The sequence below is a fragment of the Gambusia affinis genome, linkage group LG11, assembly GCF_019740435.1.
Source record: "Gambusia affinis linkage group LG11, SWU_Gaff_1.0, whole genome shotgun sequence".
Classification (NCBI taxonomy): domain Eukaryota; kingdom Metazoa; phylum Chordata; class Actinopteri; order Cyprinodontiformes; family Poeciliidae; genus Gambusia; species Gambusia affinis.
Window position 1 is genome coordinate 21,191,406 of NC_057878.1, and position 234,674 is coordinate 21,426,079.

The 234,674-nt window shown below is 37.9% G+C and overlaps 6 protein-coding genes across 19 annotated transcripts; 4 read left to right on the forward strand and 2 right to left on the reverse strand.

The window, feature by feature from the left end:
* Positions 1-466: 466 nt before the first annotated feature.
* On the reverse strand, positions 467-88,330 carry dip2a (disco-interacting protein 2 homolog A). 7 transcript variants are annotated; one of them, XM_044131973.1, is made up of 40 exons: positions 87,749-88,330; positions 38,623-38,694; positions 33,522-33,641; positions 33,300-33,419; positions 29,198-29,461; positions 26,517-26,654; positions 24,948-24,989; positions 21,839-21,958; positions 19,226-19,423; positions 19,014-19,105; positions 18,175-18,285; positions 16,700-16,823; positions 16,501-16,610; positions 16,210-16,312; positions 15,490-15,554; positions 14,326-14,419; positions 13,923-14,042; positions 13,701-13,815; positions 12,304-12,443; positions 11,897-12,033; positions 11,638-11,718; positions 10,789-10,916; positions 10,535-10,649; positions 9,979-10,180; positions 9,749-9,849; positions 9,124-9,204; positions 8,246-8,363; positions 8,024-8,145; positions 7,744-7,855; positions 7,527-7,636; positions 7,285-7,415; positions 7,029-7,197; positions 6,478-6,648; positions 5,546-5,575; positions 4,394-4,455; positions 4,210-4,267; positions 4,020-4,094; positions 3,449-3,623; positions 3,211-3,334; positions 467-3,111 (listed from the first exon to the last, which is right to left on the reverse strand). In XM_044131973.1, exons 1-40 carry the CDS (start codon positions 87,870-87,872, stop codon positions 2,859-2,861), a joined length of 4,827 nt encoding a protein of 1,608 aa, XP_043987908.1. In that variant the 5' UTR covers positions 87,873-88,330; the 3' UTR covers positions 467-2,858. The 7 variants fall into 7 exon arrangements, with proteins under 7 accessions (XP_043987908.1, XP_043987907.1, XP_043987910.1 ...); XM_044131972.1 differs by having other exon boundaries at positions 9,740-9,849; XM_044131975.1 differs by lacking the exon at positions 24,948-24,989 and having other exon boundaries at positions 9,740-9,849.
* Positions 88,331-89,355: 1,025 nt separating this feature from the next.
* On the reverse strand, positions 89,356-96,257 carry LOC122839942 (CASP8 and FADD-like apoptosis regulator). 2 transcript variants are annotated; one of them, XM_044131988.1, is made up of 9 exons: positions 96,097-96,257; positions 95,662-95,990; positions 95,484-95,589; positions 95,222-95,357; positions 93,586-93,635; positions 93,133-93,211; positions 91,535-92,006; positions 91,422-91,452; positions 89,356-89,904 (listed from the first exon to the last, which is right to left on the reverse strand). In XM_044131988.1, exons 2-9 carry the CDS (start codon positions 95,955-95,957, stop codon positions 89,851-89,853), a joined length of 1,224 nt encoding a protein of 407 aa, XP_043987923.1. In that variant the 5' UTR covers positions 95,958-95,990; positions 96,097-96,257; the 3' UTR covers positions 89,356-89,850. The 2 variants fall into 2 exon arrangements, with proteins under 2 accessions (XP_043987923.1, XP_043987922.1); XM_044131987.1 differs by having other exon boundaries at positions 89,356-91,452; positions 96,097-96,250.
* LOC122839941 (protein FAM126B-like) lies at positions 95,787-145,611 on the forward strand. Of its 5 annotated transcripts, none has more exons than XM_044131982.1 (15): positions 95,787-95,873; positions 97,785-97,993; positions 98,123-98,319; positions 116,299-116,383; positions 121,991-122,069; positions 125,219-125,320; positions 126,752-126,931; positions 128,635-128,715; positions 130,622-130,737; positions 132,707-132,802; positions 133,418-133,534; positions 135,200-135,287; positions 136,311-136,467; positions 137,117-137,305; positions 141,183-145,611. In XM_044131982.1, exons 5-15 carry the CDS (start codon positions 122,019-122,021, stop codon positions 141,845-141,847), a joined length of 1,842 nt encoding a protein of 613 aa, XP_043987917.1. In that variant the 5' UTR covers positions 95,787-95,873; positions 97,785-97,993; positions 98,123-98,319; positions 116,299-116,383; positions 121,991-122,018; the 3' UTR covers positions 141,848-145,611. The 5 variants fall into 5 exon arrangements, with proteins under 5 accessions (XP_043987917.1, XP_043987919.1, XP_043987916.1 ...); XM_044131981.1 differs by lacking the exon at positions 95,787-95,873 and adding an exon at positions 96,211-96,314; XM_044131983.1 differs by lacking the exons at positions 95,787-95,873; positions 98,123-98,319 and adding an exon at positions 96,211-96,314.
* A 4,994-nt stretch (positions 145,612-150,605) lies between these two features.
* Positions 150,606-169,795, forward strand: LOC122839943 (transient receptor potential cation channel subfamily M member 2-like). 3 transcript variants are annotated; one of them, XM_044131989.1, is made up of 26 exons: positions 150,606-150,713; positions 152,485-152,576; positions 153,874-153,938; positions 154,412-154,580; positions 157,032-157,212; positions 157,292-157,455; positions 157,538-157,724; positions 158,726-158,787; positions 158,864-159,064; positions 159,836-159,938; positions 160,879-161,000; positions 161,788-162,138; positions 162,990-163,085; positions 163,171-163,300; positions 163,373-163,518; positions 164,092-164,204; positions 164,306-164,407; positions 164,563-164,776; positions 166,305-166,423; positions 166,517-166,649; positions 166,934-167,105; positions 167,228-167,408; positions 167,489-167,667; positions 168,545-168,677; positions 169,119-169,161; positions 169,302-169,795. In XM_044131989.1, the coding sequence occupies exons 1-26, from the start codon at positions 150,656-150,658 to the stop codon at positions 169,389-169,391; spliced, it is 3,606 nt and encodes a 1,201-aa protein (XP_043987924.1). In that variant the 5' UTR covers positions 150,606-150,655; the 3' UTR covers positions 169,392-169,795. The 3 variants fall into 3 exon arrangements, with proteins under 3 accessions (XP_043987924.1, XP_043987925.1, XP_043987926.1); XM_044131990.1 differs by having other exon boundaries at positions 169,119-169,155; positions 169,299-169,795; XM_044131991.1 differs by having other exon boundaries at positions 162,993-163,085.
* Positions 169,796-173,342: 3,547 nt separating this feature from the next.
* LOC122839944 (transient receptor potential cation channel subfamily M member 2-like) lies at positions 173,343-192,784 on the forward strand. The gene is given in 32 exon segments (XM_044131992.1): positions 173,343-173,576; positions 174,075-174,246; positions 175,182-175,362; positions 175,442-175,605; positions 175,687-175,867; positions 175,950-176,011; positions 176,096-176,296; positions 177,423-177,531; positions 179,197-179,318; positions 181,363-181,699; positions 182,257-182,384; positions 182,472-182,601; positions 182,674-182,819; positions 183,105-183,221; positions 183,263-183,296; positions 183,299-183,564; positions 184,867-184,985; positions 185,087-185,219; positions 185,915-186,086; positions 186,199-186,379; positions 186,456-186,637; positions 187,234-187,366; positions 188,230-188,272; positions 188,391-188,475; positions 188,596-188,714; positions 189,574-189,638; positions 189,729-189,758; positions 189,841-189,927; positions 190,004-190,082; positions 190,159-190,260; positions 191,444-191,560; positions 191,645-192,784. Coding segments are annotated over 32 exon segments (4,278 nt in total). The 5' UTR covers positions 173,343-173,412; the 3' UTR covers positions 191,762-192,784.
* A 1,547-nt stretch (positions 192,785-194,331) lies between these two features.
* On the forward strand, positions 194,332-234,378 carry si:ch211-45c16.2 (mitogen-activated protein kinase kinase kinase 13). Its single transcript, XM_044131993.1, is given in 14 exon segments — positions 194,332-194,435; positions 209,532-209,610; positions 220,922-221,625; positions 223,051-223,234; positions 223,311-223,502; positions 224,353-224,511; positions 224,706-224,864; positions 224,951-225,108; positions 225,729-225,894; positions 226,090-226,233; positions 227,145-227,898; positions 229,021-229,091; positions 229,239-229,521; positions 230,285-234,378. Coding segments are annotated over 12 exon segments (3,003 nt in total). The 5' UTR covers positions 194,332-194,435; positions 209,532-209,610; positions 220,922-220,994; the 3' UTR covers positions 230,387-234,378.
* Positions 234,379-234,674: the final 296 nt, after the last annotated feature.

Sequence of the window (234,674 nt, forward strand, 5' to 3'; positions counted from 1 at the left end):
TACATTCCCAATGGGTGATTATGTTTGAAAAGTGACCAAGAATACTGCTGTTCACTGTATTATTTTTTTTAGGTGTTTTCACTTTAATGTTAAAATAACTGGCTTTATATCATGTTTTATTTAGCTTGCACAAAATGCTCCTCTTTCTAGTTTATAACCATTACTATTGTAATTGGAATATTTGTTCCTTATAAATGTATTTTAGTTACAGTTAACTTGGCTGTAATAAAAACTTTCTGTTGCTAAATAAATATTGTCACTTGTACTCATGAATCATGTCCGCTTGTGGTCTTTACATTTAATCTTTAATCCATGTTTAATTTAAATCAAATTCAAAAATACTTTTTTGATACCAAAGGGAAATTAAACGTTGTAACTCATATTAATTCAAATATCAGCATAAGCAAAACTTATTGGTCATTGGCAAGAAGCAGACAAATAATGTTTAGGAGGCAGAAAACAGACATTTTAAGGTAAAAGTAATTTTTGTTTTATTTTTATTATCAAATCATGTTATGAAAATAATGACAACTGACCATCATCTTAGACAATTTTATCTTCCTGTACATTACCACAAAACTTTGCTCTGACTTATCCAACATCCCTGCAGTTTCAGAGTACAACTGTCTTCTCTTTGTGCTGGAGGTTTGATCGCCTCATCTTGGAAGTTTCCATCCCCACCGAAGAAACCTTTACAAGGCATCCCACGTGAGAAACTGTTTTTGTACACGAGTGAGAAATTCACAGATATACCAGAATTAGTCTTTAATTGGAGTTTCCTGTTGCCGCCTCATCAAAAATAATTTACACAAAATCTGTACATACTTACAAGGCTGGAGTTTGTCACTGAAGAAATTTTAAAATTCAAAGGAGCAACAAACAGGGTGATATGAGGATATTAGACAGTGAAATCATATTGTGCATTTGCAGCTCAAACTCTGATTTAACCTTATGGCACAAGAAAATTAGGGTAAGACAACACCTATACCTTCCGGAAATCATTTTATTCTCCTTCTATAAAACCCACTTTCAATCATAGAAATGTTTAAGCATGTTTGCGGTGGCTGATGTTTGTATCAAGTATACCTATATTAATCTAAAACCTAAAAAAATAAAACCTAGCTTCAATGTGCATATTCACACTCCATCACACAGCTGACAAACCAAGCTGGAATATAAGCAGGCATCTTAAAACACTTAAGGCTTCATTTGTGTCCTTTAGCTCACAGCTAATAGAAATCCACAATCATAATCCTGTTCCTGTCCATCTTTAGATTTAAACTAATTAGCACTTTGGGAATTAAATCATTCACTGGGAGTGGACGCCAATCATCTTTCACATCACATGTAAAAACTAAGCAGTTACTATGTTACATGTCAAGATGTAGAAAACTATGAGATGGAATCAACAAATACACTCAACATTATCTGAAGGCTGGTGACACACAAAAAAATGTTATTACCCGATGTGAGTTGCTCTGTGATGTGAACCAAACATTATTCTCTTATGACCTCTGATTTTAACAGTGATTTTTGTATTCCACTGTTTTTCTGAAGGATAACAGTGTGTGAAAATCCCAGCAGATCAGCAGGTGTTGAGGTACTAAGCACTGAATATACCAGAAAATTTCTAATCATAAAATCACTTGCAATGTTGCAGCAAGCCATGGAGAAAATATTGAGGAAAGATCAGACGCTGCCTTGCACACCAGATTCACTTCCATTGATTAATATTTTTAAGTCAGATGCCGTAAGTCAAAGTGAAGACACAGGTTATTGATAAGAAAGTACATCAATGACCTGATGAAATCCAGGGAAGTCTCAACTCTCGCAAATTCACAAATTCAAGTCACAATTGCAGAGGTGTGACAACCTCTGCCTGTCACACCTCCAATATATCACAAAGCTATTTTTAAAATAAATTTGTAAAATATTTTCTTATTGAAACAAAAATATGTTTGGTAGTGGTTTATTTTTAGTGCAGTTTCTAATGAGTTATGCTGCTATATCCGTCAGATAATAATAGGCAGTGCAGTAGCCTCATCATATTTATTTAATAATTTTAAAAAGTTTTTTTATCATTTGGGATTTTAGCAATTAACCAATGTGTATTTAGTGTACCATAATGTAATGAAAGCTGTATATTCAACCTATGTTCACAACTTCATAGAGAAGTGTGTGAAACTTCATGCACAGATCACATTCTGTTTGACTCACATCGTGTAATAACAGTAAGCCAAAATAACAACATTAACCCATCCTAACATTAACCCAAACCATGTACTCCTTCATCAACGCATATTCATGATATGGACATAAATTAAGACAACAGCTGTAATGCTAGGATGTGTTTTCCATGAAAAGTGTCGGACGTTTAACACAAAAAGCTCTGAACATGTAGTTTTAATGTTGTTTGGTGTACTGGCATGAGCACACGCTGAACATTCATCCATTCTGAGCGTAACAAAATAAATTACATCTACGCTGTAGTGTCGTATTATAATCCTCCTGCTGTGCTGCACCTGGGATTGACGAGTCCAGAGTTATGATATACATCTAAAACTCACAGCAATAAAATAAAAATGCCCTTTAAAATATTATTTGCTGATGCACAAAATCCACATGGGAAACAGACGTGAGGTTTGTGTCCGTCTCATACCTGCTGGGATTCTTAATTAATTTATTGTTTTCTAAGTCTTGTATCCATGTTTTGGTCTCATGCCTGGTGTTGATGAGCAAGAGTCTGTCCCTCAATGCCTTGGTCGTACAAGGCATTCCTATTCTGCTGTCTCCAGGAGTGGGGCAAAAAACCCCCCCAAAAAAACGGGAGGGGGTAACCCTCTGGTAGACGGGGCCCCTCACATGTTGTACGCCACATAAATAGGATCCAGCTGGTCGGCCAGGAAACCATCTCTGAGATGCATCCGCTGCTTCTCCCCTCTGGAGTTGATGGGGATTACACCGGGGTCAACAACAACCACTACTCCGACGATGAGGTAGTGCTCCTCCAGGACAACATTTGTCACCAAGGCTACCAGGTCCAGGGCCTCCTGCTCGGATCCCTCCAGCTCCACCACTACCACCAGGAGGTTGGTCCATGTGAACACCGCACTAAAGGGAGGTGGAAGGAGAAGAAAACAATGCACTCAATTTTAAATACTTGAAATTAAATTATAGTAACAGAATTTAATGATGTTGTCGGTTTCTCACCATTCAGCTATGCTCTTGTGAGAACGGATAACGGATGTCTCAATGTCGATGGGGTGATACCTCATTCCCCTCAGCTCCAGAGTCTCGTCAAGAGAGCCCACCACATAGAGCGCATCGTGGCGCTCTGACACATTATGAAATTCACTTTTAGATTATTTACAAATGTAACAACAGAGATATATATGTTTCACTAAGCTTTCCCTAGTGAAACATCAAAAGTGGTACTAATCATGCTCACCTCCACTGGCGTCAGTGAGGTCGGTGCGTCGCAGGAAGCCCAGATAACCGGTTCTAGCCCAGATTGTCTGGGTGTCTCCGAAGCTGAGCTTGGTGTTAAAGTGGTCAGCATGCAGCGCCTCTTCCCCATAAACTGTGTAGTAGCCTGTGGCATTGTGAGGACTGCTCACCCAGATCTGTCACACAGGTAAACACTAAGGATTGCACATGATTCTGGTGGACATTTTAGATCCCTCATAATTTTATTAAGGAGCTTTAATTCATTCAATACAACAGCTGTGACTTTGTAGTTAGAATATGTTCTTCAGTTTACTGCTAAAGATACAGTTCACATCTTATTTTCTGTTAAGATGCTGTATTTATGTTCCTGAGACTCGAGAAATGAGTAGAATGAGTAGCAGAGTGCTCCTTTTTTATACAGAAATTAAGCTATTGAAAATGTAAGTTTTCAGGACCATTAGTCAAACACTTATTTAATTGTTTTAAACAAGTTTAATTGTTTTGTATTTTCTTAAAGCTCAAATATCTATTCCTATCCTGTTATTTTATGTTAGTGTAAGTCTGGGGCTTACCTCTCCTAGATGTGAGTCTCCTAAAGGTCCTTTTGTCTCTGTGTTGGCAATGACCACTTTTACTCCAGGCAGAATCTATACAAGCAGACAGCCATGTCTCAGTTTTCAAACTCAGACTGTGAGTAAACGTGAATCATTCTATCAGCATAATGATTGACTCAGTTTCTTTTATGGATATGATATTTGTCACCTTCCCAGACTCCATCAGGGGCAGACTGTGAGGGGATCCTCTCTCCACAAGGCGAACCCTGGATGACAAACAAAAACAAAACAATGACATACATTGAATAAATACCAGAAATAGAATTATTATGTTACATTGAGGTTCATGTTAAATTTGCTTGCGCTGACTTTGTTGCAATACTGCCCCCTACCTGTCATGTCGCAGAGCTCGCATATCCACATAAACGGTGGTGGGATCTGGTCCAGATGTTCCCTGGAACAAAGCAAGCACAACTGGAGGTTACAATCCAGTTCAGTCCTGATGTGACCTCTGTTTGGCTGAGATTGTGAGGAGGAGGTGGAGGCTGGTTATGAAACAGCTGCTGAGTAAGCAGGGGCGCAGCCAAAAGCCGACCAGAAGCCAGGCTACAGGAGTTAGGACTGAACCATGTACAGAGACATTTCCTCCATCAGATCCTCTGACCCCATCTAGTGTAGGGAGAATTGCCTAATCTACACTTGATTTTGCTTGAACTTCACTTCAAATATGTAAATCTGTCTCAGTTTACTCCTCTCCTGTAAATGTTTAAGAATAAAAAACTATGAGAACTATTTGTTGTGATTAAACGCCTGTCATGCAGTTGGGTTTTAAGTGAACCATTCCTCTAGCAGAAACTGCTTCCCTCAGTGGAGAGACCTGTTATCTTTACTGCAGTGAAACCAGCTACAACAAATTATGCTTTCCATTACTCTATTAGCAATGTTTGGAGAAAAACATAAGTAAGATCTGTGAGGAGAAAACCCCCCACAAACAACGCTGATTTAGCTCAATGAGTCATTTGATGCAAGTCCATGAAGCAGCAGCAGATTGTTGTTGGAAAATGTCAACAAGACTCAATTAGTGTTTGCCAGAAAACAATACACTGTTATCACAGTAAAAAAAAAAAAAGTACATGCTCAATCAAATCTGTCTATCTGTACAAGATATAGTTTTTAATAAGAGTAAGTCTTATAAAATATGTTCAGAAAGTACAATTACTTTTTTTTTTACAAATTTGCAAAATTTTTCATAAAACATATTTTACTACACTGAAAAATATCAATCAGTATAATGTGAAAAATTCCACCCAATAAATCCTTTGTAAATGATCAGAGACAATCCAATTATACAATTTTTAAAAAACTGGCTAAAATAAAAGTAAGCTGAATGAAGCCAAGCCTCTTTGAGTCAAAATAAAGGCAAACGAAGATAAATGTGAACTGAAGCAAAGCATGTTCAAATGTCATGCATGAGAAACAACAAATGGCCAGATAAACACACAGACTGAGCTGCAGAGCAAACAGCCACTCTCATCCCACAGTACCTGCTCAGCCAGTTTCCCTAACCTGTTGGGCTGACAGGACAGGGCAGGACAGATAGAAATATAGATGCATGTGTTCATATATATATATATGTGGGACAGACACAAAAAAACTTGTGCACAAAAAAGGGAAAACAGAAAACAATTACCAGGGTTGGGAAAACAAATTTAAATCAGCAGCATTGCTGAGAAGAACTAAGTGCATAATAGTAGCTCTTCTAAGAAAGGTTTTATGTTATTTTACTAAAATAAAATTATATCTTAAAAAACTTAAATTGTCCTGATTAAAACAAATGTTATCCAAATCAATGAATTTGGGTAAAGTTTAATTTATGTGGTAAATCAAAGACAAGGTTAAGGTTACATTTACCTAAATATAAATCCCTGTTTCTTCAGACATTTAGACTTTTATCTTGAAGTTAAATTCTACAGTCTTTCACAGTCTGTAAAGTCCGTCAATTTTAAATGTCTTTAATACTTAATTTTCAGTTTTTCTGATAAATGATAAAAATCATATTACACCCTTTTCTAGACTTTTTAAGACTGCATAGGAAATTATAACATGTTTAATTAATATTAGAGTCAAAGTAATTAGCAAATCAAAAGCATTCTTTAATTACTGATAATCAGGTAACATAGAAAAGATTAGATCAATTCCATAAATAATAGACTAAAGACTAACATATTCTTACTGTTATTTTTCAGACTGCAAGTACATAAATCTTATGTTTTACATGCATTTCATCATTCCCTGTGGCATTTAGCTCTACTTTATCCTTTCCCTGTACCGTGAAGACAACAAACTCTGACAAAAAAAAAAACAACCATTTCCAACACACACCTAAAAACCCATCAGTATTACAGTTACAGAGACCAACATGAGGAATATTGCTTTTCATGCACTGTGGGAGTGTTATTCTTCAGCTGCTGCTTACCTGCAAACAGACTGCTATGTTCACTCTGCAGCCGAAGGTGGTGCTGACAGCTCGCGGTGAGAGTCCCAAGTCCTTGAAGATCTTCGAGAAGGACTGAGTGAGGGTGATCCGAGGCCTTTCCTCCGCCACCACCATGCACGTCCGCACACAGGACAGATTCACATTTCGCAACTGATGAAGGAAAGGACAGAAGAGTTACATCAGGGTCAGACATTTACTTTTAAAATTATATAAAAGTTGCTAGAATTGGATGAAAACTTGAATTCCATTAAAGTACAATTTTTAAATACTCAAATATTATAACAAATTGTATGTTTTTTCAGTAGTATTTTACAAGTAACCTCTAATATTAATATTTTATAATGCCTTTATGTAACTAAAAACCTCAGCCAGGGACAGATCTCGCAAATTAGCTTGAGCTATAACTAATGTTTGCTGTATTTATCATTAAAATATGCGTCATTCGCATTATAAACAAGACATTTGTAAACCATATGCAGTGCAGGACTGAACAGGAGATAATGTCTGAACAGTTTGTAGAGTAAACCAACCCGCAGAGCTTCTGTCTGTGAGCCCAGACCCTTAGTGCACATCTCCATGACTGAATATGAGCAGAAGGTGACGCGGACTTTGTACTGGCTGACAGCGGAAAGCCACAGAGAAGCATTACTCTCCAGCTCAAGAGGAGGAACGAGGATCGACTGGTGGCCGGAGTAAACACTAAAACAGAAAACACAATGCTAAACTTAGTGGAGACATGTGGGACAGACATGTCTGTCATTCAGCTGGTCAGAGCTGCTGATTTACCTGCACAGGCACCAGAGAGCCAAGCCCAGGCCACAGTAGGGATCCAGACAGATGGCAATCTGCCGGGAAGGGTAGAGCTCACACTGCAGCTTGATGGAGCGACACAAGGCACTGGTGGCAGAATGAGACATCTAGGAAAGACACAAGACAAAGGAACGGAAATCAAGAATAGTAGGAAGTGAAAATCATCCTAATGTGGCTTCTGCTGATAAACCTGAACGTTTTTATGTGCTTCTGCATACTTTGACTCCTGCCAGAATCCCAGTTGTGGAGACACTAAAGTCCAAGTAAGCCAGCATCTCTGGTGTGGGGGGCTTGTATGTCTGAGGACACTTCTTCCTGGGGAGGTCATCTGCAGAAAACAAAGACATTTTACTGCCAAGAAAATTGATTTCTAACAACATGAGAATCCCAACTGAATCACAAAGATACATGTGGCTGGTTTTTCAAATCATTTACCGGTGTCCATCACTGTGGGCCAGCTCTTGATGTCCACAGCTGCCGTAGCCTCTTTGGATTTCAGTAGCTTCATTATTGACTGAGTTGTCAGGATACACACCGACTTACTGACCTGCAACACACAAAAACTACAGTTTGCAACAGAGAAAAAAACATGCAACACTACAGCACTGATTGAATTAATTACTTTAGATAGAAAAACCCAATGAAAGCAAAATGCACTCTCTTTGTGATTCGTTTTAAGAGAAATAAGATTTGGGTGAGAAACAGATTGTTTTACCTCAACAATCATCTTGACAGTTGGCAGAGTGGTGGCCAGGTTCTGTGGGTGTGGAGGTCTAACTGTGACAGGGACACACCCAGCATACAGGCAGCCATAGAAGGTTGCAATCAGGTCAATTCCTGCACACATGCACATACACATGTCAGATGAAATAATGAAACTGAGGAAACATTCACAAAGCTTAAATTAACAGAAACGGTAATTAGCAGGACGCTTTACCCGGTGGGTAGACGAGAGCTACGTGGTCCCCAGTGTTGAGGCGTCCCATCAGAGCTGCTGCCACTCGCTCTGCTCGCTTGTGCAGCTGCAGACAGGAAGCTGTGCTGGCCACTGCACCCTGAAGGGAAATCACAAACAGCACTAGTACACAACACCTTATTTAGTTCACTCAAAAAACGTTCAACTAAAAAGAAAAGATGGTGAAAATGACTAACTTGAAAGGATTTTTGAGAATTTCTTAAATATTCCAGAGTGAAAAATCTTATTTATATAACATAAGAGAAATCCTGAAAATAGTGCAAGTTTGAAAAAGGTCTATTGCTTTTATAGTTTTAATAATAAAGAATTATTTGATTATGCCTCCATAATTTAGCTTTAACTTAAAAATTGAAACTGGAGCTATGATCCTTTAAAACAGTGAGATGTTCTCCAAAATCTGACCATGGTACTCTACCAGGATTTCTACATATTGTAGCTGTATAAGTCCAAGACTTCTCCAGAGTTCTCAGTCCTTAATATCTCTCTTTAATCATAAAATATTAAAGTTAGCAATACATAATGCATAGACAGTGGGGTGCAAGGGAACTAGGAAAGAGCAATGAGGATAATAAGTGCCTTTTGAAAATAAACTTTAAGCATGTATTAAATGTAAAATGTTTTTTATTTGTCTGATTTAACTTCCTCATCTTAAATGTCAGGTTTTCAACAGCTGCAGCGGAAAATCATCATAATTAACATAGAGGCTTGAGAACAACAGTCTGTGTAATTAATCTATATAATGTGTTACAAAATTATAGTAATTTTTGTAATTTAATGATCTATTGACTATGACACAGAAATTACAGCACCAGATTAGTGCCTGCAATGTAAAGCCTTACCTTTGAATTGAGAACGAGGAACAGAGGATGATCCGGAGTGGCCTGAGCTCTCCACTGCAGCACATCCTGGATGTAGAGGAACTGTTGATAAAACACAGTTACACATGTTTAATTTAATGCATTGAGACTCACTAGGATTAAACATGTGTTTTGGGGAGTTCACTACTATTACAAAATGATGAAACTGAAAGGGATGAATGATGGAAATGAGTAATGGCAGAAAAATCAAGAGGTACAAAGCAAAATGCTTGTGTTTCATTAGGGTAGCATCATCATTATTGAAGGTGCATCCAATCACCTTCAATAAGCTTACAGCTGAGACATAGCTTCACATTGCAACATGCAATACAAATAAATAGTGGTGCCCACAAGTTAACACCAACATAAAAGTAACCTAAACATGTTTTTAATTTTGTCAGGGATCCAAACTGGAGCAACTTCTTAGTAATTTGTAAAATTTGAAAAAAATGGCTCTCAATTCTTTGCTTTTTATTGTATTTACTTATTTTTACAGGTTTTGAGTTTAAAAAAAACTCCAAATCAATTATGTGTGCATCTCAGACTTCACCTTACCTGTGTGATGAGCAGCGTGAATGAAATGAGGATGACTATCTACCTTACGTGCCTGGTCATTGTCCTCGAGCTGCCCCAGGTCTCTCCCACAGGCTTGTGCTATCCTCTTGCCTGCCACCAGGTTGCCCACTATCATAGAGGCAGGACCAACCTCTGTCCAGCACAAGCAGCCAACCATGACATGTTAGTGAAGTCAGCATGAGTAAAAATACAAATATAAAACAAACCGCACTACATAGGAGCATCGAGGTTGACGATGCTCCTATGGAAAAGATGACTTACCTGGTTGTTTTTGCCTTGGTTTGGGCAGGTTGGTGACACATGTGTGAGGACACATGAGGACGTTGCAGGGATGCAAGGCGCCCTCCAGGAAACGCTGCTTAGTCTCAGATATGTGGATGCCACCCAAAGGAGCTTTCGGAAGAATGTTGGCAGGAACGAGAGCGAGGCAGTACACCCCAACCTGGTGGATGCTGTCAATGGCCTAACAAACACACAAGGTCTGGTTAAATGCATAATAAAAGCTAGACAAAAAGAAACATGTTTATGTCTTTTAAATTGAACCTAAAGCTGAACCTGAAAAGATAAATTTATCTACACTTTGATTATATTAGCTGAAAACAAATTGGATTTGCAAAGCATGTTTTGTGGACAGTGGAGCGTAAAGCAGAAGAAACCTGGAGTTGCAGTATGTTTTCTTGTTTTTATTAATGGTTGCAACTGCATTCCTCCACAAAATGCAATCTTTGTATGCAGATTAATATCCAGATTTAGAAACCAAGAAATTCTTTTCTAAATCATGCCAAAGTAAAGTCTTTTAAACAGATGAAGTCTGCACCTGGAGGACTCGGCTCATCCACTGGAAGCTGTCCTCCTCTGAAGCGTCTGGCCTCTGCTCGGCCACCACAACGATCCTCTCATCATGCAGGACCGACACTGAAAATACTGCTATCCTGGAGCCAAAAGCACAACATCAAACTGTTGAAGTTGCAGCAATACAGTCCACTGAGTTAGCAAATGATGCAAGACACACAAAAATACAGCGAATACAGTGAGAAGTGAAGGATTTCTTAAAAGTGTTTCCTCCTTTACCTTCCCCTGTACACAAACTTCATGGGCTCTACAGCCAGCGCAGTGGCAACCACATCATCTGCATTGTGTCTCCGCCCACTGACGACCATGAGGCCGTCTATCTTCCCAACAATAAACACGAGGTTGTCCTTAAAAGAAAAATTAAGTAAAGACGGTTAAATGGACCGTAACTGAGAATGACCTATATAAAAGTTTACATTCATAGCAAACTTTAATATAGTTTGAATATGAATGCATGGCTGTTTGAATGAATGGTTGTTTGGCTAAATGTTCATGTCATTCTACAAAGTTATGTCATGTAAAGTCAAACTTTGCATCCAGAGTACACTGAAGGAAAACAGAAGTTTAGGACAGAAGGAAAAAAAAATAATTTCTGCTGATGAATATTAGAATGTGGTTATATAAAAAGTTATAATTGTGTTTCAATTTAAATGCATATTACAAATATATCAAACAAAAGTACATGTAAAAAAAGTTTCATATTTGCATTTTTTTCCCTGGATGTAAAATAAGAATTAACTTTCTATGACCAATATTTCATTGTTTTTTTTTTCCTTATTTTTAAAAATAATTGGAAGACAAAAAGCCAACAAGACATAAACAGGATTTTCAATTTTGTTATATTTGACTCAATTGACTTTAATCATTCTCCAGTCAAAACACCAGAAACATATCCATAAATAAAAAGATGAATAAATAAAACAATAATTTGATTTCTGTAAGCTACTTATCAAACTATTGATGGCACATTATATTTCAGAGTTATGCTAACAAACTTCTGACTAAGCTTAAAATATAAAAGTATGAAAGGCTTAAAAATTCCTCCCAATTTAATGAGGTTAAACTTACTGGTCCCACAAAGCCCAGCAGGGAGGTTCTGGTGAAAGGTCTGTCACTGATGGAAACTCCAGATGCCTTTACTGGGATAGTCTGCAACCCGACACAACACTGTTAATGTTTCATAAATGAGATACAAATACAAAAGATGAAGGATCAGCAAAACTCTAAAAATCTAAAATACAAAGAATTTCTGTGAAAGAGTTTGAGTTTTATCTTTTTTAGATGTAATCAATTTACTCATATTAATTCATAAAAGCATCTGTTCTACCTCAAAGATGTTCTTGGTCATGCCTGGGAGACCGTAGTACGCTAAACCAGAGCTGCCTGAGCTCACGCAGATCTCTCCAACCTCGTCTGTCTGGCAGAGAAAAGGTGTTCCCTCCACTCGCACCACGCAAACAACAGCTGGGAATGGAAAATTGAAACAGAATGAGGAACACAATGTTTTCATGTTTCAGCCTTAAATGTCAAATCTCAATGAGTCTGACAATTAAAGAACAAAGTCTTTAATATTAGACTAAATGTCTCAAACCTATAAAATAATTATCAGCTAGTTCACCAACAAGATTTATACAATATTTCAGCTCAGTATTGCAACATGTAGAAAAGGTAAAGTGCAAACAATCTGTTCTTGTTGCACAATTCTCAACATGATTTGTCTGTGTCCGGCTTTACCTCCAGGCATGACCTGGCCCACATCCTGGACTGTGAGGACAGAGAGTTTCTCCTCTGTGTCCACTCGGATCACACCGTGACTCAGTCCGCTCATGGACAGCACTGCTTTGCCTGGAGGAGGAACACCCATCTCTGGAGGCCTGCAGGACACACCAACACATTACTATAGTTAAATAAAAACAGCTTCTGACTAACATAAACACAAATGGAGAGACTTGAAGAGCAGCAAGGACATCCAGCGCTGTTCCAGACAACTGTAACCAGTTCTATTTTCATCCACATTATCTTGTAAAAAAGTATTCCCTTTGAACCTTTTCACTCTTCCCTATATCAGAATACCAAGCTTGAAATTCTTCTTTTGTGATTTTATACAAAAGAACTACACATAGAAATACATTCCTGTAGAGTCAAAGAAAAATTATATATGATTTTTACACTTTTTTAGATGTAAAAGTCTTTAAGGTATGATGTGGATATGTCTTTAGCCTGCTTTGTTTATATTGCTCCAAGTGTTTTAACCTGAAATCAAATACAGATGCTCTATAAAGCCCTCTGATGTTTGCAAGTGAATATTACTGCTTTACAAATGTGACCTTTATGCAGGAGTTAGAGGAAGAAAGAGATTATTAAAAGGAAGACATAGCAGGTCATGTTTGCCAAAAACCTTGTAGTAAAGGCAACCAATATGTGGAAGAGGGTAGGTAAGTCATTTGAGTCCAAAACTGAAGTTTTTGGCCAACATGCAAAAAATGCTATTTGGGAAGCCTGAACACATCATCACCACAGTTTAGCAGAATCAAGCTGTGGGAATGCCCCAAAAGGGACAGGGAAGTTGCAAGGAGTTAATACTACAAAGAATGAGCTAAGGTAGTAACATAACCCCAAAAAACTGATTGGGATGGTTAAGGTAATGGTAGATGCTCTCTATTTCACTAATTAGGTGACTTCTGAAGGCAGTTGGTTGCACTTAATTTCTTTTTTTGTTAAAACTTAAAAGTAACATTTTCTTTTTCTTTCATTTTCCAATTGTGAACTACTTTGAATTGGGTTGTCACATAAAATTTCAATGAAAAATAATGATGTTTGTTGTAATGTGGCAAAATGGGAAGATGTTCATAGGGAGTACTTTTTTGTTTTGTTTTCTTTCTTTTTTTTTTTACACACAACTTATGCATCTGACAAGCTTTTGAAAATTTGAGAATCTATGACTCTTAAGCAAAAATAATTCCAACAGGATTTTTATTGTAAAAAACCCCCAAAAAAACAAACTAGTGTCTTGATTAAAAGCTTGTTTGTTTAGTCTCTCTTTCACCTTATCTCACCTTAATTAGAGATAACCTTGATAGAACAGCTGATACACAGTTTAATTTATATCATGTGTAGTAGCAGAGATTCACCTCCGGATGGCGACAGTCATTGCTTCTGAGGAGCAGGCACATGGGCAGATCACCTCAGGTCGCAGCCCACGTGCCTGAAACACATTGAGGAAGGCGTCGCAGGATGATATCGACCCTATGGTAACACACACACACAGTCAGTCTGACGCACACACAGCCTAACATCCCTTGCAGACATTAGTGTCTTGTACCTCTGAGACACATCTGTGCAGATGTACTCACATGGGTTAGCTCCATCTGCCACGATCAGCATCCGTAGTGAGCTCAGACTGATGTCTCTCTGGTCTCTCTGGGCCAGCAGAGACCAGTGCATGTCCCTTGACTTCACCACTGCTACCCGCGCTGCGCAGGGGACGCAAACACAAAGAGAATCTCTGACGCAAGCTCCTCTTTCATCCAACGTGACAGCCAATCACATGTCATAAAATCTGACAAGGTGTACCAACTCTGGTGCCAACAGGTAACTCAGTAAAGGTCAAACCACACACAGGGGAATTTTATTCAACTCAATAGAAGGTTTTTCTTTCATCCCTCATCATTGGGAGGACAACAGTAAGGCAACGCACACAAACTGTTTATTTTTTAACTGAATTAAGACACATTTTAAGGAAGATCATTTGCTCACCTTTGTACATGTGAACCTTCTGTATCCAGGACAGAGGGTTGACTTTCATCAAGGAATAGGGAATGCTGATCACGTGCATCCGATTCATGACGCTCTGCCAGGAAAGCAAAAAGGCATCAGATAAGCTACAACACATGTACCAGACGCATCAAAATGACTGAACATGATGTCACTGTAAACCAGATTTTATCATTCAGAGCAGCAGAGTTGTGTGTTGGTGATTGCAATTTGTCAGAGAAGGAATCTAGATATGTCACAGCAAGTCGAGTATAAATAGTGCCTAATGTACCCTGCATGTTTGAAACCAGTCAGAGCTGTGTCCGTGTTAAAGGAAGCAGATTTCTACAAGATAAGACAGTATTATCCTTTAGGACTATTAGCCTGCATCATTTACATGCTGATGAGGATCTACCAGGGCAGTTGGGTGAATATATCACATGTTTCATCAGCAATTTGAGAACATGCTCCTTTTCTCACTTTTCTACTAACGCTATTAATCTTGACCTATTTAAGATATTTAACAAATAATAATGAATTAGGTTAATGAGCCACGCTTTAACTCACACATGAACACGCCGAGAAGTGTTAAAATCACAGCTTTTAAATGTAAAAAAGATCTGATTTGAACAGGTCTCAACAATAACGGCAAAAACTTACTTAACAGGTAAAAACAAAAAACAGATCAAATATAAAGCCGTATTCAGCAACTTGTCTCAGACAGCTATATAAAAATCTGGTGGATCCGCTTTTGAACAGTCTAGTAGTTTCATGTTTTTCCTACAGCAGCTCAGAGGTTAGATACACTTTGATAACCTTCTCAGCTCCTCTCACTCTTCTCTTCAGCACCTCGACAGTGACTGTCAGCTGAACAACTCCCAAATCAGCAGTCGTTCCTGTGACTGGGTTGATGATAACATAATGCCTATGATGATGATGATTATTATTAAGAATACGGAAATTTAGATTTGTATTATCTGTAATAGTGATAATTAAAACTGGCAGAAGTAAATGTGGACTATTTCAATATGTATTCAATGAAACTATATAGGAGTTCCACTTTTTGATTTGAATTGTAGAAATAAAGTTTTTGATGATTTTTCCATTTATTGGGCTGCACCTCCATATCTATTTTAATGTCTTTACAAGACATGGTGAAAACCTTACCGTGAGGACACCATGCCATAATCCTGCTTCGCGTTTAAAGTCCAGAACATTTGCGATCGTTTCACCTATAAATCAAAAAGATCAGAAAGAACTACGGTAAGTCTAAATTATGAGGATAAACAATATTTGCGACATTTCATCCAACATGCTCAGTCTTCAGTTGCATTCAAAAACAAAAAGAATATTATTGAAGAAGAAAAGAGCCAAACAAGGAAAGAAAATTAACTTTTAGAAACAAATCTGGAGAGTGACTTCAGGCTACCAGTGGAGTTCGGAGTTATTTAGAGCAAAACTGGGGCACTGGAAGAAAGGAAGTGCTTTATGTTCTTGTTCTTTTCAAGCAGACCTGATGCAGGTCTGACAGACTGAAACACAACCAGCTGAAGGCAGCATAAATCAAACTGTAATTACACCACAGAGAATATGTGAGCTGCTGAATGTGAAAGGAGGAGGTTTATGATACCAAATATATAATGAGATATGCATTCAGTGATGATGATCTGTTATACCTGACCTGCTGTGTCTTTAAGGACAGGTAGAGCAGTCACAACCAATTCCCTTCCAATAGTAATTTATTTTTCACAATATTTACCTTCAACTTAATCAGAATTACGTAAGCTGGTTGTAGGTATACTTGTCTCTCCTCCTTAAATATCACTGTTCCAGTAATGAATAAATGATAAAGCACCAATAACTCATAGCAAGCAGAGTCCTCCCCACCTTCTGTGTAGCCGCAGGCCTGTGTGAGGGCCTGACAGTGAGCCAGCATGGCTGAATGCGACACAGTTATTCCCATGGTGCTTCCCTCTTTGCTTGTTTTATACTGAATTGAAGAAGCAAAGGAAAAAACAAATGAACAGAAATGTGTTTAAATTTAAAAAGCATTGCTGCTTAACAATTTTAACTAGTAAAAAATTGTTAAAATGTAAATAGTATACTAAATTTGCAATATGACACATAAAACATCTTTTTTAATAATGCAATTATTTCTTTATGTTAAACTGCACTTACTTCTATATAAGCAATGTCATTGCTGGCTTCCCGTACTGGCGGGTGCCAGTCTTTTGGAGGCTTCACAACATGCTTCCCATCTGTCACGAACCAAAGCAGCCGTGGCCAGCCTGCAGAGACGGAGACACAAAAATCCTTTCCAGCAAAATGAAACTAACATCACAAAGCAAGTAGAAACAAAAACAAACTAAAGTCGAACCTTTGAAAGTGACAACCTCCCCTGTTTGTGCTTTGGGCAGGCCTTTCTGACAAGCATCAGTGGTCAGTGCCAGCGTGACCCCGCAGCTGCCCAACAGAAAGCCAATCTGCTGACTGCCTGCATCCTGGGATAGCAAAGTGAGAGTTGGTTTCTAATAGAAAAGCTTCGGCTATCCTAACAATAAAATATTAAGACAGTCAATGCAGCCCAAATTTTAACAAAATAAAGTAACAATTTTGATGCATTTTAATGGGATTTTATGTGACAGGCCACCACAAAATAATAATTGGAAAATATAACAAAAATAAACAAATGCAAATAATAAAAACAAAAAGTGATGTGCAGTAATTAGGAGCCCCCTGTACAGTACAACCACTAACTGTTAGTAATTTGATATTAGTATAAATACAGCTGTTTATGAAGGTCTCAGATTTTTTTAGAGAACATTAGGAAACAAAAAGCATCATAAAATCCAAAAAACACATTCATTCATAAAGCTTATTTTACCAAGCTTTCATTTTGCAAAGAAGAATGAGAAATAGTTTCGCAAAGTTAGTAGAGAAAACCGCCGAAGATCTGCAGTTCTAATTGTAAAGTGTTGGTCCATCAAACAATCACCCAACACCACATTAAAATTTGTGGCAAAAAAAAAGAAAAAAATGTTCAAAGATTATGAATACTGTTACACAACATTGCATGCATTAATTAGAACGCTGAATGTTCCTGAATGTAGGGAAGGAAGAAAACTGAGTGACAGCCAACCGCTATAAAAAAAAGAAAAGACGAAGCTCTTGATCTGACACACTCATATTAGAGCTGCAAATTATCTTAGCGCAAGAGTCATGCTGGGAAAACTACACAGCTCAGAGGAGGTAAAGAAGAGGGAGACCAAGAGAGAGAGAAGGAAAATAGAAGAAAAGACAGACAGTGCAAGATAATAATCACAAAGAGAGAAATGACTGAGGGAAACAAAGAGAGGAGGAAGAGTGATCGGTGCTGTCAAAATGAGCCAACGAGGTTTTGACTCCTGAGAACAGTTGGCCCATGATCTAATATTTTGACTATAATTACTCTTCTTTTCACCCCACGCACCTTTTTTTGATTACAGCACAGTGTGTGCCAACAGCATGCTCATAAAGGCAATCAAGAACATCAATTACTATTCAGGCAGCGTAGCTAATGTGGATGAATTTAGCAAGGTATGAGATGATGAGTGCGCTGAAGTGGCATCGCATTATGGCGATTTGTAAGCAAACATGTCAGACACTGCGCTGCTGCTGTGGTGAGATAATGACACATAACTATAAACTACACGCTCTTTAGCCATCTTTAATAACCAAATAAAACAGAAATGATTCCCGTCAAATACTGTAACTGCAGAGCAGTGCACATCCAAGCTTATTAATGTCCAGCAGGGGTCAGTGCTGATTTCTAAATACACAAACTGAAGAGGTGTTGTTTGTATTTCGCTTTACCTTTCTGGTCAGTGGGACTTCAATCGGCACAGGTACCAGCTCTGCCAGGAGGCAGCCGTAGAAGGCTACCATGAACATCACGGGGTCATTGTTGGGGAAAACGAGCGCAACCTGGTGGAGAGGCAAACATGGAAAGATTAGGACTTGAGTATGCAACTGATCAACAGTACCACAGTGCCTTTCAAATGTATTCACAGTGTACAAGATTTGTCACATTACAGTCATGACTCTCAATTTATTTACTGTAAATTTGTTAGACAGACCAGCACAAATGCAGCACTTTTTAAATTTGTATTTTAAAAAAACACATATAGCTTTTTTCCCCACGTAACATTCATAAACTACTTTGCCTTGGTCACTCACCTGCTCAGGTTTGTGGCTGTCGTCATAAAATGTGAGAAAATTAAAGGGGTGTGAATACTTTTGCAAGGCACTGTAAAGCACTGACATTTCATCTGTATTGTATCAGTTTATGAAAATGACTTGTTTTCGCTCCCTGAGAAATAAAGCTATGATAAATATTAGGTTTTAGTTGGCAGTCGATGTGCTTAGTTAAACACAAAGATTGAAAATAGAAGAAACACCAAACCAATGTTTATGTGAGGTTTGGCATCTATTCCTGCATAAACCCCAGAAATGCTATCTTTCCAACAGTGCACTCACTTTGGAGTTTTATAGATTCTGAAATGTTTAAATGATTCTCTGGCTCCAAAGATTACCCATGGCATTTTGAGCATTTCATGCTCATCAAATACATTAGTTATTTCAAGTGGATGTGATTGGATAAATAGCTTTGCATCTTTTCAGAAATGAGAACACAGCTGGATCTCATGACTTACTCTGTCTCCAGGCATTAGCAAAGGCTCATTTCTGCTGCTCAGCTTGTTTAGCAAAGTGTAGGCCAATTTCTGACTGCGGGTCCAAAGTTTACCTGCACAAATTAATGCACACCATCAAATACATGCAGAGCATAATTTCATAAGAAGAGCTGATAACGGTTTTATATTCTTTGCTCCACTGCTGGGCTCGTTCTCCACAGGATTATGCCTACCATAGGTGAGTGTGTAGATGGGCTTGCCGGAGTTGTCGAGTGCTGTCAGACAGGGGCTCTTTGGATGAGTGGTGCCCCACCTTTGCAGGGCTGCTGGCAGAGAAGGAGGCCAGTTGGTGACCGCCCCGAGAGGCTCTCCCTCCAGGGGGCTCATCTGCTGGCCCTCTGGCCTGGGCTGGTTGGGATCTGGCTGCTGGACTGAAAACAGAGGAAAGAGCATCTTTCTGAGAGGGTGGATTAGTGGGTATTCTGAGTATCAGAGCAGAACTAGGCCCTGAGCTGTTTTCAAATCTAACAACCATGTTAGGAGAACGTGACACAGAAACAGATGGGATTAAACAACAATGTGTGAAGGAAATGGAGGATGAAAAGTTTTCACAACCATTTTTTTTATTTATCTTTCAAAGGTTTTAACTACTTGGGGGGAAATAATAATACCAGTTAAATTCAATCTTACTGGCAAGTCAGAGGTTTTAAGCAGAGCTTGCAGGTGAAGACTCTTGCCAAATAAAACAATTTTGTTTGGAATAAAATGTGTTCAGTCGGCTGCTGTTTTACCTCTGTGCGTTTTTCTGTTCACAGCAAGCAGATCACTACACCATCTGTGACAGAACCAGCCAGCCCTTACAAATACCTGCTGATGAGTTGCTGCTCCAGACAGTTTTTCATCTAGACAATGTTTATTCAAGGTGGCACAGGACCACCCAAAGCACCATGCCAGGAATGTAGGAAATAGATGGACTGGGCTGGTCGTCTGTGTTCACTCATTTCTTGTCTAATAAATCCTTCATGCTGAGTGATCTCAACTGCAAATAAAGTCAAAAAACTGAAAGTGCTCAATTTTGAGATTCTTAAGGCATGACTGCTTCAGAAACCTTTTCCAGCAATCTGGGTACTTTTCCCAGGTCATCCTAAAACCTGTTATCTTATAAAACAAATTTATAAGACAGAAATTTGGCCCAGAATCTACAATTGTGGGCAGTAGTACTTTTGTTGCTACCCTGAACCTTCCAAATATAGTTTTGTGAAGGAAAGAAAGCCAAACTTGTTAAACTGCTTGATTTTTCTATGCATTATATTTCAGGAATTCCAGATTTTAAACTGATCTGCAGTTCATAATTTTTAAAGATTATATATATTTCATAGCAAAAAAAAAAACAACATACAAACATTTTAAATAAGCATAAACGGGTCACAATTAGCCACCTCCCTTGTTTTATCAAAGAATACACATACATTTTAAAAAAGGAGCCTTTTTATTACAGCCAGTAAAGCAGAAGGTCACTACAACATTTGGTCTGAAATGGCCCCGTCTGGAAATCTCTAATGATAACCAGAGTACAACTCTTTCCTTGACAGGAATATGTCGAATGGATTCATGCTCGTTTATTGGCAACACAGAAAAAGAATGAAGTTTGCACAAAAGATAATCTCTGGAGGAAATGTGAAAGAGCTTCGTGGAAGTAAACAGGTGGAGCAGATGGATTCCTCCTCAGCCAACAAAAACAATTAAAAAACAACTGAAATCTTGGATTTAAGGGAAGGAACAATGCAAACTTGAGGGAGGGTGACACAAGATGGTTCATGCCACAACTACTTAACTCGAGCAGGGAGTAAACAGCCAGACCACCAAGAGGAGCTATTTGTGAGCATAAGGTTTCGAAACCATATGCTTTCTTTGACAGCAGTTTTTACGTTTTATGTTCACAGTCAATATCAAATATCTGCTGATGTCCAGAGAGTGTTAAATTAATATCCTCTCTATAGACAATCCTCCTGTTGTTTTTTGCCACAATGGCCTCAGCTGCAAAATCTACTTTTCTGTGAAGAAGACTGTGTTAAGGCAGCTGCAGTCTGACTACAAAATATAAATTATTTAGATGACAGTTTTTAAGAGTAATGTGCTTATGCATCCCTGTTTAGATCAGAGTAGAATTTGGTCAGAAATAGAATTTGTTTAGTTGAATGCCACCTGGATTTTAGTGCTAAGACATTACAGTTTTTGGAAAAAGTTGTCACTACCCTCTGTGCTGAATTGCAGTTTAACTGGGTTTACAACAGAATGCTTTTAAATCAGACCATAAGATTAGATCTCCAAGCTACTGTGTGTCTTCACTTTGCTCTCCTTCCTGGAAATAACATAATATAAATCTTCACTCCATGAGTTTTGGTTTACTCCCACCACATTTATGTCCATTGTGGACATTGTTTTATGCACCAATGTTCCAACTTGTTGTTACAAACACAATGTCATCACTCTTTCATGACTTTGGCTGCATTTTTATATGATCTGTACTAGTTTTTTCTTTGATGTAGTTATGCATTCTACATATTTCTGCAAGCAGTAATTATAGGAGAAACAATCTTCTAAGAGTAATTGGTCCTGAATGGTAGTGAGAATGGATACAACAAACAGTCCAGGAGATTAAGTGTTCCTAAAAGATCTGAAGGATATAATTTCAGGGAAGCATAATGGAAAAAAAAAAAACCTTAAGTGAGGTATCTGTTTGGACTAGAGATGCGAAACTTGAAGAATTATAGGTCAAGAATCCAATTAATAGGTTGGAAATAATTTGGTTAGTAGCGAAAACAATTACTTTTAGGTCATCTTACCATCTAAAAGCTCCTCGAAGTCGTCAACAAAGAATTCACGTAATGGTGGACGCTTTGGTCTCTTTAATGTATTGAGCAGCTGCTGGATTTTGTTGGAGACACGACTGTTGACAGGAACACCTATAAAATGAGTTTGAAGGGAGTGAGAGGTAAGAAGCGAGGGTAGACGTAAACAAGGCAAAGCAGAAATGTGACGGGAAACGAGCATGAAATACATAAACAAGGAGGGATGTTGCAGTGGTGGGATGTGTAGATGCACAGATTGATGAAGCAATGAAAAGAGCATAGAATAGATAGGGGAAAAGGTCAGCCAGGTGGTTTGGTGCAATTTAGAGGACAATGAGCTGTCACACTGCAGCATGACAACAAAACAGAGGAACCGACACCTGGAGGTCAAACATTCAGCCAGGAATCTCTAAAAATACAAGTAAACCTCAAAAAAATAAATGTAAAAACAGCACGCCACCTCCTGCTGCCTAGCAACAAAGATGTCCTCTCTGTGGCATGTAAATTATAAAATGTCTATAAAGGTGTCCTTATCACACATACTAAAACAGATCAGAATCAGTAGATCATTAGTTTGAATGTGCATAAATAAATACACATGCATACTTTTCATATGGTAAACATGACAACACTTTAAAATCAAATGTAAGAGCAGACAAAGCACAGAGACAACAAACTGAATACAAATGAGGACCGATGTCCTGTTAGATTTTCTTCAAGTACTGCTTCTCAGACTAGATTTATCAGACAATACATTCACCATTTAATTTCACCCTTAAATTATGAAAAGGGGGGCTTTGCTAGACATTCCAGACAGCCAAGGGAGCTGAAAGCCACAGCTGTACACAGCGTGCTGCATCTATCTTATAATAAAAGCCCTGAGTAAGACAGATGCTGCCTCTTTATGTGGGCACAGATGTACTGGGAGTTAATGTGTGGGGGTCAGCAGCCCCTGATTGGCCAATTAGGAAGACCCGGTGCTCAAGGGACATAAATCCCACCAATTAATGAGCCCTGATCACTAATATCAAAGCCAACCAGGACCCATCTATTAAAGCACTATAATTAATCTGTATATGACTTTAGTAATTTATGCCTCAAAGAGTGGTTTTGGTGTAAAGAAAAATGTGAAATCTTTCAACAGAAACTTTATATTGCTTAGACTAATAAACCAAAGTATAATAAAGATGCATTTAAGGTATAACAACTGTGTTCTGCTAAATTTCAATTACTGTTAACAAACCCAAATAAACCAACATGTGTTACTTCCATCTGTCAGAAATATTTCAAGGTCCTGACCGTGTCTGCGGGTCTGAGCCACAAGACTGTTCCAACCACTTCTGACACAAAAATGGCTCATAAATACATAGTTTCATTTTCCCCATATTTGTTGATGCAGTTAGGTTTTCTAGTTTTCACAGTATATTCAAACAGAAGACGTCTGATTTGTGTAGGTGCATTTGATGTGTAGACCATTTTCAGTCATGGATTATAACTATACTATAACCACAGTGCCCCAGGTTGTAATTAAAATGCAGTATCGTTCCAATTTGGAGATGTTTATTATGGTTTCAATTGAAACCAAGGGCATGAATTAATAAATTAATTGAATATTCCGCAGCTGTTTTTAGTAGCTTCTTCTAGAAAGCTGAACACATATAAGAAACAAACTTGTCCTTAAAACACTTGGACTAAAGAGATTGTTTCAGGCCAATCCATTTGTTTAGCATTTATTCCCATTCAGAGCTCTGATCTCTGAATGACGTCACATCCAAGTTAAGCCTGTTCTAGTTGCAAGTCGGAAAAGCACAAAGATATGCTATTTGTTTCGGTGCTAACCATATTCAGCAATATACGCCGATTGGGCATAACAATGTACAGCATATCTCTCAGTAGTATGTGTTAGAAGCTAACGAGTGCTATGCACCACTGGTTTGAATAGACGAACTGTCAAAAGTGCTAATAAACAGTTTACACCTGCATTTCTCACTAAATCATTAAATCCACAAAACCCACAATGGATCCAGAACCAGAGACCACTGAGAGACTTTCTTGGTCAGCATTTTAACTTCTAGAAGCTTTACTTATGACTGACAACTGAAAAATCCAATTTCTGAGTATAAAGATGACGCACCATTAGTCTCATATGTCTAAAACAAATGCTTCCAGTAGAATTAAGAAAGCTCCACATGTTTACATTTGGCATGGTAGGATAAAAAAGGTTTCACTCCCAACCATTTGACATGCAGGCAGCACCTGGAGGAGACTTGGTGATCCAAAGAGGATGCCTTTCTGTGAAGGACAGCTGCAAATATTTTACTTACCTCCCTTGCCGTCCTGCTCACTGTGTGTAGTAGAAACATAAATGTGGCTCCTCATCCAACAGAAACTGGTCAGATGTCACATTTAAACCAAAGAACCACTGAAAGCTACTGATAAGTAAGACATTCCTAGAAAATCAACTTAAAAGTTAAAGTATAATTGAAAAGAAAATGCTTGGTTACCAATAACTGTGCCACATATAATATTTTCTTTTATTTCATTTTCCCACTGAATACATTTTCAGTTTCAAATTGTTCTACTGAAATAAAACATTTATTTAAATTTAGACTTGTTACAAACCCTAACTAGGGGTGCAGAAAGACTGAACTCAATGTGTGGCTAATGAATGAGTTTTGAAATGGAAGCAGTGACTGACAGCCGCCATCGCTGAAGCATCTGTAGAGCTACAGGCTAACCGGCTGGTGTCACACATTTCAGTGAGAAACATAGACTGATGGCTCTGAGCTTTATCACTTTGAGCGAAGGAACCAGAATGGCAATATGTTAAATATTCACAAGGCTGGATGACCAGTTCCATCTGTTTACACTGTCTTCTTCTACAGAAATCAGCTGGGTTAGAAGAGGCTAAAAACACAGTCAAGCGAGCACACTGTATTCCACACTTCAGCTTTTCAAATACTTTTACAAAGCAAAGCGGCAACCTAACAGCAGAGGCAAAGGCAGAACTACAAAAACACACATACACACACACATCAATACGCAAGCAGCTTAGTGCTCAAACGCCAGCCTGCCACAGAACTGGAGGAACAATTATAAATACCATCGATTAAAGTCAGGGATCCGTCACCTCCCCACTCACAGCCTGGAGGAGAGACATATCAACGTGTCAGTGAAACAATCCTACCAAGCTTCTGTGCTTGAATGTGTGAGAAATCTACTGGCTGCCTTGCATAAGTCAGACTGTGATAGCAAACAACAGAATGAGAAAACATGGCAATGAATACATCTTATAAATGCACTCATTGAACATCTACCTTCACTGCAGAACACTGGGTGGGTGAAGTGATGTTTAATATCTGTTAGCAGATAGTCTGCATCGGTACAGTAAGACTCTGCTGATTGTGCTGTGGTTTTTAGGTTGTCATGTTATTAAAATGCTGATGAATGACTAACAGAAAGAAGAAAGGAATGTCAAGAGGATGATGGATCCATTTTTACTATATGACAGGGTTGTCATTTTCTGATGAAAACTTGTTTAACTTTAATTCTTCCTGCTGTTTTTAAGACAGGTACACTTGTTACATATTATTGATATGAATTGTAAAAACACTGCAGTAGCACTATGTATATTGCTTGCTAATAAATACATATATTTTATCCATCACACAGACAGACACCATCGCTATTGGTAACAGAGTTATACCTTTAAGTGCTTTGAGAAAGTGTTAATAATCCTTGAGTGTTTTTACTCTTTGTCATTTTCATGAGATTTAATATGATAGACTGTCACAAATTAGTAAAGAATTGATAAGTGGGGAAAAAAAATAACCAACATAGTTTTCAAGAATTTTAAACCTAAATCCACTTGGGAATATGTAGCAAAACGTGAAACTTCATTTGAAGAGATCTTCTCTGTCCAATCTGACTGCAAACAATGAGCAAAAATTCAGTCTCTAGATTAGTAAAGCTGGTCGGTACACACTTACCACAAATATATTGTAGTTGTAACTGCAGGAAAAAGTGGCTCTATAAAACAATAACTCAGCGGGGCTGAATGCATGCCACACTTTTCAGTTTTTGAATCACAAAAATATGAATATGATCAGAAAATCAGTATCCTTTACTTGTTTTCACTTCACAATTATAGTCTACTGTGTGTTTGTCTATCACATAAAACAATATTGAATGCACTAGATAGCACTTTAAAAGCAAGTTTAAAACAGCACCAAAGTGCTGTACAAAATATTATTACAGAATGTGACCAAATGTAGAAAACCTAAAAGGGTATGAATGCTTTGTTTATTTAATCAGCACATCAAAAGATGCACCTTAACAGTGATTAGTACATACAACACTAACACAAATAATTAGCTACTCTTGTATGAAGTTATAATTTTCTATTTAAAGCCCTTAAAAAGAAATTATTTCCTTCCTCTAATTATCATAATTATCTCTGCTGAATTATTAGTAACAATATTTGCAGATAAAATTGCTGTGAGTTTTCCAGAGGGGTTGGAGAGGCTGTTTCCATGACACAGTGAGAGGGTCAGCTAGCGGGGTCAGTTGTGCCTGTCAGAAAAGCTGACGGATGGAGGGCTGGACAGAGGGACAGACAGCAGGGAGGAGAAGCTCTGTGTGTGCGAGTGAGGCTGAGGAGGAGGAAACTCACCATCTGCGGTCTCCATCATGCTGGCATGGTGGTTGTAGCTGCGGGAAACGGCTCGGACCGAGCCCACCTGGGGCCGCTCCAGGTGAATCGAAGAGCGCTCGGACAACCCCGTCACGTCGGGGGGTGCTGAGTGGTTATCTGTGATGAGTGGGGTGTCTGGGGTTAAAAGGTCAGCTTGTACTTTGGGCTGTCATTATGAAACACTCTGTCCTGACATATTTGTCTTTAGACAGAACCTAGAGGCTGTAATGAGGATTCATTTTGAGATGTGACTCCACAGAAGATCAGGAAAGGATGACAGCTTTATTGAAGGATTGTTTAACTGAACATTTAGGCTGATCAGAAAACAAAGAACACGAACATTCAATGTTCAAATAACTCTTTTTAACATATTAAAGTTTAACATTTGCTCAACAAAGGACCTCCATTTCTGAACAAACTCTTTGTCTTGGTGATTTGTGATGCACCAAGCTGTCAGTAGGATATTTAAATAGGCCAATTTTGCCTTCATCAAATCTTGAAAAATCTTTTTATGCATCAACTAAAGGCATCAAAACATAAAACTGCTCCTTTTGTGATCTGCAATCAGATTAACAGCATGTTTTGTGATGCATTTACATTGAAATGAAATAAAGGTTTTGGGCAATTAGTTTAGTTCAAACACAGACTTCACATTTGATTTTATTATATTAACATTTCCTTGCCTGGTGTAAATAGTGGGAAGAAATACCTAAAACCACATGTCTGTGTATATTATTATAGTCTTAACTTATTGCTAGTTAAGAAATTCCAATAAGTTTTGCAAGTTGGTTAACATCGACATACTTTTACTCCAATATAATTAACCCAATATTATTTACTTAAAATAATTAATACAACTAATTGCTACTATTTCTAGAAAATAGTAATCTGGTTCCAAATCTGGTTCCAAATCCCTGTGTAAGTGCTACATCTTTAAAACTCTTTTTTTCCCCCCACATATGCACAGCAGTCCTGAAACATCTTAGAGATGATCCACAGGGGTGGCATGTGTAGCTGTGGGATTGGCTCCAGGCATCCCGTTGGTATTTTCCACCAGACCGCAGAGAAAAATGTGTGGAAGATGAGGAGGGAAGAGACAACATCCAAACATAGCAGCACGTCTTTAGAACTATTTACTGTAGCAAAAGTGCATGCTGAAAAGTCACAGCTTAATGCTTTTATCTGCTGACCTATATTTCCACTTAGAAAAATAGTCATCAGCCTTTTGATTAAAATCTGACATGTTTCCAAAGTGTGGAATTAAACTCTTGTTCTGTCTCTTCTACATATTTATGGCTCTGTGAGGGGTCTCCAGAAGAAAATCTACAGCTGTTAAATATATGTGTGGCTCACCACGGCACAAAAATCACATAACTTGTTGCTTGTCAGAAAAAATAGCTAAAAAATGGAGTTAAATTAGGTCAAAATAAAATTGCTTGACAAACAAAATAAGGAAAGTTTTGAAGTTGAACTGAGGTATTAAACAGACATTTTTTTAAGTGTTGTGGTGAAATAAAATAAGGATGAAAATAAATTGATGGTGTATCTCAATGGATATGAGTTCAAAACAACTGCATCATCAGCATTTGTCTTGAAAGATGTGCCTTAAAACCCACAAATCCAGTTTCTTGTGCATTTCCATCCACACAACCTTCAGCTGCTGCCTTCGTGTGATGGTATATCAGCAGTAAGTGCCTCGTGGTAAGGTGAGTGATACACACACCGAGTATTTAACGGGAGAGAAGGAGCATGGTAACATTGGACATTTATTTACAGCTTCTAACAGCAGCAGTCACTCTGGCTACTTTATGACAACAGCAACCTTGAGAAGGAGAAGACATCTCTATCTTGATAGAATATGGCCGAGCACAGACTCACACCAGCAAACACACACAGATGAGGTCAGAAGAAACCAGATCGTGATGAAACATTTAGCGATAAATAAAGTGAATCTCATTAAACAGCTCTGTTATGGCAACCAGAGCAAGCAGATTTGGATTTGGCTGTGATACGACAGAGAGCTTCTTCACATGACTAACAGTTAGACAGTGGCCACTAATTTGAAAAATTTGATTTAAGCCAATCACTGACTCCATCTGTTGCACAGAAACTCAACATGAAGATTTTACCTCTCACATGTTCTTAAAAAGTGCTGACCTCCCCAAAAAACATCGACTGAAAACACCAAACAGGGACAAGAAAAGGTCCAATTGTGCATTCATTGCTTTGCATATGAATATCCCTTCCTATATTCAGGCTACAATCACAAACTTCTGTGTATTTTATTTGGATTTTTGGAAGCAGGTAAGTCTCACAAATTTCTGAGCTACATGCTAAACATGTGTGTGGTGAAAACCCAGATTTTATGGTGAATCACAGTGGTAGCAACATTCCACAGGACAACAAACATAAAAATACACTCAGACTTACAGTAGGATGGGTTTGTGGCCTAGTTGAAGTCCAGACCAAAATCTAACTGAAATTCTTGAAGATGGATTACCACAATCTCAATCTGACTGAACTCAAGCTATTTTACAAAGAAGACTGACAAGAACATACTGAAATTTGAATGCGTTATGGTTCAAGCAATACTTTGCAAATCATTGTGTGTGTGTGTATCGCTGCATCTGCAAAAATAAACACTGAGATACGAGACTGACCTAGCTGGGTGTGTGCCATGAGGTCTGCTAGTGCGGTCGCAGTGGCGTTGGCGTTGAGAGCAGCGTGAGTGGCGCTGTTGGTGACAGATCTGCCTCCTGGGTGGGATGAGGTGGATGAGGCTGAGGAGGAGGTGGACGAGCCCTGGATGACCCGGTTGAACCAGTGCTCGACTGCTGGGTGACTGTGACCCTGATAGGGCGTGGATGTGGCTAGGCGTCCCTGCCGTCGCAGCGAGCCTTCATCTTCTGACGCTGACGAGGTGTCTGTGTTGAAGAGGTCAAAACAGAGGTGAGTCAGAAGAGCAGGAAAGAAAAAAAAAAAAAACAACACCATCCATGCAGTCACTAGGGGTAAATGGAGGAAGATGAAATAGGATGCCAGCTGACTTTTTGCAGGAATCTAATGATTTTCAGTTAAAAGTTTATAAAAATACAAAAAATATTTGATTTATTGGATCTCTGTGTATTGCAGAGGGTAGAAGTCACAGTAAATAAAGGTCACTGATTTAAAAGACCAAATTTAAAAATAATCTTTTTCCTGTTTGAGAGATCCTGGTAACAATCTCTGGTGTGAATGTTGTCACTGAGTAAAGACAACTCATGTTCGATATCAGGAAAGTGTTTCACATAACACCTTGTTTCCACTGAGCGCTATGGCGCAGATCAGTGCTGTTCATGACCCCATTTTGTTTGTTTAAAAACAGACACCTGTCTCACCATTCTTGGTACTCCCTTCAGATGAACTAACACAAAAAAACAAGTGTCTAGACATGGGTTTTATTTCCTTTTTGAAAAAACTGGAAGAACAATCCAATACTATTTTGATATAGAATACTAAATACATGAAGGCATATAGAGTTCAGCTTTAAAGAAAAAAAAAACATAAGTTGAGTTAAATCAAAGCCAGTTTCTCTGTTTAGATCAACTGTTAGATGAGAACAGTTGGTCTCATCAAAAATAAGCATGAAAACCTTCAAAGCAGCATCAGGATAATTCAGAATGAATAGATTCATTTTCATCTTCCAAGCACGTCTCTGCTTCAAATAGGTTCACATAGATTGAAAAACAGAAGTGCTTCTTTTGACTGATGTTCTGCAGACATGAGTTCAACAAGAGGATTAAGCAGTAGGGAGAAAAAAAAGATTTAAAAATAATTTTAAGGAAAAGCCAGAGTTTTTCCAGCCATTCCTCTTTCAGTGTGAAAACGGTGCAGGTTTTAAAGAAAAATACAAAAATCCTTCAAACATCTTAAAATATTAGATGAAAGATTTTCAACCTGCTGTGCATAACAAAGCATTAATGAATTACAAAAACTACCCACAGAGAGTGAGAGACAGGCATTAAGAAAACAGAAGGATTTAGAAGACGGATTTCAACCCTGTGTGTGATCAGCACATGCCTGATGGATATTCTTCTCCTAAAACGTCTTCAGATGATTATTCTTTCTAATCACCCACAGAATATATTAACAAGACAAGTCCACCAGCTGAGACGCTATTAAAAACTGCTGCTGCCCGCTTTAAGCTGATATTTGGTTTTGTCGAGGCTGTCAGAAGAAGGACGGAGGAGGTGGAATTAGAATGAACCAATTTAATGTCTCTGCCATCGCAGGGCTCATGTGGGTTATCTCACATATATAATTCTGTTTGTTATCCCTCTGTCCGTCTTTGCTCTCCCTCACTCTCCAGTAACTTTGACACAGTTAGGCGAGCGAGGGATGGAAGGAGAGGGTCAGGGAATAAATTTAAAGTATAAACAGGGAGGCTGAAGGTAGAAGGCATATATATGTCACCAGGAGACAAAGTTATGTACAAAGAGAAAGTGTCTGGGTCAGACTACAGGGTTGTAGAAGCAGTCATAAGTACATACAATAAAAAAGGAGGTAAAACAGACTATAACTGAGTCCTCAGTTATTGCGCCAGTGGTATATGTCTTCCCACAAACAAACAACAAAATAGTAAAACTCCTATGTAGTGGTAAATAATGCCAAAGAAAGCACCTCTTCATAACCTGAAGAAAATGGGAGCAACACTGAAACTATGTGCAAATATTAACATTCAATTTCCTTATAATGATCATTATAATTTTTCCTAAGCTAAATGCACCTGGTTAAATATAGAAGAAATGTATATAATCTGCACAACTATTTTTCCAAAGTGAACTAGGATGAGGAGTGGTGTAGCTATCAAATATAAAATAGACATTAATTTCAAATAATATTCAAAAATATTTAATTCATCCCAACAGGAAATTAAATGATGTAGAAACTGAAATTATCCAAATTTACCTAAAGAGTCACTGTAGATGGTTCTGCTGCTGGACAGCAGAACAATGAAGTAACAGCAGTACGTAGTCAGAAATATACTGAGGAGAAAATTGATTTGGGCTGAAATATTTACAATATTTATCTATCAAACAGCAGGTGGCCAATTAGAGAGCTTTCTAATGTTTTCTTGTGAATCTCAAATTATACTATAAATAAATAAATCAAACACATTCAATCTTTTCTGTTCATTTGTCTGTTCATATACTTTCACTGTTCACAAAGAACAAAGAGTATTGAACAAATATTTTTTCAATAAATTGTAATATTTTGGAAATTCCTGCCATAGAGCTGAAATAATAGTTCAGTAAAGCTTTTCAAAGAATAAACTGTGGCCAATTGCAAGATCTCAAGACATGTCAGCTGTCTATTCCAGCAGTGAGAGCGAGAGAGAAGCTGATATAAAGCAGATAACAGGAAGGTTGTATAGAGTAAAGCAAAACTGCTCAGTTTTATCCATGTGAGCTTACAACCTCTTTTACCACAGAACATGCTGGAACTGAAATTGTATTGATAATCTATGCACAATAATAGGTGCACAAAGATTGCTCCTTTTATGCTAATTGTGCTAATTGCTAATATAAAATTCTAAAGAAAGACTAACATGTTTTCTCCAAATCTGGTTTTGGTTAACAAAACTTTGATTTACGGTCCTGATATAGATTAACTAATTACTTGTCATGAAAGGAAGGCTAAGAAGATACTTTGAATCCTGCTCTAATGCCTTCTTATATATATATATGTATATCAGTTCTTAAATGGTAATGCATAATCAATATTGGAGGGTCAAAGCTTCAGGAAAACCTGAAATTGTGAAAGTAGACACAACACTATGATGGATGCATGTTTAATTTAAACTAAACATGTTGCCACAATTTAGGTTTATGATCAAGGCAAATGAGAATAAATTGAATCCTGTGAATAGGAACATGGCTGCTATGACAACTAAACTGGGAGGGAGCATTCATGCAACCTTGTTTGATGCAAATTTACTCCTGAAATTGTTAAGCTCAAGGCCACTACAGAGGACAGGCGGATTTCAAAGGTATTGTCCAGTTGGTCAAGAACACCTGAATCTTAAAGTATGCTCTTGGTTTTTAAAGTATGCTCACATACCTTAACGGAGAACAATAAAAACCCCAGAGTTTGAAGGCATTCACTCTTTCTTTTCACTGTTGAAGATCTTCATCTGGTTATATGCTCCTCTGTTATGTCCTCTCTTTTAATTTAAGCCTTGAGGCTCCAGCTCTCCCTCTCTCCTTCCACCCATACACCAATAATAAAAGGCACAGCAGCGTTTGAGACATTGTTAACAAATCAAACACAAATTATTCACTGAAGAATTAGAAGAAATATGAAAGTACCGAGCGGGGCCTTGAAAGCAGAAAGATGTAAAAAGGAAATAAAATATCTAAAGCTCAAATGAACTGGCCCACACAATACAAACAGTTATAAAAACAGGCAAAAGGTCGACATTGAGAGATGAAGTTAAAAATCTGATAACGCCTCCATGATGCAGCACATGTGGGAAGGTCGGCCTGGGAACACGACGTCAAGAACTGAGTCCTTTGTAGTCACAAAGAATGAACACATTCATCAAACTACACACTTTCTTTCCAGAGGCAAATACTTGGCAACATCTTTATTAATCACTAGAGCAAATCAGGGTCACCATCCCACACTCCAGTGCTCATGGGATTGAAGCTCCAGTGAGAACATGGATATCTCAAACATAAGGAGTTCGCTTTAGCTCAGGTGAAGTTGGAGAAGGAGACTCACCGGGTGGAGTGCACGCCTCGACTGAAGACTGAACTAACACAGATCGTCTCTTTGAGGGCATTGGCATTTTCCTCTCTTTGTACTTTGCCAAAGCAGCTTGGACGGCCTCTGTGTGCAGATCTACAGAAAGTTGTTTGTTTTAGGTGATTGTAGAAAAGAAGCAGTCAACATTTTGATTTTTTAAAGATTGAGCTGTTTTTTTGTTTTTTGTTTTTTTTTTACCAGATCTGAAGCGCTCATCACGGGCATTGCCAGCCCGGGACTTGTTGTGTTTGGAAACTGGTAGAACAACTTGGGAGGAGGCCTGGATCCTGTTGTCAATTTGCAAAGATGGATCTACGCCTGCAGACAAAACAGAACTGAAGTTTGTAGAAAGAAACAAAACATCAATTGAATAATGGTACATTAATCAATTTATGGAAAGTCCTCTTAATGGAATCAAGTGCGCTAATTATTTTTCAACCAGATTTATTTTTTATCATATAAATGTAATCCTTTAATACTTAGTCTGCTTTCTTTGCATTTATCAATTTGAAAATTAGAAAGTATTTGACTCAACCAGTCTCTCTTACAGCTTTAAAAACTGAATCAAAGTTTTCCAAATAAAGTAAATACAGATTTCACAGATGTAACTGAAAGGAGATGATTAGATACCAAGACTGTCCAGAAAGAGCACACATTAAATATTTACTAATTAGCACCAGAGGAGAAACCTAAAACCTTCAACACCAATCTTCCAATCACTGGCTTCACTTCTTCCTTCAAACCACACAAAGTATTCACACACTTTGAACATGCTGCATCAGTCCACACTCAACGCAATCAAAGAACTTCAGTGCATTTTACTGGGATTTTATTTTAACTTTTCTTTAACAAATGAATATCTGAAAAGTGAAGCATTATTCCATATTGAGCCACCCCATGTCATTACTTTGTTTAACCCCTAAGCTGAAATTATAGTTGCACATCTTGTAAGATATGCCTCTGCCATGGACTTCACTTTTCGGTCATTTTTGCTAAATAACTCAAGTTCAATAATATTCAAAACAGAGTGTCGGTTGGGATATTGAACCTATACAACCTAAACCTGTTTTAATGTCTTCACAGCTTTATCACTGACCTGCTTCCTTATTGTACAGTTCATTCTTGTAACCCCTGTTGCTTTACAGCATTTGGCAGCTTTCTGGTAAACCATTTAGCCTGCAACATATTGAATTTACCTGGCCTATCAGTCACCCATCCATCCATCCAGCTATCTAACAGCAGGGCTTTTCAGTGGTAGCTAAACAAGAATCAATTATTTCTACGCGGTCAGCGACTCTCAGAGAGCAGCAGCAGACACACCGCAGAGCTTAATTGCATAATTCAATTAAATGTACATTTCTGATTTTGTCAAATGAGCATTAAACATATGAGATACAACACTGAAAACATAAAACATTCATAGACCGATAGTGTGTGTTTGGCATTCAGTGTATGCCTTCACACGTTAATATATGCCCCTTCGTGGCTCTGACAGTCCGGTCACACAACAGTCTCTCCGCATCTCCCGAAGGCAAACAGGTCCATAAAGCAAGCCAGGACGGTAGACCCGGTTGCTGGGCAGAACACCCCACCCAGAAACACAACACTCAGCCAATCAGGGGTCTGCTCGGTCACAGCAGATGTCTTTATTGGTTCTCAGCGCACACTGATGAATTTATATCACCTGTCTCAAGACAGCACTTGGTTACTGCTGTGAGTCATAATGATGCATGTCTGTGTATCTCCTCCTACATACCAAATATGACTGGTTTCTGACAAAAATCGAGTAAGAAGTTGCAGTCACAAACAAAAGCTACATCGATGAAATCAATGTACTTTATGTCGCTAACTGTAAAGTGATAGCTTTAAAAACGTGCTTAAGAAGAATAAAGTGAATTTATGCTCTTAAAGGTTTATTCCTCAGTAATCAAATGTAATATTCAATTTTATTCAAGGTAGTGTCAGCAGTTATTGACATCAATGAGCAGCAGGAGATTATTAAAATCTAGATCAATGCAAACATAGTCTCTACCTTTTACAGATAAAAAAAGCCTTCAGACATTATTTTGAGTACCGGAAATGGAAAAGCATCTGACAGTTTTTACTACTCAAATATTACTTAGTATTTCATTTTGACTATTATATTATATCAAATTTCTTCTGACATTTCCGAAAGTTAAGTTATATGCTCTTGCATGTGGTTGTACAATGAAAAGTTGCATACTCCAATATGCTAGAAACAACTTTACAATTTCTATATGAAACCTTAAAACAAAAATCATAAAGGCACCTCATTTGTATATTCTTTTCAGTATTACAAATCTATAAATCCCAGGAATTCAAGAACTTTTCATCCCTTTGCTCACAAAAGGAAAATATTTTTCATATCTAGGCGTGTTTCCCCACCAACGGGGAAAGGAGCAACAGAAGCTCAACTTCCTCAGGAAGTTAAAGCGTGCTCACCGCCTGCTGACCAACTTCTATTGGTCAGCACCAACAGAGTGTCCTGACCAACTGTTGTTTGGTTCCCCAGCTGCATAGCAAAATACAGGAAGGCCCTGCAGTGTGTTGGTGAGGTCAGCAGAACATGTCAACCTAACAAAAGTTCCCTCCCATCGAGTTATTTACATTGGGAAACATCAAAAGAAAATCAGCTTTGCTTTTGTAAAAAGTGATCTAACTCATCCGGGACCCTATTTGGTGAAACATAAAGAATAATAATATATTCAATAATAATCATAATTTGTTTCAAAGCAATCTTTCAGTTTTTCTAATATAATCCAGTTTTTGCAAGCATGTTTGCAGAGATTTTAAAATCTTTTGTTCTTATTAGAATCTTCTGAATTTGAAAGTTTATGTTTCTATATCTGCATGTTTCTGTACCTGAAAAAGGCAGTTTTTTCTAAATAACTTGCATTTTCTATTAAAACACAAATTATATATATGACACATTTCAGAAATGCGACACAGAACAGCTTTTTACACAAAAACAAACATATACTGAAATATTGAAGGATAACAACAATAAATCAAAGAAAAAAGGGGAACAGCTTTTGAGATTTTAGGAGCCCACAATATCCTGAATAGTTTTCACTCTGTGTCTGTTAAATCTTAACCAGATTCTTTGATTTCTTAATAATTTCTTATGAAATCCAAAACCCATGTGCAAAGTTTTAGGACACATGCTACTGACTTAAATTAACCGTTTTGGTTTTGGACTCAAAAAGATTAAACAAAGAATCACACAAAACTAACAAAAAGTGATGGATCGGGAGAATGAAGAAAATGATCCAACCAAGCTAAATAACAGTCCTGCTAATTCCAGTGGAAAGCCTGGAGCTGGAAGCCCACGGTACACTCTGGTTTCCACTCACGCCTGTCAGAGCAGGCCGAACTGAAAACTATGAGGAGCAGATGGAAGATGGCGCAGTGGCAACTTTTGGTATTCACTTCAAATGCAGGCAAAATCTGCCTCCAAAACAGGGATAAATACAGTTCTTTGATATAAATATACTGTTATTATATTGACTGTGACCCATCAAATTAGGTACAATTTATTACAAAACACTTTTGTATTACAAGTGCTGGTTTAAAACCCTTTAAACACGTTTTTCTCTGATGTCAGTAATGAGAGAATAATATGCTGTGCCACAATTTTTTTCTATCATGTCTTTATTTTATGCCTGTAAGCTCCTAAAACTCTCTATGTGTTTTATCCTTACAATTTGCAATTTTGTGCATCAAAGACAGGAGTCAGTAACTCTTTTGGGTAAAAAAGCAACTTATTAAGCGTACTAAAAAATACTAACATTTTGAAAGCTAAGACATATTTCTAGTTTCACATTTTAGAAAACAAATCATCGAAATTCTACAAAGGAATCAAAATATTTTGTACAATAAGACCAGCTGAGTGAGGCCTTTCCGTCAATATTTGAAATATTAGTGAGTTGCAGTCTTTTGAAGCAATGAACAAATCTTTGATAGCAGTTCACCTGATTTTTTGACACCTATTGGAAAAGGTAATGTTTAAATGAACGAGTTAATGTCTTATGACAAATCTTGGGCTCAAGCTTCGTGTCTCAGGGTTCTGGAGAAGCTATATCAGTCTGATTTGTCCGTTCCAAAAACAGTTTTAAGATCATTCTGAAAAGTCAACAACTCCAAGCACATATTAAATATGAAGCTAAATGAATATGGTCAAAGGTTTGATGGTCTATAAGGCAAAGATTGAACTATTTCTCCACACTGACGACAAACATCTTTGGAGGTTCTCTGCATCTGCTTCTCTCTGGGCTTGTGCATTAATTGCGGCAGAAAAAGCAGATGTGACCAGCTGTCTGTCAGCATAAGCTCTCCTGCACATTTGGCTTAGGTTTTATATGTCACTGTCATTCGAATCTTTAACCTCCAACAAAGTAAAGTTTTAAAACATAAGAACCGACAGGCATAATGGCAGAAGGAATATGCTAAGGGCCTGATTTATTGTCAGTTTTAGCAGTACATCACAAAAAGTTGATATGGTAGAATGAGAAAGACTATGTCTAAGTTCTTCAACTTCACTTCAGATCAACGGCGAGATGTCTGAAACAGAACAACAGAACAAGGATCTAAATCTAAAACAGATTTAGAATAAAGCAGGCTGTCTTTAAACTACTGGAAAGATCTTTACCTCAACCATATTGGAAATAAGAAGACTGTGCTTAAAGGCCCAAAAATTTACATGAGCTACATCAATTCCTCCATGAAGAGTGGTCAAAAATCCAGCAGAAAAATGCTGATGGCAACAGAAAGTATGTGGGTTCTCTGCAACCACTTAAAATTACAGAATTATTATAACTATCATGCCAATGAAGTGGACATAACCTTTTCACCAATAGTTTAATAGCATTTCAAGCAGCCCCATAAAATATTCATATATCACTCACCAAAAACACCAAAATTAAAATGACTACAAATGATGGGGCTTTCTATTTATTTTGAAAGCTAATTGTTAATCAGAAAAACTGCAATCTCACATATGTTTTCCTATTCAAGGCTCTCTGAGCTGAAGCACACAGGCAGACTTACAGGAACACATGAGCGAAGCATAATTGAGTTAAAATGCTCTTTATGAAAACTTTATTAGTACATACTGTTCCATGTTATTTTTAAAACTGTTTGAAAAGCAAAATATGTAAAAGAGGTTTTGTTTTTTCACATTTCATTGGTCCCCACATCCTCCCTGTTATTCACTCATGCAGCCAGAGCTAAGTCAAATCTTCTCTCAACAGAATCGATCCAACAGGCCGGTGATGCTTACCTTGTATCTGTGGGATATAGGGCGCCAGCAGCTTGCTTCTTTTTTTCTCATAGCCCTTCTGAGTGATGTCCCCTGTACAGACAAAGACAGACAAATAGAGGAACAGACAGAGAGAGAAAGAGACAGGGAGGGGGACAGAGAGAGATGAGTCATTAGCTCGGCTGAGGCTTGCTGTTCTGTCTATGTTGGTGTGTGTAATGGCCCCAGGATCACACTGCCAGGCTGGTTAGACTGGCACCACATGGTACCGGATCCAGGTTGTGGTTAGGGAATGCTAAATACCTCAGACATACACACTTTTCATTCACTCACAGTATATTTACCAGCTTTACAAAAACATTTTTAAAATATTAGCTAGAGAAGACAATTTCCTCTGAGTATTTGAATAATATCAGCTGAGCAAGTGGAGTTTAAAGGATCTTTTATGAGTGCCTAAAATAACATCCCAAAGTAGAAATACTGATGGAAGCATGACACAGTTTTTTATCCCCTGCATGTGAATAAAAGGCAATAATTTAAATATGATCAAACGAATCCAAGAAGAATTGTTGTAAAAACAATTAAGACAGGAAAAAAGAAAGAATCATTATTCTTCAGGCAGATTGGATGCAAAATGTCTGAGTGTTCTTGTATTTAACACCATTTATCTCCCCATTAACTCTGACAAGCTTCCCTGTCCTTTCAGGGAATAAAAAGCATCCCCACAGCTTGATGCTGCCACTACCATTTTGCAAAAAGGAACATTTTGGTCCTATCAGATGACACCACATTCTGCTAAATATTTGCAATATCTTCTACATGGTTTTTCGCAAACCTTACAAAGGCTGTGGGTTTTTTTTTCTTAGCTAAATACAAATGCACTCCACAAACTTTTCCAATTTTTAACATTTGTTGAACCAGGTATAATTTTTCTTTCCCTTTACAAATATACATTACTCAGCGTTGGTCTATCACATTAAATCTCTAATGTGAAACAATTTGACCAACGCTGACATCAATTCTTTTGCAAGCTGCTGTAAATGATTCTGCATCGCTACTTACAGCTTATTGGATTAATTTCTGCTAGTACTCTGCTCTTTAAGCCTCTTCGGAACAACTGTGTGATAATTTGAAGGCAGGTGTTGTTTGCAACGCTTCCCACTGCTCCTGAGTCACCAGTAACAACTGAATGCCTGCACTGTTAAATGTCCAAGAGAGATGGAGGCCAGCAACAATGCAATGCTGTCCACAGGCTAAGCCGTCTGACCTGACACTGACTTGTTCGGGTGATAAATTCTCTGTTTGTGTGCGTGTGTGAGAACATCAGTGAGTGCCTGTGTGCGTGCTAGCGTGCCTGTTTGCACACCGCAGCAGCCATCCAGTTTGACAAACACACAATAGAGGCCCACTATTCTCTGCGACAGCTCCGAATTCTGGCCTGGGGCCTACGAGGCCGGGCCGCCCGGAGAACACGCTGATCCATGGAGTTATGTCTCAGTAAAACTAATCTTCTGATCCGAGAACAAGTAACTTTGTCATAAGATATTACGGAATAGTTTTGAATGTTGTGTGGCAGTCACCTCCCACCCCATGCCCCTTGTTACACCACACTAAATATTTGATTTCCCAAAACTTTTTTTTTTTTTTAAATAGTCAAAGTTTTGTAAAACATATTCTGTGCCAGAAGCTGTAGACAACAGTAACATAAATTCCAGAGTGGCCAAGTTGGCAACTTACCAGCTAAATGTAGCTACTTTTTAGACAAAAGAGAAGAGAAGAGAAGAGAAGAGAAGAGAAGAGAAGAGAAGAGAAGAGAAGAGAAGAGAAGAGAAGAGAAGAGAAGAGAAGAGAAGAGAAGAGAAGAGAAGAGAAGAGAAGCCTCAGCAGTGAATCTTGTGACTTTTTGGTGTCACTGGAGACTTATGGAAACTGGTGAGAGTGCCTGTACTGTTCCTGCTCTGTTTCAGCGACCATCAGAAGCTGTCATTACCCGCTCCTCAGGACAAAGACACACCCAGTCCTCACCCAGCGGTCCCCCTCAGCTGCAGTCAGAGCAGGAGATGATCACCTTCTGTCAATAAGGTTAAAACCAAAATCAGATTAAAGAAATCTAAGATAGACTCTGTTTGCATGGGTTTGGAAAGGGCTAATCTCTGTTTCCCTAAATATCATAGATTTTTGATATTCCCTGCATCCATGACCTGAACAAGTTGATTTTGATATCCATTTTAGTGAGGACAGGACCTACATCTTGAAGTAAAGAGTTGCAAAATTTCCTCTGGAAGGGTGCACATCTGTGTTTGCACCTAAATGATGTGTATCTGTGCATTACTATTTCCTCTCTCTTAGACCTTTAAGTACTGCTATAGGAGCAAAACGGGAGGATTCAAAGGTCAATATGTGCCCTGCTGACTGGGGAATTACAGAGGGAGGCGGGAGATGAGGATATGAAGGGGTAATGGGAATGGTGGGGAGGACACAGATGGAAAGATAGATAGAAGACGGCTTTGCAACTATGGTAAATTGCACAGTGGGAATGGAGGTTCTGCTGCTTCTGGTAAATTAACAACATTTGACCACCTTCACCTCTGAGCCATGTACAGAAAAAGTCCTCAAATTAGGCACTTTAGAAAATTGGAAACACAGTAAAACAAAACAGAGAAGGAATGTGTCAGACGGGAGATAAACAAAAGCTTGACACAGAGCTAAGGGACTTTCTCATATCATCAAAGAGAATAAGCAGGATGGGCTAAGCTGAAGGACTGCATCTTCTCTCAGTCAGGATCCATCTTAATCATAAGCCTGCTCCTTTGTTCCCTTTATCCTTCCACTCAAACCTCTTCCAGGATCATCCCAGCCACTAAGTCCTCGCTGACGACACACAGAAGCCTTCCTGTCATCTCCTGACCTCCAGACACTTTCTCTCTTTTCAATCACCTTCAGTCTGCTAAGCAGAGAAAACAAAAACAAAAAGAGAAATCTCCTGTCAAATGTCCACTTCCACACCATCCGTCTGACGTGAAAGCATCTTATTTACTGGAGGCTGTGGGGAAAAAAAATTAATCATTTTATGTGGTTACCTTAAACTTTGTGTCACCCAGGCCAGAATTTAAATTTGATAACGTGTGTGTGTGAAGCCGTTTGCACTTGTGACCCAATAAAGACAATCAGAACCCTCAGGCAGAGGCGGTCGGTATGTAAAAGTGTGCATGAAACTCTGTGTGCAGCAACAGATCAAGTCTGTAATACATCATAAAAAATAATCCAGTAACGTCAAAGTTCTTATCCTGACTGCACTGCAAGTATTAAAAAGAGTGTTGCATTGACTCTTTTATAGCTACTATTCTCATGTGTTTAATTAATAGTGTGTTCTACATAAAAAACAACAGAAGTCAAAAATCTCTTCCCGATCAATGAACATACCATACTAAACAAAAGCAGGCTGCACTGATAACACTTCGAAGTAGATGCAGCTAATGAGTAAAGAAGAGATAAACTTTCAATGAAGTTTGAGGATGTAAAAAGATATATTTTCTTTGGCACTGTGAGAAATGTGAGGTTCACTGTACCTGCAAGAGAGCGAGAGAGAGCAAGACTTTAAAGCAGATAAGAGGAAGGCTCCCTGGAGAACAAAGTGTTGTTCTAGTTTATCCTTTTGAGCCTTTAAGTGCTGTCTGTCATGAAATATGATGGATTTGGAAGTGTTGGCAGCATCTACTTAGGTTTCGGGAATTATAGGTGCACTAACCACTTTCATTGTTAAAGTAATGTTTCCAGGTTTGCATTAAACAATATTTCCCGTTTTCTGCTTTATTTAGAAAGCCTAGGACTGCATTTGAAGTGTGTTTATTCTTTTATGTGTGTGTTTACGTTTGTTTTGTTATCATCAATTAACACAGGTAGATTTATTCTTCTCTACATGAAGATTGCTTAATTTTCAGGCTACGATAGTAGTTATTGTGTTTTATGTTATATTTACCATTTTTGACACATGATTATCTGAATTAATTTGGATATTTTGTTGGGATTCTTAATATCCTGAGTTCTACATTTAAGTTCTCTTTGTCTATCTCTTGCAAACTGAAGCATAAAAGGAACAATTAGTAAAACTGAACCAAAATCAACGTGGCCGGTTTGTGATAACACCAATTTCTCCTCAAGAATATATAAATCATTCTATAAACATATGGTGCTGCAATTATTGCATTATAAATTAGTTCTTCCTCTGTAACTGAAATCCTGGAACCCCTGAAATAAAACCTTCATGTCTGCACCAGACTCCAACCCCCTCTTCTTGAATGACCACCAGCCAGAAAGATGGCCCCACCCTTTCCACAATGTCAGATCCCGTGCCAGTCTGACCCACAAACGTGCCAACTCCGCTGCTGAGGCAGCAATCAAACTGTCTGCCCTTCAGACACAGAAAACCACAACTAAATATTTAGGCAGGGGGAGAAACTACTTTCTGGGCTTGTGCATTAATTGCGGCAGAAAAAGCAGATGTGACCAGCTGTCTGTCAGCATAAGCTCTCCTGCACATTTGGCTTAGGTTTTATATGTCACTGTCATTTGAATCTTTAAATTTGTTTTGGTATGTACCAGAGAAATACTTTGCATCCCGATATTCCAGTCCTGCAAATATGTATTTGCAGGACTGGAATATCGGGATGCAAAGTATTTTTCTGATCCAACTTTAACTGGATATACTTGGACATTCACATCTGATGAGGAAAGAAAAAGGCAAAAATACAGATGAGAGAAAAAAAACACAACACCACAGGGCATCTTTACAGTCTATCTAGGACCTAAAAAGTTTTGTTAATAATAATAGGATTAAAAAACCACACACACATACATAAGACCTGTGGCAAACTATAAAGGCAGGCAGAGTAACTTACAGAAGCCAGAGGAGGCTGCAGATCGGTGATGTCTTCAGCAAACAGAGCAGTGATGGAAGAAGGTTCAGAATAAGAGGCCAGGGGGTCAGCAGAGGCTAACCAGCTAAAACAGTCTAACACATCCTGCTGTCATAAATCAGGCCACTCTGCCATTCTTTGTTTCCTTTCAAAGTCAGAGCAGGAGAAAGATCGAACCCCATCTCCCTCTTCCTGCCGTCCTATCACTCCCTTCCCTCTCTCTCTAACCCTCCACTCGCAGCACCCCCTCTGCTATCACCACCCTCCAAACATCCCCCCACCTCTCTCTCTCTTTCACCGTTTCCATCCGTCCCTTGTTCACTCTCCTCCCAGCGAAGGTTTCCACAAAGCCACGCTTGGCTGCAGGATTAGGGTGTCAAAGCAGACCCCTGCCCCCCACCTTTCCCACATACCGATCCCACACAGCACTTCCACTGTACAACAACTGTGAAGAGCCTTCATTAGCTTGTTATGACACGTTCACACAAGTCAGATTACACCGCACGAAGACAGCTTGTTTCAAAGCAGAGCAACAAAAATCAAACGTGAAGATTAAGAAACAAAGAATCAGAAATATCAAGTGAGGGATGAGTTTGGTAACTTTGAGATTAACATTGTAATTCTTCAACAATTTCTACCTAAAAACAGCTTTGTGGGAAAATAAATTCAACCAGAGGAAGCCACTGAGGGGTGAGATTAGTCTACCTTTGATGTTGAGGAAAATCCACCCTTGTATTTAGACTGGCTGGAGATAGAGTACTCCAGGAGTCCCACGGGTTTCCTCAGCCTCCTCCGAAGAGGAGGGGATGGATGTCTGCATGTCTGAGCGCCTCTGCATCTGTATTTCATTTTAGACATTAGCCACCTATTTGCCCTGTGGCACACACGTTCAGTGAATGCCTGCATATGATTAGGCTAATTAATGTTTGGTAGCGAAAAGCTAATGAATATAGCCAAACACTTTCAGAGAAAAGAACATCCTGTCTGCTTCTTTAGGCCTTTCACTGCTGGGCAAATCGCCTTCCCTCAGGAGGTTTATGGGGAAAATCCTGTGCAAAGCTATTGAATTCAATATGTGAGGTAAATTAATAACCACTGTAGTTTTTATAGAACAAAATACATTTTCTTGTGAATTTTTAGGCTGGTAGTTAATTAGGATGGTAAAATCATTCATACCCTTGGCAGATTTTTATATTTTCATTAGCGCTTAGTTAAAGGAAATGACCAACAACTAAAGGCTAAATGTAAGAAAAGGTGCAAGAGTATCATTGTTGTAAAACAAATAATATTTTCATTAACAATTTAATAAAAAAATTACAAGTTAAAAATGCTTTTTAAACTTGTCAATTATCAGACACCTTTCTAACGCCTGCCTTTTTCATGTTTTAACATTTATTTTTAGTGAGGAGCTTCACGTTTTTGGGATTGGAAGGGCTCTTTGCCTTCACCTCCACAGATGCTATATCAAAATCAAAACTGAACTATGGCTGAGCAATTTCAAAACATGAATACTTACAGATAGAAGAACTTTAAAATACTGTTGTTAGTTTATAAATCACTGAATGGTTTAGCACCACAATACATTAAAGATCTGCTGTTGTTGTATCAACCTTCCAGAACTCTCAGGTCTTCTGGTTCTGGTCTGCTCTGCACCCCCAGAACCAGAACCAAACGAGGAGAAGCGGCATTTAGCATCTATGCACCACAAATCTGGAACAAACTTCCAGAAAACTGTAAAACAGCTGAAACACTGACTTCATTTAAATCTCAACTAAAAACCCACTTGTTTAGAGTTGTATTTGAAACGTAATCAATTGCAAATTTATTGATGGAATCTGACTTGATGTTGTTTTTATTGTTGACTCTATGTCGCATTGTGTTTCTGTGTTTGATTTGATGTAAAGCACTTTGAAATGCCTTGCTGCTGAAATGTGCTATACAAATAAAAAATTTGATTGAAATTTGAAGAAACATGTTGGTAAAATTAAATTTAAATACTTTAAATATAAATCTTCCACAAGTGTGAACAATTTCTAGACTAATTGACAACTGCTCAAACCAATCAAACACATTAAATCAATAGAAATCATGCAAAAGACTTTTTAACCATATATGTTTCATGGAAAAGAAGTACAATTATGCACACTAAAACAGCTGCATTACTTTATAAAAACTTAGAAATGTTATTATACACATTTTTAATCACCTTATCTTCCTCAACACTGTTGTACTCATGACATTCATGATCTGTATAATGTAACTATAATCTTTATTAAACATTAATATATTACTGCATGAGTGACTTTAAATGTCATATTCATCAAAGTACAGCATTCAAGTGGTCACATCTAGTTGCTATATTGCACTTTAATAATAGGATGATGAATCCATATTTTCTGCAGCCCTGCATGGAAGCAGTGCCATATTCAAACAGGATGATTTTGTTTATTTCCTTAATGCCATGTTGAGTTTTTATGTGTAAGGAGGGGATTTTAAAAATATCAAATACTGTCAAAACAGAGGAAGAACAAAATAAAAAAGGAAAACTCCCATGTTAATTTCTTCATTCAAAAAGGAAAGGAAGTGTTGCATTCCGATGACTGTGTTAAATGCTGCCTGTCCTAATGGCATGTTAGAGGGGATGTCTGGAATACACAGGACACATTGTTGAGTCCAAACTGCTGCCTGTAAATTGCTCAAGTACAGCCTTTGGAGGGTGATGGAGCTTTGCAGAGTTAGACATGTCATTGGAGCTGTCAGGAAGGCGCCTACAATCTTTGCTGTTTTGCTGACTTTGCCCACAGCCCCTCAGGTATGTACAGGAGCAAAATCAGGAACCCAAAAATAACCATGCCTGTTTTTTTATTCGCAGATTTGGCCTCACCACTTAGAAATATTGATTTCAGTCATTTCCAGAAACATTCTGGCACCTATAGACTGGTTAGTCACAGTCATATGTCCTCATCTAGATTTGTAGCACAAGTGTAAAATACCGAGTGTTTAACAGCATCTGATAATTCTTACAGAGCAGGTTAAATAATCAAAATTCTTGCTTAAACCTATTTGTTATTTTCCCAAAATGTCAATTACACTGATCAACTTCTTAACCCTAAATTTCTTTTCAAACATAGTCAAGACCAAAGAGCTGCCAAAAGATATCAGAGACAAGACTGTAGGTACAAGACTGGAAATGACATCAAGAAGTTGACAGCAATTAGTGCAGATATTCATCATCAAAATGATTATCAATAGACGTCAGCCTGCAGCTCCAGACAGGATCTTGACTCGCATTGTGAAAATTATCATAGAAAAGATAGGGATCGACCTTCAGCCTTCTGTTAATGACCCTATGGCAGTTTGGAGCTGACCAAATCCCTCATGAGGCGGAATGCAAGACTGGTGACCAGCTACAACAAACATCTTGGCACTGTGCTCAGCAGCAAAGTTTATTCCACAAAGTTCTTAAACACATTTTTTAGCGGATCATTGATTTTGCAGGGGTTTGTTTCTTTCGATCTCTAGATTAAAATAAAACTTCTGTTCACAATCGTTCACAATTGGAGACTGTTCATTGGTAGGAGAACAGTATAGACTGCTGAAAATGTATTCCAAAAAAGAAAACAATAGACAGAACCTTATTTGTAGTCTTAATAATTTTGCAGTCTTGTGGTAAGGTAAAGAAAAAAAAAGAAAGAAATTGGGCCTTGAAGTGCTTTGAAACTAAAAAAATGTGCAAACAGCAATGTTACATTCACTTCGGGAGTTTACAGCAATTCAGAACTTGATTCAAGGCCAAATCACATACTGAATGTAGAGTTCTGCTCCAACATAGATAAACTTAAGGCTATAAGAAATATGACTACTAAAGCATAAATTGAACAGAAGTAGCTGTAGGTGCAGTGATAAATAATTAAAGTAAGAAAAAAACATTGAGAAGACTTGGAGTAAGTCATAATCAGGAGGAAGAAGGGTAAGTGTTACAGAAAAGAGAGGGTTGATTGAAGCTGACGATGAAACTGAAACTAGGAGCCAGCTGGAGAAACATCAGGAGGTGGAGCTGACTGGAGAATTTCAGACACAAAAGAAAGAAATGATGACAAAAAGAGGAAAGAGAGAAAAATGAGAAACAGAGGAGGACATAATTAAAAGGTAATGACTTCCTCTTCCTTTCAATAGACGCACGTGCTGCTAATACACACACACGCACACTATCTGATAACTCTGATCCTAAGGCGCCATGCCGTCCCTCAGCCTCCATCCATCAACAGCTCCAATCACAGCGCCGCATCGCTTTTAATTAAGTAGTGCCAACCAATTAGGAGAGTGAACTAACCCTCCATTACCACTTTGTTAATGCATAACCCCCTCATCACAAACACCCACACACGCAGAGAGACCAAAATTCCCCCTTCCGTCCCTCAGGCTCAGTATGGCTGGTGAGCAGACAGACAGCGTGAATAATAAGACATTAGATGCAGTGCTGCTTTACACTGGGGAGCCTGCAGCTGTGCACTGTTTCAGGGAGCAGGCAAGAGGGGCAGCCATAATTAACAAGTCACAAATCAACACTACTACTATACATACATACTCTGTTGTGTATGGATACACAGAAATACACTTACATCAGTTCTGGGAGAAATAAAGAACCAAGACCACACAGACATAAGAGCAAGGACACATTAACCTGCTAATGTGCCATAAACAAATTAAAAGTATCCTCAGTTATTTTTTATCCCAATTGAACGTTCTCACATTTTCTCTTTACCACCTCAAAGCTCAATGTACTTTACTAAGATATTGTTGAAACAAGAAAAAATAGTTAGGAATGCTGGTCAGAGTTGACAATAGCATGAATGAATGTAATTCTAGAATTAAACATGTTGAACTCTGTGGCGGTGCCCACCTCCAGTCCCAGAGAGTCTGCAACATCTTCAACACACCTGAATCAAAAGGCTGGATTTGCTCATCAGCAGTCATTCATCCATGCAGAGGCTTAGTAATGACGCATTCATTTGATTCGGCTATGTTGGAGCAGGGAAGCGTTTAAAAATTGTTGGGTTCGCTGTGTTAGAGGCAGCAGAAGAACTTGAGACCAGGAGGTTCCACCTTCTAGCAGGACAATGTCTCTAAACACACAGTCATAACAAAAATGGATTGGTGACATCACTTGAACTATTTTTGCAATGAAGAATGTGGAAAAAAATTCAGTCCTTACAATGTGCAAAACTGACAGCGCAAAAGAGCATAAAGGTGGCTAGACAAAAAAAACTGTTGGCACAAATGTCATCTTTATAGTTTTCAGATTTTTATTGAAATGTTGAAAATCTTGTTAAATTTTTTTTTCTGTTCACTTTACATTTGTGTACTATTTCTGTTGCGCATATTAAATATTCTACAATAGGTGGGTGCAATGTATCAAAAGGTTCAAGGTTAAACTAAAAGTACGGAAAAAAGTAAAAAGTAAAAAAATAAATGGTTTGGAGTCAAGTTTGCAGTAGAGAAGGTTGGAACAATAGGACATATTGTCCACGAGTGTCCTCAAGTATGTAAATGAAGCAAACCGTTGGTACATATGCGAGAGCCGAACTGGTCTGGCTCTGATCCAACCCCATTCATGTCGGCTTCATTTACACATGCTACTCCCAGAATGCACTGAGCTGTGCTGCTATTCTGGCCCTCAGCCAGGACTTCACAATGTGCAAACACGTGTCTCACCTACAGGAACAGCAGCAGCAGAGATGGCGCAAAACAACATTACACAGCACAACGGAGGGCTTTCAGAAACCACAGGAGCAAAGCATACTTTAATTTCATACCTATTAAAATACTATTAAATAATTACACTTTTATCACATCTGCACAGCTAGGTTATTTTTAAATTCTAATAGAAATAAAACAAAAAGTGAACGAATATTATCGAAAAAAAATACTGTCTCATTGTTTGAGTGTTTTCATTCTGCCTGTGGGGTTAGTGTGTATTCATGTGTGTGATTTGTGGAGCGCGACATCTGTGTGACAAGCGTGACCAGTGCAGGAGCCTCAGCGATAACACACCGCCCTGAAATAAGAGTATTATGCTCAAAGCTGGAAAGCAGCATTCAGTCCTCAGCTGCACTGGAGTAAAATAACTTACTTCATTCGCTGAGAGCGGCAGAATGTTTCAGTCATCCACTAACATGCTTATAAGTCAGCTCTGAGAGTGGAGACAGCCACCAGGATCAATCTTAAGCTGCAAAACATTGTCCAGGCCTGTGCACTTCTACTAATGTTTGTGCTCTGGAAGCTGAGATTGTAAAGCAAAATTTGAACAACAATTTGGAAGCTTCAGGAAACTTTGACTTAGCTCCTCCCAGAAGATGACTAAATATCCATCACGATTGGTTTGGAACTCAGTGTGCATATTAGGACAATACACTACATATTAAAGTTTCTATAAAAACAGTAAATAAGAATTACGTTTCAATTAACAGGAACACAATCTGAAAATAATTATTCAAGAAAAGAAAAAGTCCAATCACCTGATTTTAGTCTGTTTTCCTAATTCAGAAACTTTGAGTAGCTCCTCTCCCTCCTTCTTGGCAGAGGCACCTTGCAGCAGCTCCAGCATGCGCCTCACTGAACAGAAGCCCAGCATCCCTGGACTCAGAGATAGGAGTCGGATGGTGACCCATCGGAAGCCTCCAGATCAGTGGCTTCTGCTCGCTCCTTAGCGGGGTCTCAGAGGACGTGAAGCGATTTATTGTCTTCTTTTGCGCCTGGTTATTACCATATGAATGGTCATGTTTCACTGGCTTGACACAAGCTCAGCCATTAAGCTCCTTGCAGATGTACACACACAAGCATTTTATTTTTTTTATTGAGGGACAGCAAGGTGGGGGGGTTTTGTGTGCACAAACAAAACACTGAACATCTACACACGGATACCGTGGAATTTCAGTTAACGAATGCAAGCACAGATCCACGTAGCTGTAGGGTTGCAGTAGGGAACCGTGTGTATGGGTTTGTCCTTATATTCGTCTTTGCCCAGAACTAATGAGCTCCGTTCTACGAGTTTCACGGAATAAAGCAAAGCTTTTTTTTGTGATTTGTCGTGACTGGATCTCGGTGGAAAGCCCAGCATCAGTGTGAGATGAAAAGAAAAGCACATACAAACATTATTCTTTTTATTGAAATTACCAAATATCTACAAGTTTTTTTTCCTTTTACGTTGTTAATCTAACAATGTCACTAAAGTCAGATCAATAATGTGAAGTTGAGAATATAAGCCAGATATTTTTCAAAATAGTAATCCACTATACTATTAAAAGATCAGTCTCCTGCTGCTTTTTTGTTCAATAAATGTCTCACATTACTCAATTCCAGAAAAAACACACGTATGCGTGGGTGTGTGTGTGTATGTGTGGGCGTGGGAGCATGTGTGTGTGGATGTACTCCAAGATTTACTCTCTCAAGCCAAAATGTACAAAAACAGCTCGTCAAGCTGATCTCTACAGGCTGCTGGACAGGATGACCACAAGCTTCACCTCATTTCACACACCATCTGTTCCTCACTTTACATCTCTCCTAAAGCTGTAATTCCAACACCTATAAAATATAATAAGTGGTGTTGCAAACAATTATCTAAATGAGGATTTATAACCTTTAAGGTCACATGTCAGACTTTTTCTAGTTAGTTTTTTTTGCCGGCTTCCAAGCTGGCAATCAGATTCAAACCTTGATCCATTTTAGTACAAGTATGTGCAGTCCTATGCAAAGGTACTTGTAAACCTTGATATTTTTTTGTCAATTTTTATTACTAACACCATCACCTGAGCACAGATTAAATAAGAAACTCTGGTTAAAAAAAGGCGAAATTAAGCTTTCTCGTCTAAATGCGATGCATGGTAGAAAAATCCATAACCTAAACATACCAAACCTACCATGAAACATGGTGGTGGCAGAATCAGGCTATAGGGATGAGTTTCTTCTGCACACACAGGAAAGGCAGTTTAAATTGCCTGGAAGGTGGATAGAGCTCGAGATAAAGAAAACATGCTAGAGGCTGAAGGTTCACTTTTCAGCAGGACAACAACCATAAAGATACAAAACCAGCTAAAATGGGATGGAATACCATCTATCTGCCTCTCACCCAATATCCGCTGGTAACAGGCACCAACCACCCTGCATGAATAAGCTCTTACTATTATGAACTACTTTGTGTTTAATTTCTCACATGAAATATGTTGAAGCTTGTGGCTGTAACATAACAAAACCATACACAAGTTCAAGTGTTATAGATACTTTAGCAAAGCACTTTTCCATTCATCTGGATCTAAATGAAACTATCCACAAGATAAAAGTTTGAAAGTTGTATTGTTTATTGCTTTCTCCTTCTCTTCCCTTTATCCTCTGTTGTTTTACCTTCTCTAAATAATTTCTTAGACCAGTCTCTGTTGCTGGAGTAACGACTACCAAACAAGACGCCGGCCAGCAGTATGGACAGCAAACCTTCAGCTCTCCACAAAAGTTTTGTGATTAAATCGATGTAGTCTCACATGAATCCTTCACAAATATTGCATTGATGCCTTCTATTTCTCATCTATAATATTGCATGGTGGCTCTTTCTACTTCCTCAGCAACAAAACCAGCTGAACTCTGCTCTTCTTGCAGCTTTAAATCAATTAGAAGGTGTAGAGGTGGTGCTCTCAAGGCCAGACTTAACCCTTTAAAATTTTAACAACATGGTGCATCACTGTTTCAGTCGATGTTTACAAGGCTGAGCTGGCAAGAGAACATCTGGTGGCCCTCGGAGGAGAGCAAGATATACTGTAGTGTATATTTACACTAAGTAAAAGTTTGGTTTTATATCAGCCAGGAGTTTGGAAACTGAATTTCCACTTTGAGTATATTAAATAAGTTGGAAAGTGTGAGTGAAATATCTCACACACGCACAGCACACAGCAAACTCAACCAAATGAGCAGAGAAACTCAGTCGGCTACCTACGCACACCGTGAGCCGAACATTAATGAGCAGAGGCTGCAAGAAGACAGCCCAGCTGGAGCACATGTGGACCGCTCCTGTTCTAATGAGTCCATTAGTCAGAGGCAAAACGGCCTACCACACACAGCCGAGCTGCTGTACTCATGTATGACACGCATGGAGATTTAAACATATTCACATGCTCGGCCCCTCGGACACAGTCCCACAATAAACATGGAACGTGCGATGAACTGATATGTAACCCAGCTGGAAAACAGAGATGGCAGTGTTCCTGTCAGACAGGTTTCTAGTGTTACATTATAGCATCAGGCACACAGAGTTAAACATTGGTTGGGCTTTTAACCAATCTGTCCAACAGGGGGCACTGGAGATGTGTGAAGCTTGAAGGTGTAACATTTTCCAAACTGTTTAGATTTCTTATCTACCTACATTTCTTTATCTCCTCCTTTTTTCTGCTTTTTTTTATCATGAAAGTTAGTTACTAAGGCTAGCTGCAACATTTTTTCTTTTCCTTGTTATGAGTTCATTATCTCCAATTCTGGCATCTCACCCAATTTCAAGTTTGCTCCGAGTAAAAAATAAAAAACATTTCTCAGTTACTGGAGACTAACTGTGAAACTCTGATGGATAATAACCCATTAAACCAATTTTTCAGTCTGTTAACAACATATTTCTACTATAGCCTGGGGCATATTTAGTCTCATTAACAATGGTCTAAGATAGAGGGAACATTATACAAAGCTGTGCAGCTTGCAGACAGACACAGAAAGGCTGAGCTGCATCACAGTATCTGATTAAACCTGCTTTTGGGAATGTGTCCGAGAACACGTGAACACTTGGCCGGTGCTGATCGATCACAGAGATTTGGCTCGCGTGTGTCGTAATGAGTGTGCCTTTAATGATGCTGGGCTCTGTGTAATCTGCTCTACTCAGCAAAGGCCAACAGTGGGGGAAAAAAGCAATCACTTTAACCCAGCTGCAGAAGCAAAGAGCAGCTCTTACACTAAATAACAGGCTCTTGACCTGGAAAGCAGTAGTAGCTGTGATCTGTGTGTTTACAGCTGGGTTGCACTTAAATGTTATAATAGTCTATTATTTCAGAGATATAATGGGTTAATGCATCGGTAATCTGCAGAAGGCAGAGGATAGATCATTTTGTGCAAAGGTGAACAACCAGCTGATATTACACCTACATCCTTTTGAGGCTTTTATTCTGTTTCAGGTACTTCAACAGATGGTATGAAAGAGTTTCTTTTCTGATATCCAATCTTCAATTTTTGCCATTTGTTTTTCCAGCTCATACCGTTATAAACCTATTCTATTTTCTCTTTGAGAAATACTATATAAGAAAATGCAAGGAAGAAAGAAAACAATTTAAAAGATTTCTTTTTGGTATTTCTGGATAATAAGACATTTATAACCAGGAGTAATTTTTAAACAATAACATGTTTTGAACTAACTGTAACATTTTCATTCATCCATTCTCTATAGCCTGTTGTCCTGGCAGGGTTGGGGTCAGAGGGGACAGGTCACCAGTTCACCACGGGGCAAATAGAGACACACATGACAAGCAACCATAGGGGAATATAAAGAGACCAATTACTCCATCAGTCTTGTTTTTGGACAGTGGGAGGATGACGGAGTACCTGGAGAAAACTCATGTATGCATGGTGAATTTGAGCATCCAACAGCACTGCAAACATTTCCTAACCACTATGTTTCATAACAATAGGGGCTTAAAGGATAAATCAAGGCAGGTATTCTATGTTGAGCGTTCTTGGTATCTGCTGAATATTTCATTTGCCTCCTTGCAGCCCGAATTAAGCACTGCCTTGGTTTGAAATACAGTTTCTTTTATTTCTTGTACTTTCTCTGGCATAATTTCAAGGCCTTCTACCTATTTTTAACCAGAGTGTCAATAAATCTAGAGGGAGCAGTATGACAGTATTCTTGCATGTCTTTAATAATTGATTATCATAGATTTAAACCTGTGGCTAGAGCTGTCATATATGCATATACTGTACATGAGTTTTTAAATATTTCCCCCTTTATAGATTAAAACAAAAATGCTGTCCACCAGGAGCAAGTGCTGATAGCAAAGCGAGTTAAGCAGTTTTCAAGAAATGAGCCATGAGAAATGAGTGCTGAGAATGCAGATGTGAAACAGTGAAAACATAAGGAGGGGTGGGTGAGAGGAAGGTGAAGATGTAGGATGAGTTTTATAAAAGGAAGCAGAGGAGAGTTGTGCTAAGTGAGTGACAGCTGTCTTCACTTTACAGTATCTATGTGAAGGCAAAGCCAGCCTGTGACTGACTCCCCCAAAGACATTTATAATGTTCATGCAGTTGCAGAGCTCCCTCCATACAGTTTTCCTTCCACCCCGAGACCGAAGGTGGAAAAGAGCGCTCCACCTCAGTGGATGTGTAAGACGGCTTCAATATGACTGTCCCAGGGCTGTCATCAGTGAATCGACGCACACCAGACAAACGGACAAAATTATGTGTAGTTAGGAGTAACAGTATGCAATTACTGAACCAGTTTCCCATCTATTTTAGTACTTAAAGAGGGAATCTGCTTTTTAAAAAAAAAGAAATACACGTTTGTCAAAGCCGCCCATTTTGGCTTTTGAACGATTCCACTTGTTTAAACTTGAGGAAAATATGACAAAGACGAGAGAGTAGCAGAACAGGAAGTATGATAATAGTACCCAGTCATAGTAAACACCCATGGTTTAGTCTTTCAAATGAGGGATTAAAATAGATGTCTCTCAAAGCTTTTGTGTAAATCTTGCGGTCTGACAACGGTCTTTATGGTGTTTCCTTAAAAAGAAGACCAGTCTAAAAATAAAGAAGAAGATGGAAAGTTAGAAAGAGAAAGAAAGGATTAGATGTTTTTCCTTACAGTAAAACACTTCATTGTTTGTACAGCACCACTTTTAGCTTGTACATTCCTTTGGAGGATTTAATTCCTAATATGGATCTTTACTTTCTCAGCTTCTTCTTTATCAGATACAGGGCAGTGTTTGTTCTAGCAGGATGTAGAAACTCTGGTATAAAACACTTTAGAGGCTGTCAAAGGCTTGAGATGGGGACCAAAGCCTGTCTTCAGATGATAAGCTAAACAACACGCCAAAGATTCATTAAAATAATTTAGATCAAAGCAAATTTATGTGTTGGAATGGACCAAAGTTCAAACACAAAAGGGTTTAATATGCAGTTCTGGCTTTTTAGCACATGACATTTTGGATGAAGGCAAAAAAGTTCAGTCTTAGTCTGGTCTACCAAGAACATGTGTCCCCTTCACCGTTTGTGGCAAACTGAATTTTGCCCTTTCTTTGTTACCAAACATCTCAAGTCATCCTTAGTTTAGTTTCAACAATGACTTTCTTCTCGACATTCTTCCATTTTATGGAGTTAAAGATGAAAACTCTCCAGCATCCTAAACTGAAAACACACAAAAACTATTCATATATACATTTAAAATACTTTCTCAATGCGTGAGGTAAACGCATGATGAAGTTCATGGAAGTTTGTAACTGTAGCATTATAAAGCAAGGAAAAGTTCTTCCTACTTTTGAAAGACAATATGCGACATGGATCTCAACTCTTTCAGACATTTATCAGATAAAGCGCAGCATGTTTTTACTCTGCTCAGTCACTCCCCTGAGGGCACCTGGCCTTGGCATGAAGCCCACCGGCCCGCCTGGGTAAACGGCTGCAACAAGAAGGGCAGACACGTCTTTGATGTCTCTGGACTATTGGGAGGCATGTGAAGAAAGAAGTTGGTGAGAATAAAAGAGAAGGAGCAAGGGAAAGCAAAGGTGATGAGGAACAGAGAAAGACAAAGAGAACAAGGGTTGGTGAGGAGAGAAGGGTTTATTGATTAAACAACAGAAAGATGAGTAAATAGAAATAAAAGAAGGGAGGGATTTAGAAAGTAGAGAGAGAAAAGGAGGGGGCATCCACTTTGAAGTTATGAGCTGAGCACAGATCTGTGTCCCTTGAGTAACAGCAAGGGAGGGTTGGAGCCTGAAATCATAAGGAGTGGATCGTTAAAGACAACAAAAAAAAGAGAGAGAGAGAGATGATGGATCAAGATGCTGGACGAGAATTATAGTGGACCTCTGCACTCTCATTTCTCATTTGTCTTTGCACCAAAAAAAATACAGAACTGAAAAAAAAAACTGGACCAAAGTCAAAGCTAAGCCTACTTCTTTGATGTGTTTTCTGTCATTCAGCTTCTTGACCATCTGCATTACTGCCGCTCTCGTTTTTGTTGTTTTATTTCCTGAAAGCGGGTCTCTCCGGTGCATTCAGCCAGACCAGACATGGTGATTTAAAGGCTTCCAGCATCTGCGCTGTTCCCTTCTGTCCAACATTGTCCATCACAAGCAAAGGTCAGCCTGGTGGCAGAAGTGCTCTTATGTTTTCTGACATGCAGAAAAAGTGTAAAACTTAATTGCCCCGTTTCTCCTAATAAAAAATAAATAAATAAATAAACTTAAAAACTGAGTGTCTTGCAAAATTATTCACACCAGTTGACTAGAGCATTTTGCAACGTATCAATATCACATAAAAGAAAAATAATATTTTTTAATATGTGTATTTTTTTTTACTTTTTAGATTTAATATGGGTGGTATGCATTGGCATTCTTCCCAGTGGTGCTCTGTTGAATTTCTATCACTGTTGAACACATACATGCCGAAAATGTTGCCCTTTTTTCTTTACCAAAAATCTCAAACTTAGTCAGATTGAATATTTAGCTCTGGACTTTGACTAGGCTATTCCAAATGTGTTCTCCTTTCCACTTTCATACCTGTTTACTGTGTTACCCACATAACTTGTGGACAACAGCACTTCTCATTGGTAGGTTTTCTGCAGATTCTCCCTTAGTATGGGTCTGTTTAAGATATTTTTCAACATGTACAATGAAAATAATATCAATTCTTTTGAAATGCAATAACCTGATTCCTGGTTTGATATTGGAGAATGGATATGTTATCCGAGAAGATGTCTTGTAAAAATAACTTATCCATAGAACTTTTCACTGAATTTTATTTAGAGGTATCAATGTAAAGAGGTGGTTAATATGAATGCATGAAACAGGTTTTGGGGAAAAGGAATTTGAAAACCACTTATTATGTATTTTTCCTCCATAAGAACTACATTGTTTTCGTCAATCAAATTAAATCCCAATTAACTATATCTGTTTGGTTGAAGGGGTATGAATACTTTTTTATGTCCTTTTTTACTTTATTTTATGTTTAAACAGCCGAGAAAGTCTTAGAAACAAGGAAACCAGACACTGGATGAAGTTAACGTTTAAATTTGCAAATGCGGACAATATGGGATGTGCTTCATTGTGTTACTGGATGTCATGAAAAGCAAATAAGCACAAGTGTGAGAAGCCCTGACTGATAGCTTGATGGAAAATGACATAAGAGGAGGGAAGACACCGCAGTTAATGGGACGGAGAGAGCACTTTATCTTCTCTTCACACTCCCCGGCCTCCTTCACAGCTGCCAGGCACTTCCTGCTCCATTGTGAAAAGCTCTGTATGTATGCGTACAGGAAGTGGGCTCTTTTGTTTCCTCTCTCCTTCCTGCTGGTGTCAATCGCAGTGAAGGGAGGGAAGCGTGTGGACTTGGGAGGGAAGGACAACACACGGCGTGTTTGCAAGTAACCAGGAAGGAGCTGTCGGTGCAAACCCTTTTAACAGAGACGCAGAAACAGGGAGGGATTGTTCTTTAAATAATGCCATAAAAAAAAATGGAGGTTGGGGGCAGACTTGATAAATGCACAGATGGGATACAGACATTTAGTGCAGGCATGCACAAAGAGAGAATACCAGGCATTTACTCTCCTCTGATTGGGCACCTGATCCCTGACAATTATTTGTTCAGTTTATTGACTCTTTGGGGAACGGACTCAATCATAAGTGGCAGGTTTTCAACAACGACTAATGTCATGTCAGTCAACCTCCAATAATGTTATTTATCGACTCACATCCAAACAATCACTGCTGGAAATGTGAAGCTCTTTCTAGCATTTAATCCCTCTATCCATCCATCTTTTTCCGTTTATCCGAGGTCGGGTCGCACGGGTAACACCCTAAGTAGGGAGGCCCAGACTTCCCTCTCCCTAGCCACTTGCTCCAGCTCCTCCAGGGCAATCCCAAGGCGTTCCCAGGCCAGCCGAGAAACATAGTCTAAGTGTGTCCTGATCTCGTTCTTTCAGACATGACCCAAAGCTCATGTCCGGTTAGGAACTTAGATCGACCAGTAAATCAAGTTTCAAACTTCACTTTTTGGCTCAGCTCTCTCTTCACCACGACAGACCAGTACAGCGCCCGCTTCACTGCACCAATACGCCCGTCAATCTCTTCCTCCGTTTTTTCCTCATTCATGAACAAGATCCCGAGATACTCCACTAGGGCAGGACACACCCTTGAACCTTGAACACAGTGATCAACAGGTTTTGCATGTCATTCAACACATTCTCTCTTTTGGTTTTCTCATCCAAGGTGTCAGACACACAGAGAGACACACACAGACACGCACACACAAATAATGCACATGCACAATAAAGTAATGTTAGCTAGTTGGTTATAGTGTTAGCTTACTTTGAAGAAGGCTAATATGTTGATTCGTGACAATAACTGTCACACTACTCATGATTGACACATACACATTTGTGAGGTAAAAAAATAAAGATAATAATTATATGTAAAAGTTCTTGCTGTGTGAAATATTATTATGGCATTCAGGGGTGAGACTTAGGATTCACTGTGTATGGTTCACAAAAAATGTGTTCCTGACAGTCACATTTGGTATGAAACAAAGATTCCCATTAAATTCCATAGGAAATGAATCTCACTTCCCACTTCCCACTACCATATTCTTCTCGCTCACGGAAGAATGGGTCAGTGATATAAAACATGCTATTTCTTAAAATGTATAAAAGGTAAATTAAAAATTTGAATTACATTATATCAGTAACATATTTTTTGAGGAATACCTTGAATATGAAGTGATGAAAACGTTTCATTACAAAGATATTGCAAAGAGATGACCCCACCGGGTCAAAAAGGACCCACTTATGCATCAGAGGGTTAAATATCTCTATAATATCTTTACTTCAGATTGCAGAATATTAGAACATTTCTCACCATATGTATGCTGATGACACACAGCTTTATATTTCTTTCTCAATGAATAACCACAGGCCACTGCAGTCACCAAATCAGTGTGTCCATGATATCAGTGAATGGATGATTCAGAAATACCTCCAGCTTTTTGCACATAAATCCCAGAAGTCACTGTTTTTGTTCCCAAAAATGCAAGACTAGAGAACAGCTGTGGGGCCACAGATAATAGAACATCATCCTTCTGGACTCTGATCAAAATTTTTACAACCAAAATAACATCTGCTACTTTTATGCGGCTATCATACTGAAAGCACTGTCAGAATAAAGAGTTTCCTTTTATGTTCAGAATTGTCGTAATGGTGTTTTCACTGGTTGTTGTAAGAAAAAAAAAACCTCAATGTCAACTGCAGCTCATCCAAAATGTTGCCACCAGGCTCCTAACCAAACTGGAAAAATAGATCACGCTATAACATTTCTCAAACTCACTGCACCAGCTTCCTGTCTGTTAAACAGGGAGCTGATTGACAAAATTTAAAATGATTTTTTTTAGGTCTGTAAAGCCTGAAACACATTTCTGAATTAATTGTTAAATTTTAACGGTGGTCTCAGAGAGCTAGGTGTTCACAGAACAAGAACTAAAACACATTTAGGTAGGATTTAGATTATATTCTCCTCAACTCTGGAAGAAACTCTATAAAAACCTGAGATGTACCCAAACAGCTGGCTCCTTTAAATCAGAAATGAAAATGTTTTCGTTTACAACAGCTTTCAAATTTCCTTCTAAAAAATTGCCTTCCTGATGAAATTCAAAACTTCGATTCAAATTTGCACTTTAATATTTATTTCTTTTTAAGCAGTGGTTAGGGATCTTTGTTATTCAACTTTTTTCTGGCATATGAATAAACTTGCTTTGCCTTTATGTACCGATAATGAACTTTCACAATGCATCAATTGTTAACATCTGCAACAGATTAAGATTTGCATCCATGATTTGCATCCAGACAGTTTTTCAAAGCAGCCTCTATAATCAAAATGCAATAAAAGGTGGTGGAAATTTCACCATTTCAATAACAGAAGAAACCGGTTCCACTGGTCATACGGGTCAATGAAAGAAGCAGCACAGAGGCGGAGAGCATAGAGGAGCAGGAAGCACACTGAGAGAAATACGGAGAGAGAGAACCAGCAGCTGCTGGGAAGATTGATTTAAGGAAAGGAGAGTAACGACAGCCGGGCATCATCCAATCAGACCCTTGTTTCACATGACTGCCAGAGCAGGGAGAGAGTGTGTTTCAGTCTGAATAGTAAGTTCTCTGAGGACAGAAACTAAAAAAAAAAAAGATGAGGGACGTAAGAGGCAGTGAGAGGAAACCATCAGTGTGATGTTGTTCTGTCAGATGTCGGTGTGAGTTCAAGGACCTGTCACATCAAAGAGTAGCAGTGAGGGAGGACATAGAGAGAGGCACCAAGTCTTAAAACAGCAATGCAAAAAAACACACACATACACACACACACACACAAAAAAGATAGGTTCTCTGTCAATTTCAGTTGATTCTTCTGGATTAACAGTTTAAAACTGAAGTTATTTGGAAGCTTGGAAACCATTTAAAAGTAGAAATTAGATCTTACAATGCTTTCCTAAAGTTTTCAAATCCTTTTAAAACTTTTGTCCACATTTTGTTGTGTTACAAACAAAAACCTCCAAGTATTTAACTGTTTTATGTGACAGATCAACAGATCTATGAGTGAATCAAATGTGGAACAGCACCTGCCTGCAATGCATCCTCATTTTCAGCAGATTTTTTTTACTCATTCTTAGCAAAACTCAGTCAGATTGTAAGAAGATCCACTGGATGCAGCCATTTTCAAGTCTAGCTATGGACGACATGGCTGAAAAACGTATCATGACAGTAGTATTTCATATCAGTCAATATCAATAATTATTCATTTGATTTTGTTTTAAATCTGAAATACTACCAAACTGGTGGCGTGACCTTTCCTCTTTTATCCCCTGTTTTCAACCCATGCCATTTTATATAACCTGTTGCAAAGGCAATGTTTGGAAGTCATGCAACATTTTCCTCCTACTTTGCAAATGCATGGTAAAATGTGTTGGGCTATTATAATATGAAAAAGATCAGAAAAATTACTGCAAGATTAGTTTTGTAATGTGACAAAATCTAAGAATGTTTGAGGCATATAAATACTATTCCTAGGCATTGCTCTGACTGATGTTGATTAGTCATTTGAGATCTGCAATTTTTGAGGGGCTGCAAATTCAATATTGGTCAACTTCAATTAGAAACTTGAAACAGGAAAAAATAATCTTGAAGTATTTTTTCTGTCGATAAGCAGTTTGAGCAAAATCAGAGTAAGGCTAAAACAATCTGGTTTCAATGAATCCTTTTTTTATTACTTCATAATAGTTCCAGCTAGACTGGAAGAATATGTCAATTATATTTGAGAACTAGCAGATTTTAAATGATTTCCAGGGATATAGTAATAAAAATGCTCCCCAAATGTTCCTTACATTTCAAATAACGACACATGCTGCACATGTATAGTGTTTGATAGGTTGACTTTTACCAATAAACATGTCCAAGAAATCCAATGAAAGAAAATCACCAGTAACCCATAACATACAGCAAGTGTATTATGACGCTATTTGTTAGGCATTATAAGAATCACCATACACTACTTTGTACTTTTAACAAAACTCAACAAAATGCTTTCTCTAGATTATGTAAGTTATCTTTAAATTTAACCACTTAGGTGAAATACTAAAAACTTCCAAATGAGTTTTCAAACACTACAATACAGCAAGTAAACACATCAGAAATGTGACAACAATCTAAAATGAGCTCTTTGTTACCAACAACGTGGAACCATTTCTGTTTTTAATGTCTTACTATTCCGATATTGCGTTCCTCAAAATGGGAAAGACAAGAGAACATGCTACTTAAGTAATCCAAATGTGCATTAATCTTGCTCAGTCAGGCTGTTGCTAAGATAAACAAGTTACTTGGTTAAACTTGCACGTATCTCTACCTGTACAATAATTACAAAATGGGAACTTTGACAAATAAATGTGGATAAAGACTCATGTTTATCTTCTCATAAAGTGAAATAAAGGCAATGTTAAGGGAAGTAAAAAAAAAAATGCCACAAGTTTGCTGCTACAGAACATTAGCAAAAAGTGGCATCTAGCTGATCAAGTTTCCATAACAAAAAATTACTCCAAGTCTTTTAACACATTTTATGAGGTGCACCAGTAATTCTGAAGGGAGCTGTAAATCCACAAACCAATTCACTCATAGTTATTTACTCATTATCATACTTAAATTTAGCGAGTAAAATGTCACAAGTTGTTAACTTCAGATATGAAAGACAAACTCAGAATTACAGGCAGCAAAAATTGATAATGATCATAAGGACCACTTTTTATGTGAAAGGACTTAATCATGAGGGAATATGTTATCTGCTAAATTTGGACATGCATGTAGGCTGTGTTATGATGACAATGAAATACAGCACTAATCGGAAGTAAGATTTCCTTGGACTTTGTACATGTGTTTATGTCAGTATTTGTTTCCGGATCATCCTACAAGCTGAAGCAGACGAGTTTAAGGATGAGGATCTCCAGGTTAGACAGCTGGACTCTTCACCTTCTGTTTATCTGACCCGTTCATGGAAGCTTAATGGAGAGAGATAATACAGCCAACTAATCTGAGGAGCTGACGGGATGTCAAGTGACCCTGATTGGCTCAGGGTCAACGTGAGAAGAAAAACAGGGAGCATGAGTGGGTGTGTGTGATGTGGGAAACACCACAAAGGCAAGAGGAACAGAAACTCTCTGTAAACGATATCCCAGCAGAAAAGGAAAATGATCTGTAACTAAGTAAGAGCAGATCAGCAACTAATGCTGCAAGTTCTGATAAAGCATGCCACAGAATACAGAAGACAACAAACTTAAAAGGAATTAAACACACAGCAGTAGAAGTTGTAGAGTATCAGATACTTTTCGGAGGATATGTGAATCTTTGCCCACAGGCACAATCCACTCTGACAGAACTGACGTGGCAAACTGACTATGCTTAACATCTTCACTCTGTGAGCTTAGTTTAACTGTCAGTCCCCTCTCTGTCCTCATCTCATTCACTCTTTCCATCTCTTTTTCTCTAAGTAGATTTTGGTGTTCAGATTTATTACCTTAAAAGTTAGTCTGGTCATTGTAGACCAATTTGCTTGTTTTGCTCATTTTCAAAAAAGTACTGAATCTATTTTTCTCTTTTCTAATTATTAACTATTACTGGTTTTCCATTTAAATTAAGTACCTCAATCAAGCAATGTGCCTCTCTTAATACTAAAAGTAGATTACATTTTACAGATGTGAATTCTTGAGGATCTGACAAATAATAAATTTTTTTTCATAGTATGACATCAGATCAAGTTCAGTTACTATGACAAGAGGGCAAACACAATGTTCTTAAACTAAAATTGAACTAAAAACAGCTGCTTTGTATTTTTTTTGGCAGTTCAGACAGACTGGAAGGACAGGTCATTTGTTTAAAGTGGGTTTGTGTGTAGCGGTCAATGTGTTCTCATTTTGGAGCTTTGTGGAGGATTCTTGACAGATGAGCAAAGCTAACCACTGCACAGAACAGCCACAAAAATAGCAAAGCCTTTTGCCATCTAAAACAACTCAAACCGTAAACTTTTATTGCCGTTTGAGGGAAGCCCATGTTGTGGATTTTTCCATGTCGTCACTTTTTGCAGCTTTACCATTAGATGAATTGGTAAAGCTGCAAGACTGCATTTTTTTATTTATATTTTTGGTTGAGCTAAAGGTAAAAAGTGATAATGTGGAAAAAAAACTGCTTATGAGCTAAAAAGTGTTTTTAATTATTTTACGACTGAACTGGACTTCTGGTTGTCCTTCTCAGCCAGAAATGGGTCAGTGTTTACTATCAAGCTACACCATTTTTTTTAAACCTCTAAAATGTTCCAGTTCCAACAGTTTAAAGTCCTTCTGGTGGGTTCATAGTGCCGGGATGACTGAAGTTTTCTCTTGAAGTATCGAGTAACATCCAAACAAACACTTAACCAACTTGCCATAGCAGCAAAAATGGATCATATTCTGCACAGCAAGTCAATTAATTTCTATTATTAATTGACAACAGAATAATCTATACGCCTGGTTATTTTTGAAAGTGTAGGAATAATTGTTGTGATCACAATAATGCTACTCCATTTAGGCCACTTACAACCATTTTTAATGGCATTGGACTGAGAAGTAGTTCATATGATACGCCAATGTTTACTAATTGCTGCTGCCACTAGTCTAGGGGAACTATTTGGGAAGGCATAGGGACAGGTGCTCTGTGGGGAAGGAAGCTCAGGTGTGGCCTGCAGCACCAAGCAGTAGCTTTGTGTAAATAGGCAGCATTCAGGCACCTCTGAATGGATTTCTCAAACATACATGACAGAATCAAAGCACATTTTTGATGAGGGAATAAAATTAAAACAATATAATGCTTAAACAAGTTGATTTTGCACAATAGCTCCCCTTTAACTGCTACCTACTGCATGGGAAGACATTAATGAACAATAAGCAATTTAAACTTTAAACTTCTCTGAAACCTGAAACTCAAACACCATTTCCACAAATTCCATTGTAATTGTGATCTTTCTAAATTCATCCAACATATTATTCCACCATTGACTTCAGATTGTTGATTCCCAGAGGCGCAGGATTACCAGCTGAGTCCTGGAGCTGAAATCTATAGCCTGTGTGAACTGACAGTGCAGGGAGTGGGAGTTAATCAGCCGTTGTTACAATGAGGAAATCCTCAGATTTCCCAGCTGCCACCTGTTAGTCCACCTGACACCTGCACCGCTGGCCATGTCTCTGTTTCTGGCCAAGCAAACATGATGTGGAGCACAACGGCACAAATGTCTTCCCCCATGGCAGCCTGTTTGCATTTTAACTACATGGTGGGAAAGGAAAGCAAACTATTTAATTCACATGTAAACAGACTTTGAGGAACAAAACTGTTTGCACATGCCGTTTACCATGCAACACCTCTGTATTACAGGGATTTAAAGTAAGATTACTGAACACTTAAAAAAACCATCAAGCCTCAATGCTTAGGACCGCACACACTGCAGCAGCTTTTATGAGAGTCTTAGAGGTACACACAGAAAATTAGATTTAGTAGGAGAAAGCGCAAAATTTCAACAAAGAGAAAAATGCCTATACATCCCCAGTATACATTTGGATAAATCTTCACACTAATGAATGGCTTCATTAAAGGCAACGACCCATTTTCTCACCTTCTGTAACTCCTAAATACACTCATTTAAGAAGTCATGATTCTTTGTTCCAGGTTTTCAAAACACTTCCTGCACTGATCCTGATGTCAAACAATGACTCACAGTCCATTTCCTTTATTTACACATTACATGAGCACCGTGTGCCATTTTTACCTTACAGTCATTCACTGACTCAGGATCTCAATGTGGATCTGTGAGCCGGCAACAGCCACATGATTTTTCAAATTCACATTGAGTCTTTAAATTTGCATTTATTTAGAAAATAAAGTCAGCAAAATTGGAAAATTTTAGTCCCATTTGTTGCTAAGCACTGCAGGGCCTTGCATAAGTATTTAAACTCCTCAAACTTTTACATCTTATCACATTATAACCAAAATCTGCAAAGTATTTTATTGTTATTTTGTGTTGCTCAACCAAAATAAAGACATGCAATCTTATGAGGCAGACATAAATAACATGTGGTTTTACCTTTTTCTGAAGAGTGCCATGCATATATATTCATACCCTTTTACTTTGACACCCATAAATAAACCCCAGTGCAATCCACTGCATCCATAATCAAATAATTAGCAATTAGTCCATTTACACAAAATTTTATCCTAGCATAAACACAGCTGTTTAAAGGAAGGACTCAGATTAGTGAAACAACAACACCAGAAAGGGCAAGAAACACATCGGACAGGTCAGAGATAAAGCTGCGGAGAAGATTAAAGCAGGGGTAAGGTATATAACAATATTCCAAGCTTTGGAGATCTAATATAGGACTGTTCAGTGCTTAATCCAAAATCAGAAGGGTAAGGGATAACTGCAAACATACCAAGACATGGCCATCCGCCTAAATCCGGTCACTGGGCGAGAGCTGGCTAGAAAGATTGCTAATCCATCACAGCAAAAATCACATCCTCATTGGTAAAAATAATTTAAAAGCACGCATCAATTTCATCTCACTTCACTTTTAGATACTTTGTGTTAACGTGTTACTTAAAATGCACATAAAATAAAATGTTAAAAGTTTGAGGATGCAACATTACAAAGGAAGTTTATGAATACTTTGCAAGACAATGTGTACTGTTGGTTACATGACAATAAAACTGGATGCAAACAGTCTGTGGAATAGAATGTTTGCATCCAGTAACCCAGTTTTATTGTCAAATTATTATGCAGCTGTTGGCATTAGTTCAAAGAAACTCAATATCTGTTCAGTCAACACAAATCCACTGGATAAATAGACATATAACAGATAATCCTTATTCCTAAAGCACTCAGACTCCCATGATATGCAGATATAACCTAAATCATGTGCAGCTCTCTGTGCTCTGATTCCAATCATAAACCTGCATTGTTGGCATTAAGCTGGTATTATCTCTTGTCTAGCACAATGTCCAGGTCTAATGAGAAAGATGGTTAGCACAAAGCCCTTGTGATGCAGGGATTATAATGTAAACATGTGCTCCAAGGACAGTGTGTAGGGGAACCACTGATAGTCTTGACTATATTGGCTGTCTGTCCTTGTTTCATAACAAGTATTGAAAAGTTTTGAAATTAAAACTGATAGATATTGCTTTATAGATACCTCGGAAAACAACTCACCGTCCGATATGCTTTGATTTACAGTACAAATATGCATCAAAGAGGGAATACAAAAGCTGTCTTCTGTCTTTCCAATTTCCTACAAAGTTGCAAAATAACTCAGATTAACACACTGCATTTCATCAGCAATAAATTAACTTCTGTGTAGCCCTCAATTCATTCAACAATAACCTTTAAAATGTAGTAGCTAGTCAGTTTTTCTCAACAGCATCAGATTTCTTTTCTCAACCAGAGTGCAGAACAATATTCAACTCTACCATGGGGTCAGTTAATTTAATAAAGCTGCAATAAAGTTCCAACAAGGGGTTGCATGAAAGTCCATTTATTATTGTTTCTAAAGATATATCAAACTCACAGAAACAGCTACAATATTTGATGAACTCATGACTTTCTCCTGCAATGCTTTCATTTGGAGTAGTTTGGTAAAGTCTTAAGTTAATGTTAGTATGTTGTTTTCCCATTTGATAGGACTTGTTGAGACTTTCACTTGTAACATTTATATTTGACACAGCAGAAGCTGACAAAAAAATCTCCTGTTTCCAGAAACCTCCATTTTGAAAGGCATAAAGTTCAATGTGTAGCACGTCACCTGCTCTTTACGTATCTCTCCTGGAATAGCTGGGAAAGACAGGAAGCTCAAGCAGTTAATACAGTCGTCCTCATACTGAAATCATCATTGCAAAAGATGGAAAAGTGTAATTAGGTAAATAAAACTATAATTACAGTCTAAAATATATGTGATACATCAATGTTGGAATATGCCATGACTTAAAATAATTGGTACCATAAAGTATAGCTGCATGGCTTGTTGGAGGAGTGGGTGAAATAAATATCAACTACTTTGCTTTGTAGTTGATTCACACCCTAATAAATAGACTGTACTTTGGCTTTCACCACACTGGATGAATATATCAGATGTTTAAGTTTTTTACCTTTCTTTTTGCCTTTTTCATGTGCATTTTTTTTTTTTGCTTTTTTATTTAATTTAATTTTGTTTTGTCTTACTTAGTTAGCTTTTTTAGCATACTTTTATAGTATTTTTTTTAAAAGCCTGGATTATATATCACTGTTATTGATCTTGTAGACTGTAGAATGATTTTTTGTGATGAGAATAAAAGAAACAATAGAAAGGAGACAATTGAAAGACTGTAAGTTCTCATAAAACACAAATATAGAATTAACACTATCATTAGATCTCAAATTGTATTGGTTTCAAAGTTTATTTTGCCAAACTAAGAAATATATTTATAACTGAAGGACATATTGTGTTACTTAAGCAGCCGTTAAAAGCTGGATTTCCTTCTGGAGCAAAAACAGACAAAATATTGAAGGTCTGATATAAAAAAAAGACTTTTAGGAAAAAAAGAAGCTTTTTGTTCCACCTTGTTTTATTGTTGAGCAACACATTATTCACTGTGACCATGTATGGTGAAATTGGCTCTTCAAAACGAAAAAAAATAAAAATAAATACTACATCATTGGATAGTTTTGTGAGCCGGTCATCTGGTTGCCATATCGCGTACACTGAAAGGCAAGATGCGAGGCGAAATCATAGATATGTTGGATGACATCAGGGAAAAGGCAGGTTGGAGATCTGCCACATTCAACTTTACACAAAAGATGAGGAATGCTGGAGTTCTCCACAGGTTTCTCTTGTATTCCATCTTTCCTTACACTTGTTGTCCAGCTTGTATTTCCCTTTCCAAAGGCTTTAGTATTTACCTTTCACATCTTTCTCAGGTGAAAACTACTGTTAAGTATGTCCTGGGGTGATATGTCACAGGTCTGTATCATCTCCCAGTCATTTCAGTCTCCTCAAGTTAGAGGAGGGAAAACAGAAACTGTCTTTTGTTTGGGTTATAAGACTCCTGAGAAAAAAAATGGACAGGATAGAATGGAAAAATTTAAAAGGCTATGACACAATCCCAATCATTGGTCGCTCAATTACACTGCCTTGTCAATACTTCAAGGTTCAAACTTTTCAAATTTTAACACATTAAGACCAAAACCTTAATTTGCAAACTTAGAGGGTGGAAGAAACAGTCAGAAAAATGTATGTTTTTTACAAATAAAATTCTGATTTGTGAAGAAAAGAGGCCCATTGGAACTCTGGAAGCACTGTAGATGTTTATTTTCCAGCAGAATCAGGATCCTAATCATTCAGTCAGATCTGCAATAGATCCGATCTGAGTGAGCTTGAAATACTTTTCATAAGATATGCAAAAATCAGGTAAACTCTAAACCATTAAGGTTGTGGAATGATAAAATGTCAAAAAAATTCAAGGGCATGAATACTTTTTCAAGTAGAAAACACAGTCATAAAGTTTTCTAGGCAAAATGCCAATGAACCAGTTATTTCAATAACTGGTAATAATTTCAATCCCTTCCTCCAGAATTTGATGTTAATTTCAGACCTTCTGTTTATTTCAGGCAAACAACCTAGCAGAAAATGAAGTCTGGGTGCCAGCCAGAGGTGTGAAATCACTGACCTTTGGTAAATGTCAGCTCATCAGTTGCAATGAAGGCCTTCATCTTAAAAGCTATGGCAAATTGTGCACCATACAACTTCCAGCTTGGAGATACAGTTGTGTAGGAAAAGGCAAAGACTTCCCCCTCTGACCAGGGTTAAATGGCCGAGTTTTTTTTTTTTTGTTACACGTGACTTCATGACTTAGCATGTGAAAGGAGACTAGCAAACAACCTGACTGACACAATAGGTTAAAAGAAACAAATAATAATATATACTGTAAGGTTTTCAACTTCTCTACACCTTTCAATATAACAAATTTCAATCTGGGTGCATAAAAAACCCCTTTTGTTCGCATTAATAACCTTCGTTCAACATCCAGACCACGGAAATGCCACTGAGAAGGAGAGCTGAAGTTTGATCACTCAGGTGCTGATAGACACTTCCTTCTGCTCACTGCCTGATAACAATGTTTACACCGGTGCCCTCACAGCAAAAGTTTCAAACCAAACAGATCTTCACACTAATAAAGTCCTTTAATATTTACCACAGCAAAGGCTTGAGTTATTTTCAGTCGAACAAACCTGAGCAGAGCCAGCTGCTGTACTTCAGAGAGCAGAAAGTTTAATGAAGTACATGCAAGCAGGCAAACATTTGAAGGAGCTGGAATTTAATTAGGAAACTTGTGGATCTTGTTTGGGCCTCAGGACAGTTTCTTTGCTTGACTGAACTCTATATAGCAAACAGAACTCTGTGCAGTAAAATGTGATTTATCACCCATCAGATGAGGACTGAGTCACAGAGAGCACACATTAAACATTAACAAACTGGGAACACTTTAGTTATGAGTGCTTTGCCTTCCCAAATGTATTAATGCACCTTGTAAATTTCACATTTTTGCACTTGACTTCCACCCACTTTAATATATTTTATTGAGATTTAATGTGAAGTATGCAATGTATTTGTATTCACTTATAACACAAAATAAAATCCAGTCCAAACAAATGTTTCCAGAAATCCCACAGTGAGACAAATTTGATCTCAGTATAAGTAGAGCTTTGACGGCCTCAGAGGTCTGTCAGAGAACATCAATGAACAATTACCATTGGACATTGAATTGAACACAGTTGGATCCATTATCTAAAAACTACAAAAATATACAGTGGGATAACTGCAGACCCAGAGGCAGACAGGTTGAGTAAGGAGAGCATTTATCAGAGAAAAAGCCAATAAATGCATGGTAACTCTAGAAGAGCTACAGAGATCCATAGCTAGGGATCATCATCTCCATTAATAAATATAGTATAGGCAGAATCATGTTGTGTATTTATGAAGACCAAACAGAATTACATAGAGATACTTAAACAGACTCGGCAGCTAATCACCTCCGAACACATAAAGGTCTAAGGGAATTTTTTTACATCATGTTGTTACACTAAGCCATCCCGTTTGTTGGCAAACTCCCCAGTTCCTGGAGAGATACGGGTGGGGAGGTGGAGTGAGGAAGTGTGCGACTAACTCAGGCACTTGCTGACCCGTGACTGTGCTTTGCTGCAGCACACATTCCAGCTACAATCACAGGATCACCCTCATTCACTCAGGCAGACACGTTTAAATGCTTGCACACATGCTGCAATTTCAGACAGCTCACGTGCTGTGCAGCTAAGGTGAGCGAGTGAAGACAGCAGATAAATGTTTCAGAGTAGGCAAGCTTGGTTGCTCCAGCACTGTCGCAAACACTGAGATAAAGCTGCTTCAGAACCCCTTATCTAAAGATGGGAAGCTCACAAATTGCACAAACCACTTTTCACAGGAGTGAAAGTGGAAATCTTTACAGTTCCCCTGTGGCTTGAAGGTTTAATACATATAGTGTTGAATCAGAGTTGCAGTTGACAATGCTGAGCAATGAGACTGAACTTGCACTCTGCCTTGCATTGAAACAAAAGCATTATTTTAATTACGGTAAGTCTGCGCTTAAAATATACATACATTCTTTAATGACATATTTAGATCAAACAAAGGACATCAGTTGCACTCTATGTATGTGTTATGTAAATTGTTTCTTTAATTCTGGCTCATTACAGGTTGATACTTTATACCACACATTCACAGAATGGAAAAAAAAAATCACCTTCACAGTAGATTAAGACTTGAAGACAACTCTACATCAGTTTAGTCTAATGAGGACAAATGCATAGCAGCATTTTCTAAATTATGATGAAACACAGCACTATATATTTCCATAAGGGCATTATGAGATGATTTATCTACAAGATAAATATCAAAAAGATTTTATTTAGTTCAGCGGTTGTGGGATTTGTTTTTGCTTCTTCTAGCAGATGAAATTCTAAGTGCTTCAAGTCAGTGCTTGTGTGGGAACAAATATCTAACAACAGTCTGATATCTGATCTATTTGAAAACGTCTGATTTCACAGCATGATTTGAGGCAAACTGTTAGGCTGCTCCTAGATGTGAAAGAAAAGTGAAAAATTTCTACAAAAACAAGCACTCCTGGTCATAAAGTACAATTCAACATAGTTTTTAGTTAGTATAATATGCAGGTGATATAGATGACATATTCACTCGTCACTTTGCAATGTGCAAATCTGGATAGAATTAAAGCCTAATATTTGCTTAGAGCTGATTGCACCTACTGAGCTCATTTTAATTTTCATTTAAATGTGTCAATCATGTACAAATCTGAACTGTTTACCAAGTTTAAGGTAATGCTTAGAAACAGAGCCAACAACCGGCATAAAGTCAGTATGTTTTTTATTATGGTTCAGTTTTATCAGGCTAATGTGCTTAGGGGCTAATTCACAAAGCAACGTTTTGAATTTTGCACAATATTCACAAAACAGGCAGCACCAAATACATGCAGATGCAAAAATAAAAATCAAACAGAGAAATTAGGCCAATTTTCACTCAATACTGTCACCGGTCCATGACGTATACTGTAAAATTCTTATACACAGTCTATACTTCCTAAATTATGTACTATTCTAATTTGTAATATATTGTAAGAGTAATATGTCGTTTCAACACATTTTTAACATCCTGATGATTATACTGAATAAATGAATCAAGGCTTTTTAGTTGCTATATCGGGTGTCTGGATGAACACTCAATGTCCACCTAATTATTCACTTTATTATATTTTCGTCTCCTGCATCCAAATTAACAGCAGCCTTCAATCAACTCTAGTTTTATATATCATCTGGACTCAAACAGCACAGATCTTTCAGAATTCAAAGAAATTTATCTTGGCTGCAATTTACACAAATGTACAGAAACAAGGGCAGACGTTCTCTAAAATGCACTACCTTTCATAAAAGACAGCAGACTGTGCGAGTGTCTTTGCCTCAAACTGAGCTCTTTAACATCACCAAAAATGTTGCATTTTTCAAGAGCCTTTTCCAATTCTATCTCTTTAGAGCAACAAAATCTAGAAAGGGCTTCCAAAAACTAGAAATTCAATAGCTATGAAAGTTAAATTAACTTGTACCTTACATTTCATCCCAGTTAAAGATCATTGAAATTTACCTCAACGTTTGCTCACCTTGTAAACTAAAATCTAATGCTACAGACAAATAATTTACAGGTTTACCCTGTTTTCTCCTCCTGACTAAGTTTTTCAACCATTTCCACATTTGATCTTTTTCAATCCTCCAGCTCCTCGATCAATATCCTCCCCACAGAAACCTCTAGGATTACTGTCGGTGGTGAAACCCCTGACTGAGCCTCTCCACAAGGAAACTGGCAGCCAGACAGACAGAATGAAAACCCAGACAAAAATAAATATATAAAAATGAGATAAACTCCAGCCTGAGGTGAGCTGAGGTGAGCAACGTCAACTTTAAAGCAAAACAGAGGAATGAGAGATCAACAGCAGACAGCTCTTAAACATCTGTGCTGCAAATAGCTGCAGTAACCTAAAGTCCTGAAGTTAAATTGGATGTAAACCATCTTTCTGACAAATGGGATACCTCAAAGCTCTGAAGTATATCTTCAAAGATAAAATGCACCTTCTGCAGGGAGACAACTCCTACAGATGTAAGTGAGATAACAGTAGGTCATACACAAAACAGAACAGCATCCAGTACAGGAGCCTGTTTACTTCTTTCTGTCAAACACATTGTAACATGAGGTTTATTGTAGTTTTTTTTTCGCTTAAATGGCTGTTTGCACAGGGGAAACAACTGAATATGTTTGTGGAATATGAAGCAGTTGAGACCTTTGAGGCATTTTACAGCAAACACCCACAGCAGCAAGTGAGGCAACCCTCTGACCAGGCAGAGAAAGTGCTACACACCTTCAGCTAGGCAAAAACTGCAGGTGTTTTGTCACATTATAACCCCAAACTTCACCATATTTTTTCTGATTTTCTGTGAACCAAAAGCAGCACATATTTTGAAGCGTGAGAAAAAGAATACACAATAAAAATCTTAAAAGCATGGCATGCAGGTGTGTTCTTTTAAACACCTTTTTCTGCAATTATAGTTACAAATCTTTTCTTACAAGTCTCCATCAGATGTACAAGATGAAATTCTAGTCCATTTTTCTTTGTGACTTGACTAATCGGTGTAGAGTAGTCATAGCTGTTAGTAGCTCCTTCCCCTTCCTGTTAGCCTAATTGTGTATAAAGGGACACTAGAGCCCACAAAAAGACCCCCTGGAGGGGTAAAAAAATAAATAAAATGTTGACCAGTTTACTTGTCCCCACTGCATGATGCTGCCACTACAATTTCACTGTGATTACGATGATTTCAGGGTGATGTGCAGCTCAGGTGGGAGAATCGTCAACAGATCCTGTTTGTTTACTAATGCTTCACAACAAACCTCCAGCTGACCTTTGAACAAAATCGGTAAAACTGAATTATATTTTGAAGACATGAAGTAAAGCAGGAGGAATTAAAATACACACATTTTCAGATTATTCAATGTACAAAAAAAAAACTGGAAACACTGTAACAACTCAAATATCAAGCTACTTTAAGTAAACAGTTTATTCTTCACATATTCCAATCCAGTACAAGTATAGCCCTAAAAAGCTTAAATCTAAGTGTCTGAAATTACAAACCATTCCTAAGGACAAAGAAAAAAGATTTTGTACTCAACAGGAATGCATGATCCATCTGAAACACATTGTATTAAAAATAAACAGCTCAGAGTGCAATTATTAAATACCGGTCCATTGCAACAGACAAAATATCCCTTATTTGTGGAGCCAGTATTGGTTTTCCAAGGGTGGGGCTGAACTAGTGAGCTGATACTTCAAAAACAAGAGGAGCTGATTCCAGGACAAAAACAAACTCTTGTCCAGGCTTAGTCTCGCAACAGCATTTTCTCCAAAGAAAATGCTGAGGTCAGAGCTAAGACCCTCCACCATCAATTTCAGGGAGACAAAAAAATATAGAAGAAAAAGGGGGAACAAGAATGAACGGTCAGTTCCAAAGAGACGCAGACTGGGCAGTCAGAACAAGATCTGCTTTAGCATTTATCACCCCCCACACACACATACTGCACAGGCCACATTCAGCCTAAATGAAACAACAGGCTGCATGACACAAGCAACAGAGGAGGAAATGATTGTGTGGGTTCATCTATGGAGACACATTTGCACGTGCCAGACTTGTAAACAGAGAAATTGCAAGCAGAGACATGACTTATAGACAAATGTCTCCAGACAGAAGTTGTAGCACATGGCTCTCAGTCTGTAGTCAGTGTTTTTTGTTGTTGTTGTTTTTGTTGGTTCTGTGGAGAAGGTGCAGTTTAAACCTCAGCCCATCATTTGTCTTCTGTGGCCTGGAGGAGATTGGAGAATTCCTCATAATGCAGCATCAGTAACATCAGGTCAGGAGGGGCTGAGGCTTGCAAACAACCCTGTTGACCCCTGCCTGTTTAGGGACAATAAAAGTCATGCATCAAAAGGCAGATGTTGTATTTTGGCATGTTCAGCTGATCCTAACATGTAGTTAATGGCCACTTTATCAGGTAAACCTGGTCAATATTGAATAAGTAAATCCCATGGCAGCAACCCAATCTATTTAAACTCCTTCTCCAAAGTCAAATCTCACTCTAACCAATTAATGTCTGGTTTGGTTCTAGCCAAATTGGGTGTGTCTCCATTGGCAGCGTGTTCATCACACTGTGGACATGAATATAGGAATGTGGGCGGGGTCATGAGCACACATGAGTTGTGGTCGACTCTCCGATAATGTCATTTTATGCGTGTACCCTTGTGCATGCAGTTTCTCAGAAATCTTTTGGCACATTTGTTTGTTGCGGGTTTCCCCATCTGGATGATAATGTGTGCGCTCTTCCACCACAACTGATGAAAACAAGTTTGGACCTCAAGCTTTGAATTATCGATTTGCAGTTCACCATCACCCAAAGTACTTCGGAGCTATCAATGAATGAATTAACCAATAAAGTCTGTTGTCTCTCTCCTCCCTTTAATACACTGCCCGGCTGTTCCAAAGAAATAGGGAGGAATCATGTGAGATCTGCAAATAGAGACAAATCTGTCCAGGCTGACTGAGAAAGAACCGATTTAAGCCATCCCCATCGAGAAATGGAGAACTTCGGCCTTCCAGACATGGTGAAGATGACTTGCTCAACTTTAAACTGAGTGTCACAATGGTAAAGAAAGAAAACCCAAGTGATTTTGGTGGAGTATAACAGACGATGCTGATTTAGTGAGACTTTAACACACAACCATCTCTTGGCTTTACAGAGAATAATCTGAAAAAGAAGAAAATGTCAATTGAGCAGTGGTTGTGAAAATAAAAAATGCTTTGCTGTCAGTTCCTGAGCCAGAGCATTCATGTCTTGTATAAACAAGTTAAAAGTAAAAGAAATGAAAAGTTAGGATTTGATGATTTTCATAAACCCTGACATACTCCAGCCGTGTCTGTCAGGAGATTCTAAACCCAGGCCTCATTATTCCTCCCACTCTTGTCTTCTTACTCCCATTTTTCTCCTCCACCAGCTAGCCCTTTGAGCAATGTCCTGTAAATACAACTCCCTTTAAGGCTTTGACTTGGATAGTCCAGAAAACCAGACCACGCTGCAAAACTCAACTTGGTTATTGTTTTCCAGGTTTTTTTTTAGCTGAAACCAAGAGTTCCCAAAGTGTGACCTTTGAAATAATTTTTCAACCATAGGCCACAAGAATGACAAAAATCTGACGAGCAACATAGAAAACAACAAAACCACAACAAAATTAGAAAATCGTATGCCTTTATTTGAATAAGACAAATGTCATAGGCCTTTTTCTGAGTAAGATTTACGTTGCAGTCAGACTCTCTGAGACTGAGACCCTAGTCAATCTCAGTTTGCTGTTGAGCTGATAAAACAAAATTAATCCCAACTTACTTTTACATTTTTATCTGAATAAAAACATGCGGCATGAAGTAATTTTAACTCACCAATTGTGACTCATGATGAAGAAATTCAAACAAAGGCCAATAACAAATCTACATGATCCTACTTCTCTCCTGGTGTTGTGTTACATAAAGTCATCTGATCATCAGATTGTTCTGACATCATGTTCTAGTTCCTAAATTTAAGCATAGCCTCACCATTTCAACAGCAAAATAAAATCCGATTTCTTGTTAAATTAGATAAGGAGGAAACGACAAAGCAACTGTGTCATGTTACTCCACTAAGTTTCAGAAAATAAGGTTAACTATCAAGCACATTCCACACATTTGTGAATTAAGGCTGCAGCAGATGGTCTCAAGGGAAAGTTTGCACGAAAGAATGACATCGCAACAAAACTTTCTGTTATTTCTTAATGACTTCAGACTATTGTAATGACAGCCAGGGTGGAGTTGTTATGTGCTGCAATATTAGGGGTTTATGCAGTTGTCATTAAGAATTTCTTAAAGTAATGAGTCATGCTACAAGAGATCTCCCAGCTATTTTGATTTCTGCGGATGATAGAAACAGCTGCTTACAACAAACATTTGATTTCAAAGAGAAAATAAAAATACATGCAGAAATCCTAAATAAAAAAAAGTGTGGCAACACCCACAACATCTGAACTCAGTGCAAATGAGAGCAAAAGACAACAACAACCTGTGGATTTTTTTTTTTTTTGTTCAGTTACAGCTAACTTTCCTTGAGATGCCTCATTTAAAGAGGCGGGACTAATGATGTGGTGGGTCTATTGCCTTGCTATTCAATGAATCCCTTGACCAGTGGTCAGAGGGGTCAATGGATGGGAAACCTTCATGAATAAACAGCGGGCCGCCCGCACTGGTCACCATGAGGCGAGTATGTGACCACAGACGTAAACATCACCCACAAGCTGCTCAGGACTCTGATCTCTATGTCAAGAATGTTGTGAGTAAGAGCAGAGTCGTGGCATGGGCGTGTAACAGTATTCGTGTGTGTTTTATTAGATTACTGGGCAGTTATATATGTGTCATTGTTTGTCCAGTCGTGCCTGAGATTCCAGACAAAACCCTTGCTTGGAAAAGTTATTCAGAATCTCTAGCGTGATCCCGTGGACTGCAAAACAGTGCTTACAGAAGCAGAAGAAATGATGGAAACTTAATAATATCTCAGTTATCAGCTTATAAAAGGTCCTCCTAGTCCACATGCCAGTCTCTGGTCAGGGCTGTCAACGCTTAGTAACGTTCTGTGACCTTTTTAGTTGGGGGGGCTTTCACAGTTCAACCTGCTCAGCATGACTTCAACATGAAGAATCTATTGAACACAGAGAACCAATAAGTGACCTTGTTTTAAAGCTGCCTTGAGAAAAAAATAAATATGGTTTCCTGTCCATCTCATACACTATGGTTCAACGCTTCCTGTCAGTGAAACATCTCTGTCACTGTTAGAGAAAATAGCAATGACAACTTAAAACATTTAACTAAAGCATCCTGAGAGGCACAATCAGTCTAAAAAGGGCCTCTGTGGACCCAAACATCCTTGCCACCAGTCTCAAAATTTTGTGTAAATTCTTCCATATTTACACAATAGCAATGATAAATACAGAGGGGTAGTAATATTTAATCTGTGTGCTGCTGAATATTGATGATAATTCATTTCAGGAGGATTTAGTAGTGTTTTTATTTCAAAACTAAACAATTCTTTACAAAAGAGGCAGACGAGTGGAAATTACTCTACAGGTTATATCAAATCTGCTGGTACTGACATTGAAATGGAGTTTTACAAATAATTTTTTCTTCTATTATTTTAGTGTTTGATAAATAGAAATAACATTTATTTTTTATCACTCTAAACCCAGGAAACAATTTGTCTAATTTAATTTCACAAACAATTGTTGTGTTTTGTGTAATCTGACACTGTGACTGTGTTATATGCTGTGGCAAACTTTAAAGATGGAAAAATTATGAGAAATATACTATCATCAGCATATATGGTGATTGGATTAACAAGACAGTATTTTTATAGAAGTAATCTGAAAGGCACAACTTAATCAGTACCTGTCCCTCGTTCCTCTTGCACAAAATAAAAATGTCTTCTTTTCAGGACGTAACTGAACATAGTTTGAGTCAAATCTCCTGAATCAGATCAAACAGGGATTAGATTGTATCTGTTTTTTGTTTCTACCCTTTCTGAGATAAAGTCCTTGCTTCAGCAACTTTTGTGCTAATATTATTCATCTTTTGATAGGATTACTTGATTAAGTTACTCCAGGTGTACCTCCTCATTTGCCTGACTTGCTTTCGTTGGAACAGGATTTTTTTAGCAAATATTTTTTGTCTCCTATCAAGGGATCTGAATATAAAAGCACCAATAAGAGCATTTATAAAAAGATGTGGATGTTTATTCTAAAGATTAGCTAAAAAATTTCTGCTACTGCAGAAATCAATAGTCTCCTGAGGTGTTTTAAAAGCTTTACATGCAATCCTAACTTGCCCTCACTTTGCATTTTGTTTCCTCCCTCACTGCAGTAAGTTGAATAACACACAGGGAAAAAGCCTCTGTAGAGTAACGGCAGCACAGCTCACCTAAAACTGTCTGCCTGCACAGAGTGTACACAGAGTGTACACACATTTTCTGGTATGCGGGTTGTGTCTGCCAAGTTAAGCTTTATATCTAAAGGGGAAGAAAAATGCCTTTGGACCTACAATAAAAAAAGAAACCAACATACACGGTTCTTCCCTCCCATAATCTGCTGGGACGTCCGAGGGCATGAAGTAAAAATGGGGGAATGAAGTAGCTCTTTTTCTTTAAAAGGCAGAAAAAGCATACAAAGCAATATGCTGTGTTGTTTAATGCTGCCGTGCCCTCCAGTAGTGGAAAGCCCTCTGCTCACGTTTAAGTTCATAGGTCACAGCACATTCCAGACATTTTCTGTCTGTTTGTTTTTCCACCAGGAAGGTTCCTGATCCAGTCAGCCGCATTTGTCTCTGATCTGCCCACAACACCTGTGCAGGCTCTCACATTGATCAAACAAAGCAAAAAGAGAGAGAAAAACAAAACAAAAAACAGGATTATATATTTCCTGGCTCCTCTTTACCGTTCCTTCTTCTGCTTTTAAAGGAACTCCAAATTCCATCTTGCAGTTTAATATTTGCGTTTGCTTAGCCTGATACATGAACCATAGTGTATGAGATGGACAGGAAACCATATTTATTTTTTTCTCAAGGCAGCTTTAAAACAAGGTTACTTATTGGTTCTCTGTGTTCAATAGATTCTTCATGTTGAAGTCATGCTGAGCAGGTTGAACTGTGAAAGCCCCCCCAACTAAAAAGGTCACAGAACGTTACTAAGCGTTGACAGCCCTGACCAGAGACTGGCATGACTTATTTTTATTCATAGGAATTTTAAAATGCTACAAATGACCACTTTTAACATTTGTAAAAGTGAATTTATCATCAAGCTCATTGGCTCATTGGCTCAAGCTGAAACAACTCTATAAATAAAAAGGACACAATACTGTCACAACAGTTCTACTTTTTATCACAGTATATATTATCACGTGATACAAACTAATTTCCTTTCTAACAAAGTATTTCAGTAATAAGGACAGTGATGACACGCAGTGCAGATAAAAGTCTGTGAATGCCACTTAACAGACTGAGTTATGTAATCCTACAGAGGCTACAAAGAGAAAGAGTCATAAGTTAAGAAGAAACCCAAAATTAATTCCTGACCCAAACACAAATGTGGTGCTTTTATTTTGAATTAAAATATTGTGCTCACAGTGTGTGTGTGTGTGTCAGTGTCAGCTCCTGCTAAAAATAGTTTGATACAGAATTACAGACTTCAGTGTGAGGCTTAGAATATACAAAATGATCTTGATAATCTTGCAACAAACTTTTCATAATATTAAATTTGGTGAAGTTAAAAGGTAAAATGTATCTCAGCATTAGTTAGTTGTCTGAGAAACCATGAGCTGTTTGTTTCTTAAGCAGCTCACTTAGAGATAGTAGAACAGCAAAAACATAAAATATTAAGAACAATAAGCACTTTAAAAACATTGTGCTGAGGCTACTAATGTGACCCTCTGGTCCTTTGAACTGGCCACCCCACCAACATGTAAGTATTTAAGTATAGAAGGAGAACATTAAGCAAGGTTGTTTAGAATCAAACATCAGACAATGATAATTGATGTTGAGTGAAAAAATGAAGTTTTTACTTTGGCATCTAAAAAGTATAATACCTATTCAGACTTCTTAAAACTCTCAGCCCTTCACCTTCACAAACACTTTAATTTGTGTCTCGATTTTACTGCACTGTATATATCATAGGTTCCCGGAACTGGGACAGAAAATATCCTATATTCATAGCATTTACCTAGAAATGCACTGCTCATATTTTTTACTCTCTTTCAATGCCTGAAGGAGGCCATTAGGTGCTTCATGGAGTTTCAGTTTTCAGCAGGTGAGAGATCAAAACAAGTGAAAGGGCAGCAAACATTTGACTCTGAAAAGCTCACTGAGGCAGAACAGAAGCCTTAAGTAAGAAGACAAGTTTACGGAGCATGAAATTTACAGAGTATCCTTGAAGTGGTCAATGTAGCCTGCTTTGTCAGCAAACTTTTAGAAATTAAACAAAAAATGGGATGAGCAAATTGTTAAGTCATACATTTTCTGAAAAAAACAGGTATTGTTCCCAAGATGAATTTCATTTCAAATATGATCTACAAGAAACATGAGAGTATTAAACCACTATAACAACTGTTAGTTGTTTTTTAATCATACTTTTCAATAATGTAATCTTAGTTTTCCATCTGGTTTAGTGTGAATGTGTGGAAAACCTTTCTGACAAACAAGGAAGAAAGGTCAAACAAACAAATAGATGGATGTTTTATGTTCCATAAAAATAGTTAAAAAATAACTTCTATTGTGATAATACAATAATCGTTGGTTCAAATCCCAGTAACAGCAAACAAGAGCAATTCAAACAAGTCCAAACAATATAATATTTTATCTGGAGAAAATATAAAAACTATGTGGACTACACAAGAGTTGAAGAAATCGAGAAAAGAAATATTTCAGACACACTTTGACACACTGCAGTACTTTAAATATTCATGGCTCCTACAGTACAAAGACAGACAGGAAGCAGAGGAGTGCTTAATACAAAAAACAAGAGGCAAGGAGTGAGAAGAGAGCAAGGCATGCAGGAAAAACACTGTAGGTCATTGGTGGGTTAAAACAAAACAAAGCTATGTGGTATGCAACCAAAAAAAGAATGGGAAGGACTGACTCCACAAAGCACCCAGAGACACAAACAAAAGTAAATGAAGTCAAACATGTACAACACAAGTACTTGTGCACAAGCTGGCAGTGAGAAAAATGCGGTTTTGCTGGAGAGCAGCACAAGTATCTGAAGCTTTACTCTGATCTGAGGCACACCCTTGAAATATTTATAATGGTACCCCTACTAAACTATGATAGGGCTGAAGCAGTACTGCTTCTGTAGCTCCTGCTGGACTTCAGAACAGCTACAGAAGCCAAACTGGAGGCTGAAATTCAATGACATTCCTCTCATTGAATCCTATTACAGACCACAGGACCAATGCTGAAAGCTCCTTCAGTAATCATGCTAAATCCTCTACATTTGCTTCAAGCTCTTAATACAGAATTTATGTCTATAGTCGTTCACTGTTTGGTCTGAAACAACAGGCTAAATTCTCAGCAGGCCCAGTAGTGTCTTTTTTAATTCCATGTCTTTTTGGACAGTAGGTACCACAGAATGATTTGGTATCTCTAAACAGCGGTTGACAGATGTGGTCTTTTCCTAACAAACTCAGGAGTCCAGCTCACTGGGGTTTCCTGAACAGTCATACTTTCCACAGAGAAGGTTTACAAAGAGCTGGCCACCAAAGCTATCCACTAACCACACCCTCATTTCAGGACAAGGACCAAGTTTTAGGTTTAACTGGAAAACAAACGCTGACAAAAAAAAAAATAATCATATCTAGCAAAAAGATAACCTTAGATTCAATGAAGTGGCTTTAAATGTATAATACAGTGCTAGTATTAATACCCCATGAACTTTCTTTTTTATTTCAAATACTAAAATATTTTGGGGGGTTTTTTTTACTAATAAAAATTTGAACAATTGTCATGCATTTTGTTTGTTCTGTGTTGTTTTTGTGCCACACATTGTGTTTTGCTTGTATTCCAAAAACTGACAAGTTTGATTTCGTCTGAGCAGAACACCTTCCTCCATATCTTTGCTGGTGCCCCCACATGGCTTAAGGCAAACTAAAAGTGGGACTTTTGATTTTTTTTTTTTCCAACAATTCCTTCCTTGTTGCCTCTCTTAAACAAGGGCCAAATTTGTTTTAATGCACAACTAATGAACAAACAGATCTCTGAAGCTCCTCCAGAATAACTTTGCAGCTCTGTCATACTTGTTTTAACAGTGTTCTGGATGTCAATGTTTGAGATGTTTTATAGTCTAACCTTTAAACTTCTTTTGATTTCATTGAACTAGATTTTTAGGTGCATCAGTAAAATATATGCCCGTTAGACAATTATTATTCCGCCTCTGCTCTTCAGATACGTATAACTTTACATTTATTCTAGATTTAAAATCCCAAATATATATACTAGAAGTACTTTACAAAATATAGATATGAATATTTTTGTACTTTATTGTAGTTATAATTAAATCATCTTATGAGTACTATTACCCTATGACAGACTTGTTCACCTGCTGGAATACAGCAAATTATGCTCTACCTTATCTAGCTTAGATAAATAGTGAAACCTTAATGATCTCCATGGGGAAATTGGGTCAAACCAGCAGCAGATTCTAGGTCAGAGATAAAAATTTAGAGCCTGTATCCTTAATGAGACAATGTGACAAATGATAAAGAATATTTTAACATGTATTCATAGTTTAGGTTTCAAAGAATTAGTTATTCTGTCCTCTTAAGAATCCTCAGCATACATTTCCAGTGCATTCATGTAACCATAAACAAGACAAAACACATACCTCCCCTGTAAATGTTTGCTCAATGGGAGCATTGTAAACAAGGGCAATGACAAGTTCTGGCATTTATCCATGCAAACTTCAGCAGCACTGGACTAAAATGACGTTGTAATCAGAAGGTTTAGAGAGCAAATGGAGGAGAAAGGCAGAAAACCCAGGGAATGATAGACTAAGCTCTATGAATTACTCAGCAGACACCTCTCGCTACCTACTTCCTCCCTGCAGGAGATAATGGGGATCATCCATCTTCTTGGCCTCCTTTATGTCCTATCTTTTGGCCATCATCTGCATTTAGGTCAGCAGATGAGAGATAACTGGTTCTTTCTAATAGCCATAAAGCTGAGAATTGGATTGGAGATGAATCCAGTTTTGGAAAGTTGCAGAATTATCTGGATGATAATTACAAACCACATAAGAAATAAAACAGTGTCTCATCTGTTTCGCTAAAGTAAATGTGGGAGTTTGATCATTTTCCTTGCTGAAATAATGCTGCATTATTTAAAAAAATAACACCTGGACAGTTGCAAAGCAGATTTCGCAACATATTTTAAACACTTACCCAATAAAATAGAAACAAAAACAAGAGAATTTGAAAGTGAATACATCCCTGGAGGAAAACCTGCTCACCATTACAGTTATAAGACTGCTACAGATTGTTTATTTTCAGCTGGTTCTAGATGCTGATGCTGGAATATTATCTATATGTGCTGCTGGATAGCCTCAAACTGATACTACTCAGGCAAATCTGTCTGATAAACAGCGTAGGATAGTGTGCATCACACTTTGCATGAATAAAATGTTTCATGACACTCACACATCAAATGATTCACTCAGATATGCAAAAGGAACCAAGGTATGTTTCTCAATATGAAAGAAATGTATCTTGATTTTTTAACTCAAGCAGAAGAGCTCATTTTTAAGGACAGAAATCTTTTTCGCAGGACTTGCAGGTTCTTACCTGCTTCTGATGAAAAGAGTTACCTAACATATACTGTACTCAGACACAACACAAGGCGGGATGCATTTTAAGAGCATCATTACAGGGTGAAAAGTTCAGAGCAGCAGACAGGAATAGTCAGTGAGGGAGCAGCAAAAACGAAATCATCTCTTTAGCCTGCAGAACATGACATTCCTTTCTTTGATCAGAAAAGAAATATAGGAAGTATGGAGGCAGCGAAGCCTGGAGACAAACACAGAACAAGAGACAAGACTTGGAAAGGGACAACTTGGGATGTCAGTGGCAGAAAAGCAAGGAGATAGTTCTATCTGAGCTGGGACAAAGCAGGATGTGACATGTGGAGAGCAGGAAGAGGAAACTGGACAGATATAGATTAGACGGGTAGCCACTCTTCTAAACATGTGTATTCCATTAGAGGCTTCAGAGGCAGCTAATGTGGTTGTTGAAGTGTATGCACCTTGGGTCTACTTCTAACCATGGTGGGATTCTGCAGCAGAGACAATCCCCAAAGAGAAGAATATGACATCAAAAATGTGACTCAAGACCTGACCTCCTCTGTTAATCTCACAAAAAAAGGGAAAAAACCAAAACAGGTCAAATGACAAATCTAATCAGAATTAATGTAGGTCATTAATTAGTGGAACTTTACTGCAGCCTAGCTAATTTTACTAGATAATAGGAAAGAGCTTAACAATGAGTCCCACTGAATTAACCCAAAAAACAACAGAAGCCCTTTGTGGACAAAAACAAACACTTCTTTCTTTTTTTCAGAGGACCAGATTAGTGCATTTTGAGGATTTCTGCTTACCTGCAACCAATGAGCCCACTGTAAGGAGCTGATTTACAACAACTTAGCGTTAACTCCTGTGATTAGCAAACATGAAGAAATCTAATTCCAATCTTTGGAAGGATCAAGCAGGAAGGGCTAATGGAAAGTGGACACAATACAGGAAGCACTGCAGTAAAGTGGCTTAAAGAACATTTTGTTGAATTTAATGTTATGCATTCATAGAGCTAATGTGAAAAAAATATATATTCATTTAATCGAAGATAAATTTCAGATAACAGATTGAAATCAATGGTGTTGATCAATACCTTTTGAGTAATTTGGCAGAATGCTGTGTTAGAATTATTTGGGCTCTGTTTACAATAAATGCCAAAGTTGAAGAATTAAAAGGGATTTTGCAAGTAAACAAAACCTGACATTAAGTAAAATTCTTAAAGCTGCTTTTACAATAAATTCAGCGGTTATAACTTTTATAAGTGTCCCTAGACCTCCACATAGACAGAGGACATCAAATTCAAACATTGCTGCAGATTATCACAAAACAATTAAGATAGCTGTGTGTAACTCAAAACAAATCAGACATTTTGCATTTATTATAAATATAGAAATAAATAATTTTAGTCCAAACACTGACCCCTGTGGTATGCCACACATAACTGACAAAAAATTTAATATGTATGCACATATCTCTCCACCTCCAAGTTAATTACTCTTTAAGCAAATTTACTTCCTCTTATCGCTTATAAAACATATTCAAATTCATTTAATAACTCTTATAGAAATAATATATTCACTGTTATTTTTATGAAATGTGAGTGAATAAAATCTGACCAATACTAAAACTAAAAAGGAAAGCATTTGGATTCAAAGTATTGTTTTTATTATTATTATTTCTAAGCCTTTTTATAAATATATAAAAAGCATGGTAAACTTGGGTACTGTTGCTTTGTACATGATATCCAAGTGGGTCTGTCAAGCCCAGAACATTAATCAGTTGGATATTTGACAATCTTTACATAGTTACAAAAGTTGCCTAGTGGGTATTCAGTGAAACTATTTCACTTTAATCAGTTAAAGTTCACAAAATGAAAATTGTATGAATGCGTATTTACAGTAATAATTCAAAGATGTGGGAAAAAACACAAAATGACTATGATCAGCTTCTAACAGAGGGGACTGAGCGGAGCATACATCAGTATCATGGGTGTGTCAGTGCAGTTGTTGGGTTAGATCCATGTGATCAGATATGATTGATCTGTGATCAATTGTAAAACTTCAAGACAAAAACACTGAATTAAATTTATTGTGAATTATGATCTCCTGACCTTTAAGTCCCCGTTATGAGAGGATACAACAAGGTAGAAGTTCATTTGGGGCATTTTACTTTAAAATAAACACAGAAAAGGGGCTACAGTGATGCTGATATGTTTTCAAACAGGGTACACACAAAGTCCAAATAAAGGGCGGTGGTCCTGGAAGCTGTCACACCTGAAGGAAGACCCCAGTCATAACACACTGGCCTGCAGTCCGAGCTTAACTTACCTTCAGACAGCTCCAGCTCCAGCTCCGCCAGCTTCTCCCGGACCTCCGCCGGAAGGGTCATCGCGACCGCCGGCGTGGGTTCCAGCATCATTGAGAGCAACCCGGCGGAGGTTCTCTCAGCCATGGTGGTCCAGTACAATGCGGTCCGCTGAGGCGATGAGGACAATGCCACAAAACGTGACTAATAATAATGAATAAAAATAAATAAATAAACCGGTGTGTACAGGCGCTCCTGGGTGCGTTTCGGCTCAGAGCGAACAGGGTGTTGGTGCCTCTCCTGCCTCGCTGCTGCTGCTGCTGCTACGTCTCGCAAAGGTGTGTGAAATCTCTCCAACCTTCATGACACGGTTAGCTGCAAGGCTAGTGGACACACCTGGATCCGTGTTTCCATGCACAGAGTCCGGAAAAGCTTCTATCGGTGTGTCCGCGGCTGTGGGCTCCCCACAGGGACAGTCGGCGGCCGTGTGTCCTCAACTGTGGAGGAAACTCATTCAACTCCTCGCTCACTTCCCAAGGCGCAGTCGCCATTGCATCATAGCAACAGCAGTCCTCACGGCGCGCGTTCACGACGAGGGTAGCTCGTATGTGTGAGAGCGTGTTTGTGAACTCTGTTCTAGAGCTCTTTACACAACTTGCCTGCCTCCTACTGTCATATTTTTGAGGCACTTACAACACTGAGATTTACAAAAGCATTCCTGTGCTGTCTACGACGTAAATTAAATTTAGAGAAAACCACAACCACAGAAAGGCAGAAAATATTCGGGGGGAAAAATGCATATTTAGCATATTAAAGAAAAATTAAGTGGAAGAAAAAAGTATGGTAGGAAAAAAATCTGACTATTAATAAAGTATTTTTGATAGAATTGTTATGAGCATTTTATAATCTACACAGTGAGAATTATAATGGGGACCACTTTCACAATGTTTATTTGCTTGCACATTGTGCAAGTAGGGCATAAATTAACTCCCTAAATCTGTCAGGTTGCATTGTTTATTCAATTTAAAAGTTCAATTAATTTATTCAGCAAAGGACGGCATATATTATCAAGCAAATAAAGAACTTCAGTGTAAGTTTGTCAACATTACATAAAATATGTGATAAATGAAGTGTTTTTGAAGATAAAAACTCAAAATAATCTACGGAGATTTGGTTTCTCTCCAGTTTGTTGAGTGTCACACCCAGTGTACACTCAGGTAAAGTGAAACAGGAGGATCCAAATTTATTTTTATTGTACTCCCAAGCCCATGGAGAAATTTTCAGTTATTCACTGAGATTTATTTGCAAACAGTTAAGTGAAAATGAAATGTAAAATATTAAGCTACCACTGAGGCATTCAATTTAATATCAAACTCTTGTCAGTCTGTTTACATAAATCCGTTTTCCATTTTGAAAACAAATTGGTGCAGCTTACTAAAACTATCAAACAACAAAACTATCCCTGAGATTTATACTATGCAAAGATTTTAGGGCAGGGACCCAAAGCAGTTGGTTGAATATATGTTAGGTCGCTTTTACAGAGTTATGGAGAAGACTGTTTACTTGACACTTATATAGCAGTTATTGATGAGCCACAAAAGCAAATGGTAAATAAGTAGACTACAAAGAATGTTTTCAAGCATGTTTATGAAAAATTGAGTGGAATGAAAAAGTGTGGTAGAAGATTTGTGAGTGTACACGAGTCATAGACAAGTTAAATCGTCATAAGAGACAACCCAATTTCAAAGTTTGGTAAAGCAAAACCCTTTAAGTTTAGTGTGAAGATTTGAGTCAGGGTTTCCTGAGTACCAATATGCTAGATACATTTGTCAGAGTTGACATAAAGATGGTAATCCATACCACTTCCTCTTCCCAATAATGACAAGCAACATTATTTCTGTTGCTTGTCAACCAGAAATAAATAAGGAATGAAACGCATTCCAAAACAATGTTAGTGTTTTTGTTCTTGTGACAGTATTTAAAAGATTACAATACCCATGAATATATCATGGACATGGATATTTCTAACCATCAAATGTTAAGAATTTGTAAGGTAAATAATAAATAAATACATTGTAATTTATTAATCAGAGTAATAAAAAAACCAGACACAAAAAAACCTGGATTAATTGCACAGGGTTTCATAATTTGAAGCCTGCATTTCTGCTATCACGAGGTCCTGTTAATGAAAACAGTACATGTACAAACAAATGTGTTAGAGACATCAAATACATTACATGTCAGGAATGTACTTAAAAAAACAAAAATACAACTTTTGTACTAAATAAATACAAATTGACAAATGTCCTTCAAATATAAAAATTAATTAATAACAAAACAAGAGAAAATAATGTAAAGTAGCAAAAGGAACAGCAAGGTAACAGAATACAGTTACTTATCTGACATAATTGTAACTTAGTTATATTTTCAAAACAGTTCTAATGTTTATTTTGTCTGCCCAATGATTTTTGTCGAGATTTGTCTTATGATGTAATGCTTTGCATGTTTGGACTACCTTGAATTTACATCTTTACATCCAATTTCTCTTCAACTTCCCTCTCCTTGCACTGTACATCAACATGAAGAGTTACCATATATATCATATTCAGCAAAGATCACACTGAAAGTTAATGACAATAAAATGAATGAAAGTGGTTTCACCAGGAAAAGTGACAGCAGTTTGTTGGTTTTAAATATCTGATAATATTCATTCATGTCTTACAGATCCTCCCAATTAGCTAATAGTTAAAAATTGCAATTTTAGTTAGAGTTTTTCATTTAATGTAAAAAATGTAAAAAATAAATAAATAAAAAATTAGACTTGAGATTTCATAAAGAGTAGAAAAGCACAAACCTGAAATGATTAAAACCCTACAGGATATGAAGGGAGCTTAGTTTACAATATATTTTTTACTTCTATATTTTGAGGTGAGATTTTTTTTTTGCCATAAGCCACCAACTAAGAGTTGATGTAAAATTAAATTTTAATATGACATTTTTTTGCTTGCTGATTAAAAAATACTATTTTTCAGTTTAATTAAATAAAAAAAATGAATGAGAAAACACCTGGAGTCCTTCATTTACAAAGAATATCTATAAAAAGTTATGTTGATTATATATATATATACATATAGTTTTGTGTGAGAAAACATTTTTAAATATTATAACATATAAACAAGAATACAGTTTATTATAACATTTTGTTGTCACTAATTTTGATAAAATAACTTACAGCTCATAAAAACCCCAAATTTAATTTTTGTAGAAGGCATGCAGTGTTATTATAATTTTCTAAGACACTGGATTTTAGGAATTCATTAGCTGTAAGCCACAAATATCAAAACTAACAAGTTTAAACTTCGGAAGTATATCATTATGTTTGCAATGAATCTCTATAATATATGATTTTTAACTTTTTGAATTAAATTACTGAAATAAACATTTAATTAAGCGATTATGTCTCTATAGTGTCTTCTTTCATTTACACCACTAGGAGTCAGTATACACACAGAAAACATGTTCTTCATAATGGATATAGTGAGATCAGAGCCACAGCTCTAGGTGCTTAGTAAAAGTCATGATGTTTCTGTCACTTTTCTATTCTAGATAAATACTTTTTCTCAGAGTGTGTTTTACATCACAATGGTAATTTGCTTCAGGATGTTTTTGGTTATGGTCATAAATGGCTCCATTCACCTTCATTTGAACATCAAGCAGATTCGTTTCCCTGTAAAGAGAATGACAGAGGCAGTTTAGATGAGTAGAACACAATGTTGAGTATAGATTACATTTATTGGGAATATTACCACCTCTTGGCTTTGCTTAAGGCATCAGTCAGTGCTTTTAGGTAAACAGAGTGATGCTGCTCTTGCAGCAGCTGGCTTTCATCTGTCCAGCAGTGACTCCAGAGTATGTCTGCTTCTGTGGGGAGGTTTTCTCTGATGGGAAAGCTGTCACAGCAGTCTTGCACCCAATGATCAGACTCAGGAACCATGTAGCTCTGGATGAAGAAAAGTTTTGGCTTGCCAACCATCATAGGACAAGAGTCACCTAAGAAGAGCTCTCTGATGTTTTTGACAGAAAGACCTCTACCATACGAGTCCGTACCCAGGATATTGTCGTCTAAGCTGCGGCTAATGATGCAGCAGACAAAAGCATCCTCGTTGCAACTCTGTCTGTGTTTAGAGACTTCTTTAAGAGTTTCGAAAATTTCATTAGCACCCAGCATGCTGTAGTAGAGAACGTTGAAATGGAGAGCCTTAAACGTGTTTTCTAACATTCCTGAGGAAGAAAAGACAACGTAAAATTATAAAAGAGACATTGTGATCGGACGGTAAACAATCATTTTGTATATCACTTTATATAGATGTGAATAAATATGTTGCTGCCTATGGTAACATAATAATACTCCTATTGTGATTGCGTAATCTCAAACTAGCAAAAAAATATAACCATGATTTAAGTTTTTCAACTATTGAGTGCAGAGAAAACAATTCCTTCAAATAAATAAATGTTGATGACAAAATCACCTTTCACACAATTATTGGTATCACTGCCGTTATTGTTAACAGTCTGTACTAAAAACAATACCGATAACTGTTCATCAAGCAGCATTTAACCTTTTCCAGTAACATTTCACAAAGTTTGGAGCGCAGTGAGAGAGAGATCTTAAATCATTTGCAGTTTGTTCACAGTCCTGAGTCCGCTCTTCTTTTCCACCCATTGCTTTTCTATAAGGTTGACATCTAGTGGGTGACATTGCCCAAAGATTCTGTATTCATGCAGTTATGTTTTTTCCACTAGATTTTTAATTATTTGATATTTTAAATCTCCTGGGTTTTCCAAAGCCATTGTAAGAGAGTTGTGAAAGACCCAAAGCATCACTGATCATCCACCTTACCCAACAGTGGACATGAGGGACATTTCCATATCATATGTCATATTTATAATTCATGGAAATAGAATATGATGGATTAAAATTGAGAAGTTTTAAATACATCTGGTCAACTTAAAAAGTTCATAAATTTAAAATTTCTCGTATTTTTTATTTATTTTATTTTTTCTTTATTTTTTGTTTTAAGCTGTGGTCTCAAACTGCAGTCTTCGAGGGCCAGACTCGTGCAACTTTTATATGCAATTATTTCTTAATAATTTTGTTTTCCCACACCATGTTAACCTTGACCTGTGTGTGGTGAGGGCCTGCTTTGAAACACTTTGAGAAATAGCTCTGAAAAACTAACAGCAATATACAGCATTTCAGTTATGATGATGAAGAAGAGGAATAAAAACAACAACGGGGTGCTTTGCACTTACGATGCTTCCACATTTTACTAAATATTTTGGATGGAAATCAAAGTTTTATGTTATTGTTTTGGTACCTCTTCTTAAATAAATTTTTGTATCTCACCTCCATCATTACCTATACAGTCAATAATAACACAGACTCCTCTTTGATTGGCCCTGAAGTTGTACTGGTCTGGTTGACTCTAAAATGTAAAAATAAAACATACATGTGTCATTAATACATCATTACAAACCCATCACAGTAATAAAGGTGCAGCCGGTCATTTACTGTGGGCAAAAACATCAACTTGGGAGTTTTAATTATTTATTTAAATTATGCAAAATGCAAATTTAATTGCCAAAAACCTTTTTTCTAACAAACATAAATTTGATGATAATACTTGGAAGAGATTCAATTGTATTCAATATTAATCAGATAAAAAGGCAAGATGAGTTGTAAAGATTCCTATTGATACTTAATCTAAAGTAAATAAGTGTAAGGTGTGATGTAAAATACATCATATAATACCATTTTATACTGTATATAAATTGTGACTTTTCTAAACATTTTACTCACAGCAGCTTGACCACTGTGTTGTGGAGGCCAAGAGTGTTCAGATGTTGCACCTGTAAAATGAACAGAGAAAGAGAGACAATTACTGTCCATTCCTATTAGTTAAAAGCTTAAAAAGAGTACCATATAATGTTCAAATATTTTTAATCCTCAGACTTTTTTTATGATTTTTTCTTTAGATTTTTAATAGTCTTTATAGATAAGCGTTTGTTCAGTGTTGATATGGTTTGCAATCAATCACTGCACAAGACACTAAATCTTATGGTTTAAAAGCTTTTTAATTGATGTTAAAATAGGATTTTATGCCCATCAAACTATATTTAGTATTTAATTTTATGCAGGAACAAACATTTGAAAACATATGAGCAACCATTGCATCTGAAACAAAATTGCTTCCGATGTTCTTATTTTGCTAAATTATATTTTGTATGACAGACAAAATGATGTTGTCTCTGGATTTAGGGATTTTCATGCCTGCATAATTCATTTTCATTCTCAAACCGTTTTTAAAAACTTTGGTTTTAGCTAGAGCTATGGATTTGAATAGAAACTGTGAACAGCACATAGGCCTTGGCAAGAAACATTTGGAAATTATGTTTATAAACATAATACAACACAGGGCCTGCCAACAGAACAATAAATTGTTGCATATTTAAATCTTCAGCTAAGAAAATTGCCTATAATTAGATCTGTTAGGTTCAATTTACAAGTCTGTGACTAACTCACTCAACAGATTGTTCTGTTACATAGTCAGAATATTGTTTGTTCTCTGCTTGAGTTTGGTTATCCTCTTGCCTTCAGGATTATTGTATGACATCCTGCTCAACAGTGTTAGGCACCAGTCAGATTTTTACACAAATCTTATTTAATGCCAATGAGAAACTGTATCAGCTAACCAACATAGATGAAGCATAGACATATTTGTAGTGTTTTAGTGTTTTTGTACTGTGATGTTAACACCAGATTCTTTAAGTTCTTTAAGTTGTGACTTGGGGCCTACATGGATCATACTTGTCACTGTGCTACTCTTAACCAATCCTGAACCATTTCTCCTTTGTTAGCTGGACACATTGTCCTGCTGAAAGAGTCGCCAAGTAAAACCATTTCCATGACAGGGTGAATCTAGTTTTAAACAATGCAGTGGGATGTGATACATTTGCAAGTAACATCCACCAGGAATGCAGGACCTGTGGTTTCCCAAACAATGCCCTGCAGCTGTTGGGCTTGCATTTTTGTAAAAGTGCATCCTGGTGTCACATGTTCTCCAGATAAGTAAAACACACACACACACACACACATAATGGTAAAGGTTAAACAGACCAGGTCACCTTATTGCATCATGGCCCATATGGTCTAAATGTAATGGTCATGTGGCCTCTATTACTTTTTTTAGTGCTAGACAGGGGTCAGCATGCGCTTCTTGATAAATCTAAAAGTGTGCCTCAATATACACAATACACTGTACTGCACCATTCTATCAAAAGCAGTGCAAAAATCTTCAGCTTCATTGCATGCCTAATGAACCATTTCAGTCACCTGAGAATCCCCCAAAAATTTTTCGTTTTCACTTTCCTTTTTTAAGCACCTCGTGAATCATTTGAAGCATTTAAATACCAACTTCTTCAATTAATATTCTTACCTGACATCTTGTAAGCAGCCACTGTTTTGGCCAGATCAAGCCGGCCAATATTTTGTAAACACTCCTCTACGAGCTCTACTCTTTCGGGTGACACTGAATCCAGCTTCTCCAGTTCAATCATCACTTCCAAGAAGGTCTGTAACAGATCATCTGTAAGATTTTTCATTCAGTCAAAGTGAAACCTTCCCATTGTCAAAGCACATAGTCACAAAAGCCCCTACACACTCAGCCTGAAAGTAAAGGTATATATATACATGTTTACCTTGATATTTTCTGTTTTTTCATGGGATAAAGTCCTGCCTAATAAAAATTTTATTTGCTCCACATCCTCCATTTGGAGATTGTCACTTATAGTAACCATCAGTACTCTGCAAAAAGACAAACTGCATTAGTGAATGAAACATCAACTACTGAAACTGAATGTAAACAAAGTATATTACCTGAATCTTGGGAGAACTTGTCTATATGTCTGAATCTTCTTTTCTATCTCATTTCTGTCCACTTTATAGACTCGTTTTATAATGTCGTACCGTCCTAGCTGCCTGAGGATGGACATTATAAACAGGGCAGGGTCTGCGTGAAAGTTTCCTTTGACTCTTAAAGTCTCCCTGACGCAAGCCACGCTGCTGTCGGTAACCAAGCTCCCACAAAGGTAAATTGCCTTTTTACGGTCCCCAGTTGTCAGATCCTCCGCGATAGCGTTGATCCTAAGGTCATATTCTTCAAACGGAGACATGTTGTTTTGTTGATAGAAGTAACTTCACGACGACTAAGAAAAGAAAAGCATTAACCCAACATGGCAATAGTTAACGTCGAACTGAGTTTCGCGGTTGTTTTTGTTGTTGTCTTTAAAGTATTTAAACGACGCGACTTACCTCACAGCTTCAGTAAGGTGGTTTGAATGGAAACTGCAAGTGATAACGCTGTTGGGGAAATACCCAGAAGCGGAAGAAGACTACGTGGCGTATAATCACAGAAAAACCGTTTCGGGAAAGTTAAGATTGCAAATCTTTTAAAAGGAACCTCCACTTTCATGACCGACGAGGGGGATTCTTATCCTGTAAAGCGAAAGTGAAGGAACAGCTGACTTCCGGTACAAACCCATGGTCGAGACCGACAATGCAAACTTCCGATTTCTTTGTAAAGCAGAAGCAAAACTTCAAGATTCATAATTGTTTTAATTTGTCACATGGTAATTTTTAATATGTACAGTTAAAAGTAGATTACTTGCCTGACACAGTGGCGGTGTTCTGACAAGAGTTCTGTACTAAGAACCACGCCCCAAACAAGGGATAAAAGTTATGTTAATTTGTTGTCTTTATACTTTATCAACAGTTTTTAAATTTGGAAGTTAAATTACACGATGCCATAAAGCCAAGCTCGATAATATTTAAGTATAGTGTTGAAGAAAATAATTATTTTTAGTGCTTAATACAGCTAATCTTACCCTAGGTGTAAGATTAGCTGTATTAAGCACTAAAAATAATTATTTTCTTCAACAATAGTAAGTGAAAAATATTCATTATTGGAGGATAAAGATAACCTTAGACATGTTGTTCCTATATGTCAGCTTGTATCACAGTCTCTAGGATCAAGTCATTCCCATTTGTCATAAAACCTCTAATGTTTAAAACTCAGACCACAGGTTCATAAAATACAAATTACACATAAGAGCACTTTATCTTGAGCTGTCTACTGTAGCATTCCCACAGCCTTCTCTGATGCAGAACTCCTTCCTGCTCCACCCAAAGATGCATATTAACAATAAGCACACACAACAAGCAACAGGATAGGTAGCTATGGAATGCTGATTTTTGTTAGTGCAACATTTCCTCCTCTCCATGATTGCTTTCATGATACAAAATTTAACTGGAATTGTGATCTGTGATTATGTAATTTTCTCAAATGTCCTGGTTATGCCTCACTTGACATTGGACTCTCAGGGTAATGCTATCCAGCCCAGTCAAGTAAGTATTAATTTTACACTCGAGCTGGAGGAAAAACAGATATAGGTAGTCAGGTAGTCAGTGGCTACTCAACACAGGGGGTGCCAACTCCTCATTTACTATAGATGCAAAAAGCAAATTCACAGTCCAACTTAGAGATAATAAAGCCTTTCTTTGTTTTGTTACTTGGGCACTCAAGCGTTCCCTGCTGATTCTGTCCTGGGCTACTGCCCTTGATACCTTTATCTAAAAATGCCACTGGTCTGAGATTTAATCATATGAAAATCTTGAGTCAGAATAATGAATTCAATTGTCACACTGAAATTATTGTAGATATTGTTTTGGCTCTTCAGTCAAAAACTGACTAACCATTCTGTAACATTAGCTATACAATTTGAGTGAAATCTCTTGGGTATCCTAAGCTTCTCATAATAATTGGTGTAAAAATGTTAAATATATAACAATGAATACATTTAAGAAAAGAAGTGGTGATTTAACTCTTTTGCACATTATTGCATTTCTTCCTGTAGTGCACTGTACTGTATCAGTTCAGACTTGAAATCCCGATTTAGAGTTTTCCTATGTCCGTGAATGCATCACTGCTACTCCCCCTGCAGATCGCCGAGTTCCGCTCGGTCCAGCCAATCGTGCTGCACTGTCTTTCAGCACCATTGCAGTGTGGAGAGATCATTTGAAGCTCGGAGACACACAGGGATCATTGGAAGGAAAAGTACCCGACCTGAGTGACCGCCCTGGGCAAACACATCTTCTGCCTCCCTGTTATACAGTCAATGTGTTCCGGCTCGTTTGCCATTCTGCAGTCCAAGTAAGTATTAATTTTACACTCGAGCTGGAGGTATAGACAACAGATATAGGTAGTCAGGTAGTCAGTCAGTCAGGAGGGCTGCTGGTGACTTGGAACATCATCAGCACTCTTGTGGATGTTAACCCGCAGCCAACCAGGAGACTTCCTCAGCGTCAGGTTGTGCCAGGACGGGTAGCTGGGGACCGCACACACACACACAGCAGATGCTCCCGGTGTTGGAGCTTGGCTGCCAGCAGTCAGCTTCAGTTAACCGAGCCTCGGCCTGGTCACGACTGATGAAAAGCGGGGATGTCCACCAGCTGCTGACAAGAAGAGGCATGCTAACGGTATGCGAGACAAGCTAAGGCAGCTAACTCTTGTGTTCAGGCTCAGGTTGTCGTGGCACTTTTTGTTTTAAATAAATCCTTAGCTAGCAATAAACTAACTGGCTAACGGAGCTGCGTACCTCTGAATCGCCAGTATAACTGGTTAGTTGGCTTCATTGTTTTAGGTTAAACACCACAGTGTGTTGATAGTTTTATTTCTGACCACTACACATTTAATCTTGAATGTTTAGAGTGTATATATGTCTTGTGTCGGTTTTTTGGGAAGGATGAACTCCTCTGACGGCAGAGCTAGCTGTCTTATTTTGAAAAATAGGTACGGAAGCTTGAATTTTCTCTTATTTCACCGGTTTTATGTAACATTCATATCTGATATGGCTGCAGTAGGTGTGCTATTATGTTGGCTGCATTAACAAAGTTATTGCTAAGTGAAGCAGTGCCTTAATGAACAATGAGCAGTCATAACATTGTGACCATGGTAACTTAAGGTTAGTACCCCTCCTCATTTTGTAACAGTGTAGTGGTCTGCTAAAACAATGAAGCATGATCCATGCTTTACTGTTTTATTATAGATGGCACTCTGTAATTTGCGGCAGAAACATTCATCCCGAGGAACCAGGATTTATGTACGACAGTCTGGGAAAAGTGCAGAGTCTAATTGTTTTTCCAGGGATGTGTAGGTCTGTAAAAGAAAATAGTGTTGAAACATGTTTCTATATATTCTCTATAAAAAATATATTGCTATCCATCCATCCGCCTGCTTTACTGAACTATATATGTGTTTGCCATTTATTCATTGCTACATACAGCAATCTGACCATCCATGAACCTTTTAAATTATTTATCCATCAGCTTATTTGTTTATCTATGTTGTTATCTATCCATCTGGATGTCCAATGATCAGTTTGTCTGTTTGTCCATTCATCTGACTGTCCATCAATCGATCTGGTTATTCACCTACTCATCCAAATATCTGTCTCATGGCCTTAAAGTCCATCCATCTCTTTGTTCATGCGCCTGTTAGTCTGCTTGTCTTTTAATTTTTTTCATCTATGCATTCATCCGTCCATCATTCATTCAGCTGTTCTTCCTGACATTCATTTGTTCTACCATAGATTTGTGTATCATCCATCCTGGGTCAGATAGAGTATCTATCTCGCTTTCTATCTATTTAGTCTGTTTGTTCACCTATAACCCATCATGTACTTTTTTCCACATTTTGTTCCTGTATAACTTTACCAATTTTTAAATGTAGAAAAACATCCTAAGTTCATGAACTAAAAAAATATTGATTTGAAAATATTGAATTCTGACTGGTATTTTTGGATTTAGTGTTACTTCATGGCAACAGTTAACTGGCACAAAGTAACAATTTCCCTATCAGGGAACAAATGAGCTGGAAATCTATTAAAAACTCCTAAGGAACAGTAGTATCACTTACTATTTCATCAGTAAATTATAATCAGGTTCAGAAGCTTCTGTATTGTTATTTTGTTGAACAGAAGATGAAGTACTAGGGAAAGCATTGGCTTTTAGAAACGTTACTAACACTCTGTGTTGTTAAGTCAACCCTCCAAAACACTCTATAGGTCAAGCCCAGTTAATCCTAAAGGCACAGAAGTAATCATATTCACCCAAAATATATTGAAAGAATTTTATTTTATAGACCAGCCGGAGGGACTCTAAACACACACTCAGAACTATATGGAATTGGTTTTAAATGAAGGCATATTCATGTGTCAAAATGCATTCATAGTCCTGACTTAAATCTGATGAGGAATTTGATGCAAGATTTTAAAATTGATACTCATAGCTGCTCTCCATTTCATCTGACCGAGCCTGAGATATTTTGTGAAGAAAAGTGAGAGAAAATGTCCATCCAAATGTCACCCAGAAGACCTGAAGCTGAATTTGCAAGTAGTGAAAGTTGTATGAACAACAACCAAAGGGTGTGAATATTTTTGCAAAATGCTGTCTTTGTTCTGGTGCCTTGCTAATGTATAGTGTAACTAAGAAATCTCTTGTTGGACACTGAGGTTCCTCTGTAAATAAAGATGTCCCAGCAACACCATGGGGGCCCTTTGGGCATTAAATTGGCAGCTGTTTTAAAGCACAGTGGCTCTGTTTGCCCAACCTGGCAGACACCGGCTGTTTAGGATGGAAAGGGGCAGTCAAGCAACTCTCCTGTCAACAGAAATGCATTATTCCTAATGGTGGTTAGTTTTACTTTAGTCAAATTGTTGTCTCATAGTGCAATGTTGTCCTTAGACATTTAATTATTTATTCTTTTTTTAGTTTCTGAACCAGTGAATTAATTAAACATGAGTTAAAATGATGACGCTCTAAATTGATAAGCTGCCATTACAATAATGATGTAATAGGCAAAAGATGCAGAGCTGAAGATCTAGATAATTCCATGCCATCTGCTGCTCATCGTCAGCCTCCTTCTTCTTCCTCCTCCTCTTCCTCCCTTGCTGCATTTCTGCTACCATGTGTTTTGGGACTGGGCTATCATCAGAGCTGTGGTCTATTTTAGACAGAAACTCCATTTACCCACTTAATCTGTGTCCCCGTCTGCAGGAGTTGAATTTCATGTGCTGCTCAGTGCTGTAATCTGTTCAACCCAACATTTTAAATGAGGGCAAGGACTTTAACCCTCCTGTTATGTTGCGGGTCAATTTGACCCGTTTCAAAGTAAAAAAAAAAAAAAAATAGTTAGAAGTATTTTTTCTGCATGAAACTTTTTCTATTTGTCTTAATAGGTGCACTCTATGTATAAAAAAAAAATTGTTCATTTTACACACTTGCAGCCCCCTCTGTGTCTATTTGTTACATAGATACTGTTCGGGTCAATTTGACCCGGCATACAAGTTGAAGGGTAAAAAGTTTTAAAAAATGTCCAATTCTGTTTGTTTCCTTGCACTTATGAGACATATTTCACCACACACACACACACACACACACGCACACGCACACACACGCCCACGCACACAAGCCTACATTCTCACTATTCTCTTTACTTCACAAGGAAACTGAGAAAGCAGGTGTTTATAAAACTTTTGACGGAACCTTTTCTCTTTTCTGTTCCGTGGAAAAACTCCACCCACACTGAGTGACACTCACTAGAAGGGGAGGGGTGGGAGGGCATAAATACTCTCTGCAAGGGAGTCCTAAACACATTACACACTAAAGGTACATGTGATATCGTCACTGTCAGAGGTCAGGAAATGAGCAGCAGGAAAAAAAAGATGACAGCCCTGGAAGCTCTGGAACTTCTTGTTGATCATGACAGTGAAATAGAAGAGGAGGTTTCTGAAGCTGAAGACAGTATTGAGGTCAATTCTGAGTCTGATGATTCTGATTATGAAGCAATTGATGAAAATGATGTTCATGTTTCTCGAAGCAAGACATTCATGTCAAAAAATGGTGAAATTCAGTGGTCTTCATCTCCAACTAAGAACAGTAAATGTGTCTCAAGTTCAATTATAAAGATCACCCTTAGAAAAAAAATTAAAAATGTAATGCAAAAAAATTTACAAAAAATCACTTTCAAAGATAATTAGTGTTATTTTGTGTTTAGGTTTTTCAGTGGGCATAAAAAAAATGTAAATCACATTTTTTATGTCCGAATGAGTAAATTGTCATCATTGATCCTTTATTTGTGAGGAATAAAAAAACATAATTGCACAAATATTGATTGGAATGGTTAGTATAGGAGTTAATAATCAGACACAAAAAAGATTTGGAGGATTTTTTTGGTTTCTGACACTATAGCATGACTAAACACTCCCCGGGTCAAATTGACCCGCGAACATTATTGCTGTACCTCAGAAACGAACATAACAGGAGGGTTAATATACAACTGGAAGCTGCAGCAACAGAACCATGCACTGTTTAAGTGACTCCAGTGAACTTTCTGTTAGCAAAAGTTTTATCATGTATTTGATGTAAAGAATAATAGTTAGGTTTATTTGCAGGTAGTCTATCTGGACCAATTGCGAGCATATCGAAGTGTGTCTAAGCTAAAGCATCTCTGTTGCTGTATTGAACCCTCACAGTTTGTTAGCTCCCTCCCACCACTGGTGATGCACACACACAGAGGATCAAAGCTGTAATTAGCCTGGCATGGATTAGCAGTGGGGACTATTTTCCACTGTATAGTGCTCCCTCCCACAGAGTCACACAGGCAGACATGAACCCCCATCCTCCCTTTCCTCTTCTTCGAGTGGAAAAAAGACGAATTACCATGTTGTTGCACACCATGAGGCTGAACATGTGAGAAACCTCACAGTTCTCTTTCAGCTTGGAGATACATTTGTTTTATTTCTTCAGTGAAGTCCGTTTAAGCATCCAAGTTGGTTTCTAGATTTCCTCACAAGTCATTAAAGGCCATTTTAATTTTTGTTGCATGCAGTCAAGTGGATGTGTAGTTGGCATGCAGGGAAAGCAATGCCACTGTTGACTCATTGCACTGCCAGATATGAAGTGTGTGTTGGCTGTCTCAGATATACATGCTGCTTTGTGAGCCAAACAGCAGTTCACAGGAGGAAAAACAGCAAGATGTGTGTTGTCTCCTGCAGCAAGGACGTCCACTATAAGTTACTGTTTAACTTTCAGGTTCTTTAGTTTGTCTTTGGTGTGCTAGACAAACTAAAGTCAAGTACTCACACAATGTTCAATTTTACTTTTACAGCTATATGATGGAGATGACCACTCAGGGCTGCTTTTAATGTTTTTTTTAACACTTAGGCTAACCTTAGATTGAACACAATACACTAAAAAAATTTTTTTTTTTCAAAATTTCAACATGTGTGAAGAAAGTTCACTCTACAAGAATCCACCTGTCTAGTCAGTCATGCCTTAAACATCCTGGAGTCCAAATGAAAGTTCATCCCCAGAATCTCAGATTTCTTCCACTTTTGCAGAAAAATGTAACATAATATCCAAGTTTTATCAACAGACAGAAACGTCCAGGATTGTTGACCCCCACATAGAAATGGAAGAAGGTTTGCGAATACACTTTTTTTTTTGTAGTGAAAGAACTATAAAAGCATGTTTAGAATATTTTTCATAAGATACAGTGGCTTAGGAAGAAATGTTTATGAGTGTTGGGACTGTTTTCTGAATTTAATGCAGTAAAAATGATTGATTAAGCAACTTTTAGTTTGGCTTTAAAATGTAGTGGTCAGAAGGTTTTTGGTCAAGGGGAACGTCTACCTTCTTGCCAATACAATTAAATTTCTATAGGAAGACAGATTAGTACGGTAGAGACAAGTGGGAATCCTTAAATAAACAAATATACAAAGTTTAAGTATGTGGATGCAAAATCTTTTTCCTTGCGGATATAAAATGGCATTAAGGGTTAGGAAGAAGCAGGGTAACAATCTGGATCCCTGGGTCACATTCCATGTTCCTTTGGTATCAATGTAATATCGTTGTTATTGTTCTGGTGTGAAGAACAAGTGTTTGATTGTGCTACAGGCTTTCCACCTGCCTTGGTTCCTTTTGGTCAGCGCTGCATTTGCATCTCTCCATTATTCATGCAGTCCTGTGTTGTTGGATCAAGTTGTTAAACTTTAATCCACTTCTCTGTCTGTCCTCAGTGAATAGATAACTCTCAACAGGTATTTCCGTCACTTGCTAAGCCCTTTGATAAATTATTGATAATAAATGTAAAATATAAAGATCTTTTTTGATCTTTGTTTCAACACTTTGTGAACATGCTGATGGCTAAAGAATTAATCTAAATAATTCCTTTACCAAGCATTTCTTGTGACTGCTTTTAATATTTTTTTTTTCCTTTGATTGGACATTTTTCAAATTGACCAACGTGAACATATATGGAGCTCAAACATTTATGCTCTTACTTGTTGTTTTTTGTCTTCTCTTATACACAAATCAGATACCTGCAGTAAGGAAAGTATTTCTTCTGAAACCAGTCGCTATTCCCCTTTGGTGATAAACTCAGACCAAGCAGAGGAATCTCAGCAGTTCATCGATGAGTGCACGCTAAAAGCAAAGTGGCGTCATGGAATCAGCTGAGAGACAACAGCGTAAATTGTTGGGAGAGGCATTTTCCACTATTCATGTCCTCCCTCACACACACCGACAGTTTCTGCTCAATCATTTAAGCTACATATGAAACGCTTGCTCTCACAAATGTTTAATATTTAAACAAGTTTTTTAGCAAAGTGTTGTGATGTTTCTTGTCCTGAGGTGATACCTTGAGAGTGTGTAGGATGTCTGAATTAACACTTTTATTAAGAGAGAGGAAGCAGTGTTCTTGATGTACACTTGTTCAGATACTTCATAGCTTTGTATGAAAAAACAAAAACATTATGGAAAGTTGTCTAATATTTAAAGGCAACATATCCCAAAATTCGGGAGGCACAATAGAAAAAGCTCTATCTCCTCATTGACTATTAGGATATTTATAAGCCAACATTTGGATTTGAAAGTTATTCCGGGATCATAATTATTCACAGATTTGTTCCATGCTGTTGGATGAATTATTTGAGACAACCAAAATGAATAAGCGGGTTGTGTGAGATACTATTAGGCCTGAATAAAATGAATAATTATCTAGGCCTTGATGTCTAGAAGGTAAATTTTATTGGGTCTTGAAACATAATCTTAATCTGTTTGATTTAGCCATATGCTCCATTTTGACATTTCATAGTATTAGTCCCCAATGGATTTAATGAAATTCTAAATATGTTTGAGTTAAATTTATATCTTGTATTGTGTGTGTGCATTTAATTTAAAAAAAATATTTCTTAAATTATTTTTATCTGTCATACTATACTTCTGAGAATGTTTGTCTACCTTTAGTTGGATCTCTTTGTCATAATTATTTCCATAATATCCATAATATCTTCTCCTCATAACCTTTGTTGCTGTTACCTGCATATTTCTCTTATCCTTCCCCACCCCTTTCTAACCCTTTATGTAATTGTTTTGGCATGTTTGAATGTTTTGCTAACAGATAAAACAGAACAAAAGTGCTCATTGTGTAAAATGAGCAAATGATTCACTCCTAAGTCATAGAAAAACTCTCTTTCGTCTTGACCAAGTTTGATAAACAATTTTTCTGCTTATAGAAAAAAAACTGTTTGATTTAGTTCTAATTCTACTTCCCATTGAAAATTTGCAGGTGGTACTTTCACCAAAACATTTCTCAATTTGTGGTTCTTGTGTGAAGGGAAAACTGAACACTTTACTGGTGACTTTAATGCAGGTTAAGTGATAAAACTGGAAGATCATGCCACCGTCTCCTCCCCATATCTGACATCGTGTGTATGTGGAGGAGAACATAGGTTCTGTATGTATCTTTAGGATAGAATGCTAAGTCCAGTAAGGCGCCTATAGGAACATTCATCCTCAGAGTCTTTGCTTCCTTTTGGTCTTCTTTCCTGCTCCGTTTGCCAGTCACGACTCGCTCTCCTTCTGAAGTTGAGCTGATGCCAAAGCCGGGTTGATTCCAGAGAGCCTTTGAGTTATTGCCAGCTATTTTTTTTGTGATATGATGGCAAAAAAGGGGAAGGAAAGTGGAGTTGTTTAGTGGAGCGATGCATAGAAGAGTTTGCAACCTAGTCTGTCAAATATACAAGAAAAACCCGGGACTTTAAAAGTAGTTTATTTTATTCCATAATTTTTAGATGTCTGGCGGCTCAGTGCTTGCAGTAATTGGGTATTTCATTAGGAATAAACTGGCCAAACCTCAGTGGTTAATGGACATTTTCTTGGCTAAGGTTACTTACAGAACTCTGTCATTGTCCTGCTAATGTAATTTCTTTGCCTCATTCCAGCACTATGACTGGAGCCAACTGTAGCCCACTCTGTTGTTCTTTTCCATATAACCTTAGTTAGTTTAATTTTTCTAATGCATATATTTAGTAAAAGGAGCTTAATGTCCTCTGAGGAGATTGGAGACCTCACAGCATCCTTGGTGTTCCAGCTACCCCTCTCTTGTTGGACCCCTGGCCTGTGTTAAATGTCTCTGCATGCCACAAAACCTCAAGGTGGCCCATTGTTAGACTTGCTGAGCAGCTTATGTAGCTGTTCTTTCCACATTCCCCCCAACCCCCTTTTTTTCTGAAGTATGAGACGTCATGCACGCTTAGTCAGCAGCAGGGCTAAACACTGCGGGATTAGCGGTCATGTGGCTGGTATTACGATTTCTATCAACTCTATCATAAATAAATCCCTGAATTTAAAGACTCAGTTAATTTGTTTAATCGGGAGTTTGGCAGATTATATTTAAAAACATAAAATATCCACATTTACCTTTCAGTATTTTGGTGGTTAATGTTCAGCCTCTGAATACAAATATTGTATGTATTAGCTGCAAAATGCATCGTTAAACACAATATCCAGATTCAAATTATTTCAGTGTGGGCCCTCCCTGAGAGGGAATGGCTTAGTACCAGGCCTCTGTGGAGCTGCAGGACATGCAGATGAAGGAATTCAGACATTGACTTCAGGTGTGTTGATAAAAGGATGATGAATGATGGATGAATAGAGTGGACCATCGCCCTTTTTGCAATTCGGTATTTGCAGTAATGATGGATTTTTCTTTGGAACTTGCCTCCAGATTATTTGTGGAAAATACACCCATTTGGTTCCCATGGGTATTAATGCATATTATTATATGTTTGAACTAATAAACAATCTGTTATAAACATTTTTAGAGGGGTCTGAAGTATTTGCAGATATAAATTAGCTATTTGTGGGGGTAGGGGGAGGTTGTGGTCCCTAATGTCTATGGTTATCACAAGGGGTCCACTATAGTTCAGAAGGACTGAACTCACAAATCCCTTCTTTAGTAGATTTTCTTCTTCCATAAATCCTCCTATCGGCTGTGAAAACTTCTTTGTAAATGCTAGTAAAAAAAAAAAAGAAATGCTAGTAAAAAAAAAAAAAAAAAAAAATCCCCACAGCATTATACTGCCACCACCATTCAGGACCAGGATGGTGTGTTCATTGTGATGTGCAGTATTAGTTTTCCACCACACTATAGTTTTTTTCTTTTCATTTATAAAAAATATAAAAATTATGTGATATTTTCCTTCCACTTCACAATTGTGCACTACTTTGCATTGGTTACAACAATCCCATTAAAATAAGTTCAAGGGTTATGAATCCCTTTGCTAGGTAGCCGAGTGTGTATCAACACATCATTTGCATCAGAAGCATTTGTATGCCCCAGTTTGTGGAGCGGTGGAGGCAGGGGAACAGGATGTTGTTAGCAGTCACCTGTGCTGTTTCTGGCCCAGTCTAATTGGTGGAACTGCATGTGTGTGTGTGTGTGTGTGTGTGCTTGACTGCAACATAGCCCATCCCAACACTTCTGGCCCTCCAGCTGCAGCAGAGCTAATTTTAGCTCTGGATGTGCGTACGCCTCAGTTATCTTCCCACATAATCATCCTTATAAAAGATTATAACCCCGTTACGAGTCTGACATGTATGTCTGCAGAGAAGTAGTTTCCCATGTCTTTGTCATTGTGTCCTTTGGTTAGCTGTATTGATTTGCTCAGGGACATATTGACTTCAGTCACAGTGGCCTGTCAGTTGTTGACCTTTTCTCTCAAAGTCTTTTAACTCAGTTAGAATTTCACAGAGGCGTATGACTACCTGTCTGCCCTTCTGTCTTTCTAGCCATTTGTCATCTTTATTCCTGTCGGAAGACTTGACTCCTGTATTATTTTCCAGTGCTTTTTTTTTGTGCTATTAATACACCCTGTGCTATTTCAGTGCAGGGACGCCTACGCTGCAGGTGAGTGGCTGGTGGTTGTTACTATTGAGAGAAGCTCAGCCGATTACACCAGACTGAGTCACTGTAGTCAGGTATTAGAGTTTATCCCTCTGCCTAGGAAAGGTGTCTGGCTGATGTGTAGATGTGTGCATGACAGGGAGCACCAAATTCTCCTTTGACTTTAGAGATGCAACAAAGGAAATAAGATGACTTCATGCTTTGTTTTAGTCTACATTAATTTCAAGTTAGCTCTGCTGCAAATTTATTTGCAAAGACGAATCTTTTAGCTGCAGTGCTACAAAAGTATTAGTGCAAAAATAGCCTGGCCTGAAAGACATAGTGTGTTGGGACTGAAAATAGGCGTCAAGAACGACAGTTAATCAATGTCCCCTGTGTAGTGGTGTCATTATCCGACAACAGAATCTCAGGAACAAAAACAAACCGACACAAACAAACTGTTCCCAATATAACAATGTGTAATGTTAAGTTGGAGGGAGGGAAGCTGAGCTTGCCTCAAGGCATTCATACCGTCATAACTTGAAATGCTTTTCGAAATAGTTGAACAAAATAACGTTGCAAAATAACATATACCCTTTTTAACTTGACGACCGCAAACTTTAATGTGTTTTGTTGACATTTTAGGTGTTAGACCAACACAAAGAAGTGCATGAGACATGGATTTCAAACTGTTAATTAAAAAAATTAAAATCTCATAATATTTATTCAGTTGTCGATATTTCTAGAGCAACCTTTCACTTTAACTATTGCTTCACTTGTTTTTTGTGCTGTCTGTACCTGATTTGCTCACATGCTTCGTTGTTTGTTTTCTTCTTTGCTTCCCACAGGATTACCATCAAATCTGCATCATCTACTTTGATGTAGATTTGGAGTTTATGTGAGTTTTTTTATTGCATGATTAAAACCATTTCATGTAGCTCAGACTGTATGTTTAAGACTGTCTTGCTGGAAGCCGAACATCCATCTCTTTTGGGGATATTCTTCATAGATTTTTTCAGCTCTATTTATCTCCACATAAGCTCTGAGCAGCTACTCCACAGCATGATACTACTACCACTTTGGTTTATGGTGTGCAGTATGCCACAACCTCTGCATACAGACCAAAAAGTTAAATAGTAGTGCCATTTAGCCATAGCATCCTCTTCAATGTGGACATTTTGACCACTAACTTCCACATTTTGCCCCATGTCCTCAATTACATTTAGGTTTCGTGTATTCTTTGGTCTTAATTATGCTGTTTGAGATTAAATTACCACTAATAAGAAGAGGTAAGGTTTCATTAAAGGGGATCAGAGTAAAGGGAACAACCTTTTCTTTTTGATTTGCCACTTTAGAGATTGGTTTTTACTCTTTGACCTTGCCTGTATTAGAATTAAATAAGATAAAACCACAGGAAGGAAGAATTTTGGCTAAAAAGCTGGTGATAAAGAGTGCAGCTACAGAGCTTGCACGGGTTTAATAATTTATGCCAGACTGAGCTAAGCTGACCTTGAAAAATCCCAGACTCTGTCACTAACCTGGCTGGGCTCATTCGGGCCAAGACAAGAAGATGGTGAGGAATGCTGATTCAAACCCACATGTATAATTAATTTAAAACCTTGTTCTTGGGATGGCATCCCTCTGGTGACATGTCTGTTCTTTTCTCATGTAACGCTAATTACATTCTGCAGCAAAATATGTTCTACTTTACTAGTTTTATTCATCTACTACCCAGGAAAGTAAGCACTTCATCTTTTAAAATAACTCTGAATAGAAATTTATACTAAATTAATAGCATAAAAATGATTCGTAGAATAAAAGAAACTACAGTGCGAGCTACTCATTATTTTGAAGGCAGGATAGACAGGCACATGTTTTCTGTATCGACATTTCACAATCCTATTCGCCAAGTTTTTATCTAGCAGAAAAGGATGTGAAAACAGTTTTGATTGTAGCTGCTGGTTCACATGAAGTTTTAAAATACTTTAGTAGCGAAAACAGTTTTAGCTGTGGTAATGATGAAAGAAACTGCAGGTGTGGCCTCAGCCTGTTTGGACATCTGTGTCGGTTATTTTTTTCATGACTTATTTTTGCATTTTTTCGTTGGGCCATATTGCACCGCAATGACAGGCTTCCCTCTAATGGTGCTTGCACATTTGCATCTGTCATTGCAAAGTTTTACGTTTTTCCTGCACTGATGCACATGTCCTGTTGAACTGCACTCACTTTTTGATCTACTCACACAAATAAATTAGATTTTCAGAAATTCTGATTTGCACAGACTATGTTTATTGCACAATCTCAGTTGTTTCTTGCTGCTCTGAAGTGAATCATTTAACGGCAACAACAGAGCTGCCAACACAGACTGGGAAAATATGCAGCCACGGACACACCATAGAGCCGAGAACTGATACAAACCCAGATTGAGTTGATTGGTTTATCTTTGTTTGTGCGGCTTAGATAAAGTCTGTTTAGACTGTAGCTCAGGATTACCTCATCGACCCAGCTCTGTGTGCAGGAGAGGTAAGAAATGAAAGTACTTTGCTGGACTCTAGCCTTGTGTTTTACTTTGGCTTAATGAGCCCATAAGACATGGATATGATTCATATCTAATGAATGAAGGGTATTGTCCCCACTAACAGTACACCCAAACATAGAGAACTAGGACAGTTTTTAGTAATTTGCTTTATTTATATGTTGTATGAAAATTTGGGGGTTTTGTCGCCATACTGCAGCAGTCATGTACACTGTTTGTATTGTGTGTGCAGGTGGTCAGCAGAGGAGAGGAGACTGTGTGGGTGTGTGTGAAAATTTGGCACACCCACAGAAGGAAGCCTGCACACAATATGTTTTGCTTTTGTTTTGAACTTGGCTAGATTTGATTGATTGCATTAGGAATCTATTATCCCCATTCTTTGCCTGCCAAATGCATTACCTGTTGAGTCACGGAGTTAGCAAGGTTCAAGAGTGAATCAGTTTGAAGAGCTTATTGAACTACCTACCAAAATGCACCTCTTTCTTTCTCTTAATTTGTGATGTAAGATTCTTTTGTGAAATATGCTAACACAAAGTTCTCTCCACACTACTGGCTCCTCCAGTTAAGATTTAACATTAGTAGAATGTTTTTGTTTTTTTTGTGTGTGTTTTTCTGCAGTCAGTCTCACTCAAACATTGAGATAAATCCAACTTTTAACTGTATTACATTTGTTTAGTGAGGGGAAAAACATCCTAATGTGCATACTTATTGTCACTTCTGCCATTAATTATTTTTAGTGAAATATTTTTACATGAAATATAATTTCTAGTTTACTTTTGTAAGGTCACCCGAGTGCCAATGAAACTCTAAGGTAACATGAAAGATAATTCACTGAGATATAAATACAAAATGAAACAGATAGGACTCCACAATATTAGAAATCTTGAGATGACCAGATCGGTTGTGATCGGACTGCTCCGTTACTCATGTGCTTCAAAACTTCCCTGTGACTTTCAGCATCTTGGGTGCTGTAAAGTGTCTATGTTTTTGTATTTACTTCAGTGAGATGCAACCCAACTAGTTAAATATTACACTGGCACACAAAGTGTGTACTCGTGTCACAGCCAACAATTACTGCTCTACGTACAGCCTCTTGTGTTGCTATATATACATTAAGTTGTGCATCTCTAAACATGGAAGCTCATTTCTGTTGGTTATGGGCCACCAGGTTGGATGAGGACCCAATCTTATATTTTCTCCATGAACTTTCAGAAGTCTGCCAGATTTCCAGAAGACCTTTTAGATTTCCGTGTGCCACAAAATGAAGTATTTTCTGAGTCAGTATTAAAAATGTATATTTGTAAGGTCTGTTGATGTTAACTGAAACTATTACAAATTTTCTCTTTGGTGATATGGGACTAAGCTCAAGCTGAACAAACACATTCCTGGTGGAATTGGTGTAAAACACCACTGATACAATAAGAAATCTTTGAAAGTGTTTGAATGAGGCTTTCATTTATAAATTGTTGAGTACAGATCTGGGTTTTCTGTGGCTTGAATTAATTACAATGGGCCACATTCTTAACTGATTTAATCTATTCTCAAACTAAGTACACAAATTGCACTTTCTAGCCTTGCTTTTAAGCTTGCGCACTCAGTCAATGGTGTGTTGAGCCGAGTAATTGTGATCTGGGATTTGAAGCGCCGTAAACAGGATGGGCTGGCACTCTTCTACTCCCTTGTGAAATCCGTCACAGGACAATAAGCAGGTCCTGCGTAGAGGAAGAGCAGCCCTCTGAGGAAAGTTCACTTATTGTCATTCACCGAGCCTCATTAGCCGCTGGACATATTTAGCAAACAGTTCTGGTGACACGTAGATACTGAGATGAGACGGTTGCAGAGCGAGGAGGAGTGAGCTGTCATTCCCAAGTAAGTTCCAGCTAATTTGGATTGGTTGTATCCAGATGGAGGGTCAGAATTAGGATGTTTTTTTGTTTCTACCTGTAGTGTTTAGTGGAGTTTGTTTTATTCCAACTAGTTTCATAATGACTCTTTGGCTGAGTAATGAGGTAGCGGTGTAAACATAAATAATTTTCACATCTCTTGCCTGTACTGGTTTTATTTGCTAATAATCTGAGGACTCTATTTAAAATGAAGCAAACCTATTTCCAAATCACCTACTAATAAAATTACTACATCTGTTTTTACCCAAAATTCTAGAAACTCCCATCAGTTTCTATTTTAAAAGATTATCTTCTAATAATATATCATCTCAGTTCAGTCTGAGCTGATTGAACACTTAATACTCAGAGAAGGATCTTTCAGCCCAATGTCCACAAATCTGTTCTTTTTAGGAAAAATGTAGATTTCTGAAATGACAAACATTTCAGCTATGTTAAAGAACTGTCACATTTTGAGTTAATGTTTATGGGGTTTGTAGCTAAACCTGTCCTGGGGCTGGAGAACACTGACTATAGACTGTTCAGTTTTTTTCATCTCAATCAAAATATCTTGTTGAAAAAGTCGTCTTTGACTGCTCTTTGCTGTTTTTGTACTTTCTTAATGACTTTACCTTCTGAAACATTTTTATGGTGCATTAAACTACAAGTGTAGCCAAATATATTATAGGCACAAATGTTCTCAATGCATAGTGCTTAAATAATTAGTAAGCAGTAGCACTAAATGCAGTAGGCATTTCTTTGCGGTTAGCATTTTACATGCAGTGATATTTCAGTAATAATAAATTTGCAAGTAATTGTAGGGCCCTATCTTATTCACAAATGTCTTATCTGTACATGCAGTAAGAACATTGTGGAAAGGTAAAATTGAATTCTTACTAGGAGTTTTAAGGTCTCCGTGTAAGAAAAGTATCACAGTGGTTTGGTTCGCTTTTAAAAGTGGAGTGTGAACTTACACAACTTCATCTGGTTATGTTTCAATTTCCAGCAGTCCCTGCCCAAACTAACAAAGTCTCCTGAACTGTGCCGGTGTGAAAGTAACTCAAGTCACTTAATCTGTCGTCAGTCAGCACTTCAGAGGATTTAAAGATTTATTGTGATCAAATACTTGAGCTATTTTCTTAATGATTCACTCTGATTTATTTTTCATATTTTGAATTTTACTGTTTTCAAATTGATTCCTGTTATCCTTACGAGGCCAAAAGAGGTGTGTTGTTCCTACATTTATGTCTGTAGTGGATTATGGTGAGGTGATTTATGCACTGACATTAAAGGCTCTGTTAAACGGTTACTGTTTATGTCATTGAGATTCATTACAAAAACTCCCACATCATTATGTGCTTTCCTTGTGTTGAGCTAGAGAGATTAAGACAGTGGAATATTTTTGATTTATGCAGCTTTATGGACCACCTGCCTTCATGTCTTCAGAGCCTCTGCATTCATCTATGGTGGTGATTATAGTCTCTAAACCCAGGATGTCTAGTTTTATATAAATAATAAAATAAAATAATTTTAAAAAATAGAAATTTTATATATATATATATAATGTGTGTGTGTTTAGGGGTAACCCTCATGACTGCTATCTAGTACGTTGGCTTTCTCCGTTCCAGACCCTGTTTTGTCTTGTATTTAGAGTTTGTCCCTTTTTCCAGTGTTTTTACTCAGCCTGAAGCCACTGTTACTCTCTGCTTTGATGAGTCATATAGCGATAAATGAGTCTGACAGAAGAAAATAAACACATACTTGACAGCCTTCAGTAGGGAGCGAGGATCCGCACATCATTTCAAACACATTTATCTAAAGACAGCCGGGCGCGTCCTTCATGTTTTGATAGATTGCCGGTGTCAAATTTGGTCAGATAAACACATAGCTATGTTCAAAATGCTTTACTGCTGAAATACTGCTCAACAAAGCTATAGTTTGCACATGAGCCTTTTTTTTTTTTTTTATCATGCACGTCTTATGTCTTGTGTCTCTGCGAAGCCTCGATTTTGAATCTTTCCAGTACTGTACATTATGTGGGTGTGGATCCCAAAGATTCCTTTCCAGCCAGCCAGGACTCAAGGTGGTCAGCTGACGGTTGCTATGCAACTATGAGGAACTTGAAAATTGACTCCCTCTGCTGTGACACAAAATAACCTCCAAAACCGTGTTTCCTTGAGGAAAAACTGAGCTTACTCTGAAAAAGACTGCTGCATAGGAAACAAAACCATTTTATCGTCAGTAATTTTCTGCAAAAGGATAGGAAGCCATTTCAGTAACTGTGGGAACCCTATTGTCTTTCTGTGGCTATTTAAATTTTTAGAAGGGTCACATTCACTCTGTTAACCTCTATGGTGCAACAGTTACTAATGAATGAAACCAATGAAATCATCTGTTTTGCATATTTAGTGTTTTTCAAATATTTGTAAGTTTCAGTTTCTAGATTGTTTTCTCCTTTTTTGTGTTCTGACTCCTTTGCCAGGTGTCTGATTTTTTTGCTGTTGATACTGTCCTGATACTGTCCTGAGTTCAGAAAACTATTGCTCACTGCGGCGCGTTGTCCCAAACAGAGGGGAAGCCTCCTCTGGCTGGGAAAATTGTCTAACAAAAGAGAGCTGATGTTTTTTCACTTTGAAGCTCAACGGTTCTGCTTCAGCCTTTATGTATTCCTTCATAAACTCTTCCTCTGCATAAGGATTCAACTTAAGAGCTATTAATTAACTCACTAATCATGTTGTCTCCTCTCATCTGTGGTCTTATGAACTGTGATTGTTTAACTTCCAAATGCCTGTAAAGCATAATAACTTTTATCAGACCACAGCAGCTCCTCCAGTTTTACTTGTTACTAAATAGTTAGATTTACATCTGATCCAATGCTGCTGGACTTTGTGACTTCAGGATTTAAGAGATGTACAAGAGACAAATGAAGTATTTAAAGTCTAAAATTGGTGCTGCTCTAGATTGGCTGTATTCATTGTTGTCAGCCACTTCCTGCAAACTAAGCACGTTTTATGCTTTTCATGTCAACAAAGAATATTTGTCGGCCCAGGTCTCTTGAAAAATGCAGCATTTAGTATCCTCTTGTCTTTCTCGCAGTTGCCATAATCAGCACAAGGTCCTTACCCTGGTATATTTGTTTTATCGTAACAATGTCCTTCAACTTTTTAATTTATATTTACATTTTTATGGTTGCACATAAGTTTATTCTGAAACCTTTACCTTTTTGTTTACACTACAGTGTATTTTAGCTGCTAAAGTTTCATGAATAGTGGTTTATGTTGGGAAACATTTGTTTCATTACACTAATCTACAGTATGTATTAAAGTTTTAAAAATATACCTTTAACTATGAGGCTGATAAATTTCCATGATAGAAATTTGTCCTCTTTTGGGTCATCAGTAAATGCTGCCTTTTTGTTTCAAAACTTGATTTAGTACAATTGTGTGCTGCTTTACAGTACAGCTGCATTAGAGTGTAGCTGTTTTACTGCTGAAGACTTTTTGATAATGGGCACGGTTTATTTTAGCACAGTTTCAGCCATACTGCATACAGTCTGACTGACTGTATGCAGTTTCTCATCCCTTCTCTGAACTGCAGTCTGCTCTTTCTCAGAGCTAGCCCACAATCACGACTTCCTCATCTGTGCAACTATTTAGATGCACGTTTGTTGTCGTTCTTCATAAATAATTTAAATTATCTTAATTTTCCGGTGTTAAATAAATCTTATTATTCATGTTAGTTTCTTGGTGCTTCCAGGTGACCGTTTTCCTGTAATCTCATTAAGGGGTTGTTTTTTATCCATCTCCCTGTTGCAGGTGACCCTGAGAGAGTGACAGATGTGTGCCACTGTGGGGAACCAGTTACATCTCCCTGCGGAGATTTGATTTCCTGGGCGCTCAGGTAGGCACACTGAAGTCTTTAACACATTTATGTTATGTCATTTACATTCCTTTCTAGTACTCATAACTTTATTTTTCAGCATTCCCAATGAGTTTTAAATTATATATTGAAAATGTCAACATTTTCAGGATACAGTTATTGTGAGGAAGATGAGCCCCAAACGTCATTGCTAAAGAAGTTAACTGTCCCCACAGTGCTGTATTCAAACAAAATAGCAGAAAGTGGCGTGGAAAGAAAAGATGTGGTAGAAAAAGCCTCATAGCCAACAGACTTGAGAACAAGTGGCAGACTATTGAGAGGATTGTGATATTAAGAATTTGGAGGAGATTCACTAAGGGGTACCCTGTAGTTCTGTTTATAGCTTCAGATTTGTTTCTGCAGATTTTCCGTGCACAACTAAAACATTTGGGCATCGCACATATGTAACATATATAACACATATAACATCTGCTGAGATATGCTAAGGGGATCCCAGACTACAGGATTTGTCCAACCAACTAAAAGACAACGGTTCCCAATTAATGCAGCCTTTCACCAAATGGGAATCCTGGGCTAGACCAGAAATCATGAGGTGTGACTCCAGGGTAAGGAGAGAGGAATTCACAGTTGGATAAGTAAACACTTGACATATAACTAATTAATCTGTGTAATATTTGAATTTCATTTTAGAATTAAGTTAATGATATAAAATATCTTTTTGAAGATATTCTCATTTCTCAAAATGCATCTGTTTACTGAAAGATAATGTGAAGTAAAATAGCAGCAGTAAAACCAAAACAAACTATTATCTTCGGTTTGAATCAATACTTATTTCAAGGCAAGTGAAAATGTAGAAGCACAAAATTGTTTTTCTTTGCACTAAAGAAAATATTAAATGGAAAGTGGCTTCCGGAGAGACCTAAATATACCTGACTTAATTACTGCGTTCTGCATCTGAGAGCGATTTAATCTAAATTGTTTGAACAAAATGAACAGTTGCCGCTGCCGTGGAGTCACTTGACTGCTGTTTTCATGGTGACTGATAAGCCTGCGCTGCCGTCGGCAAATTTAATCTCCGTGCGTTTCTGAGGGCTTGACAGACCAGAGGAAATGAATGAGTCAGCCTTTCATAAAGACTTGAACACGCTGACTAAATGGAGCCTTTCAGTTTGCAGACTCCAAATTTAGGAACTGTACTCACACAAGAAAAATTCCACTCGTTCATGTTATTGTCATGTTTATGCTTTTCCACCCCAGTCGCTCCACTGAGCTTCTTTTGTATCACTTTTATTCTTATTTGCACAATCTTGAGTTTTGCATAATTCATTATGTTTGATTTAAGGTTTAACCTCTCCTGTAAATACTAATGGGAAAGTCCTACATGTCTAAGAAGTCCTTTAGTGTATGTATACATATATTTGCTTTCGGATGTGGATTTAAATTTGCATTAGTCCACCCACTGTTTATTTAGGAACAAAGGACAAAGTCTCCTCTGGCAGATGCTGAACCAGTATGTATAACTAATCCACATAGATTGTGTCGGAAAGAAAATTACTCATAAAAATTTAACTATTTAACCAGTAAGAAAGGTTGAAAGTAATTTTTCAATGTAATTTATATAGATTGAACACTTTTTATTTTGTGAGCCTTATTAGATTACAGAAATAGGAGTATCAGCAAAAGGTTAATTTCAGAAAATCAATTTTAAAAGTAATATATTTTAGAATTTCTTTACAAATATTGAGCCACAATTTATTTCTGTTGATTATTATGACAGTTAAACCCCCAAGATTTAGTTTTTCAGAGAATCTTTTGACTTACATTATCAGAGAAAAACTGCTGACTTGATAGCCACTGACAAACTCCACAAGAAGGTTAAGTCATAAATGGCTATACCCAGGAAAGCTGGTTGTTCAAGCTGTTGTATAGAAGCATAATGAAAAAGGAAAACATGTGGTAAGCTATGTCAACTGCTGAAGTTTTATCAGATCCAGAGTCAGCTCAGCCATCTACCAGGAGATTTTACAGCACTTCATTCTTCCCTGTGCAGACAGCTTTATGGAGATGCAGATTTCATTTTGCAGCAGATCCTGGCAGCTGCCCACACTGGTAAAGGTACCTATGTGTGATTTAACGACCCGGGTATCGCTGTTCTTGGCTGGCTGACGAGCTCAACCATCTATTGAGCTCATATAATACTTGATAAAATTAAGTGAAATAAAAGCTTAAAATTTAATATTTTTTAGGGGGTCTGCTACCTAAATAATCTATGATGTCACTTTTTGAATGGAGTTTCTAAAATAAGTTAACACTGACATAATATTTCAGCATGTGCATACAAGCTGTCAGTACTTTTAATTTGACTGTTTCACATGATTTTTCTCTTAGTTGTCATTTTTACCATTAAATGTTCGGGGATTTACAAGTTCTACGCTACTTTCATTTCATGGTGTAGATGGAAAGTTTGAAGCATTTCCTTCTGTTTTAGTTACATCCTCAAAGATATTTCATCAAATTAATATTAAAAACAGATGGTCAATGTAAACGTTTTTTAAAGCGATTTGTTCAGTGGATGGTTGAAAGGTCTTTGGAAACAAAAGCAGACTTTGTTCCTATGAGCTTATTTTTCTCATAAACTTTGTGTCAACTGGGTGAGCATCAATGGGAAGTCATGTTCTAGTCTTTTAAAGATACAAGGCCAAACATTATCTGAGTCATTTATGCACTTTCACAAACTGTTCCCGAAACCACTTGTTTGTTTTCTGGGTGGTATGTGTTCATGTTTAACTGGAAACCTTCACACTGGAGGCCCTGTGCAGCTCCCTGTCGTGATTACTTTGTATTTTCTGCTACCATTTTTTCCTCTGTCCTGACTTGTCTTACAGCCTACACATACCGATAAAATTGTAGACTTTCCACGCTTTTCTGCTTTGTCGCAGATTGGCCAGGAATGCAGATGTGTGCCTGATGGTGTCGGCTTTTTGCATGGTGTGAAACGTTAAGTTCACTGATGCATGTAAAAGTAGTACCATAGTTGGAACTTTCACTGTATTTGTAGTTTTAAAATGTTTGAGGCAGGAATGTGGATATTAACTGTCTTGGGATATTATTTATGTATAATATTATATTATACATAAATATAATATTTTAGATTTTTGCTAGAAATCTAAAAGTGAGAGTCAATTTATAAAACTCTTCTCCTGCATATTGAGTACTGTGAGCCCAAAATATATTTTAAAAATATTCATGATTTGTCATCATTTTTATTTGTTGATATGTTGTACCAAATGATCCTGACCTTTTATTTTGTAGAATGATTACATGTTTGAAGACACCAATGCAAATTTAAGATTAAGGGTTATTGATGTTCTTTCAGTCTTGTCTTGATAAGCGAGCTTTAAAAAATCTACAGTCAGTTCTTCCTATTTCAAGCACATAATGACTTGCTCATTTCCTGTTATCTGTCTCTGATTGGCTAATTAGTCTTTATGTCGACTCCTTCCCCAGTAAATGCTGACGGTCAAGGTGCAGAGTTCTGAGACTCGGATGGTAAACACAGAACCAGAGAACCATCCTGATCAATCTGATAAAACTCTGTTGCCATAAATGTTTTTGTTTGTATTGTATGATAGGCTACATTCGTAAAATTCATGCAAGATGTTTGTCTTTCTTTACCTTTGTAGCACCTGATTACAAGTCTGAATTGAGCAACGGCTGTTCTGAAAGGGTAAAGAATCTACCCTTCTTGCTTTAAGCTTAATACAAGTGTTTGAAGCAAAAAAGGGTAGAAAGGCTTGAGAGCTTTTGCAATTTCACCTTCAACTTGAATTGATGGGACCTAACTGTTAATGTAGTCACATCATTAGCCTGTCAATAATTACAAGCTTCACTGGCTGTCTGCCATTGCATAATCAAATTTTGCCTGTTGGGCTCAATGGCTCATCACCTTTAGTCTGCATTCTGTTACATTATCCCGTGAAAGATCATTGTCAGTGTTCAGCGCCTCAGTCCAGCAATATACACAAACTCCCAGACTCTGGTCATGCCTTTTATGGGATTCATGTTATTTTTCTTTAGATTAAATTAGGAATATATTTTCCATTGGATGAGACCTGAGGTAGAGATGTTTTTGTGCTCTGTTGAGTCTTATTTTAGCATCTAGACGCTGAGAACAGGAACAGGGATAATGGTGTATTGGAATACTATTTTGTTATGTATCTTTAGATCATTGAATTAAAAAAAGAGCAGTATTTCAATATGTTTTTATTTACAGGTGACTTGCATAACCTATTTCCATCCATGTGCTAGCTAGTTGTCTGTCTTCCACCCGTTTATCCATAACCAGTTAGCTAGCTTTCTATTAGTATCTTTACTGTCCAATCGTTTGCTATTAGTTTACTTATCTGTTTGTCCACTGTTTCATCTATTTATCCGTCCATCCATCCATCCGTCCTTACAATCTGCCTTTTTATGTCAGCTTGCATATTTAAAGTTTGTTTTCTTTGGAAATAGTGAACATCTAAGCCTGGGCTGGTGTTGTTTTTAGAAAAACAACATCAGCGTACAAATCACACAAAAACTACTATGCTTAATGAGACAAGTTGTAAGCAACAAAACCAAACCCAAGCTTGGCCAGCCAAAACATGAACTGGCATATGAAATATTCAGAAAATGTCTCTGTAGTGACTAAGTCCTATGCTTAAATGCCACTGGTTGCTGATTGTTTGTTGGTACTGGTGGGCTTTGTTTTTACATGCACAGAATCAAAGTTCACTGTGTCAGTCTTCATCACATTCATTTGAATGTGCTTTACAACATCTGTCTATTTTGGCTTTTCTATTTAGAACAAAGAAATAAGGCAACTCTAGACTAAGCATAGTAGAAAACTGTTTGCGTCTTCTCATCACCTGCACAGATTTACACTCGACCTTTAAATAACCCCTCACCTGCTTCCACCGTAATCTGTACACAACATGAAATTCAACCCCTACCAGTGAATAAAGATGGAAAAACAAGAAACATGGCTCCTATGGTCTCTCATAAGTTTGTGTGTTGAAGTGACCTGTTATGTAACAACGTTTTAAGCGTCAACAATCTTGGACAGCCAAGCCATAACGATTATGACCACTGTTATTGTTTCTAAGTATTACTCTCTGGATGTGCTTAAAATGACTCACAATTTAAAACGATTACTCGTTGGCAGTTTACATTTATTTACTTTCATTAATTTTCAGTCGTCCACTATGGCAGGTTGATTATAATCACTGTGAGAAAGATTTGCTGTAGTGGTGCACTCACATTTTGAAAGGCAGTTAGATTATTCACCCACTAACGGGTAATTGCAATCCTGGGTATTATTTCTCCTTTGTGAATCTGTCTCCTTGAGAACCCTTTGATTCTTTCTAAATTAAACTCTGCTTTGTCCTGCATCATAGCTGAATAAATAATTCAAATCAGTCATCTGAGTATTCACTTGGGTTGAAAATAATTTTGCATCTTCCCCAGCAAGGAAATAAGGGACTAAAATCACAACTCCAGATTGGGCATTCTTCTGGCGATGGTGCTCTGTCACCTTCACTTCTTTTTTTGTGACTGTGTTTCCAACCACTACCTCTCTCTATCCACCAGGCATCCAGGAGGGGGATCTCTGAAAAAGATGCTGGGTTCAGAGCGAGGTGTCGTTGAAGAATGGCTCTCCGAATTCAAGGTAAATCTCTCCTCCTCTGTGGCGCATCTCATGAGTCATGATGAAATGTGTCCTTCAGGCTGTTCCTAAGAAAAACAGCAATACATAAATATAACAACTGTGTAAGTGTGTAGAGATAGAATATATATGGGCATGTTTCAGCTTGAATATTGTAGTGGTTGTAATTCATTACACTATTATTATGTTTACTTATTGTAATAAAGAATTGAGTCATTTTGAACAACTAGTGTTAATTATAGTTTATGCTCTCATTGAGTTTTACTCTTTAAATAAACAAGATCAATCTCATGTCATGTTGGATTGAACTTACAAAATAGATCTGTTTTTATCCACAGAGGTCTTGAAGGATTGTAAATGATTTGTTTTTCCAAAACCCTAAGGCACGCATTAAGTTCTTTTTTTTTTCTTTTTTTTTTTTTTCAAAGTAAATGTTGACTTATAGTTGTCTAATATTTTTAAATTTATCTGTGGAAAAAATTATAATTAAATTACAGGAAACAAGGGTTTCAACCAAGTGAATAAAAGATAGTAACAAAAATTGCTTAGATTGAGCATCCATCTGCCACCCCATCTGGAGGTTTTAAAAAGCCAGAAAAAACAAAACATACCTGTCTCTGATCAGACTGGTTGCCTTTTTTTCTTAGGTAATGCTAGCAGCATTACCTAATGATAGGTAATGCTACTAGCATTACTTAGATGTCATTCTCTCTTCATCTTAGAGAGAATGACACAAGGTATTAAGCTGAATACAAGTTATTAAGTGACTGAGCATGAATCCAACAGCAATAGTTTAACTTGCTGAAGTTCCTGGAACAGATATACACACAAAAAAATAAATCAGGTAGATTATTTTTATGTATCTCCAGTAATGTTCAGCATCCTCACAATCACTAGCAGCTGCTCCAGTACTTGAAAATTCAGTAAATGTTCTGTACAGGTATGGTAGTTGACATGCAAATAACATCTTTCCTAAGCGGTAGCATTATTCTCAAAATTGAAGGAAAGCTGTGTAAAAGAGGGGAGCACAAAACTACAACACCAGAGATGGATTGATGGGACTCCTGGGTAGAGTGGTCATCACGAGGACAGAGCACAACATGACTTGTCTGCACCAAAGCGCCTTGCTGAGAGGCTTTTTATGTGTCTATCATCTGCAGACCACAGTCGAGACTGTTGTCTTGACTGTTTGAAGTTTGGCACCCCAGGATATTCTGCCCCTGTCAGATGTCGTCACCACTGAGTCTTGAACTTTTAGAGTGATTTTTGTCAAAAGCTGTTAGTCCACGTCAAGATCTATTTAGACCTGAACGGCCTTTACTGACTTCTACTACTCAGCCTGTCAGTGACGTTACTACTCTGTTTTTATGCCAACTACAACACTGACACAATACATTTCTAAATGTGTAGTGTCAGAAGTAAATGTTGCAGCCTTAGCACAAAATAACATATTCACTTTCTGATTTTCTCTAGTTTATTGTTACAACTTTATGAATCAAAATATTATTCAGTGCCTTGCAAGTGTGTTTGCATACCTTTTTTCATTTTAATTACATTCCAACACAAACTTTATTGAATCCTATATGATAAGCCAACATAAATTAATGTCTGAGTTGGAATGTATTTGCTTTCAGAGTTGCTCAATGTATCAAATTGCAGTTGTCGTCAATATTAATGTCTGCAGCATTAAAATGGAATTGTTTTTGATGGAAAATTGTATATCAATTACCAGGCACTCAAAATCTCTGTACTTGTAAAATATTTGGTCTGTTGGAAGGAATCATATTTTACCGCAATTAAAGCTACAAGTCTTTTGGTTTATGCCTCTGCAAATGTTGCATATCTAGAGATTGAAGGTTTTCGCCATTCTTTTAAGCAAAAATAGTTAAAACTGCATCAGAAAAAAAATCACTTATCAACTCTTGCCCTAGAGTTTTTATTCTTTTTTTTAAGGGTTTTTAAGGCTCTAGTGGCCTTCATTCATTATCAGCTGGACAGGAAGAAGGGCAGAGAGGGAAGGAAAAGACATACTGTGAATCAAACCAATCTGTGTTGAGGACTGTATGTAGTGCACCTGCTCAACCTCAGAGCCATGTGGCGCCCCATGCCCTAGATTTGTAATTGGATTAAATTATACACCTTGACTGTATCACTCTAAAACACAGCTTTGATTTGGTGCCATTGTTGCTCTGGGTGTATTTGTATAACTACAGGAAATTGAGCCTTTACCCCAATCTCAAGCCCTTTGCTCCCTCTGGACTTTTTCTTGAATTCAGCTGAGTCTAGCTGTTTATCCACTTCAACCTGATTCCCTATTCCTGCTGAAGAAAACCATCCCCACAGCATGATGCTGCAAGCTACATCTCTCATTATAGCGGTGATGTGTTAAGGGAAGTGTGTGCAACCGTGTTTTGCAGGTTAGCCAGTAAGTTTCCATTTGGTCACACCTGACCACAGCACCTTCTTCCACTTGTGTGCTGGGACTTCTTATGACTTTCCTTTTGCGGTGACTGACTGTAGGCCACTCTCTTGAGTTGTACATCTCTGCAGTTCCTTCAATGGACCTCTTGGCTGCTTCTCTGATTAAAACTCTCCTTACTTGGCCTGACAGTTTGGTGTACAGCCATGACTTAGTAGATTTGCAGTTTTTCCTTTTTTTTTTTTCCTTTTTAGAAAGATGGATTCAATGTTCACAGTTCTCTGTAAGATCTTCAAGGCTTGGGATACAACCTAATCCAACTAGAAACTTCAGAGCTTCACCCCCAAACTGTCTGGTTGTTTCCTCAGTCCCTTTGAGGCTCTCCATTCCTGAATCTTCTCTAACAAACTTTTGTTTGAGCTCCTGCATTCATATGGTGATAAAATTACACACTAAAAGTACTTTTTTTGTATTTAGACAACTAGTGAAAAGAATGGGTTGTACTGTATTTTACTTAGGGATAGCTGAGTGAAGAGGCCTAAAAAATCGTTCACCTTTTTAGTTGTAAAATTGTTTAACCAATGTGTCATTTTCCTTCCACTTCATAATTGTGCACTACTTTGTGTTGGTCAATATAAAATACATTGATGGTTATAATTAGTCAAAACTTGGCAGTCCCAGTTGTTTCACATGTAATCATGGCCAAAAACATTTAATGTTCTGTTTGTCTCAGTCCTTACCAGAAACCCACATCCCCAGCTACGCTGGCAGCCTTCATCTAAAGAAGTCTCTGGTACCGGCACTGTACAGAGTCATCCAGGAGCCCAACAACGAGGTGAACCACACACACACTCACACACACACACACTCAGTCCTTGTTGTTTTAGCTCTCTATGCTTGTGACTCACTTCTTGATGTCTGGGTTGGTACCGAGAAACAGACTGACACACAGCAGTTTCTGCAGGATAAACACTGAAGCACAAGCATTTGCTGTTGTTGTGAGTGTGATTAAAGTGCAGGCAGGCGATGACTGCAGCTTCACCTGCGAGATAGAACACAGTGTTCCCAATATACTGTACGCACACTCACAGTGACATGGTGGTACACACACAGTAAAAAACCAAACTAGAACATCTGCTGCATGTTTTAGTTCTAAACAACATCCTTGGTAACGCCTCCATATGTCAATTTTACAACGTCACACGCCTGCATATTAAAACTAGTTGTTTTTTTTGCCCAGTAGAAGATGTCACACTTCATTTTGAAGCAAAAGTCAGAGGCTAGACTTGTTTCTTTTTTCTGCTTGCATTCCCCTTTTATTTCACCGCCAAATTTAAGAGTCAAGCGTCCAGGGATCTAAATTCCATTAGTGCTGTCAGTCTCGCTGCAAAATCCCATTAATGATGAAATGCCTGATCCAGGGCAGTCTGCCTGAGTGTTGGTGTGCAGGAAAGGAAAGATTGCGACGTGTTTTCTGCTGATGCCATGGAGAGCCAAACAGTTGCCAAGTTCATTAATGAGTTGCTGCTTATTTCTCGGTCACACACAGTGCAGCTAACACACACACACACACACACGCACGCCCACACTCAGAGCTGCACTGCATGGACACTTATTCCACTGACCCTTGGACAGCGTAAACACAAAGCCACAGTGGACTCCCCTGAGAATACATGTGTCCAGTGTTTAGTTGCAATCCTGCCCCACCCCTTATCCCAAAAGCCCATGAAAGTCCATCTCTATCCTTTCGCCTCTAACATCAAGGTCGAGATCCAATTTATTCATCGGTTCAGTGAACGCATGATGTAATGATGCAGCTTGTATAATTATCTCAATTCTTTTTGTCCCCTGTGAATGTTTTTTTTTTGTACAGTGTCTGTACAAAATATATATATAATCTTCTATGTAACTCACCTTGAAGTAATCAAATAAATAATGTGAATACTCCGGTTTCTTTATATTAGATCACCGTAGGGTTGTACTGATTGCAGCTTTCTGACCAATTGTTGATTACACAAAATTAAGGAAATATTTTGTGTAATCTTTGTGCTTTTTGCAGATCTCATATTAAAGCCTGTCTAACAGTAGAAAACTGATGCATATATTTATTGTAAACTCCTACTTCAAATAACTGAGGAATCTGAAAATTTGAGCTTTTCTAGGTATTGAATTTTAACAGAATTGATGATCCATTTTAAAGGACTTAGCTAAGGTGTGTGTGTGTACGTGTTTTTTTTTCTTTTTCTTTTAACCACCTGCTTTCTAGCTGCTGGAACCTGTGTGCCACCAGCTGTTTGAGCTGTACCGGAGCTCTGAGGACCGCCTGCGACGTTTCACCCTGCAGTTTCTGCCTGAACTCGTGTGGGTTTATCTGCGCATCACTGCCAGCAGGGATCGCCAGAGCAATGGCTGCATTGAGGCCCTCCTCTTGGGTATCTATAACCTGGTAGGTGTCAGTCCAAATGCATTTGATATATTTTTAGCTCACCTTATAAACTGTTGATTGCATACTACATGGAGTTCTAGAGGTCATCATGCTAGAGATAGCCCTGATGCTAATGATAGCGTTTTAGCTAAATTCGGTATTTTAGCTAATTTTTATTATCAGTGCTTAACTTGGCATACTGAATTTGCTAAGTCAATACTAGTTAATATAGTAATAGCCTACATACTATTGAAATTGCTTTAGCTAACCTTAGCATTTACTTTATGTTACTGGAGGTTAACATCTAATGGTACTAATGTCCCACATACTACAGACATTTTAACTTATTCTGGACATGTTCATGACAATCCATCTGCTCTTCTAAGTTGTTTAGACTTTAATTGTCAAACGTGAGGCCCACAGTACCTAACTAAACATAAGAACCCCCTTACAGGCCCCTTTAAAATTTCTTCAGAAAATTTCTATTTGATGTTAAACCTTCTGCACTCTGGACAGTGAAGCCAGAAATTTATTTTTCACCTTTGAGTTGGAGTTATCTAGCACTACAAGAGACTTCACAAAGACAAACTTGAAATATATTTTTAGATTTTTTTCTTCAATGATAAGCTTCACATTCAAGGTGACCTGCAAAGAAAACACTGGTTGACGGATTGGCCTGAAGGGGATTGCATCACCAAGAAACACCCTTGAGGAAATGTGCAAAGAGCAAGAGATACTGAAAGACACAGCTCCATGTCAGCCAGTGCTGCTAAGGGGCATATTCATGAATAATTTATTCCTCTGGGTCTGTACCTCTCAATACACACACACACACACACCCCTACATGCAGCACATGCTCACAGATGTGTCTCCATTGACGGGCGACTCGTGATAAACAGCTTTGCTCTCAGCAGTTCTGTCAGAGATAAACTGGTAGCCAGTGAAGGACACAACAAGCAACCCACAGTCCAGTTAAGGACAACTTGAGGACATGTTGAAATAATAATGACTACTCTATTCCACGGCAGTAATGAGGAGGAACATAAACAAACTTCGCTTCAGTAGTGAAGTGATGAGAAATAGCTGCTACAATAAAACTTAACTTAACTAACACTTCGATAATATTGATATTTCAGATGTTCTTTAGCAAGACTTTTGCAGAGTTCGATAAGCACGGTAGTAAGCTAACGCTGTTTCTACAAGGCTCAGGGGTATATTAGTATGAATTAACTTTATTTCTTTTGCTGGGGTTGTCTGTGCTTGAGATAATGAGGCATAACATTACAAAATTATGCCATTTTGATGGAAACATTGGACAGTGCAACCCATTTAACAGTGTGAAATCAAACTCCAGCAGACAGAATGCTGGTCGATATTTGATTTGTTCTAGTTCATAGCATGATCACTTTACATGTGGTCATGTAGGAGTTGTTCACTATAGATTAGAGTTGTCACTAATGATTATATTTTTTCCTTTTAATCACTGAACTCATTTTTCAATTAGTCTAAACTACTAACCTTTCTTTAAAATGTACATTTTGTTTTTATTTTCTTCATATTTTACATCCAATAAAAACAAGTTTAATATTATTTATGAGTCTTTCTGCTTTGAATTGGAATCATTTTGACGATTTCTCTTGCATCCATCTTACATTTAATGTAATTTAAAGAGATTATGCCAACTCAAGCTTCCTGGACTCTTTCGTTTAATTTTTTTTTACAGGAAATTGTTGACAAAGATGGAAACAGCAAACTTCTTTCCTTCACAATCCCATCTCTGTCGAAACCATCTATATATCATGAGGTAGGACTTTGACTAATTCCTGTTCTGTCCATATTAGGAATCACCTTTCCTATATTGGTGTTATGTTTTCTTTACTAGATCAATTACCAACTTTTTTGTCACTTGTTCTTTCTTACCTCCTTTTTACCTCCATGATTGTACTTAAACCATCACATATCAATGTCTTATTTGTAGTTTTTATAAACTATGGAGATAAATATGCATATTTTACTGTATACAACAGTAATGGTAACTATTTATTAAGATAATGAATCTATTGATGGATTTAAGAGTTTTACACCAACATTTTTGACTGTAGACGATTAAAAAAACATTCTATGATGAATTGACAGATGGCTACAATAAAATATCTGGTTGCAGAAAGTTTATGTAGTAAACTAGTTCAAGCTAGGATTTACCAAATGGCCAAGGTGTGAAATAAAAAGCACATGTTCCCTTTCACTGCATCTTTTCTTCTCTCTTCCTGTCCTCTCTGTATCTTGGAGATTTAGCAGGGTGGTAGATTGTATTGGAAACATGGCACTTTTCTGCATGTCCCAGTGCTTTCAATAACCTGACCTTGACAGCTCTAGTTTCTGTAATATTATGTAATTCTTCATATTTTTTATATCTCTGTTTAAGAATAAAGCAAGTTTGTTAATTACTTTAAATGAGAGAAGATATTTTTGACAACTTTATTAACTGGCTGATTGATTCTGTTTTTAATCTATCTGGGTCTTTCGGTCAGTGAGTGTTTCAGCTGACAGGCCCGAGAAATTCAATAACACAAACCTTAACAGAATATGTTGTAGCCTAGCTTTCTGTCTTTGTTTGTCATCTTAAGGACAGTCACTGTTCACTACACAGTGTGAATCTGCATGTGTGTGTGTGTATGATTATGTGTGCATCTTGTGCACCACAGATAATTTATTTCTGTAATTACAAGCTTCAGAAACTCCTCCCTCCATGCCAAGAGAATGAATAAACAGTCGAGGAATGAGGAAACAGATCAGGCATCTGTTTGAATCACAACAATCCTCCCTGATTATAATGTTGGTCTGAATGTCATGTGCCCTGATCCCAAGGACTGATGAGTAACATCAGCATGTTACTCATCTGTTCTTTCTTGCTTTTCTTGTACAGAATCACAAGTAACTTAGTGTAACTTCTGCTCTGCATCACTGCAATATGAAGTGGTTTACACATTTTTTTGGACTTACTTTTAGATTCCACACAGACATCATGTTCATCTTTCTCTTTCTGTTTTACTCATGAAGCAAGTAAGGCTGATGGTTTTTGTTTATTTCCTCGGTACACTGCATAGAACAATATAAGTAGATTGTCTGCAGCAGGTCAGATCTATACATGGATGGCTTGTAACTGAGGACAGTAAGAGGAAATAATCCCACAAGAGATTGTAAGCCATCGAAGTGATGCATCCTGCCTCACCAGCTCTATCATTTACTAATGACTCCAAAAACTATCCTAAATATGTAATCGAAAGTGTCCTAGCCTCATTAAAGCACTGCCCTGCATCAGTGAAGCTGGATGGAAACAGGAAGATGAGTTAAATCTTTCATTAAGAATTCTGTAGAGGGAGCAAAATTGTAAACAAATGATTTTGGTGTAAGAGATGCACAGTCAGCACTCTCACTAAAATTTAGACTGCAGATATATAAATGACACTTAATGATGCAGTAAAAGTGTTTACTTGAGATATTTTCCCCAGCAGTAAGAGTTCCTTCTTTAAACACTGTAGACATTTAGATTTATATGAGCTTCACCTGGACTCTCCTTCACTTTAATTTTTCAGTTCTTGATTAATGCTGTGTCATAAAGTACAATATGGAGGGAGAATTGGGCTATTAAGTAACTGCAGGACCATAATCCCATTTAATAGAAATGACTTTTTTTTTTTTCTGTTTAGCCTTCTAGCCTGGGGTCCATGGCTCTGACTGAGGGAGCGCTGTGTCAGCATGACCTGATCAGAGTGGTTTACAGTGGCCTCCATCCTCAGAGGGAAACCTTCACTGCACAGAACAGGTGGGAAACCCACTGAAGCAGCTTCTAACACCAGGACAACTACATCTTCTGAATGTTAATTTGGCTGTTTGTTTTTGTTTTCACGATGAATATATTTATTTAATTAAACCATGATTTTTGCATTGAGATTTTAAATTTGTTTTTAGATTGAAAAGTGTTAAAGCAGAGAATATGTTACACAATGTCATTTATTTAACATAAGTAACATTTAATAAGGTTATTAAATGTTTATTCATATTAAATATAATATCAATTAGGATTTTTTGTAATTATTTGTCATAAATAATAACATTATACTTTTTTCTACTCTCACTTTAATTTATACATGAATAGCTTAGCTTAACTTATTTTATTTGATTTTTTTATCCTCATTTATCTTTCCTCTGCTTCATCTGTCTTAGATTATCTTATGATAGCTAAGAAGAATATGTTTGCTTTGCTAACTGCGTGTATATGGCTTTAGCTTATTTTGTGATATTGTTTTTCTTTTCTCAGATTAGTTTATGTAGTTTAGGTATATGGTTTAGTTTTATTTAGGCTTAGCTTAGTTTAGCATTGGCTATATTATCCTATCATAACTTTTGATTTTTAATTTAGCTCCATTGGTTTAACTTTGTTTAGATTGTTTTTTTAGAATAGCTGACAAACGTCGACTGTTCTGTGAAATGAGTTTTAGTATTAAAGAGACAAACTGAGAATAATGCAGTGGGTACAGACTCTGAACTGTTGGAGTGTTGTTGTCTGGTTGTCTTAAAAAAACATGTTGCATCAACAAATTGTATCCAGTTTCAGACGTGAATATCAGTAATTTTAAAATCTTTGCGTACTTTATTTTGTCAAATATTGCTCCATTAAAAAAACACCTTTTAAGGTGATCAGATCATAACTCTGGATGCTCATTCAGCCTCTTTTTGCCATACTCAGTAAGTCTAAGAGCTTTTTTGGCCATCATACGCTTTCTGCTGCAGTGAATGAATAATGATCTCAATGAAATATACCAGTCATCCTGCCAAACAAAGGGTTCTCTGCTGCCCTCAATAGAGCAAATATGGGTCTGTGACTGTTCTAAGTGGCACAGATATGCAAATATGACCATGTGAAAGCAGCTCAAATAAGACTGGCTGGCCAGAGCGTTGTGACTGCAGTGACCATAGTGTGACGGACATAATCAATATATTTCATCTTGGCCTGACCTCTTGGCTAATTTAATTATCCATTTGTTTGAGTGGATCTGAATTTATGTTTATGAGAAGAAGGTGCAGAGTTCTGTTCCTTCATTCAGTCTTAATGCCTTCCTGCATATCCATCCATCCATTTTCTAACACTCTTGTCCCTAGTGGGGTCAGGAGAGATGTTGGTGCCTATCTGTAGCGAATGTTTCGGGCGAGAGGCGGGGTACCAGTCTGGACAGGTTGCCAGTCTGTCGCAGGCCTTCCTGCATAGTCCTTGCCTATTTCTTTCTGTAAAGGACAATAGTTAGAAGTTTGACTTCATATATTTCATTATTAGGTCTCAGTAACATGGTTCTCACCTCATAACCACTGAAAAATATTTCCAGCCTCTGGAGATATTAAAGTAAAGTGGCAGCTTTCAAAGGAGCTTTACACACTTCTTAATCCTTGCGTAGCTTTATTGTCAAGCTGTTTGATAAAGCAGCATCCTTGTTTGCACACGTACTTGACCTTTACAGTGCCACAGCACTCCTGCTGCATATTTTCCAAGCATTATTACCAAACGTTGCAACAATTAACCTACAGATGCAGCTTCTGTTTAAATTGTTTTTCTTTCTTATTGTAGTTTTTGAAACCATGTTTGGCTGATAATTAACAAACTACCAAAGAAGCAGTTTAAGTATATGACTTAATGGCTCATTAAGTTTATTACTTCTAATTCTGCTTACTAAAATAATTTTTATATCATATTACAAAAAAACTTGTTTTTTAGGCCTTTATCTGTTGTTTTTTTGCAGGTTTGAGGTCTTGTGTTTCCTTATGCTCTGCTACAACTCTGCTGTGGTCTACATGCCGCTTTCCTCCTATCAGGCCGTCTGCAGGATGAGCTCACGGTGAGAAAACCATCTGGAAATTATGCTGCTCTTATTTCTACACCCAATTATTAACCATCTTCCTTCCTTTATAACTTTCATTACTTTTTTACTTGAAGTTAGGATTCATTCTCCTCCTTTTCATTAAAATCATTCACTTTTTTCCGCTTCTAGCTGTGCTCACGGTTGGATAAAGTACAACTTTATTCAAGCTGAGCCGATCAGCTGACATGGTGGCCTTAAATAAAAAACAGACTCTTAGGAGTCATTTAGATCCATATGAACATATATAATATATGCACTGTTTAATGTTTAGTGGTGTCACTGTATCCTTCCACTGCAGCGTCTGAACATTTCAGGCTGTGAGTCTCAGCCTGCTGTGACTGAGCTCCGTTTAGACAGATGGCAAACTGTGACTGTGCAGACTTTGGAGAACAATGCTCTCAGTCTTCGAGTTCTCCCAGTGCAGACTCGGTAGCCAGCCTTCTCCAGCCTCCACACATAAAACTGGTTAAAATATTAGCCATTTCCTCACATGTCTCATCTTAGCTTCCTACAGCTGTTTGAGAAATTCAGTGAAATCTGGAAAAACATCTCTATAGTTTACTCACCATCTGACACCAATTCCCTCCCCAGGGTGTGTGTATGTGGCTTCCCCCGACAACAACAAAAGCTCTGGAGAGAACCTTGCAACCGTGTCCTGCTGGACCCTGAGTTCATGGTGCAGATGCTCACTGCCGTTTACCACGCTATGTATGTATTTGTACAGTTTCTTTTTTTTTTGCACACTTTTCAGTAAAAAAATTGCAATCAGTTGCACATGTTTATGCATCAAATGGTTGAACAAATCCTGTTTTGATAGCAACATTGTAGAAAATCTAGTTTTGATCAAAACTGAAAGTCAGTTTTTTTTGTTCTTAGTGTTGAATCAGGCCTGATGCAGGTCCCTGGCTTTTACATATCAGATTCAACATTTTTTCCACATTTATTTATTTGGTGGTGAGCAAGTACAGTCCAATGTTTTTCATTCATAAGCCAACATAAAAGTGTGAATATTTCAAATTTGAAATTTTAAATATCTTTAAAATTTTGATCACACTTTCCAAAAATATCCAAATAAAATGACAAAATATGAATTTGAATTCATTCTTAGCAACTTCTACTGCAAAACCGACTGACAAAAAAGAGAAAGTTTTCCGAATACATTAATTATTATTACACATTTACTAGTTTAAGAAATATAAAACAAACTGTGTGTTATTTATTTTAACTGTTCTTCATTTCTGTGAGACACCCCTCATCAGTGCAGTCATAATTTCATGTAGCTGTAAAAATCTCACTAGCCGTCTACAGAGAACAGACGCACATCCTGTTGTGCAAACCGATTACAGTGGTCATAAATTCACAGAGCAGGTGAGCTTTTCCCCTTTGGCCACAGCTGTTTAAAATCTGATTACAGCTCCTGGATGAGATGACGGGCAGTTCCTGGAAACGTAACCCTTGATATGTTACGGGCCGGATCTTAGGGAACACTGGGGGAATACTGTGAGGCTGCACACCAGTAATCAGAAGATCAAAGCCGTCAGTACCACTGAAAGTAAAACGCATAGGATTTTATTCATGTATGTGTGAATGTCCATGCAGGTTGGCAGATAAACCTGAATCTATTGAATCCACACACACAGAGGGACCTTGGCACACAGCGAGGACGCTGTAGGATTTAGGTTAATATGTTTGCTAATGCGCTGCAACAGTAATGCCACATGAGAGGAGAATGAAAGATCTGCAGGGATATCGGATCACCAGCGTTTTAAAATAAAAGGAACAAGCATTTCTTTCATATCAGATTGAATTTGTATTCCGGCACCTTTTCAGCTGTGACTACATCAGAGGGTCTGTTCCTACCTTCCCATTCATCCCAGTTTGTTTGATCTCCAGTACAAAAGGAGCTCCTGAAGCATTTATTCACCACATTGTAATTTGGATCAAAGAGTTCAGCCGCTGTTGACCATTTTGATTTTTTTTTTTTTTTTGCCCTGTGTGGTGTGCATAGGTTTTATAAAATAATTACAAAACATTTTTAGTTTGTTGTATTTTTTTGTTTGATTTCATTTCTTAATTATAAAATTATGATTTGTTACAAAACCATTGACAGCTTTCCAATCATGAAACAATCTCTTAAAGATTTTATTTAGCACAGCTGCCTTAACAGAAAAAACATGACTTTCTGTGTTCTTCTAGTAATTCAGTTGCATCTCACACTGTAACTGTGTTCATATGCTGAATCAGTGGATGACTAATAATAGTTCAGAGGATGTGAGACAGACATTAAAGTGAACATGTGAGAGTCTACTGTTTCCTCTAGCAGATTTACAGCAAGAGGCAGAACAAATGTTTGTCGATATTTTTAATGTGCAGATACAATGGAGAGTGGGAGATGGGGCGAGAAGCTCTGGAGGATATTGTCTACAGGGCCCAGCTGGAGCTTTATTCCCAGCCTCTCCTGGTGAGTCTGTGCAATAAGCGTTATTCCCCCAAATGATTTTAGAAAACATTCAGTTCTGTCAAATCCATTCTGGTCCAGATTTAATCAAATCAGTCCAATTTATTAATGTTATTGTCAGATTCAGATTACATTAAAATCCAGTGTAATTATGTTAGTCTTTTAGTGTCAGTTGGTAAAAAGTTAACAGGCCTTGAATCAAGTCAACTTTGCAGCAATTCCTCAATCTGAACACACGTGGAGAAGAAATCTGAAGACGTATCAGGCTAAATATGAGCGACCAGCTAGAGGTTGAGAGGACAGTAAGACGTTACAAAGAAAACCCAGAATTATTGGGTTACAAGCACTTTCTGGAGGGAGACTGGAGTGAAAAGTAAAAGATAACATTAGGTTCATAAAAGACACGGACACAGAAATGCTTTTTATGGAACGTCTAAAAAGCGCAAAGTTAGTAGAGGCAATAGCTAACTCAATTAGTTTGTTTTGGAAAATTATACAGATAAACATAGTATCTCTGGGTCAGGACTACTTTCTATTTTTTTTTAAATGAACCTACAGAGGTAATAGCAGCAACGGCTTTATCTTGGAAAGAGAAAGCTAAACATAATCACTTTCTGTGGGAAAAACACAGCAAAACCCGATTCTAAGAAGGAGACGCAGCAAAAATAAAATATTAAAGCACTGACACAGGAGTACTTTCTATGGAATGAAGTTGTGAGAAAACACAAAGCTAAGTATAGCTATAACTTCCTCAGGAAAAAACCCCGGCTGAACACGGAAGCCCTGGACCAGATGTACTTTTGATTGGAAAAGAAAACAAAGATAGTTTACTTACAAGTAAATCTATAAAATTAAAATAAACACAGAAACACTTAGAACACTTTCTAGGAACAAAAAAACAGCTACTACATAAAAAAAAAAAAACACAAATTCAAAGTATCTGGACATGTTTTCTCAAAGCAGGAGTTAAATTAGGGCCTTTATGTTCCACGTTTTAGTGATGCCAACTTTGTCTGTCCACCTCAGCTGGGGAACGCCATGAAAAACTCTCTGCCAGAAAATGCTCCTGAAGCGTCGCAGGGATGCAAGGTGCTTCAGGTGGAGGTGACCCCCACCATCAGCCGTATATCCATCTCGGCAATCACCACAGCTTCCATACGGCGCCACCGCTGGAAGAGAGAGGGTAAGACTAAAGCCTCGGGAGATTGAGGAAATCCTAAACACTGTGGAGCTGCATAGCAGGAGAGACGTCAGTACTTAGCAGAGCAGACCTACTGTAGCTTTAAAGGGAGCACATTCAGTCACGATGAAGATGTGAGCTCACAGTATTTCACTTTTCTCTGATCTATGGAAGGCCGCACGAGGGATCTGTTTGGTGAGAAATGACTTCTCTGGTGTTTGTCCTCATCAGAGAGAAGAAAATCTATTTCCTTTGTGAACTGGTCACACCATTAGAATAGTTTTAATGGTGTTCTGTGTAATTATTGTTGTAGTTGTGCTCATATAGTCTGTGTTGAAGTGCCTGTGCCACTCATTGCTCCCTATTGCTTTTTTTCTGTTTTTTCTTTGCTTATTGTGTCTTGTCAGTCAAGAACATTTTGTTCTTTCTACCACCAGTAAAATTATTAACATTTTGTGGATTTAAGACAGTCAACAAAATGGTGCCTGTGTATCCTGGCCACTAGTGGGGGGTTAATGAATTGTTTACAAAAAAAACAAACAAAAAAAAAAAAAGACCTTTACTTCATCTATGCCCAGGATGGGGCCCGCCTGAGATGAAGGTTGTTGCTAATAAAGACCCACATCTCCTCATCTGTGTTGTTGACTCCCAGATTGTTTTGACTACTCAAGCGATGCAGAGTTGAGCCTCGCCATCAGTCCTCCTAGCCTCGTCCAGCTCCACCACCGCCACCTCCACGACCCCCACAGGGAACCCGCAGCTAAAGAGGATAGAGGAGGGCGGCATCACAGCCACCACAGCAGTAGCAGCAGCAGCATCATTCCCCCCATCACACTCGAGGGTAGGGGACAGGGGCAGCCACTCTTAGGATAGAGGGTCTGTGGAAGAGGTGGCCCCTGTGATCTTCATCCTCCTCCTCCTGCTCCTGTTACTACTACTACCCCTCCTCAGCTCGAGGCGATTAACTCTGCCGCTCCTGTTGTTGCTGCCTCCTCACTTCCCCAGAGTAAACTAACTCATCTGACAGTCAGCAAACCTTCTACTACCAGACCATCACTACTTAATGCTGCATTTACCTGTGGAAGAGTTGCCTATTCTGGGGTTGAAGGAAGTGTTGCCGCTAGCCGTTCTGCATGGGCGCATCATCATGTCGCACTCTTTTTCCTGATCATTCCTTCAACTTCAGACTGCTCCCCTTGTCACTCACTGAGCCTGCAGCTTCACCAGGAATCTCTGTGTTTGATAATTGGTCCTGTTAGTAAATGCTTTCTGCTGTTTTATGAGAAAACCGGAGATGTTTTTAAATACTGGCACCCAGGCCCTGACAATCGTGTCTGTACTGCACCTTATTGCGACTGAAAACACCAAATGCATCGACATTCAGGCCAGCATCAGCCATCTGCTGCCTCTGTTCCTCAGCTCAGTGAGTGAGAAAGAGCCCTGCATGCACACGCCTCAGTAAGCTTCAGTAATTTCAGCTAATACCGTAAGCCATTATATCTCTGACTTAAAAATAAAATGATGTCGAATATTTGAAACAAAAACAACAAAAAACAAAGACTTACGCTGGCAGGACCATACGGCAACATTTTGTCTCATCGTGTATGTTTCCGTCTTCCTCCATGATCTTTCTAAAACCTGACCAGAGTTTAGATCATTTACTTGCTCATGGTCAGTGTTTGTCTCAGCGCCATCTAGTGTTCTTCCAGTGATCTTTCACTGAACTCAGTGCAGATGTGAAAAAAAATATTGTCCTGTAAGGCATTTCATTGTTTGGGAATCTGATCAAACAATCTATATGAATCTGGTCACAGTCTGTGTGTAATCACTGGACATTTGCTTGCAGAAATAAAACATCCACCTAATTATGCACCCTTTACTTTGAAGCGGCAGTGCTTCTATGTGGGAACCAGTTCTCGATTTTGCACGTTTGCCTTCACTCTGTTCCACATTTTGTCATTTGTATTTTGATTGTCAGTCCTGCCATACGTTGTCTAAAATGTATATTTGGTTTCCTTCTTCTGTTGTTGAGAAGGTGCACTCTTAAACTCCCTGATGAAGGTGGGCTCTTTTCAATCAGATTTTAATTAAAATTGATACAAAACATTCCTAGTTACAGTTTTCTGCTAAAGTATTTATACCCCTCAACCTTTTAACATTTTGACTCATCATAAACACCAACTTAATTTTGGTACATTTTCATTTAATGTGCTAGACCAACACAAAGTAGGACATAATAGTGAAGTTGAAAAAGCTGTATTGTTTTCACTTGTTTTTACTAATAAAGTGCCACCCCCCTAATAAATATACAGTTCAGCTAATTGCCTTTAGACTTTAATTAGTAATTAGTAAATGTAGTGACAGAGTTTCAGTGAAATGTTTAAGATTACAGCATATGCATGTTAAAATGGCCCAGTCAAAGTCCAGACCCAAAACTCAAGATGAAACTTGACCATCAATGTTCATGGATGCTCTCCATCGACTGAATCAGTGTGAGCTGTCCTGCAAAGAAGAATTAGCAAAATGTCTCCAGTTTTCACTCACTAAATATTTTTATTTGTGAAATGATTAATAATTATTTACTTTAAGATAATAATTTTTCTTCCTGAGTTTCTCCATCACATAAAATCTCAATAAAACAAAATACAGTAAAGTTAATTAAATGTGAAAAAGTGCAAGGGGTATAAATTTTTTTTAGCAGTCTAATGTGGGTAGTAAATTAGAAATCATTTGTCAGATTTTCCTTGAAAGAACCATGAAGAAATGTGCTCCTTATTTCATGACCTTGTACTTTAAAAAATAAACCTCAGATTATGAGTTGAACCACGAGACATAACCATCTTAATATCTGAAGCAAACTGTTGTGATAGGGTGAAAATAGTTCCAGATTTTTTCTTCCAGTCCTGATGTGGGGTGGAACTCCAGAATCTTTTTCTCCAGGTTTTGGCCGGCCTGTGGCGGTCCCTCTGTTAGCTTGGTGGGCCGTCAGCTTTGACTGGAGGCTTTTTGTGTTCGGCTCTTTTCGGCGTTCTCCATGCCAACTGGCTCAGCTCAGTTAAAGCTGCGCTGCGGAAGAAACGAGGGATGGGGCAGGAGAGCATGCGTCTTCTCCTCATGTTATGTGCATGCCAATCCAGACCTTTTTCTTCTCAGCTTCCCGTTTCTTTTTTGGCGCTGTCTGTGGTTCCCCTGTTGTCCAGTTGTGCTTGTCCCAGCGATGCATGATGAAAAGAGAGACAGCCAGTCTTTTCTGTTTGACCGGCTGCACCCTGCATAATGTATTGCCAATAATCTGTTTGGTTTTCTAACCCAGTTTATTTGTTTGTTTTTTTCCCCCCCTTTTCAGCTTTCATTGAAGGGTCGTAAATGGATTTTTTATGATTTGCTTTTTAAATGTTCTCATGTCGATATCGTCTATGTATTATCAGTTTTTTTGGTAAAAAGTAAAAGCAAACTCATGATCTGAGTTCAAACATACTGTTGCAGTAAAGCAGTGTTAGTCCTGCAACTATGACACTGAGGTTTGCATATTTCGGAGTTACTAGCAAAATGTACCACTTCAGAGAGATGTAAAATCTGAAGAAAAAGATGAATGATGCTTTGAAAAACTTTACCAGCTTAAATATTTCAAACTCAGAAGTTTTAACTCATGTAAAGTATATACTTATACATTTAAGATGAGTAGTTAAGAGCAGGGCCATGTTTACTGCAGTGTGACTTCTTCAAAAGAAAAAAAAATTGTCAGTATTTTATAAACCAAGGAGGTCATCTTACGTTTTGTTTTATTAATGTTTTGTAATGTTTTATTAAGCGACTAGATATTTTGTGCCTATTTTATCATACTTTAGCCCGCAGCTGTGCACATTGCCAGATTCACTGTTATATCAGACAAGACTTTTTTTCTTCTCATTCTGAATAAATATAAGCACTTAAAAGGCCACTATATTGAAGTAATGTGAATCTGAACATCCAGCTTTCATCTTTAAAAACCAAAAGCACTTGCACCAGAAAAGTAAATCTAGTTTTACAACCATTGGAAACTCCATGTTGCAAATTTCACAACAGATTTGGATCATAGGGGTTGTCTGTTTTGTGCAGAAAAATAATTTTGCCAAAATTTTCAATATTATGGAGTACAGATGATGAAGTTTGAAATTTATTTGTAATTTTTTCTCCAACGTCTTCGGTACATTTTGTTTCTACTCTGTTCTGCCTTCCAGCTATCTGTTGCAAGTATTACTCTCTCCTTCAGGCTGACTCCATATTCAGCACTTCATTAATACAGAAATTAGGTCTTCAGTCAGTAACGGTGTCCACATCGAAGAGCGTTGTTGTTAGCACAAGTGTTAGAAATTTTAAAAAAATTATGTTTTAAGATTTTTGAGTTTCAGAATTTCTTATTGCACACTCAGTTGTCCATCTTAACTTTACTATGAAGATCACTAAATCTGCCCCTGCTCAAACTTTCAACATTTTCCAAGATTCACGTTCTATAACATTCTTTGCAGTTCACCAGCCTGCATTAAGATTGTTCAAGCCAGCAAACCTTTCTTGTTTTAGTGTAAAATAAAGTGGCAGTAGCAGTTAGTGCTCTGGATATCTTAAAGGTTTTCTGCTTGATAAAAATAACATAAAAAACTGATTCATAGCATTAAAGTTAAAGTTTCGTTGGACTTCTCTCACATTCCTTTTTTCTCTGCCTTGGCTGTTACCTTCAGATGCTGACGGCATGAGCGGTGGGGAGGATTCCTTCAACATCAACGATCCGGATGAAGGTTTCTCCTCTGGGGCTTCCAACAGCAGCCAGCCCAGTGGCACCAAGAGCGGCTGTGTGGGGCCCATGGGCGGCATCCTGAACAGCAGCAGTAGCAGCATCAAGAAAGCCATCACAGCTCGCCTGTCCAGGGACAAGGAGAAGGACAAGGAGAAGGAGCGAGAGAGGGAGAGGGAGAGGGAGGCAGAGAAACAGGCAGAACAGTGTGTGGATCAGCAGGCCACGGCGCCAAGGCCCCGCCAGAGGCTGCAGTCCCCCCCAGGCAGCATTAAGCTGGACGCCATCCACCTGAGCCCCATTAAGAAGCACCTGAGCTTCCCTGCAGGGCACCCGCTGGTGCGGACTGGCAGCACCTCCTCCAGCAAGTCCTTCGACTGCATGAACCTGAACTTGAACGGAGGCGAGAACGAGCGAGAGGAGGCGGCAGGCGGCTTTGACAAGGAAACGGGGCCCTTACTGGGGGGCTCCCTCCGCCATTCCACTGTCAGCCTGCAGGAGGAGCACCTGAACCGGCCGGAGGAGGCCCAGGCCCTCCTGTCCTCCGGAGCCCCTCTCACTAAGCAGTCGCGCTCTCCCAGCTTCAACATGCAGATCATATCACAGGTCTAATGTCAGCGCAGGGAACCACAGAAACACACACACACGCAAATATTTATTCAGTTTTCAACACGACCACTCTACTATGGCAGCCTGGTCAGTTTCTGTGTTTATGAGGTGGGATAAAAAGATCTCCAGATCTCTGGAGCTTTGTCTCTACTCCTGCAACATCTATTAAGGTTTGACCTGCAGTCACAGCTGGTTAGATTCTAAGAAAACACCAAACATGTTGACGACTTCCCCATCCCTGTAGCTACAGTCCCTCCAAACAAGCTGAGCATTCCACACACAAGCTCTCCCAATAGGGAGGAAATAATAAAAGAAATGATTTCTGATGTAAAGTCTCATAACATTTCAGATTATTAGATTTTCTGACTGAATCAGTCAAGCCAATCAGCAATAACATGTCGCTCATGTGGAGAAAAGTGGGAATTATTCCCGTTTTCCGCCCCCCTTTCATTCCCGGGCTCTTGTGCAATCATTCTTGCTGATCTCAGTCATGAAAAGTTTGATGAATCTCGGTTTTTTTGTTCTTTTAATCAGTTTTTAAAAAATTTTGGGATTGTTCTCAAACCAGACTGGAATGTGGCTTAAAAGTTTTGAATTGTCTCCAGTTTTTAACTGGACAAATTTGAAGAAATCATTCCTGTGCTGCTACACAAGCAGAGACTTTAGTCTTGTGGCTTTGATTTTTAAATCTGAAGCTGACTCTTGCAGGTTTGTGTGCGACTCTAAAGGCAATGACTGTATCTTTGTCATTGGTTTCATCCGAGTAGCTCCTGTTTTTCCTTGTTTGTTGAAAGTTGTGGCTTCCTGTGCTGGTTATTTGCTGCCCTCTGGAGGCTCGTAGCAGTCACTGCGTTTCATTGTCGTCACCATCGTCATCTTGTTTTTGTTCTACCTCATTGTGTGCTGAAATACACACCTGCCAGTCAGATTTGTTCACTGAAGCTGATCTGACCACAACAGTTTCCCATTTCAACTCTAGATGTCATCGTGGATTTGTGACTGAATATCTCGTCTTTCTGTTCCACTTCAGCTGCAGTACAGGCCACAGTTAGACTTCAAGTGTTTCTGTGGATTAAGCAGCTTAGTTTATTTTAATTAATTGTTTTTCTCTTTTATGTAGTTGTTTTAAGTGCAATTGTTTTTCTGATCCTTGTGCATGGAGTTCTTCTCTGCTGTGAAATGCCTGCATCTGCGCACAGAGCTTTTCTAGCCTTGTGTAGTGCTTCCTGCCCAGGCGGAGGGATGGGTTTTTTATTTGTTTTTACCTGCCGTGCTTGTTTCTGCATGTGTAGTGCCCTGCAAAGCACAGCTGCTTCAGATGCATGAAGCAGCCCAGCGAGCCAAACCCGAATCTTGTCCTCGTCTTAGCCAGATGTGCCATTACGCATCCTCTCCTAAGGGATTTATATTGGTGTCGTTGCTGCCCAGGTGTCTTACTGAAAATGCCTGATTGTTTTTCTGTTTACTGGTCTTATTTTAAAGGCAGGGTTCAGAGACTTGGCTCGGTGTGCCCTTAGATGCAGCTTCACATTTTGCTTGTTAGGTTTTTATTGTTGTTATTATTTGAGACGTTTTTCTGTCTTGGTCAGTAACCTACAGAGCCTTGCAAAGGTAGTTCTACCCCTCGAACCTTTTCATATTTCTTCACAAAGATCAATGTCTTCTAGTGTACAATTGAGATCTGGAAGGAAAATGTTGCAGAGTTTAACAATCACACACATATCTATATTGGATTAATGCTCACTGTGTTTGTTCATTGTTTGTGCATCTAGAGAATGATAAGGAAGAGCATCTGTGAACATCAGATTTTACCCCTTGCCTTTGATTTTTATTTGGTCTGGACTTTGACTAGGCTCCACATCTTCACCCCAGTCTATTTGTCTTTTCCAGCCTCTTGCAGTTCTTCTTTCAGTAATTCCCTGTATTGAGCTGCTTTCATCTTATCAACTCTTCCCGTCTTCCGTCAGCATGGCTGATGTGCTCACCCTAAGTTTTATGTAAAATTTTTCACTACACATAATGTTTTGTAAATCAGCGGAAAAATAAAACATTTTTCATCTCATCTGACCAATGCAGAAAGTTGTTAGGAAGCTGCTAATATTAATTATGACTTTCTAGAGGTAGATTTCGGAAATACAGGACTAATAATTGCTGAAAGATTCTCCCACCTGAGCTGTGGATCTCTGAAGCTCCTCTAAAGTTATAATGGCCCTCTTCAATGCCCTCTTCTCCTACAAACCCTTTGTTTTCATACAGAGATTAAATTACTCACAGTTTAACAACTTTTTACTTGTAATCAAATTAGTTTTTATTTTCCTTCCAGGTCACAGTTATGAGCTACTTTGAGTTGGTCTGTCACATAAAATGTTTTTAAATATGAAAAAGCTCAAGGAGATTGAATGCTTCTGCATGGAACTGTATTTCTGCTGTTAGCAAACTGTGTAGATGGAAGCTGTCGCGCAGCTCGAGGGCTGACTGCTTATTGTATATAAATCTCTCACATCGACGCTCCTGGTGTGCTTGAAGCCCTCACAGCTGCTCGTCCTCGGTGTGCGTTTCCCATAGAGAGCCTCGGCTCTCCACCTGCGTGAGTAAGCTGTCGTCCCAGTGACTTGTGACCCGGGTTCCCATTCTCGCTGTATTTTCGCCGTGAGTCCAGTGGCACCTTTTTTGCTGTGTTATATGCCGGTGATGTGTTCGCGTCTTTAACGAGTGCCGAGGTTACCCGCAGTCATGCTGGGGCTGTGTGTGTGTTGACTTAGAGTAACCAATGTTCCTCAGTGTGTGGTGTTATTTGCATGTGATCAGGGTGGAAAATGAACACCAGCTCGGGACTGTCAATAAGTCCCATAAGCTCCGATAAGGTCCAGGTGCATTTCCAATAAAACCTCCTTTCTGTGTTGAATATGACTCACTAGTTTATTGGTCAGTCGCTGTTGCTGGACAAGAAAGTTCATTTTCCTTCCTGCATGTGGTAACTGTGGGCTTTGTGTTCATACAGTTTAATGCACTTTAACCCATCCACCTCTCTGAAGATAGTTATAGATGTGTAAAGCGTGTATACACTCAGTGCAGGGTCTTAGTCTCTTGAAAGTAGTACTTCTATGGGATTCCTCATCTATCACAAGGCTATTTTTGTTGAAGACTAAAGGGTACAGCTATTTATTATATTTTTTTGTTTCAAAACCAAAAAAAAAAAAAATCTAAAAATGACAGTTGTGGGGTTTGGACGGTCTCAGGAGTTTCTAAGGTAAATAAATAGAAAGAGAGAAAAGCCACAATTATTTAAAAAAAATAAAATAAAAATAGCAGCACCAAAATTTCTGTTCTTGACGTCAGAATTGATTCTATGCAACATTTTTCCCGCTTTTCCTTAATTTTTAAGTTATATTTTTGGTGTACAGGATCTTGCTGATCTGTTCCCTGTGAGCAAAGAACCTCTCGAGGTCCATCCCTGCAGAGAGAAGGCCGCAGCCGGACGGTTATGGGTTTGTGGGGCGCCTTCCTGTCAGCCTGCTGCTCTGTGGCTCGGGTCGGTGTATAAAATGATTAGCGATGATGAATCGTATCCAGATGCTTCCATGGAAGCTGCTGGATAACACTGTAGTAATTATGATGTACAAATGGAGAGAAAAAAAAAAGACTTATTTTAAAAATCTTGTAAATACAAAATGTATAAAGGTAAAAGCAAAATAAATATAAAACATAAGTCTGAGATGTAGACAGAGATTAATCTGTATATTGTTGAATAAATATTGTGCCGTAAACAAAATGTGTGTGTGTGTGCTTTTTGTGTGTCAAAAGTAAAATATTGGACTGTTAAATGTGGACTCCCAAACTAATTTAGAGACAGCACAATTTGCAATTGCAAATATTTTTAGTCTAAAAAAGCTAATAGGATCATAGGGTTCCAATAACATTCTTCCAATGTTATAGGAACATTGGTAGAAAGGTTGTTGATAATAATTTTGCTCTTTTGAACTATTTAAAAACAATGTGCTCTATATCATTAAACCTACTGGAGTCCTACTTTTATGCTCTTAAGAAATTAGCAATCTTCCAAGAGAAGTGACTGGAACACTGTGATGCAATTAATGAGACTGATATTTAGATGTATTCTCTTACCTACAATCTTAAATTTAATAATTTTGACAAATATTTCTACAACTCAACCAAATCGGTAACTGTTAGCGTTCTTCCTATTTGGTTTGTTGAATTCTTAGACGCACAATAGGTTAAAAAGTAAGTATACGCCTTGGGATGTAGGCATGTTCGTTCTCTCATCTTTAACTTGGAATGCCATGTGGGATCCAAGAATTAACATTTCCCAACTATACAAGCATAGGCAAGTGCATTTGGCAGGGATGTGTAGCACTTCTCAGGAAACTATTAGAACTCAACACTCCAGAGAAAACACCAACAAAAGGTGTTCGTTGGAACTTTGCATACTGACGTAAACATGCAACCACATGCATAGCTCATCTATTATCTAGTGAGTGAGTAAGTGAACCCAACCAGAGAAAGGTTTTTTGAGTATATTTTATGGATTCAAAACATTTATATGGTAGCTGTAACACGGAAATGCAACTTTTTGTCTTGAAGATTAAAAAAATCAATAAACTCCACAGGTTGTGATTTGATTTTCATTGATTATCAGTGTCGAAAGAGGACCTCTTATTGTTATTTAAGAGCAGAATGTACAGTTTTTGATGTACGTCTTGCACTGATTCAAGTTAATGAGAGGAAAAACTGGTTCTGGAGGTACTGCAAGAAGGTTTTTGGGTTAATTTCTCAAATAGAGCCATTGTTTTTTTGCGGTTTGTGTTTTGAGGTTTGTTTCCAATGCTGTTTATGGGCACATTCATATAAACTCAAGGAGATAGTTTTACTTTCACAAACAATGGTTCCATTCAGCTACAGAAAAATAAGGAATTTTGAGAAAAAAGTTTATCTCAAAATTTGACACGAGTCCTTGGTTTTTATGGAAGACAGTATCTGGTGGTATGCAGGAACAAAATATTCTGAGATTTCTTGTGGACCGCCATAACATTCACTGCAACTGCAATAACAACACTTGTGCTGTTTTCATTTTGGTGCTGGCTTTTGAAATTTTTTATCCAAGATTGTGACTTAGGATAGACTCATAAATTTAATAATGAATAAGATCCAGACCTTACTTTTGCCAGTTTATCCTGTCTTGGATATATGCTAATTCAATATGTCTATGTAATATGTTTACAGTTAGGTTTAATTGGAAAACAGTTACTGCTATATCTAAGAATAAGAGCAGCAGACAGACGGTAATCAAGCTGTGGGAGTGGGCAAGTGGTTACAGGAGGCTGGGAGGCAAAACAGTCTTCAACTGAATTGAGTAATTTTCTGTCGCATCTTTTGTAGGACTGTGATAACACTAAAAGTGATTTTGTTTTCCCTTTCCTCTTTCTGACTGTACAACTCATGTTGAGATGAACCACTGTAATTCACAGTTCAGACCATGTTTTACAAGTTGAGTAGCATGAACTCACGTTTGAATGGGTTGGGATTAAAATATTCAAAACCACTTTCCAAGATCTATTTTTAGTTTCTCCTATTAAAATATGAATAACAGAAGTTAATAAAAAAATTATGCCAGACTACAGGAGCTGCTCATATTTCTTGAGTCAAACATTGGATACCTAAGAAATAAGTTTGCACGTTTTTTTTAAATGGGGGAGCATTTGCTCTATTTGCTCCATTATTCAATTACATATGGCAGTGGGTAAGAAGGATGAATGTAAAACTTTCTGAAGGGATTTAAAAGAGGTCTGCCAAAGTGTGCCATCAGTTGAAATCTAGCATTTTGATGATGAAAATTAGCAACAAGGTTAACTTCAATGTAGTCATTATCATTTGGGGTATTTACTAACATTGACTTATTCCATTCAGTATGCAAACATTAATGTGTGAGCTAATATTAGTTAAAATGCTAATGTTAGCTTAAATTTTGCTAGCTTGATTTTGACAATTTTTATGTGGTCTGTGCTGCAAAATTTGCTGCGTTAAAAAAAGGCATACTCTGACAGATTATCAGAGGAGCACTGTTTAAATTAGCTAATCAACCACAGCTGTGTTCAGATGATCACCTTTGAATAATTGTAAAATGAAATTTAAGCCTGAAAGCATAATACTGTAACAGACTGATAATTGTGTGGGAAATGCTTGAAAGTTTTTTGGTGTTCAAATCCTGATACACTTGAATATAATCTCTGCTCTGTCAGCTAATGGAGCTGCAGTCAGTAAACTGCTATGGCAACTGACTTTGTGAAAGGTTTGCTGTGTATAGCGCAGCTAACACAAAAAGTGAGAAAAAAGCAGAAAATAAGTTGTCAATTGTTTTTCAGCATTTTTTCTGCATTACTTCTTCTTTGTTGTGGGGCACTGTACTAAATTAATAATACCTACACCTCCAAGTTTCATTTTATTAACAAAATAGTTCCACTGCGTTAGCTCAGCTTTAGATGGCAAAAAGTCTTCTTGCTCTCCAGTGTTGTGCGCCAGTTTTCCGGATGTGAACCTGAACATGTCTATATAAAAATAAGGTAAAAAACTTATAATAGTCTAGCTTAAATGCTACCTTTAACGTATAGGCTATCATAGCATGTTGACTCTACTAGTAGAAGGTATGCTATCACAAGCATGAAGCCCATATCCAAAGCTTTTCTCAGCTCAATATGTAGAGAGTAGGTAAATAACAATGTGGCTCTTACTTTGAAATCAGTAAGCTTAATTTTAAAAAGTCAAAGCAATCACTTGTGTAAGAGAGGTTGGGTGAAATCAATCATATGAAACCCAAAGCTGCAATTACCTGCTGAGTGTGCAGTTTAGCCTGCCAAGTGTTATGAGTCATATGGAACTTCCTTTCTTTGATCGTCTGCCATCTTGCCACTAGGCTCTTTTCTCTTGTCAAGCTGGAGTCGTCATAGTTATGAACTCTGTTTTAGTCTGTGTTCGATTGGTGTAAATAGGTACAGATAGGAATCTATTTCTTAGAACCAATTGACTTGACTCCAAAAACCTGTCTGGACAGGATCTTTCTTCTCAGAAACCAAGAGGTGTGTAAAAATATTCGAAATGTAATTTTTCAACTTCAATATAGTGATTGACATCTGCACCTTTACAGTGACAGAATGTATGTGAAAGACATGATGTGCACAGGGTGCATAGATCATGGAACTGGCAGGAAAATGAATGGAGAAAGTCCTTTCAACTCAGACAACAGTATGCTCTGAAGCTATTTCAAAAAGAGACGGCACGACAGCATGACCACTTCATGGTGGTATGGCGATATTTGTGCAATCAGTTCAGTGAGCAAAATAGAACAGATAATTAAAAATTAATATAAATTTTTTAAATATATGCAGACATTTAAAATATATGGGGAATGCTAATATACAATCTCAAGCTTCAGTTTTGTCCCAAATTCCAGTTCATGCCAGATGTTATTCTATGCTCAACTTTTTGAATGCATTTTCTTTGTCCATGTCAGTTTAGTTTGTTTTTGAGTTCTAAGGCCAACCCTGGACATTTACCTGATTACCTGAGTTATTATACAATTTGTAAAGCTGCACAGAAATCCAGTTTAGATTCCCTCATATTGTCTGATGGTACTGAACTGTTGCTGAGGATATCCTTATGTGCAGTACCACCTCAAAATGAATCAAAAAAAATAAAAAAGAAGAAGAAGAATACATATACTCAGTTTAGTAAAATGCTTGACTCGACTCAGCACATGTTCGGGATGACACAGAAAGAGTGGAGTGTGAGTTTCTGCTTTTATCTACGCCTCATTCTGGATCCTCAATAAGGGGTGTTGGTCTGCTGTTCTCAGTATATCTAAGTCTATGTGTGACCAACAACAGTCTTATTTTAATTATTAATGATTATTAATCATCAGTAATTACCACTGTTAACTGTTTATGGTGTGCACCGGAGTGCCTGTAAGCAGATAAAATTAATATAACAAGAATACAGAATCATACATCCATAACGAAAGCAACAGACAATTTCATCACATTAGTTTTACCCTACCTCTTCTCCTGTCACTTTTTTTGCTCTTCTTCTATATTGTTATTTTTTTACTTGGCCATCAGACAATTTGAAACATTGTCTTGACATGATGCTTTCTGAAGTCACTTTCTACAACACATTCTGCAACACTCACCCAATTCGTCCCGGCAGCCAAAAGGCAACACATACCTGAGAGCAGTAAGGGAAGGGGTAAGAAGTGTGTGAGCTGCAGGAATAAACCAAATAGTAGAGAATGATGGAGTACCTAGGCAAAGTATAATTATTAGATGAAGCATTTAATATGAATTAGTAAATTAGTGCAGGATGTATCATATTAGGAAATCATATTATTACCCAATAGACTTAAAAGAATACTGAAAGTTACTTTTTTTATTCTCTCCCCTGTATATGGCACCCTGGACTGCTGGGACCCTTAGCATTTGCTTTTGTCCTGTGTCTACCTACGCCACAGGCCAGCCCTTAGCAACAAAAGGACTATGTGTGCACCGGTGTGATAAAAAATAAGTAATTTCCTGATCTAAAAAATTCTGTAGGTATTTAGCTGCATGACAATTATTATTAAATATTACATCTAATAATAATAATAATTTGCCTAGTTCCCCCTTATGTTTCTACTATTTGGTGTATACCCACACATCACTCTATCTCCCTCCCCTCACTGCTCTCAGGTATAACTTACGATCTGGGAGGACAAGTTTCATAAGGCAAGTAGCTTCAGAAAGCATCACGTCAAAACGTCCCACAATGTCTGATGCCCAAGGAGGAACAAAGAAAAACAGAAGAGAGAAAGAAAAAAAGAAAGGTACAGTAAAACTAATATTATTATGTGATGGAACTGCCTGTTGCCTTAGTTTTTTTGGGGGGGTTTGAGGTTGGGGGTTGGAGTAGGAATAATTTGGCTATAGTGGCCTTTATCTGACAGTAAATTGACAGGAAGATGGGTTATAAGAGACAGGGAAGACATGTATCAAAGGTCAACAGGCTGGGACTTGATCCTATGGTTGCAGAGTACAGAGGTCTCTGAAGAAGGGTCGTGCACTCTACCCCCATACAATCATGAACAATGCTTTGATGCTTTCTCTTTTTTTTTTTTTTCAAACTGAGCTGAAAACTGAAATACTGTCAGTACTGCAGAAAATACCGTAAATGTAAACCAAAATAAAATCTATTGGAAAATAAGAAATTAAGAAAATATTATTATCTATTACACAAGAAATATGTGGCATTGACTCTCATTTCCATCTGCCTGGGATCCCCCCATATCCAAACTGGTAAATAACAACACAAACTTGGCGTCTTTTAACGCTTACAGATTGAATGCTAATTGAAAATTTATGTCAAGGATTGTGAAACAGTTGCTTCAGTGGTTTCATACTTATCTATGTAGTTTCTAATACTTGGGAACAGGTGATTTCTGTTTGGCTACGATAGTGAGAAAAATTGAGTTTGGACTGGTTTAATGACATCGATTTTGGAAAAAGGAGAAATGGTTCTCACGGTTTGCAAGAGGTTTCTTCTGCTCTACTGAGAAAGTGATGATGAAAATTGAGTAAATACCAGTTTCTTCAAGGGGAACAAAGCAATAAGGAATGTCTGTAGGTTTGCAAAAACAAGTCAATTGGGCAAACTAATTACATACAGATTAATGTCAACTCTACCAATCATGTTGTAAGGATGGGGCACTATGAGTTTTTAGAGATTCAAAAAGTGTGGATTCTAAGCTTTACAGTGATTTGAAACACATAGAAATGAAACCTGCAGAAGATATGATCATGAATGTTATGTGCACTCTGCAAGCAAGATCAGCAAGAAAACAAAATTGTCCTGAAACCTGATTATACGTTGCCATGATAATGACTCTTCTATTACATTCCTTTCCTGTAGCCCCACCACCAACATCGAGTGTCGACATGTATGGCTGGAAAGAAAATCCAAGTTCATTTGTTTATCACACTTCAGCAAAAAGGAAGTTCAGAGAGCTTTAGATTATAAAACATAGTACAGTCACCAATTACGAAACAAGCAATAGACTTTACATTTTGTCAAATGCCATCATCAAAGTTATCAAACAAATGCACATCAAATATGTTGATCAATGTTCCAGGTATTATAAATCAAAGGAAATATTAAACAGGTGTGTTTTTAGTTAGTTTAAAGAAACTAATTAAAAACAGGAGGTGCTATTTTTTAAACTACTTTTAGTAGTATAAAGGAACTCAGTATTTCAGTTTTTTTGAAGTTTTCTGAAAGTTTGTTTCAGATTTGTGGTGCAGAGAAATTGAATGCTGCTTCTCTAGCATCTCTATCAAGTCCTAGGAACAAGCAACTTGTTTCTGGGAACAAATTTGAAGTAACATGTTCCTGGTTTGCTTTGGTGTGTCACAGATACTATTGAAATTTATTGGATCATTGAATACTGCATTTCAATGCGATAATTTCAATCTGATATTAATTGCATTTCAACAAATTCATTGTGTATTTTACTTGTACAGTACAGTAAACATACTGTACATAACACATTTCTTATGTTTTTTACTTTATTTCTGGAATCATTCTCCTCTTTTTCTCTTCAGGTGAATCGATATTTTTAATGGACTCCCCACGGCCTTTTGCAACATCACCTAACTCTTCTTCTGTGCCCAACCAACAAGATAAGATCAATCAGGTCGGAATATTTTCAATAGTTTCAGTTTATAGGTAATTTATGGTTTGGCTAACATTTATTTTTCTAACCCAAAGAGAAAGATAATTGAGTTTATGTATAAATATATTAGTGGGATGATTGGGGCACCTGCAGGAGCTCAGGGCCGCTACATAAAATCTCACCAAGGTTAATATGGTCAGTAGAAACTACTGAAATTGGGTTGAGAACTATGCAAAAATATTATTGAACATTTATCATCCCAAGAGAACTGTCTTGCATTCTCTTGGGTCAAGAAGAAATCCTCCTTCTTTGAGGATGAAAGACCTCCAAGACTAGTCTTTAATCTTCTTTCATGATGAAAGAAAGACGGTGAAAGACCAGTCTTTGAGGTTTCATGATATAATGATGATATCTGATTATATCCTTTGAGGATTGGCGATCAATCATGATTGGTGATCACCTGTAAATGTTTGGTGACAGCTGCAGCTGGTCAGGTCCAGGTTCAGCAACATTATGAGGTCAGCAGAATACCTGAATATACTGAATAATAAGGTTATTTCATTAGCAACTGTCTCTGGTCTGTTATCTCTATTTGAAATATGTGCTTCTTTTATTTTGACCTAATATTTATTTATTTATACTTCTTAAACTTGAGACATAGGCACAGAAGAATAAAGCACTTGCTGCAAGTAACCAAACTAGTTTTTTTATTTTGGCACTTCATACTTTATATTGTTTCTAGGGCTGTTTACATGTAACTCTGATGAATCTCATTTTTCTTCAGGGAAATGCATATACATACCAAAGCTTTCAAAAATTCCTTTGTGTGAAAACATTTTTAAAATTATGCATACGTTTTCTTTCACTTCAAAGTTATTCACTACTTTCTGTTTTCACAAAAAAACCCAATAAATTAATTGAAACTTGTAGTTGTAATATAATACAATGAATGCTTTTCCAACAGTCTGGAAAAACCTTTACATTGTTGTTATTTTTCACAGTCCATATTGTATGTTCCTTTCAACATAGATATTTTTTGTTGATTTGGAAGAAATCTGATGCTTTATTCCCTTCACATGTGAGTAATTACAATAATCAATGCATCCCCAGTCTGCACTGTACAGAGAGCTCTGAGTCAGTTCAGTTTCCTGCTGAGCTGTAGCTCTGAGGCAGAGCTGACAGTCTGCCACTCTGATCACCACCAATCATTACATTGTAGCAGCATCAAGGGAGATGAGATGAGATTTGTTCATGGTCGTTTCATGCTCTGGCAATCAAAACAGCATTTAAAGATCTGTCTATTACCTCTTCTTTCCAGCAAATTTCCACATGGATCAAGAACAACATAACAAAAAAGGAATGCTGCCCTAACAAGGATTCCAGGTAGGATGATTTGCCACTCCTCAAGCTGTGCTTTTAGTTTCTGCACATTTCACAAATATTGAGAGGAAACTTCTCTGACTGCAGGTATTTCTCATTTTGAGTCTACTGTGATTCCAGTTAAAGTGCTCTGAAATACCAACATCTACAGAACTGTCGTGCTTTGTGTTGTCAAAAAAGCAATCAAAACATAGCTATTTGTTTATGTGTGATGAATTCTAACAGAGTTCAGTTTCGGCAATCTTTTAACTTTACAACCAAACTCCATTAACGTTTTAGATGTTAATTGACCTGCTTGGACATGTAGTGGTAAGAAAAATGGCTTCATGCATGAGATATAAGATCAGTCTGAAATACAAAGGCAAATCAGGGTAATAAAGGATTGGTATCCTTTCCCATAAAAGACACGTCTAAACTTCTTCTACCAACATAAACATGTGAAACTTTGCAACTTGTATTTGTATTTGTATTTGTAGCAACAAAGACGTATTTCGTGAATATTCGGAGCTTGACTCCATTGATAAAGCCAGCAAGCCAGAGGACTTCAAAAAGCAAACCTGTAATGAAGACCAACATGTCCAAGAGGTGTCAACAGATGCTTTTGGAGACATCCATTTTGATGGTATTTGGCATAAGAGCAGCAAGGTAAATCATTCTATCTCAGATTAAAGGTAATATTATTATGTCACAATACTCAGGATGATTGATAACACCACTGCAATATTTATGATTGCTTGTTATCTGGTCCTGTCGTTTTCATCCAAAAAAGAGCGATTTCTCTGCATTCCCAAGTACAATGAAATAGTGTCCCTTTTTCTTTTAAGCATTTTGTGTATGTGTCTGGTATATTAATATTATACCAATTCAAATTGACTGGTGTAATATAGATTTGCAGTAATCATTTGTACTGCAGTAACCTTACATGTGAGTTACTTGACTGTTTGTGAGCCTTTGTACCCACAGACTGCCATTCCTCCAGTGACATTTACTCCTAGTTCTCTTTTATGGGTTTTCCATTTGAGAGTTGAGTCTTCTGGGAAATTTAAAAGTATGAGATTATAAAATTCAGAAATTGCACCTTTACTTGAGCTGTCTTTGCAGACCATTTCTTCTAGATGGGATTTGGTTAACTCATTGTTTTTTGTACTGAAGATATTTAAATAAGTATCTTCTATGTAAATTTCTGTCTGAGTCCTTCAAAAGACGTCATGTAAGCTGAATCTGTTTGGCACAAATCCATCTGGTTCCATGAACTGAATTTTGCCTATTCCATTTATGGCCCATTGACCATCAACTAATGGTCTAGAATCTGTTCTTCTAGGAGTAAAATCTTAGTTTCCTCATATTGGAGTGAACAGTAATAATGTACCTGATTCTTTTGTTAATTTCTTTACATCATATCATATTAAGTGGAGCTGCTATTTTTTTCCAGCTGATGTAAATTTTGTGCTTTGGCATGTAAACTCTGAAGAACATATTTAACGGCCAATTCAAATTATTTTTGAGATATTTCTATGTCATTGTTGTTCGTAAAACATTCATAAGTATTCCACTCACTATTAGTGTTGAGTAACTGGTTTATTAAATTAATATTTTTATCAACCTAATTATATAAATGATTTATTTTTAAGTAATATATAAGCGTTGTTCTATATGATGCAATTATGTTGAGAGTAGTTGTGTTTCTATAGAAGAGACCAAAATAACAGAACTTGCTAATGAAACTTAACTAATTTGACTGGACGGTTTTCAAGTGAGAAAGAAAAACACAACAACAACAACAACAAAATTTAGATCTCTAGTTTACTAAACAGATGATTTGGAAAAACATTCGACATAGAATTTTGATTTTAAATTTTGTAATGCCATTAGTTTTTGCTATCTGATTAAAGACAGTAAATGTAATTTAAATCATTTAAAGATCACCAATCTTTAGGCAGTTTCCACTATTCGTCTGTGCAGTACTTCTCCAGCTCCAACAGGTTTGATGATAGCCATCTGTGCAGTCATTTTCAGATTTCTCCAGAAATGTTCAGTGGTATTCAAGTCTGGACTCTGGTTTGACCATCCCAGGACATTCAGAGAATGGTTCTGAAGTCATTCCTTAGAGATCTTGGCCATCTGATTTGGGTTGTTCTCCTGATGACAAATTAACCGTTGCCCCAGGTCAAGATGTTGACTTCAGATTTTCATCCAGGATGTCCCTGTTCATTACTACATTCATTTTTATCTTTATTCTATTTAGTGTGCCAATTCTTTCTGCTGTAAAATTTGCTACCCCATTGCATGATTCTGCCATCTCCATGCTTCACTGTAGGGATGGAATTAACCTGATGATGAGCTGTGCCTGATGCACATGATGCCTGGCATCCACACTTTAGAGTTCCATCTTTGTCTCTTCAGACCAGAAAATGTTGAATTTCATGTTATCAGAGTCCTTCAGGTTCCTTTTGTCTTTAATTACGGGGTGGCTTTAGTATTATGGAGACCTGCATGGCACTCTACCCTGCAGGCTTGATTGGTGGATTACTGCAGAGATGGTTGTCCTTCCTGGAGGTGTTCCTCTTTATACAGAGGAACAGTGGAGCGCTGACAGAGAGGCCATCAGGTTTTTGATCAGCTCCCAGTTTTATGCCTCACGACAATCAATGGAAGCAGTTTAATTTTAAGCTTCATACACAAAAGTAATTTATTGGTTTTCTATTTTTATTACATTTACAAGAAAGCTAGAAACTTTTTTCACATTGTCATAATGGGGTACTTATATGTAGAATATGAAGGAAAAATATGAATTTAATATGATTTGTCATAAGGACATAATATAACAAAATATGGAAATAGTGAGTACATCCAGATGTACTGTATGTAAATGCACATTTCTGTTTTTTTTGTTGTTAAAGAACTGTATTGAAAATGTATTATTTTCCTGCCACGCCACAATTACAAGCTACTTTGTGTTGGTATATTGCATCAAATTCTAATAGAATTATTATTATTTTCTTTTTGAAAAACCTCATTGGGTGTAAATACTTTTATAAGACACTGTAAATGTATATCTGTGCATTCTGATGTCACTTCTTGTTTGCTCATTACCAGTATGTACGAGTATTCGCAGACACCAAACCTGAAGTGCTCTACGAGTTACTGACAAAAATATGGAAACTTCCGCCTCCCAATCTGGTCATATCTGTGACTGGAGGAGGCAATAACTTCTACCTGAAGTCCCACCTGACAAAGGCTTTTCACAGAGGACTGATCAAAGTTGCTCAGACTACAGGTGAAACAAACAGTAAAATAGAGATAGGGGTGATTAATATCAGCCAGAAACTCACACAGTGATACTTCATTACCTGCAGGTGCCTGGATCATCACTGGCGGTACCCACTCTGGTGTGATGATGCATGTGGGACAGGCTGTGAGGGACTGTACCCTGAGTAACATTACGAAGCCAAAAATAGTGGCTATTGGAGTGGCACCATGGGGAGTAATTCACAAAAGGGATAATTTAATAAATAAAGAAGTAAGATGAACACACGCATCACATTATTCCTGTGAATAGATTTGTATGTTTCCTTCATACTTTTTATTGTGTTTGGCTGCAGGGTTGCTTCCCAGCTCATTATAAGATTGACACACAAGGTCAGGGTGACCTGACCTGTCTCGACGACAATCATTCCCACCTCCTGCTGGTTGATAATGGGATCAGTGGCCGAAATGCCTATAGTACAGAGATCCAGCTGCGCACAGAACTAGAGAAGTACATCTCAGACAAAGCTCTTGGACCCAAAGGTTTAAAGAAGATTAATGTTTATTATTAAATAATAATAATAATAATTTTAAAAAATCCAACGAAAGGAGAACTGCAAGCAATCCATGTAAAGTTGGCTCTTTGGTTTTTCATTTTCATAACAAAATTGCAAAATAAATTTTAGTAAAAAATTAAATAAATAACAATAATAATGTTGCTGTTTTTGTTTTTCCATTCTTAAAACTTAAATGTAAAAATATAAAATGTAACTACTTAAAAATCCACAGTGTTAGATGTTTAGTTCAGCTAATTAAATCCAAATTGAAATATGTGAGTGTTGTTTTTATATATATAGCAACACAAGTGGGAAATCACCAATATGTTTACTGGAGATTATTACACCTCATTATGTTAAATAATTACTTGGAATATTAGAGCAACTTTGTTCAAGGTAAGATCCTCAAATATATTCACTCTAAATAAAACAAATTCATGGTGAAAACAGTGACAGTATAGGGTTTTCATAAAACTGGATATTTTAAAAAACTGAGTTGATAGTTAACATTCGAAGAACAAATGAAAGCTTGTATTTGCTTTAGTCATAAAATAATTATAAAAGTGTATACTTTGTTACTTTTTGTAAATGTGATTTTTTATTTTTTTATTTTTTAATTGAGTATCAGTGAGGTTTTTCTACTAGACTACTATATTATTTTTCTTCCCAGCATTTCTTGTGTTTTCTGACCTATGTGTTTAAGTGGAAGAGAATAATGATAATAATAATATTATTATTATTATTATTAATAATAATAATAATAATAATAATAATAATAATAATAATAATAATAATAATAATAACAATAATAATAATAATAACAATAATAATAATAATAATAATAATAATAATAATAATAAAATACGTACAATTACAGAAGAGCAGGAAAATGGCCATGTTTTGCGTTGGTCATCTGTTGGCTTCCGCAGGCTTTGATCCCTAATTATTAATAACTGTAAATTATTGTTTTCATTATTTACCCTCCAGTGACTACTAAAAAAACCCTGGTGGTTTGTGTGGTGTTGGACGGAGGACAAGGTACACTAGACGTGAGTCAACAGATTCCTAAATCTTTCAATCTTCGAGTTTCTAGTGAACTGACCTCTCCTCTTTGTCTCCTCTCAGACCGTCTACAATGCTATTGAAAAGGGTACACCGTGTGTGATCCTGCAGGGCTCTGGGAGGATAGCAGATGTTATCGCTCATGTGTCTGAATTCCCAACCAGTAAGATCAAACCCCCTCTCATCAAGGAGCTGGTTAAGAAGTTTTTTGGAAAAGAGAGCAAAACCATCAACGATGAGAAGATTAAAGCCTGGACAGAAAAGGTTAGTGAAGGGATGATGGTCCAGTCCATGATATGTAGTGGTGCACTGTGGTGGTTTTGTTACGGGTCATACTGTTCGGCATTATTTGGGCTAAAACTAGACTACTATATTATTTTTCTTCCCAGCATTTCTTGTGTTTTCTGACCTATGTGTTTAAGGTTGAATGGTTCTTATGCAGTTGAATTTTCCTATTGGTTGCAGAGGTATATCTTGGTACAACTTTGTCCTTCAGGTATAAAATAACTAACTAACCCTGCTCTTGCGGGGTAGCCCATGGATATGTGTCCCTCTATCACCCTGAGGCAAGAGAAGTCACTGGTAACAGAAAGTTTTTCAGCAATAAGCACTGCAACTTAAGGAAACAAACAAACAAAAAAAAATCTTATTTTGATGGGTTCTTATTTTGAAAATACATATCCAATCTGGATGGCATTTGCTGTGTGTCCTCTAGATGTGTCCCTCTGTCATCCTGAAGTGAGAGAAGTCACTGGTAACAGAGTTTTTCAGTAATAAGCACCACAACTTAGGGGAAAATAACATAAAGAGTTTGTAATTTACCAATTTTGAAAAAAATATTTGCTTTGGCATTTAGCAAAAAGAAATTTTTTACATCACCTTCTTGAAATTCAATCAGATGTGTGCCGAATTAACTGATGTAGTAAATCATCTGATATGACACATTCAATATATTTCTTCCTTAAATGTTGTGGTCTGAAAGTAAGCTTCCGTAAACAGCCCTGTTGGTTTATACATTGTCTGCTCTGTTTCCAGATTTGTGCGATAGTCCAGAAGCCTGATTTGCTGACAATATTCAAAGCAAGGAGTGGTGACCAGGGAGTTTTGGATGTGGCAATCCTTGATGCTCTTCTAAAAGGTAACTTTTGCAATATTTTAAATTGCTAAAGTATTTAAAATATTACGCTACAACTGCAGGCCAGTGTATTTTATTGGTATTTTATGAGTTATTTGGAATGTCATTGAAACATGATCTTTAAATTTTCAAATATAAATCTGAAAAATGTGGAACATATTCTTATTAACCCCTTTTACTCAAATAACTCAAAATAAAACTCACTGCAATCAACTGATTTTTTAAGTCATCCAATTTTTAGAACCACATATGCGGTTATAACCTCAGTACAAAACCAGTTGGGAAGGACTCAAGTGTTTATCAGAGATCTCTGTTTATCAGAGATATATGTACCATCTCACTCTTTCTTCTTTTTCTGTACTTCTGAGCTCCTGTCCTGTCTAACTAAACTGTTTTTATCACAAGTAAAAGATTTAATTTAGTATTTTTCCCCCAATTGTATGGGTTTTACCTTGCCACTGTGTCTCACTTCCTGTTTCATGCAAGACATTCTCTTCACATTTCTGTGACACAAAGCTCAGACCAAAATAGACCCCATACCTATCTTGGCCAGAGTCACAGATGCAATGTCAAGGAATCACTAGCAGTCTGTGAGGCCCCGTTGATTTTAACATGTTCTAGTTGTTTTTTTACATTATCCAACCCGATTGTCCATCAGAGCAGTTTCCAAAATGGATCTGCTGTATTTTGGACTTAATGGGAATTGCTTAGGAGAAGCTTTATGCACTAAAACAGTGTGAGTCTCCTTCACTGAACACTGTTAATGCTCATATTATGATGATTCAACTGTTTGAAATGCTTCGTCTCAAGTTTCCATTAATACGTTTTCTTCTGTGTTTATATATCATCGGATAATTGTTCTACTTACTGAGCTACTTGTGGACATCTAAGTGTGTGTTCTGTAGCTATCCTGAAGAGATTTAGCAGTAAGTGTATATTCTAGCTTTCAAGACTGCTACATCGGAAGAAGATTTGTGCTGGAAGAAGCAGCTGGACCTGGCTATCAGTTGGAACAGAGTCGATTCAGCTGAAACTAAGATTTTCACAGAGGAAACGATTTGGAAGGTGAATTTGTTTCAGAGCACTGTGTATTATAAAACCTTACTTAAAGTTTTTAAAAAATGTGACTCAAGTAGTAGCACAAAGAAACATTCACAGATTGACACTAGGTGGTGCTAGAGCACCTTCTCTCTTTCCACCGGACAAAAAAAGTCATGGTTTTATTTTCAATATTTATATTTTCATTTATTTCTGGATTTAAAAACCTCTACTAGCTACCAGTACCCAATAGTTTTGTAATTTTGCCCCCTCGCCTCCACACACTCATCTAAACCTGCCCTTCTGTGCAGAGGCATTCCTAGCCTGTTTAGCGCACAGGGCGAGCCACCCTACTGGAGCTCTCTCTCCCCCTGACCCCTGGCCCATAGAGCTTCTATCCAATGGTGCCAAGGGATGGGGAAAAGAGATTGAATAAAAATAATTGATGTTTAAGGACCAGTCAATGAGTGTGCTGGTCCCTCCCATTGACACTGATTGACATGCAAAGTTATTAAGTTTAAGTGTCATTACGAAATAAATCAGCCATGGGGGAAAACACTAATCTGATAAAAACTTGACTTTGTACAAAGGACAATTTAAATAAAAACTGCTGGAATTAATAAAAATGTTTCAACAATTGCTATTACTGAAAAGAAATTCACTGTTAAATAAATTTATTTTATCAAGCACATTTTTAAAAGAGAATGGAAAATATTTCACAATGATGAGCTTATCAGATTGTACCTGTTATGTATTCTTGTAGATACTTTCTGGTTTCCTCCAACCTAACGAGATTCTTTTTATCTTTCTTTAGTCCAGTGAGCTCCACCAGTTCATGCGGTTAGCCCTTGTTGGCAATAAGCCTGATTTTGTGAGTCTGCTCCTGGAAAACGGTGTGTGTCTGGAGGACTTTCTGGATGAGAACACCCTTTGTCAGCTCTACAAAAACTTGCCCAACTGCCTTTTTTTGTACAAGCTGTTCAAGATGGAGAAATTTACCAAAACCAGCAGCAGGAAGAAGGCACTGAACATGAAGAGTCTTGATGAAGCACGAAAAAATATCACCCTGACTAATGTCTCTATTGAAGTGCGCCACCTGCTGGGTAAATTTACAAAGTACATCTATCCATTGTCCAAGGTCGGAGAACATACTGTGCAGATAGATGTGAGTATGTTTTATTCTGAACTTTATTAAGTGGATAGAAACAAAATCCTACAATTTGAAGTAATTGTTTTTCATAAAACGACTAGAATATACAGGCATCTCTGTTATTAATACCTTGTACAACATCTTTCTGCCAGAAAAACATCACTTGGTCTTCTGTAACATTTCAGGCATTAATGCTACTTCCTGAAATGCAGAATCCTGGGTGGTTTCGTATGCTCACAGTTTTTCTACAGATTAAATTAGATGTAACAGTCGGGAGTTTTTTCTCATTTAATGCTTCACTCAAAAAAATAAATAAAATAATAATAATAATAATAATAATAATAATAATAATAATAATAATAATAATAAACATGCTGGAGACTGAAATGGGCGTGGAAGAAGAAAATGTACATTTTCAATAGAAACACAGTCGTAAATGACTAAAAAACAGTTTAGTTAAAAAATACTTAAGTTGTAATTATAGAATTTTTAGTTGCAAAAATGCATTTATTCAAATTGGAAATGAAACAGCCAGAACAGTACACACCTCATCCCAGTGAAAGGGAAATAAACTATCCAGGTATGAAGATTCTCATCCAAACTTCAGGTCCAAATTATTTGCACATAAATATTAACTTAGACACTCTTTACCTCCTACGTATGGGGCATCATGAGATCGATTCCAGTGTTCCAAGTTCAAAATGTTGTTTTTTTCTTTATCCATTATTTCATCAAAATATTGTTTATTTGACTTGCATGAGATCACTCACTCTGCAAAATGACTTCCAGCTTTATAGGGAATATATCTGACCAGTTAACCCAAAAATCCAATCTCTCACTTTTTTTTTTTTTTGCCTGAAACTCAGAAGGACGATGAATCTAAGAGGGATGCAGCCAGAGATCTTTTCCTTTGGGCAGTTGTCCAGAACAACAAGGAGCTGTCTATAATCGCCTGGGATCAGGTGATTAAAAACTCCTGCACGTTTAAAGAAAGTGTCTTCAAAGTGGTTTATGTGTGTAACTCTGCATTTTTCTGTGTCTGTGCAGTGTAGAGACTGCATCTCTGCTGCTCTGGCTGCCAGTAAGATCCTGAAGAAAATGGCAAAGGAGTCAATCGATGCAGACGAGCCTCAGGAAATGCTGGATCTCGCCAATTACTTTGAAGATCGTGCAATTGGTATGAGACAGAGCTAAAGAGAACATTTACAGACTGAGCTAGGATTTACTGACCTGCATGTGTTTTCTTCAGGTGTGTTCAGCGAGTGCTACAAGAATAATGAGGAGCGTGCCCAGAAGCTGCTGGTTCGAATCTCACACCTTTGGGGCGAGACGACGTGTCTGAGGCTGGCACTGGAGGCCAATGATAAAAACTTTGTGGCTGAGTTAGGTGTTCAGGTGAAGCGGATTTTTATGTAGATTTTATGATTCAGGACATACAAACTCTACAGACATTTCAAACAAAAGGAAGTTCCATTTATTTACATATAAAAATCTGAAAAGCACTTGCATTTGAATGAAACCCACTGACCTAAAAACACAGTGATGGTAACATCATGCTGTGGGTTAGGTTTTTTTTTTTTTTTCATTGACAGCAAAATAATGGGGAGATGGATAGAACATAATTCAGGGATATCTTTGAAAAGGTCCTGATACGGGGGTGGAAGTCCTCCTGTATGGAGCCCCGATATAGAGAGACTGAAAGAAAAGAAAAACATTTCTGTGCACAAGAAAGTTTATTTTTTTCTTCAACATCTACTCGTAAGACAACTTCGTATCAACATACAATCTTAAAAAATAGTTTGTGACTATAATGTGAAACATCATGAAAACAGACCCACAATCAAAATCTTGTTATCCCTCATTTCTGTTTACTGCAGTCTTTAAGATCATTTTAAGAGAGTCAAAGACAGCCTGTCATCTTATACCCATATATTGTACAAACCTTTTCATAAGACCTTTGCACTTTAGGATCTTCTTACTCAGATCTGGTGTGGTGAGCTTTCAGTCAACAATCCTGTGTGGAGGGTGCTGGTCTGTATGGTCTTCTTCCCTCTGACCTACACCAAGTTTCTGGCTTTCAGGTGAAATATTACTGGGAGTGATTGTGTAAATAAAAACTGTCAAAGTTGTAAAGCATTACATTTCCAAATTTTCGACATTCATATCTGTTTTTCCTTTTTAGAGCTGATGAAAACCTGCAGAGAGAAATCGAGCAGAACGAGTGGATAAAAATGACTGGGGAGGAAGAGACAGAAAGCACTTTGAACAATAACTCAGATTGCTCGTGAGAGGACAATTTCTGATTGATTCAATTAAAGACCTATTTAACATTTGCTGTCAGTTGTAGAAGTTGTATATTATGAGTGAATTTTTTCTTTCTTTATAAGCAACAATTCTTAATCAAATGAGTTACATTGATGTGGATGTTTCTGCCCACAGTAAGAAGAGTGAGGAGCCTCTGGGCTGCTTGTCCAAACTGAAAGGACTCTACAGCGCTCCTCAAGTCAAGTTTTATGGAAACATCGTCTCGTACTTTGCCTTCCTGTTCCTGTTTGCTTATGTCCTGATGATCGACTTCCAGAGTACACCATCTCCATTAGAGTTGGTGCTCTACGTCTGGTTGTTCACTCTGGTGTCTGAGGAGATAAGACAGGTGAGATGCTGCAAGTATAATGGGAACTGTTTGGAGAATTATCCTTTCTCCAGCTAGGTTCTTGATGTATGAAGTTGAAGAAGAGTCAATGAGTCATGAATTTCATTTATTAATATTAAAATCTCACCTGGAAAATAACAACTTTGAATCCTTTTATTCAGCGAGAAAAATCAACAGTCACTTTAAAATAAATGAGTCTGATGCATTTCTGTGAGACGTACAATGGCGGCTTTTGGGATAAATGGGCGGTTGCCCAGGGGAGCATTAAAAAATATGCAAACATCCCAACCCATTAAATTCTTTAGTTGAGCTCTCAGGTTTTCTCCCAGTATATTATATGAATGGTGGTTTGGCTTTCTCAAACACTCCCCAACACTTGAGCTAAGCATTGCTTGATTATTTATTTTAAATAGGTTTTTAGCAAAGACGGTTTTCTAGTTGGCTTATTGTTGGACTGGGCACAAAGCAGAGAGCACGCATTAATCATATTGTCTGCAACTCTGCGTTGGCCTCCTTACACGCTGTTACAGTGTCTGGTCTGTACTTCTGAAGTTTTACAACTCAGAGCAGATTGCATGCTCCATGATTCACAAGTAAACTTTTAAAGTTTAAGTTTACTACACTCATTGACTTAACATAAGCATACAATTTTTTTTACAAAATTATAGTATGAAAATGAACAACAGCTTAAAAAGTACTCAGACCCACCAACATTAACTAGGTGGGTTCATTTGCAAACTGAGCTGTTAATGACTCAACGATAAAACTTGAGAACTATTTACATTGGTCAGTAATGCACATCTTAAAACTGGTTTGAGGCAGCCAAACCAGTAGGTGGCGCCTCTTAACCACATATGTAAAACTGAAGATATCCAACTTGGGAAAAAATTAATAATACATTATCTCAAACAAAACTGCAAATAAACATGGGGATGCTGATACTGGTCACATTTCTATTGAAGCCTTTTTAAGAATTCAGCTGAAACAAAGACACTTATAAAAACTGCGGGAAAGTGGCCTTCCAATGGTGTACTGTAGTGTGTTTCAGGTGTGGCCTTAAAATATGTCCACAGGTTTATCCAGTTAGTTCAGATGTGTCAGTTACCCTATCAGAAGTGTGTGGAGGGAATCCCAAAAGATTTAACCCAAGGCGTAGATTTTGAAAGATTTTATTTATTTTTGATACTGACCAAATGTTATAAACTTTTGAATTCTAGGAAAGTTACCAAAAAAAATCTCTAAAAAATTGTCTTGTTAATTTTCTGGCATTTAGGGAATATAAATAATTTGGGTAATTCTAATTGACTTAAAATAAGAAATCCTTGGTCAGATTTAACTTCAGACTGAGAAAAAATGTGTATGTGTCTTTTTATTCGATGCACGTAAATATCTCGTATCTGTTACTTTTAACCAAATTCTAATATTCAACCTCTGGAGGTTAGTGATCAAATATAACCTTATTTAGAATAAATATCTGATGACAATAAAATTCTGACATGTCAGTTTAAATCTCTGTTTTCTCTCTCAGCTGTTTTATGATCCTGATCATTTTGGGTTTTGTGAGAAAGCCAAAGTGTACATTCAAGAGCTGTGGAACATTTTGGATGTCATCTCCATTGTGCTGTTCTGTGTAGGACTTGGATTGAGGTACCTTCTCTGTCTCTCAGAGAGACATGGAAAGGTTTCCAAGGCTCTCAGTAATCTGTGACTGACCAGCATTTATGTATTTTTTTACTTTAGGATGACAGAAGAGTTTTTCTACCCAGGTAAAATCATCCTGTGCATCGACTTTGTGGTCTTCTGTCTCCGCCTCATGGCAATCTTCACAATCAATCGCACCTTGGGACCTAAAATCATCATAGTTAAGAAGATGGTGAGGAGTTTGCATGAATGAAAATTAACCTGATAAAATGTGGCAACAATAATAGAACAATACACAACATGACATCTATTTTATTCAGCAGGGTCTTCAGTCTTTAAAAATATTTGTGTTTTCCAGTGTCTCCCTTTCCAGGCTTTATTCTGCATCTGATTTTCTAAATGTGATTTTCTATGGGAGAATTTATATTATTTATTTATGGTTGTTAAGATGGAGATATTTACCTGCAGTTAATTATTTTTCTGTCTTTTTGCCCTATGATGTAATTTATGCTGCAGATGATGGATCTGTTCTTCTTCATGTTCCTCCTGAGCATCTGGGTCGTGGCGTACGGTGTGGCCAAACAAGGCATCCTCATCCAAAATGAAGATCGACTGGACTGGATCCTCCGTGGGGCTATTTACGAGCCGTACCTCATTATATTTGGAAGTTTCCCTGAAAATATTGACAGTGAGTGGAGAAGTGTTCTGTGTAGTTTTATTATGTGAAGAGAAACTTTAATCTGTGTGCATGTAAGACTAGGTTTGTTGGTGATGCGGCATGTTCTAGTTTCAATGTTTTGTCTTCTGCAGATGCTGCATTTGATATAAATACATGCAGTATGGGTGGTACAGATCCCATGAAGCCCAAGTGCCCTGTGCTGAATGAAAACCAAATGCCAGTCTTCCCTGAGTGGCTCACCATCATCATGCTCTGTGTTTACTTGCTCTGTGCCAACATATTGCTCGTCAACCTCCTCATAGCCATCTTTAAGTGAGTCCTTAGTGCCATATCATCTGTCAGCTTTGGTTTAATTTCAACATAATGAATCTGTTAATCTTTCGCCTGCACAGCTACTCATTTGAGGAGGTCCATGACAACACGGACAGAATCTGGAAGTTTCAAAGATATCAGCTGATCAAAGAGTACCACAGCCGCCCGGCCCTCCCACCTCCTTTCATCATCTTCAATCATCTCTACCTCTTCACTAAAATGGTGCTGCGGAAACCTCAGGAATTAAAGACTGAATTCAGTAAGGCCTTAATCCCTGATTTCTAGATGTGTGATATTTACAAGAGGTGATTTCAGATCCATTACTTTTGATGATTGTCTCCGTCTGTACTGTGCAAAATGTTTATACCGCCTTTATCTTTTTATATTTACTGCCAATTCCTCATTTATTTTATTCAAATTTCTCTTTATGAATTGAAATTATTTTTTTCCAGCCTTCCTGACATGAGTACTTAGTAATTATCTAGGTAGAAGTAGAGACAATGTCACACTCTGTGTGAAAGAACAGTTGCTGCAAAACAGGGTTTTATAAGTTTAAACCAACAATAAATTTATTGAAAGTTGACATTTATAATATTGTTGCAAAAAGTAGTAAACTTTGGGTCTTCTTCACACAAAAATAACTAACACTTTGAAGAATTTTGTGGCATGAAGTGTTCATTAATAATGGTAAAACATAAGAGTTTCTGATTGGCTGTTTCAATCTGAATGTAAGTCGGTTCCAGTAAATGGATGACTTTTAAATTCCTTATCTCTAGGCTTGTTGAAGGTCTTTCTAAAATTCTTCAAGTTTTGGATTATTTTTACCTGTTTTCCATCCAGATGTAGCACCAGAAAAGGGTGTGAAGAGTAAAAACAATTGTCAGGACTAAAGGAATACAGAAAAGCTAATTAACAGTATCTGGAAGTCTGCAAAACAGAAATCAATCACAGACTTGATTCAGAACCACATTTTGTCTAATCATTCACAAGATAGCTAAGTTTTCAGCTGAAAGCTCCATAAATCTCCTTTTGTTTGTCAGAAAACATCCCTAAAGAACTGTTGATCAAGATATTCTGGCTCTTTGGAAGGAAAGAGCTGATGGTGATACAAATCATGCTCCACTCCTTTTTTTCAGAGGTTTCTATCACAAAAGAGGAAGAGGAGGAGCTGTTGTCCTGGGAGATCTTGATGAGGGACACATATGTGCTATCTGAACAGCAGGCGAAGAGCCAGAGCATGGGGGGGCTCATCCAGGATTCATCCCAAAAGTACAGTCCTGCAGAAAGTTCTCTCTCTTCTAGCTAAATACCTTTATATGTGCTTCTGAATGAAAGCCAAGCAGAATATTCACTTAAATTACATGAAGGGAGGGTTTCATATTGTAAATGGCTGTCTGTATTTTTTATTTATTTATTTATTTTTTTCATAACTTGTGCCGCATTTTATGATGCTGTGGCCCAGACTTTAAAACACCCTAGTGTTTGAGTTAAACTTAATTTGAAGCTCAAATCCAGTGTTTTTGTATTCAAGGAAAATCAAACTCATCTGTCATGAAAAATGACTTCAATTTAAAATCTTTGCTTATTCTTTGTGAATAATATGTTTTGTTGCATAAACCGAGTAAACAATGGGATTTGTTTAATATAAATTATGAGAAAAGCAAGTTATTAGAGTCTCACTGACTCATGTTATTTTGTGTGATTTCTTAGGGTTACCACCTTAACTGAACGGCTGGAGAAACTAGAAGAACAGGTTATGAACTGATTTAATGACTCCTTTAATGTAGGGCTGCTCTTTATACAGCCCTATATCACTGTATAAATATTTTTTCCACCCTTCTTCAGAACTGTCTTTGCAGCTGGTTAAACTACTGTTTGCGTTGTGTCTCCCAGGTCACCAACACACTGCAGAGGATTGAGGACAGTCTGAAATCTCTGGGTGCTCCTGCAAAAGAAACTCAACCACAGAGTACTGTTGAGTGAGATGGGCTCTGTCGTTGTTGCCATGTCTATTTTAAATACGGATCATGGCACTAGGCCATAGATGGGTTGGTCTTCTGAATAAGACAGTAGTATGTTCTGTGTTTTTTATCTTCTTGCAGCACTGGAAAAGCACTGTACCAAATTACTGTTTCTTGCTGCTGGTTTCTTGATTTTTCTAGCAGAAATTTAACTATTAAATCAATTTGTATTTCTTCCTTTTTGGATGAAATGTGCTTAGATGCTAAATTAAATGAGTCTTAGTTAAATACATGGTGATATGAGTTATGGGTAATGTGGGTCTGAAGGCCAGAAATAGACATAGACTTGTCTGCTTTTTTCTTTTTCAGTGTTGGAGTAATCATGATGTTGTTTATAAGGATTAAATAAAAAATTTAATTTTTTTATTTGTAGGGTCAGACTGGGTAATCAATTAATATTGAGTGAAAATGCAATGATTGTTTAACCTGTAATTAAAAACATGAATCTGTGTTGGTTTAAAATGTGTGATGTATGAGTTTACAGTGTAACTAACACAGTTTTAGTCTGATGGATAAGAGCAAGCTCAAGCAGGAAAGCCCTATTAGCTAGGAGTATATAATGTTCACAGCGTGGAAGAAAGGTTTCCACAGCAACCAGGCATCGTCACCTTTGGAGGCTGGACAGCAAGGATGGACAGTGTACTAAAATCTCGCCAATCCAGAATTATGCAGCAAAAGCTGTTCAATTAACAAATAACATAAGAGGGTAAATGAGGAATACTTCAGGAATATCTCAGGAAAGCATCAAGACAGAATCCTCAGACAGGACAGAAAAGTTTCCTCACAGGAAACAGGCACACTTCTGAACATTATGTTAAATATGCCAAATATATTTTTTTTCTTCTTTTTTTTTTCACTTTGCCATTGTGTTGAATACTTCAGATCAACAAATCATCAGGGTCCCATTTTAGAAAGCGGGGTAAACAGTCTGATTTCTGAACAGAAATCTGTCTCTCTGAATAAACCTACGCTGCTGTGATATTCTGGGTTTTTGGTTTCAGAACAGGAGATTTCAGCCAGGTAACTCATTTCTGAGTCGTTACCTCTGATTTAAGTGTGAGCACAGGTGTAAAAGAAACCATCATCATTCAACACGGGGAAAAAAAGGAGCCAAAAGACTGCCTATGTCACTAATTAGAAATTTTAATGACAGCATAAGACGAATAACAAAACAAATTTAACAATAAAAAGCAATACTGATGCTTCTGTAAAAAAGCAAGAGTTATAGTGTGAGTGAAATTTAGCAGAGAATTAGTAATATTGATTGTAGACTTATTTAACGTCCAAAAATTAAGATAATTTTATTTGTCTGAACAAAATATCAATATCTACCGCATTTTGAAAACTCATGAATATATGAATCTATTATACTTGAAGTGTCAAAATGTGATACTGACAACATTATTTCTTTCTCTGACACCTGTAATTCTATTGAGTTCTTCTTTTATTAGTCTTGTGACTATGGGAAAGCCCACTAAACGCAACAGCAGGGCTGCCCACGGTTTTCAGATAGTAAGTCAAAATGGTCAACAGTCTGACAGGAGGAGGAGTCTTGTCTAAAAGCCTCCATTATAAAATAGAATCAACTTAAAATTAAGATTTTTGTGCTTGATACCAATAACATAATGAGGAAGCAGCTTTAATCAAGAGCATGTGCTGGGGATTGAATGCCAGTATCCCTGGTGACAAAACTAAAAAATGATGAACAAACTTCACAGACTGTGATTTGATTTTATTTAATGGAGACCAAAGAGGACCTCTTATTGAATACACAATGTTTACACTGATTCAAGTGAACTGGAAGACAAACTGGTTCTGCAACTAGTTAGCACTTCCTGCTGCATGTTGGTGACTCAGATCTCAGAGGTTTTGTTCTTTTTACGGTTTCCAGGTGTTACAGATGATTGCTGCAGGGTGTTAGGACGCCAAACAACTTTCATTGTCATGTTTGTAATGTTTGGTGTGTACATCAGGAAAAATACACTCTACTGTGGTAGAGACCAATGAGGATCCTTAAAAAAAACAATCAAACAAATCTGAATTAAGTAATTTTCTGTTGCATTTTTAAATTGCATTGAGTGAAAGAGATGGAGGACTGTCACAACACTAAACAACTGATTCAGGTTTACCTCTCCTGTTACTGGCTGTACATCTCATTTTGAGGTGAAGCACTATAATTTTCGCATCATACTATGTTGTACAAGTTGAGTAGTATGAGGCTACCAACTCACATTTGAATCTGTTGGGACTAAAATGTTCAGTTCACTTTATATTTCTGATTTTAAAATAGCAACAAAAGAAGTTAAGAAAAATTCTAAATATGTCAGACTACAGGAACTGATCTTACTTCTTGAGTCAAACATTGGATAGCTAAGAAATCAGTCTGCACTTATTTTGTTTCTTAAAACGGGGAAGAAGTTGCTTTTCTTGCTCCATTATTCAATTATCTATGGCAGTGAGCAAGTAGGTAGTGAAAAGAAAAGACGGATGATAAGATTTTAAAAAAGGCCTGCCGAAGTGTGTGTATCAGGTGGAATCCAGCACCCTGATGCTGAAAATTAGCAATAAGGTTAAGTAAAATGTAATCATTAGTATCTGGGGTATCAATAGCATTAACTAACATTGATTTACTCCATTCAGTATGCAAACATTAAAGTGTAAGCTAACATTTGCTAAAATCCTAATATTAGCTTAAATTTTGTAAGTAGCATGAGGATCACAACAAACATATTGACTGTCATTAACTTGCTTCATTGAGAATGATAAACATAGCTAATATATAATAAATGCACTATAATGCTTATTTTAGATGCAATGTTAATCTTAGCATGGAGTTTCAATTCTTATAATAAATCAATATTAAGTGAAAATGTAAGAATTTTTAAATCTGTAATAAAAACATGTGGTTTTGGTGTTACGGTTTAAAATGTGTGATGTATGAGTTTACAGTTACAATGTTTTAGTTCCCACTGACCTTGGGAGGGAGCAATGAACTTTCTCAAGGAGGATAAGAGAAAACTCACACTATTCAGCATATGTTAGCCTCAATGATGGGAATGTGTGTTGTTTCTCTCCTACTCTGTAAGTAATATGCTGTGTGTGTTAATTTGCTATTAGCCAATCCCATCAGCGAATGTGGGAGAAAAATTGAAAAATGACATCCAATCATTTTTCTGTGCAGGAAATGGGGGTCTTCATAGACGAGTTCTTAAATTTTAAACTTCACGTCAAATATCTACTAATAAAGTTGTTCTGTTTTTTAATTTAAGGTTTTATCTGCCTTTAACTTTGTTTTTTTATGTTACTGGTACTTTGTTACTGTGGTTACAGCAGAGGACTCTTGTATGCGCAAGCGCTGTGTGTCAGGTTCGGGGTGAATACCGTTAGCACTGCTGTCTGTTAGTGTGTGTTTTCCAACCATCAATAAAGCTGAGTTATAAAAGACAAAAAGAAAAGCTTGTCCATTCCACACTCCTTATTAATGACAAGTCTAAACAGCAAACCGAAGTGCACTTGTAACTAACTAGTTAATTTCTTGCTCTGGATTTTATGTAGGGGAATGTCTAAACCTTTCTGAAAATCCTATGCAAAAAATTTTCATTTATTCACTGTTTTGTGTTTTTCATAAACAACTCCAATAAAATTCATTGATGCTTGTAATTGTGATGTAATTAAACTATTATTCATTCAAGTTATTCACAATTTACACTTTCTGTTACTTTTAAAATAGATACTTTGTATGGATTTTGAAGAGATCTGATGCTTTAGTCCCTCCCCGTGTCAGTAAAAGCAGTAATGCACGCAGTCTGCATTGTACTGAGAGCTCAGGTCAGTTACTCAGCAGTATTTCCGCCCTGCACAGCTCTGATGCAGATCAGACTGTCTGCCAGCACAGAGGCTGCAGAGACTGCTCTCCCCTGCCATGCTGTCGGCCTGCAGCCTGACTTCAATCTGATCACCATCGATCCTTGTGTTATTCCACCATGAAGGGAGATGAGATTCAGTCACAGTTAGATCATTTTCTGGAAACCAAAATAGCATGTGAACATCTGTCCATCTTCCCTTCTTTCAAGCGACTTTCTTTTACCTCCTGGATCAAGGCGAACATCTCAAAGAAGGAATGCTCCTTTTTTCAGAGGGATCCCAGGTAGGATGATTCACTACTCTTTAAACTGTGCTTGTAGTTTGATGCAATGTTTTACTAATAATGAGAGGAAACTGATCTCACTGCAGTTAAATCTCATTTTGAGTCACTACTGTGTTTCCACTTAAAGTGCTATGAAATACCAATAACTATTTACAGAACTGTTTTGTTCTGTATTGTTAAAGAATCAACTAAAATTTTGATTTTTGTTTAAATTGTTTGATGCAATCTAAAAATATCCAGTTGTGACAATCGTTTAATTTTACAGTTGAACATTTTGGATCTTAATTTACCTGATAGAACGGATAGAAAAAAGTGGCTTGATGCAAGAGAAGTTAAATCAATTTGTATTATTTTCCCCAATATTTCTGAATCACTGTGAGGATTGTAAAGAATACCAAGGCAGTACAATAACATCACTATCATAGTGCATAACCCACATGTCTAAACTTCTTCCACCAACATAGAAATGTGACATCATGTAATTTGTGTTTTTTACAGGAAAGAGCAATTATGTCGTTGTGGATACTCAAAGAGTGACCACACTGATGAAGCCATCAAGCCAGAGGACTTCACCGGGGAAACCTGGGACAAAGGAAAACATATCCGCAAAGCTCCAACAGACGCTTTTGGAGACATCAGCTTTGGTGGTCTGGGGCAAAAGACAAGCAAGGTAAAATAATCCTATCTCCAACTCTAAACTCTAAAATAATCTCACACAGGGGGCTGGTGTTGTAGGCTTGATTTAAAGGAACTCTGTGTTTCAGCTGTTTTGCAGTTTTCTGGAATATTTTCTGAAGCATTTTTGTTATTTTCTCTTTTGATTTGGTCTAAACACCTCGGACCGAACGCTTTTGATTGCCTGGTGTGTGAATGTTGGTAAATATTTATACCCTTAAACGTTTTCAGATTTTTTCATGATTGTACTGTAAGATTACAATACAATCATGTAATTGATTACATCGACAGAGCCAGTTAAGAAATAAAATAAATAAACCTGATTTTATTGTAAGGTGACAATACAATAGTAATTACATTTTTGTAATAATCTAACTTAGACCCAATCGTTAGGTGGAAGAAAAATATATTTTTATAATTTTGAAATATTTTATGTGTGGTGTTTATTTGTGTTTACTCGTGATACCACCAAATGAAATTAGATTTTAAATGCCATACATCCTTCCATACTGACATCAACTCTTACCAGCTTTATCTCTTTCAAATAAAAGCATCTCCACATGGTGATGCTGACACCACATTGTTTTACAGTGGGGATTGAGTGTTCAGGGTAATCTACATTTTTCAACTACACATTGTGTTTTGTATGTATTTTGCTTATGGCTGGAATTTTAATGCATTTAATCTAATTAATGTTTTTAAATTTTTAACGCAATTAATCATTTTTTTTACTCACAAAAGTTCAAAGCTGGAACTTTTTTCATTCACATGTTTCTGTTATATCTGTAAATCTGGTGCATAAGCAACATCTCTACATGGCTGTGGTTTGACAAAACATTTCTTAAAAATCTCCATGTAGGAATATTTTTTGTAAGGCACTGTAAATGCACACTACACCTTCTCATGCCACTTTTGTATGTTCATTGCCAGTATGCACGAGTGTCGTCAGACACCGAAGCTGAGGTGCTCTACGAGCTATTGACTCAACAATGGAAACTTTCGCCTCCAAATTTGCTCATATCTGTGACTGGAGGAGCCAATAACTTCTACCTGAAGTCCCAACTGCAGAAGACTTTTCGTAGAGGACTTATCAAAGTTGCCCAGACTACAGGTGAGACAGACAGAAAACTAAAGATAGGTGTGATGAATGTCAGCCAAAGACGCACTCAGTGATAATTTATCCTCTGTAGGTGCATGGATCATCACTGGCGGTACCCACTCTGGTGTGATGATGCATGTGGGACAGGCTGTGAGGGAGTACGCCCTGAGTAACACTATGCAGGGGCAAGTAGTGGCTATTGGAGTGGCAACTTGGGGAGTAATTCACAACAGGGATAAATTGGTACATGAAGAAGTAAGAAGAACACACTCTTCATATTATGCTTATGCATGGATTTGTGTGTTTCCTTCATAGTTTGCATTTGTCTGTCTGCAGGGTTGCTTCCCAGCTAATTATGTGATTGACACACAAGGTCAGGGTGCCCTGGCCTGTCTTGATAACAATCATTCCCACTTCCTGCTGGTTGATGATGGAACCAATGGACGCTATCTTGTGGAGACTGAGCTGCGTGCAAAACTAGAGAAACACATCTCAGGCAGAAATCTTGGAAACAAAGGTTAAAAGAAGATTAGTTCTCATTATATAAAAAAAAAAATTGTTTGACTGTAAATAACTGTTTCATTTATTTTGCCATCCAGTGAGTTCTATGACCATCCCAGTGGTTTGTGTGGCATTGGATGGAGGACCAGGCACACTCGATGTGAGTCAGCATTTGAATCTTGAAAATATATTGGAAGATCAATATATTCCAGTAATCTGACCTTTCATTTGCGTCTCCACTCAGACCCTCTATAAAGCCATGCTCAGTGACACACCATGCGTGATCCTGGAGGGCTCTGGCAGAATAGCAGATGTTATTGCTCAGGTGTTTGGAAAACCGGTCAGCCAGATCACCATCACCCTCATCCGACAGCAGATGAAGAAGTATTTTGGTCAAGAGTATGAAAAGTTCAAAGATCATGAGATTATAGAGTTTACAAAAAAGGTTTGTGTACTGATGATGCTCCAATCCATAATAGTACACTGAGGTGGTTTCGATGTTTTGATATGGGTCATATGGGCAAGTTGCCTGGCTTGGCCACAGAAGGGCTTTTGAGGAATTTGGCACTGTTGGGTTTGAGCTGACTCAAACCTCTACTAGGCCTAAAAAATGGCCAAGGCAGCAAAAGAATGCCCACGAAAAGTGTAAGAACCATACAGGATCCCAAACTTGCAGAGCTCTGAATCCTTTTTTAATATGTACTTCTTTAAAAAAGCAACTTTTTTTGCATTTTCACAGAAAGATCATTTCAACTTTTCTCAACCATCAGCAAGAACGAGAGAGCGTTTCCACCTGTTCTTAACCACCCAGCAAGATATGCAGCAATATGTTGCTTATCTTCTATAAATTTGTTGTTGAGAGTGTCACTTTGTCTGCCATCACTTGTTGGGTCAGCAGCATCAGAACCAGGCACCTTAAAAGGCTCAACAACCTGATAAAAAAGGCTGGTACTGTTCTATTGGTGACTTAGGGTGCAAAGAAGAATTTTATATGAAATCAAGAAAATTATGGACATCCACGGCCATGCTCTTTATGTCACTGTCATTGAAAAACAGTGTGTCTTCAGTAAGAGGCTTCTTCAGATTTGTTGTAACACAGACAGCTATAGGAAATATTTCCTCCCCACAGCCATCGCCATCAACAATCACTATTTAATTAAATGAGTTACTATAACATTATTTTTTCTTTGGGATCAGTAAAGTAGTTTGAACTGAATTGAATTGAATTGAATTGAATTGAATTGAATTAAATTGAATTGAATGGAATTTAACTGAAATGAATTTAACTGGAATGTACTTTACTTAACTCAAATAGTGTTAATAAAGCTCTCAGAAACTCATTAAAGGCATGGTAAACTTAATATATTTATACTTCCAAATTTGAAGAAAATGCTAGCAAATAGAAATAATTGTGATAGTACTACCTGACTTAAAACTGGAGGTATTTAAACTGATGTGCTTCAGTAAATCTTCTCTTAAGTCACGTTTCAGTATTTGTCTTCTTTAGCAGTCTGAAGTAAACCTCCTCAAACAGCACTCTGGGTCGGATCCTGTGTTTGCTCTGTTTCCAGATTCAGGACATCATCGAGATGTCTCATTTGCTGACAATATTCAAAGCAAGCGAGGACGATCAGGGGGGAGTGGATTTGGATGTGGCCATCCTAAAAGCTCTTCTCAAAGGTAAGGTAACAACAATGTCTTGCAAAAGACTTTTATTTTAAAATCCTACAACACTCTTCCTCTTTCTGGCCTTCTACAATTTCAAATTGCAGTGAATTTCATTGTTATTTTACGAAGTTGGACCTCACAAAGTAGATGGAATGAAATTGATACATAATTTTTACTTTTATTCTAATACTCCAACATAAAATCCATTGTATATACTTTAGACTCACTATAAATCCAGGTGCAGTGTGAAGGCCTCAAAAATTTGTTAGAAACCTTAAAGAACAAACCATCAAAAACACAGAAGAACAGAGGAACAAAGCAGAGGTAAAGTCGTTCATACTGGCACAACAACAAATCTGCAATGTAGCTAGACTGATAGGCCAGGCAAGGGGAACATGATTTTAGAAACTGTGCATAGTAACTTTTACCTGAGATAAAAGTATTTGCAGACAGGACGACTTGAAATGTATACACTTGAAAAATCTGGTTTTTATGGAAGGGTTTGAATTGCTTAAATAAAACCATAAGACCAACATGGCAAATAACACCAAAATACCATTTTTGGCAGAAATCAAAAGTAACAGTAGAAGAGGTGGAAAATCAATACTTGATATGTTCACAATGGTCCCAGCATCATGCCACGGGAATGTTTTTCTTCAGCAGGAGCAGAGAAGCCGGTCAGATGGAACTAAACACACATCAGTCCTGAAAGAAAACCTTTTGGAGGTTGCAAAAGACTTGAGACTGGGGTAGAAGTTAACCTTCCTGTGGGACAACCCTAACCCTACAGTCAGAGCTTCAATGGTGTTGTTTAGATCAACGCATATTCCTGTATTAGAATGGCCCAGTCAAAGTCCACCTAAATCCAATTCGGAATCTGTGACAAGACTCAGAAATTAATGTTCTGTCATGTGAGAACATAGCTTTATTTGATAGAAACAAAAATAAACAGAACAAATATTTTATCTCCCTTTATTACTTCACAGGTCTTTGTGTTGTCCTGTAACATAAAATTATATTAATCTTAATATACTGTTGTTTCTTGTTATAATGTGGATGAAGTGTCTGGATTTTGGGAATACTTTGGAAGATACTGTGTAAATGTCAGAATAGATTGAGTGCAGTCCAGATTCACAACACAGCGATGAGCTTGAAGGGGAGAAGACTTAATGCAATGCACTTTTCACAGAGGGGATTATGTTACTTCTCAGAATACGCAGTCACAGCTCAAAAGTATCAAATGTGAAGTGATTGAAGACCAAGACGTATCTTCCTGGCATTAGTGAACATTGATTTTGTGGAAAGAAATGTGCCAATGTGTTTAGAAACATGCAATGTTTCCTCCTGGGCCTCACCAGCATCCCTTCAGTGCAAGGTTAATGCATGTTGTGTAGAAGACGCTCCATGCACTAAAACAGTGTGGGTCCACACCACTGAACACTCCATTAATGTCATCAGGAAACAATCCAACTTACTCAGCTATTTTCGTTCATCTGCTGTCTCCTAGTCTAACCCAAACTTTAGTCTATGAGTTTTCCGATCTTTTCAACCAAAGCCACTTCTCTGCTTCTTAAACGGTTTGTTAGAGGGGTTATTTGCCTTAAATAAAAGTGAATAAGTGTGTGTGCAATAGATATTCTGACAACATTTACCTGTCAGTGAGTATTCTACCTTCAGCTTCAAAGACTGATGAATCACGAGGAGGTGAGTCCTGGAAGAGGCAGCTGGAGCTGGCTATCACCTGGAATCGAGTGGACTTAGCTAAGACTGAGATTTTCACTGAGCAAAGCATGTGGAAGGTGGGTTTGATTCAGACCACTGTGCCGGTTGGAAAAAAGGATTTAGATTTGAACTTTATTTAAAATTATTCCACCAATAAATGTTTAAGTACTGTTTCTAATTTTAGAAAAGCAGGTCAATATGGAGTCAGGACAAACAGATCAGCAGCGAAGCGGCTTTCAACACTATAACTTGTAAAATATTTATTAAACTTTTTTTAAAATTCGGGATTCAAGTAGTAGCACATACCTCATTAATGCAATTAAATAATGAAAATTCATGTTTGTTGGAGATCCCATGTGGTGCTCCACAAGTATTGTAGAGAAAATGGTTAATTTATTATGTTTCTTTGAGCATTGTGAGGGACCAGACTCAAACGAGGACAAAAAATTGTTCAAAGTAGAAAAAGTTAAATTCAATTCTTCCAAAGATAATGAACAAAACATAAAGATTTAATGCAAGAACAAGTCAAATGATAAATAACAAATTTGGGCCCAATTTAACTCAGGTCAATTGAACTTTAACTGAACACAAACAAAACTGACCTGCAAACAAAGTCCAAAAGGCTCCTTAAATAGGGATGGAGTAACTTAAATCTACCACATGAGGGAGGCACAACATAACAAAAGAACAAATAAATGCAATATTAACTAAAGCATCCTATGAAACAAATAAAGCAAAACTAACTTTAACTTAACACAAATAATAACAAGTGAATAAGTGACAAAATTAACTAATTAAAATCAACTTGAAACAACAAAGTCTCCCCCCTTTAGTCTTTCAGAAAAGCGAATGGTTTGTTCCAGGTTTCCTCCTAAAGCTGGTTTGTAATTGCAGCACCTCAAACAAAAGAACAAGTGTAAGTGAACCATTCAGACAGACATTAGCTAAAGTGTGCACCCATTAGAAAATATATGTCTAAATGAAATAACTAACTTAAACAAACTATAAGCTATAACTAATATAAACTCTGCATCCCCAGAACCAGAACCTAACGAGGAGAAGCGGCATTCAGCATCTATGCACCAAAAATCTGGAACAAACTTCCAGAAAACTGTAAAACAGCTGAAACACTGACTTCCTTTAAATCTGAACTAAAAACCCACTTGTTTAGAGTTGTAGTTGAAACGTAATCAATTGCAAATTTATTGACGGAATCTGACTTGATGTTGTGTTTTTATTGTTGATTCTATGTTGCATTTTGATTTGATGTAAAGCACTTTGAAATGCCTTGCTGCTGAAATGTGCTATACAAATAAAATTTGATTGATTGATTGATTGATTGATTGATTGATTGGTTGGTTGGTTGGTTGGTTGGTTGGTTGGTTGGTTGGTTGGTTGGTTGGTTGGTTGGTTGGTTGGTTGGTTGGTTGGTTGGTTGGTTGGTTGGTTGGTTGGTTGGTTGGTTGGTTGGTTGGTTGGTTGGTTGGTTGGTTGGTTGGATTGGTTGATTGGTTGATTGGATTTGGTTGGTTGGTTGGTGGTTGGTTGATTTGTTGGTTGGTTGGTTGGTTGTTGGTTGGTTGGTTGGTAAAATTATTTTAATTGGTTGTTGGTTGGTTGGTTGGTTGGTTGGTTGGTTGGTTTGGTTGGTTGGTTGGTTGGTTGGTTGGTTGGTTGGTTGGTTGTTTTTGGTTGGTTTGGTTCTGGTTGGTTGTTGGTTGGTTGGTTCATTTGGTTGGTTGGTTGGTTGGTTGGTTGGGTTGGTTGGTTGGTTGGTTGGTTGGTTGGTTAATTGATTGATTGATTTCTTTGATTGATTGATTAACAAACATAAAACTAAATTGTTCAAATGGTGGTGGTAGGAGCATTCAATTCACATTCCAAAAGTGAAAAACCATTTGAAACCCTGCAGTTAAATTCCTACATAAAATTAAATTCCTGTCTAAAGTGAGGTGTACATCTGATTTTTCTTAAAAAGATATATATTTAACAGATAATGGGTGCAATGAATGATTGTTCAATTTATATGATATTTCAGACACGTTGGCTTTTAAAATTGTCTCCTTTTTAACATATAACTGTTTTCACCAACATAAGAAAGTTCTACCTTTCTTTCTTTAGTCCAACGACCTCCATTGGGCCATGACTTTAGCCCTCGTTGGCAACAAGCCTGAGTTTGTGAGTCTTCTCCTGGAGAGTGGTTTGTGCCTGAGGGACTTCCTGAAGGATGACAACACCCTTTGTGAGCTCTACAAACAGCTCCCCGACTGCTTCTTCTTGTACAAGTTGGCCAAGAGGGTGAACCTTACCAGCAGCAACAGGGATCAGGCACCGGGCCAAGGGGTTCATGTTCCGGAAGAAGTAAGAGAAAAGATCTCACTGACTCATTCTGAACTTTATTCAGTTTATATTAGAATAAAAAAATGGTAAACCAAGAAAAGTATTTGTTTAATACTTTGTTGAGCCGCTTTTGGCAGCAATTACAACCTGAAGTCTTGAAGCCTTTTGAATTTGATTCCACAAGCAGTTTCGCCCATTCTTCTAGAGATCTTGGCCGTCTGCTTTGCGTCGTTTTCCTGCTGTCAAATGGACCCTTGCCCCAGTTTGAGGTCAAAATGTTTCTATCCTGAATATTTCTTGAGGTTGCTGCATTCATCTTTTCCTCTATATTGAAAAATCTGCCAGTTCCTGTTGCTGCAAAGCATTCCCACAGCATGATGGTGTCACCACCATGCTTTACTGTGGTGATGGTACTGGCCTGATCATGAGTCGTGCCTCATCTCCTTCAAACACGACCCCTGGCATTTGCCTCTTGTTCATGGGATGTGATTGGATTAATTTCTGTTCAAAATGTCATTGACAGGTTTATTTGTTTAGTATTTAATCAAAATTAATTTTATTTCTAAGACTTTTATTAATTCACTGACTCTTCCATGTCTGGCAGCTTAGTGGAGATTACTCCTGACCAGTTAACCCAAAATCCCAATTGCTGACATTTTTTCCAGGTATCTAAAGATCAGACAATGATCCAGGACCTGTTGAGGCAGAACAGAGCTGAAACCCAGAGGGATCCAGGCAGTGACCTTTTCCTTTGGGCAATTATCCAGAACAACAAAGAGCTGTCTGAAATTGCCTGGGATCAGGTGATTAAAAATTCCAGTAGATGTAAAATGAAAGTGTCTTCAAAGTGGTTTATGTTTGTAACTTTGCATTTCTGTGTGTGTATGCAGTGTAGAGACTGCATGTCTGCTGCTCTGGCTGCCAGTAAGATCCTGAAGAAAATGGCAGAGGAGTCAATCGATGCAGACGAGCCTCAGGAAATGCTGGATCTCGCCAATTACTTTGAAAATCGTGCGATTGGTACGAGACAGAGGTAAAGAGAACATTTACAGACCAAGATGGGATTTATTGAGCTGCATGTGTTTTCTTCAGGTGTGTTCAGCGAGTGCTACAACAGTGACAAAGAGCGTGCCCAAAAGCTGCTGGTTCGAAGCTCATGCTTTTGGGGCAAGACAACATGTCTGAGGCTGGCGCTCGAGGCCGATGATAAAAACTTTGTGGCTCAGTCAGGTGTTCAGGTGAAGCAGATTTTTATTTATATTGTATAAATTAATACATGTAGTACATTAAACTGTGCGGTCAGATCACAGACCAAATTTTAACCTTTTTCATGGTACTGTATATTTAACAGCGTAAAGTTAAGTAATTCAACATCTTGAATACAGACCAAAATAGTGGTGTGCAAAAGTCACTCATTTCTGTTTTCTCCAGTCTTACAGATTGCTATAAGCGATTCAAAGACAGTCTGTTTTCTTGTACCCGAGTAATTCATCAAAAATCTTGATAAGAAGCTTGTGCTTTAGGATCTTCTTACTCAGATCTGGTGTGGTGAGCTTTCAGTTGAAAATCCTGTGTGGAGGGTGCTGGTCTGCATGGTCTTCTTCCCTCTGATCTACACAAGATTTGTGGTTTTCAGGTGAGTTATTAATGGGAGTAATTTTATAAATGAAAACCTCATAAGTTGAAACATGATGAACTCATCCAGAGAGAAACTGAGTTATGTTGATAATGATAATTAATTTTGCACACAAATCTGTTTCTGCCCACAGTAAGCCAAATGTGGAGCCTCTGAGCTGCTGGTCCAGACTGGTTGGATTGTACTGCTCTCCTCAGGTCAAGTTTTATGGAAACATTGTCTCATACTTTGCCTTCCTGTTCCTCTTTGCTGTGGTCCTGATGGTCGACTTCCAGAGTACACCATCTATAGTAGAGCTGGTGCTCTACTTCTGGTTATTCTCTCTGGTGTGTGAGGAGATCAGACAGGTGAGATGCTGCAAATATAACGGACATTCATTGATAAACATACTACGGCTTCCAGACTTAAATGTACCCCTAAAGATGTGCAAAAACTTTAAAAATGGGTTTCCTCCTTGTGGAGAGTACCTCGGAAACCTCACCATGGCGGCATCCACTAGGCCTCCTAACCAGAACCCAGGCCACTTCAACTGGCTCCTCTCAATATGGAAGAGCAGCAGCTCTGATTGTTGAAAAATCAGGGGAAAAAAACAGATTTTTGTTGCTTGTAGCTGCGATCTTGTACTTTTGGTCGACCCAAAAAGAAGGTGGAAACGTAGATTGACAAGTAAATTTAGAGCTCCACCTTTCAGCATAGCTCTCTCTTCACCACAACAGAGTGCATCACTACAGACACAGCATCAATCTGCTTATCAATCGCCCAGCCCTCCTTTTTCTACTGTCATGAACAAAACCCAGAGATGCTCCTTCTTCTGAGGCAGTACCTCTTTCCCTCCCCAAAGAAGGCACTCTACTCTTTTCTGGTTTATGACCATGGTCTTGTATTTGGAGACACTGATCCTCATCCTGGCCTCTTCACACTTAGCTGTAGACATCTCCAGTGAAAGCTGTAGATCACAACTTGATGAAGCTAATACGACCATATCATCTGCAAAAAGCAGAAACCTGATTCTAAGGCCACCAAATTCGATCCCCTCAACACTTTGGCTGAATCTCGAAATTCTGTCCATAAAGGTTATGAAGAGAATTGGTGACAAAGGGCATCTTTGGCGGAGCCCTACTCTGACAAGCTTTGACACCAGTTGTAACCTAATGGCTACAATGGCTCGTTTTGACTCTCGCGTTACTTTCTATAGGATTTGGTCAAATGCCTTCTCCATAAAACACATGTAGACTGGTTTGGTGAACTCCCATGCACCCTCCAGAATCATTGCTGAGAGTGTAGAGCTGGTCCAGTGTTACATGGCCATGACGAAAACCACACTGTTTCTCCTGAATCTAAGTCTTAGCTACCTGATGGACTCTCTTCTCTAGAACCCTAAAATAATTACCAACCCCCTTCCAGAACCTCCACTGCAACAATACAAATGTGTGGCTTTCTGTATCCTTTACGTAGATATTACATGCTGATCCCTCTTCAAAACATAAAATCTAGGAGAATGAGTAGCTTCATCATATTTTATTTTTAACTGTTTCAACATTTAAAGCTGTCCAAATTAGAGATCAAATATAATCTTATTCAGAATAAATATACAATGACAGACAATAACATCCTGACATCTCAGTCTAAATCTCTGTTTTCTGTTTCAGCTGTTTTATGATCCTGATGGTTTTGGATTTCGTAAGAAAGCCAAGAGATACATTCATGAGATGTGGAACATTTTGGATGTCATCTCCATCGTGCTTTTCTGTCTAGGTCTTTCATTCAGGTACCTTCTCTGTCTCTCAGAGAGACATGGAAAGGCTTTCAAGCTACTCAATAATCTGTGACTCACCTACCTTTAATTTTATTTTGTTTTTTTTACCTCAGGTTGACAGCTGAGTTGTTTTACGCAGGTAAAATCATCCTGTGCATCGACTTTGTGGTCTTCTGTCTCCGTGTCATGGCAATCTTCACAATCAGTCGAACACTGGGACCTAAAATCATCATAGTCAGGAAAATGGTGAGGAGTTTGCATGAATTTTAAACGATGAACTTGATCAAATGTGGAGACAGCAGTATAGTACCGATCTTCCTGACAATTACACACCTCTAGTCCTTAAAATAGTCTTTGAAGGCATAATTTTGACAGCAGGGTGCACAGTCCTGAAAAATAGGACTTTTTGCTGTCCATAAAGGTTATGTACAGAATCGGTTCATAATCTTGTTCATAACAAGATTATTAACATTATCTTGTTAATAATGGTCTACAGCTGTAAATATGTGTTCTTAGATTATTAAAGAAGCCCCAAAACTAAACTGTAATTTAACCCATTGTGGATTTTAAATGAGGGCTGCACAGTGGTGCAGTTGGTAGCACTATGGCAGCAAGAAGGTCCTGGGTTCAAATCCCATCCATCTATTATCTTTACACAGTAAAGATAATAGATGGATGGAATTCAAACGAGAAATGTAAATGCATCCCGTCTCAGTGTTAAGTACAAAACTATTCTCTCTTTATTACTAAAAAAATTATCATCTGGTGTCTACTTTAGCTAGTTTCATCCAAGTCGTTCATAATGCTGTTGCTGCAGAGAGTGTATCTGTGTCTGACAAATTAATTTCAATTAAGTCCTACATTTTTGTTTCTTTTCTGAGTATAAATCTGAGTAATGTCTAATCTTTTTGTGCTCTAACTGAAGTAATTTTGTGCTCCAGATTATGGACATGTTCTTCTTCATGTTCCTCCTGAGCATCTGGGTCGTGGCGTACGGTGTGGCCAAACAAGGCATCCTCATCCAAAATGACAATCGACTGGACTGGATCCTCCGTGGGGCTATTTACGAGCCGTACCTCATTATATTTGGAAGTTTCCCTGAAAATATTGACAGTGAGTGGAGAAGTGTTGTTTTATTATGTCTGGAAAAATACAATATGAGGCAATGCGAGACGTGTTTTCTTTTTGATACAGCGTTTTCTAGTTTGTGTTTTGTCTCCTGCAGACGCTGCATTTGATATAAATTCATGCAGCATGAATGGAACGGATCCCCTGAAGCCCAAGTGTCCTGTGCTGAATGAAAACCAAATGCCAGTCTTCCCTGAGTGGCTCACAATCTTAATGCTCTGTATTTACTTGCTCTTTGCCAACATATTGCTCCTCAACCTCCTCATAGCCATCTTTAAGTGAGTCCTTAGCACCACACCTTTGTTCAAATTTGGTTTCCAACATAACGAATCTGTTAATCTTTCGCCTGCACAGCTACACGTTTGAGGAAGTCCATGACAACACGGATAGAATCTGGAAGTTTCAAAGATACGAGCTGATCAAAGAGTATCACAGCCGCCCAGCTGCCCCACCTCCTTTCATCATCTTCAGTCATCTCTACCTCTTCATCAGAAAAATTGTGCTGTTCAAAGCTCCGATCCTATCTACTGAGTTCAGTAAGGCCGTAATCCCCAACTTCCAGAGATATTCTCAGGGGCACAGCTTTTAATGATCATCTCCCTCTCCTGTGTTGTAGATGATTATCCATATTTAGTTCCAAGAATACATTCTTTCTCGTAATCATTTGTAGTTATTTCTATTTTACTAAAAGTGAACTAATCAGAGATTTGCATTGTCAAGTTTTTGCAAAGGCTTGACTTGCCGATTTCTCATTCAATCAGATTTATACATTCCTGTCATTTGCATTTTCAAACAAACATTTAAAAAAATGTTTACAACCAATCATGCATCAAAGTCTGTTGTTTGAGTTTACAGCACAAATCTGTTTATATTGTATATACGCCAATGGTATTTAAATTACACCAATGCAGTGTAATTTAAATACACTGCATTGGTGTAATTTAGATTGCAAACCCACTTATTCTTAGTGGGGTTGCAACCTAGCGAGGTCATGCCCTTCCCATCCGTCACTGGGCATCACAGGGACCTCCATACAAAAGTGTGTATGGAGGTCTGTGGAACCTTACAGACCTTCCAAAACAAAAGATAAGGTGACAATGATACAATTCACGCCACACTTTTTTTTTTCCAGAGAAGCAGCTTTCTCAGATAGAAGAAGAGGAGCTATTATCCTGGGAGGCCTTGATGAAGGACAGACACCTGCTGTCTGCGCAGCAGGAGCAGAGCCAGAGCATGGAGAGGCGCATTCTGGATACATCTCAAAAGTAAAATCCTGCAGAACGTTAATCTCTGCTGTCTTTTTTATCTATTCAAATCTGGCTATTAGATGGCTAATGTCTCTAGTGTAAGTTTTTGAATAATCTTTACTGAAATGGGGAATTTTATATTGCAAATGGTTATGTTAAAGTTTGTTGTTTTTTTTATAATTTGTGCCTCATTTTAGGATCTTGTGGCTCAGACTTTTAAAATTATCATCATTGAGTTAAACTCACATTGAAGCTTAAACCCAATATTATTGAACATCCATCCATCCATCCATCCATCCATCCATCCATCCATCCATCCATCCATCCATCCATCCATCCATCCATCCATCCATCCATCCATCCATCCATTCATCCATCCATCCATCCTTTTACACACTTATTCTTAGTGGGGTTGCAACCTAGTGAGGTCATGCCCTTCCCATCTGTCACTGGGCATCACAGGGACAATCATGCACGTACACACACTTAAGGAGAATTTAGAAAGACCAATCAATCTGTCAGTCATGTTTTTGGACTGTGAGAGGAAGCCGAAGTACCGGGAGAGAACCCACACATGCACAGAGAGAACATGCAAACCCCATGCAGAAAGACCCCAGGCTGGGATTTGAACCCAGAACCTTCTTGCTGCAAGGCAACACTACTACTGGTGCAGCCCTCAGTATTTTTGTATATTTGATAATTCAAACTCAGTTGTCAAGAAATTAGTGTTCAACTCCTAATTTTTCTTTTATCTATGTGGATAATATGTTTTGTTATAAAAACTGTGAAAAAACTGTAAAAGTTTATTTTTTTATTATTGTTATTATCAATCAGCTAATCTAAATCTCAGTCACTCATGTTACTTTTGCTTGTTTCTTGAGGGTTACCACCTTAACTGAACGGATGGAGAAACTAGAAGAACAGGTTATGAACTGATTTAGTGACTCGTTTAATCATAACCATATAAATTATGTTTGATTTCCATTCTTCTCCATTGCTGCCTGTGCAGCTTGTTAATTTACTGGTTACTTTGTGTCTTCAGGTCACCCAGTCAAATAAATCACTGCAGTGGATTGTTGACAGTCTGAAATCTCAGGGTTTTTCTGCAAAAGAAACTCAACCACAGGGTACAAACCATTAAACTCTCCTCAGTCACACCGTTACATTCACTCTAACCTTTTGGTTCATACAGAGTTATATAATTGCTTTACTTGTTTACTGTTTTTCTTGTTGACTTTTTCCTGCAGCCTCAACTGTACCAGATGAATCCTCCAACTCTTTGAGGAAACCAGAAAAAGAAGACGACTTCCACGAGAAGTCCTGTCAGTTTCAATACCCGGACAGCTTCCCTGTTCCAGAGGAAAAAGTACCGTGCAAGATACTTCACAAACAGTGCTTTGCAAGAGTTTACCCTTGAACATTTCCACATTTTGTTAAGTCACAAAGTGGTGCATAATTATCAAGAGGAAGGAAAATTATTCCCGATTTTCAGAGTTTTTTGCCAAAGAGGATCTGAAAAGTTGAAATGCATTGGTATTGCATGAAGTGCTGTGTTTGTCATTTTTTGTTTGTGGAGAACCAAATTACAGGCAGGAGTATTTAATGATATTAAAAAGAGGTGAGTGGGATTGAAGGAACGAATATTGCCAAATAAGACTAGTGAATGGTGCCACTGTTTACTGAGAGAATGTTCTGCCCCCAGGGAGGAGTGGAAGGAGCAGCATGTTCTGTGTGGTGAGGAGGAGGCGGTGGAGCATTGGAGGGTGGACAGGTTAGGTTGGTTAAAACGAGGAAGTGAGAAGATGTTTGGTTAGTTATCATAGATGTATTCTGCGAGGTTCTTGTAAAGGATGCTTTAATAGCCAATCCAGAGAACTATACATCGAGTAACTAGAGAGGAAACCGCATGGGCTGACACGCGGGGGCAACCTGCTCCTCTTAAGCGCCTGGTGATGAGCAGATTAGGAACAGGCATGCAGGTGAATGTAAATGCACAACACACTTTTATTATTTTTATTTGTTAGAAATGTTGAGAACATATAACTTCTTGTGGGTTTATTGAACATAATTGAATAAAATGCATTGCTTTTTGTTGTAATTAACAAAATGTGGAAAGTTTCAAAGGTTTCCAAGGTGCCATAAAGGAATATTCATTTTCTAAATCACAGCACAGAAAATGTGTTCAGGATTTATGGATTTGGATGTTTGTTTGTTCTTTTTGGCAGGTCAGTTTCAGTTCATTCATGCCGACCTACTACAGTTCTGAAGATGGAAATGGCCATGCAGGCAGGTATGTTATGAGACTACCCTCTACTGACCCAACCTCTTTGACCTGCTTTGCATAAACCTTTTTATCTGTACATTTTGCCTTTAATCACAGATCTGGACCAGAAGGCTTAGATAATTACAGGTGGGTTAAAACAAAGAATAACTGATGGTCGGTAACCTTAGGAGATCATCCTGATGTCTTTTATGAATCCTGCTATCATTAGGAACCCAGGAGGGACGACGGGCATTAGGGGAAGAGGCACACTCAGCCGTCTTGGTCCAAATTTGAACCTGGATCTCGTGATTACACGGTAGGTCATCTGATGTCCTGGCATGGGTTTCAAATGTTTGTCTCAGATCTGAAGAACTTGAAATTTGATTTTTCAGGTGGCGAGACAGTACAAGGTCTGCGCTGGAGTTCTTGGCTGTTTTGAACCAGAACCTTAGATCTTTAGCTTTACCTGGGGTGAGTGGTTATTGGTTCACTTTTATTTTGTTTTAGGTTTTAGTGAGGTACATTTATTGTTCTTCTGTACCGTCAGGGTCCTGTGGACTCTGTGGATCACCTGCCAGGAAATCTAAAGGAAATTCTGGGAAATAAGCTGTTTGAAGCCCTAGATGCAAAAGTGTCAGAGGGAACAAAGGTCAGTTTGGCTTCTGAATATTTTAGCTTCAGTTTCACTCAGAAATATTGATTTTATGAATGGAATTGTGATGTACCATGCAAAAAATATTGATACGCTTTAAAATCTTTTCACAATTAGTCACAGCTACAAATCTCAGTGTTTCTATATACTGTTTTATGTAATTTACGTATAAAAAGAATAATTATTAAGTGGATGTTTGTCAATATGTGAGAATCACGGATTTGTATTTTCCATTATTTCTCTTCAAGGAAATATTCAAAATTCAAAGAACCATTTTGCCCTCAGTCCCACTAATAGAATTTGCACAGAGCTGCAAAAATTGCATAAGCTTTTAAAAAATGGCCGCTAATATTTTTGAGAAACAAATAATATAGGAAATGTTGTCATTTTTTAAAGAACCATAATTTCATATCTACGTTCAACTTAAAAAAAACATATAACCTTTTATATAAATTATATAATTGATTTTCCAAAAACTTATTAGGAACCAGCTGCTTGTTGCAGATCAATAATCTTGGGAAAACTAATTTGTTTGCTTGTGATTTCTGTAAAACTATGTGTTGTTTATTTGCTTATATCTTGCTATTATAGATTATTATTTGTGTGTGTTCATCTATACGCCTTGTTTTGCTTTAGGTTGTTTTCTTGGATTCATATTTCATTTCTGTTTATTGTTTTAGTTCAGTCTCAAATTCAGTTTTTTGATCTTTCTGTTTATCTTTCACGTTCCCTTTGGCTGCCAGTTTTTTGTTCTCTATCTTCTCATCTCACCTCTCAGCTGCTTCCACTTCTCCCTGAGCTCTTCTGGTTCCCCTGTCATTTCGGCTCCTTCTTCAGAATGTATCTTGACTATTCTCATTGTTTTTCACTAGTTCCTCCCGTTATGCTGCCTGTTTCCTGGTCATCGCTCCATGTTTGTGTTCTCCAGCAGTCTATTGTGTCTAAGTTCTCTTTTGTTCACTTCTTCATTAAAAGCCATTTTTGTCAGCAGGTTTTTTGTGTGTGGGTCCTCGATTCTATTGCTGAGCATGACAAAACCAGTCGGTTCCTGGCTGTAACAAAACTTTTATAAATCCATGTTCCTTCATCCTTTATTTTGGGTTTTGTTTGTGAATAATGTTTATTTGCCGAGTTGAGTAATGATGAAGTTTTTCTTGATCTACTCTGGATTGTGTTTCAGGTGTCTGAGGGCTGCATGGACGACTGCAGGAACACAGACAATGCCTGGGTGGAAACAACTGTCCTAAACATTCACCTAGACAGAACAAGCCAAGTGATGGTGGACATTAACAACATGGTGGGAAGGATTTTACTTTTCTTTTTCATAAAATACATAGATTTTGATAAGTTTAGGAGATACTTGACCTGTTGTCATCCATAGGTTATAAGAGGTGACAGCTGCCTCCAGTGGCAGGAGGTGAGCAGCAGAATCAGACTCAGCCCAAACCAAAGACGCTCGCTGCAGCAGGTGGCGGAGCTGCACAACAGGACGTTCTGATCATTCTGGCCCTGTTTGACATTGTTATATTCATATTGCATTAAGAAAACTTAACTTGAAGCCTGGCACATAGAAGACAATCCTTGAATCACCTTGTGCCTTTCAGTGCCGCCTTTGTTGTGATTCATTTGAAGGAAATATGCAGCAAATCCTTACCTGAAATTCTGTTCTTTCGCTTCACTACAGTTTATATTGCTAACACTTCCTATCATCATAGCAAGTTCATGTTGTTATGATACAACTAAAAGTTTATTATGTTGTTGTTCTACAAATGTTTCAAGAAACAGCACTCTATATATCTATTGTGCTTGATGTGATACACCTTTGACCATAAAAGTGAATGAAAACGTCAATATTCAGTGGAATAGTATGGTTGAGTGAATACTACAGTCAATACAATGTCTGATAGACAAAATATATCACAGTAATAATTTGTCTATGTAGCAAACGCCATTACAATATTTATGGATGGCTTTTATAACAATGTATTACACTACTATCAATTCATTTATTTGAATAAACTTCAAATCTTCATCATATTTATATCTTTTATTCCAAGAATCCAATAAAATGACTGAAAGGTTCTTTTTTTTCTTGCTGTTTTACTTATAGACATCTAGCTACTTATTAGTCGTGTGTGATTTTAGTGTGTTTAGGAAGGGGATTTCTCAGAGTCCTCTGAGGACTCATTATTTCAGGTCAGTGATTTTTTTCAGCTCCTGCTTTGCTGCAGCTTGGTTTCGGAGCAGCTTCCGCCGCTTCTGATTGGCTGAGGGGGAGGTGGCCAGACACATGCTGTAGTATCGGTTTCACGCCCTCCTCGTAATCCCTACCGCTGTTTTCATCAAATACCGGTCCTTGTTAACTTATGTCTTCAGTGTAAAAACAGACATATTAGCATTGTATGAAAGCTGCACACGTAACAGCCAGTGACTTTAATTTACTGAGTTTAAATCATGTTTTTGTGTTATTGTAACGTTAATGTGATGTTATCTATAGTTTGTACGTAGACATAATAAAAAATACGACTGGCAGATCTTAGCTTTGTTCTGATTTTTGTGTCATAAATATTGTTTGTCCTACAAGCGCAGACAAGCTATTTTTAACTACTACGGCAAAGATAAGAAAAGAAGAAGACATCACACTCCACTTTTATTTTGTGACACTACACCAATTATTGCATTCAGAACAGAGCTTTGCTCATAATACAGGCACTTCGATCCCTAACGACATTCTGGGATAATTTAGTTTACAGAAAACAAAAGATAGCTAGATTTGGAACCACAAACAAAACCTTGATTTGAGAACTAAACCCCTGTTGTTGACAATATAAGGTACTTAAGAAATGACAGAGCGTGGCTAGTAAGAAAATTTAAAATGAATAACGTAACCGTTTTTTATAGAACATATTTTTTTACAAATAAAACATGAGCAGGTTGGTATGCATTTATATTTACCCCCCTTTATTTTGATTATAACATATAGTAAACCAAATAAGTGAATTAAAGCATTAAATAAATAGTAAATAAAATATTAGCATGAGTATAAATCCAGATGTTCTGTGATGTCTTACAGGGTTGTTTGAGAAGATTAATGAACAAAATGCATCAAATAGATCAAGGAACACAGCAAATAGGCTAGGAATAATATTGTGAAGAAGTTTAAAGCAGTGCATTGAGAATCTCATGGAGCACGGTTCACTATATTAACTTTTAATCAAAAGAGCTACAAACCTACCAGTGCATGCTCCTCATAAACTGGCCTAGCAGAAAACATTAAAAAGTATTCAAGAGGTCCATCTAAACTCTAGAATATTCAGAGATCCACAGCTTAGATAATGTAAGCTATGGATTTCTACTGTGCACTCCACAATTATTTTTCTATTGGAAAAGCAATCTATGAAAATATAAACAAGCCATTTCAGAATACAACAGAAGTGTGGAAGGAGGGGGTCTGATCAAATGGAAGGAAATATATATATATATATATATATATATATATATATATATATATATATATATATATATATATATATATATATATATATATATATATATATATATATATATATATATATGATTTTTTTTCAACATCATAGAAAATGCTATGTGTGAAGAAAAACAAGCAATTGATGTCTCTGTGAGCATGGTAGTGGCATTATAATACTGTTAGGTTGTTTTTTCCAGCAGGGTTCCCAGGAAGATAGTCATAATTAATGGGAAGACAGCAGTAGTAAACACAAGGGAAAACTATCAGAGGCTAGATAGGACGTCAGACAGGGGAGGTTCACACTCTTGTAAGACAATGACCACAAACTACTATGGAATAATTTAGATCAAAAAGTTCAGTTGATTTTTGTTTTTAATTTTAGGATATATGTATTATTTTCTCTCTATGTCACATTCATTTACTTATTTGTGCTGGTTTAGTAAATATTGCAATGAATTCCATTGGATGTAACTTGACAACAAAATAATGAAGTTTCGCGAAGTATTGCAATGACAGATTTTCTTCTCCGTTGTCTGTCCAGAATAGACGATCTTTGCCGAGCTGTTTACAGGTGACAGTGTCCGGAAGTGACGCAGCACGTTCATGAGACTGTACCATTCTAGGAGCTGTATAGATGGACGAAGGGTCAGCGGCGGACCGACGTCTCATTCAGAGGAGAGAAACGGTAACTACCGTTTATATTAATGTCGCTGTTTATCGGGAGGTTGAGCTTCAGTGAAAAGTTACAGACCTGCGTGGTGTTTCGAGGTGTTGGTGGGAACATCTCGGTTCGGTGCTGGGATGGAACTGACGCTGCTGACCGAGGCAGCTGTCAGAGCTGCACGTTAAACTGGCTTTAGCACGACGACCAGTACTGATAACAGAACTGTTCATACGTCTTTGTCAATGGACTCCGAACCCGAAAGCCTCATGTATTCTAGATGTATTGCAGCAGAAACCCACACCTGCATGTTTTCATTTATTTCAGCCCTGACAGGTGGGGAGTGAAGCAGGTCCTGGGTTTGAAAGCAGGAGTTAAAGGTTAAGACTCTTATTCTCTCTTCATTATGTAACCCAGTGAGCAGTGCTGCTCTGTTTTGATCTGCTCACAGACCCTTTAGTTGTTTTAGCTATTTTAACCAGGAGAAGGAGTAAATTACAGTTCTGCTGTGGGAGAGGAGGGAAAATTACAGTGTCCAGGAGAGAGATGTTTGTTTTGCTGTCCGCAGATTGGACTTTTGTTGAGCATTTTTGACTACGTGGCTGGGACAGGTTGGTTTTTACTGTAAACCTTCAGTTTATTTTCATTTTGCACTTCTGGCTGAAGTGAGCTCAAACCAGTTTAAATTCAGTGCAAATGAAGTGTTTTTATTTGGTAGGAAAACGAGGTTTGACAATTAAAAACGTATATCCCATAAATTTTTAGTATGCTATATGATTTATTTAAGTTTGAAGAACAGTTATTTATGTTTGAAAAACATTTCTATTGAAACAATTTTAAAAGACTAAGGTGGTCCAGATCCAAATGTTGTAGACAATTTTTCGTTTGCAGCTTTTGCAAACCTCCGACCATCCCAACATGTGTATTTGTTGATTTCTAGTTTGATCATCTTCAGGTAATTAGATGGAGGGTTTTGGTAATATGAATGATGATGTTGGTGAAATATTCTTTCATTGTGGTCAAATGTTTTCTATGAATACTCATGATGTAATTAAAATTATTAGAAGAATGTTCTATCTATCTTTCTAATAACATTGATTTTCAATTGAAAGAGCATTAAAGTGTTAGATGCACCAAATGTCTCCAATCTGTTGATTTTTGTAATCTTTTGTGATAGCTATACCAATATAAAAGATAAAACAATAGAAAATGACATAATTAATAATATGTTCCCTGAATATTATCTTATCTTTTGGGATTCTCAAATCCCACATATTCAGTGATTGAATCAATAACTCTTTCCTCAGACTCACTGACAAATTCCAGACAAGTGAAAATTGTAATTTTGTCTTGGATGAAATAAAGACCACCACAGATGAAGGCCAACGCGTCATCCATTATTATGTGCTTTAATCTACTTGACAAGAAATAAACCAAAATGCTGAAGCTTTGGCTCCATTCACACAGCAGGAAAAAGTGAGTGAATTAATTTTTTTTGCCCACATGCAAATCATATCCAACTTTTTCCTGGCAGTCTGAAAGACCAAAATCCACATGCAGTACCAAATCATTTACATATAAAATACTTTTCAATGCATCTGCAGTCTGAATGGTTGTTCAACTATGATGTCATTGACTTGAAACACGTATCATAATTCTTGTGAAGTGGTAAATCTGGACGTCAACAGTTGCAAGCGGTGCCAACATTTTAGTCGCTAATGCTAATCCATGGAAAGACAGCAAAGTAATTCCTCAACAACTTTTAAATTGATCCATAGGTGCGAGCACACATTATCACCTCCGTGAAAACTGCACCGCATGGAGTTGCTTTGGGATTGTAAAGTGTTCAAACATGAGTCTGATTGCTGTTACATTTGATTAGTAGTATGAATGACCTTGCAAAGAAAAAAGAAAAACAATAGATTTCAACAAATTGTAATTGAACAACAGAACCTATTTGTGAATATAGCCGATGCGTTTATAAGACAAGAGTACTCCCTTTGAGCTTTCGTTGGTGGTTCTAGTCATTTCCACTTAATGATGTTGGTCTAATTCATCAGTGTTCTTGGCATTGTTTGCAGTCTGTCCAGCATACTGTTATACTGGAAAAGCTCACAAAGAGTGGTGTGGACATTGTGACATACCATATTTTCCTGGACTTGCTCTTTCTCTTTAAGATCTTGATTTATTGATTTTATGGGTTAATAATGGCATATTGACTTTTGTTTGACTCTGTGACCTCTTAAAACTATAAACCTCCCATCCATATGTGTTTGCATGTTTGCTTTCCCTTTTCTATTCAAGTATATCAGTTAACTTGGGTCGACAGAATAAATTGAACACAGATGATGCCTTATTTATGGTTTCTCTGGATCCTCTCACCCTGCATGGTTTTTGCAAGCTGACCAGCTTCAGAATACATCTGATACAAATCAAACATAATACTTCATCTGTCCTTCATGAAGACTTTATGTCACAACAGCTTCATGCTCTGACCTCTCCTCATCTCCATCGACATCCTCCGACAGCAGAGAGTGTTAGACGTCTAAGCAGTGGACTCTGTGTGTGTGTGCGTATGGTTGTGTGTAGTCAGCAGCATTGTGTTCCACCCTCATTGTGCTGAGTTTCCAGTAAGTGTCCACGTGCTTCACGAATGCAGTGCAGCCACAGTTCACGCTAGACACTAATCAGCCAAATGCAGCCTCTCTCCCAGCTAACGCGGAGTGAAAAGCAGTTCCTCTCAGGTGTTCTTAAATGAGGCACGCTAACTCCTGAATTACACAAACGCAATCAACTCCACATGGGAAATTATTATGCTTCACTTGAACACAAGAAAATTGAGGTGATAGGTTTTTTTTATTATTATTTCTGTCAAGGCATTAAGCTAAAACTTCTGATATTTACAGTAAGACTGGTTGAAATGGCAACTTTTGCATAGAAAAATCTACGTAGGAGTAGTGCTGTTATGTTAGTTCAGATTTTTTTCTTTCTTTTTTTCTTGCTTGGATAATTATTGCCTCCGGTTTTGAATGCAGTGCAGTTGCAAGTTTTGTTTTTTGTTTTTTTTTATTATCTTTTTGAACAATTGTTATGATTTGTGACCATGGCAAAAAGTTTTGTATTTATTTTATTTTATTTTTTACAATTGGAAGTAGCTGATTAGCATCTCAGAAGCTGAATTAGTATCTAAAGTATAATATCATCAATTCGTAAGGATCATATCCCCAACTCCAACATCTTGCGAGATTTAGAGACCAGAGATTTGTACCCCTAGTTACAATCACAAGCCTGAAAGTATTTTGTCTGGATTTTGTGTGATAAACCAGCGTACAGCTGGATTAAAAGCATCCCCAAAGCATGATGCCGCCACCACCATATTTAGGGATGATGTTTTTTGTGGAGGATTTTTCCAACACACAAATGGGCTAACAATTTCATTTGTGATGTCACCTGCTTATATCTTTAAATTGCTGTGTCACCTACATGATATGAGAGATTTCCAGTTCAGAATGTTGTTTTAAAACCCAGCCCTGCTCTAAACTGCATCCCTGACCTGTCTGCTGCACTCCTTGGTTTTCATGATGCTGTTTGTTCACTCATTTTCTCTAACAAACTTCTGGGACCTTCACTGAGCAGCAGCAATCAATCCTGGGATTCAATTACATGGACTCTGTTGTAATTAGGTGGGTTCAGAGGGTATTTTGTTGCACTGTATTGTATTTAGGGCAGTAAAGGGGCAAATCCCACATGCAACCCACACAATTCATATCTGTAAAACCTTATCTCTTTTTCTATCCACTTTTTTCCTTTTGTCTATAAAACAAAATCAAACTTTACATGTGTTCAAGACTGGTGGAAACAGGTTGGGGTGAAACAGTTTGTTCAATCCAACTATGGAGGCTGGAATATTTAATTTGAAATATAAATTATGACCTAATCAGGCAAGCACTGAGCTTATTTTACTTCACCTTTGAAAATAAAATTAGGACAGAACTTGAAATCAGCTTATGAAGAGTTTGTACTATAACTTTAATTAGTCAAGAATGTTTTGGTTTGTTTTTGCCACAGTTAGTTTAACCCTTTTCTTTATCCCCAAAGGAAAATTTCAAGGCACATAAGTAACACAAAGCAGACTATGAAATTTAATTGCTCAAGCAATAGAGATAAAACAAATTCACATATAAATATTTGAGTTTGTATAAGTGGTAGTACACGTCTGCAATGTGATGTACTTAGCTACATAGCTTAAGTTCATCAGTGCAGCAGGAGTTCATAGTTGGGCTGGGAGGATCAGCTGGTCCTGGGAAGACATTTAATCACTGACCACAAAATCTGATAATACTTCCTTGTCAGATTTGGACTCCTGCACGTAGAGGCACATTCCTTCGTGGTGATAAATAGGAAAACTTCTTTTTCTTGGCTCAGTCTCAGACTGGGTAAAACTTCCGATGGCTGGAAATACCCAGCTCTGTCCCAAGCATGATAACCACACTGAACATAATCAACAGCATTTTTATTGTTTGCTTCTGCTGGTATGAATAATTATTTTGTCCTATTTTCTGCATGGCAATCTTAAAACGGCCATGTTTTCTATGTGTTCTATAGGGATATCATGTAACATATAGGGTTATGTGAAAACCATAATAAGTCCCCTAGTAAGTCCAGCAAACCTGAAGGAGTTCTGTAGGTGTTCAGTCATTCATCATTATGACAGGTCTTGGCTCAGACCTAAATTTTGATTGTGACTTTGTGAAAACACGTGAAAATTAGTTTCCATTCCAGACTTCTTTTATCCAATCTTTAGGTGGACTAACTCATACTCAGCCTTTGCAGGGTATTACATCACAATGAGAAAAATAAATACTGGCTGTTGGTTTTATCCTTTATTTGGAGGATAAAACCAAATCCCGTCTTCTTGAATAAGTCGGCCACCTTTGATGGAGATGTTGCTGCTGCAACATGGCACTGATTTCGAGAACACCTGCACATCTGTGCAGCTGATTCCTGAGCGTCAGCAGAAGCATCAGTGCGGTGCTGATGCTGGCATCCAGACAGGAAGCTGTATTAATGTAATTGACATGTGTAGCAGCAGGAGCAGTGCAGCCTTGCAGCTGGTCTGATCTCTTTAATCCAAGTTCTGGATTGTTGCCTGGCCCGTTTTGGGTCACATTAATGTAGCTGTGCTCCGTCAGGCTGTGTTTTATGTGGCTAAATGTGATTTTTATGAGAGTGATTTATTTTGATTGTGTATGTTTAAGGGTCTAAAACGTCTTGATATCTCCTTTGATGATCTGGATTCTCATACAAGGTTATATGAAATCTGTGAACCATCATTTTTATGGTCAAATCTCAGCTGCAATAATTTTGGGCTTTTATGCTAAAGTTTGAAAAGCCAATATCCAAGCAAAAATATGTTTTTTCTTGCACTGTGTAAAAAGTAGGATACGCTGAATGCATTTGGATTTGCATGCAACCCAAGAACGCTGAAATCTAATTTGCCAAGTCTGCTTGGACTACAAATAGACACCAGAGAGCCTCTGTTACCGTAAATCGGTTATTCATTTGCAGATTTGTATTTAAAGAGATTAAAGCAGGATTAACTGAAAACACTGGTGTGCGAGTTCAACTCGAGTTGGTGTAGATTCGTGTGAGCTGCAGGTGTGACATGTTGATTCAGTACAAGATTTGGTACATTTAAAATGACTGGTAATTAACCAAATAAAAGGTTGAATTGTAGATAATCTTTAAGGTTATATTCTTACTTTTTTGCCAGGTTCATTCATTGTTACTTTGATTTTAGGATGTCATTTAGTATTATTTTATTTCAAATTCTTTCACATTTTTTGAAATCATCTAAACTTTGTTGTTTTTAATTGGGATTTTATGTGAATAACACAAAGTTGCACATGGAAGGAAAACAGTTTTTTTTCTTTACAAATACAATCTTGTAAATGGGGTGGGCAGATGTGTTCAGCCTTCTTGAATAATGCTTCGTAGAACCACCTTTTACTGCAATTACAACTGGAGATCTAACAGCTTTGCATGCCTGGAGACTGAAATCTTTGCCTGTTCTTTCTTGCAAATACCTTAAGCTCCTTCACATTGGAATGAAAGTCTCTTGTAAGAATATTTCTCAAGTCTTGCCTCTGTTTCTTAATTAGATTTTAGCCTAAGGTTTTGACTGGGCCATAATAAAACTTTATTAGACTTGGACAATATACATCATTCCTTTGTTGCTCTGGCTGTATCATTTGGGTTAAACCAGATAACAAAGTTGGTCTCATTCGACCAAAGAATCCTTTACACACGTGCTGCGTGTCCTCCAAGGGTCTTGACAATTTTCAAATGTGTCTTTCTTTCATCATTGGCGTTCTTCTCGGCATGCACGACAAGGTACTGTGCTGCTAAGGGTTTTCCTCCTCGGTACAGTAATCTGTAGTCGCATTTTCTCCAGATTAATCATTGACCTGGCTCCTTCTCTAATTTCCTAACTACAGTATTGTCACTGTTCAAAATGAAAGTTAAAGGTGCATCACTGCACTCCAAAGAAATACTGCTGTTGAAATAATTAAATTTATCTTTAAAAATCAGGCATTATGTTGATATATCTGGTAGACTGTGGCCTCAGAGCTGTTATAAATAGCCCAGATGTGCTGAGCGTTCATGACGCTCACAGCCTTTGAAGAATCAGTGAGTGGAAACAACCAAATGACAAAATCTGGGCTGAAGAATGGAAGCGAAAGTCTTTCCCCTCTTTTTGTAAGTCCGTCCTCTTCCTCACTTTCTCTACTTCCCTCAGGCAGTCTCCTCTTTTCCTTCCTGCTGACTGACATTTCGATAATGACTTCGTCTGAGCCGCTCCACAGGCCCTGCCTCCATCCGCATCCTCAGCTCTCCATGCAGGGCCGGCTCCTCTCCTCACTCCTCACATCTTTATCAGATCAGTAAATGTCGGTAATGTCATCTGGGAGAGGTTAGGGAATTAAAGATCGTCTATTTTCTGGAATTGTCTTCTCTTTTAGCTTGTAGAGAAACTGTCCTGGACACAGGCTTGCTGCACAGCCTGTTTGAGGACTGGGATTTTGTTAAGAACTGGGTTAAGCTCTACATCCTTTTATATTTGGTAAGGGGTATTACAGTTGTGGCTATGAGGGGCTTAGATTAACTCTCTAAACGAAGTTTCAAAAGTCTTTACCGTAATACCTTTTCTCTTTGTTGTATTCTTTGTGTTCAGAAATACTGTATTCATGCACCGCTCAGTTTTAAATATACACTTCTCTCGTGATATTTGTGCCAGCCGACTTCTATAATTACCACAGCCTGCAGCACCTCATGGGGAGCAAATTAACACACACGAGTGGAGGAGCAAAAACCAGAGTCATACAAGATGGATTGGAGTAGTCCTGACCTCGGACGTGTGCGCCTTTAGAATGGGGACATGAACAGCAGGGATGTTGTTATTCGTAGATCACAGCCATAATGCATGCTTATGTATGTGTGAGTCACGGTCGCCTGATGCGTTTCGGATAATTAGTCAATTAAAGTGCTGCACCATGTGGCAAGAAAAACTGCAGCAGGAGCAGATAAGTATTTATTTATTATTCATAAAACGTTATTAGACAGGTTTTGATTCCACGGACTGTTTTTAAAGCGATTCTCTTCATGTCTTTGACTTTTGATCTAAGGAATCCCAAAGCCCAAATGGAGCTTGTTATAGTCTAATTTCTTTTTAAAAATATAAAAGCTTTATTTTAAGTGTTTCAGACACTGGTTGATATCCACATAAAGGAGCAAATTTGATTGCTTCTTAAATTACACATAAGGGCATGGCAAATTTTAATTATGTATTTTTGTAGCACATCCCAGTTCTGACTCCAGTCGTGTTGCTGTATGTGCTCTAAAGCCGTGGTTGTCAGGACTATTTAGGAGTAAGCATGGGCAAGTACTGGTATCAATGCAAAATTTAACTATTATTATTGGGATTCTGAGAATAAGTAGGTTTCTATAATGCTATTTTTTCAATAAATGTTTTAGTTATATTTCAGTTTATTTCTGTGATCAAGTTTACACAGATCAAAAGTAGTTTTTTTTTTTTCTCATTTACTTTATAAAGCTTTACTGAGATGTTATCCCTATTTAATTCTCTATTCCACGGCAATAATCTTATGATTTTACATCTTTTATGTTTAATGAGTTGCTAGGTGAAGTGCAGGAGTTTCTCAGTTCAGTCATGCCTCTTCGCTATATGTTGCTGCACACTGTCAGCTGGCTGAAAGAACACTGGTACACCTTTTCTTTCCCTTAAGAAAGACACATTTGGTTGTTTGAAATTATTTTCTCCATCAACTAATTAAATCATATTGCAGTGGACCACATGTGGGGCAGCTAGCCACAAATAGCTTAAATCTGCGAATATTTGAGACACCCTTTAGAAATGCTTAGAACTGCCTATTATAATATTTTTCTAATCAAATATACCTTAATATGCATCAATGTGCAAAGTTTAAACCGGCCTTGTACTACTGAAGAAGCAAAGTCTTAGTTATCTCTACCACTCTTGAGGGTACAACCAATCATCATCAACTGCTATAAAACGTATTAGTTTTATCTCATCGTCCTTCATCCTGTCTTTTTGCCAATACTGCATATGTGCAAGTTTGTCTTGTCTTCCTGTCTTTGTTTAATGGGCTCATTGGTGCTGTTTGTTTATGCAGACTGACAGCGGGAGCTGCTAGTCTCTGCTATGGTAAGTTTGTGTGTTGAAAGCTGATAGGTTTTGAAAACTCTGAGTGGACACTTGTGTCTTTATTTCTGTCATGTGTACCTGTTGTAAGGTTACGTTCACAGATAGAGAGTGGCTTTAAGCACAGAAAGGCTGGTCCTCAGTATTCCACTTTATTTCTAGTGATGTTAAAGTTTCTGAAGGCCACTAACGGATTTTGTTCAGGTTATAAAAGCAGAATAAAACATTCTTATGTGCAGCACATGACTGAGAAACTGGTGCACGTGTCCTGGTGACCTTGGCTCATACTGTACTCTGTATGTCTGCCCCGCAGTCCTCCCTTGTCTTTGTGCATTTGTGTTTATTGCTTTGTCCTGTGCTTCAGCACCATCCTGAACTCCCACTAATATAATGTCATGATAGCCACGACTCCAAGGTGCAAGGGGTACATATGTTCACATTCCCCACACTTTTCCTATTCTCTTATTTATTTAAAGGAAGAGGACTGGACAGCTTTGGGTGGCCTCTGTGCTCAGCTTTATGAATCTGCACACAGTCTGCTAAATCACACTCAGGATTACAAGGTGCACGCCTTCGAGAGGACGGATAGTTGAAAAACGCTCCTTATCTGTTTGCTCCTGAACATAAAGAGGAAATGAGGATATGGATTGTTGTAGTGCTGCTGTATGAATCCCGCAGGGGGTGTGGAGCGATTATTATGTAATTTCCCCTCAGTGCGGATTGGTCAGTGGATGAGATGTTGGTGGGCTCAGCACCGTAATCTCTCAAGTATTATCTGTCTCCCAACGTCAGTAGTTGTTGTGGGCAGAACTTGCTTTGTTTATGTAAAACCAAACAATCACCTGGGTTTGCGTGCAAAATAATTCACATTGTAGCCAATGAGCTTTGCTCATGACATCAGAACATTACTTGATCTTTCAGATTATAACAGAGAGAGGAGTGATAGTGGCAATAATATACTTTTTTACTAGCCCTTTGAAAAAGGATTTCTCTTAATTAAATTGGTTGTACAAACAGAAATATGCAGCCTGTCTGTTAACAATGTTTGCTTGTTTTATTAAGTGACAGTGCAGATTGGGAATACAAGAAGCAACAAATCATACTGTTATTTATTGTATCATAAATTAGTCCTCTTGCTTTATAAACATAGGTTTTAAATTTTTAATCAAAGCAATGAACCTAAAAATATAGTGACACTCGATTTAGTGAAAAGGCGTCAATTATATTCCAGTAAAAGAGACTGTAAAAACAAAAAAAAAACTTAGGAAAAAAACAATAAAAAACAAAAAAATTAATGAATGGAGATGAAAAAAATAAATTAGGTCACATTGACTTTTACATAGTTTACACATTATCATTTGTGTTTACAGGGAGCTGATCTTTGCTTTCTTTTTTTGTAGAAATTATATTTCATTATGGATTTAACGATCAGTTTTTTTGTATTTATTTTTGTTGACATTTACTGCTATTTACACAAAAGTGTTTTTCTTTTACTTTCAATGAGAAGAAAGAGCCCAGAATATCTAAAGCATGACAGGGAAATGTTGTGAGATTTATATAGTAAATAGCAGCCCTCCCAAATCTCTTCACATTTCTTACTTCTTTTCTCACTTGTGACTTAAACATGTTATATTTCAGAAAAGCATAACTCCCTGTTCAAACTTCTGAGTATGTTAATGCCTTTAGTACACTCACTGGAAATACAAATATAAACATTTAAGATTTGGAAAGTAGGTTTAATGGAGATAATGTTGGAGATTTTATGTTTTCATGGTAAAATTTGCGTCGCCAAAATACTGATTAAAAATTATAATCCTGCTGAAGAATGTAATAGAAAATCTAGAGACGCAGCAACTATTAGTTTTGAACGTTATGGAAAAATGATAAGAAAAAAGCCATAAGAAGTCTAAACAGCAATTAAATCAGGCAGAAATTAAACTTTTTCACCTCCATGAATTGGGCTACATGTAGAAAACGAAGTAAACTAACAGTGGTAATGATACATGGTGTTAGCAGCCTCTTGTTATGGGAAATATCATGTATTGTTCTTCTCCTTTATCACTATGTGCTAAAAACACCAAGCAATCCACTAGTTTGTGGTTATAATGTGACGAAACAGATTAGCAATATTCATCCCAGTGATTTCTTATTAGTAGTAATTAGATTTTAAACTAAAGGGTTCAAGTTATAACGGTTTTTAGCAATATACTGTTGTAGGGAGCCTCTGTAATTGTTTTGTTTTCTTTATCCAAGAACCATAATTGTATTTCAGGTCCTAAATTACTCACCTTGAAATAATCAGTAAACACCCCGTCATTGTATTTCAAGCTTGTAGCTAACAATCCATGCAGTACTGTGTATTTGTCAGTAATTATAGACGTGTGTGTTTGCCACAGCGTCTGTATCTGGGCCCTTGCCTGTGCTGGCAGATTGGAAAGGTAAGCCGCTGAAAGCTTCTGTGTGCGATGCTGCTTTGTCTCTTATTAATGAAGGGGACACAGGAGCTGTCAATGCTGCTGTTCCGCTGCCGGTGAAATAGTAATGAGTGTGTATAACGGAGCCCGGTCAGTGTGGCTTACAGCTCAGCTGCGATTGGTTGTGAAGCCGGGGCACATGGAGCACCGACGGGCCGTGCTTCACGTCGGGACCGCGGTTGCTGGAGGCAGAGATGGAGACATTTTGCAATCGGAGAAATTAGGCAGATTGAGACACAGAGGTCAGATTCTTTTGATTTTTGTTTTGGAGATCTTCATAGAAACCTCGCTGTTTACCTCACAGAGCATAACAAAACTTTCCAAACATGGAGGAACAAACTATTTTATTATGTAATCAGTTGCCCTAACCCTACTTTCTCATGCTGTGATCTTTTATTGTTGTTCATGCTGAGCCATGAAGCTCTGAATTATTCCTTAAAAGGTACGTTTGAGATCCTTCTTATTTTAGAAATGTTGATTTGTGTTGAAACTGGTGCATCAACATAGATGATGTCTGCTATTTATTACTTCAGTTTTGATTTTTCTATTTTTAATATTACCTGCAAAAATATTTTATTATTTTGCTCTTGTTTTGTTTTGTTTTTTTGCTTTTTTTATTTAAACTTTACCAGTAGACTAAAATGCAGAACAGATGCATTTAAGTAGTTTAGAGTGGGCAGGGTATTCCCAGTAATTAAATTAAAAACCTCATAATTGTTGAGAAATAAAATAATAAAATTCTGAACATTTTATTCTGAAAAGCAATCAAATTAACTTTTTTAATTTCTAGTCTGTAGCAGTGCCGTCTTGTTTCCTGTGCACCTCTGTTATTTTTTAAAAAGTTTTTTACTAATATTTTCCCTAATTTTCAACATAAATATATGGTTTGAAATTTAATATTTCTGTAAAATAAAATAAAAAGTTATGGATTTTAATAACTTCATTGAGTGCATATGAGAACCTGACTCACCAATGATTTTTCCCTTTTTTAAGTTGAGTTGGTTGTTTAATCTGAAGCCCAAAATTATTCAGATCCCTGACAGATTTAGGTTTAAAATAATCTCTTGATCTTATAATCTTTCTTTTTATTTAAACTAGTAATACAATTTTAAGAATGGCAAGAAGTTCATTTAATGTTAAAATATATATAGCACAAAAAGTTATAAAAAGTTACCATGAATAAAAATAAAGTAATATAGCACCTGATAAAGATGTCCTAACTTTTGATTGAGTACATTCATTCAGGAGTGGAAATAAATTTATACAAAAATCTCTGATTCCACATTTGTTGATGGCTCAATCAATTCCTAGGAAATAAAGGCAATTGATTTCTTTAACTTTTATTTTTATTTTATACTTTGCTTTTTTAAATTTATGAGAGTATCCAGAGACGTTTTAGTATTTGTTGGCATCAGATTTCCGTATGGTCTTGATATGACCTGAATCTGAGGCCCATTTCTCTTAACCCAACTTAAAAATTGGAAATGCAAGAAAATATATCATTCAAGTATCAAGAAGAAATACAATTAGATATACTTTTTTGTAATAATAAAATTGTCGAGCATGTAAATAGTGCATGCTAAATAAATATTACATATAGGTTAGTAGGAATAGTCTTGAGTGTAGTTATCTGTGTTGTAATTATTGCAGTACGCTGTACAGAAAGTAGCTTTTTTTTTTCTATTTTCTAGATATTTCTAGAGAACGTCCTGCAATAGGAGCCTGGAAATGGCTGTGATGAAAAATAGAGAAACGCTTGTTATTTCTACTAAAGCTGGATTAAAACTTTCAATTACAAAGTCATTATAGATGTTCAATCGTCTCAGTTTATTACGTTTCTTAGGATTTTTTTTTATTTTTTTTATTTTGTAATAGATGTGTTTGAATTCTGCTTTCGCTCACCATTTCAAACATGCACGTACACTCACCATCTGCTTGTGAAAAGCGTTCGCCCACTCATACAGTCACTCACTCACTCCAGCCTTGAAACCACAGCGAAGCCAGAGCAGCTCGGCGATCAGAGGCCAACTCAACGGCTCTTTGTCATCTTCCCAGAGCCGTTCCTAAGGAGTTTGTTTGGCATGTCGACGCGCATTGTCTCATTGTGAAGGATTTTATCATCAGTGAGTGGGGTGGGGAGGATCTGTGCACGTGGTTTGCTACAATGCTTTGGAGGTGGTTATGCGTGACAACGAGGAAAAAAAAAGACTGTTTCAGCAGAGCTCTGCTTGGTGTCACTCTAACTTAATGGGTTTAAAGTTGTGGCTTTAAACAATCAGTTTTTTGTTTTATTGTATTTGTGTGAAATTTTTTAGATTTAAGGTATAGTTTTTTTATGGGAAGGATTCTCTGAAAGCAAAGTCTTGTGTTTATATTTAAATGTAGTAAACATATGATTGTATGAGATTCTCACAGAAAGATAACCTTGAGTAAAAATCTCTGAGTATCACACTTACACAAAAATCTGAGGACAAAATGCACAATACGATTTCATTGTTTTTATTTTAGGCAAAGCAACAATTGTTTATACTGCTGCAAAAAAAATTTAAAAAAATTAAAATACTGATTATCAAAGTCAAATAAATACCAGTTGGTTTGAGGGATTATTTTGCAAAATAAGACAGGTATTAAAAACTGATTTTTATCTGCTTATTTTGTCCTGATTGTTGTTGTTTTGTTAATGAGGGAAATATAGTTGGCTTTTTTCAGCCATCTGACCTGCAGTGAGCAGCTACAGCCTAAAAAGGAGCTGCATGAAGAAGACTGATAGCTCTGTTGACTATTTTTCTACAGTTTTCTGGAACAAAACTGGAGAACATTTGATACTTTATGAAACTTTTAGCTTAAAAAACCCAGAAGAACAATGAGACTTAGTGGAAAATGATTCAGACCTATTTTGTAGTTAAATTTTTTGTGCAAGTTGTAAAACCAACCTACCAAAGACTGCCTGTTTGGCTGAGTCACATTTTTATCTCAGTTAAGTGTTTCTGTTCATCATTATGTACATTTCTTAAGTGAAAATTCCTTATTTTTTAATTTAATTAGAGAGTTTTTTTGAATTTGTCTTGAGATTTATAGAAGCATCTGGAATTTTTTACTTTGGAAATGTTTCATTTAATCCATGGAGGTAATTTCTATATTTTGGTGCAGTTTATTGTTTTGTTTTTTCCCCACATTGACATGCAGCTCTTATGATCAGCTGGACTTTGGCGTCTCGGCTTCAGAGCTGGGCTCGACGTTCTCGCTGAGCAAACAGATCAGATATTAAAATTCCTCTCCTGCATGCATGTCGAGAGCTTCTCCCTCACTTTGTCAATATTTGGTCAGAGCTCATTTTTTGGGAAATACCCCGCTGCACTTTATGTATGCAGGGAGCTTCTTCCACTGTCTTTTTCCCTTTCTCAAAAATGGCTTTAAATACACATTTAATAAGTGAAATTTTAAGATATCTAGCAGTAAGTGCTGACTCCAAACATTCTACATTCACGGCCATCTGCACTGTGACTCTTTTGAAGGCCATTTCACGCCTTTTCTTGTCGCTTTGGACGCTTCAGGCAGCATGCCGCCCCGGGATACGTGCCCTTCTCCTCTGGCAGGGTCCCCCTCCCAGTGGGGCGTGGCCTGAGGATCGACCCCTGACAATGGTGCTCCCAGATCACAACACCCCCATAACGCTCCGTGCATCATTACATTCCTGCTTCCCCACCCTGCTGCTCCCCTCCCCAGAGGACTAGGGCCTGAAACAGGAGCTCCAGAGGGAGCATCTGTTCCTCTCACGCTCTCAGTCAGCTAGTTTATAATCTCTACCACTTCCTTTTGTCTTGGCCACTCCCTCTTAGCTCCTACTTCTAGCTAAATTTAACCCATCACTTCATGAGCTCCGTTCTTTGTGTTTGCTCGCAGGTGAGCAGCCGGAAGGAGTCGAGCCCGAGACCGGACCCCACTGTGCAGATCTCTGAGATGCTCATGAACCACCTGACAGGTCAGTACACACTACACACACCTTCAGACACACAACGAGATAAGAAGCTGGCAGTGGATATTAATAAAGTTCATCTGGAGAGAATGTGTTGACGTGGGAGAAGAAAACCAGAGATGTGACCTTTTGAGAGGAATTCATCTGATTTTGACATTATGACCTTTAGATTTATTTCTTCTTTACTTTCAGTCTTTTGAAGTTGAAATAATATTTGCAATAAACCCTCTTAAACCCTAAAATAAGAACATTTTACTGTCAATTGATCTAACATCTCAGCAACTTTAGATTTCTAAAGATTTTTTTTCTTATTAATTTAAATGTACAAATGCAAACAGCAATGTTTTAATGTTTCATAAAATAGCATTTGTATAAAATGCTTTAAAACTTACAGGAGAGGAGTTATTTTATTTTTACGTTAACCTAAAACCACAGACATTTTGAAATCTTTCCAATAAAATACATTCTGAATTGGTTTAAATCTTAGCAGCCTTTATCTTCCTTCTATCTACATAAAAATGTTCACATTTTTAACTGAAGATTTTGTATCTAATTTTATTGATCTTGTTTTACAACTGATATTCTCTCTGTGGTCTCAGATTACTAAAACATAACATTTATCTTTTGGCTTATGCATACTAAAAATTTTCTCTCCACCTCGCTGAGAATAAAGACGATGTGTTGCTGCTTTATTCATCTCTCAGAGCTACAGAGGGTATTTTTATGCTCCAGCCACACGTGACTGTGAAACAAGATGTATTGTTTTGACAGATTGCACACTCTGATGTTTCATTTTGCATCGTGCAACCAACAGCCGTGGGTCAGAGTCGGCTTGGACAAAAAAGCGATTACTGATTTTGGTCCAAACGGATTTTCTTTTGAGCAGAAACGGTTTGTCCTACTTACAGAGGCACCACTGCAGCCCAACCTGCTGTTTCCAGCTGGTGCTGCTTTGAAATACGCCCGACCCACCTCCTCCCCGCTGCATCCTCCTACGTCTCCTCTCCTCTGCTTTCATTTCATCCCTCTTTGCTCCGCCCACTTCATCCCCACTTCATCCCTCCTCCTCTCTGAGCCGCGTCCTCTGCTGCGTCAGACACCTCCATTCATGAAAAGCGTGACGTGAGCAGGTCCTCAGCGACACCGAGACGGTTCACACCGCCCACCCACTCACAGCCCAGGTGCTGCGGGAGTTACAGGGATGCCTGTCTGTTTTCCCCTCTCTCCCTTTCTGGCCATTTCTCCCTCGTGTCTTCGTCGTCTTCAGCTGTCCTCTCGGGGGGGTTATAACCGTCCTACGTCCCTGCCTCAGAGTGGAGGCAGGACCATGAATCTGAGCCGTGTCGCCGGTGAGTAACCCTCTCTGTAATGTTTAGCTGCTTCTCCTTCTTTTCACTGATTTGGGGTTTATCGTTTGTCCAGTATGCGTACAGAAACAGTATTTTCTTGTGTGTACTTGAGATTTTTTTGCATATGTCTTGGATTTTAGTGTGTGTTCAGCAGTGGTGCTGCAGGAGTGTGTTGAGCAGTCGTGTGTCGGTGCGTGCATGATCTATTTTAGGCTCAGCAGTGACGCTGCTGCTGCTTTCTGATGCAGTGTTATTCATGCCCTCTGAAGGACAGGTGATGTGGGTTAAAGCGACACTCACACCCCCACCTCACCTTTGTTTTTTCGTTCATGGCACCAGATTTTCCCCAGATCTTCTGGTACTAGTATCATCAAGAATGTCTTGTTTAATCCAAATTGACCCACTTTGCCTGCTGTTTTTTCTTGGGGGAGGCAAGTCATCTCCCCTGTTCACCAATCTCTTAATTTACTTGGCAGCTGGAAAGCTCAGAGTGCCTACCTCTGTCCTCTGCTTCTAAGCATGTTTATATAACTGTGGAGGATGAATAGCCAGCGGTTTGGCTTTAGAGGAGAGGAATAGGAGGGGTGGAGCAGATCCATTCGTCCATTTAAAAAAAAAAAATGTGGCCAGAATCCTATCTATGCAGCCTGACTTCAGCTGGTTTACATTTTAGAATAACATGCATGTTTAAAGCTGATCAGGGATCATAGAACGCTTGGAACCACTAGGAGCACTAATGTATATTGATTTCCAGGATTCCTGCTACTCACATGACCTATTTCTCTGCTCTTTAGCTTTGTGGCTTTCCATATTGCATCCATTTGGAGAAAAAAATGGTGTCAGTCGCAGCCAGTCTCCTGCAATATGCATGTTTGTCTGTCTCTGTCCTTATTGTTAGCGGGCCAGGCAGACCGTCCCATTAAAAGAGCACAAGGGGAGTTGTTGTGGCAGCAGCTGCTCTGGTGTTGCAGTGTTTCGTGTGTGCGTGCGTGTGCATGCGTGTATGTGAGTGTGTGAGCTTGCTGTTCTCTCCTGGTCGTGCAGGGCAGACGGGCCTAGTTCACATGGAGCCGACTCCTCTTGTGCCCTTTGTTGTCGCTCTGGGAGGCTTTCCCATTAGAGCTTGGTCGGTACAGTATTGTGCCGCAGGCGGCCTTAGTAGCTACAGAAAACTAGTCAGGTTTTTTATTCATATTTTTCTATTTTCGTCTTCCTCTTGCATTCTGCTTTTCTTCTGACTTATCCTTTCCACCATCGCCTCTTTGGCCTTGATTTCTTATTATCTCTTAATGAATTATGTATGAAAACATCTGTATGAACAAATCCGATTACAGAAACCTTATTTTGTCATTAGCTACCGGGAATAAAACTGCTGCTTGACCCAAAAAGTTGATTGCAAACTTGTATCTGTGTTTTTCTATTCCGGATAAGTATGAGAAAATGAATTAGAAGATGATGTTTGTGTTTCCACTTCATTCCATTTTCTAGTCAAATTAAGTTTATTTGTACGGCACATTTCAGCAGCAAGGTAATTCAAAATGCTTTACATAATAACAACATAACATAATGAACAGGAAACCTCATTGCTTTGGAGTGGCAAAATAAAAAGAAGTAATGAAAAGTCGTAATTCAAATTAAAACTGATATTCCAGTTATTGCTTTATAGCCTGTTTACAGAAAGTTTGTTCCAGATAAGAGGAGCATAAAAACTGAATGCGGTTTTGGTTCTGATCTCTCTCCATGCATCCATCTTGTGTTTTTCTATGCACCCATCTCTTTTCATACAGTACAATAGAAACATGAATTCAAAGGAAAGGTTTATACACTGAAAATTGAAGTCTGGAAGAGTACAAAATGCTTCTTGAAATGAACAGTACAGAGAATGCAAGCATAGTAAAAAGAAAGTACACCCCATTTCAGTTCTAATGTGTTGTGTGGATGAAATCCTCTGGTTACCAGGTTTCCAGACTATTTAAGCACAACCTCACTCAGCAGATTAAACACTGCTTCTATTAAAGTAATAAGTAATTAATAATTTTTGTCAGTACAGAATGTAGAGAAAGCAATCTGCCAATCTTCTGGGAATGGATGCTGCAGCAGATTTATCTCAATGTCTAACACTACAAATGCTCGACACAATTACATAAATGAAGAGCTACAGCTCATTACTTTGGCTGGCAAGTTAATGTTCTTAAGGGAACAAGTTGGAAAAAGGCTTAACAAGTTTTGATTGGCTGAATGCCTCACCTGCTAATAGGCGTTTTTTTTCTATCAAAATAATATTCCAAAAATAGTTGGGATTGAATGAGACGTTCTAAAACAATGTCCTTTAGGACACCAGAGTGCAGATGTTTGGAGGAAACTACATGCTGGTTATCAAAACAAACAGCATCAACTGTGATTGTAGAGAAGCAACTTCCACCATTAATAAATCTAGTGACCTTTCTTAGTAATAAAAAACCTACTGCACAGCGACATCTATCAATACAAACCTCATACAAACCATGAAGCATTGTGGCAGTGGGGTGATGATTTGGATTTGTTTTGCAGCCAGAAGACCAGGACACCTTGTACTCATTTAATCGATCATGAACTCATGTGATTGCCAACATGTTGGCAAAGTGTCTTTAGCTAAAACTGGGTCAGCACCAGAACAATGATCCTAAACTCAACAGAGCAGCTGATTATGAAACACCAGCTGTTTCAAGATCTGAAATTCTCCATTCAGATTTATTCTAAATGTGAAAGACTGTGACAATCAAGAACTTGTTTAAATTAGTCCTAGTTTTACAAAGTACTAAACCATAGGAGGGTTTTTTTTTTTGTTTTTTTTTGCTTTGCATTAATTATTTTTATATTTTGGCTTAATCTTTGCTTGAGAAGTAATGAAAGATTGAAATCTGATGTGTGCTTTTGTACATTTTGAATTTAATTACTAACAAAGCATTTTTTGTGTACTGAATCATTGTGAAAATCTTTTCTACCTCGTTTGTAGTTGCCTGTTTTAGCCTGTAGGTATTTTGTGTTCTGGCTTATTTGCCTCGCTAAGAGTCTAGAGAATGAAACTGACGTGTGTTTTCTCCAGTTATTTATTTTCTCCAGTTCTGGCTGGTACCAGCTGAGGCTATTTGAGGCACCGATCTTGTGTGTGTTTGGAGTGCTAATGATTCATAGCCTCTCTGTGTCAGACATTTGGAGGATTCCTCCTGAACATGACGTAGGATCGATGAGGGTAGAGAACATGTTTTGTTTGACTCCAGTCTGATGCGTCTGCTCTTCATGTTTACCCAGAAACACAAAAATCAAACTTGTACACACTATCACCACCTGGTCTTTTCCCTCGGGTTTAAGGCAAAGCATTGACCATGTTTCTGTTTGATTTCCAGTCTAACACTGCTGCTAAACAGGTGAGGGTTATTGTGCCGTGTGGCCTGCTTTCATTCCAAATAGCATCTGAATTTGAGGAAAGAAGGATTATAGGAAAATGTCAGCTGAAAGAGATTGTGAAAAATAATTTGCTGTTCACACACCAGCAGATTATTGCTCTCACCCACATACAGTTTGGTGAGGCTAGAGAGGACAACGCTGATTTATTCACACATAAACTTTTAAATACCTACTAGATTTGTCTGCTTGAACAATGACTTACATCTGTGAGTTTCGTGTATGTCGATTGAGTTTTATAACTCTGTTTACTCACACAGAGACCTTGAACAGTCCATAGTGTGGGGAAACAAGTACAGATATCAGAGTTCACCTCTTCAACTATGACCAGGAAAAACAGACTGTCACATGATCGGTGGAGACCAACCCAGCTCTCGCCATCTGTTTCAGGAGAGGAGTCCAAGCGGGACACAAACTTTGTGGTGCTGGTATTTGTCCCAGAAATAAGCTTCAGATGTTGGGAAAAGGACTCTACTTCTCTGTGACTCGTTTCCACCAGTTTTGCACATGTAGAGTGAAACTTTTTGATTCTTCTTTTCTAAACCTCTGATGAATTTGTTTGATCTCACCCTGTCCATCTTTGATCTGGTCTCATGTGACCAGAACATGCGATGTCCCCAAATCCCTTGTGTCAAACTTCAAATTGTACTTCTTATGGCTTTTGTTCCACAGTAACTTACTTCTTCTTGCCACTGCTGCACAAACCCAGACATATGGAGTTGTGATGTCGATAGATTTGCCCAGCTGAGCTGTGCATCTGTCCAGCTCCTCCAGAGTCTGGGTTGTAGCGCTCTCTTTCTTTTCATTATTTTCTGTTGTGATGTGTTAGGTGGATGATTTTTGATCTTTATTTTCTAAGTCTTTGTTTGACCATCAAAGGACCCTCTGCTCTGAAACTCTCACAACCAATCAGTGCTGTGACAGTGGCTATTTTTTTGTTCTTAATAGTAGAGATAGAAACAGTTTTTTTAGATCATGTAGTGTCATAGTTACTACCAAAGAGACACTATGTAGCAACAAACCACTAAACCTTCTTCCTGCTGTGATTGTGTTGCTTCTCTAATAAATGCTCTCCTTGCTCAGCCTGTCAGTTGTTCAGTAATTAGGTGACCTCTGGAATAGGGATGGGCATATCGTTTATCATGAAAAACCTCTTATCATGATAAGAAGTTTGATTTATTATTGTCTCATTAAATTTCAATTAAAGGTGTTAAATAAAAACAAAACTGACAGTAGTTACTAATCTCTCCACTTTTTATTCCACGAGAGCATCAAGAAATATTAGTACGTTTGAAAGTGTGATTAAATGCAGTTCTTGTTTGCAGTTTAGTGATATAAATCACAATTCTACGCTGTATGTAGTGTCCTGAAGAAGAGTATTTGAAATGGGAATGTTTTTCAGAAATAGGATTTGTATTTGTGACACCTATGAATGCTGCGCCATGAACTTACAGCCATACAGTTACCTCAAAAAGAAGTAATAAATAGTTTATTAATAATAATAGAAATTATCACAATAGTGCCACAAAATATTGCAATAAATTTCTAAGTCATAATCACCCACCCACACTCTGACAGCACTGGATTGTAGATGAAGGAAATTAAATAACCCTGAATATGAATTCAAGCCACGCATTTTAGATTTTTGTTAAACTGTGTTCTACCATTCTTTACAGTTAAATACTCCTTCACATTGTTCTATCAAAACCCTAATAAAATATATTGAAAGCTGTGTTTGTAAAACATTGTAAAATATTCAAAACATTGCATATTTTACAATGTCCACAATGTCACTGACATTTGTACATTTTGCTTTTGTTTTTTTTTTTTTAAGTCCAATAAGCAGATAAATCCCAAACAAATGTTGCACGTTTCACTCAAGAAGTCACATTGCTGTATTTCAAGCCAAATTTTTCTCCACTCTGTGTTTTGTCGACGTCATGAATGTGGCCTTCAGCCTGCTGAATGGGATCGAGTGTGACTGCCAGCATAGGGTCGGGATGGATGCAGTGTCGACATGGTAACACGTGAATGATGAGGTGGGATGGGAGGCTAAATTGGTTCTTTGTTGGAGGCGCAGCTGTCACCTGAAAGGAGGTTCTCCCCCTGGGTGGCTCCCAGCAGGGCTCCTGTTAATGAGGAGGGAAACGCAGATGAGTCGGCTGCTGCCCGCTCGGGTACCAGGACAAACGTTACATCTGTTGAGATGAAGAGTCTCCACTCTTGTGTTGATACTTGCTGGCCGTTTCAGCTGCTGTTTGTAAAGATACAACAGACACGCAGGCTTTTGCTGAGCGTTGTTGCAAAAACATGAGTTGCCTTCCCCGGTGGGTTGCTGGGAGTAGTGGGATTATTGGATCTTGCCAGACACGCCCAGGGCATGTGTGTGTGAACCTGATCCCCTCCCCTGCACCATCACCAAATGCTGTACACACACACATGCATAATGAGGGATACAATAACTGCAGCTCCCTTGAGTTAAGTGTATCTCTAATTAAAAATATGCCCACCATGACGGAGGGAGTTCATGGGGAAAAAATGTATATAAATAGTAACTAAAATATATCTGGATGTGTGTTTTTTCAAACTGCAGCCCTGTGGGGGGATTAAAGGATCAGCTCCTGATAATTTCTCCCCCCTCCATCGCTCCCCATCCGGCTCATTCTCTATAATATTCATCCTGCTTAGGATGTGCATTGTGTCCTCCTCTGAACCAATACCAATCTTTTCTTAAAACTCTATTCTTTTTAATCATCAGAGGGGCAGTTAATGTGTCCTTGTTCTCGGTCACAAAGTCTTTTGGAAAGTTCTGTAAATAAATGACTACGTAAACGAAACCGTCTGTCTGCTCTCCATCAGGCTCTGAGATCTTCCATTAGAGATTGATGAACGGGAGCAAGAGGTTTCTTTCCTCCTCTTGGTGTCAGGAAACAGACATAAAAGGTGGGAAGGCACCTGCGCTCTGTGGTCATTAATCAGCCGGGATAACTGTAGAGTTTCAGTTCAGCTACAGAGGTTGCAGTATGTCTTTGTGGCCGACCACATCCACCCGTTTTAGGGTCAGTGTCAGAAGGCCAGCTCTGAAAATTGTCTGAGGTGGAATTACACCGCTGGCCCTCGATTCGCACGGCTCGCTTGTCTCTGCTTTGGAAGGGAGGGATTTATTGGATACCTGAGAGAGCGTTCTCTCCTTCCCCTGCACTCTCAGCAGCGTGCTTAGGCAAACGCCTGCATTATAGATGAGCTGCTGGCAGCTGCCACACTCTCACAGCGCTCAGGTTACCCCCAGTGGATGCACAGAGATACACTACATGGATTTTCACAAAGATGCAAACAGCAGCTACAGTTCTGGGCAGAAATATTTGTGTTGCTCTTCATTAGTTTATATTTTGCCTCCAGCAGTCAGTATTTTATGGGTTCCTTTAAAATAGACTTAATTATTGCTTACTTAGGCTTTCTCTGTGTCTTTTCAACTATTTCTTTAGACCTTTAGAAAGTTTTTAATAACAGTTGATTAAAACCATTTAACGTCTGATTGTTGAAAGCAAATTAGAAAAATTTTATGGAGGTTTAAAAACCAGTTTGGATTAGCTTAACCTTGTCTATTTTAAGTCCTTTTGAAAATATATTGATCAGAATTTAGCAGCTCAGTTTTTGAGCTGCTATTATTGGTTTGAATCAATTCTTGGAAATCTGCTTTATAAGACATCAGGACAGTATTTATGTCATGGTTTTTCTAGTTTTTCTGACTTTAATTATTAGTAAACTAATCATGATTAGTTTATTAATAATTGATATTGTCATGTAATGTGTGTGGGAAATCAGTAGCTATTAATCTGTTTTTTTAAAATAGTTTTTAGGATCTTATATTAATAATTAGCAGTGCTAGTATTGCAAAATGGTGGCCACCAACAGTGTCCCTTACAGAATTGGCTACCCGAACTACCTGATTTATCTTATGTAATTTCCATCTGTGATCAATGAAGATTTTTTTTTATTTTCTAACAGATGCCAACATTTCTAAAACATAAAATGTTCCAGGAGATTCAGAGTTTGGGAGCTAAAAAGGATTTTAAAAAGAACTTTTTCTGTTCTCTGTTCAGCCTTCCTGTTGTCATCTTCCTGTTAAGATGCCTTACTCTCTCTTGGGCTCATTTCATGGAAAATAGTTTCACTTTAAATGACTTCATATATCTCTGTGCGTCTTCTCACCAATAATCAGAATGGCATCACTTAGTAATATCTTCCATTCCAAGTGGGTTTCTGCAAGTAGCGTTTGGTTACGGTTTGTCCACTGATCAGAAAAAGATAACCATTTTCTATTTTTCGACCGGTTAGCAATCGTCAACTTTTGGTCTTTAGCTAATTTCTTTCTTTGAAGACCTTTTATAACAAGGTTTTCCTTTTCCATTTTTTGTGGCACCGTCTTCTTTTTCCAGTCAAGCATGTAAAAATGTTGCTGAAGGCTAAGGAGTGAATTCATGGTTTAGAAAGTGAAGCTGCTTTCCAGAAGAGTTTTGATTGGACAATATGTGTCTTGTACGCCACTTGGAGCTTCGTCTCCTCGCTAAACCCTTTCATCTCTTGTTTGTGTTATCAGTTTCGTAAACTCTCCACTGTTTTCTGCTGCCTGTTCAAACTTTATTTTTTTTTCTTATTTTGTGTAAAGATCCAGCTAAAACCTCAGTAGGAGCCACCCATAGTTTGCATCAAGTTAAAAGCCACAGCGTGAAAATAACATTTGAGCGTTTTCACTTTTGGCAGCTCCTGGAGGCAGTGTTGGGAATAAAAAGACACATAAAATCTTACAAATGAATCTGGCCTGAGGTGACTAAGGTAAAGAGCACAAAGAATGCAAACTGTGTCATTTGCTTTTTGCATTGTATTATTGTTAATTCAATGTGGTTTTGGATTTATTTTATTTTATTTCACATTGTGGCAGTTACTTCTTTTAAACAAATCATGTCTTGTTGAGCTAACCTATTTGAAACATTTTATTTGTGCCGATAGAATAGTTGAAATGGACGATGCAGCACGGCACCCGATTACAAAACAAGTGAAATAAGCTGATCTTAGTGTGCCATATTGATGTTCCCCAAGACTTGGAAAAATAGTACGTCTCATTACATTTGCTGTTTACTTAACACACCATTTCTGCATGAAAACATCACATTTAGTTAGACATGGTGGTGATAGTGTGAAGGTCTGGGGCTGCTTTGATTCTCCAAGACAAAGCAAGACATCGATGACTTGCTTTGAATTTTGCTCTCGGCCTGAAAATCCTAAAGGAGAATGTCTGACCAGCTTGTAACCACAAACACACTTCTGGTTAAGTAAGAGGACAATAATCCAAAGCACAACAGCAACTCCACCTCTGACTACAAAAAAATCCCCAATGTGAACGTTCGGGAGTGGCTTAGTCAAAGTCTGAACTTAGATCCTTTTGTGATACTGTGGCATGACTTTAAACAGGCCGTTCCTGCTGGAAAACCCTCCAGCAATATAAAAGGCTTGTATCAAGTTATGGCAGCTGTTGGTACAACCAGCTATTAGATCTAAGGGAATGTTCTTTCCACACAAGGTCGTATTGGTTGGGATAGCTTTTTCCACTTTTTATCAGTCCATCTGGATGTCATTTTATAGTTAAATCTGTCTCCTCTTCTGTTCGCCATTTATTTTAAAGAATGCTTCTTTCATTCTGTCTTTATTATCTTTCATTCTTTGTTTTCTTTCATTAATTCATTCCTTCTCTAGACATGTCCTTGGGCACAAAGGTGCCCAAAACAAAAAGGAAAAAGGAAATTAAATAAATTTGTGCGAAAAACTAACTGAATAAACCCAACCAGCTGCATTTGGAAAAAAGATTCCGAGAATAGAGCAGATGGATTAATATTGATTTGTCTTTATTTAAGACAAATCAATATTAACATGCACTGAAGAAACCTTTGTTGCCAGTTTTATTAGTTCAGTTATTTCCTGTGATTTCTATCTTTAGACATTTATTTTCTTTAAAGATCCAGAAAGGCTGTTTGGTGAAACTCATTGTGTAAAGTTCTGGTTTTGCTTCAGTCCTGCAGTTTTTGTGTGGTTCTTGTACCTCAGTAGCTCTTGGTCAGCGCAGCTGGTTAAGCAGAGCGTAGGAAGCATGTGTGCCAGATGTCTTTGCTCCCAACCTTTAATCGTTCCTGTGTCATTACTGGTCGGTCACAGAGATCCCAGAAAAGTCCCAGTGTCATCTGTGTCTGCGTGCAGCTGGTTTGATCTAACTGCTTGCCAAAAGTTTCCCTGGATGGTATTATTTGTATTTTCTCTCCTGTCTGTCATGTGCAAATTTACAGCCTCTCTAGATTTTCCCACTCTGTCACGCTTAGACTTTGTCACCTGAAATAATAACTATCTTCTCTTTCTCAACAGATCTGTGATAAAAGATGAGAGGATTGAGTTTCAGTTTGTGGAAGTAAAAAGTCTTTTTGGATTTTATTAACAAAAAATGTCCTTTTTCTTCCTTCCTCTTTATTCTGCAGGTGATTTTCAACATCCAGAGAGACCAGTGCGTTAAGACGCATACCTCCCATTGTAACTGGGCTGCCCATCCACATGCACGACACCATGGGCAGCTCCCCAGAGGTGCTTTCCTGGACCTCCTGCCCCAGTCTCTTGGTGGGGAAGCTGAAAGAAGAGCTTAAGCTCTCTGTGGTTGGGGACGCCATGAAGAAATCCAACTCTCCCAATGCCCAGTCCCAGCCTCCTCTGGCCATCCCTCCTGCTGCTTTACCTCCTCAGATTATAACAGACCTCGCCCCGCCGACCAACCTGCCCGTTCCCCTGCACACGCCCGGCCAGGACGAGGACTCCATGTTGGGGGGCATCAGCCCAGGAAACACGGCCCTCAGCGTGGACTCTACTCGGAGCGAAGGCGGACACTTTGACAACAGCGTACTCCAGCTGCAGGAGCAGGAGCAGGAAGAAGCAGGTTCACCAGCGTCCTGTGAGCACGGTGGGTGTGGGAGTGGCCTGGACGAGCAGATGGGAGAGGTAGAGTGTCCTGTGGACCACAGTGGCGAGGGGAGACCCAGCCATCCGCGGCACCCTGACGACTTCAAGCTGCACTTCCAAAGAGCCGGGCCCGGGTCGGGGGGCTTCCTGGAGGGGCTGTTTGGCTGCCTCCGGCCCGTCTGGAACATTATCGGGAAAACTTACTCCACAGAATACAAGCTGCAGCAGCAAGGTTAGCTCTTGGTTTCACCTCCCTGCACGGTGTCCGGTTGAACAAACTAAATCCTCTCTGTTTAATTAAAAGGCTTCTGTCTCTAACTCTTCTGAGAAACAATCAAACGGTTCTGTCTTGTACTACCAAGAGCGTAACTGAATATCTGTCCCCACCTTTAGCAGGAGGCTGCTGTGTGGCTGTACTGCTGTCCGTTAGAATTAAGGTCATGGGTAAAGGTGGACTCGCCTTGCTGCAGGGCTCGCTGTGGAGGCTGGATGATATGCGTTGAGGTTAGGTACAAATGAGCTGAAGCTTTACATTGTTCAGTTGACAAATGAGGCAGCATAACTTCTCATCATCACCACTGATAGTAAAGCAGCACAAAACAGGGATAAAGCAGCATGTGACTCCCTGAATGTCATTTATAGTACATTGTGCTGTTTTTATCTGAATGTATAAGTTACTTGTGCTGCACAGAAGTGGTCCCAGTTTGTGAAAAGGTCATTTATAATTTTCTGATTTATTTATGTCATTAAACCTGGCATTTTAACTGGGCAGGATAGACATTTTAGATCCACTATAATTCCAGACTTTTGTGGTTTGTCTCTAATGATGCATCCACACCATCCCTGTTTAGTCCACTTTAATCCAGCTCTAGTTCAGCTAGGATGTACAGTTCATTTGGGGAGATGTGAATGTGTAATTATATTCTGATGTGGATCAGAAAAGCAATCTCTGGTCTGCCTGAGATCTCGGCTCGGTTGAAGTCAACTCTGGCGCTGTTTTAATGCCGAGCAGACCAGATATTGCTCTAAAAACAGGAAGTGGACTACAGTGCTAGGCATTCTGGGCAAATACAACTAAAGCAAACTTGTGAGTTTAGCGCTAGCAGGGGAAATGCCTTGTGGTCTTTTGCTAAAGAGAAATCTTACAACCGGTAAAATTTGATGCCAGACCATTTTTGTTTACGTTTTGTGAAGAAGGATGTTGCACTCTTTAGTGTTTTTGTGTTGTTTCCTTTTGAGGTTCTTCGTGCAGCACCACCAAAGGTTATGGGGTGAACTGGTTGTTCGAAGGGTTTGTTTTACACTGTCGTCTGAAAGTGAACCGCACCAGGTGAAAATGTAACAAATGTTGTAATTTAATTGCGTCTACCGGAATATCTCTCCTGTCTGTCATGTGCAAAAAACCACCTAAAAATTAGATATTTAAACTTAAAAACAAGTTTGAAATTTAAATTTTTTTATTACACTTCAAAGTTCTAAAAATATTTCTATTTTACCTGCTTAAGTAGGATTCAGATATTTCCTTCTACCAGCTAACCTGACAGAATCCTTTCTGTGCATCTTAAATAAGATTGATATAAATATGTTGGTCATCTCACAGGACAATGTAACAAAGTGCAGGTGTCAGACTGATGAAATGTAACTAACCTGATTGCAGACATGTGGGAGGTCCCGTTTGAGGAGATTTCCGAGCTGCAGTGGCTGGGCAGCGGTGCGCAGGGCGCCGTCTTCCTGGGCAAGTTTCGCTCTGAGGAGGTCGCCATCAAGAAGGTGCGGGAGCAGAAAGAGACGGACATTAAGCACCTGCGGAAGCTCAAGCACCCCAACATCATCAGCTTCAAGTAAGCTCAAAACTCAACTTCTTACTGGTTACCTGCTCCTGGTTTTAAAACATGTTTCCTATTCTGTGAATGTCAGAGGGGTGTGCACCCAGGCGCCTTGCTACTGCATCATCATGGAGTACTGCGCCCAGGGCCAGCTGTATGAGGTGCTGAGGGCCGGGAGGAAGGTCACCCCCAGGCTGCTGGTAGACTGGGCCACAGGGATCGCCGGCGGCATGAACTACCTACACCTTCACAAGATCATCCACAGGGACCTCAAGTCTCCCAAGTGAGCTGCTGGTTTACTGCTAATGTCACACGAGAGGCTTGAAAACTTTCCTGAATCTGATTTTCTTAAGCTAAGTACAGGGTTCCCTCAAAAAGGAGAACATTTTGTTTTTGTTTTCAAGATCAAGAAAAAAAATAAAGCATAGACAATAGTTGTATGTCCATCCGTCTTTCTGTCTCTCTATCCACACATCCGTCTTAAGGTCAGTTCAACTTTACATCCATCCAGACATCCATCTTTCTGTATTTACATCCATCTGTCCATAAATTTGTCTTTCCGTCAGTCTCACATACCAACTGTCCATCCATCCATAGCTTCCACATTTAAAACTAAACCGCTGTATAAATTCATAGATAAGTTTTGCATCGGTCCTTAATGGATTTTATATAAAACATTTTTTCAAACCACTTTAGTACCTTTTGAGACATTTTGGATAAAAGTAGCAACAGCAACTCATCCCTCCAGCTCTTCACAGAGTGACATTTGCTCAAATGTTTTGGTTAACAAAATCTAGCTCCTCTGCTTCTCCTCCTCCTCCTTCTGTCTCATCCTCTGCAGTCGTGTCTGTAGCTCTGTCTGTCTAATCAATATCATCATGCTGCTGCAGCAAGCGCTGTATTAGTCAGCAGAATGATAGCTAGCTGAAACACTGTAAAAGGTCAGTCTCATTTAGCTAATGGGATGATTCAGAAACACTTTTCTGAAAAACAGTTGAGTGTGCTACAGAAGAAATAAAACAGGATAATGCTCTTTAAATTTAGTGGAACATCAGCAAAGAAGCTTAATTGACAAAGTGAATAGTTTATACTAAATCAGCTCATTTTGTAACTCTCTTCTGTTTGTATTTCAGTGTTTTGGTCACACACAACGACACTGTGAAAATTTCTGATTTCGGAACGTCCAAAGAGCTCAGCGATAAAAGTACAAAGATGTCATTTGCAGGTACGGTGGCCTGGATGGCCCCAGAAGTCATACGAAACGAGCCTGTGTCTGAAAAAGTCGACATCTGGTGAGTAGTAGCGCACTTGAATATAAAATAAAAAAATTATCTTATATTGAAAATAACTGAATATCTTTAATATTCTATTAAAGTTATTGAATAAAAAGCTTTTTTTCTTGCCTCTAATTTAGAGATGAAAATCTGATGTTGGATTTGTCTGTGGTACATTGAAACTGGAGTCTGTGTCACTTTGTGTTTTTCAGGTCTTTTGGAGTTGTGTTATGGGAATTGCTCACAGGAGAAATTCCCTACAAAGATGTGGACTCGTCCGCCATCATTTGGGGTGTTGGCAGCAACAGCTTACACCTTCCTGTCCCCTCCACCTGCCCAGACGGTTTTAAAATCCTCATGAAACAAACATGGTGAGTTTGGACCCCATGCTGTTACATCTGCTCTGCGATTACTTTGAGATCAATCTTGATTCCTTTACTGTTTTGCTTCATTCCAGGCAAGGCAAGCCCAGGAATAGGCCTTCATTTCGTCAGATCCTCCTCCATCTCGACATTGCCTCTGCTGATGTTTTAGGAACTCCTCAGGAGACCTACTTCAAGTCTCAGGTTTGGTTTTCAGACAAAATGCCCACATAAGTCAAATTTCCCTCTCGCGGTATATCCCCTTAAAAAAATGTTTTTATACGCTTTGAACTTTTTCAGGTTTTTTTCTCTATTCTTTGTCTTTCCTTGGGATTTTATCAGAAAAAACATCACGAAGTAACATGAGATTGTGAAGTAATGCATAGTTGCACTATTTCTCTCCAGCATTATTTATTTCTCAACTGCTTTGCACATCGAAGCCCTGAAGGCAAGTGGTTGTACTGAATTTTGTTTAGGGGCAAGATTCAGTACAACCACTGTACTGAATTAGTTGTTCTTATTTCAAAATAACTACATATTAGTAGTTATTTTCAAAATAACTACATATTCTTGCTTTCACTTCACCTCACAATTCTGTACCTTATTAAGTAAATACTTAATTTACTTAATAAGTAAATTAAGTATTTACTTATTTACTTAATTTAAGTAAATTAAGTAAATACTTAATTTACTTATATTAAATTAAGTATTTAATTTAAATTTAATTACTTAAAATTTAATTTAAATTTTAAGTATTTAAATTAAAATTAAAATACTTTGAATTCACAGCTCCAGTTTTGCATGCAGGTTCGGGAGGGATGAACTCAGGTCTGTTTTCCAAATAATTGATCATAGTTTTTGTTAACAGGACAGCAGGTGGATTACATAATGCTGATTTTATTTTATTTTATTATTATCTTAGGCATGCTCTGGACATCCGGGAGCACTATGAGAGAAAGCTGGAGAGAGCCAACAACCTCTACATGGAGCTCAGTGCCATCATGCTGCAGCTGGAGGTCCGAGAGAAGGAACTCATGAAGTATGTAGAAATACAAGGAGTTATTTCACTTTGGTGTCATTTCCTTACAATAGGCCTTTACTGGGTGTCACTTCAATAAATAGTTCAAATGCAGATGCAAGACTTTTGTTCCTGGATGAAGTTTTCTGCCTCTTGGTGTTTTTGTCTTTACATCCCATCCTGTGAAACCAAACAAAACATCTACTGTCTCTGTAGGAGGGAGCAGGCAGTGGAGAAGAAATATCCAGGAAGCTACAAACGCCACCTGGTCCGGCCCATCGTCAGATCCAACGCCGTCGAGAAGCTCATCAAGAAAAAAGGAAGCATCTCACACAAACCTGGCATGCCACCCACCAAAAGGTCTCAGATTTTAGTTTTGTTTCATTTAATCTTGAAAAGTATACAAGCATAAACTGGTGGAAAACTTATTTTACATCTATTTTCTTCCATATCAAATATGAAACTAGTGGGAAAAATATTCACCTAAAAAATTCTCATCAGTCATGAGTTTAATTGAAGGCAAAACCAGCTAATTTTCTTTTCTAGCTGTCCTTTCCCCTCTGAGTTTACACTAAACTAAACTAACTAAAGGGATATTAAGTGTATTTCCCCTCTGTCATTCCATTGTAGTTTGTGAAAACAAGAGGCATAAACTTTCAATTTAATACTTTTTGATTTGCTTTTATCAGGGGGAAAAAGTAATAAAACATTCATTTGCAAACCTTACACAGTCCATTCATCAGTTTTTTAGCGTCTTCATTAAAATTGTTGGCATTAAAAGAACTTTGCTTTTGATAGGAATTTAATATAAACAGTGAAGAAGCACAAAGCCATGATAAATACAAGGTGACTCCTCCCACTGCTGCCTTTCAGCAGCAAATTAATCATCAGGTGAGATGATGATCAATTCAGTACTGAAAAAGAAGAACTTCTCTTTACTAACGTTTAGTCTGAGATAATTACTCAGAAGAAGTTTAGCACTTGGATACATTTTTATTTATCTTGAAATATTTAAAGTTTAAATTTCTGCTCATTGAAGCTCTTTGGACAGTTTCAAAGAACTTTTTTACTTGATTGTTAATTAAGGATTTACAAATCAATATCGCCTTAATGTTCAGAGACTTAAAATAAGGTGAACCTGTAAAGCTGCTGTGTTTAATTTGGGTGCATCTAACTTTTGTGTTGATGCGCCTAAACAATGGTTACTTGCAGCCTCTAGACTGTAAAACACCTCTAGACTGAATGCACTGTTGCTGAATGTCTTCTTGCAGGCCGGACCTGCTGCGCTCTGACTGCATCCCCAGCCTTGACCCGCTCCCCTCACCCTCGCCTCTGTCGGCCAGTCCCAAAGTCTCCACGCCTCCTGGGAAAACCCGCTACCGCAGCAAGCCTCGCCATCGCCGCGCCAACAGCAAAGGCAGCCACAGCGAGTTCCCTGGCGCCTTGAAGCCTGTTGCTGGAGCCCCAGAAGACACCCAGTCTCTGCAAGAGCAGCCTTTCCACCACCATCATCATCATCACCCACCAGCTGAGGGTCAGTTTCTTCCTCTGAAAGGCCGCGAGGAGGCCGTAGTTAACTGTGCCAACAATCTGCGCTACTTCGGCCCCGCCGCCGCCCTGCGCAGCCCTCAGACCGACCACCTTCAGCGCCGCGTCTCTGACTCCAGTCCTGACCTCATTTCCACAGCCGTGGATGCAGACATGCGGCAGCGGACTTCTTCCACCAGCTCCAACCCCATACCAGGGGCCGGCGCTGTGTTGTTATGTCCCTGCTGCCAGGCTCACCCTCTGCCTGGCTGCTTGCACTGTCAGGAGACTCCGCCCACTCTAAGCCAACCAGAATTACCGCACTACTCACTGCTTAGCACCCAGGAAAGCAACCAGTCTTCACTGGCGCCACCCAATAAAGAAGCAGCTTTAAACGGAGAGGACTGCAGCCTCGCTGCCCCGCAGGCGCAGGATCCATCCCAGTCCAAACACCCGCTGCCCTCTGCACTGCCCCGAACCCTCAGACCCCTCAGAAAGGTGAACAGCCATGAATCACTGCACAGACATTCACACACCTTGGACTTTATTCACATTTTGTTACAGTACAATTACAAACTTCAGCATATTTTACTGGGATTTTATGTGATAGACCAACAATGGTAGTGAGTCGTTGCAAAGTAGAATGAAAGTAAATGTTTTTCAGCTTTATTTTAATGAATAAAAATTGAAGTATCGCCTCTATCTGTGTCAAACACGTTTTACTCTGACGGCCCCAAATTGAATGCAGTGTTACCAGCTGCCTTCAGATGCTATTTATATGGGAAACGGAGTCAAAGTTTTGATTTCAATTTAAATTCAGATGATTTGTTTGGAAATATTAATGAACAAAAACAGCAGCATGAAGCCCAAGGAACACATCAGACCCGTCAGAAATAAAGTTATGTGGGCATTAAAACAATTTCCCAAACTTTGAACAACTCTTAAAGACCACTAAGCAGGTGTTCCTTCTGGACTGTATTCAAAATGGGATGTGTGCTGGAAAATGAACACTGTGCATCACTGTAGTAATACACGGTGGTGGCAGCAGCATGCTGTGTTGGATGTTTTTTTTTAAAAATGTAAATAGAGAGCAATTATAGAAGACTCACATCTGAAGAGATTTAGGACCAGGTTGAAAGGTCACCCAAATACACAGACAGAGCAACAGTGAAATTATTTAGATCACTGCATAATCTTTGTTAAGAATGGTCTAGTCAAAGTCCACTCTACAATCCAACTAAGAACCTGAAAATTAATATTCACAGAATCTGTGCATCCAATCTGACTGTGTTTGAGTTATTTTGCAGAGGAATGGGCTTAACATTTTCTGTGTGTAGATGCATAAATCTGTTAGGGATTTACATATCCCAAAAACTCACTATTACGTAATTCTTTTTGTTCATCTTTGTCGTAAAATCCCAATGAAATCCACAAAATCCAGAAATGTGCTTGTGGGGTAGAAGTATGTGAAAATAATTTAAAGGCAGTGTAAATAAAAACAGTCTAAAGAAAGTTTGAGGTATTAATGTTAAAATATTCTGGAGGTGTGAATATTGGAAGGCCCTGTGTGTGTATGGTGAGTGTCTGTATATCAATGGCCATTGTTGCTGCACTTTTCAGGGTGGCGATGAGTCATCTGAAGAGGAGGAGGGAGAGGTGGACAGTGAAGTGGAGTTTCCACGGCGACAGAGGTAAAATACTTTGCAAACTGACTTTTACGTGTCGTAAAACTGCTAATATAATCCATTAACAACTGAAACAAATGACCGTAATCCAAATGAGGCCAAAATTAAGTAAGACTGCACTCACTCCAGAATATTTTCCTCGACTCCCACCAGACCCCATCGCTGTATGAGCAGCTTCCAGTCCTACTCCACCTTCAGCTCGGAGAACCTGTCTGTGTCGGACGGGGAGGAGGGCAACACCAGCGACCACTCGCACAGCGGACCCCTGAGCGCCAGCCAGGAGGAGCACCTGGACGAGCTGCTGTCGCACACGCCCGACATCCCCATCGACATCTCCACCCAGTCCGACGGCCTCTCCGACAAGGAGTGCGCCGTCCGCAGGGTGAAGACACAGATCTCGCTGGGGAAGCTGTGCTCGGACGAACACAGCTATGAGGTCAGGAGCGATTTGGCTTTTGACTTAAAGGTGTAGGCAGCGTGCAGCTATTGTACTGTGGGAACACTGGGGAAAAATATACAGATTTATAATGGCATAATAAAACACAGTTAGGTGTTTCTAAAGACTGTGGAGCTGGAACACATTTTAGATATCCAAAAATGATTAAACAAACTAAAACAATAAATGTAATAGATCACGAGGTAAACAAAATTGTCCTTCAAAAACATTTTATTCATTGGACTCAGACAGAGAAAACAGGCGAAACTGCAAGTTAGGCAGAAAGAAAAAAAGAGGTACAAACTAACTGCTTTGTGCTCTATCAAAAACTCGCAGCAGTTTTCAACAGGCCGCCTTTCCAACAATTTTAAAGGGCAACATCTCCTTAATGACTAAATAAAACTACACAAACAAGCAGGACAATGGAAATTATTGAGCTAATTTTATTTTATGATGCAACTAATCATAAAATAAAATGAGCTTGTTGTGCAAGGCTTATTTTTTGGCCATAAATGGGAAATTAGCAGCCACATTTTATCTGGCTTGAACAAAAACTACAGTAATTATATTTCATTTAATGACAGTACATTGCATTGTAACAAAAATCTATATGACTTTTGGCTAAGATAACCACTAGTAGTTGATTTTTATAGTCAACACATGCTTCACTATTACAAACTTATAGAAGAGCCAGAAAGACGTAAAGTGATTTTTAAAGCTGCCAGGTCTTTGCTCAAGTTTTTTTCTCTCATTTTGTCTCCAGAATCCGCTGCAGTTCGGAGACTCGGACTGTGATTCGTCGGAAGCAGAGTGCTCCGATACCACCATCAGAAACAACAAAGTCGGTGCTCCGTCGTCATGGTGAAACTCTCCACAGGGTGTTGGATCTGTTTGTTTGTTTATTTATTTTTTGCCTGGTGGCCATCATGTCCATATTAGAGGGCTCCACAGAAAACACAGCAATAAGAGGACATCATAGAGAACAAAACTCTCCCTATAGCAAAGTCCTGCATAATCTCCCCTCATCCTCAGCACCATCCCCCCTCCGTGTGCGTTGGTTTGCGTAAGCCTCCCTTCCTCAACCATCAGTGATCCCGTCGTCTAGCACTGCATCCAGGCAGACCCATGGCAGGGATTCCCTTTTGATTGATAATGTACAGTAGATAGAATAACATTCTTAATTTATTTTTGTCTGAGTTTTGAAGAGAAATTCAGGATTCTCTGAACAGAGGAAATAAAAACTGACATTTTGAGACTGATACTGATGAAGGTGCGGAGGATGGGAGTGGGAGGAAATGTTGAAGCTCTGATGCGTCGGAGCATCACTACAGGCCTACATCTCGCTACAGTTACTCTGAGCATCTCTGTGTTGGTAAAACCTCACAAAAGAAAAAGAAAAAAAACAATCTTGTTGTTAGTTTACAACGCAGTGACCCGGTATCCTGCATCCTTTCACTTCCTTCTTGTCACAACTGTGGCTGACACAAGTAAGCAATGAGCTCATGGAAACAGTGTCAACACCAGCATGAACAACTCGCCTTGCAAATTGCAAATGGAAACTCACCCGAAGGAAAAATAAAAACACCTCTGGACTTGTCTCATTATCAGGATCACCGCATAGCTATTAGAGCATGCTCTCAAGAGGAAAAAAGCTTTACAAGGACTGCATGAAGCAGAAAAGCGGTCAGCAGAGAGGACGACTCATCCGAGAGCTAAAAACAAACAAAATAAAGGACGCTCTCATCCTTCTCTCTGAGACACGTCATCAGCAATCAGGCGTCACGATGGGAGCGTTTGAGGATGATGTGCGTTGGTTTGTGTAAGCCCCCCTTCCTCAACCATCAGACTTTGCAGTTTCAAGTCTCATCTCAGGATCGCTCGAGGACTGTGAAACTGGATCGGACCAACTATCGTGTGAAAGAATGTTCCTCGACTGGCACATGTTGATATAAAGGACTGAGGAGGCATTTAAAAACAAAAAAAGCTCTTACAGAGAAGCCTTGGATACTCAATCCTTTAGTGTAGGTGTTTCTATAGCTGCAGACTAAATGCAGTATCTCTTTTTGTCTTGTTTTCGATTTTCATGGAAAGTGACAGAGCGCCTCATTCATCGTTTTCTTGCAGATATTCTTATTTTTTTATCCATAACAATACAAGTCAATTTCTATGAATAAGAATATGATGAAAAGTTTTTTTTCACTCGATAAAAGTCAAATTAATATAATGCTAATGCATGCACAGAGAAATTTTTAATCAAAATTACCTGCTAAGTTTAATGATTGGGATGTAAAACTAGAGCATCAATCCATCAGAAAGTCTCTTTAAATGTCATCATACCAATTTGTAGAAAAATAGTATTTCTCGTAAAGCTGTCATTCCATAAGCTGCACAAGCTTTAGGATTTCACTAAAGAAGCTGGTTTTTCCCAGGCTCCTTTGCCTCAGCAAAACAAAAAGAAAAAATTAGCAGAGGGGAAAAAGTATCCCACATATGGTACAGCCTTAAGTGGAAAACAGAAATAAAGGCTTGAGTCTCTGTAGTCATTAAAAAGTCCTAAAATAATTTACATTTTAAGATTTAAAAACATGTCCAGTTGTCCATCATGAGTCTTAAGTGTTATTTATGTTTTAAATGTACTCCTATAAGCCTTTTCCTCTCATTTAATTTTTTTTTTGTTTTATGTTGTGGTAGCAGTCATTTTTCGCGTGTTTTGAAGGTCTTGACATGTAGAGTGGTGGTGTGCTGTAATATTTCATTCAGCTTCCAGCCTTTAAACCCATAAAATATTTCTGCTTGTGAAGCTGGATTATAGTTGTTAGTTTAGGGAATGAAAATCACACTCTTTTTATCCTTATTTATTTCAGCTAATTCTTTATGGAAACATGTATATTTGACAAGGTGGCTGGATTTCAAATATTTGCTAAAACCCGTTATGGATAAGTAGACTTACTTTATAAAAGGTGTTAAAAAGTGGGTAACCTAAACACAAAATTCATAAAAACATATGGCAAAAGCAAAAAAGAAAATACAGAATATAAGCTAAGTGTGGGTTATTGAGCATATCAGGGATTCATTTAGTATGTTTTTCTTTGTAAGTCATGTTGTTCTTAAACCATATTTGGTCCAAAAGAGGTCAGTAAGTTTAGATTGAATTTACTGAAACTTGAAGAAACTCTGTAAAATATGAATCTGTTTGCAATTAATTTATATAACGAGTTTAATTTTTTAATTGAATGACTAAAGTAAATTAACTTTTTATGATATTTGAATGTATTGAGATGCACTTGTAAATATTGTCTGTTGGCTGAACAGCAATAACAAACAGCAGGGTAGTTCTCAGGTGATAAATAGGAGAGGGGGTTAATCCAGCAGGCTGGATGTAACCATGGTTACTAGGAGTTAGAGTAGAGCAGTGAGTGGATATATTTTTAATTGCTCCCTTTCTCTTATTTTTCCCCCCAACTTGCCTTTTTGAGGTTTGATGCTCAGGACTTGTGTTGAATGACAGCAATATATCAGCTGCCACTAGATGGCGACATTTGATTTTGCCTTTTTTCTGTGAATCTCCCACACCAATCTGTCTCACAGTCCCAGCACTACAACTTCTTTTCACCCAATCGTCTTAAATACAAAACAAAATAAAACAAAAAAAAGAGATACTGCATTTACGAAAGCATTATTTTTGCTTTTGGATCCTCGTCTGGCATCCACATTTGTAATAATCCCATCAGTTGGGGCGGTACTGAACGCTAATGATGTCAGCTCAGACCTGTGTGTGTGTGTGCCGACGGTTGTGAATCTGCGTAAGGAACACAAGCCAGAGACGAGTTCACGGAGCTTTAAGCTGCTCTTGGTTTTCACCAACCATATATCTCAGTGTTAAACCTGTACATAAACAAATGTAAATGCAATGTGATCCATTTTTCATCCTCTTTCGTTAATGTGTCTGCCGAGCGGCCGGACAGGAGGAGGAGGTCATCCTTATATCAGTATTGAACACTAGGACAGGAAGGTGAATCTTGATTCAATGTGCTCGAGAGCTATGAAAAGGCTCCATCTACCTTCTTCTCTTCTGTTTACGTACATGTGAAGTAACCTCTTGTAATCTGATCGAGCTGATAATAACACTTGTCTTCTCTGGCGTCCATCCTGTGAAGAATGATTGTTGTGAACTTTTAATTTAATTTTGATCTTTTTATCGTTGTTTCTTTTTCTCTCTCTCCTTTTTGTAGCTGGCCTACATAATCAATGAATTAATTTATTTGAAATGAGTCATCAGGAGTAGTTTTCTTAATTTGAGGCAGCTTCAGAAATCTCATGACCAACAGGTTCTCCTTTTGAAGGAAGCACAAAGAACGGTTGTGGGGAAGAGGGCAGTATTGGTGTGGTTGAACAAAAGCGTTACCATATCACTGTTTGACCCTGCAGAGGGACCACTCATCGTTTAGATTCATCACTGCAGTATAAAGTATTGAATAAGTAGTTTGTAGAATCAAGTGTTCCTTCAGCTTTTTTCATCTTCCCCTAAGTTGTTAGGAATCACAGCAGGGTAGACGAGCCCGAGGGAGCTTGTAAGGAGCCAATTATTTTTCTACTTCTCCAGTGATTCCTTCTTCGCATTTGTAAATCATAAACTAAAATACTTCCATTTGAATTTCTGTGAAATTGTTGCCTGATTCTGTTTAGCACACATACTTTTTTCTCTCTCTCTCATTTGCGACCCTCTTCCCTGTTGAATGGCATTATGATCAACCAATCCTGTCATTTTCCTGTATTGTTCAGTGTACAGTGCAATAGGAGAATAAAATCAAAGCAAACAAACTGCATGGAATAAATGCTGATGTACTGTACCAAGAACACAGTCGTTTGTCTTGTTTTATTTAAAACAAAGTGGGTAATACATATAAATTCAGTGCTATGCAAGCTAATTTTATTATTATTTTAGATCTTATTGAGGGTTTTATGTGTTGGATGAGAGGTGCCGGGGTTCAGTCGTCTAGTGAGGTGTGCTAACGGATGAAAAGCCTCCTCAACTCGCAGTCAAGTTCCACAGAGTTTCACTAATGACCTAATTATTTGATTCAAAGTCTAAAATCTGAGGCTTTAAAACCTTACTTTACATGCAGTGTCAGGCTCATGAGTGTGTGTGTGTG

Coding starts and splice junctions, on each gene's coding strand:
- dip2a (XM_044131972.1), bottom strand. CDS start 87,872: ATGGCTGAGAGAACCTCCGCCGGGTTGCTCTCAATGATGCTGGAACCC. Junction 33,420..33,521: donor TGATGAGCGCTTCAGATCTG/GTAAAAAAAAAA, acceptor AACTTTCTGTAG/ATCTGCACACAGAGGCCGTC. Junction 4,095..4,209: donor CCCTGATGGAGTCTGGGAAG/GTGACAAATATC, acceptor CTGCTTGTATAG/ATTCTGCCTGGAGTAAAAGT.
- LOC122839942 (XM_044131987.1), bottom strand. CDS start 95,957: ATGTCTCCGTTTGAAGAATATGACCTTAGGATCAACGCTATCGCGGAG. Junction 95,358..95,483: donor AAAAAACAGAAAATATCAAG/GTAAACATGTAT, acceptor GATCTGTTACAG/ACCTTCTTGGAAGTGATGAT. Junction 93,212..93,585: donor AACACAGTGGTCAAGCTGCT/GTGAGTAAAATG, acceptor TTTACATTTTAG/AGTCAACCAGACCAGTACAA.
- LOC122839941 (XM_044131982.1), top strand. CDS start 122,019: ATGCTGGGTTCAGAGCGAGGTGTCGTTGAAGAATGGCTCTCCGAATTC. Junction 122,070..125,218: donor AATGGCTCTCCGAATTCAAG/GTAAATCTCTCC, acceptor TGTTTGTCTCAG/TCCTTACCAGAAACCCACAT. Junction 133,535..135,199: donor ACTGCCGTTTACCACGCTAT/GTATGTATTTGT, acceptor TTTAATGTGCAG/ATACAATGGAGAGTGGGAGA.
- LOC122839943 (XM_044131989.1), top strand. CDS start 150,656: ATGTCTGATGCCCAAGGAGGAACAAAGAAAAACAGAAGAGAGAAAGAA. Junction 154,581..157,031: donor TTTGGCATAAGAGCAGCAAG/GTAAATCATTCT, acceptor GCTCATTACCAG/TATGTACGAGTATTCGCAGA. Junction 169,162..169,301: donor TGGAGAAACTAGAAGAACAG/GTTATGAACTGA, acceptor TGTGTCTCCCAG/GTCACCAACACACTGCAGAG.